Below are 288358 nucleotides of genomic sequence, written 5' to 3' on the forward strand. Positions count from 1 at the left end.
GTTGAAAATTGCCATGCCCAAGAACCAAAACATTTCAGCCAAAAACGGAAATATTTCAGTTCTGAAATACTGTTACAGCTCTGCCTCATAGCTGTTGTAGACTAGGTGCCTCATGCTCTCATTCTCCTCTATGGAACCAGTTCCTCAGCAGCTTTTCAACTCTTATGATGCATTGTGGAGATGCCATTGTCATGATGCATCACCTCCCCTCACTTAGAGGAGAGACTGCAGTGCATCATGGGATATGTAGCCCAACAAAGGAGCACAGATTGTAGAGGGGAATGGGGACATGAGGCACCCAAACTGCAGCTCCCATGAGGTGCTGCGGCAACATTTCATAATAAAAAATGATGGAAAAGGTAGTGCAATCAGTTATCGACATGTACACAACACAACATAAGAACATAAGAACAACCATACTTGATCAGACCAAAGGTCCATCTAGCCCAGTATCCTGTCTTCTGACAGTGGCCAATTCCAGGTGTCCCAGAGGGAATGAACACAATAGGTAATCATCAAATATTCAACATCTTCATTAATGATATGGATGATGGGATGGATTGCTCCCTCAGCAAGCTCGCAGATGACACTAAGCTGGGGGAAGAATACATTGAGATGTTAGGCCTTTAATATAATTTGGTATAGGTTGCAGGGGCCATTATTCATTTTATTTTTCTCAAGTTTTTAAAATTTTGAGAGACACTGTCCAAGGGGAAGGGAGAATCTTGCTTTGCTCTACAGTTGTCAGATCGCCATTGAGAAAACAACATAGCTTGTGCAGAAAAACAATGGCATAATGCCTTTGACATATGGCAGAAATCCTGAAAGATCACCAAAGAAAAATCGTCATGTCTTAGTTAGTGGGATGGCTGCTGCAATCTTCAGAAAGGGAGGATGTGTCCTACATGCAAGTGAGCCATTGACAGATCTTATAAATGGAATTCTATTTCTTGGGCACCATCACAAAGAAAGGAGTGACATGCTGGCTGTGCAAATCACACCAGTAACAAAATAAAATGCATCAAGTTTGATTTTTGAATGATTGATTGGAATAAACAGGCCAAATGAAGCAGATGCCCCTGTATTAGGAGAAAACTCAAGTGGGGGGTAAGATGCTCTGTGTTTTCTTTATTAAAATATTTCTTAAAATTGTTAACATTTCTCCTCCAAAATGCTGCCGGTGCTTCTGAGAGGTAAGCTAGGTTTCAAAATGATGTTAGTAGCTCGAATCAAATTTGCTTGCCTTTTTTTTTTCTTCTTCATCTTTTGCAATTGTTAGGGGAATAGAGAAAGATTTGTCCCAAGAAACTGTCAGAGGTTTCTGATATGAAGACATATGAGTTTTAAATATGTACACACGGCCTGTTGTTGTTCTAACACTGACTTCCCCCTTCCACCTGCTGTGTATCAAGGAGACCAATGAAAGACTAGACACGTTTCTTAATTGGAAGAAGCTCTTTGAGAACAGTGGGAATAAAATAATGCCTTTACTACAGCATCCTCTCTTCTTCAGGGACTTTGCTTTTCAACTCAGTTTTAAGGTTTTGAAGAGTGAGCAAGGTTTGTAACACGGAAAGACATCAGCCTGCTGGAGGGAATTCAGGGAAGAGGAACAAAATGATTAAAGGGCTGGTGGGATTGACTCATTATATTGTACCACTAGGTCAGACAAAGACTAACATTGTGGGAGGACCTGATAAGCATCTGCTAGTATTTAGGGTGGTGAAAGGAGGAAGAGGAATTCCTTGATGACAAGGTAGAATCAGAAAAAATGGGATGAAACTGAGCAAAAAAAAATTTAGGCTTACTGTCAGGAAACTTTCTAACAGTGACTGTTAGCCGGTGGGAGACTTTCTCAAGGGAACTGGTAGATAACCCACCACATGAGTCCTTGAAAAGTGGACAGGACAGAGGACATAGGAACAAGCCTCCATTGGCAGGTGATGGACAAGGTGAGAAAATTTTTGGTCTTTTCCTTCACTGGCTTCTCTGATTCTATTGTCTGATAGACAAGAGAATTAGAATATAGCATAATGCATGCCAGAAAGAAGCTGTTTGTCCATATTTCATGTCTGTGACAGGATACAGGTGGTTTGTGTATCATGTTATTAATTTCTTCTTTGGCAACTGGAAACACAGAAGCACAGAGGAAATAAAGGAAACATGCAGATGATAGCTTGATTGCAGCAGTCAGAAGAGTTCCTACAATCGAATAGCTCAAATAGACCTGTTAAAGGTATTAAAATAACAGATGTTAGTGATGGAAAATGTCTCTTAGATCATCCATCCAGCCCAATCCTTTGCCAGTGCAGGTTCTTCCCAGTTTGTTCCAGTCTAGTTATCCAGGCTGGTGCTGCGGTGGGAACCAGAACTCATCACTGCAGACTTGCGCTGCACACAACTATTGGCTACTAACCCACAGGGAAAGAGAAATCCCTAATCTGTGACTAAGGAACCAAGGTTCGAAGGGCAATTTGAACAGTTTTTTCATGGATTGTGTTAGAATGCTCATGTCATTTCAGACCCTCAGGTTATTGTATTATAGCCTCATTGCATTATTGAGATGGTTAATCAATGATATGCAGGATCCCGTTAGTTCGGACTAATTGTTCTTTGTAATAATTGTGTGGTCCAGTCCCTGCCCACTAGGTGGCCTGATATTATAATTTAAGGATTCAGGTGAAGTGAAAGATGAGGGGTCCAGATTCTGGGCCAATGCTAGGTTTACAAAGGGACTTAAAGCTGCCCTAAACAGGTAACTGAAAACTCTTCCAGCATGGAGGATGGACTACAGCTGACACAGCTGGCTCTGTGCCACCACAGGTCAGATTCCCCAAGTGTAGTGGTCAGGAGGGGATATAGCTGGAGTTCAGCATGACCCAGCAAACCTTGGCTGGAGTAACAGCCCTTAGGGAGCAGCTCTGAGGCTGCTCTAAACTATCCCTAGGGGAGGGCCATTAGAAAACTGCCTCCAGGATTGGGGAATGTGTTTCCCCTGGTCAGCAGTACCCATCTGAGTATTCAGCCCAGTTGTACCCCTCAAATAAACAGAAGAGCTGTTCTCAAAATCAAAGGGGATCTGTCTCTACATGCTGCCTTTGAGGCTCTGCCTGATGTTTTAGAGACCACGATGCTGTTAGTCAGCCACACTTTTGCATCCTGGATTATTTTGCACGTTTATTTTTCACCCAACAGAAGTGATAATTATTCTGCATTAGAAATGAAAATTTACGTTTCTCTCCTCTGTCCCAATGAGTGCATTAGCCTGGCTTGATACAGCACCATCCATTATGAGTGCTGTTGTAAGGGCCCATGGGTCTCTAACCCTGGCCCATAGGTTCTGAGGTAGCCCACTCACCCTGGTTGCCACGAGGCAGCCCACCCAGAGCTATGGGAAGTGAGGAGCTAGCAAAACTCCTGCCCATGAGGATCCTGGCTAGGGACAATGACCAGCCCACTGATTGGTCTGACCATACTATTTGAGCCAGAAGGAGGCACAAGAATTTGTCTGAGCAATTGAGAAACTTCCTGGCTGTTTATAGCACCAGACCTGACTCTTGTTTGATCCCTGGGTTTTGATTCCTGCTCTGACCCCAGGCTTGGTTCCTGGTTCCTGTTTCCAGCTCTGACCCCTGGCCTAGTTCCTGATTCTGCCTCTAATCCCTGGCTTGGACTCTATCTCTGATCACCCACTCTGACCTTGCCTGCTCTAACCACTAGGTCAGCCTGCCATGCCCCCGTTTTGACCGCTTGCTCAAACCCTTAACCTCTCTGCCAGGCATGGATCCAGTGGAGCTCCTGCTGCCCCAAGGGGCATCAACTTCGCATGAGCAGGTAGCCTGCTTTACAGGCAGACAACCAAGTGATGCAGACACAGGCTATGCAATTGGCCACTGCAAACCAAATATTGTGGTAGCAAGTGCTCCAACTTTGCTCTGAGAATGCTGCACTTCAGACCTGACCTTTTTTCACCACTTTCCAAGCCAGCACCCATCATCCCCCCACTGGAGCACTTTAACAGGGATCGACAGATATTTTTGAGGCTTCATGAGTCAGTGCCATCTCCTGTTCCTGCTTCACTTGCAGGCATACTCCTTCAAGGCAGCCAAGATAGGCCTGGTAGTCAGGTTCCTGGCTGGAGAAACATTGGACTGGAGCCTCCCCATTACTCAAGACTGACAGTCCAGTGCTGTCTAACTGGGGGGTCTTCCAGTGAACGATATCAACCATCTTCGATGATCCCAATTGTGCCTGCTCTGCAGAAGCCGCCCTGCATAAGCTCCGACTGGGTCAAGATACAGCTGCCTCTTATGCAGGGCAATTCCACAGGCTCATATCAGATACAACCTGGAATGAGGCAGCCCCGCTATATCAGTTCCAGTGGGATCTGCAACAAGAAATCAAGGATGAGCTAACTCAGACAGAGACCCCGGCAGATCCGGATGCTTTTATTGATGTCACTATCTGGATCGATAATTGATTGCAGGAACACCCAGTGGAGAGAAGTGGAATGAAACAAACACTCCACTAGTTATCAAGCCCAGCCCCGCAGATTGAGCCAACACAGGTAGACCTGCCACTCCCCCACCCTCCGCCAGCAACTCACCCCTGAGGAAAGGGAGAGACTTTGATGTCTCCACCTGTGTTTTTATTTTAGGGAGCCAAGCCATGCCATCTCCAGCTGCTCCATGCAAAGCTCAGCCCAAAGAAAACTGGGAAATGAGCTGGCTCAGGCCCACTAAGGTGGACTAGTCTGGGTGCACCAACAAAGTGTACCCCCTGTCCTGAACCATGGTCCTGATTGGAACACATGCTGGCTCCTGGCAAGCAATACTACACCTACAAGTTCTAGATGAGTTACACATACTGGGCATCCCCAACAAAGTCTCCTGCAGTGGGCACTCATTGACTCAAGCACTGCAGATAACTTTATTGCTGTGGACATAGCCCAAAGCCTGAAGATTCCCCTACAGCTGAAATCTGCCTCAAACCTGGTAGAGACAATTGATGTATCCCTCTTGTCCTCTAGATCGGTGGTCATGGAAACCATGCCCTTGGTGGATACCATCCAAGGACACTGGGAGATGCTGCAATTCAGAGTCATCCCCTCCCTACACTTTCCTTTGATTCTGAGTATCTCCAGGTTGGTCCACCATAACCCACACATACAGTGGCCAGAACTGAAGGTCAGTTTCCCCTTAGAGTTCTGCCAACATCACTGCCAGACCCTGATGGACAGGGAGCATACAACCATTTCCTGGGGACCCACAAGTGAGGGCACTCAGCCTGGGTGGATCACCCACAGATCCTGAAACCTGACCCTTCCCTCCCTCCCAGTACAGCTATTATGCTGATGTATTTGAAAAAAAGAATGCAGTCTTCCTTCCACCACACCAAGAGTATGACTTCCCATAGAAATGCAACCAAGATGAAAATTTTGTTTGAGCACATTTATGTCATGTCTGAGCCCAAGTTAGCCTACCTGGTCTTACATTAAAGAAAACCCGACCAAGGGATTTATTCACAAATCCATCTCACCCGCTGAGGCATCAGTACTTTTCTTGAAGAAAAAGAAGGATGGATGTCTCTGACGGTGTGTGGATTACTGGCCTCTGAACCAAATCACAATCAGGAATCGCTATCTGCTGCCAATTATCCCTGAGACCATGTGGAGGCTGCCAAGTATACTCCAAGGTGGACTGCCAAGGGGCGTGCAACCTACTACTCATTAAAGTGGGGGATGAATGGAAAATTACTGTTTGAATCAGGTATCATCACTTTGAGTATCTTGTAATGCCATTTGGTTTGACAAATGCACCTGCCACATTCCAGCATTTCATCAGTGATGTGTTTTGGGATGTGCTTGATCAATATGTGGTGGTATATCTGATTTTTTTCTCTGATGATGTAGAACAGCACATTGTGCAAGTTCATTCTGTACTTGAAAAGCTAGGCCAGCATGGCCTCGACACCAAACTGGAAAAGTACATCTTTCACCTATGCTCCATAGAGTTTTGGGTGGGTTTCCTGTTTCCAGAAGGTGTTGAGATGGACCCGCATAAGGAGAAGGCAGTCCTTGATTGGATGGCACCTCAAAATACTCACAACTTGAAGCATTTCCTGGAATTTGCTAATTTCTGTCATTGGTTCATCCTGACTTCTTGGAACAAGTCACCCTCGTCACCTCTTTGCCCTGCAAGAACATCAAGTTTCACCAGAACCCCAAGGCTCAGCACCCTTTGAACTGCTAAAACTTGCATTCACTTCTGCCCCCATACTGTTCCACTTGAATCCCACACAAGCCTTCACTATCAAAGCAGACACCTCCTATATAGTGATCATGGCAGTGCTTTCCCACAGGCCTGGCCCCCAACACATGTTGCATCCATGTGCTTTCTACTTCAGGAAACTCACCCCCAAAGAACAAAACTATGAAATCCTGAACAAGGAGCTTCTAGCAATTAAGGCTGCCTTCAGGGAATGGCTCCACTATCTTTAGGGGGCCCAGTACCCACTCCAGGTGTATACTGTGACGCTGGAAAACCAGGTCAATCCAGGGCCACAGGCCAATCTACTTGTGTGTTAGTATAAATCAAAGTGTTAAATGTATAAGTGTGTATTCAGATGTTTAAACTTCACGAAAACTAGTAGAATGGTATTTGTGTTATTTTAACTTATCTGTTCCTGTTATAATGTAACAGCAAATATTTACACTGTGTATCTCCTGTAACTAAATAACCTATCAAAGAAATCTTGTGAAATGCTAATGAAGGACTTAAGGACTTTAACAGAAAATACTAATTTTCAATGCAAGTGATCATTGTGTGTGATAATCAAGGTCAAGGACTCTAAGTGCATTCCTCACTCACCATTACCAAAGGAAAAACCCACGTAGGTAGAGATGCTGTCAGCTTGCTTTCTGTGTGAAGAGACTATAAATATGGATTCAAAGAAAGATCCTTCATCTCTGGACAGTTTGGATTCTAACAGGGCAGAATAACTGAACGAGAAGACAAAGTTCCCTGGAGTTATTCTGGGTAGTCCTGAGAGACTTTTGGGAAACTGGCATATTATGACATCTTTGCTACCATTTGGCTTATAGACCAGTGGTTCTCAACCAGGGGCATGCGTATCCCTGGGGGTACGCAGAGGCCTTCCAGTGGGTACATCATCTCATCTAGATATGTGCCTAGTTTTACAACAGGCTATATAAAAAGCATAGTGAAGTCAGTACAAACTAAAATTTCATACAGACAATGACTTGTTTATACTGCTGTATATACTATACACTGAAATGTAAGTACAATATTTATATTCCAATTGATTTATTTTATACTTATATGGTAAAAATAAGAAATTAAGCAATTTTTTAGTAATAGTGTGCTGGGATACTTTTGTATTTTTATGTCTGATTTTTTAAGCAAGTAGTTTTTGAGTGAAGTGAAACTTGGGGAACACAAGTCAAATCAGACTCCTGCAAGGGGTACAGTAGTCTGGAAAGGTTGAGAGCCACTTTTATAGACTATGATTCACCTGTTCATATATTTTACTTGCTTTAACCTCTCAATAACTCTCATTCTTTTTTCTTAGCTAATAAACCTATAGTTAGTTTACTACAGAATTGGCTGTCAGCGTTGTAACATGCATTCTACAGGCTAAACTCAACGGATGCCCTCTTGTCTACTTAGGTTCTGCTTACCTGAAGGTCCTTTTCACAGAGCTGCCCAGAGGGGGGGGCAAATGGGCAATTTGCCCCAGGCCCCGGGCCCCACAGGGCCCCGCACGAGAATGTTGGAGACTCCCCCCGCCCCGCCTTCGCCTTCCCCCATCCCACGGTGCCTCAGTGCGCCGCGTCTAGGAGCGGCCCTGGACAGCGCTGCAGCGGCGTGGCCTGAGTTTCTCCCGCTCGGAGCTGCGTGGTAAGGGGGCAGGGCTCCGAGCTCCGGGCCGAGTGGCGGGAGCTCAGGTCCCGTGGAGCCACGCCGCTGCAGCGCTATCCAGGGCTGCTCCTGGACGCGGTGCGCTGAGGCTCCGGGAGAGGGGGGAGGCGGAAGTAAGCAGCATGGTAAGCCCCTCTGAGCCAGACACCCCCCTGACCCCACCCCCCCACAGCCCTGACCCCCAGCTCCGAGCCCAGCCCCTATGAGCTGGACACCCCCCTGACCCGCCCCCCCAAAGCCCTGACCCCCAGCTCCGAGCCCAGCCCCTCTGAGCCGGACACCCCCCTGACCCCACTCCCCCCACAGCCTTGACCCCTAGCTCCGAGCACAGCCCCTCTGAGCCAGGCACCCCCCGACCCCATCCCCCACAGCCCTGACCCCCAGCTCTGAGCCCAGCCCCAACAACAACTATAGTAAGAGGCCCAGAGATGGCATGAGGGGAGCTGGTTGGGAATGAATGAGTCCAGGCTGGCTGAGAGATACAGAGCCTCTGTCTAACAAACAATATTGCTGAGGTTCCCCTGAAGCCCTACGAGCAATGCAAGGTAGCAATACCCCTCTGGGAGTCCACGCTGCAGGGTGATTTATCCCTCCAGTGCAGCTGCCCTATGACCAGCAGCATGTAATTGTCACCTACATGGGTGAATCCAGCCTTGACTATACTGGGGATCAGCACTGATTTCAGTAATAGGTGGCTCAGCTGGGTCTGGGTTGGGACCAACTAGAGAACTGAGGAGTCCTAGCTGGCTTGCTGCCAACCCCCCTCTTTGCTGAGCTCAGTGGGTCTTGACAGCAACTGAGAATCTGGCCCTGTCCGTTGAGTCCATGCAAAATACTGAGAATTGCAAGGAATAGGAAGTGTTACCAGAATAAATATTCAGGGATCTATGGCTCTGGGCTATTGAAATAATGAAAGATGAACAGGTAGTAGTATAGAAGCCCATCAGAGATAAAATAATCCCGTACCACGTGATAGTCCTCTTAAATTGAGCGCTGTAGGCTGGCCATGTTTCTTTAAATAAGTAGCTCCGATTTTTTTTTGTTTTTCCATAGCTGTGTATACAATATGGTAATTTAAATTAGGAAGGACAAAAGCAAGCTTTTAAATTTAAAAGTGAATATGAGTCACAATACATTATGTATAGAGGTTGCAAATGATGACTAGAAGTGTGATCACATCTAAGTAACATCTCCAAAACAGATTAGTGAAAATGAAACTTGTTAAAATTCTACAGTTCTTGGCAGTTAAATCACATTAGAGTTATTTATTTCCTGACATCATTCTTTAGTTGAATAGTTATCAAATGGAAATTATGATCCACTATAAATCACATAAATAGTAATATAATGTACAGTTATCAAACATTAATATGGAACAGGTAATCTTGCTACATTTGTATTGTTTTACAGCCTCTTTTTTCCACCTCAAATAAAAGGATCACATTTGAAGATGGTATCTTTTGTTTTCTTCAGAGTTTTATCCCCAGCAGACGTTTTCAAAAGTGCATATAGTCTTGTGTACATTAAATTCAAAAAAGTCAGGGCAATAGAAGAGCTTCCCATAAAAATCTCCAAAGCCACCACATTGCTCTTCTTTAAATCCCCTGTTAAAAATCTCCTCTGTTGTGATGCCTACAAAAAATTTGATAAATGGCAGCTGGTGTGCGGAGACCACTGCTGATCATTGATGATAACCACCTTCCTGTTATCTTGTGTTTCCCACCACCCCATCCATTTGTTGTATCTACTCATTTAAGCTGTCATGGGATAAAAGGGAAGGTCCTTTCATGGATTGAGAACTGGTTAAAAGACAGGGAACAAAGGGTCGGAATAAATGGTAAATTCTCAGAATGGAGAGGGGTAACTAGTGGTGTTCCCCAAGGGTCAATCCTAGGACCAATCCTATTCAACTTATTCACAAATGATCTGGAGAAAGGGGTAAAAAGTGAGGTGGCAAAGTTTGCAGATGATACTAAACTGCTCAAGATAGTTAAGACCAAAGCAGACTGTGACGAACTTCAAAAAGATCTCACAAAACTAAGTGATTGGGCAACAAAATGGCAAAATAAATGTAAAGTAATGCACATTGGAAAAAATAACCCCAACTATACATACAATATGATGGGGGCTAATTTAGCTACAACGAATCAGGAAAAAGATCTTGGAGTCATCGTGGATAGTTCTCTGAAGACATCCACGCAGTGTGCAGAAGCAGTCAAAAAAGCAAACAGGATGTTAGGAATCATTAAAAAGGGGATAGAGAATAAGACGGAGAATATATTATTGCCCTTATATAAATCGATGGTACACCCACATCTTGAATACTGCATACAGATGTGGTCTCCTCATCTCAAAAAAGATATACTGGCACTAGAAAAGGTTCAGAGAAGGACAACTAAAATGATTAGGGGTTTGGAACGGGTCCCATATGAGGAGAGATTAAAGAGGCTAGGACTTTTCAGCTTGGAAAAGAGGAGACTAAGGGGGGATATGATAGGGGTATATAAAATCATGAGTGATGTGGAGAAAGTGGATAAGGAAAAGTTATTTACTTATTCCCATAATACAAGAACTAGGGCAGTAGGTTTAAAACAAATAAAAGGAAGTTCTTCTTCACACAGTGCACAGTCAATTTGTGGAACTCCTTGAATGAGGAGGTTGTGAAGGCTAGGACTATAACAGTGTTTAAAAGAGAACTGGATAAATCCATGGAGGTTAAGTCCATTAATGGCTATTAGCCAGGATGGGTAAGGAACGGTGTCCCTAGCCTCTGTTTTGTCAGAGGGTGGAGTAGGGTGACCAGATGTCCCGATTTTATCGGGACTGTCCCGATATTTCCTTGTTTGTCCCGCGTCCCGACCAATGTGCGGTCGGGACACTGGACAAACAAGGAAATCCTCCGGTGCCCGGAAGTGCTCGCGCCCCGCCCCCCCCCCGCCCTGACTCCGCCCCCTCCTCCCCCCATTCGCTCCCTCCCCGAATCCCCGCCTCTTCCCCAGGCTCACCATTCCTCCTCCCTCCACAAGCGCTGGAGGGAGGCCCCGGAGATGCAGGGGAAGTGCGGGGCCGGGGTGAGTGAGAGTCCGGCCTGGCCCCGAGCAGGCAGGACTCAGTCGGGTGGTAGGCAGAGTAGGGGGGCGGCCCACGGGGCCAGGCGGCGGCTGTTCTCCCCCACTGGGCAGCGGGACTCGGGAGCAGCCGCTGCTGCAGCTCCCACTGCCGCGGGGGGAGGAAGCGGCCGCTGGCCAAGCTCAGCGGCTGCAGCTCTGGTGCCCGGGCCCGAACCCTCTGAGCCCAGGCCTGCTGCAGGGACCTAGCAGCGCGCACGCTGTGCCCAGCCCCTGGCCAGTCGCGCCTGGGCTGCTGCCCAGCTGGTGCTATCCCGCGGAGGCATCGGCAGCCCAGGCCCGTTCGTTCCCCTGTGGGACCCGAGCAGGACGGGGGGGCTGGGGCCTGCTGCCCCCACTCCGGGGCCGCCGCGGGATAGCACCAGCTGGGCAACAGCCCAGACGCAACTGGCCAGGGGCTGGGCGCAGCGTGCGCACTGCTAGGTCCCTGCAGCAGGCCCGGGCTTGGGCCCGGGCACCATAGCCGCAGCCGCCGAGCTTGGCCATCGGCCGCTTCCTCCCCCCGCGGCAGTGGGAGCTGCAGCAGCGGCTGCTCCCGAGTCCCACTGCCCGGGGGGGGGAGAACAGCCGCTGCCTGGCCCCGCGGGCCGCCCCCCTACTCTCCCTACCGCCCGACTGAGTCCTGCCTGCTTGGGGCCAGGCCGGACTCTCACTCACCCTGGCCCCACGCTTCCCCTGCGTCTCCCGGGCCTCCCTCCAGCACTTGTGGAGGAAGGGTGGGGGGTTTTTTGTTTTGCTCCCCCCCCCCCCCGTTTCCCCTCCCCGCCGTCCCGATATTTGACTTGGGTGATCTGGTCACCCTAGGGTGGAGATGGATGGCAGGAGAGAGATCACTTGATCATTACCTGTTAGGTTCACTCCCTCTGGGGCACCTGGCATTGGCCACTGTCGGTAGACAGGATACTGGGCTAGATGGACCTTTGGTCTGACCCAGTACAGCCATTCTTATGTTCTTATGTTCTCTTGTCTCATCTTATCCTTAGACCATAAACTTGTTGGGGCAGGTGCCATCGTTTTGCTATATGTTTGTACAGGGCCTAGCACAATGGATCTGGGACCTGTCAGTGGTACTGTGGTATACATAAATAATAATATATAAGACCTTAAAGAAATCACAGGATAAGATATTCAGTTATCATTTTAGTAGCATATTTTGAGCAGTGTAGATGTAACTCTTCTGCCAGGTGGAGCCGGCAGCAACCATGGCCGAGTTCAATATCTAGGTGTTGTTTTTTCAATAATACAACACAGCACTGACTCAAGTCCCCACCCAGTAACCTGGGAAAATTACACACCACCCCTGGGTGCCTCTGAGAGGCAATACTTCCCCGCTCGCAAGCGCAGAATCTGAGGGTAGAAAAGAAATTTTTAATGAAAGGAGAGAAGTCACCCAACATTAATTAGGGAAAATGCCACAAGCAGGTTTCGTAAACCTAAAACTGTGAGCAGGACACCTACCGCAGAGTGCGTGGGGCAGAGTCTTCTGCCTCATGTTCTTGAGTTCCACAACTAAAAGTTCCTTTACTGTGCTCCTCTGTGCTCCCTCACCATACCCCACTCACAGTGGTTGTCCTTGGTCAATGAGGTCCCAGGGTTCAGAGGTGCATCTGTGTGAGCTCACCTGCCACTCGGGGAAGAAGGCACCTTGCTTGCTCTGGCATCTGAGCACTTGCTCTGGCTGGCCACCCCGCCAGCTGTGGTTCATCTCCGCTGGCCGCCCCGCCAGCTGTGGTTCATCTCCGCTGGCCGCCCCGCCAGCTGTGGTTCATCTCCGCTGGCCGCCCCGCCAGCTGTGGTTCATCTCCGCTGGCCGCCCCGCCAGCTGTGGTTCATCTCCGCTGGCCGCCCCGCCAGCTGCTCGTTCCGCTCCCACCGGCCACTTGTTCGTCACTCCCGCCAGCGGACTGTCAGTTACCTTCTAATGCCACCCGCCGCTCTGCTGTGATATCTGCAGGTCGGTCTCTTAGTGCTTGTCAGCTCTTAGTGATTTTCAGCATTCAGCAGGCTGGGCAGAAATGCTGTCCCACCACAAGTGATTTCAGCTCTCATTTACGCACTTAAAATAACAAAGGCTCCTAATGGAACCTATTTAACTCTATCTTTGAATAGTGGGGAGGAACAGGTTAAACCAGACTGATGACTCTTAGGGAGCATCCACACCTCCTGGCTGGGACACCTGTCCCCACCTCTCTTACTTTCACAGAGGCTTCTTACATTTATCCTGGATGTCAGGCAATGGCCACGCTTAAGCCACAACAGTATAATAAATTATACTGGACTCTTACTGGTAACCTACATGAGAAAGGGACTATAGCAATGCTCGGAGGCATCTAGTTATCCAATAAGTGCTAAGTAAGAAGGGGTCTTATGTTTGTTTATATTACATACAGAAAAGCTATGTTAGAAAATGTTAAAGCTGCAAAGTGAAGCGCTGAAAAGTTGGAAAACATCTGAATTAACGTGCAGCCTCAGTTCTGTCCTCTTATGCAAAGGGAACATGATACAGTCCTTAACTGTATGCTTACATACTATTTTTCCCACATGGATTATCAGCAAGATTTAATCCAGCACCGTCAGATATAGAGAACAGATCTCTTCTACTTGAGTGAAGAGAGTAACTTGTAGGAAAAGCAGACTGTTCTACTCTGTGTGGGTAGAGTGTCATCCCTTACGGGTGACATGACACACATTTTGCTAATGAGTTAAAAAACTACTAGCCACTGAAAGCCCATGTCACTCAGGTGTAATTTGTATCTTAATAACTGGATGGCAACAGACTGTGAATCCCAGTGATGACTGAACCTGGTGATATTCTAAACAAAAAGAACTCCCAGCCATGCTTGCAGCTGTTTCCGTCACGTCACACCGACTCAGTAGACATTCTAAGCTTCTGAGTAACACATGGACAGAGTGACAATCCTGGAAGATTTATGTTGGTCCATGCAGGTGGCCAATGAGGGGCATGTGCTACTGTGAGGAGCTGTGTGTGCTTGGGGTTATTGTGTCTTCTGGCTCTGGTTGTATCGTTGTATGGGTGGTTTTGAAGAACTGCGGCATTTGGGCCAAGTAATCCATCAGCTGTGCAGTTTCCCTCATTGGACCAATTAAATTGTTGCATCCACATTAGCTGTAGAGTAAGGGTGGTGATTGGTTGTTATGTCTGATATCCCAATGGTGTAGGACTCTTGGCATGCTGTAGATACATGCCTTGCTGTTGCACGGGTGTAATTTGTAAAGTCAAAATGGCTCAGAACTTAAAAATGGGGTGGTAACAGACCACATATGCCAGTGATGATTGCACCTGGTGATATTCTGAACAAAAAACACTCTCAACCCTGCTTGTAACTGTTTCCATTAGTTCACATTGACTCAACAGACATTCTAGTCTTCAGACTGGCACACAGAGTAACAATACTTGCTAGAACCTTATTATATAGATAATAATCATAGTCAGCAATAGAGGCAGTGAACTGCACAGAAATATTAACAGCAGTCATTAAAACAGGTGAGACCTGAACCCATGGTCTTATGACTCTTAGGCCAAAGGGTATTTGGAAACAGCCTGTCATATATATGTGTGTTAGAGAGAGAGAAATTTTTACCTGTGATGCAGACAGTTATGAAAGGACAGTCAAATGCATGAATGCCGTATGAAAACCATGACTCATGCAAGATAGTATAGTTTTCTGCAATACCTACTATCCTGGATCAAGCCAACCTCTAACTATTAAAGACCAGGATGAGGCCTCTGTGCGGGGCAGATTGTCCCATATCCCTCGTGCTTCCCTCTGAAGCATCTGGTACTGACTGTCAGAGACAGGATACTGGACAAAATGAACCTTGGGTTTGAAACAATATGGCTATTCCTATGTTCTTAATTGCACTCTGGTAAGACTCATTGTATACATCAGCAGGAAACATCTCTAATACTATGGGCTTGTCTACATTACCTGCTGGATCCATGGGCAGTGATCGATACAGCGGGGGTCGATTTATCGTGTCTAGTCTAGACGTGATAAATCGACTGGCGAGCGCTCTCCCGTTGACTCCGATACTCCACCAGGGCGTGAGGTGCAGGCAGAGTCAACGGGAGAGACACCGCAGAAAGTAGATCTAAGTACGTCGACTTCAGCTACTTCAGTTATTCACATAGCTGAAGTTGCGTAACTTAGATCGATCTTCCCCACCCCCCCAGTGTAGACCAGGCCTATGACAATAAAACCTCTCTGAGATATACCGATGAAAAATGCTATATAAAAGCTAGATATTTATTATTATTAATCAGACCAGAAACAGTTAAAGAAGATACTACCTTCTAAAAGAGAACAGAAAACCCCCATGTGTTCCTTTAGATATTTTTAGTTTCTTTTGAATCCCCTAACAGATTTTAGTCTCTTTTTCTTGTATTGATTTCAAATGCAGCTTCTCCCAACAGGGCATCACTCCTTCCACTCACTCCTTCAGGATCTCAGACCAAATTTAAACTGCAGTCCTTGTGAAGAGGCTGACTGCCTAATGTTGTAGGTTACATTTGTGGCGCACTGAGTGATGAAGTTAAAAGATCAACATCTTTTTTTCGTTCTTTTTTTTTTGGACTTCATCTGCAATTAACTTGGAAGTCAGAGATCTTTTGAGTATAAAGCTTTCTTTTGCAAAGGATTTCTATGCAATATCAAGTCCAGGCCAGCAGTTCTCAAAGGGTGAAATTCACTCATCAGTTCAACAGCCGCAAAAGGCCATCAACATAGTGAAATCATAGTCTTTCTGTCATGGCAGGGCTGTGTGTGTGACAGTGCTATGTAGCCCAATTTAGAAGAGGGATTTACGCTCAGGGTGGGGGCAGGGATGGGGTGTAGCAACTAGAGCTGTGCAGAGGACAGAAATTCCATATTGCAAAGCATTTTGAGATTTCAAAATTTGGCTTTTTTTCCTAATTGGAACAAAACCTGAAAATTTTGAAATTTTGTCCTATGGAAAATTAAATAAATTAATGAATCCTTTCAGATCTGTTGATACCTTTTGCTTTGACAATATCATTTACCGTATATACTCGTTCATAAGCCAAATTTTTTTAGTAAAAGAGGGAAGCACCAGAGAAGGGGGTCGGCTTATGAACGGGGATAGAGAGGGAGAGGTGGGACACAGCCCCTCCCCCCAACAGAGACAGAAGGGAAGAGGCGGGGCCAGAGTCTCTCCGCTTCTGGCCATGCAGCTCTCCCCCCAGCCTCTGAAGCAGCTGCAGCTCCGTGCCGCTCAGTCCCGCCCCCCCCCCCAGAGCAGGCTGTGGCCACGCTGCCCGGCCCGCCGGAGCACACTGCGGCTACACCGCCCGGCCCAGCCCACTGGAACATGCTGCAGCCGCGCGCCCGGTCTGGCCCGCCGGAGCAGGCAGTGGCCATGCTGCCCAGCCTGCCAGAGCAGCTCCAGCCAGGCCAGAGACATCCTCCCCTGGCCCTCCCCAGATAAGGTGGGAAGGGATGGGATGGAGAGAGTGTGGGGGTCCCGGGCTAGGGGTGCAGTCATGTTGGGGGTGGTCACAGGGGTTACTCCCCTGACCCCCAGCTTCTCCCCCCCAAAAAATTTCCCCACCAGTTGCTGTCCCAGCCTGTCAGGGTAAGCAGCTGGCGCGCCGGGACACTTTGTTTACTTAGGTTTACCTCCGTGCTGTGGACGCTCGAGGTAAACAAAATATCTCGGCCCACCAGTGGCTTATCCTAATGGCCCGGGAGCCAAAGTTTGCTGATCCCTGAATTATAGGGTCGGCTTATGAACGGGTTATAAAAATTTTCCATTTTTACTTATCCATCTTGGGCGGGGGGAGGGGGTCGGCTTATAAACGAACCGGCTTATGATCGAGTATATACGGTAGTTTCATTTTGATTTTGACTTTTTAAAAATTGTATATTATAATATAGAAAATAATACAACATTTTAAAACATGAACTGTCATTTTAAAATGTAAAATCAAAATGTTTCGTTCCACAAATGTTCAAAACAGGACATTGGCGTTGTCAGAACTTTTTTGGGGAGCGGTGGGGAGGGATTCTCCTAAATGAAACTTAAATTAATCAACATAATTTCCAGAAGTGTTTTGACTCTGACAGAACTGCATTTCCCAATGGAAAATGGTTCCATAAGAGTTTTTCCAACCAGCTCTAGTGGACACCAGGATCACAGTTATACAGCTTCAGGGGCCAGAAACCCACAAATAGAAGGTGTGCAAGAATCACAGCTGTTATTCCAGATCAGCAGCTGGAACAGCAGCCAAGGAGGGTCTGCAGAGCAGCTGTTCCCTGCCCCACCCACAGGCTAAAGGGTGAATTTCCCCTTCATAGTTCCCCACCCAAAGTCCATATACTCAGTCTTTGTTCTGGTGTTTGTGTGTGTGGAGAGAGTGAGAGAGACAATTTCATCAAGAGATTAAGGAAAGGGCTACTGCATTGGATACATAAACTACAATAGAAAATAAAATGGAAACTTAAAAATTATGTAAAGCAGCTAAAATAGAGGATGGTTCTCCCCTAAAGATTTTTTACCCAACATATGGTCTACATGGTGCATGCAATAATTTGGCTCTATCATTTGCACATTTTAAAAAATCCATTGATATTTTTATTGCACTAAGAAAAATCTGTTAACTCCAGTGGATGCTGATTGTTTCCATCGTCTGTTAAACCATGTGTCCTTGTTCTCTTTATCTGATCTCGCAATCCACACACTCTTTCTTTTCTTTCACCACGGTTCTCATCAATCAGTTAGTGTTTTTACTAACTGGTTTACAGTTTTTAATCTATTTCCTCATGTTTTCATACAGAAAATATACTTTAACACTGACAGACCCAGGTCATCAGCGGGCAGGATTGAACCGGGGACCTCAGGGGGTTAGTGCGTGAGCCTCTACTGCATAGGTTAAAGGTCAACTGGCTGCTAACTAAGTCTCTCTCTCTCCCTCCCAATCTCTCCCCAGGAGGTGTGTGGGTTACAATACCACACTATGCAACTAAGAAAAAGGATACACAGATTGTAATAAGGAAATATCAAGCAATATCAGAAGTTCCAGTTTATTTCCTTTATTGTATTGGAGGAAAAGAAAGAAGAGTGTTGTTGACAAGGTGGGTAATGAGGACACACAAAGTTAGTCTGCTCTGAGGATTTTATGTTATTTATTCATTTTCTCTTTTTTAATAATTATTTCAAATCTCTGTTAAGGTTTAAGTAAGGCAATTTACAGCAGCACATATTCGACAATATCTAAAGGTCACCCTTCCTGAAGAATCCCCAAGTGCTTTTACAAACCATGTTGCCTGTCTTGCAATCCGTACATAAGCAGTTCCATAGAAGTCAATGAGATTACTCACATGAGTAAAGACTTTGTGCAGGAGTAAATGTTGTAACATCAGTCCCTGCATAAATGTAGCTACTTCTGGGGTGCGGTAGAAACCCATTAGAACATAGCATGCTTCACAACAGCAGAGAATGGGAATTTTGGCCAACTTCATTGGGTCAAACCTCTACTATGACCAAAATCATGGGATCTATAATGCTGACAAGGGTATGAGTTTTATTGCTTTCTTTAAACAAACAGGCCACAAGAACAAAAAACACAGGGTTACTACTCAAGGGCCCGATCCAAAACCCAATGAAATCAATGGAAAGACGCCCAATGAATAAATTCAGCTTTGGGTCAGACTCAGAACAATTATGCTCCACAGAGGTGCTTGCAATTTTTATCAGCTTCAAGAAAAAGTGAAGGTGCTCAGCACCTGTGAAGCAGAGGGCCATAAATATTTGCAGGTACAATAAGCTATTAATAATGCCATTAACTATGCTATCTCATACCACTAGAATTGGAAAATACACTGAGACAGTCTAAATGAGAGAGGTTTCACTCCTGACAAATGGATGATCAAGGTTTTGTTCTAAAATATGCTCTCCTTATTCATGTAAATAATGCTGCTGACTTTAATGCATGAGTTGGCTCTTTACCACTGCCCGCAGCTGGAATACCAATTGTTATGCTTATTGCTGAAAACAGATGTGAGGCCTCTGTAGCAGCCTTAGCACAACTAACAGACTGGGAGGGGAGGGGGAAGCAAGTGACTATGGGGAATAAACATGACCTTGTGCCGTCCAGACTTGAGCTTTTTGCCAAAGCCTGTGGTTTTGCAAGATGGAAAGTCTGGCAATTGTTAACTATTGCCATGTGAAATACAGCTGGTTAACTGATGGAAAACTACAGGCTGGAAAACTCCACACTTAACTTAGCTTCTGCTCAGCAGTTATTTTTATGAACAAGCTCTGTAATACTAACAAATTGGATATAAAAAGAGGAAGAAATCTGAGCATGGTGGACACTTCAACATTTGGACACCTCTCAAGTCCCCCTGCAGACAGAAGGCTGGCCACTGGACGTGTACAATCATCCACTCGAGACCGCCTCAAGACCATAGATGACTCTTGCCTCTCCACAGCAGGGTAATATAGCACCCCAAATTACCAGATTCATATTTACCCAGGGTCTTGAGCATAGGTGACAAGTGGGGGGGAATGCAGGATCAAGTGTTCTTCCCCTCCCCCCCCCCCAATTTCTTCTTGGCCTGCCGGGGGGAAAGGGAGAGGGGCTCTGTCCTCTTGCTGCACCTGCCCCCTGGCTTGCTCAGTCTCTGTCCCTGGTAGCCGGGCCCAGGTGGGAGCGGAAGGGGCAGGACCAGCCACTTCTCATGCCGGCCACTCAGGGTTGCTGCTCTGTGCAGCGCGGCAGCTGCCACAGAGAACCTGGCTGGGGTGGTGGTGGTGGGTCACCCTCCACCCATGCCCGGCTGCTGCAGACAGGGGACGAGTGAGCTAGAGTATCCTCTTCCCCAGCACGTTTCGACCCCTGTCCCTGGCAGCTGGGACCGGGTGTGGGGCAGTCCACCGCTGCTGCTGCCTTCCCAGCCAGGGTCTCTTAGGCAGCTGCTGTGCTGCACAGTCAGTGACCCGGAGTGGCCAGCTTCAGCTGCGTGAGAAGCAGTTCTGTCCTGCTCCCCACCCAGGCCTGGCTGTGAGTGAGAGTGGCTGAACGTCCAGGGGGAGGCGCAGCGAAAGAAGGACAGAGCTCCCACCCCGCAGTAACATGGGGCAGGGAGAGCATAGCGGTCCCAGGCTGGGCACAGGGCGGGGGGGGTCACAGGGCAGAGGACACACGTGGGCAGGTCACATGTCCTCCCTTTTAGATTATGCTGGAGAGTAAATACAGTAGAAACTTTCAGTGAACGCACTTTTGTTTGCCTGTTTGCATCAGCTATCTATCAGCGAGACAGCCGTGTCCATCATTGATTTATTTCCTACCACTGCCTCTCAAAGAGTAAAGTTACCAGGACCTTTGGGTTCAGCAAAACCCCAGGTAACAACAGGATCTGACCCACAAAATGCAACCAACATTATAATATATTAAGATTACAATTAGAGAATTAATATATTAATAAAATAACATTAGAGAATTTACAGCTTCTTATATTACCTTCATATTATGCAGTTTTTGAACTGAAAATGACTGGTTAAATCATATTATAATGTTTGTCCCTGTTTCCTTTGTTAAAATGTGATTTTTATACTGAGTTGAGTAGACTAGACCTGAGATCCCTTTTCTACTATGATTTGGGGGATTGTTATTATTAATCATAATAATTATGAGTCCATAGTTAAGATACCGCTTCTTATATTGAATAGCAGTTCATCCTCAAGGAGTCTCAGTGGTTTTATTGGGATGATTCTTGGAGTGAAGTACTGCTCAATATGAGTACAGATATTATTTCTATTATTATTTATTATTATGTATTAATCCTTGATGTCCCATTTGTTACACTCCCACAGCATATCAGTGTATTTGCCTATCCTATCCCCCTAAGAGTGTAATGATCTTCCATTCCAGTTCACCAGGCCCACAGCTCATCCAAGCTCTTTGTGAGGATTTTCGTTGCTCTAAGTCTGTATAGTGCCTAGCAGAATGGGGCTCAGACTTGGTTGGGGGCATGTCTACACTGCATTGTAAACCCAGGTCTGTGGGAGTCAGACTTGTGGACTCAGTGTTTGCTTGTCCACACTGCATTGTTAACCTGGGTTTACAATTGCTGGACCCGGGTCTTCCAGCCATGCTAACATGTCTATACTGCACTATGCAGATCTTCTGACTTGTGTTTGTGGCTTGACCTGCATCCACGCTGCAAAAGGGCAAGTCCTTGATGGATCCTAGGACCCAGGTCCAGGGGGCTGCTGACCTGAGTCAGCAAGATGTGTGTGTGAGGATAAGGGGTATTTGGGCTCAAACTTGAGTCTGAGCAGAGTGTGTGGATACTCTGGATGGCTGTTGTAATACAAATAATAACTAGTCATTGACATCCTTCCTAAAACCTGCAAAAATAACAGGAGTACTTGTGGCACCTTAGAGACTAACAAATTTATTAGAGCATAAGCTTTCGTGGGCTACAACCCACGGATGCATCCGAAGAAGTGGGTTGTAGCCCACGAAAGCTTATGCTCTAATAAATTTGTTAGTCTCTAAGGTGCCACAAGTACTCCTACAGACTAACACGGCTGCTACTCTGATTCCTAAAACCTATTTATTCTATATGATGTCCACCAGAAGTGAGTTTAATAATGAGGAGGGGAAGCAGAAGTCACTAAGTCCTACCCACCTCTGGCTCTCCCGGTGCATGCTGATTTCTGTGTGCCTGTTCTTTACACTGCTGGCTCTTTGGGGGAGGGAGGGGGGAGGATGGGGCTGGTTCTCTTGATCTTTCCCCCCCTCCATTGTCAGCACTTAACAAACACTTCAGTTCAGTTCCTTCAGTGCCAAAGAGAGTCAGTGGCTGGCTTCCAACCGAGCCGAGCCGAGCCAATCCAGGGCAGGTCCTGACTTGCAGCCTCCGCACTGGGGATGGTTCTGCTTTCACTGGACAGAAGGGGAGCGCAATAGACTAGAGCCTGACGTCACTGGGCATCAGCTGACCGTGCAGGGCTCTGCCTGCCTCTTCCAGGAGCAGCTGGAGCAGCAGCGGCAGCCCCGGCCACCGCAGCAGGTCTTTACTCCGCTAATCCTGTCTATCCTGGGCGCTAATGCTCTCTGCGCTGCTGCTGCTAATGCCGGCCAGCGAGAATCACTCCACTCCCTGCTCACCCTGCCGCCTGCCCAGGGGAGCCGCGCTCGCTGCAGGGCTCGTGCTAACCTCTGCCTGCAAGGACGGGATCTGGATTAAGCCCAGGGCCACCGAGAGCTCATGAGTTTTTCAGCCTCGTCCACGCGGCCGCCAACACTTTTCAGAGCGAGAAAACTCCCGCCCTGCTCTCTCCCGGCCGGGTCCCACACCTGGACCGCGGCTGTCCCAGTCACCACTGAGGGCAGCTGGAACTGAAGGCGCCCGGTCACGCCTCTGTCCCCGGCCCCGTGGGAAGTGGCGGGGCCAATGGAGGCTCGGAGGCTCGCCTGGAAGTCCCGAGGAAACAACCCGCGCTCCGAGGTGCTCCTCGCGGGGCTCTGAGAGTTTGGTTTGCTTTGTTCAATGACCCGCGATGGCTCCCGGTCCTAGTCTCTCCACTGGGGAGGGAGCCCCGTAACCCAGAGCGGCCCCCCCAGCCGGACATGTGCTGCTGCAGGTCACCGCTCGCAGGAGAAAAAGAACCAAGTCCCGCTGGGCTGGAGTTGCCTTTCGCAACCGCTCTCTCCGCCCCTGCCAGCCCGCCCGGGAGGATGCTGCTGCCGCTGCCCAGCCAGGGATGCGGCACCGCGCATTGCCCTGCCCGTCCCGTGCCCCGGGGCTGCCTGGCCCCCACTTCTAGGTTTCATGAATGACCTCGGCAAAGACCTTGCTGGGTTGTTTTGTTCTCCTCTCGCTCTTGCCCGGATGGCTTCTGCGGACCGGCGCCTTCGGGATGACAGCGGGTCAATGAGTCCCCCGCTCCCCGAATCCCGGGGAGAGTAACAGCTGCACCCCGGGGGGCTGAGCTGCCCGGTCGGACCGCCGGGGCTGCAGACTCTGGGGGTGCATGTTGCACCGCTCCGTGCTCCAGCAGCTGGTCCCTGGATGGGACCAAGGCTGCTCCGTCCCTGGGACGTTGCCTCGCTGAGCCTGGGGGCGGGAGGGGGGGCACTTTGCCGGTCCATGGGCCTCTCCTCCTCCTCCTCCTCCCTGCGCTGCGCGGTGCCAAGCCAGACATCACAGCGGCGTGGCTGCACCTGCTAAAAACCAACCGGCGGCAGAGCCAACCAGCCCTCTTTCCTCCCCCGCCCAGCCCCTGTGCAATAAACCAGCCCGGACTCGCGGCATGCAGCAGGGGACCAACCCGGCTCTGCCAGAAGCGGCCGGCGCGCCAGGCATGGGGCGACCCGGCCCTGCCACCCTCCGCTAACCGCCCGCCTCTCGATGTGACACTCGCCCACCCCGACACCCCCTCCTGCTCCTCCCCCGCCTCTGCCCCCCAGCCGCCATGGAGCTCTCCGAGGTGCGGTGCCTGAGCGACAGCGAGGAGCTGTACACCATCAACAGGACCCCCCCCTGCAGCGGCCGCGCCAGACCCCAGCGCCTGCTGTGGCAGACCGCGGTGCGCCACATCACCGAGCAGCGCTTCATCCAGGAGCAGAGCAGCAGCAGCGGCGGGAGCAGCAGCGGGGGCAAAGCCCTGGGCTCGCAGGACTCCTGCTGCCCCAACCACCACCCCTACCCCCCGCGGCGCCCGTCCGAGCGCCACAACAACGGGGGCACCAAAGTCTTCCCGGAGCGCACCAGCAGCAGCGGGGACCTGGGCTTCCTGCACCTCGACTGCGCCCCCAGCAACTCCGACTTCTTCCTCAGCTGGGGCTACACCTACCGCGGGGTCATCTTCCCCACGCTGCGCAACTCCTTCAAGTCCCGGGACCTGGAGCGCCTCTACCAGCGCTACTTCCTGGGCCAGCGGCGCAAGTCTCAGGTGGTCATGAACATCCTGGACGTGCTGACCAAGCTGACTTTGCTGCTGCTCCACCTGACCCTGGCCTCGGCCCCCATGGACCCCATCAAGGGCATCCTGCTGGGCTTCTTCACCGGCATCGAGGTGGTGATCTGTGCCTTAGTGGTGGTCAGGAAGGACACGACCTCCTACACCTACCTGCAGTACAGCGGGGTGGTGACTTGGGTGGCCATGGCCACGCAGATCCTGGCCGCTGGCCTGGGCTGTGGCCTTCTGGGCGACGGTATCGGCTACGTGCTCTTCACCCTCTTTGCCACCTACAGCATGCTTCCACTGCCCCTCACCTGGGCCATCCTGGCTGGGCTGGTGACCTCCCTCCTGCAGCTCGTCATGCAGCTGGTCATCCCTAGGCTGGCAGTGATTTCCCTCAACCAGGTACCCTCTTCATAATGTGGCAGCCAGCCTGCACTTCTGCCCCAGGATGTGCTGGGGGAGGAGGGGGAGAATAGCCCTTGCTTTCTTTAGTCATTGAAATGTGTGTCACTGGGAGGAGAAGGACAAAGATAAGAGACATTGGTTGAAGTAGGAAAGCCCCCTAGGAGAGGGAGCGTGGTCTGGGTTAAGCGCCTGAATTGGGGCAAGGGGGATGTAGAGGTGGGTTTGCTGAATTCCGCCCCTCCCCCCACATATCTCACTGCTGCCCCTTGAAACACTTTTTTGGGGAGGGGGGGGGAGTTGGGGCACCCTGTCACTTCTCCCCTCCTCGGTTCAAGCGCTGAGCCAGTAGTTAAAGCACAGGGACTGGGAGGCAGCCATGCTGACGCCTCTTCCCAGCTGTGCTCTGATCTATGGCAAATCACTTCACTTGTTTGTGCCTTTTGGTTTCCTCACTCTCAAAATTATACTCTACCTCCCAGGGGTGTTGGGTGTGTGGAGCACTTTGAGATGCTGGCATGGAAAGTGTTGTAGAAAAGTGTGAAATGTTATTAATTACTTTCTTTTCTATAAGAACATAAGAATGACCATACTGGGTCAGACCAATCGTCCATCTAGCCCAGTATCCTGTCCTCTGACAGTGGTCAGGGTCAGGTGTTTCAGAGGGAATGAACAGAACAGGGCAGTTATTGAGTGATCCATTCCGTGTTGTACAGTCCCAGCTTTTGGCAGTCAGAGGCTAGAGACGCACAGAAACTCTTGGCTAACAGCCGTTGATGGACCTATCCTCCATGAACTTATCTAATTCTTTTTTGTATCCTGTTATAGTTTTGGCCTTCACAACATCCTCTGGCAATGAGTTCCACAGGTTGACTGTGTGTTGCGTGAAGAAGGGCTTCCTTTTCTTTGTTTTAAACCTGCTGCCTACTAATTTCATTGGGTGACCCCTGGTTCTTGTGCTATGTGAAGGAGTAAATAACACTTCCTTATTTACTTTCTCTCCACCATTCATGATTTTATAGAACTCTATCATATCCCCCCTTAGCAGCTGCTTTTCCAAGCTGTAAAGTTAACCTCTCCTCGTGTGCAATGAAACGTCTGAGGGTCAGAGCTGAAGCCCATTGAAATAATGGAAAGACTCCCACTGAATTCAAAGGGCTTTGGATCCAGTTCTTAGGCAGCCATCCAAACAGTCAAACCACCCAACATTGGTTTGCTGGTAGAGGTGGGTCTTCCTGGGTCAAACAGAAGTGTACTGGGCACTTTGAAGGACTCACTTAGGACAGGGAGTTTATTGCCTGGTGGAGGTTGTGTGTGCTGTTTTCTGGCTGACAGACCCCTTGTGGGACAAGCTCGGGCACGAATGGGGGCTTGGTTCTGAAAATGTTAACTGCGTAGGGGCAGGAAGGAAGGATAGAGAGAGTAAATTAAGGACTAATATTACTTAGCACTCCCATAGCCCCTTTTGTCCTACAATTTCAAAATCACTTTACAAACACTAATGTACTAAAAATTGCAACATCCCTGTGAAACTGAGAAATCTGACATTTTGCTAAGCTTTTTTCTCCCACTCACTGGGCAGCAATGCAGAACTCAGTCATTTAGATGCTCCTTTTCCCCTTTCTAGAATGTCATGGTTCTGTGCTCCCAGTATTTCAGATCAGATTATCATGTAAACGTGACTAACTAAAGTGGAAAGGGAAGGCAAGGGGGGAGTTCTCAGCCAGAGGAAAGCACATAAATAGTGTCATTTTTCTTATTTGGAGAAAGTATCTAGCCTCATTTGTGTCTTCTGCTGTTGTTGCCACATGACTGTAAGAGACATGCAAGTAGAAGGTGTGCACATTCTTACACTCGGAGTTTTGACTAGATGGGTCTCCTGGCAATCAGATGCCTCAAACCGGTCTCATGGCAGCCAGTTGATTCTGCTTATGTCCTTTAGTACTACAGCTATTCCATTTCATTTATTTATCCTTGACCTGATGGTCACTGTGTGCACCTTTAGGAGCCTTGCTTTATTTCTGATTGCACTCATTTACTGTAACCGCTGGTCTGATTGGCTGCCTTTGCTTGTTAATGTCAAGGCTCTTTATGATTTAGATACAGGAGTGTCTTACTTGGCGTTAGCTGTTAGAATATGAACTAGTTGTGCTGTACTGTAAAGTCTTTGCTGCATAAAATTAAATATATTACAAAAAGGAGTACTTATAACAATCAAAATAATTGTCTATGGCAGATTTTCAAAAATTCCCGATCCAGTTTCACTTACAGAAATATACTTCCATGATCTTTTTTTGTTATGAGTAATACTGTATAATCTGCTTCATGCATTTCAGTGCAGCTAACTAATCTTTTTTGGGGAAGGGGGGTCATTCATAACATAGACATTTCATAACATAACATTCATAACATAGACTTGGGAGAGATACCAATTATCCCTTCTATTTGATAGCACAATACCTAGTCAGTTATATGAATGAAATGCTATTGAACCATGCAAAATGATAAACTACTTGCTATATGATTGTCTTTATGAACTAAAGATATAGAACCAGGTAATATTCTCCACACACTATTCCATACGTGGGTATTGTTTTACACCTTAACAGACCCAGTTATTTAAACTATCAAATTATAAATTGCTTCAGCACTTTTTTCTCCACTAGAATATTTGATTTGACCTGATCCTCCACCTCCCTGCCGGTGGAAAGGATATTAACATTTATTTGACATTTCACTTTTTTTTCTTTTTTCTTCTCTTTTTCTTTCCGTCCTCTTTGTCCCCCCCACTAAGCATTCTCCTGATTTAAGGGAATATAGAGATTATAAGAATATTATAGCTCTCCCTCCGCCCCCCATCAAAAAAAATGTTTCAGAGAATACATAGTTCAGACTATTTTATTTTCTGATCTTGTATTAAAGTGGAGGAGGAATAGAATAGTAAGTAAAGCCAGCAGCTGGCAGGCGTGTGACCTCTATTGACACTGGGCGCTCTCCTCTGGCTCTTGGTGCTGAACATCCTTTGCCTTTTTATTTTTGGATGTAGAACATTTTCATTTGGCTCCCTCTTGTGGTTTCTTGTTACTTCCAATAGCAGCTTCTCTCATCTCCCAGCTTAATTTGATATTCCATAGGCTTTCACTCTGCCAGTCCAAATGGTGGGCATGATCCTGCCAGGTGCTTAGAAACTCCTGCAAGGCACTGAACGCCCTCAGCTCCTGTGAAGTAAATGAGAGTTGGATGTGCTCAGTACCCCCACAGAATTGGATCTATTGTCTACATGATAAGGCATAGTTTAGAATAAGTTTTCTGGTATTGCACTAAGACGCAATCAGGTACTGCAATAAGACAATGAATTGTAATTCAAATCACATTATCTACCTTGTACACTGTATTGATTTCTTGCATGGTAAAGTGAAGGAACAGGAAACCATTAAACAATATTCATTGCGTAGGGGCAGCACATTATAAAGTCGTAGTGATATGATGGCTGCCCTATCATGTAGTTTAGAATAACTCGTATTGTTATTCTTATCATGTCCACAATGTACGAGGCTCTGTACACTCACATGGGAAGATACAGCCCAAAGGGTTGCTTTGCACTGTTATAGCCATTTCCCTCTGAGGCTTTCAAAGCATTTTAAAATTATTCATGATTTAAGCCCCATAACACTGTCAATATTATTTTACAGATAGGTGCAGATAGTTTAAATGACTTGCCCAAGGTCATACATTAAGACTGTAGGAGAATTCAGCTATCCTGATCTTCCAGATAAAACTGTCTCTTTTATCATATGGTTTATTTTACCCAGGTTGTAAACATCAGATTCTCTGACCCGTGACTATCTAATAATATTACATGCAGTGTTGTTGCCGCTGTGTTGGTCCCAGGATATTAGCGAGACAAGGCGGGTGAGACAATAAAAGATAAAATAAAAATAAAAGCTATTACCTCACCCATGTTGTTTCTCTAATAATGTTATGGAAGCTGTAATAATTTAGCCATCTGGATAGACAGGAAGGTGTGTAGCTACCTACATTAGACCAGCTACATGAATTAAAATATGCCAGGAACGATGGAAAAGACAGAAGGTGAAATTCTGAGTTTTTCTGGAAATAGAAGTTTTTCCATTGACTTCAATGGGGATTTCATGCAGGGAAAATATTGCATACAGTACTGAATACAATAGCATGGTCTAGAGCGTAGCTAGTTCATTAGCTTATCCAGTAGTATCCATGTGGACAATGGGTCTGATTCTTTTCTTACTCATACTGGTGTAAATTAGGAGTAACTCCATCAAAATAATGAAGTTATAGTGGTGTAAGAGGGAAGTCAAGTAGCACGTGTCCTGTTTTCTCTTTATCCTAATTAATTAAATTTGTTATTGAGAAGCATATACTCAGATGCAGCTGAAAGTCTTCAGTAATATTGAACATCAGACGCACAGAGCTTGCCTTTTGGGGTAGCTGTGGTTTTTGTTATTGAAGGCACACATTTTAATGCATATAAATATTGCCCACAGTTCACCATTTTCTCCAGTAGTCATTTTCAAGAGGTTATGTGAATTTTCCTCCACTGCTTTTCCAAAATATTATTTAATCTATGATTTATTTATAGCACTTCCAGGGGGAAAGGAGAGGAGGGGAGGAAAAGAGAGAGAAGTGAAATGAGAAATGATATGAAGAAAACAAAATTAGAACTACTCAGGCCCAGTTCTGCAAGATGCCCAGCACCTCTTGGAAGATTCTGAGAATTCTCATCTTCCATTGACTTCCAGTTGGGAGTGCTGAGAACTGTACAGGCAATGTTGAAAGCCCACAAAGAGGGTCTGATCCCGTAGTCCTGGTGAAGGCAAAGCTTTTGTTGACTTCCCTACGAATTTTCCCTGAGTAAGGATTGCAAGATCAGGCTCAAAGTCCTTACCCCACTAAAAACATAACTCTCATTTGTATATGCTTTTTATTTTATTCGGTCAGCTTCGGTGAAGTTTGCTGCAGACATTCCTATAAATGAATTCCCAGAGAGTGTCTGTTTGTATTGTATTTATGATTGTGTTTTCCTTTATTGGATTATAAAATATAAAGAGTAAATTATCTGCATCAGGAATATAGAGAATAAACAATTCACTGCATTTTATATTAATATACAATACAGGCAGATGATGCCATAGATATGAATTCTGACAGGCTGCAAGATAATCATGTAAGCCATGTATATAAACTGGATTTTTATGCTCCACTCCTGCAACCATTGCTCACCTAAGACAATGAGCCTACCCATGTGAGAAATAGCTACTCAAACTGATGGCTTGGAGGATCAAGTCTAAATTATGTACATTAAACAGGGCTTTTAAAAAAAGTTAAGGAACACTACTAAGATTAGTTAGACCTGAAATTTGATCCTTCTCTTAATAAATCTCTTTGCAGAGGCTATGCAGTTCTTTAGATTTATATGGGTTGGGTTTTTTCCAGACATGTTTCAGAGTTATTATAAAAAAAAGATGACAAATGGCAACCTTACAATACCAAACTAGTATACATGTGTAACGAGGCTAAAAGATTGTGTAAACACATTTTACCTTCATTATTTCCAATAATTTATTGTTGATATCAGTGTGGGAATTTTGCCAAATACCTTGGCAGTATCCTTTAAAATATTTTAGTCTAAAATAGTTTTAAAGACCAATTTGAATTTGAAAGTTGAAAAACGATTAAACTGTTTCACTCTTTAGCCCTAAAGCCTCCTTCATAGCACAATTTACTGTCAAGTTTTACTGCCATTTTTTACCTGGGGTGACTTATAAACTGATTGTATTTTTTTAGATTGGATTATGAACTTGTTTCTTTTTATATCCCAATGAGTATCAGTGGGTCAAAGCATAATTAGATTAGAACTGGATATACTTTTCTCTGGAGCAGCTGCAATAATGTGCTACATAGGACAAATGCATTAGTCAGATTTACAATTTGATGATTAATTGCATTTTGAGAGTTCATCAGAAATGGAGTAATCCAAGCAGGAACATGGATGAAGCCTGTTTTTATCACTGAGCTTTATCACTGAGTTTCAGACAACAGCAGACTAATGCACTTGCCTTCAGTGGAGGTTAGTATGATCATTTTGATAGAATATTGTCAAAATCGCTCTGATGATGATTTTTTTCCCCATGATCAAAACCTGGGGATGTGCTAGTTTGGCCAAAATAGCAACTTCCAACAAAAACCACTTGCCTGCTAGCATAGTGCACCAAGGTAGTTATTGATCATGAATGGATTGGGTTGGCACGGACCTTTTTCAGATATGCAAGAGATTAAAGGACGGTAGCATCCCCATACTCACTCCTGTATTCTTGCCTGCCCAGCCTGTGAATCTGGCCATGGCCTGGAAGGAGGAATAGCTGCAGCTATTCAACTGATACTTCCCCCTGTAAGCAAGTGGGAGGAGAGGAGGCCCTGGGGTGGGAGGAGTTTGGGCTCTTCCCCCATTGCTACAAGAGTAGTTGGCAAGGCACACATTAGGGTAAGCTGCTGTATGGAATGGGGTGAAGTAACTTGTTTCCAGAGCAGGAGAGCATGGTTCTCTGAGTTATTTGGTCTGCTCCTGGTTCAGTATAGCTACCTATTACAATCTAGCCCAGTGCCAGGGGCACATATGCAAAATATGTCATTTATTTGTACAATGTATACTTGAACATTTACAGATCGATTCCAATCTCAGTTACACTGCTGTAAGCCAGGAGTAAATGTGATCAGTCTGGCGTGTAGGGCCTGAACGAGAGAGATGCTAACACTCCCAATACCCATTGATGTGCTGGCGTTCAGCATAGCTTGGAGCCATGCCCAAAGGGGTCTTGCTAGGTGCTGAATGAATGGAAGGCACTCAGCAGTTTGCATAGGGGCCTAATTAAAGCCCATTGAGGTTAATGGAAAGACTCCCATTGACTTCAGTGAGCTTTGGATCAGAGTCTAGGATTGATTTTTATTGAGGAAAACCAGCACGATTACTCAGCATTTCTACAAAATGTTACAAGTACATTCCAGGTTAATGCACTGATTTATGCTTGGAAACCTGCTCATTCTGCCATGTATTGGTTTGCTCTGATTTCAGTCATTTGGAATAAATTATGTCAATCTTATCTTTATAAACACCTGAATCTGTATCTGATGATGCTGATGCGCTGCTGCCTAAACTACAAGAGAGCAAACGAAGAAGCCAATACCATGTTGCACAATGCAAACTACAGAAACATACTGTCACCTGCTTTCACAATAACTTTTCATCATGCAAGTTTTGTTTATAAGCAACTATTTTAAGAAGTCCTTGAATTTCATTGGCATTTCATTTGCCAGCTTCTCCTGCTGCAGGGTTTCACACAGTTAGCCTAGCAGGAAAGACTCAGGCTTTAAGGCCAGAAGGACCATCATAATCTTTGCAGGCGACAGACCCTCATTCACCCAGCCCATAACCACTGTCTGAGTTACTGCAGTTCTTTAGTTCTTGACAAATCTATGCTGGCTATTCCTTATAACACTATTATTCTCTAGGTGCTTACAGACAGATTGTTTTTAATAATTGAGAGGAGGGCTGCTGAGTAGTTTAATTAACCACTACTGCAGTGAGGCATTCTGAGAAACCACTGAAGCATTTAAGTGCAGCAACAGCCATTTTATCAGCTACTGCAAAAAAACTGCATTCCTTGCACATAATCCAGAGGGTTTGGGGCTTTATTTGTTTGTCTTCTCATCCTGGTGCTCTTAGTATTAATTTAATTCATATTTTCTACCTGTTTCTAATTATGAATCTGAATGCAAAGTGAACATGAGCTTCATGATTTTATCATTGTATCTACTGCAATTTTTGATTTTTTACCTGATTTTTTCCCACTGTTTTACAACTTCATATGCCAAAGTATGTTCTTTTCCTTAGACACCCTACATTGTTTCTAAATGCATAGTCCTCTTGGAGTTAGAGGGTACAATCCCAATTTACTAAATCAATGGGAGCCTCTAATGGGGCCAGGATTTCACCAAGAATATTTCTGATTTTTCTAAACAAGGACGGAGAGAGAGAGAGAGAGAGAGAACTGCAGTATTTACACAAAAACAACTAGGAGTCCTTGTGGCACCTTAGAGAGTATTTACAGAGATATCCTAGTTCATATTGTTAGAAAAGATTTGCATCTCCGACACATTATTATTCCTCCTATTCTCCAATCTCTGCTGATTTACTTAGGTGGTCAGTTCTTCAGGGCAGGCACTATCTCTTTGTTCTGTGTTTGTTCTGTGTTGATCCATGACTGGGGCCTGGAGGCACAACCACACACAAATAATTAATAATAATTTGGTAAGTCTTTCCGTGAATAAGAGACATAGTGTGGAAAATTATTTATAAAATACTGTCTACCTTAAATGTGCAACAAAGAGATTAATTAAAGAAACAACTATTTGTTTTCCCATCTCTGTTACTCAGACAAATGAAGAAGATCTATATCGTATGTGATTGTCTTTGTCTTATGTGTAGGGCCCTACCAAATTTATGGCCATCAAAAATGCATCACGGACCATGAAATCTGGTCTCCCTCCATGAAATCTGGTCTTTTGTGTGTTTTTACCCTATACTATACAGATTTCACGGGGGAGACCAGCATTTCTCAAACTGAGGGTCTTGACCCAAAAGGGAGTTGCAGGGGGTGGCAAGGTTATTTTAGGGCAGTCATAGAATTGCCACCTTTACTTCTACGCTGCCTTCAGAGCAGGGGCAGCTCTATGTATTTTGCCGCCCCAAGCACGGCAGTCAGGAGGCTTTCAGCGGCATGCCTGCAGGAGGTCCGCTGGTAACGCGGATTCGGCGGCATGCCTGCGGGAGGTCTGCCGGTCCTGCGCCTTTGGCGTACCCGCCGCCGAATTACCGCCGAAGCCGCGGGACCGGCAGACCTCCCGCAGGCATGCCGCTGAAGGCAGCCTGACTGCCGCCCTCATGGTGACCGGCAGGCCGCCCCCCGCGGCTTGCCGTCCCAGGCACGTGCTTGGTGCGCTGGTGCCTGAAGCTGCCCCTGGGTGCCACCTTCAGAGCTGGGCACCTGGCCAAAAGTTGCCACTCTCCAGCTGCCCAGCTCTGAAGCAAGGCCAGCTCCAGGCACCAGCCAACCAAGCACGTGCTTGGGGCGAAACCTTGTAAGGGGCGGCCAATCTTGAGGTGGCGGGGGGCGCTCGGAGTTTTTTGTTTGTTTGTTTTGTTTCGGCGCCCGGCGCTCGGGGGTATTATTTATTTTTTTTTTGGTTCGCCCGGGCGGCGCTCGAGGGTTTTTTCTGTTTGTTTTTGTTTCAGCGGTGCGGCGCTCGGGGAGGGGGGCGTGTTTCGGCAGGGCGGCGTGGCGCTCGGGGGGGTTGTTTTGGCGGGGCAGGGCGGCGCGGCGCTCGGGGGGTGTTTCAGTGGCGTGGCCTTCGGGGGGTGTTTCGGCAGGGCGGTGCGGCGCTCGGGGGGGTTGTTTTGGAGGGGCAGCGTGGCGCGGCGCTCGGGGGGGGTGTTTCGGTGGCGTGGCGCTCGGGGGGGTGTTTCGGCAGGGCGGTGCGGCGCTCGGGGGGGTTGTTTTGGAGGGGCAGCGCGGCGCGGCACTCAGGGGGGTGTTTCGGTGGTGCGGCGCTCGGGGGGGTGTTTTGGCAGGGCGGCGTGGTGCTTGGGGGTGTTGTTTCGGCAGGTCGGCATGGCGCTCGGGGGGGTTGTTTCGGCAGGGCGGCACAGGGCTCGGGGGGTGTTTTGGCAGGGCGGCATAGGGCTCGGGGGGGTTGTTTCGGCAGGGCGGCGCGGCGCTTGGGGGTGGTGTTTCAGCAGGGCGACGCGGCGCTCGGGGGGGTATTTCGGCAGGGCGGCACGGCGCTTGGGGAGGTTGTTTCGGCGGCGCGGCACTCGGGGGGTGTTTTGGCAGGGTGGCACGGCGCTCGGGGGGTGTTTCGGCAGGGCGGCACTGTGCTCGGGGGTGTGTTTCGGCAGGGTGGCACTGTGCTCGGGGGGTGTTTCGGCAGGGCGGCGTGGCGCTCGGGGGGGTTGTTTCGGCAGGGCGGCACGGCGCTCGGGGGGGGTGTTTCGGCAGGGCGGCATGGCGCTGGGGGGGGGAGGTCATTCCAATATGTATCAAGTCTAATTTATTATGATAGACATTTGTGGTCTTGTATGGGAGGTATTGGTATCTCGTGCACACTCCAAGCAGGGACAGGGAATCAAGATTTCTGGGTTCCACTCCTGAATTTGCCACTGTCATGCTGTGTGTGTGACCTTGACAAGTCTCTTTATCTCTCCGTATCTCCATTTACAAACATACATATAAATGCATCTTCCAGGGTGCTGTAAGGGTAAATAATTAATGTTTTTGCAAAGTGCTTTGAGAACTTCATGCCATAGGTATTATGTAAGTGCCAACTATTATTATTTCCTTGTTGACTACACAAAGTTATTCTCATTCTCTGCAGCTCATTGTTACCTTTCATTCAAACATATCACCCTTCCACAACAAAGAGCAGGAAGAACTACTCTCTGTTTAGTGTCAACAGTCATTAAGATAAGAATGCAGTGAGGGTGATTTCAGAAAAAATGTTTAAATACGACCTTGTTCTTTATAAAGCAGATCTAACTATATAGGCCTTGGCTACACTTGCGAGTTGCAGCGCTGTAAAGCCGCCCCCAGGGCTGTAACTCACTCCCCATCCACACTGGCAAGGCATTTGCAGCGCTGTATCTCCGTGGTTGCAGCGCTGCATGTACTCCACATCCCCGAGAGGAATAGCGAGTATTGCACTGCCGCTGCAGCGCTGCGGCGCCAGAGTGGCCGCCCAATGCGCTGTGAATGGCCTCCAGAAGTATTCGGCAGTATCCCACAATGCCTGTTCTAGCCACTCTGGTCATCAGTTCAGACTCTACTGCCCTGGCCTCAGGTAACCAACCATGTGACCCACCCTTTACATTCCCCGGGAATTTTAAAAATCCCCTTCCTGTTTGCTCAGCCCGGCGTGGTGTGGAGTGCTATCGGTGAATCTTTCCAGGTGACCATGCCTCCACGCGCCAAGCGAGCCCCAGCATGGAGCAATGGTGGGTTGCTGGACCTCATCAGTGTTTTGGGGGAGGAAGCTGTCCAGTCCCAGCTGCGCTCCAGCCGTAGGAATTATGATACCTTCGGGAAGGTATCAAAGGACATGATGGAAAGAGGCCATGACCGGGACGCCCTGCAGTGCAGGATTAAAGTGAAGGAGCTGCGGAGTGCCTACCGCAAAGCCCGCGACGCAAACGGCCGCTCAGGTGCTCCCCCCGCGACCTGCCGATTCTACAAAGAGCTGGATGCGATACTAGGGTTTTCGGTGCGGGCTCTTTGGGAGAGGAGGGTTAGGCATGCATGCCTAGATGCGGAATAGTGCACTGATGTTGTTTATCACATCGCTGATTCCTAAAGATTGGAACTACTGCACTTCACTCCCGTGCAGGGCACCAGATATCACTGCTGGTTTTCAGCCTCGAATTGCTCCCTCAAGGCATCCCTAATCCTTGCAGCCCCGTCTCATGCTAAAGTCTAGGTATACCACATCCACAGCTTCTCCCTTATCCACAAGACTCATTATCCTATCGAAGAAAGCTATCAGATTGGTTTGACATGATTTGTACTTTCCCACTCCAAACTGGTTTGCGACCGACCGGTAGCTGTCTGGAGTTGCCAGCTTCCAGATTGCAATAGCCACCCGCTTCTCTCCAATGGCAGGGCAGCTCTCAATCTCGTGTCCTTGCGCCGCAGGGTGGGGGCGAGCTCCTCACACAGTCCCATGAAAGTGGCTTTTCTCATCCGAAAGTTCTGCAGCCACTGCTCGTCATCCCAGACTTCCATGACGACGTGATCCCACCACTCGGTGCTTGTTTCCCGAGCCCAAAAGCGGCGTTCCACGGTGCTGAGCATGTCCGTGAATGCCACAAGCAATTTCGTGTCGTACGCGTTACGCGGCTCGATAGTATCATCGGACTCCTCACTCTCACTGTCACTTTGGATCTTAAGGAATAGTTCGACAGCCAAACGTGACGTGCTGGCGAGACTTGTCAGCATACGCCTCAGCAGTTCGGGCTCCATTTCCCGCAGACAGATCGCGCTGCACAGAAACCGTTGAAAGATGGCGCTAAAGGTGGACGGAAACAAAGGGATTTCTGGGATGCGAAGCGATGCATCACGGGGCATTGGGACAGGACCCAGAATGCCCCGCACCCACGCCCCCTTCCCACAACCCATGGCGCCAGAATGGGAAGAGGTGCTCTGTGGGATAGCTGCCCATAATGCACCACTCCCAATGGCGCAGCAAATGCTGCAAATGTGGCCACGACAGTGCGCTGGGCAGCTGTCAGTGTGGACAGACTGCAGCGCTTTCCCTACTCAGCTGTACGAAGTCAGGTTTAACTCACAGCGCTGTACATCTGCAAGTGTAGCCAAGGCCATAGTGATGGATTTTCTCTTTTAGGGACCTGGTACTCTTTTACACCACAGCCACTTTACACCCCCATGGCACCGCAGGAGGCCATACAATGGGAGTAAACGACTTGTATGTCCACATTAAAGCCTCTTAGTGTAAATGAGGATTCGGCTTTTGGAGTGCAAAGTTTACATTTCCTAGGATGAATCGTCTGAAATTTGATTCATAATGTTTTTAATCTCTTCTTTATTTCTCTATTTAGTGATTAACTCTATGAAAAAGCCCCTCCCCTTCAGAAAATAAGATCTTAAATCAAATAAAAATCCATCGTTCCTATCAAAGATGGCATGGCACTTTCAAGCACACAATTCAGAGATTTGTGAGAAACTGTTTGTGTCTGTTTAAAGCACCATTGCTTATGTCAGTTACTTGCCTTCCCTTTCCAACTGCACTGTGTAGCTAGAGCAAGGTGGCATAGTTAAAATTAAAAATGCAAATCTTAACGGTTCCCACAGCAGTGGTAACTGGGCTGCATTGCCCATATGTAGTATTTTCTATTTGTCTTTTTCTTGTTAAGGATTCAAGCCTTCTACCATTGAAAGTCAATGGCAAAACTCCCATTGACTTCAAAGGGATCAGGATTGGAACTATAGTTTTATTTTAAATGAAATCTTGAAATTTGAAGAAAAGAGCTAAACGCAACAAAAAATATGGAGTGACGCAACTTTGAAGAAGCTGTGATATTTTTCATGTTATTGCCAATGTAAATACAGCTTTTGCGTTGGTAATGTGGGTAGGGATTTACTGAATTTGTTAAAATGAAATGGTTACAATCTCCTTCCTATAAAGCATCCCCGTAACCAACTGAGAGTGGCAGCCCTGGTGCTTGTCAAGCTAGAAAAGAGCATGTGCAATGTTATCACTCCCTGTGTGATGATACAAAGTGAATGGGGCTTCAGTCATCTTCTAAAAATCTTAACATGCCCATTGAGCATGCTCAGAATTGATTTTCTTCAATAGCTTACAACTTTCTTTTCTGCCAGAAATGTACTTGTCCCTCCATCGTTAAGGAATATTTATATGTACATTTTCAAACTTCAGCCATATTTTTTGGCTAGTGCCCTATAAAAAATACCTCAAGTAGCAGCCTAATATTACTCCCAAATTGTATATTTAAATGATGGCTGTGATGGCAACCTAAGACATTTTAAAGTGGAGTTCTCCTCTGAAAAGTAACTTCATAGACGATTTCCACCTCATGGTCCAGATCAATGGGATTGCTCATGTTTTTAAAATTATGCACATTTATTGGATTGGTGTCTTCCCAAATGGCAAAGTAACTGCCAGCCCTACAAATTCAGTCTGAGATCTGGAAGTGAAGCTGGGTCCTTTCCTTTTCAACCATCTGCATAACCTTGTTGCCTTCAGTGGATTTGTACGTGTGTAAATAAATGGCACTTATTAAATAATTCTGCTGGTGATGCACAAGAAGTAATAGAACCCTTTTACTGTTTACTGAGTTTTTTTACAGAAGTAAAAAGCAGTAAAAATATTTTGTCACTAAGTTCAGAATATTCGACCCTGAAAATACAAAACAAATGGATCTGCTGAATAAGAAAGTGTTAGGTTTACATAGACAAGGTGTGTGAGGTAATATCTTTTATTGGATCAGCTTCTGTTGGTGAGAGAGACAAGCGTTCGCTCTAGGACCTTGCTCTGGGCTCTGGGACTTTGCTTCTTCGTGGGGTCCTAGAACTCAGGCTCCAGCCTGAGCCCAAACATCTACAGCACAATTTTACAGCCCCTCAGCCTGAACCCCTCCCGTCTTCCCCCCCAAAACCCAAGTCAGCTGACACAGGCCAACAATTTAATTGCAATCTAGACATACCCAGAGTTTCTCAATTAAATACAAGGTGGAACAGATTGTTTGGCATAAGTAATTAACACGTATTGTAAGGGATCATTAAAGGTGAAGTGGCCCATTAACAACTACAAGTCATACCACAAAACGGAGGGGATAGTGGGTTACAGATTCTTGTAATAAGCCATAAATCTAGGGTTGCCAGGCATCCGGTTTTTAACTGGAACGCCCGGTCGAAAAGGGATCCTGGCAGCTCCGGTCAGCACTGCCGACCAGCCGTTAAAAGTCCAGTCGGCGGCACAGCGGACGCCCGGGACTAAGGCAGCCTCCCTGCCTGCCCTGGCTCCACATAGGTCCCAGAAGTGGCCGCTAGGTCCCTGCAGCCCCTAGGCTCATGGGCAGCCAGAGAGGCTCCGCGCGCTGCCCCCACTCCCAGCACCGGCTTCGCAGCTCCCATTGGCCGGGAACCGCGACCAATGGGACCTGTGGGGGCAGCACCTGCAGGCATGAGGGCAGGGTGCGGAGCCTCTCTGGCCGCCCATGCGCCTAGGGGCCGCAAGGACATGACGGATGCTTTCTGGGAGCTGCGGTAAGCACTGCCGGGACCCTAACCCCGAACCCCAACCTCCTGCCCCGGCCCAGAGCCCACACCCCCTGCCAGAGCCCTCTCCCGCACCCTGAATCCCTCATTTCTGGCCCCCACCTCCAGCCCAGAGCCCATACCCCCCACACACTCCAATCCCCTGCCCCAGCCCAGTGAAAGTGAGTGAGGGTGGGGAAGAGTGAGCAACGGAGGGAGGGGAGATGGAGCGAGCGGAGGACAGGGCCTTGGTGAAGGGGTGGGATGGGTGCAGGGCCTCGGGAAGGGGCGGGTCAGGGGTGTTTGGTTTTGTGCGATTGGAAAGTTGGCAACCCTACATAAATCAAGTGTCTTTATTAAGACCATGATTTTTAGGGCCAAGCAACATTGTGGATTTAAGCTCCCAGGGTCATCCTTTGAAGGTGGTGTGCATGTTTCCATTGAGGATGAGGACTGAGAGGTCAGATATGGAGTGATCATTTTGTTGAAAATGGTGCTTTTGTCTTTTGTCATTTTTCTACGTGAGAGCATAGTGATTGTCTGGTTTCACCCACATACTTGTTATTGGGGTGCACTGCTTGAGGTACACTACATGTTGTAATAGGCATGTGTAGGACCCATGGATCTTGAAAGGTGTGTTGGGGCATAGGCGTGTATTGATTACCATAGCAATGGTGATATGTCTGCAGGCTTTGCATCTAGGCACTTTTCAGACGTGCTCTTTAAGGCCTTAAAATACAATTACATTTGGAAAAAGGACTCAGCAAAAATGACATTGTGGTGTTTATTCTTTCTCTGTAACTTGCTTTCTGATCAGATTAATTATCTTTACCCATCAAAATAATATTGGCTGTTTTCCTAAAGTTTATGTGTACCTAGAGAGAACTGATAGGTGCAATATAAAGATTGAGAATAAATACATTAATTAATAAACACACTGTTTTTCTAATTACCCTTGCTACAAACTCAAGCTGGAATCTGGAAATGAAGCTGTATTTTTTATGCAACCAGTAATAAAGCTGCTGCAATTATAAACTTCATGGTACTTTGTGCAGTAAATTGAGCTGAATTCTATCAGCAGCTTCCTTTACAGAAGTCAGCAACGTGTCTTCTCTAAGGGAGGCACTGGCTATCTGCATCAGCAGTGGATTCTTTTGCAATGGACCCTGCTAATCATCACCGCATATGTAGGATATGGACCCAGAATTCTATTTGTGGCAAAAAGTGTTCTCAACTCTCATACCTCAAGGAAGGCACAGTGTTTGTGCCCCCAGAATTTGCTTGGCGGAGGTATCCAGTTTAGTTCAAATCTGCTTGGTTTACTCCACAAAGTAACATGAAGTTTGAAAATAGCCTGGACCAACCTTTAATGAGAAATTAGCCCACAGTATTGTTGGTGATGCAAAAAGAGGGTAAGATCCAGATGGTTCTTCCATGCCACTAACGATAGATTGCTAAAAGTAGTGAAACATGTTCTGTTCAGTAAAGTCAGCATGTACTGTAGGATGCAAAGAAACTGCAGGGATCAAGTATGCCAAATAAGGAGAGGCCATTTTTACACAGTCACATTTTTTTTTTATTTTATCACAAACTCACTTCAATTCTTTCTTGTGCTGAGTTAATAAAAATCCACCCAGTTCCAATGCCACACAAAGCTGCAAAATTCTCCCACCTCTAATTTCATAGCCCTATTCTAACTTTCATAATCTCATTAATGTACATTGCTTTGTATATGGCCACAGATCATAGAATCATAGAATATCAGGGTTGGAAGGGACCTCAGGAGGTCATCTAGTCCAACCCCCTGCTCAAAGCAGGACCAATTCCCAATTAAATCATCCCAACCAGGGCTTTGTCAAGCCTGACCTTAAAAAGCTCTAAGGAAGGAGATTCCACCACCTTCCTAGGTAACCCATTCCAGTGCTTCACCACCCTCCTAGTGAAAAAGTTTTTCCTAATATCCAACCTAAACTTCCCCAACTGCAACTTGAGACCATTACTCCTTGTTCTGTCATCAGGTACCACTGAGAACAGTCTAGATCCATCCTCTTTGGAACCCCCTTTCAGGTAGTTGAAAGCAGCTATCAAATCCCACCTCATTCTTCTCTTCTGCAGACTAAACAATCCCAGTTCCCTCAGCCTCTCCTCATAAGTCATGTGCTCCAGCCCCCTAATCATTTTTGTTGCCCTCCGCTGGACTCTTTCCAATTTTTCCACATCCTTCTTGTAGTGTGGGGCCCAAAATTGGACACAGTACTCCAGATGAGGCCTCACCAATGTCGAATAGAGGGGAACGATCACGTCCCTCGATCTGCTGGCAATGCCCCTACTTATACAGCCCAAAATGCCGTTAGCCTTCTTGGCAACAAGAGCACACTGTTGACTCATATCCAGCTTCTCGTCCACTGTGACCCCTAGGTCCTTTTCTGCAGAACTGTTACCTAGCCATTCGGTCCCCAGTCTGTAGCAGTGCATAGGATTCTTCCGTCCTAAGTGCAGGACTCTGCACTTGTCCTTGTTGAACCTCATCAGGTTTCTTTTGGCCCAATCCTCTAATTTGTCTAGGTCCCTCTGTATCATGTCCCTACCCTCTAGCGTATCTACCACTCCTCCCAGTTTAGTGTCATCTGCAAACTTGCTGAGAGTGCAGTCCGCGCCATCCTCCAGATCATTAATGAAGATATTGAACAAAACCGGCCCCAGGACCGACCCCTGGGGCACTCCACTTGAAACCGGCTGCCAACTAGACATGGAGCCGTTGATCACTACCCATTGAGCCCGACGATCTAGCCAGCTTTCTATCCACCTTATAGTCCATTCATCCAGCCCATACTTCTTTAACTTGCTGGCAAGAATACTGTGGGAGACTGTATCAAAAGCTTTGCTAAAGTCAAGGAATAACACATCCACTGCTTTCCCCTCATCCACAGAGCCAGTTATCTCCTCATAGAAGGCAATTAGGTTAGTCAGGCATGACTTGCCCTTGGTGAATCCATGCTGACTGTTCCTGATCACTTTCCTCTCCTCTAAGTGCTTCAGAATTGATTCCTTGAGGACCTGCTCCATGATTTTTCCAGGGACTAAGGTGAGGCTGACTGGCCTGTAGTTTCCTGGATCCTCCTTCTTCCCTTTTTAAAAGATGGGCACTACATTAGCCTTTTTCCAGTCATCCGGGACCTCCTCCGATCGCCATGAGTTTTCAAAGATAATGGCCAATGGCTCTGCAATCACATCTGCCAACTCCTTTAGCACCCTCGGATGCAGCGCATCCAGCCCCGTGGACTTGTGCTCGTCCAGTTTTTCTAAATAGTCCCGAACCACTTCTTTCTCCACAGAGGGCTGGTCACCTTCTCCCGATACTGTGCTGCCCAGTGCAGCAGTCTGGGAGCTGACCTTGTTCGTGAAGACAGAGGCAAAAAAATCATTGAGTACATTAGCTTTTTCCACATCCTCTGTTGCTAGGTTGCCTCCCTCATTCAGTAAGGGGCCCACACTTTCCTTGACTTTCTTCTTGTTGCTAACATACCTGAAGAAACCCTTCTTGTTACTCTTAACATCTCTTGCTAGCTGCAACTCCAAGTGTGATTTGGCCTTCCTGATTTCACTCCTGCATGCCTGAGCAATATTTTTATACTCCTCCCTGGTCATTTGTCCAATCTTCCACTTCTTGTAAGCTTCTTTTTTGCGTTTAAGGTCAGCAAGGATTTCACTGTTAAGCCAAGCTGGTTGCCTGCCATGTTTACTGTTCTTTCTACACATTGGGATGGTTTTTTCCTGCAACCTCAATAAGGATTCTTTATTGCAGATGTCATTCAGTAGACTAGTAGAACGTGTATACACAAGTTTGAGTAAAGAACAATCAGGTAGAATTTTTACTGTTCCTAATTGAACCCTTGATTCAGCAAGATACTTTAAGTACATGCATAACTTTAAGCATATGAGTTGTCTTGTTGAAGCCAGTGGGACTTGAGCAGGGCGAAGTATTTTTGGCAAATAGTAAATTCACTGAAATATTAATTTTTCAGGACATCAAAACCATTTGCAAATTCGGGTTGATTTCAGCAACGAGTTTCAGCTTCAAAACCCTGATTTTTTGGTAAAGCCAAAAACTGTTTGTTTCAGCTATTTTGAAATGTTTCATTTTGACTTTTTGTTTCAAAATGGTGGTTTGTTTTGGTATTTAACCCAAAACAGAATGAAAAAACAAAAACTTTTGTTTTCAATCAAACAAATAATTTTGTTTGACCCAAAACAAATTCTTTTTAATTGTTGGGTGTTCTTTTTATTTTTTTTATTTTTGTTTTGCAAGAAAAGCAAAAAATAAATAAATCTATTTTGGTGTGAACTGAGCCTTTCCCCCTCCCCCAATTTTCCAGTTCGGTCCCCCAACCAAAAAGTCAGTTATTGCTCAGCTCTAGATTGGCCTACTCATGTTCTTAAAATTATGCAGAGGCCTATGGGACTTTTATAAAAATAACAGAAATCTTAAATTGTAGATAAAAATGGCCTTGAATAAGATTCCGAGCTGCTCTACCTCTTGTCTTGCAGCTGAGGATCACCCAGGTGTGGAAATGTCCTGGCCAAGATCTCTTTAGATTCATAGATTCATAGATTCTAGGACTGGAAGGGACCTCGAGAGGTCATCGAGTCCAGTCCCCTGCCCGCATGGCAGGACCAAATACTGTCTAGACCATCCCTGATAGACATTTATCTAACCTACTCTTAAATATCTCCAGAGATGGAGATTCCACAACCTCCCTGGGCAATTTATTCCAGTGTTTAACCACCCTGACAGTTAGGAACTTTTTCCTAATGTCCAACCTAGACCTCCCTTGTTGCAGTTTAAGCCCATTGCTTCTTGTTCTATCCTCAGAGGCTAAGGTGAACAAGTTTTCTCCCTCCTCCTTATGACACCCTTTTAGATACCTGAAAACTGCTATCATGTCCCCTCTCAGTCTTCTCTTTTCCAAACTAAACAAACCCAATTCTTTCAGCCTTCCTTCATAGGTCATGTTCTCAAGACCTTTAATCATTCTTGTTGCTCTTCTCTGGACCCTTTCCAATTTCTCCACATCTTTCTTGAAATGCGGTGCCCAGAACTGGACACAATACTCCAGCTGAGGCCTAACCAGAGCAGAGTAGAGCGGAAGAATGACTTCTCATGTCTTGCTCACAACACACCTGTTAATACATCCCAGAATCATGTTTGCTTTTTTTGCAACAGCATCACACTGTTGACTCATATTTAGCTTGTGGTCCACTATAACCCCTAGATCCCTTTCTGCCGTACTCCTTCCTAGACAGTCTCTTCCCATTCTGTATGTGTGAAACTGATTTTTTCTTCCTAAGTGGAGCACTTTGCATTTGTCTTTGTTAAACTTCATCCTGTTTAACTCAGACCATTTCTCCAATTTGTCCAGATCATTTTGAATTATGACCCTGTCCTCCAAAGCAGTTGCAATCCCTCCCAGTTTGGTATCATCCGCAAACTTAATAAGCGTACTTTCTATGCCAATATCTAAGTCGTTAATGAAGATATTGAACAGAGCCGGTCCCAAAACAGACCCCTGCGGAACCCCACTCGTTATGCCTTTCCAGCAGGATTGGGAGCCATTAATAACAACTCTCTGAGTACGGTTATCCAGCCAGTTATGCACCCACCTTATAGTAGCCCCATCTAAATTGTATTTGCCTAGTTTGTCGATAAGAATATCATGCGAGACCGTATCAAATGCCTTACTAAAGTCTAGGTATACCACATCCACAGCTTTCCCTTATCCACAAGACTCGTTATCCTATCAAAGAAAGCTATTAGATTGGTTTGACATGATTTGTTCTTTACAAATCCATGCTGGCTGTTCCCTATCACCTTACCACCTTCCAAGTGTTTGCAGATGATTTCCTTAATTACTTGCTCCATTATCTTCCCTGGCACAGAAGTTAAACTAACTGGTCTGTAGTTTCCTGGGTTGTTTTTATTTCCCTTTTTATAGATGGGCACTATATTTGCCCTTTTCCAGTCTTCTGGAATCTCTCCCGTCTCCCATGATTTTCCAAAGATAATAGCTAGAGGCTCAGATACCTCCTCTATTAGCTCCTTGAGTATTCTAGGATGCATTTCATCAGGCCCTGGTGACTTGCAGGCATCTAACTTTTCTAAGTGATGTTTAACTTGTTCTTTTTTTATTTTATCTGCTAAACCTACCCCCTTCCCATTAGCATTCACTATATTAGGCATTCCTTCAGACTTCTCGGTGAAGACCGAAACAAAGAAGTCATTAAGCATCTCTGCCATTTCCAAGTTTCCTGTTACTGTTTCTCCCTCTTCACTAAGCAGTGGGCCTACCCTGTCTTTGGTCTTCCTCTTGCTTCTAATGTATTGATAAAAAGTCTTCTTGTTCCCCTTTATTCCCGTAGCTAGTTTGAGCTCATTTTGTGCCTTTGCCTTTCTAATCTTGCCCCTGCATTCCTGTGTTGTTTGCCTATATTCATCCTTTGTAATCTGTCCTAGTTTCCATTTTTTGTATGACTCCTTTTTATTTTTTAGATCATGCAAGATCTCGTGGTTAAGCCAAGGTGGTCTTTTGCCACATTTTCTATCTTTCCTAACCAGCGGAATAGCTTGCTTTTGGGCCCTTAATAGTGTCCCTTTGAAAAACTGCCAACTCTCCTCAGTTGTTTTTCCCCTCAGTCTTGATTCCCATGGGACCTTACCTATCAGCTCTCTGAGCTTACCAAAATCCGCCTTCCTGAAATCCATTGTCTCTATTTTGCTGTTCTCCCTTCTACCCTTCCTTAGAATTGCAAACTCTATGATTTCATGATCACTTTGCAGCTAAACGTGCCCATTTGTCAGGGAATCTAGAGCATGGGTGGGGGTGGGGAGCTTAGGAGCAGTTATGGAGGCCCTACACCACAGGAAGATTCCTCTGTTTCGGAGAAATTCTCTTGGGGCTGGAACCACTGGGTCTAAGGCTGCTTTATGTCACAAGCTGCGGAAACATCCTTATGGGCTGAGCATCTGGCCCACTTTACACAGGTATAAGTGACTACAGGAGATGCCAAGACGTTGAGAACTGGCTTTTCCTTGTAGCTCAATGAATATAAAATGCTCCCCACCTTGTCTAAATAAGCTGAGACTCTTAGCAGCAGCACAGAATTGTAATTCAGGCAACATATTGGCTAATGTTCTCCTCAGGAGCAATAAATTGAGACCTTCCTGGGATATTCTTTTATAATTTTTTCATTGCATGAAGGGCAGTTCACTCATTCAGCAATGTGCCTTCATTTCCAGAGCACAAATACACATCAGCACAGTTCAGAACAACGATCTAAAATTCTTCTGCTTTAATAAAGGATTTTCAAGGCAGCTATCCACCAGCTCCTGCAATCCTGGAATCTGGCCGTAATGATGTATACTTTGGGAGTTCAGGCCTTTTGGAAAAATATTCATACTCATTCTGAAGACATTGTTATAGAACCAGGGAACCTCTGGAACTGAAAGCAAGAATCTCTACAGGCTGAGGTGAAGGGCCAGCTTCTCCCCCACTGAACTGTAATAAAGACATGTCTACACTGCATTGTAAATCCAGGTCTGTGGGATCCAGGCTTGTGGACTCAGTGTTTCCAAGCCTATACTTGAGCAGCCACACTGCATTGTAAACCTGGGTTTACAGTTTCTGGGCCCAGGTCTCACAGCTGTGCTAGTGCATCCACACTGCGCTACACAGACCTTCTGACTCAGGTCTGCAACTTGAACTGCATCAACACTGCAAAATGATGGGGCTTGGCCTTGAGTCACAGCAGGAGTTGGTCTCAGGCCCACCCCCCAAGGTGGTTCTAGGACCCAGGTCCTGCAGGAGTGCTGATCAGAGTCAGACAGTTTTGTGTGTGGATGATAGTGGGGTTTGGGCTCAAACCGGAGTCTGAGCCCCAGTGTAGACAAACCCTAACAGAATCCCATCCTCGGTGGATCAAGCACCAGGAGGCACACATAACACATTGACCAATGGGCTACGATTGCTCTTTATGTTATTCTTTTACTAGAAATATTTCAAAAGTGCCAACCACCCTCCCTCTGATAATCAAGCCAACCTTCAAGGTGTCTCAGATAGAGTGACCAGATGTCCCAATTTTACAGGGACAGTCCCGATTTTGGGGGCTTTTTCTTATCTAGGCACCTATTACCCCCTACCCCCATCCCGCTTTTCTACACTTGCTATCTGGTCACCCTAGTCTCAGGTCAGGGAGCCAAAACTTCCAGTATGCAAAATCACCGGTCACTTTGGAAAATGTTGGCTGTGGTATTCACAGTTGGCTAAGTTAACAATCACACAGAAAAGAGAGATCTTCCATTGTTGTACGCAGTGCTGTCGTAGCCTTGGTGGTCCCAGGATATTGGAGAGAGAAAGTGGGTGAGGTAATATCTTTTATTGGACTGACCTCTGTTGGTGAGAGAGCTTGGTGAGACAAGCTCTCTCACCAACAGAGGTCAGTCTAATAAAAGATATTACCTCACCCACCTACTCACAGAGAAGAGAGGCAACTACAACAGAGCCTGATGCCTCTGGGAGCCTCTCTGTATGCCCTGCTGGGAAAATGGAAGGCTGCGCCTGTTTAGGCCCCCTCCTGCCATCCCCTGCTGGCTTAGAGGGGTTGAGAGAGGGAGTCTGCTCTGCTGCGTCTGGCCTAATCAGCAACAGGAGCTGCCGCTCCATCGCCTGCTCCCACATGACGTTATTGGGAGATGGGATCAGAGGGGCTATGGGGGGAGTGTGGGCAGAGGAGGCTTGTGGAGGGGGGCAAGAGTTACATGGGGAAAATTGGCGAGATGGGAACAGTATGGTCTGGTACTGGGGGGAGAAATACAGGGGGACCTTGGAGAAGGGCAACTGGGGGGAACTAGAGGAAGTGAAACAAAGGGAAAGATGGACAAGGGGAAGACCAATAAGGTGATGAGCTTGGGTGCGGGGCCACCACAGGCAGGGACTTTGGGTTGGGGTTTGGGTACAGGAGTACTGGGGATGGGGTAACAAGTGCAAAGGGGGTTCTTGAGGAAAAATGGACAGGTAAAAAGTGATCTGGGGGGAAGCAAAGGGTGTGGTGGGGAAACTGGGAGGGTGGCAGGGAAGGAGAAGCAGAGTAGTGGAGAGACTTGAGGGGAGGGGAGCTCTGTAGGAGACTTCAGGGGCACCTGGCAAGAGGGAGGCAGAGACTGGAAAGGGAGCTGATGATGGGAAGGCAGAGCCTGGGAACTGGAGAGGGAGGGATCAGGGAGACAGAGTGAAGAGAGGTGAAGACATAGATTAGCTGGAGAAGGGATGGGGTATGCAGAGCAAAGAGGGAGGGTGGGACATCTTGAGAGACAGAGGGGGAGTATCTGAGGGATTGAGAGAGAGAGAGAAGTGGAAGTTTGGTGCATGTCAGAGTAAGGAGATATTATGGGTGTATGTTTTTGAGAGACCTGGGGGCAGAGGGATATTGGGAGAGGCAGAGAGAGATGGGGACTTTGCACGGGCAATGAGGAGGGGAGTGGAATGCTAAGTACTTTTGAGCTTTAGAGCTAGGTCTTAGAGCTAGAAACATTTCTGTGTATCATTATAAATACAGTATCCAGCTCTTCAGCAGGGGAAGGCTAGTGCTGCTGGTCCTCTTTGTTCACAAGCTGACATGGAAGCATCACTGGACCAGAACTAAAATAATCACTGCTGGACCCAGACAAAGGTCATTTGGGGATAAATTCCACATTTGAAGGAAAACTTGCTTTTCTTTTTAGAACTGGTCAAAAAATGCAATTATTTTTCATGGGAAATATCAAAACATTTTTTATTTTTTCTAAGTTTCCTGTGAAAACTTTTCAGGGTTTGTTTTAATTAAAGAAAAGAAAAGAAAAGAATTGGTTTTCAGTAAAAAAAAAAGTTGGTTTTCAAATATATAGATCCAAATTCTAACATTTTCCCTGAAATATTAATATTTTAAATGAAAAATTTTTGGTTTTCAGTTTCTGGTTTTTTCATTAAAAAAAAACACAACCCAAATTTCAACCCAAACAAGTTTTTTCCAGATTTCCCAATTTTTCTTTCAATTTGAAAGCCATTTTTCATTAATAAAATGTTTTGACGAATTAATTTTGACCAGCTCTGTTTATTTTTGTGGTAGGTGCTTTTCCTTTAAAAAATAGGAGCTGTTTGAAGTAACTTAGAGGTTGGTGATTTTTTTTAAGTACTTCGTGTAGAGATAGTATATATACTGAGTGTGAGGATGAGGTCAAATATGCATGATCAATACAGTTTATTACATGACTGTGTGGTTTACTTCATGGTTGCAGAAATACAGGAATTTATTTTATGAGTCTCATGCCCATATATGTGTTTATGTCTAGCTGTTTTCTACAAACTGATTACTTTTAAAATGGCAGCATTTGCAAAAAGTGATATTGCTCTGTTTTTTCCCTATATTTAGAATAGTTTATAAATGTGGTTTCTGTGTCATATCTGTTACCAAATGTTGACATAATAATGGCAACTAATGTATTTGGAAATCTCTCAATCAGTGTTTTTCTATAGCACCAGCACTGTTGTATCTGAACACACAGGGAGAAACTATTTGAATATTGGGGCCTGATTCATTCTCTGTCAGGATACAAGACTTTCCCATTTTCTCCAGCAAGAGACACCCGTATCCCATAGAGCCGTGGTGCCCAACCTTATGACACAGGAGGGCCACATAAAAGCCTGCATACTTTAATAAGATTTAAAGTCACCTATATTGATTTATACTTTAAGTTCAGCTTGCTTCATATGTGTTTAAATAGGTTGTTTCTAAGCACAGTATTGTCTATTTACACACTTGTGTAAACTAAAATGATGTAAACAGGACAACAAAACGCTAATGAATCGGCCATTAGTACATTGTGTTGATGCAGGCCATGGGCATTATAAAATGCTCCGGAGGGCCATAAGTTGGGCTTCCCTGCCATAGAGAGAGAATTAGGCTGCTTGGTTGGTTAGCCTGCAGCCAGTTTGATTGGAGAACCTCTACTTTTTGCTGGAGGATGGAACCCAGGAACCGCTTGATGCCAACTAGCAGAGGACACCGGGGGTAGAGTTTTACAAGGATCCCTTGGGTCAGATATATGTACACCTTAAATTCATCAAAGGGTTGCGTGTCAGGTCTCTATAAAAAGCCACTAGCCCACTGGTCATCATAATAATTTCAAAATGTATGTACACATAATAGTTAAGGATTTATGTATCTATACTGGAAATTAGGTTCTCAAAGCCTTGGAACTAAGGTAGGTGAGCAATAGGTGATATGTCTGAGGCCTGGATTGCACTACAAAGTTGGGTCGACATAAATCTCCTTGCATCGACCTAGTTCTTCATGTGTCTACACTTAAATTTGTCTCCCACCAATGTAAGCACCCTTTTACAGCAACACAGTAACACTGCCTCTCTGTGATGCTTTGAGCCATGGTCAATATACTGAGGTCAGTGCAGTGCGAGTGTAGACATTGCATTACTTATGTCATAGAATCATAGAATCATAGAATATCAGGGTTGGAAGGGACCTCAGGAGGTCATCTAGTCCAACCCCCTGCTCAAAGCAGGACCAATTCCCAACTAAATCATCCCAGCCAGGGCTTTGTCAAGCCGGGCCTTAAAAACCTCCAAGGAAGGAGATTCCACCACCTCCCTAGGTAATGCATTCCAGTGCTTCACCACCCTCCTAGTGAAATAGTGTTTCCTAATATCCAACCTAGACCTCCCCCACTGCAACTTGAGACCATTGCTCCTTGTTCTGTCACCTGCCACCACTGAGAACAGCCAAGCTCCATCCTCTTTGGAAACCCCCGTCAGGTAGTTGAAAGCAGCTATCAAATCCCCCCTCCTTCTTCTCTTCTGGAGACTAAACAATCCCAGTTCCCTCAGCCTCTCCTCATAAGTCATGTGCTCCAGACCCCTAATCATTTTTGTTGCCCTCCGCTGGACTCTTTCCAATTTTTCCACATCCTTCTTGTAGTGTGGGGCCCAAAACTGGACACAATACTCCAGATGAGGCCTCACCAATATCGAATAAAGGGGAACGATCACGTTCCTCGATCTGCTGGCAATGCCCCTATTATACAGCCCAAAATGCCGTTAGCCTTCTTGGCAACAAGAGCACACTGTTGACTCATATCCAGCTTCTCGTCCACTGTGACCCCTAGGTCCTTTTCTGCAGAACTGCTACCTAGCCATTCGGTCCCTAGTCTGTAGCAGTGCATAGGATTCTTCCGTCCTAAGTGCAGGACTCTGCACTTGTCCTTGTTGAACCTCATCAGGTTTTTTTTGGCCCAATCCTCTAATTTGTCTAGGTCCCTCTGTATCCGATCCCTACCCTCCAGTGTATCTACCATGCCTCCCAGTTTAGTGTCATCTGCAAACTTGCTGAGAGTGCAGTCCACACCATCCTCCAGATCATTAATAAAGATATTAAACAAAACCGGCCCCAGGACCGACCCTTGGGGCACTCCGCTTGAAACCGGCTGCCAACTAGACATGGAGCCATTGATCACTACCCATTGAGCCCGATGATCTAGCCAGCTTTCTATCCACCTTACAGTCCATTCATCCAGCCCATACTTCTTTAACTTGGTGGCAAGAATACTGTGGGAGACCGTATCAAAAGCTTTGCTAAAGTCAAGGAATAACACATCCACTGCTTTCCCCTCATCCACAGAGCCAGTTATCTCATCATAGAAGGCAATTAGGTTAGTCAGGCACGACTTCCCCTTGGTGAATCCATGCTGACTGTTCCTGATCACTTTCCTCTCCTCTAAGTGTTTCATAATTGATTCCTTGAGGACCTGCTCCATGATTTTTCCAGGGACTGAGGTGAGGCTGACTGGCCTGTAGTTCCCCGGATCCTCCTTCTTCCCTTTTTTAAAGATGTCAACATAACTGTCCTCCTGCAGCTGCCCCACAATGCCCGACATTAACAACTTTGGTCACAAGTGTGAACTCCACTGCCCCGGGTAACAAAGGCTGGAAGCTCTCCCTCCACTTTAAAGTCTCACAAATTTTTGAAATGCCTTTTGCTGATTGTCCGGCGTGGTGAGCACACCTAGCAGCTCTCCATCGTCATGTGCAACTGCCCAGCTGAGCATGCCAGCAACATGCTCTAGATGCGCTCCCACTTGGAGTAGACAGGAGATATTGGATCCCCTTGACCTGTGGGGAGAAGAGGCTGTGCAAGCACAGCTATGGACCAACCATAGAAATGTTGACATCTATGAGCAGATTGCATGAGGGATATAGGAGAAGGAGTATGGTACAGGAACCAGCAGCAGTGACACATGAAAGCGAAGGAACTGCAGCAGGCATGTCAGAAGGCCAGGGAGATGAACAGTCAGTCAAGTGCCAAGCCGCAGACCTGCCGCTTTTACAAAGAGCTGCATCCCGTACTTGGGGGAACCTCACCACCACCCTGCAGACCACCATGGATACCTTCAGGGAACCCAAGTCACAGGCCCCTGGCATGAACAGTGAGGAGGTGGAGGAGGTAGAGAAGGAAATGGGAGATGTGGGATGAAGTGGGAATTTTCTGTAATATTTTTATGAATCCTATGTATGCCTCAGTTTCCACAATATGCTGCACTTCACCCAATAAAGGGTGGGAAAGGACTGTTTGCTCTCAGAGCAGGCTAAGAAACATAAGTGTGGGTGTTGCCTACCTATCTGAGCCTTTAGTCCCCATATCAGTGGAGCACCTGAGAAGACAATGGAAAAGCCAATCACCAGGATATTGACACCTAGCAACCAACAATCCAGAGGGAGATGGAATTCCCCAAGTCTCAGCAGGGAAGCTGAGCAACATTCCCCAGCTCAGGAACAAAGGACTGGAGAGGTGTGAGGTAGCGGGGATAAGGGTTGGCTGCTGGGAGGAGTCAGGGCTCTCACCTGGGAACTGACCAAGGAGGTCAGACTGAGAAAAACACAAAGCTTGAACAATGAGAGTCACTACAGGTTGGCTGGGCTCTGGGCTGACCAGAATGGACTATGCTTTCTCCTTCATTTCTCTATGTTAATCAAAGGACTCCCAATGCTGTGTTCCAGTTGACTAAAAAACCCTACTGGTTTTGATAATGCTGTTTGAGTGTCACTGCAAATGCTTGTCCAGGTGCATTAATCTCTGAAGAGTGTACAAGTCTCTATCAGGAGTCTATATAGTTGGAATCACTGAACGGAGCTCACGGTGTGAAGCAGGAGTGCTGAAGGTCTAGAGGTCCAGTCTAAGGAGGCATTGAAGCCGCCTGGCTTACCCTGTAGGAAGACTGAAACCCCTAGAGGGTTTGACACACTGAAGGTTCTCCTCCTAGAGAATGTTCCAAAGCAGGGCTGTAACACCAGTTCTGTGGAGCCGAGACAACATCCGGCCAGGGAATCCAGCTATGCCACAAGCCAGGACCTGTTTGAGATTCCACCGCAGTCCAGTCAGTCCCAACAGCTGAGCACGGGCGCACCTGTTGCAGGAGAAGGAAGATCGGGTAAGTGTGTGATTGTATTTCCTATTACAGTGATGTACTGATGGCACCCCCAATGTAACAGGACACAGCTATCAACTTTTCATTAAGGGCTAGCAGAACAACCAAGTGAGGTGGAATTGTTATTTGCTTTTCATTCCCCTGTAGAGTTAGGCAAGGGGGGCCAGGCGGAGCAGTTTGTGTATCTACACAGGACTGTCCCTTGAATCCTCCTGAGAGATCTCGATTAAACTTTCATGGACGTACTCTGCAATCCTCTGCCGATGGTGTCTAGGGATGGCAGCCTTATTTCTTCCTCTGTGTAGGACACCTCCAAGTCACAATAACTTTGGCTGGTACGACTGCAGTACACAGACTAGCAGCACACGGCCAGGCAGCTTTGGGGCGCCAGCAGCAGCTGTTCTCTCTCTTCCTTTGTTACCCTCAGGAGTGAGATATCAGCTAAAAGCACCACTGCCTGTGGAAAATAGGGCCAGTATTCAGCGCCATTGCCCTGTACTCAGTTTCATGCAACCAAGCAACTTCCTCCCCATTCCCCTGAGCGCAAGTGGGCCATACTCACCATGGCTGGTGCTATGAGTGGCGGGGTGCACAAGCACTCCAAAGCTGAAGTGTCAATAAGCACGTCTTATTTAAAACTTTAGGGGAGCAACGGAAAAGAGTTCTGAATCTTAACTTTCACTTTCCATTGTGACTATTTTGACAGTGTTACCTCTGTGTTTTATCTGCAGCTGCTAGCATTGGGGAGGGTTCCCCCTCCACACCCGCGGAAGGCCTGAGCCAGATAAGGAGGAGACAGAAGAGGACTCGGGATGAGATCAATGAGATCCCACAAGCCAGTGCTGCATCAGACTGTGAACAAAGGGCCTGTAGGGTGAACATCACAGCCAGCCTGGAGAAGGAAAGAGCAGACAGGAGAAAGGCCCAGGAGTCCCAGCAGGAAAAGGAGAGGGAGATGCGCCAGGATGTAATCGGGGAAGGGATAACTCAGTGGTTTGAGCATTGGCCTGCTAAACCCAGGGTTGTGAGTTCAATTATTGAGGGGGCCATTTAAGGATCTGGGGCAAAAATCTGTCTGGGGATTGGTCCTGCTTTGAGCAGCAGGTTGGACTAGATGACCTCCTGAGGTCCCTTCCAACCCTGATATTCTATGATAATGGGGCTTCTCTGGCAGCAAACACAGAGGCTGCAGACTCTTATGGACCTACAGGTTCAACAATTGCCAGCTCTCCTCCCTTTGCAATCGATGGAGGACTCCATTAAAGCACCTCCCTACAAACCTCATCAATGTTCCATGTGGCATCCAGGGCCACATCCCAACCCCTATCACTTCATTCCAGAAGACACTAAGGGCAACCACAGCTTCATATACGTTGACATGTGAAAACCACAGTTGCTGTATGTGTAGGTAAAATGGACATGAATGTTTTTTCCCCTTGCTAAGTTCTGTTCTATTAATTTATTACGTTTTAATAGGTTTGCTTTTAAATTGCACAGTTTTTTCTTTGCACTGATTTTGTTACAGAATAAAATTCTGTTATTTGGGAAATAATTCATCTTTATTAGTTCACAACATATGCTGCAGAGGGCCTAGCAGTTCAGAAAGCACCTGCTTACTTGTTACTGTACAGTGTGACACAACTCATAGGATCAGTGACAAACAAGGTGTAATAATCATAAACCACAAAATTAACAGATGCATTAATACTGTTATGTTCACAAATGCACACCAAGCACCACACAATTCCTAGCAGGCCTCGAAACAGCAGGGCCAGGTAGAGCACAATACACCACAATGCATTACTGTGGCTCAGTGTTAAAGTATTCTTTCAAAGAGTCCCTGAGTCATATAGCTCCACGTTTAGCTCTTCTAATAGTTCTTGTGTCTTGCTGTTCAAACTCAGCAGCCAGCCGCTCCATCTTTGCCCTCTGCCCCAATGGCAATTTTCTCCCTTTTACTTCACAAATGTTATGGTGGACACAACAGACATCTATAACCATTGGGATTTTTGTGCACTGAGATCCAATCTTGTGAGTAAACGACGCCAGTGTCCCTTCAATCTACTAAAGTGTATTCAACTGTCATTCTGCACTTGCTGAGCCGGTAGCTGAATCTTTCCTTGGTTCTGTCGAGATGGCTGGTGTGTGGCTTCATGAGCCAGGGGAGCAAACTGTAGGCTGGGTCCCCCAGAATCACTATTAGCATTTTAACATGCCCAGTGGTAATCCACCAGTTGGGAAAGAAGGTCCCTGCTTATAGCTTTCTGAATAGCACTGTGTTGTTAAAGATACAAGCATCATGCACCTTCTCTGACCAGCTAACACTGATGTCGGCAAAGTATCCCCAGTGATCCACCAAACTTGCATAACCATAGAAACGTAGCCCTTTCTGTTGATGTACTCTATAGCAAGGTCATCTGGTGTCAAAATAGGACTATGCGTGACATCTATTTGTCCACTGCCATTCAGGATCCCCATTGATGCAAATCCATCGACTGTGTCCTGCACATTGCTAAGAGTCGAAGTCCTGCATAGCAAGAGGGGATTAATGGCCCTGCACACTTGCATGACAACAGTTGCCAGAGTGGATTTTCCAAATCCAAAGTGATGTCCCACTGACCACAGCGCGATCGCCACTTGCTTCTCCACTGTCGGTGCAGCCACTCTCATCATCCCAAACCTTATTATGATGTGATCTCACCAGCTTGTGCTCATTTCTCGGACCCAGAAGCAGCACTCTGCCATCTGCAGCTGCTCTGTGAATGCAATCATCTACCTTGAATTGGCTCTCACTATGTCCCATAGCAATTTGTTCTCCAAGAAATTGTCATGTTCCTCGCTGATTCGGTTCTTCTTGTGGCTCTGGAAACACTGAAGGATTGTGCCTCCTCTGCTTGCAGTGCTCGTGACAATAGTGCAGAGCTGTGCAGGCTCCATGCTTCTGTCAGAGATGGTGGACAGCAAGGAGGGACGCGCAGATTCATGCAGGTTTTTTTTAAAAGGCATGAAAATGATGGGCTATAGATTACTTTATGGGATGGAGACTGCTGCATGCTGGGAAATTGACCCCATGCTCCGAGTCATCCCTGTGCGACTCATTTCTGTCCCACCATGCATTGCCAAAACTTCCCAAAAAACAGTGTGCTGGATGGTGGCGAGTTGAACAGTGGGATACCTGCCCATGATGCACCACATTGTGCAGTGACACAAGCACTCCTAGTGAGTACATGCAGCACCAACACAAGGAGTCAAGTGTGCCCGCGTCCAAACAATATATGACAGCAGTGACTTTATGACCAAAGTTTGTAGAGGAGACATGGCCTTAGACAAGGTCAAGCAGGACATAACAAATGCTTCTCTCTCTGTCATGTGTGTATTGAGCATTGTGTGTCTCACAATGGAGGCCTTTTTGCATACTGAACCTTACATCAGTGAAAGATTGTGAAATCTACAAGAGAGGAAATTTACAGGAAGAAATAAACAGCAGGAGGGGATCCTGTTTACGAGTAAAGGCAATGGATTGTGGGGGTATATCTAGGAGCATGGGTCCTTCACCTAGGAGACAAGCTGACAGGATGGCTTGTCTCATGAAAAAGGGATCACAGCGTGGCTAGCTGGAAAGTACTGGTGAGCAGTAATTTATTAAACATGAAAGTATCTTGTTAATTATTTCTAAGTTCTAGAATGCCTGCTATGGTTTTATTTTATATGTAATACTTTGTTTCCAGCACTTCTACTTGCTATCACTGGAATCCTCATACTTTGTTAAATAAACTTTGACTTGTTTTGACTACAAACATATCTAAGAGCTGTGTGTTAAGCGGAGTGGTGATCTGAGATGTAACAGGTAAACTGGTGTGCACCGCTTCTTTGGAAGCAGCGAATTTGTGAATGCTGTGAGTGTCCAGTGGAAAAGGGGCTAGACATTCCAGGGAGACACTTGCAGGGCTCACGGGTTGGGCTGGACCCATTGATAATATGTAAAGAGACAGCAAGGCCTGAGTAGACCTAGAGAGGAGTGCTTGTCTTACCTGTAGCCAATGGAGTTGTGGAGCAGACCCCTTGCAGTCACAGACAGGGCTTCCTCACGGTAAAGGTGGGTGGTAGCAAGGTGTCTCACAGCCCTGGGGATCCCTGGGAAGCCTCACATAGGGTTTATGCTTCCAGAGAAACACTCGTTCTGAGTATTAACAAACATGAGAAATTAAAGAGAATTGTCAGAAGGGCGTTAGGAACACTTTATTTCACTTGAGTTCCAATAGACAGTGAACTGAAACTGTCAGAACAGAGCCCAAGGGCTTGATCTAAAGCCTGTAGAAGTCAATGGGCATGTCACCATTGATTTCAACAGGCTTTGGGTTACTGCCCAAGTCCTAAACAATATATCATCCCATTTTAATTAAACGGAGTCCCTTTTCACCTGGCACCTTTCATAGTGTTTATACATAAGCACTGCTTGACTTCCTGTATACATCAGCCAATTGGCAGAAGCAATTTATTGTAATAGTATTGGCTTGATTTATTTGTAAAGGTTAAGGAATAATTTTCCACCCAGTCACTGAAACCCCATTGACAAATCCAATGCACCAGATTATTCTCCATTTTTTTTTAATGACATGAAGCTCTTAAACATTGTCTGTCAGCCCTCAATAATAGCTCCCCAGCATGTCCAAGAGCATATAATGTTCCTTTTCAGATGCTCATCAGCGATGCTTTCCCACGAGAACAGCAGTTATGTATCATTACTGCTTGGGCACAGATCTATATATTCTCTGGAGGACCAAAAGCTGCTTTGGTCATGCAGAGAGACTCTCTGATATCAACAGAGTTTTGTGTGAGGAGGACAAGCAGGATTTTGTGTCTCTAATGTCTGATTGAACTGGTATTGTAAAGCAGCAATGTAGATTGCTCTTATCATGTGTGCATATGGGGCCTGATCCTCAGCTGGTATAAATCAGCATAGCTCCATTTTAAGAGAGTGATGCTGATTTACACCAGCTAAGGATCTTGCAATAGGTTTGAACCTGAGATGTACTGAGTTCCTGCAACTTCCACTGCCAGAAGCTGGGACTGAATGACAGGGGATGGATCACTCGATAATTGCTCTGTTCTGTTCATTCTCTCTGAAGTACTTGGCATTGGTCACTGTCGGAAGACAGGATACTGGGTTAGATGGACCATTGGTTTGACCTAGCATGGCCATTCTTATGTTCACTGATGTCAGTGGGAACTGCAGATGTTCAGCATCTCCCAAGCTTAACCTCCATATTCTTTTAATTTGTTAGGAAGGATCCAATTCCTGTTTACCTTGCTCACATGAGTAATCCCATTGGAAGAAATGAACCTATGCTTTGAGTAAAGCAAGCAGGATTTAGTCCACAGTAGTTATCTGGGTGTGCTTGTGATCCCGTACTTGTTTTATACCAGAGTAACTCCATAAACTTCAGTGGAATTACTTCTGGCTAACCACAGTGTGAGATCAGAATCAGGCCTTGCTCAGTGTTTTTTCTCTTCCAAAAAAAAAAGCAGTAGAAGAAATCTAAGCCTGTGTGATTTGTCTCTGACATATTCTGTCTGGCAAAGAACTGAGTCAACTTTTTCCCACAGCACTCTTTGTACTTTTGTATTGCGCTGACTTTTCATGGCTCATCACATTGAAACATCCACCGTGGCTAATAGCAATATAACTCCCACAAAGGAAAACATTTATCTTTGTCTAACTCTGAGATAAAGTTTTAATCCAGCTGCTGCGCTGTAGTCTCTTGTGGGTCGTGTCTAGTATATTTCCACTCGCCTCTGTGTTCCTTTCCCATTCTCTGTATGGGTGGGTTGTTAATTGTGACGTATAAAAAAAAGAAAAAAAGGGAAAAAAATAAGAATCAAAACCAAATAGGATTTTAAAGAGAACATTTGACCACTGTAAATAAAACTCCTGAGGTGACCCTGGCAAGCAGTGGTCCAGATCTTTTGCTGCATTTGAGCTGTGCTCAGCCCAGCTCTGGATGGGTAGGAGTGCAACAATTCTAGAGTTTTCCGACCAGGCTGGTCCCCAGCCACAGAGCTTCTCTAATTTATGTCAACTACCAATGTCCCCTAAGGGTCATTCCAGCAGCTGGGTGTTGGTGTGGCATAGAGATGCCCCAGCCATGCTTTCTTTTCCATGGTCTCACTGTCTATAAAGTCAAGACTAGGAAGGGGATGTGTACATCAGAGGGTTACATCAATTTTATGCCATTCAATAATTCCCGTAGACAGGGACAATATTTAGGGGCCTGGATCTTCCATGTTTACAGACTGCTATGGTGCAAAGCAGCTGCAGATCAGCTGAGAATCTCAGTCAGTATTTTTATTTAGGGGTTGTCTATATGGCAAGTTACTGCCTGGGATGTCACGGTGTGAATCTACAGCGGATCAGCTTGCCGTGTGTCCACGTCCCATTTGGACACTGCTACAGTGCTGTGAAAGTTCTGGAGTGCAGCTTGACCTACCACTACTTGAAAGCTTAGTATGCCAAGCCACTCTCCGGGACATAGCACACGGGATATTACAGCATGGCCAGCACAGTAACTTGCTATGTAGAGAAGCCCCAAGGGTATTGATCTGCTATGAAAACAGACTCTAAAAATGACATTGTTGGAATACAATTTTTCAGTGATTTCCAAATGGAACTGACTAGTTCACAGAAAAAAGGTGGGGGATTTGTTTTCTTTTTTTTAAATATTTCTTTAGTTATGTTAATTGTGACTTTCAGAGCCATTGCAAAAAGAAAAATGTAATGTCTTAAAATGGCAGGAGCAGTGGGCGCTGGGAAACAGAACAGAGTTGCCATTTTGCTCAGGGCCGGCTCCAGGCACCAGGCAACCAAGCTGGTGCTTGGGGCGGCACCTGGAGGGGGGCGGCGCAGTGCTCGGGCCGCCGGGGAGAGCGGGGCCACAGCCGGGCTCGCCGCCCTCCCCCCGGCGCTCTGGCCGCCCTCCCCCCGCGCCCTCCCCCCGGCTGCCGGGGGGAGAGCGGCGAGCCCCTGCTGGGGCTCGCCGCCCTGCGCTCTGGCCACAGGGGGGAGAGCCGAGCCCCAGCCGGGGCTCGCTGCCCTGCCCCCGGCGCTCTGGCCGCCGGGGGGGTGGGGGGGGAGAGCCGAGCCCCCGCCGGGGCTCGCCGCCCTCCTCCCAGGGCTCCGGCCACCCTCCCCTCCGGCGCCCTCCCCCCGGCCGCCGGGGGGAGAGCGGAGCCCCCGCCGGGGCTCGCCGCCCTCCCCCCCGGCGCCCTGCCCCTGGCCGCCGGGGGAGGGCTCACCGCCCTCGCCCCGGGACTCCGGCCGCCCTCCCCCCGGCGGGAGAGCGGAGCCCCCGCCAGGGCTCGCCGCCCCCCCCCCCGGCTCCGGCCGCCCCCCCCCCATGGGGGGGGGGGGGCGGCGGCGGAGGCTTTTTTGCCTGGGGCGGCAAAAAAGCCAGAGCCGGCCCTGATTTTGCTACCAGGAGGTCTGAGTAAATATATTCCATTTTATGTGCAGGTAAGCTGTATGTACTAAAAGTTTTACAGTGTGATGAAGAGATCACTAGAGTTCTAGGCGGCCAGCCATGCAAATTCAACCTGGAATCTGAAAGTCAAACTTCTGGATTTTTACCAATATTATATATGGATTCTTCAGGCCAAATTATATCCTTATTGACACCTATGCAACCTGATTTTCTTCAGATGCTTCCATCAGTAACCGGTGTAACTGAGTGGGAAAATTATTCCTGCCATTGGAAGTTAGTTAAACATTCTATCAATGATGCACAAGAAGGAGTAGAATTGAGCTCGCTTTTCTCAGCTGCATTGGCTCTGCAGGGTGAACAGGAGTAAAAATGCAATAAAAACTTATTTTTGAGATTAAAACTAGCAAATGTGACTTTGAATACATGCAGGGAGCCAATCTGTTGAATAAGAAGGTGCCACGTTCACAGTTTCATTTCAGAGTAGAAACACACTTTGAAGCACAATTGTACTGCGCAAAATGACTCTAATGATATCATGGAGTTCCTTATTTAGCCGTCTTCTTCAATAATTTCCATATCACAGTGTCTCACTTTTACAAGTCAAAAGATGATTTATCTAACTGCGGACAATGCAAACTCTTCCGGGGATATGAAACCCAAGCTGTGTTCTGTTTGTGCTTTATAGCATCACTGGCAGAGGTCCTTGTTAGGTTCATGGCATATACACACAGAGTTATAACAAAAGATGAATACTCTTCCTGAAAGGTTGCAGTGGAACTCTACTTATTTCTAAGAATCCAGAACTCTAACACACAACAACCAAAGGCAGAGAGAGAGAGAGAGAGAGAGAGAGAGAGAGAGAGAGAGCACGAGAGAGCAGGCTGCTACCTAAGGCAGAGAGGCACAGCTCCAGGCTGGCTCTTATGCAGAGTCAGTCTGCTGAATATCCAGCTTGCACACTTTCTCACAGAGTCTCGTAGCCTGCAATCAGCACCAGGAAACCCCTTCAGACTTAAAATGGTCACTTGTAACTTTAACGCTGTTTCCAAAACACCACAGTTCTATAATCACAATTCAACAGACAAGTTTGAAGCTGATGAGCAAAGAAGAAGAGAATCCTGCACGCTCTTCTGCAGCTATGCTGGCCGTACGGCATTAACAGTGCAAAACACTTGTTTTTGTCTCTCAAGTAAGCGGGTCTGATTCAAGGGCACACAGTGGACTCATATGTGGTGAAGGAGAAAGAGACATTTTAGCAGGTTCCCTTTTCAGATCATACTACACTTTAAAAAGGACTGTGGACAAAAAGTGACCAGCAGAGCCTTAAGTCTCTAAAAGTGTTTGATTCAGCTTGTACACATACTTTTACATTGTATTTTTACACTGACTTCATCTGAGTTACTCCTGAGTTAATATTGGTGTAAAGGAAATCAGAAGCAGGCCATTAGGAGAAAAGATCTTGTGGTTAAGTGTTGAGATTCAGTAAACCTGAGCTGAGTTCTCATTTCTGCCTAGACTTCAAGTGTGACCTGAGTCCAGTCACTTAGTCTGTTCTAGTTCCCTGCCTGTAAAGATGGGATAATAGCACCTCCTTACCACACAGGAGTGTTGTGAAGTGAAATACATTAAAGATTTTAGAGTACTCAAATGCTATGGCAAAGCAGGCAATGTAAGTAACTGCGTTACAGTATCAAAATTTCACAGATGGCACATTCATTATTTCTGGAGACTCTCACCTGGGATGGAATGCCCTTCATAGCAGCCTTTTTATTTCTTGAAAAGTATGACGGACCTAAGGCAAATGCTAGCTCACTATTGCTTTGCTGTTGCTTTCCTTTTCCATTCTATTGCAGATCTGGTTAGACAAGTCCAGCTTCCTGCCTCTAGCAATGGCCACTACTTGATATTTCAGAGGAACAGGTCATGAGATAGGTCATGAGACTTGGCAGTTGCAGTGGGGAGGGAAGTGCAGTGTGTACTGCAGGTAATTGTCAGGACACACATATTTTTGATGAACAAAGAACAGCAACAAATAGTGTAAGAAAAGATTGATTGCTGTCAGTCACACAAACATAATTATCCCTCACCCACTTTTGACATCCTCCTCCCAATTAGAACTGTCATCTGAGCAGTAAAAAACAAAAAATTGTCAGACTGTTGAAATATAGGTCAGCTAATTCTGGTTTTGTTATACTATATATTAGCTAATACTGAAGCTGAAGTGGCATAGCAGTCAGTGTTTGATAGTGGTTGTAAATAACTATCTACATGTATTTGAAGAAACTTAACTGCCAAGAATGTGACTGATAATTGGGAATTGATTAAAAACACTTTTCTAGATCCCAGAAAGCCATAATCCCACCATTGAGAAGAAGGCCATATTGTCCAAAAAACAATCTGGTTTGGAGGGGAACTGAAGGCAGCTATAAAAATAATATATAACAATTGGAAGAAAGGGGAAGTTGATAGTAATGAAAATAAATCAGAAGCTGTACAAAATGGATAAGGGAAGCAAAGGAATCCAAGGAGAAATGTATGCCCAGCATAGTTAAGGACAATAAAAAAGAAATTTTTAAGTTTTTTAGGAACAACAACAAAAAATCCTAACAATGGTATTAGCCCATTACTAGATGGAAGTGGTAGAATTATCAACAATTATGCAGAAAAGTCAGAAGTGTTCAATAAGTATATCTGTTCTGTATTTTGGGAAAAACAGATGATGTAGTCATATCATATTATAACACTCTTTGCGTTCCACTAGTAACTCAGGAGGATGTTAAACAGCATCTACTAAAGTTAGACATTTTTAAATCAGCAGGTCTGAATAACATGCATCCAAGACTTTTAAAAGAGCTGGCTAAGGAGCTTGATGGACAGTTAGTGTTCAGTTTTCAGTGAAACACTTTAGAAGTTCCAGAATATGGATGAAAGCTAATGTTGTGCCAATATTTAAAAGGGGTAAAGAGAATGACCTGGGTAATTATAGGCCTGTCAGTCTGAAATCAATCCCGGGCAAGACAATGGAGCAGCTGATATGGGACTTGACTTGGTACCACATGACATTTTGATTAAAAATTGAACAATATAAAATTAACATGGCACTCACTAAATGGATTAAAAGCTGGTTAACTGATACCTCTCAAAATGTAATTCTAAATGGGAATTGATCATCGAACAGTTGTGTTTCTAACAGGATCCCACAGAGATCCGTTTTTCGCCCTATGCTGTTTAACATTTTTATTAATGAGCTGGAAGAAAACATAAAATCATCACTGATAAAGTCTCCAGATGACACAAAAATTGGGGGACTAGTAAATAATGACAGGTCACTGATACAGAGCAAAATGGGTCACTTGGGAAGCTGGGTGCAAACAAGCAATATGTATTTTAATATGGCTAAATGTAAACATATACATCTGGGAACAATGATTGCAGGCCACACTTACAGGACGGGGGACTCTAGCCTGGGAAGCGGTGACTCTGAAGAAAATTTGGTGGATAATCAACTGAACATGAACTCCCAGTGCAACACTGTCATCAACAAGGCTAATGCAATCCTTGGATGCATAAAGAGGGGAATTTCAGGTAGGAGTAGAGAGGTTATATTACCTCTGTATTTGGCACTGGTGCAACCACTGCTGGAATTTTCTGTCCAGTTCTGACTACAATTCAAGAAGGATGTTGATAAGTTGGAGAGGGTTCAAAGAAGAGCCACAAGAATGACTGAAGGATTAGAAACCATGCCTTATAGTGATAGACTCAAGGAACTCAACCTATTTAGCTTAACAAAGAGAAGGCTAAGGGGTGGCTTGATTACAGTCTATATGTACCTACATGAGGAATAAATATTTGATAGTGGGTTACTCAGTCTAGGAGAGAAAGGTACTACACAATCCTATGGCTGGAAGTTAAAGCTAGACAAATTCACACTGGAAATAAGGCATACATTTTTACAGTGAAAGTAATTAACCATTGGAACAATTTACAAAGTGTTGTGGTGAATTCTCCATTACTAACACTTTTTAAATCAAGATTGGATTATTTTTTTTTAGAAGATCTGCTCTAGGAATTATTTTGGGGAAGCTCTATGACCAGTGTTATACAGGAGGTCAGACTAGATGATCACAATGGTCCCTTCTGGCTCTGGAATCTATGAATCTAGGAGGGAGAAGGATTCTCTAGGTTGGTATAAGTGGGGCATAACTAGGAACAATGGGATGCATTTAAGGAAAAGAAAATTTAGGTTGAACATCAAGAGAAACCGCCTAAAAGTGCGGTATATAGGTGTAGTGTCAAAGATAAAAGTTATTGCTGGTTGGGAAATGGTTTTTTCTTTTTACTTTTCAACAAAAGTTCACAAATGGAAAATTTTTGTCCAAATCCACCAAAATTATTTGGAAATGCTGATGGTGGCTCATGGAAGTTGTACTTGTGGTGCCTCATGCTTCTCTTCTCTTTTATAAACCAGGCTTCCTGGCCAATCTACACCTCCCATGATGGTTTTCATATGGATATATACCTATCTCATAGAGCTGGAAGGGACCTTGAAAGGTCATCGAGTCCAGTCCCCTGCCTTCACTAGCAGGTCCAAGTACCGATTTTGCCCCAGATCCCTAAATGGCCCCCTCAAGGATTAAACTCACAACCCTGGGTTTCCTGCTGAGCCATCTTGGAGTATCATGGTAGTCCCTGGCCATGGTATAGCATAGCAAATGCAGTCTTGCTGGGCACATGGCCCAAAGAGGAGAATTGGGACATGAGGGACCTGAACTCAGGGCCGGCTCTGGCTTTTTTGCCGCCCCAGGCAAAAAAGCCTCCGGCCGCCCCCCCCCCCAGCGCGGCAGGGGAGGGCGCGGGGGGGGGGGAGGGTGGCTGGAGCCCCAGGGGGAGGGCGGCGAGCCCCGGCCGGGGCTCCGCTCTCCCCGGCAGCTGGGGGGAGGGCGCCGGGGGGGAGGGCGGCCGGAGCCCTGGGAGGAGGGCAGAGTGCCCGGCCGGGGCTCCGCTCTCCCCGGCAGCCGGGGGGAGGGCGCCGGGGGGAGGGCAGCCGGAGCCCTGGGAGGAGGGCCGAGTGCCCGGCCGGGGCTCTGCTCTCCCCGGCGGCAAGCCCGGCCGTGGCCCCGCTCTCCCCGGCGGCCGGAGCCGGAGCGCCGCGCTGCCCCCCTCCAGGTGCCGCCTCAAGCACAAGCTTGGTGGGCTGGTGCCTGGAGCCGGCCCTGCCTGAACTACAGCACCCAGGAAGTAGTGTGGTAGCATTTCCAAATAGAAATTTTCCAATTTTCAGGTAAAATGTTTTGGTTTCAGGTTTTGTTTGTTTGTTTGCTTTTTGGGGTTTTATGAATGAAAAGTCAAAAAAATGTTCCCAGGCAGTTTTTGTGAAGAATTTTGTTTAGTCAAAAACCCAATTTTCATTTGATAACCCGTTTTGGTGGAAATTCTTTCCAGGAGTCCTGATAATAGTGGAATAGTATTTTAAAGGAAGTGCTCGAAGCCCCATTGCTTTAGTTATTTAACATTAAAATGGACAAAGCAGTGGAGACTGTTTGGGAAAATTTTCAGAAGTGACCTCTAATTTTGGGTGCTTCAACGGCAGCCTGATTCAGAGGTGCTGGGCATTCAGAGCACCCATTTTCTTAAGTTAGGGTTGCGAGTGCTCAGTAAAATCAACCCTAGGGGGCTAAAGCTGAGCACCCAAATATTGAGTCAACCAAAATTGGCGACCACTTTTGAACATTTGGCCCAGAGTGTGCCTAGTATGTATAAATCAGGGAGAATAATTTCCTGTCGCTAACATCTATGATTATATGAAGGTGCTTCCCTATTTCAGAGACACTTAGCATAGATCTTTGGTTAAATGCTGTAACTTCTATTAAAAATAATTAATTTTCCATGTGCCTTTAAAAGGAAGGTGGCTTCTATTAAATGGAATCACGTTGGCCTTTGTCTTGCACAGTAATTGTGCAGCTACTACATCAGGTCAGCTTATGAATAAAAGATAGATGAAGTATCCCTTCTTGGGACAGACTGAGCCTTGTAAGTCTGAAAGTTGGGAGTGGGATGATTGGGTGCGGAAGAGAAAACTGCACAGCTGTTTCAGGTGCAGTAATGTGGGTATTGAGGGAGAAGAGCCCTATATCTGAGCAGGTGTCAGCCTCCCACCCTATCCTGTTTGCTTTTGGCTGCCTCGGGTACTTATTTACAGTTACTTCAGCCATTGAGCAAGAGATTGTGGTATGTGAAGAACCATCACTTTTTCTGCCACTCAGTGCAGGCTGACACAGGATCAGGTCCCATGTCAGTGGCATGGACAAATTTAACTAGTCATGTTTTAAACTAAGCAGAAAAGCTACTAAATGTGCTAGGGTTTCAAAGCTATCAATAAGGATATATGGGGGGGGGAAATAGGGATGTGAATTTTCCCTTTTTAGCTCTGTCAAAATGCGCTGGCCTAGAAGAAGTTTGAGGAGGGACAGAATGGAAAGGGGATTAATATTCAGATGAAAAATAGACTGCCCACCTTAAATAGGGAGTTTTGCACGCCTGTAACCATGTAAAAATGTGTGAACAGATGGTGATAATGTGTCATCCCGTACAATGAACAAAAGATATAGCCATCAGATTGCACTCGGTAGTGATAAGTGCTGTATATATATATATGCCTGGATGGGTGAATAGACAGAGGTTTAGATAGACTGAGAGGTCACGCAGCCATCGAAAGCAATTTCTGAAAAAAAGGAGCATTACAGGTGGGACCGCACCTGGGCTATAAAGGGTCAGAGGGAGGTCAGTGAGAGCAGAGTAGCTGCCCGGAGAGAAGGTCCCCTGCAGTAGTCCCTGAAGGAAGAGTGGGCAGGGAATGGGGACGAGGACTGGGATCGGGACCCAGCTGAGACAGTTCCTCATGGAGGATGGGCTGTGCCCAGCTTAAGGCTTGGTGGAAGATTTGATTTGTGTTTGCTTTGAAACTTTGTAAATAAAGAAACCAACCCTCCAGTAGGGCTGAGATTGCATGAGAAAGATTGTGTGAGGTTTGCATAAGGACCCCTGAGGAAAAGGAAGATGGGTTGGGGGCACTGGAGAGTCACCCTTGTCTTGAAGGGGAGCTTGGGAGAGGGGCAGTCAACCCTGTTCCAAGGAAGTATTCATACATCTTTCCTCATTTATCTGGGGGTGCAGGGAGTAGCCACGAGCTTTCCAGTGTCCCAGACAGTCCTTGATATCTGGTCACTTTAGCATTTTTATGAAAAGACAGACTTGTCAAAACTCCAGAAATATGTACTTTTGCTAGGGTTATGCCTAAATCCTAGACTAGCTCAAAATGAGTTAGTGGTGATTTGCTGAAAATGGCTTGGCATTTAGGGATGCTCAGTGGCACTATCAGGGTTACATTTTAGCTTGCCTGCCTCAATGCATCACTCAGGTTGTGTCACTTGCTGTCACTTTGTGGCTGATAGGACATGATTTGCCTTCCAGACCTAATGTATGGGCAGTGTATTGAAAATGCCCAGCCGTAAGTGGACAGCTGCTCTGCTAAATTGCATGTTTCGAGTTACCTATGAACAATTTGCTCTAACATTTAATTTTCTGCATTTCTGATGGATTCGATGGAAGAGTGCAAGAGGGAAATAGCCATGTTTTCATAACAGAATATTACGCCTCTTGCTGTGAATGTTCAAAGCACATTTCTGAATTTTGTTTTTGATCTAAAAACATGACAATTGACTTCATATATATGTATCATTGTTCTGGGGGGAAATACGCTTTATTTTCTAAATTGTCAACAAAAATTAAAATGACATGCCCTTGAGTTGCTTTTGTTTGCCTTTGCAATAGCACAAAGAAGGAAAAAATGTCAGAGACCACCTGTTCTCAATGTAGATAATCAGGGTATGGTGCAAATTCTGCATATGGACAGGCAGGCACAATCCCCTTTGGAACCTATGGCTGTAATGGACAGTCAAGGTTAGGCTGTGTTCCTGTGTATGAAAGGAGCTGAAGTACTTATATACACACTAAAACAACGAGGAGTCCGGTGGCACCTTAAAGACTAACAGATTTATTCGGGCATAAGCTTTCATGGGTAAAAAAAAACACTTCTTCAGATGCATGGAGCTAGTCTTCAAGGTGCCACGACCAGACTCCTCATTGTTTTTGTGGATACAGACTAACTCGGCTATCCTGCTGATACTTATATACACACTACGAACACTTGTATTTCTGGAAACCCACAATTTACCTGTTGACTAGCAGCACTGAGGTCAGAATTTCCATAAGAACTCAGGTCCCACATACACATCTAAATAAGGGCTGATTGGGTGCTGATCTCCTTTAGAAAAATCTGGCCATCAGGGGCACAACAGGGGCTGAGCTCCTGAAAATCTGGCCCTGAGCTCTTCTGAAAATTTTTGCACTAAATTGTCATTTCCAGAAATTACATTTCCAAGAGGTAATACCTGCAAAAAATGATGGTGCTTACACTTAACAATCCAACAAAGGATCTCATTGGAACCATGAGGACATGTGTTTGCCTAAACTGAGCTGACTCAGAAGCAACCCTCCCAATCTTCTTCTTATTATTGATTTGTATTTCTTAGTGCCTAAGAGCTCTGGTCATGGAACAGGACCCCATCATGCTTGACTCTGTACAAACACACAACAAAAAGACTGTTCCTGCCCCAAAGAGCTTATAGTCTAAGTCTTATATCTGTAACCAGGGTCCTTTTTTCTCCCACCTGCCCCTCTCAGGTATGTTATATCCTCACTCATCTCTCAAGTCCACCACTTACTTTGCAAACTCGTTGAGGCATCTAGAACAATTACGGGTGTAAAATAACAGTCATCCCTTACATGAGTACCAATAGAACATGTAGTATAACTGTGGCCTGGATGATCCTATTGGGATCCAGGAAGTGGGCGGGCCAAGGATCCTCCCCAAGCCTAAGGGGGGGGGGGGGTCCACAGGACCTGGAGACCAAAAAATTACGAGGGACAACTAATGAAAGAACAGGGACAGGAGTGCGGTCAAAGGGTCAAACGAAGTGAACCAGACGGGGTCACCGAGCAGAGAACCCCGGACAGCGCCCACTGCTCCTCGAAGGCGTCAAGGGAGTCAGTGGACGCCGCCCAGAGGAACTCTGCCCGAATACGTGAACGGATGGAGGATCGGAAATAGGCCCCACAGTCACAGGAGACTCCATCGGCCAACCTCCTCAGCCTGGTTTTATAGACGGTCGTTTTCGCCAGGGCCAGGAGGAGGTTGACCAGGAGGTCCTGTGACTTTGTGGGGCGACGGATAGGGAGTGCATAAATAAAAAGGCCTGGATGATGCAGGGGATTAATAATAGTCTATGGAGCCTTTCCTCCTATGTCAAGTTTGTAAATCAAGCCTGAGTCAATCTGTATTAACTGAAAGTTATGTCAGCGGCTTAGTGGCCTTTGCAAAACAAGTTGGTGGTCTCCATTCAGTTCCTGGTGGAGACAGGTCCATAAGTTAAAAAGTAAATGCCACAGATGTTAGTACTTGGCAGCGTCCGTTGAGAAACCAAAACCGAAAGAGCATGAAGAATAATTTTGGCCTCTTAAGTGCTGATGCGTGCCTTTCAAAATCCATTGATCAGATGGGGATGGGATGCTTGCATAGCCAACAGTTCCTGTTCTATCCAAAGCAGAGGAGTTCAGCCTCCATAGCTATCAGTCCAGCACATCACAACCCCCATCATTAATTAATTAGTCTGAGTTATTATAAGTGATATTAAATGAACATGTTGAATAATATTTCTCCTTACTCTGAAGTAACCAAACCCCAGATGAGCTGCAACGGGAGGGGGTAAATGAGACTTTGGAGACTATTTTATTAAAGAAAACAACCTTGTGGCAAACTGCTATTTTTAATTTAATAACTAATGATGATTCAAAATGCTTCATCAAACCTAATTAACCAATAATAATTACCATAGCAACCACTGCTTTATATGGCACATACTGAAAACATTCTTAAAGAAACACAACAGCTTTCATTTCCACTGCTTACCTATCCTCGGTCAAAAACTTCTGTAATGCGCTGTCGGAACCAACCCAAACTTAAAATATGGAGTAGGAAAAGAATAAAGTTATTACGTGTGGAATTGCTTTTGGGAACATGTTGGACCTTCTGTCTCCTTACATTTTTCTCCTCCTTTAAGAATGTTCTGTTGTAGTTTATTTTGCAGTTGGTTTTATTTGGCTTCCAGAAGCAGTTTGGCTGTTGAATTGCTATTTTCTTCTGTTTGTTAACGTACCTCTTCTTCTACTCACAGCACCAGTCTGCTGTCTCAGTTCTGCTTCTAAGTGACTTTTATCATCAGTTTCATCACGTATGCTAGAGCTTTGGGATCATGTGCTTTTGCAGAGCACTTTAGAGTTTTTGGCTACGATACGGGATAAAATACTTTTGTTAAGGTATACCTGCATTGCAGTAGAAGGTGTGATTTCAGATGGGGTAGGCATATCTGTGCTAGCTTTAATTTAGCTAACGCAGTTAAAAATTACAGTGAAGATGCAGCTGCACAGGCTTCAGCGCAGGCTGTGGAATCCTGGGTATGTACTCATGTTGCTAGCCTGCACTGGGGTCTCTGTCATTGCCTCGTTACTGCTATTTTAAGCTTCCTTAGCTAGATTAAATCAAGCATGGATTTGCCTGCCTGAGGTGCAGTCACACCTCTGATTGCAGTGTAGATGGAGAGCTTCAGTTCTCCTCTAGTTTTCAAAATTCTTCACGGACTTTGTCAACTTTCTCTCTCTAATCTTGGATCTATTCTCTCTCTCCCTTCTCCTTCTCCTCCCTGTGTCCTCCAAGTGACTCTCAACTAGAGTTGGTTGAACTATTCATTATGAAGAATGTTTGTCACCTATCTACTCCCCTCTTGTTGATTAGCTAATCACTAACCAACTGATTCTCATAATCTTCATAATGCATTCATAAATATTCACCAGAAACTTTGGATCAATAATTTTCAGATGATGAGCTCCTTGGAGAGTGTTGTCTTTGATTATGGGCTATTCATTTATTGCTTATCCTCCCTGCTTGGATGACTGAGTCTTTTCAAACAAGAGAATAATGAATAGCAAAAAAGCAAACAATACATGTTCTGGTTGGAAATTTTGGATGCAACATTAGTCATGCTAAAACTTTCAGGATTCACAAACTTTTCTGTTCCAACCTGCCAGTTGTCCAAATAATGGATTACACTACCCTGCAAATGAAGTCAAATTGAACCAAGTGCTTTTATTTGCAGATATATACAAAAGTCAGTGTGGTGACTCTTGGATCAGCTCTGTTTTCAGTAGCTAGGAACTACTTTCCCACCTGTGCCGTTTTGAAGTTTCTTCTTCTTTCTGAACCATTGATTCTCTCTCTCCCTCTCTCCCTCTCTCTCTCTCTCTCTTCAGATCAGCCCCTCCTCTATCTTTTGCCTGTGGTTGTGATTAATTCAGCTCTAACCCACAAAGAGACTGGCATACCCCACTGTCCTATTAATGAATATTCCCTTTTTCCATTCTCTTTATTTACTGTAGTTCCTTCTTTGACTAACATTTCCTCCAACTGTGTTTGAATTGCTCTTGGGCTGAGATCTGCTGCTCCCAAATATATTCCAAATGTTATCGGGTTTCATTTCTTTTAACAAAGCACTTTGAGATACTCTGCATGACAGGCACCAGACAAAAATGAATTGAATTGAATCATTGTCCACTTTCACAGCTAAACTTACCTTGTGTGTTTGACTTGGCTTGCTCACATTGCATTGCCTTTGTTTTTATATTGACTTTGTAAAGTGCCCCCGAGGTGCCTGCGTGAAGGACATTTTATAAATGTAAATTTAATTTGATTTGACAAGAGATTTCTTTGTGAATCAAGCTCTTAATTATCTCCTGAGTGATAGAGGGCTGTTAGATTTATAGGAAGTAGAGATATGGGGAGTAAAAATTATAACAGCAGTTCTAGTTACCTGTGGATACTTTAGCGTAACCTTCTTTATTCATCCACCCTTGTTATGAGACTCCCACACAGTGGAAGTAGCTCTGATTTTGCAGTAATGATATCTCCCCAACCATTGCATTGATGGATACTTTCTTGTTTGCAGTTATATAATATCTAATATGCAGATCTCCCCGTACCATAATTTGACGTCTACCAGCACTGTACATGGCTTTTTATGTCACTTTATAGCCCAGCTGCCTCTGTTTATCCAAAGGCTGTGGGAGACACAAGAAGGGTTAAGAGACTCATAACTGATCTGAAAAGGTTTTCTTTTTTTTAACCCTCTCATTCCTACTGTGTTGGCATCTATTGTCTCCAATACAGTAGAAAGGACATGGTGTGGTCCACGACTTATAAAATCACAATTTGGTTTTGGCATATGGCCAGGCTATTCAGTGGAAAGCTCATAGGCCTTTTGGTACCAGCCATGTTGTGTGGGTGGTAGAGGCGTTAACAGCAAAAGACTCAAGTCTTATTTACAAGACCCAGATTCTTCCATCCTTACATTGAGAAGTACCTTACTCTGCAAGTGGTTCTGTTGGTTTCAGTCAGGCTACTCTGTGTAAGGATGGCAGAAAGTGGCTCCAACTAAATAAGTCATTCTTTCACCTGTAATGTTTTCTTTAGTGCCCTTTGTCCAAAATTAGACCGTGCAGTCATTGTACCTAATTGAAGGCCAGTCTACTGCCCGTATTCTGTGAGCAATTCCGCTGAAGTTGGTGGAACTAGTTATGAACTAAAGTACCAGTGAATAAGGGGCCAGAACTGGCCCTATCAGAACATACAGTTGATCTACCAAAAACTGGACTAACTGTACTCTGCAAATCTGTAAGATGCTTGTCTGTGTAAAGTAAATTGGCCAACCTTTTTTGGAATATGTATGTTGGGGAGGAATGGGGTTGAATGCCAGGTTTCCAAATAAAGTTGATTCTTGATGTACTGAGGGATCAGTATTAGAGCTGGTCAAAAATTTTCCGTTGAAACTGTGTTTTGATGGAAAATTGGGTTTTTGATTAAATGAAATGTTGTGTGGAAAATGTCTGCTCTCTGGATATTTTCAGTTTTTTCACTGAAAAACCAAACACCTGAAAGTCAAATATTTCATTTGAAAACCAAAATATTTTTGATTCTGAAATGCTGAATGTGGTGCCTCATAAGGGTTATAGTTTGTGTGCCTCATGCCCTGTTCTCTGCAGCTCTGAGATGTAGTATCCCAGTGTCACAATGTTAGGGAAGTTAGAACCAGATTTTGGTAGCCTTCCTTCTTGAGTAGTTGCATTGGCTTCAGTGGGTTTAAGAGATCAATGGTTTCAGGAGTTTATGGCTCTTCAGAAATACTGTCATCTCAAAAAAAGGAAAATAATATACCCTTTATTGCAAAGTTTCCAACAATCTACTTTGTTTGAATGTACATTTCCCTGCATACGCTAGAGAGAGAGTCCAGTTACGAGAGATATATCTGCTCTGGAACAAGACAAACTTGGAAAAGAAAACGAACACATTATACAAGTATTTGAGGATTTAAATTCTATTGTAGCATACATAAAGCATTCAGTGTCAGAGTTTAAAGCAAAAGTGAAAGCAGTGGCAGATCCAGGAGGAAGCCCTCTGCAAAATCCAAATCTCTCCTATGATGCTCGTTACTCTCTATTCTATTTAAATCTATCCATTTGTTATCATTAACAATACATTACCTCATTAATATACATAATGTTAAAGTAACATTAAGAGGGCATGTTTCAGTGTGGCATGTAGGAATCTGCTTGGGTAACACTAATGGGAGTGGCAGAGCTCACTGCACTGAGGACAAATTTATTTTTGCTGGTTCCTGCTCCTTTGTGCCACCTGAATGGTGCTAGAGGATCAGAATCTTGCAGCTGAGAATTGCCCTGGCAGAGAGAACTCCTACAACAACTAGTTCCCTGGCCCCCAAGAGAGTGCAGGTCGGGAGAGGGAGGGATTGTAACAGAATTGGAACTGGTCTGTATTAATTTATGATTACCCTCGGTTATTGGGATTTTCACTGTGTAATGATCTTGGGGTTCATTAGATAACAAACCAGTGAATGAGACAGGAATAAAACTTTAATAAAACAAACTGGAGAGCTTCTGTAGTGAGCTGTTGCACCCAGCCATGTGATGTTCCCAACCCCCGCCTCCAGGGCACATCTCCAAATTCCTATGTTGATAATACTGTCCCTTATGAGGTAGTATCTCCAGATTACAATCTTATACAAACAGCTAACAACTCTCTTATAACACATGCATTAAATTCTCAACCCATGTAGTACATTTCCATAAACCTTGAGAGGAGAGGTTACTAGCATATCACTCTAGCATGGTCTTTACCGCTCACTTTCCTCAATTACCCCTTCTCCAGGTGGGTTAGCAAGTCTGTGAGTCTTTTAGGATGTTTAATCTCCCACACTGATTTTCTCAGTATCAGCCTTTCATTAGAGTGTGAGTTGTTCTGTTGTTCATTGACAGTTTCTCTTTTGTGCACTGACAATAAAGGATCAGTCAGATGGGAAATGCCAGAGTCCACATCTACTGTCAAAGTGTTGGAACTTTCTGGGATTACTCGTAAATCCCTTTGATTATGTTGAAATGTGTCTCCCTGGTCCGTCCGGATTATATAAGACCTTGGATGCAGCTGTTCTTTAATGGTACTCTTTGGCCCCATGTATTAGAGGTGTGATTCCTAAAGCACAGTCTATCACCTGGGTTAAGAGATGGGAGACCTCAGGCCCTTTGTCAAAATAATATTTCTGCTTCCACTTCAGATTTTCTTTCATCTTCCATATGATTTCATTGTTTCAGCAAGTTATCAGTAATTGGTAAATTAGATCTGATCCTTCTTCCCATTAACAGCTGAGCTGGAGAAAAGCCATTCTCCAGGGGTGTACTTCAGTAAACCAGTAATGTTTTATACAAATCACCCCCACTTTCAAAAGTCTTTTTCATAAGCTTCTTTGCTGTCCATATAGACCTTTCCACAAAACCTTTTGATTGGGGGTAATTTGGATTTGATGTTTTGTGATGAAAATCCCAGTCTATGGCAAATTGCCTAAAATCTGCACTGGAAAAACTGTGGCACATTGTCACTAAAGACTTCATCTGGAATTCCACATCTAGAGAATATTCCCTTCATGCCAGCTATCACTAGGGTGACCAGATGTCCCCATTTTATAGGGAAAGTCCCGATTTTGGGGTCTTTTTCTTATAAAGGCCCCTATTACCCCCAACCCCTGTCCCGATTTTTCACACTTGCTGTCTGGTCGTCCTAGCTATCACTGACTTACTATTAGTACTGTGCAGTATGCAAATTTATGGATACAGAGAATAATAATCTGTGACTATTAAATAATCCTTTGATTGCCAGGTAAAGAAGTCAGTGCTGACCTTCTCCTGAGACCTTTGTGGAGCGGGATGCACTTGACTTTTCTGCATTTGGTAGCTACAGCATTTTGCAAAATTATTTCCTCCCCCCCCACAGACACACATTTATGACAGAGTTTCCCAAAGGCAACACAGTTTGGGGCCATGCTGTGATCCATCTGTACTCAGTCTTCCCCCTCAGAGTGGTTTTCATAGTGAGTGGTTCCACTCTTTGATTTGACCTATTCTGGCTATATTCATTTGTACTTAGAACATGGGTAGCTCCTTCTGGTGAATTTAGTTCTTTGGCTTGTGCTTTCACATATTTGGAGAGCTTTTTCTAAAGTTAAGTCTCCTTCAGGGAGCAGTTTCTCTCTTAACACATTGTCTTTAATGCCACAAATGTTTCTATTTCTGACCAGAGACTCTGTCAGCTCACTAAAGTCACAGGTTTTACTGAGTTTCCTTAATTCTGTGACATATTGATCAATGGTGTTATCAGTTGTTTGCATGCATGTAAAAAATGTTTCTCTCTCAAAGGTTTCATTCCTTTTTGGCATGCAATGTTCCTCAAATTTAGTCACTCAGTATTTTATTTAACTTCATGCTTCCACCTTCTTCAAACTTAAAATTGTTATAAATATCCAATGCTTTCTCTCCAGCAACATGCAAAAAGATAGATGATTTCACTTTATCATTTTCTCATCTGCCCCTATGGCAGTTACATATAATTCAGATCTCTGCTTGAATTTTTTCCAGTTCTCTGCAACATTGCCTGACAATTGCAGACAAGAAAGAGGTTGCAACACATCCATTTTTGTCTTTTTTCCTCTCTTTGTTAAGCTAGTCAAGCTACTACTGTGCTCACCAAATACATGCAAAAGCCTCCGTGCCTGATGCCCCACATGATTCTCTGGTGCTTCCCTTTGTCTCTGTTTTTAGTTGCAAACATAGGAGTTAACTTCAAAATGACTGCAGTTTCCTTCTCATTCAGCACTTCTGACACCATGTAACCATCTTTGGGTTCATTAAATAACAAACCAGTGAATGAGAAAGAAACAAAACTTGAATAAAACAAACTGGAGAGCTTATGTAGTGAGCTGCTGCACCCAGCCATGCGGTGTTCCCAACTCCCATCTCCAAAATCCTATGATCATAATACTGGCCCTTATGAGGAAGCATCTCTAAACTGAAATCTTCTACAAACATATCTCTACAGTATGGATCCATCGGTTTCGTTCAATAGTGGGGCTATAAGGAAAAACAAAGAGGAAGGTAAAGGAATGGCTCAGGATGAACACTTCTCCACAACCAATTAAGGGATGTTAAGAGATAATGCCAAGACGGGAATATATATGGGAACAAGAGGATTAAAGGACTGTAGCAGTTTAAAGAGGGACACTCTCTCAAGAAAAGGGGGAAGTTATTTGGGTAAACTAGCTGAAAACACAGGCACCTGTTACGGGTGACTGAAAAACGTAGGCCTGCCTAGGTTACCATCAGGGAATTATAAAATCATAGAAATGTAGAGCTGGATGGGACCTCAAGAGGTAACTAGGCCAGCCCCCTATGCTGAGGAAGGACCAAGTAAACCTAGACCATCCCTGACAAGTGTTTGTCTAACTTGTTCTTAAAAACCTCTACAACCTCCCTTGGAAGCGTAGTGCATTGCTTAACTATCTTTATAGTTCGAAAGTTTTTCCTAATATCTAACCTAAATCTCCCTTGCTGCAGATTAAGCTCATTACTTCTTGTCCTGCATCCAGTGGACATGGAGAACAACTGGTCACCATCCTCTTTATAACAGCCCTTAACATATCTGAAGACTATTATCAGGTCCAATCCCCCCCCCCCCGTCTTCTTTTTTTCAAGACTAAACATGCCCAGTTTTTTTAACCATCCCTCATGGATCATGTTTTCTAAACTTTTTATCATTTTTGTTGCTCTCCTCTGGACTCTCTCCAATTTGTCCACATCTTCCTTAAGTGTGGCTTCTAAAACTGGACATAGTATTCCACCTCTGGTCTCACCAGTGCTGAGGAGAATGTTACAATTACCTGCTGTTCTTACCTACAATACTCCCGTTAATATACCCCAAAGAGATAATAGCCGTTCTCAACTACAACACATGGTTGATTCATATTCAATTTGTTATCCACTATGCCCCCCAGATCCTTTTCAGCAGTACCACTGCCTACCCAGTTATTCCACATTTTGTAGTTGTGCATTTGATTTTTCCTTCCTAAGGGCTTGTCTACACTGGCAATTTACAGCGCTGCAACTTTCGCGCTCAGGGGGGTGAAAAAACACACCTCTGAGCGCAGGAAGTTTCAGCACTGTAAAGCGCAGTGTAGACAGTGCACCAGCGCCGGGAGCTGCACTCGTAGCTACGTCCCTCATGGAGGTGTTTTTTTAGAGAGCGGGGCACTTTAGCGTTGCCAGTGTAGACTAGCCTTAAGTGAAGTATTTTTCACTTTTCTGTATTGAATTTCATCTTGTTGATTTCAGACCAAATCTCCATTTTTTCAAGGTCGTTTCAAATTCTAATCCTGTCCTTCAAGGTGCTCTGAATCCCTCCCAGCTTGGTGTCATCCTCAAATTTTATAAGCATACTCTGCTCTCCATTATCCAAGACATTAATGAAACTATTGAATAGAACCAGACCCATGGGTTTGGTTTGTGAAGGTCTGGGGGAAAGTGAGACAACAAGCAGAATCAGAGTGACTTTGTAAATTGTGCTCACAGGGCAAAATCCCCAGCTAGTGTAAATCAGCATAGCTCAGTTAAAGACAAATTCACAGTAGCTGAGGCACTACTCCATAAAGTTTATTTTAGCTTGGGGCATGCCTGGAGGGGAGAAGAGGAAGCAGCCGGGATGCCCCCTTCTTCCACTAGCACAAAGAGTGTAGTTCTTAGTTATAGGAGAGGAGAATGTTTTCTTAGCCTTTTTATTTGGGAGGGATGAAGTGAGACCTCTGTTTATACCACAGCCATGTTGCAAGTATTTGTTTATGCTTTGGGTTTGGGTTTTGGGTTTTTTGTTATTCAGAAATATGCGTGCCAGTTCGTTGTCATCAGCTGATAATGAGGTTGTTTCGAGTGTCAATAATACTAATACAGTAACAACAATAATTCATAATTAAATGGATAATTGTGTGCCCTTTTGTGGTTCTTTTTTATGTAGCTCACTTCTCACACCAAGCCATGAAGTGTATCACAAAGCTGCCTTTACAGGCGGGGCTATGGAAAAATAAATTCTTAATTGTGTTTGTAACCACGCTTGACTAGCGCCTTGTGAGTCAGCTCTTGGAAGCATCAGTCGTGGTTCAACCAGAGTTTAATGCCCCCCAAATAGTGCATATTTCTTCCTGCAGGCAGAGGGTGTTTCATAGGTTTGACACCTTTAATTAAGATCCAAGAGACTTTTTTCTACTAACTTTCTTAACTGTTTCATTTTACAGCCTACATGACTTTTAAGCAGTCTTTTTGCTTTTTAAATGGATATTTTTGTCTCAGTCGTCTAATCAAAGTCCTGTTTTCTTCTCTATTTCAGATAGCGGCTCAGGCAGTGTTATTTATGTGTATGAATACAGCAGGAATCTTCATTAGCTACCTATCAGACAGAGCTCAGCGCCAAGCCTTCTTAGAGACCAGAAGATGTGTAGAAGCAAGACTGAGGCTAGAGACGGAAAACCAGAGACAGGTATCCAGAGAAATGCTGCTACTGTCGTATAAATTGGAGCTGATCCATCGCTAGGACCAGAGCCTCCTCTTACTTACACGCTTGTAACCTCTTGATGTGAATGGATTTATACTGGTTAAGTGAGGATCATGCTCTATCGTTTGCTGTATTTTTCTGACATAACATCTCAAAGGCTTTCATCATGAAATCTCTTCCTTGCCTCATTTGTGCAGAGGAGTCTACTCTATCTGACACCCTTCTCCTGCTCCACCCCTCACTTTGCCTCCTGGGTGTATCAGTTAAACTCGCTTTGCATCCACCAAATGCTAAAACAATGCCATTACTCTGCATTGCCATTTAAACTAGTTTTAGGACCAATATGCATTCAACATATAAATTATGTTGATATTTAATTCACTAATGAAATTAGCCTAATGATTTTATTATGTATGTAAATGGTTTTCTCCTTCATATTTCCTTCCCTTTTTGCCAAACTTACACTAAGAGATCCAGAAGTTGTGCAATCATAGAATATCAGGGTTGGAAGGGACCTCAGGAGGTCATCTAGTCCAACCCCCTGCTCAAAGCAGGACCAATCCCCAGACAGATTTTTACCCCAGTTCCCTAAGTGGCCCCCTCAAGGATTGAACTCACAACGCTGGGTTTAGCAAGCCAATGCTCAAACCACTGAGCTATCCGTCCCCCCCGTTGAATGTTCTTGACATTCATCTCTCCAGTACATTACCGTACATCTGGGTTTTCCCAGACATTGCTTCTTTTTTGAGGCTCCGTCCTCTGTTGGGCAGATGTTTCAAATAACAGGGAATGTCTGGAATTTTTGCAGAGAAGACATTGCAGCTCAGAAAGATGCCCTGATTGGTCTGCTTCCAGATTGGCCCCTCCCCTGCATCCACAGCTGATTGGTCCATGCCCCTGCATCCACTACTGTGGGATCCTGCTCATCCAGGCGCGGCTCCCAGCTCTGTGGATGAGGCAGGGTACCATAGGGAGGGACTGACTGACAGCTGTCGCTGCATCCTGGGCTTGCACCAGTCACCCTACCACTGTGACAGGGAACGATACTGCCTCCCACCTCCAGTGAGTAACCCTGCCACAGGTACCCCCTCCAGCTCCCTCTCCCCATCTCCCCCCTCAGCATAAGAAGACCACCTTTTCAAATGGCAAAAGCGGGATACATGCAGGATCCCCACCCCACTCCGTGGCCCTACCCACTGATCCTTCTCTTCCCCTGAGGCCCCGCTGCCTGGCCAGGCTGGAAGCCGGAGGCAGGCCATGGTAAGAGCTGCCCAGGGAGCCTGGGCTGCCGTGGGGAGACCCGGACCCTCCACCTGCTCTGGGCGGGGGGCCAGGTGCCTGAGAGCAGCCCCTGGCTCCTGTCCCCACCACCCAGTGCACTGCCCAGGGTAGGTGGAGGGGCTGGGGCTCCCGACAGTGGCCCAGGCTCCCTGGGTGGCTCTTACTACTGCCTAGCTCCAGCTTCCGGCCTGGCCAAGGGGTGGGGCATCAGGAAGGAGAGAAAGAGGCAGGGGCGGGGCCTTGTGGTGAGTGGGGGGGCTAAGGCCTAAGCCGGGAAGAGCCTGGCACTACCTCTGAGCCTTGGGCAGGTGTGGAGCAGCGCCGTGGGGCATCCAGGACAAATACTGTCCCAGAGTCATTCAGCCCAAGACCGGGACTTGAACTCTGCATTGCAGGACTGTCCCACCCAATTCAGGATGGGTGGTCACTGTACTCCAGCACTGTACTCTTTTGGGAAACTTAAAATATGATAATCCTGCCTGACATCTGTCTTCCATAGTGCATTGTAACATATCTGGTTGGGAATTTTCCATCAGAATGATTTTTCAATGCACAAGGCAATTTCTGCTAAATCAAAATTTGCCTAAATTTTTTTGATTTTTCAATTGGGAAAATCAAACAATTAATTTGAGGTCAGTTAGACACAGATCGGAATATTTTGTTTAGTTGAACTGACCCAAAATGTTTCAAATCAGTTAATATCAAACTGCATTTCCCATCATGGCATATTGCCTCAAGGGAACTGTAGTTTGGGTCCCTGTTCTCTCCCATGGCTTTGACTCCCTGCAGGACTACATTGCTCATAATGCAACTCAGATTCAAGTCTGACCAAGCTTAGTGCTGCTTCATTGGAGTCACATGACTGCTGGTGCATGATGGGAGATGCAGTTTGTCCAGGGAGCCTGGCCCCTGGAGGTGAGTGATGATCAATAACTCTCAGGAGGCACTGCTCCACAACTGGGAAATGCAATTTAATGTTGAAGTTTCTCAAAACAAAATATGCCGGGTCAGTTTAAAAACCAGACTGAAACATTCTGATTTCAAGAATGTCAAAATATTGTGTTTTGACTGAAATTGTCAAAACAAAATATTTCAATATTTCTGAATAAAATCTTTTGGAATATTTTGTTCCATGAAAAATTTTGATATTTCAGCTTTTTGTCTCAATCTGGGATAAACACAAATGTTGAAATACTGGAATTTCCTGTGTGATGGAAATTCTGCCTTTTGCTCAGCCCTGCCCTCTAGATACATGCTTATTTCTTTGATTTCTGAGAATTTATGGTCATTTTAAGATGGGGATGTGTACAGAGGTGAAGCAAAGGACTGCACTAAATATGTAACAAAAAATAACTGCCATAATTTACCATATCAGTATGTTCTCTACTTTAGCTGTCATCAGAATTATCCAATGAGTCCCTCATTAGCATAGAAAACTCTTGATTTACTAGGGCCGTAAGCCCCGCTTATGCTGCATTTGGTTTTATTTCTCCCCATTCACGTAAACTGGTTAAAGATATGCATATCTTTGTTGTATGTTAGCCATGCTTAACTCTTCTGGTTTCCTATAACCCTAGGGTTCCCTTTCATCGGAGTGAATGGGATGATTAAAAGGGAGATATTTTTAGTTGAAATTCTGCTCCCTTCTGTTCAATTCTTTGCCACCAAATTCCCTCCCTCATTTAAAAAATCTCTGTCCTCCCACTCCCTATACCATGGGGAAAACTGTTCTTTGAGAAACACAAAGACACCCTGATTCAGAATAAAAATGTCATTATTAAACATATATGTCATGCTCAGTAGATACACAGTACACTGTGGATCAGATTCTCTTCTGTGCTGTCAGCTGGACAACACTGTGGATTGGGGCACACAGGGATCCCACGATGGCTCCTTGATTCCATGGGTTGATCTGCACTGGTCCCAAGTAAGTTAGAGCAGCCTAGGGGCTGCTGGATACTACTCCAGATGGCAATGGTCCCCAAGGAACCTTAGAGCAGCTGGAGATTGCCAGAGTACAGTACACTCTGGCTGTGTCTCTCCCCTTCTCCTTCCTACGGGCAAAATGCAGGGGGTGATGCTGGGGTCAGCTGCATAGGAATGCAGTAGAAAAGCTGGTGTTCTGTTGTTCACAAAAAGCAGCATGATCTAGAGGTTTGAACAAGGGACTGACTGCTTGTAAATTTTGAGTTCTAATCTTGATTCTGATATTGACTTGCTGCATGGCCTTGGGCACGTCATCTATCTTTCTCTTTGTTTTCCCCATCTGTAAAATGGGGATTATAGTGCATATTTACCACACAGACATTAAGGGGCTGATCCTACAAACACTTGTGATTATTTGTTGTTTGTATTACTGTAATGCCTTGGAGCCCTGGTCATAGACCAGGACCTCATTGTGCTAGGTGCTGTACAATTACAGAACAAGAAGACAGGTGCATGCCCCAGAGAGCTGACAATCTAAGTTTAAGACAAGAGACCACAGATGGATACAGACAGACAGATGGGAGAGTACAAGGAAACGATGAGACAGCATTGGCCAGCATGGTATAGACTACATAAAGCCGTTAAACGTTTTGGTGGTGTTTGGCGGATTTTGCATTGATCCTCTAATAAGCACCTGCAGATCTATTAGAATACAAATGTTGCACTTGTATTTTAATGGAGGAATGCAGGACTTGATAGTATGTGCGTCTAGATAAATTCCGCACAGAAATCATGCCATTTTTCCCAGCAAAAACAGTTTTGCTTATTTCTTTTGACTTTGCTAGTCATAGCTTGTTTTTATGGAATGCGGTGTGAATTCAAAGTGAAACTATCAAAACGATGCTTTCCCCCCCCCCCACTGTTTTTTTGGAGGTGATTCCATTTTTTCCATGCAGCTCTGTGCTGAAATTGGATAGTTAAATGTGGTAGCATCTGCTGCATATTATGCAATTCTTGTTATTCTACAGCAACTCTTGTTCTCCTTGTCATTGGTATTTTTCATTATAGTGTGGGTCCCTTGCTTTTTTTTAATTGTTATCATTGGTTTTCTCAGCTGGGCACCATATTGTTCTGGAGCACTAAAATTGGCCAAATTCTATTCTCAGGTACATGGGTGTACTTGGAGTAACTCCAATGATCCATTGCTCATAGGTAGATACGTTAGCATAAATTCTAGACTCATTGTGATAAATTCACCTACTCCGAAGAAAGCAAATAACTATGGAAATGCAGAATTTTATGGTGGGTAACAGTTTTATATATAGGATTATGGGTAAATTTTCAAAAGCCCCTAAGTGATTTAAGAACATATTTTCAAAAGGGACTTAAGCATTTAGGAGCCTAAATCCCATTGACTTTCACTGAGACTTCAGGTAAAATTTGCAATAAGAACATAAAAATGGCCATACTTGGTTGACCAATGGTCCATCTAGTCCAGTACCCTGTCTTCCGATAGTGGCTAATGCCAGGTGCTTCATAGGGTATGAACAGAAGAGGGCAATTATTGAGTGATGCATCCCCTATTGTCCAGTCCCAGCATCTGGCAGTCAGTGGCTTAGGGACACCCATGCATTGAGTTGCATCCCTGACCATCTTAACTACTAGCCATTGACAGACCTATCCTCCATAAACTTAACTAGTTCTCTTTTTTTTAACCCGATTATACTTTTGGACTTCACGGCATCTTGTGGCAACAAGTTCCACAGGTTGACCGTGTGTTGTGTGAAAAAATACTTCCTTTTGTTTGTTTTAACCCTGCTGCCTATTAATTCCATCGGGTGATCCCAGGTTCTTGTGTTATGTAAAGGAGTAAATAACACTTCCTTATTCACTTTCTCCACACCATGATTTTGTAGACCTCTATCATATCTCCCCTTAGTCATTTCTTTTCCAAGCTGAATAGTCCCAGTCTTTTTAATCTTTCATCATATGGAAGCTGTTTCATAGCCCTAATCATTTTTGTTGCCCTTCTCTGTACCCTTTCCAATTCTAATATATCTTTTTTGAGATGGGATAACCAGAACTGCATACAGTTATCAAGGTGTGTGTGTACCATAGATTATGTAGTGACATTATGATATTTACAATCTTATTATCTCTCTCTTTCCTAATGGTTCCTAACATTCTGTTATCTTTTTTGACTGTTGCTGCACATTGAGTGGATATTTTCAGAGCACTATCCAAAATGACTCCAAGATCTCTTTCTTGAGTGGTAACAACTAATTTAAACCCAATCAGTTGTATGTATAGTTGGGATTATGTTTTCCAGTGTGCATTATTTGGCAATTATCAACATTGAATTACATCTGCCATTTTGTTGCCCGGTCACCCAGTTTTGTGAGATCCAGTTGTAACTTTTCGCAGTCTTCTTTGGACTTAACTATCTTGAGAAATTTTGTATCATCTGCAGACTTTGTCACCTCACTGTTTACCCCTTTTCTCAGATCATTAATGAATATTTTGAACAGCTCTGGTCCCAGTACAGACCCGTGGAGAACCTGCTATTTACCTCTCTCCCCTGTGAACACTGACCATTTATTCCTATTCTTTGTTTCATGTCTTTTTACCAATTAGTGATCCATGAGAGGACCTTCCCTCTTATATCATAACTGCTTGTTTTGCCTAAGAACTTTTGTTGAGGAACCTTGTCAAAGGCTTTCTGAAAGTCCAAGTACACTATATCCACTGGATCACCCTTGTCCACATGCTTGTTGACCCCCTCAAAGAATTCTGATAGATTGGTGTGTCATGATTTCCCTTTACAAAATCCATGTTGATCCTTCCCAAACAAATCATGTTCATCTATGTGTCTGACAATTCTATTCTTTACTATAGTTTCAACCAACCTGGTACTGAAGTTAGGCTTACCAGCCTGTAATTGCCAGGATCGCCTCTGGAGACTTTTAAAAAATTCGCATTGCATTAGCTATCCTCCTGTCATCTGGTACAGAGGCCGATTTAAGCAATAGTTTACATACCACAGTTAAGAGTGCTGCAATTTCATAGTTGAGTCCCTTCAGAACTCTTGGGTGAGTGCCAACGGTCCTGGTGACTTGTTACTGTTTAATTTATCAGTTTGTTAAAAAAACCTCCTGTACTGACACCTCAATCTGTGAGAGTTCCTCAGATTTGTTACCTAAAAAGAATGTAGGTGTGTAAATCTCACTCACATAATCAGCCATGAAGTCCGATTCAAAGAATTCATCTAGCTTCTCCACAATGGCCTTGTCTTCATTGAGTGCTCCTTTAACACCTTTATTGTCCAGTGGCCCGACAGATTGTTTGGCAGGCTTCCTGCTTCTGATGTACTTTTTTTTTTTTTCTGTTAGTTTTTGTGTCTTTTGTTAGTTGATTTTCAAGTTCTTTTTTGGCCTGCCTAATTATGACTTGCCAGAGTTTATGCTCCTTTCAATAGCATCTAAGTGACTTAGGAACCTAAGTCTCTTTTACAAAAGTTCCTAAGTCACTAAAGGCCAGATTTGTAAATGTACTTAGATGCCTAAAGATGCAGATAGGTGCCTAGTGGAATTTTCAAAAGGGCCTAGGCGTCTTACTCTCATTGGGAATTGGGCATCTAGGTGCTTTTGAAAATCTGATTGGAGACCTGTCTACATCTTTAGGTACCAAAATATCTTTAAAAATCTGGCACTTATCCTATACCAGATATGTGGATGGCAGTAGAGTTAAGTAGGGAGAATTTTTGCCACCATTAGTTGTGAGTGATATGATGATGAGTCAGTAGCACGCTTCTTTGGCATTGTTTCTATCTGTTTGATAAACCACAAGAAACCTGGTCAACATGTGACAGTGAAATCCAAAGAAGAGGCTGTGGCCATACTTTTCCCATTTTCACGTAGAAATCAAATCTGTGTTTGCAACTTGGTTTTGATTAAGATCTAAAACCTTTGACAGCCGGACTGAGAAAGTGAAACATCACTAGTGAAGACTCCCGAATAGGAATATTTGTGGAAAAAAACAAAAGATGAGCTAGTAGAGGTAACATACTGAGACAACTTGTGGTGAAGCAGTGGTGCAAGTGGATTTTAACTCTTACCAGTACGCATAGGTGACTTGTAGGAGGGACACAAAGGGGGACACCAGTTAAAGGGGGGTACGTGACCTCCCCACGTGCCCCCCCATGTGCCTGCCCTGCATGACTCCTCCCCACCCCCAGCCCGGGACCCCTGCGCTCTCCCCATCTCCTCCCCATCCCACATTAGCTGGGTGGGGGCTCTGTCCTCCCGCTGTGCCGGGTACCAATTTCAGTGGATACGGATTTCTGAACTGCAGGGCTCTCCCGGGAACCGCAGCAGAGAAAGGAGCAGATGCCAGCAGCTCTTCTGGCGCGGCTATTCCGCCCCCAGTCCCGCCTCCAGCCCTGTCCTCCGGCAGGGCTGTACAGACCCCAGACAGGAGACGCAGCTGTGTGGAACAGCCGTGCCAGAGGAGCTGCCGGCGTGGGGCCGCCTGGCAGCCCCATCTTCTGCTCCTTTCGCTGCTGCGGTTCCCGGGAGATCCCGACGGTGTTCAGCGGATACAGAATGTGGCTTTCCGGTACGGCATACCGGCAATAAATGTCTTAATGGTACAGCGAACCTGACCGTATTGGCTTACTTGCACCACAGTTGTGAAGGCAATTGTATGTAGCAGGTTGATGATACTGGCCAGTATGTTAATTCATCCATGGAATGGTGAAACACACTCACCCACCTGGGCCTGAAAACTATGGATGTTTCAGACAACAAATGACAGGTTTCAGAGTAGCAGCCGTGTTAGTCTGTATCCGCAAAAAGAACAGGAGTACTTGTGGCACCTTAGAGACTAACAAATTTATTAGAGCATCAGACAACAAAAATGGTAATGTTAAAACTCCACCCCCCCCATGATGACTTTGTATAAACAAAGCATATCTTGTCAGCCAGATTCTCAGTGGGTGTAAACCATCATAGCTCCAGTGACTTCACTGATTTATACAAGATGAGCATCTGGCCCAGTATGTTACTTTGAGCATTACAAAAAGATTTACGACCAGTACTCCACTTATCTTGTCAACAGAATATTTAAAGACCAACATAGAGTGTTTTTTTCTTTCTTACTTGGTGTTACCTCAAAGACAGAATAGGTAATTCTGCTTTCATTATGGCAAGGCAATGAAAATGAAATGTGGGATATATACGGGAATATATACTACACAATTTTCAAAAATAATCATAACACAGATATGAAGTTTGCCTTAGTGCTAAGGTTTTGTATACTTGCTACCAGGACAGAGTAGAAAGCTTCACTGAGATGAAAATGAAATTTGTTCTTTATTTATCCACTGTTCCTAACTTGCAAATGAACCATATAATAAACACACACATACATACTGGGGTAATGGCCATATAATTATTGCATTAATGATACTCTTTTATCTTCCTGACCTGCTCTTTATCCAGTAATTGATCTCCACTGGAAACTTGTCAGATAAATCAATCTTTAAATAGCTCCATTTAAAAATAAACAAATCTCCCAGAGAATTGTACCCTTCCCTTCCAAAAAAATTTGCTTTTCTGAAAGCTGCCATTGTGAAGGGTGGGTAAAATTCAGATGTGTAAACTCTCATGACTCAAGTCTGGAAATAGACACGGTAGAAGGGGAGACTTCCTTCTTCCAAATAAGTCACAGCTCTCAAAATAAAACCTCAACATTACAACGTTATTATATGTAGAAAAGCTATTTTAGTTAACCTTTGCAGGTCACTACAGTGTGTTAGTTAAAGTTTTCTTCTCCAACCAAGATCTACATAGTTAGACTCATTTTATTAAGTAAAGCTGGAGAGATATGGGACCTGATTCAAAATCCAACAGAGTCACTGGAAAGAATCCCATTGACATTAATGGGCTTTGGATCAGGCTCATGAAGAAGTGTGCCAATGAAACGTTTAAAAAGCCTCTCTAATATATTTTTCTCTGAAATGTGTGATGCATGCAGAATGCATGATGGTGTCTCGTGGCGTAAGAACTCTATGGGCACTTGCTTGAGATGACCAGCTTAACCCACAATGTGTCTCTTGGATATGTATGTTTACGCTCATGGTAAGTATTTGTTACTCGCCTCACTGCAGCAGGTTCTGAATGATTTATAAAATGTAAACTCCCTACCCAGTGCCAAGATAGCCCCCCACGGGGCTACACAATTACTGCTGTGCAGGGACTGATGATATTTGGCTTAGACTCAGTCAGAAAAATTCATCAGGTCTAGAAACCTGAAGGAGAAAAGGAAAGAAAAAACGCTTTGGGTCATAATTCACCACCGTGTTCTGCCAGTTCCAATGGAGCTATCCCAGTGGAAAAAGGGAGTAAGGCAGCAGGGAGACAGACCCTGTGTTCTTAGCTTCTTTGTTTTCTAGGTAGACAATCTCCCTCCATCGCATCAGCCAGACTTTTAGAAAACAGCCCTTTTCTATGCTTGCATTATTGTCCCGAGGTGTACCCACAGGGGGCGGGGGTCTTCTGTGTATGGATGTAGTCCGCACAAGCAAAAGGGAGTGCTTCAGTCACCGCCACAGACCTTCTACTCCACTGCTCTGGACCACATGGAGGCAGGTCTCATTGTGCATTTGAGCACGTGATGGGGGAGGGGATGGAGACTGGATGGGTCAAAGGAAGAAGCAGTTTGTCAAGGTGCAACTGGGAAATACACACTGCCCTACTCTGGTCCCATGTGTTGTCAACTGTGGCATGAGTGTGTGTCCTCTCTGCATGCTGTCCCAGCTCTGCGCAGGTAGCTGGTTCAGCAGACCTTGATAGAACTGCTCTGAAAGACCACCGCCTCCGTTCAGCGGAAGGTGCTCCGCCAGGTTTATTGCTGATAAAGTATGGTAATAGCACCCCGTAGCTTCTACAGAGATACTAATATATGTATGCCCGAGACAATGGACCAGCCCAGTCAGTGGTGGGACTTTCCACTGCCCCCTAGGCGAGATAAAGAGTTGAGGCGAGGTACCCCAACATTTGTAGACTGAGACAAACAACTTACGTGTTTCGTGACATGTTTGTTACCTCCCCTTGTACCTTTCTCCTGATGTTTCAGACAAGACGTCCCTATTCATCATTTCTGTCATACCATCCTATCTTGTGCTAGGCTGGGGTGTACTTGTGCTAGCCTGCTGGAATGTGTTTACATATTCAATGTATTTTGGCAATGTTAGCAGTACCTCTGCCAAGTTCATGTACTGGACATTGAACTTAGAGGCATTTGCTTTAATACATTGCCTGACATTGGTTCACAGCCTCTGGTTCAGGCCTCAGGTCTTGCCCAGGCCTAATGCTCTAGAGGCTCTGTTGACTACACCATGCAGATTACTTAGCAGCCTGCTGGTCTTCTATCTGTTCTGGGGAGGCTGTTAGGGTACCAGGGGCAGCTGTGACCAATGAGAGTGCCTGGTCATGTGGCTCCAATGGGAGCTGGGGGGGAAGTGTGCCAGGGGTTACAACCAGTATGGCGATCCCTGGGGATCTGCCAGGTTGTGGAAAGGGACTCCCTTTTCAGGGAAGAGAGGACAAATTCCTATGAATTCTACAATTTCAAGTAAAGTTCAGTTGAAAAGATTCCATTTTACTTCTCCTACTTCACACCTTTGTTTCCTCTGTGTCTCTTTCACTCACCCACCCAAAACACTACTTGCTCAGGGTGAGTGGAATTTTGCTAGGCTGTCCAAATCTACTTCTTATCTACCTGCTGATACTGTGCTGGTAAAGAAACCTTGTCCAGGGCTAGAGGAGGGTTAGAAATATCAAAGGATTAGTGCTAACAATTTGTCCCCCACATGCTCTCACACCATCTGTTGTCTCAATGGAACAACCATCTGTAATCTCCCCCCAAATCTCTCTTCTCCTGTTGGATTGTTAACAGTTTACCAATATAGAAACTAAACAGTGTGCTAGTTACACATAGTAGTGGCGCATTGCCTATCCATATGGAGAGCTGAATGTCTACCTTGTTTTGCTTAGTCTGGGCAGGGAAAGGGATCCAGGATTCGATGGAAAGCTGACGCCATGATTAAGAAGCAAGTTCCTTCTTTCTGCTTTCCCTTTATTTCCCTAACATCTCCAGTTTCAGGAGTATTATTTCTTGCTCCCCCTCAGCAATCTCAGTCTCAATTTTTTCCCATTTGCTTGAATAAAGCTCTCTGTAGGCTGATGAGCTCGGAATTTTTGTTTTTAAAGAAGCTTACATGTCATGCAGGTTTTATCGGGCTCTTACAGCTCTAGTTTTTAATCAACAGTCAGTATTTACAACTTTTAAAATAAGAGCAGATTGGGTTGGGATTGGAAAGGATATTTTAAGAAGGTTATATGGTCTAAAGTCATCTTTTTTTAATATGGATACTAAGAATATAAAAATCCCTCTAAACTGGTATGAGGATAAAGTTCAGATTGGTCATAAAATATTCACAGAGACTTCATATTTCATTGCAGAAATGGTCTAGAAAGTATCATAAATAAAAATTCAAATCACAGTTATTTGGGACTTGTTTTAAAGGGTGGATGTTAACCCCCTTATAACGTTTCTCTGTAGTAAGCCTTTGATCCGGGTTTGTTTATTATTAAATAGAAATAAAAGACCAGTTATTTCTCTATGAAGGAATTTCAGGAAACTTCTTAAGCTTAAGCTGCCAGAGTTTTCTTGCAATTATTAGAATACAAGAACATAAGATTGGCCGGTTCCCCTTCTCTCTCTGGTACCAGCTCCAAGAACCCTCCTCACAGGGAGTAACTGCAGACGATCTCCCTGAAGCCCCCAAACACTCCTCCCTCTTCCCAGGGAGTGACTGTCGCCTGTGTTCCTGCAGTCTTTCCAAGTAGCCCAGTCTGTAGTCCTCCTCCTGGCGTTATAGGTCCTGACTGTTCCTGCACAGGTAAGCTGATTAGCTGTCTCCAGCCTAAAGCTGCCATGTTTGCTCAGCTCTTGCAGGACTAATATGAGGAGCTCACCCCATCGCAGATGGGTAATCAATACTTTCTGAAAATCAGGTCCCTTTAAAATGTATCAACGTTTGGTTAGTGCTCACGCTGTCACTTGGACAGTGTAGAGGCCACCAAACATATTATGCACCTCCATGAGGTTTTATCCTGAACCAAATCTGGTGCTGTACAGGGTAGGATGCCTGTGAGGGGCAGATGTTTGTTGATGCCATCTAGCCATTGTGTTTTAGGTCTTCTGAGTCTTTTCCATCCTGCTTTCATTGGGTTAAACTTGAAGATGATTCTCACAGGGACGTTGGTAGGCATTCAGAGCAGACGACTATACCACGTTAGAGAGTATTGGGTGACTCTTTGAGAGAGCAGGCCGTTACATAGAAAATAGATCTCTTCATTCGACTTTAATTCATACCATTTGATGTTTTCAGTCCTCCAGAGATATTTCGTCTGGATGAAATCCATCTTCTTTTCAGTCTTGATAGTGAGGGGCCATGTTTCAATCCCCTCGGTCAGAATACTGACCACCAAAGCATTATATAGTCTCAGCATCACTTCTCTACTTATCAGTGTGTTTGGTTTGCAAAAGACATTTTTGATGACTCACCATATTACTGATGACATTTTTGCAGGGCAGACTTCAAGTTCTTTCTCAGTGCCGCCCAGGCTATTGACAACAGGGCCAAAGTAGGGGAAATGACTGAAAATCTCGACTGGATGGTCATCCACCAAGAGCCTACAGCCTGAAAGATGTTAAAAAATGCCAGCTGGAAGAACTTTGGTTTTACCCCATTAATTTTCAGGTCAACTTTTGTTGCTGAGCTTTCCAGGTTTTAAGTGCTGCAGCTAGCTTGATTCAACAACTAGCACTATGTCATCAACAAAATAAACATTGACCAGGTTCTTTTCATCAAGGTGTATGTCTAAAATGCATTTACTTAGGTCATATCGATGCTGCGGTGATCGATGCACTGGGGTCAGTTTAGCGGGTCTAGTGAAGACCCACTAAATGAACCTCAGATTCCTCTCCCATCAACTCTGGTATTCCACCAGAAAGAGAAGCATAAGGTAAGTCAACGGGAGAGTGGCTCCCATCGACCCAGCGTGGTGTAGACACCGCAGCAAGTCGACCTCAGCTCCGTTGACTCCAGCTATGTTATTGACATAGCTGGAGTTGTGTAAGTTAGGTCGACTTACCCCCGTAGTGCAGACAAAGCCTTAGTGTCTGAGCAAACATGTAGTCTATAACAGCATTAAAAAAAATTGGACTGGCAAGGCAACCTTGTTGAACACCCAGTGTAATTTGAAAGAGGGCAGTTCTTACAAAAACGCTGTTTAGGGAGTCATTATATAGGAGACGGAACATTCTACAGAGCTTGTCAGGGAGATGTGCAAGTTTCAAGATCAGCCAAAGTGATTCCCTTTCAAGAGAGTCAAACACAGCCTTCATATCCATGAATGCAGTGTGAATGTGGCATTTGAATTCTCATGTCTTCTCAATAAGGTGGCACATTGTGGCATGGCTGGGAGTGAAGCCAGCTTGTTGCGGTCTTCTCTTGCTCCTGAAGATATCAATGTCTTGACCCAACAAGACATAGGCAAAAACTTTCCTCAGGACAGATAGGAGAGTAATGCTGTGATGGTTACAGCAGTCTCATTTGCTACATTTTGTTTCCAAAGCAGTAAAATAATGCCTTTTTTGCCAGTCGGACAGGAATGATTTTCTTCTCTAGGTGATATTGAACAGCATCTGCAGTCACAAAAGAAGGTGTGTAAAGTGTGTACTTAAAATATGGGGCAGCCAAAATCACTTGTCACTTTTGAAAATATTGGCCAAAGGCTGCTTGGGGTGTTGGTTTGACCCAATGGTAGTTACTATAAAACAATGAAAGCTAAATAGTAAAATACTAGTATTGGTGTTGCTTAGAATAACTTGGCACGTAGTGGTGTTAATATCTCATTGTAGACTGTTTTGAAACCTTGCCGCTGCTTCATCAGCTAAGAATGTTGGGGGCAGAGAGAGTTGAGGTAATGTCCACATGCCTTCAGGAGTCAGACCAGCAATCTAGAAATTATATGTCCTGGGCCGAATATCAAGAAGCATTCAGTGTCAGTAGAATTAGTCAAATAGCAGAGATGGCAGAAGGATTGGCAAACATTTGTCATTAACACCATAGGATCTTGCATGCTATCAGTGAAAGTGAAATAATAGGATGAAATTAAGACAGTACATTTAAAATAGGACAGCTGGAGACTGGAGAGGGTGCAGAAAAGAGCCACAAAAATTATTCAAAAGCTGGAGAAAATGCCCAACGGTGAGAAAGTTAAAGAGTGCAATCAATTTAGCATATCAGAAAGAAGTTTGGTTTGAGATGTGACTTGATAACAATGTCTAAGCAGGTTTTTTATGAGACTAGTTCAGGGATTGGCAACCTTTGGCACGCGGCCCATGAGGGAAATCTGCTTGCGGGCCGGGACAGTTCGTTTACCTGCAGCATCCGCAGGTTCGGCTAATCGCAGCTCCCACTTGCCGTTCCTGGCCAATGGGAGGTGCAGGAAGCGGCAGCCAGCGCATCCCTCTGCCCGCGCCACTTCCCACAGTCCCCATTGGCTGGGAACGGTGAACCACAGCCCATGGGAGCTGCGATCGGCTGAACCTGTGGACGCTGCAGGTAAACAAACTGTCCCGGCCTGCCAGCAGATTTCCCTGGGAGGCCACGTGCCAAAGATTGCTGATCCCTGGACTAGTTAATCTAATGGTCCCTTTTGGCCTTAAGCTCTATGGATTTATGAGATAGGACACCGGATATGGGGGATCAGTGCTTGGAAGTGGTACAGGAATCCTAGATGCTTGGCTGGTGAGTTTTGCTCACATGCTCAGCCTCCACATCGGGATAATTGGGTGAAATGTAGTGGTCTGTGATATACAGGAGGTCAGACTAGATGATATAAATGTCACTTCCAGACTTAAACTCTATGAAATCTATGAAAATTTTCTGATAGTGAACTCTGTTAGCCCTTGGAAAAGCCTCTCATGGGAAATGTTGGAAGCCTTGTTGCTTGTGACATTTAAGATTGGACAAAACACATATAAATAAACAATAGGGAGTATTGCTGCTTTGGCAGGGAGATGGTAGGATATAACCTATGGGGTCTTTTCCATTTCTATATTCTATGATTCTATGATATTAGGCTGCAAACGAAATGACATCCAAACGTTATTTCTGCCACTTTTCTTGTTATTTGCTGCAATAACTGATATTATTTAAGGAACATACTTATTATCCAAGATGCTTGGTCATTTTTTAAACAGGAAGAAAATAACAAAATGGGGGGGAAATCTAAAATCTAAATGAATGAAGAATACAAACAATGTAGAATAATTATATGAGCATTCAACAGCAACAGGATCAAAGCAATCCTAGAAAGGTCAAGGAGTGGTATGAGATATAGATTCATAGATGTTAAAGCAAGAAGGGACCATTATGATCTTTTAGTCTGGAATATGGATTGACTTTGTAACAGGGAACTCCACTGACGTCCAAATAAAATGAAAAGCAGGATGAGAAACATTTGTTTATCCTAATTATCTGTACAAGAAGAGGAATTTTAAGTGCTGCAGATTTTTGAAGCCTTAATAGATCTGTTTTTTTGAGTGCGATTCTATTTTTTGTTGTATACTTTAAATTTTATTAAGCCAAGGCTATAGTCCCCAGTGGGTGATATGTCAGAAGAGCCAAGCTCTGGTCAAGTGTAGTACTCTCCGAGCTCTGGTCAAGTGTAGGTCTTGGTCTATCCAAGGCCGTGATCAAGTGTCTTGATGTTTTTGGTCTTTTGGCCTCGAGATGAAAACCTTGTCTTTGTTTCTGGGACCTTGAAGTGAAAAAATTCTCTAAGTTATATTGAGGAATTGCCTGTGTTGTCACATAAGTACTTCTTTTTCCTAGTTGTTTTTTTCCTCTAAAATCATCCAACAAATTATCACACCAGAATGTATTATGAGGGAGGGTAGAAACACATGAACATTACTTAAAAATTATGTAAAAATTCCCTTGCAATACACTGTCTCCAATGGAGTATAACAATTTTGGACAGTATCTAAAATAAACATCAACTTTCACCCCAACAAGGCAGCATAGAGATGTATATTATTGTGTAGCCTATGCTTTACATGGTATGTCTCTGTGTCACCCTCTAGTGGCTGGACCATATGGGTAAAAACAGAACACATCAGTATTTACAGTTACCTCAACAAAAATGTCCTTCCACAACAATGGTCAGTGCACTTTGTTTACCAGCATGCTACATGACAAAGTCAGTGTTTACAGATCAAAGTATCACTTTTCAGATAAAAAGAAAGCTTGTGGATAAGGGAGAAGCGGTGGATGTGGTATACCTAGACTTTAGTAAGGCATTTGATACAGTCTTGCATGATATTCTTATCGATAAACTAGGCAAATACAACTTAGATGGGGCTACTATAAGGTGGGTGCATAACTGGCTGGATAACCGTCCTCAGAAAGTAGTTATTAATGGTTCCCAATCCTGCTGGAAAGGTATAACAAGTGGGGTTCCGCAGGGCTCTGTTTTGGGACCAACTCTGTTCAATATCTTCATCAACGACTTAGATATTGGCATAGAAAGTACGCTTATTAAGTTTGCAGTTGATACCAAACTGGGAGGGATTGCAACTGCTTTGGAGGATAGGGTCATAATTCAAAATGATCTGGACAAATTGGAGAAATGGTCTGAGGTAAACAGGATGAAGTTTAACAAAGACAAATGCAAAGTGCTCCACTTAGGAAGGAACAATCAGTTAAATACATACAGAATGGGAAGAGACGGTCTAGGAAGGAGTACGGCAGAAAGGGATCTAGGGGTTATAGTGGACCACAAGCTAAATATGAGTCAACAGTGTGATGCTGTGGCAAAAAAAGCAAAGATGATTCTGGGATGCATTAACAGGTGTGTTGTGAGCAAGACACGAGAAGTCATTCTTCCGCTCTACTCTGCGCTGGTTAGGCCTCAACTGGAGTATTGTGTCCAGTTCTGGGCACCGCATTTCAAGAAAGATGTGGAGAAATTGGAGCGGGTCCAGAGAAGAGCAACAAGAATGATTAAAGGTCTTGAGAACATGACCTGTGAAGGAAGGCTGAAAGAATTGGGTTTGTTTAGTTTGGAAAAGAGAAGACTGAGAGGGGACATGATAGCAGTTTTCAGGTATCTAAAAGGGTGTCATAAGGAGGAGGGAGAAAACTTGTTCACCTTAGCCTCTAAGGATAGAACAAGAAGCAATGGGCTTAAACTGGAGCAAGGGAGGTCTAGGTTGGACACTAGGAAAAAGTTCCTAACTGTCAGGGTGGTTAAACACTGAAATAAACTGCCTAGGGAGGTTGTGGAATCTCCATCTCTGGAGATATTTAAGAGTAGGTTAGATAAATGTCTATCAGGGATGGTCTAGACAGTATTTGGTCCTGCCATGAGGGCAGGGGACTGGACTTGATGACCTCTTGAGGTCCCTTCCAGTCCTAGAATCTATGAATGTATGAATAAGCTTCAATCCCCAGAGAGAGCCTTCTGCCTTACAGGGAGCTCCAGCTCCAAAGAGGACACCCTGATAAATAAACTTTGCAAGCTATATTGGTGCATAACCAAATGATCAAACTGAAAGGTACCTTCTTTGAATTACAGTAACACTTAGGATATAATGTTAATCACCAAGACCTGTCAGGGTTTCATAATATTATACTAGCTCTTTGCACTTATCAGCCATTCCTTTTTAGCCTCCGTCAAAGAAGGAGGAGCCAATGAGATCAAACAGTGCTCTTAAAGAAAAGGCAGCTGTGCGCCATACTCTCCTCCAGTATGTCCTGTGTTTACTACTTGATGCCATTCTCTACTCCATTACCTAGGAAACTATCAAATAACATATTCCCCCTACAAGGGGAAAAAATGGTGGGAGAAACTGTGTCTTCTCACCTTGAAACAATAAAATTGTCGATGGCACCTTTTAATTAACTATACACAGTATTAAAGCTACTGCGCATAAACTCCTATAAACCCCGGTTGCTTTGGAAAAGGCCACAAATTGCCATATTTCAAAAGATTCTCAAATCAAGTACCCAAACAAACAAAATGTAACTAGAGGCTCCAACACTGCCCTGTGTTTCTCTAGGAGTATACCAAATTTCTAACTGGCATATGCAGCCAAGTACTGAATAACTGGAATGGTAACTAGCTGAATCCAAAACAAAGGCGAGTTGATATGTCATGTAATCTCATATTGCAGCAGCACGTAATAAAAACTAATTGACAACCTTGTAAACTCACAAACCAGATCATATAAGATATCGCTTTTCCTTCTGTATCCCATTAATCACCTACTATTGTCTTCAGAGTGCATTGTAAAGAAGTGCTACAAAGAGCCCATCCATTTTAGATGAAGTAAGAGTGTGAGAATTTCAGTTCAGAGTCCCTAACTGTAATGAGAGTTGATTACTCCCTTTTTCCATAAAGGTTTTTTGAAAATTAAAGCTATTGTGAAAATAATTACTTTTTCTTTCATAAAATGATTAATTTTTCTTGTTTCTAAAATGTAAAAGGGGCAAATGTACTTTGGAAAGGTTAAGGTTACTTATTCTATTGACCTAGAGGCTTAAGATAAGTAAGCCTACAATCCATTGTGATATTCATTAGCTACCTCTTTTAAGCAAATTTGGTCATGGCAAAAAGAGTCTTAAAGACTGCAAGTGTGAAGTGGTTTCCCTACAGACTAGAGTCTCACCTCTAATCTATGGTCTTGAGCTCACAGATTGGGCAGGTGGGGGTGAACGGAAAGGCAGAGAGGGAAATTCTGCTACGAACTGGCAATAAGGAAGGGGAAAATCTTCTAACTGGGACTAAAGGTTCCTTCTAATTTTTCCTTGATCTGTGCTGACCCTGCCATCGAACTGCCCATGAAGAAGAGGGTGAGAAAGGGAAGGAAGTCCTCGAAGCCAGGAGAAGCTCTGGCAGCATGACTGTGTTGGAGCTGTGCTGCCTGGAGGGGGCTGGTCCAGACAGCGTTCTCTCTGGGTTGAATCCCTTACTCATTCCACAGGGGAACCCAGTAGGGCTTAGCTTCCTCTTGGCATCCTCCCGCAGGGCCCATGCCATTAATATATTTGTTGATGTTTGTTCCTTTATTCATCTCTACAAATGAATTTTTACTCCCAAGATTAGGATCTGATCTTTTTGCTAATTAGGGCTTTATGAAACATTTTTAAAGGGTATTAATTACTCAGCAGGGAGATGTTGAACTTGGTTGTGAATACAAATGGCCAAATTCTGTGCTGGAGTGTGCAGGCCTGACTTTCAGTGGGAGAAATACCCATTCACCACAGTTACAATTCAGCCATAGGGACGATGTTGGGATTGGTGTAGTTTATTGCAGATGCATAATACAGCACATGGACATTGGCATAAAAATAATCTTAGCATCATACGGCTCAAAATGGACCTCTAATAACTCATGTAGTTAATTTCCCATTCTCGTGATAGGATTTAATTCATGCTTCCTAAACTGTCCCTAATAGTTCAGTAATAGATGGGTATAAAGTCTGGTCTTTGATTGTGATTTCAGCTGGCCTGGACATATTGTTCCCTTGTCTAATTGTTCTTCCAGGGAAGGGTTTTCTTTTAGTTAACTTAAAATTTTCCTGCTCCAATTTAAGTCCATTGCTTCTTGTTCCTTCCTCACTGACTAAAGGATAAAGGACTGAGGATAAAAGAGACCTGTCTCCTTTATAACATCCCTTTGGGTAGTTGTAGATAGTGATTACTTCTTTTCTCTCGAATGATTAGGCCCTGTATCTTTCCAAACTTCTTATCATTACTATTACTCTCCTATTAGTCAGTTGCTCAGCTAGCAACAGGGGATGCAACAAGGTGATCTGGTGAACCCGTCCCCTTTCCTTCTGCTTCAGCCTTCAGGACACTTCCCCATTAGGTTTCTCTCTCAGGAATGAGCATCCCAAAAAGATATTTGGCATACATTGCTCACTCCCCAAAAGTGCCACTCACTATGAAACTGACTAGAATTGTGAATAGGGGAAGGTAGTGGAGGGGGAGAGAGACAGACAGACAAACAGAGTGAACAGATTTTTACAATAAGAGAGTGGTTCCAGTAGCAAAGCATAGGAGACTGCAGAAAGACTCAGGACTCTGCATTCTATTCCTTGATCTGTCACTGGTATGCTGCATGTGACCTCGGGGGAGTCATAGAATCATTCTGTGCCTCAGTTTCCCCATTTGTAAAATGGGAATAATAATATCTAGTTCATAGCGGTGTTTGCAAAGCATGGAGAGATCCTTAAATAAAGGAGAGTATGCACAGAAAATTATATCCTTAGACCTGCTAAGATCTCTTTGCACTGATGCATTGGTGCAAAGTAATAAAGCTGTATAGACTAGACAGCATATCAGGGTTAGATGGAGGTGAGAGAGCACGTTCCAGGGGAGAGAAGGGAAGTACATGGCATGCTATACACTCCACCAATCCCTGGCCAAGGGAGTGATCCCTAAATAGTATGAATTTGAGCAGCCCTGTGGCTGCTCTGATGTGCAGAATGGGACTGGTTCAGCACCTCCACCAGACCATGGTCATGAGTGGCATAAGAGTGGTTTAGAGCCAACTTTGCCTCTGCTGAGGATGGTGCCCACAAACATTATTAGCTGGTGGATTTTATATGCAGGGGAATCGATCACTGACTGTTTTGCATAATTTATATATGCAATAATTTTGTTACCATTTTAAAATGTTTGGCTGTAGCATGACATACAATACAGCATACTGTGTGAACTGCATATGGGATTCATGCTGGCATCTGGACAATATCCCTGCACGTGCTGGGGTATTTATAGTAAAGGACTACAGTGGTGGCATACAAATTATCATCTCTCTTTTTATGGGTCATTGCCAGATTTTGTGTGCAGCTAAGACCATTGAATGTATCTTAATAAGTAGGATGACGGTCAAAGTATCAAATATGTTAGGCACATTTTTCTTGGTTTGCTGAATGTGTGTCAAGTGAACCGTCCTTTATTTAAAAAAAAATGTTCTGGAGCCACTGTTTGATACCTTCCTCAAACGAATACCAATGGGGTTTATAAATATTTCCTGTCATGAAAGAAAGAATATTCTATTTCTTTGTCTCTGTGTCTATGAAGAAATGGCCTTTTCTTATTTGCTCTTATCACAGCATTAGTAAGTAGTTCAATAATAAACAGTTCTTCTGTTTGATTTCTTTTCTTTTTTCTTTGAATTCAAAGTACTATTTTCTTTCTACAAGGAGAAAGTAGGAAATAAAATACATAATTTTATAATGGAAAGAACTTTGAATATAAGGCAAGTGTCTTCAGAGGACTTGTCAGATTTTTTAATCATCTGGATGCCTGAAAGACTGATATGATTTAGTTAAAAAGGGGTTTTATTATATAGTCATGATGAGCAATGTGTTATAATATTCAGAGAATAAGAGACACTGAGAAAATATTCTGTAGAGTGTATCTTAAGGACATGAAGTACCAAGAGTGTTTTTGTTTCCTTGAAAATTTTGGCTTTTGATCAGCTAATGACCCCAAATCTGCTGTCCAGAGAAGCCCTGAAACATTGTGTTAACAATGGTGGGGTTGCATTAGAATTATCACTACATAGGTGCATTCTGGAACCTGCAATTCAAACTGATTGCATATTTTTGCAGGTTTGGTCACCGAAATAGGAAGTGAGGATGCTGGGATTTCTGAATGGGAAGGGTGGAAAAATAAACAGCACAGAGTTGTGGAAATGTAGACTCCCACCTCTATGAAGGTCACAGTTTGCAGAGTCCATCCACTAAGGCAACAGGTGGGGTGTCCAGTAAGAATGTCTGTCAAGTCACTGACAGATATTATCATCTATAGAGTGGCTTCTTCTCCATCTGAGTTTCTCTGGGCTCTCATAGATTCTGAAGGTCATCCTGGTTTAACAATGAATTCTAGGTGCAGACTCAGTAGGGGACAGATTGGAGAAGAAGAGGCACCGGACAGTGATGATCTGCATTAGAATTTTATGCAGGAAGATAAGAAGAGACCAACTATCTTTAAGTGGAACATTATTCACATTATTTCCAGCAGGAGCAAAATAAAGTATTGATAATATGTGTTCTAGTTTCTGCAGCTAAATGTACAGCTTACCTGTGGAACTGAAGATGTTTGAATTGAAGGTTGTTTGTTCACAATATGCTTTCAGTGCAGCTGGGAATTGTTTGCTACCTAATAAGTCAGTCTTCCTGGAAGGAGAATGCTGGACAGTTGTCATTTTACAAAAAGTAATAATGGGATATATTTTCTTCCAAACACTATTGTTGTTCCAGTTACACATTCTGATATCTAAGGTACTGATATGGCCCCCATTACCTCATAATCTTTAATGTGTTTAGCCTCACAATACATCTATGAATTAGGGAAGTATCTGTTATCCCAGTATTACAAATGGGAAACAGAGGCACTTAACGGTTAGCTGATTTACCCAAGCTCACACAGGAGCTCTGTGTCAGAGCAGGGAATTGAATGCAGCCCTTCTGAATTCCAGGCTAGCACCCTAACCACTGTTCCCATCCTTCCTTCCTGCTAGAGCCTCAGACTCGCACACCAGTGAACAGTCACATCTAAAGGAGAGACAACTACAAAGTCAAAAAGAAACCTATAAATACACAGTCACAAGGCACTGTGGTGGTGGGAGACCTTAAAAGCCCTGGGCCAATACTCCTCTCACATACAGGTCCTAGGCCATCAATTCTAACAGGAGAATGTATCCCCCTGGCTCTCCTGTCGGAGCCGGGCTTGCAATTGCACTATGGTACTCCACCAGAGAGGGTGCTTTCCAGGGGAGCTGGTGGGAGGATGTTCACTCAATGTGGTTATTCACCACCGCTCCCCAGTGTGATCAGTCCCCATGCCTAACCCATTAAAAAATCTTCCCATAATGTCCAAGGTAAGGAGAACCAATCTGTAGAAGTGGCTGCTCCCTCCCTACCATGTGAGAAAGGGGAGATACATTTTTGGAATTCCCTCTGCATACAGATCTTAGAGGCATGATATGGCCCTGGACAATTACTGACTACTTAGTCAGACAGTTATTTATTTATTTATTACTAAGCTGCTTAAAAATCCATACAGATATGCATGATCCCCTATGTCTATTTACTCAGCAGTTGTAGCATGGGTGGGCATATTTCATGCACATCCTTCCTCTCATTATCATCTCTGGGTTTGTCTGATCTCAGGTTCGTATATGGCATTCCCTGGCCTTGTCTCATATCATCCAACATCATCATCAGCTGAAATTTGGTGATAAGCAGCTTAAAGAATCGGCATGTTTCTCTTCATCTTGTCCTAATATGCTGCTGTGATGCTTGTAGACCAGGTGCCAGCTCACGCCAAGGTCCCTAGGCTTCAAGTGAACACTAACAAATGCATAGCTGGAAACTACTCTGACTTGCCTGTATGTTAGTAATACTAAAATAGGTATTAGACTTGTAATAATGTGTTTAGTTTTTGGAGTTTGAAATGCTTGTAAGTTGTGACATGCATTAATCTCACTAATAATATCTGTAACCCATGCTATAAGGCAGTGCTTACGTGTGCGTTCTGTAACTGTAAAACTTTGCTCTGAAACTGTGAATCCAGTCAGGAAGGAAACATCACCAAAAATGTAATACTGGTTTGCACCCACAAGGAGGGGTTATCTCCAGCCCCTCAGGAAGGCCTGTTGAATCCAAATGGGCCATTGTAAAACATCAAAGAACAAGGACTTCATTGATTGCTCCCGGCAAACCCACAAAGAGGAGCAAGTGATTATTCTGAGTCACAAGACCCTGCAAAGTTATGTAAAGTGAGGAGAATATCCCATAAAAAGAAAGCCCCAGATGGGGAGCCAAGAGCTTTCCTCATAAGTTCTGACCAGGCATCTCCTGCTACTCCAGATGCCTTAGAGTCTGCTGAGATGGAACTGGCTCAACTGCTGTACAGGGCAGGCCAGGAAGAATGTGAGCACTAGCGACTAATGGTGGAACTGTGGATCAAGGAGACCAAACAAATCCAAGAGGCTGAGGACAGAACCCACCACAGATACATGGAACATATAGCAGCAGTCACAGCCAAGCCTGAAATTGAGGAGAAAGCCCACCAAAGATGCATGGAACAACTAGAAGCTGAGGAGAGAGCTCACACATTGCAGCTCAGAGTACTGGAGCAGCAAAAGGAGCTTCCTCAGTCAGCAAGTGTACTCCCCGCCCCCACACAACACAAGGGAGTGGGAGAAACCTGCCCAATTTATAATGAGACTGGCTGTATAGAAGAGTTCCTATCCACCTTTGAAAGACTATGTGGGATCCACAAGATCCCAGAGGATAAGTGGATGCCTATCCTCTTGACAAGAGTAACTGGGAAGGCAAGAGAAGTTTTTAATGATATGGAGGAGGGTGATGCTATGGTGTGTAAAAAGAACGAGGAGTACTTGTGTCACCTTAGAGACTAACAAATTTATTTGGGCATAAGCTTTCATGGGCTAAAACCCACTGAAGTGAGATTTAGCCCACGAAAGCTTATGCCCAAATAAATTTGTTAGTCTCTAAGGTGACACAAGTACTCCTCGTTCTTTTTGCGGATACAGACTAACACGGCTACCACTCTGAAACCTATGGTGTATAAGAAATTTAAAGGAAATGTATTCAAAAGGTTTAAGATGGCCCCGAATCCTATCGATTGAACTATAGAAGTCTTAAAATGTTTGACAATATCATACATGTGCATAAAATGTGTAATTTTATGAGAAAATGAATAATGGGGTCAGGCCTGAAGGTAATTATGAAAAACTGACGAGCTGACGGCCCAGGTGCAATTGTTATGGGTGGTTACAGAGGAGCTGAAGGCAGCCATTTATGACCCCAAAAAAACATTCCACAGTTTTGGAGGCTGCCGAATGAATATGAATATTATGAATATTGTTGAATATTGATGAATATTGTTATAATTTTTTGTGTAAAGCAATCATCTATCACAAAGTCCAGCTTCTCTGGGTGGCAAGATAGACTGGAATGCCCAAGGGGACTGTCTGGGACTCCATGGTAAGACTGTTATAATGCTTTAGGAATTCACACTAGTGACTGGGTTGGTGAAATCTACTTATAGAACATAAAACCAGTTTAGGGGTTTTGTCCTGCTTCTTGACAGTCTGCCCTGAGGTTTGCACTCACAGTTGTGAGCCACTCCAGACAGTGTGACATTTGTTTGTGATCAAAAGCTAGTTAAACTGGAGTCTTGACAGTGGGAAGACAATAATCTGGATGATAGGATAGATTGCACCCTCAGCAAGTTCACGGCTGACACTAAGCTGGGGGGAGAGGTAGATACACTGGAGGGTAGGGATAGGGTCCAGAGTGACCTAGACAAATTGGAGGATTGGGCCAAAATAAATCTGATGAGGTTCAACAAGGACAAGTGCAGAGTCCTACACTTAGGAAGGAAGAATCCCATGTACTGCTACAGACTAGGGACCAAGTGGCTAAGCAGCAATTCTGCAGAAAAGGACCTAGGGTTAGAGTGGATGAGAAGCTGGATATGAGTCAACAGTGTGCCCTTGTTGCCAAGATGGCTAACGGCATTTTGGGCTGTATAAGTTGGGGCATTGCCAGCAGATCGAGGGATGTGATCATTCCCCTCTATTCAACATTGGTGAGGCCTCATCTGGAGTACTATGTCCAGTTTTGGGCCCCACACTACAAGAAGGATGTGGACAAATTGGAGAGAGTCCAATGGAGGGCATTGAAAATGATCAGGGGGCTGGGGCACATGACTTACGAGGAGAGGCTGAGGGAACTGGGTTTGTTTAGTCTGCAGAAGAGAAGAGTGAGGGTGGATTTGATAGCAGCCTTCAACTACCTGAAGGGGGGTTCCAAAGAGGATGGAGCTCGGCTGTTCTCAGTGGTGGCAGGTGACAGAACAAGGAGCAATGGTCTCAAGTTGCAGTGGAGGAGGTATAGGTTGGATATTAGGAAACACTATTTCACTAGGAGGGTGGTGAAGCACTGGAATGGGTTACCTAGGGAGGTGGTGGAATCTCCATCCTTAGAGGTTTTTAAGGCCCGTCTTGACAAAGCCCTGGCTGGGATGATTTAGTTGGTTTTGGTCCTGCTTTGAGTAGGGGGTTGGACTAGATGACTTCCTGAGGTCTCTTCCAACCCTCATCTTCTGTGATTCTATGATAAGCCACTAGATTTGTTTCCAATGGATATATCTGGATAGGGACTGTAGCCCAAATAATGGACACATTGAATTGAATTTTATATTTGTGACAGGAGGCTGGGCAGTTAGAAATGCTTTATTTTTTATAAACTAATAGTAAAGATGAATCTACTCCTGTGTGTTCCTAGTCAATTAGATCAGTCTAAAAATTATTAATATTAAATGCTGAGTGTGTTGAGTTGTTTTTTACCGAGAGCAGTTAGTTAGTGGACTAGTTAGCATTGGACATTGTTGATTACACGGTTAGGCTTACTTTCTGAGATTATGGGTAAAATTTTCAAAAGTGCTTAAGTGATTTGGGGCTAGGGTTGCCAACTTTCTAATCACACAAACCAAATACCTCTGCCCCACCCTTGCCCCAAAATTTAAAGGTTTTCAAAAGCGATTAGCTATGTGAGCTCAACTTGAGGCATCTTAATGGAGACTAATTTTAAAAGGCTGGGTGCTCAACATTCTCTGAAAACCCAGCTCTTTTAATGTATCTCAAATTGGGCACCCCAAAATTAACGCATCTAAAATCACTAGTCACTTTTGAAACTCTTGGCCTAGGATGCTCTTGAAACATGGGTCTTGGGGCTCCTAAATCAGTGAGATTCATTTGAAAATTTTACCCTATGTCTTTATTGTTAATAAGTTATTTTCTCTCTCTCTTATATCTACTTTAGACTCCCCCACCCACAAAACATTTACAGCCAGATTGTGCCTATTAGGTACAGAGCAATGTTGGAGGTGGTGGGGGACTACACTGCTCCAGTCAGCATTGTTCCTTCAGCCAACAGCTGTCACTTATGGTCTCATGCTTCCCTGCCACTATTAGCAGGACTAGTGCGATAGAAGTGACACAAAGGCCAGCAGCCAACTTGTGTTTTCCCCTCCCCCTCTCAAACATGAACAAGCACCCACCTTCTGGCCCTTTGGGTAAGAAGAGTATTGTAAATACGTATCAATTCATAGCTGCTATCCAGCTTCTTCAGCATCTCTTATTGAGGTTAATTGAGGTGGTGGAATCTCCTTCCTTGGAGGTTTTTAAGGTCAGGCTTGACAAAGCCCTGGCTGGGATGATTTAGTTGGGAATTGGTCCTGCTTTGAGCAGGGGGTTGGACTAGATGACCTCCTGAGGTCCCTTCCAACCCTGATATTCTATGATTCTATGATTCTAATGAAGATCACTCTGGAGTCAAAGGCTGGCTGATGGCACGTAAGACTTTTGCAGACATCCAAATCAGTAACACAATTTAGGCTGGTGTTGCCAGCTAAATATGCTCTATAGTGAGTGCCAGCTAAACATTCTCAGCTAGTGTAAATTGGCATGGCTCTGCTGAAGTCAATGGAGTTATGCTGATATAGCAATTGAGAATCTGCCCCTTAGATTATGGCACAAGTAGGCATTTTATTATTATATTATACTGTGTCTTTAACTTCTGCTGTCAGGTCAAATTTGGGGCCAAATCCTGCTCTCCTTACTCATGTGAGTTATCCCATTGACTTCTAGATGAGCAGGATTCAGGCCTCACCATGCACTTTTTAATAGATATTGCTCTGTAGTTACATTAATTAATTATGTGCCTATGAGTGTTATACACCCCATTTGGAGTTTCTAAAAAAGAAGTCAATACTGAGGATCTGATCCAGCAAAACTGTTCAAATGTTTAAACAATTTAAGTTTAAACGTGCAGTATAAGCTCCTAATACAGAGCTCTGTCATTTTGCTGTGAAGGCTTAACGCTGACCCAGTCTAAAGGGCCCATCCTGTATTTTTTTGCTTTTGTTCAGGAGCGGCTGGTGCTCTCCGTATTACCTCGATTTGTTGTACTAGAGATGATTAACGACATGACCAATGTGGAAGATGAGCACTTGCAGCACCAATTCCATAAGATCTATATTCACCGCTATGAGAATGTCAGGTGAGTGAAGGTGCCTATCTTTTATTTTAACAACTCAGCTTGTACTGGATATCAGTTTCGGGGGGAGAGGGGGATTGGGTTTTGTTTTGTATTTTTTTTTTCTGCCCCTCGATCAATTCAATAATCAGCTATTTGAAATACCAGGAAGTTTTGTTTTTCCTGAACAGATGCGTATTTCAGAGCCTTCTCTAATTTATCAGACTGGTTGGATGCCTTTGCAACAGCTGTTCAAATTGAACACTGCCTTTTTTTAGCACATGGGAGCAACACAGGGAAATGTTTATTTGTTCATTACTAAACTGTGCCAGAGCTTTATTTGATCCCATTCAGGGACAGCCTCACAAGGTGGGGGTCTGCAAGCTTTGCCAAGAAATGGGTGGGAAGTTCAGCATGAACTTTCCTCCGTATGTTCCCTCTACTCAAGGAGAACATCTTGTTCCCTGCGAGCTAACAAATCAGCGGAGAAACTGTGGGGCCCTGTCAAAAGTGTAGGATTACCAAGTGGTTGCCCTGAACTCATATTAGTGGCCCTTCTCTGCAGTGTTCCTACAATCAAGCTTCTTCATGACCATTTTCTCCTCCTCCTATTTCTCTCTTTTCTAAGTTGCTCCATCCAGTGGACACAAAACTACAGCTCAGGGATGGTGTGGGAATAATCCTTGCATGCACTTGCCAGCACTGGGAGTCAGTAAATAACAACCGCCGTTCACTTGCACCACAATAGTTAGCTTTCACTCCCAAGGTGTACAGAATTTCTTCACCTCTTTGGGCTTGCCTATATGGACAGGGAGTAAATCTATAGCACACTAGTGCCTCGCAGTAACTGTCCATGTGGAGCCTGCTACCATGCACTAAAAGTTCCGCAGTACTCACTGACCCACTGCTGTTTCAAGGTGCAGTAAAAATTGTTGATGCCCGCTACCCAACGGAGATGGGGATGAGGGGTTTGGGGTGTGTGAGGGGGTCAGGGCTCTGGACTGGGGGTGCAGCCTCTGGGGTGGGGCCAGGGATGAGGGGTTTGGGGTGCAGGAGGGGTTCTGGGTTTGGGGAGACTCAGGGCTGGGGCAGGGGGTTGGTGTGTAGGAGGGGGTCAGGGCTCTGGGCTGGGGATGAGGGGTTTGGGTTGCAGGAGGGGCTCCAGGTTTGGGGGGTGGGGTTCTGGGTTGGGGGTGCAGGCTCTGGGGTGAGGCTGGGGATGAGGAGTTTGGGGTTCAGGAATTGATTCCAGGTTTGGGGGGCTCAGGGCTGGGGCAGGACATTGGGGCGCAGGGTTGGGGGGCGGACTTACCTCCGGTGGCTCCCGGTCAGCGGCGCAGCCAGGATGCACCGCGGACCGTGCTGTGCCCCAGAAGTGGCCAGCAGCAGGTCTGTCTCCGCGCACCCCTCCCTCCCCCGAGTTCCCATTGGCCGGAAATCCATTGTGCGGAGCCAGTGCTCGGGGTGGGGGTAACGTGTGGAGCCCCATGGCCCCCCTGCCTAGAAGCCGGACCCGCTGCTGGCCGCTTCCATGGCACAGCGTGGTGTCGGAAAAGATAGGCACTAGCCTGCCTTATCTGGGCAGCACCAGCAACGGGACTTTTAACGTCCCAGTCAGCGGTGCTGACCAGTGCAAAGTGACCCAGTGCCTCACATGCCGCGACCCAGTAGTGGGTCGCGACCCACGGTTTGAAAAACACTGGAGTAGATCAAAGTGCACGATGGAACTTTTAGTGTGCAGTAACAGAGTCAACACAGCCAGTTAGTACACAGCATGCTAATGCGCTGTAGATTTATATTTCAGCTCACCATACACTAGCTCTCTGTCTAGACAAGCCCTTTGATTTAAACATGATTCCCCTGGCTTAGAACATCAAGCTTAGCCCGTAATGTCTATTGTGAGACTGTCCCAAACCAGGAGGAAAGTAATCAAACTCCCATCATATAAACATCTTCTTATTAAGATATATGATTCAATAGGAAAACATTTGTCTAGATTTTAAATGAAGCCCCAATATAACTTTGGAAGGGCCGGTTCAACTTTTACAAAGTGTCAATTGACTTTCTGCCACTCCTGTGGCCTTGGCAGCAAGCCACACATATTATTGTATTGGATGTGGCTGAAGGTACCAGGAACCTTTACAAAAGGTTTACACAGCACTAAATAAAAATTTAGTTTTTTGCTCTTTCTCATCCTCTGTCACAGTAACTGTTTTTGTAGAACAATTCAAATGGGAAGCAGATTGTTGTTACTTAGGTAATGCTACCTCCGCCTTTTAAACACTGATAGTAAAGAGTTGTAGGTTTTGAAATGAAGAATGAAAATATTTCACCTATCTCCCACTTGAAAATGGTTATTGCTTTACAGCAAACCCTGGGTGCTTTAAAACTGTAGACATTAGTCTCTTTCTGCATGAGCTAACAGGGACCTCAACTATTCAATGCTGTCCTTGGTCCTGATTTTTTTTTTAAAGAAAACTTTTTATTAAGGCAAAGTTGCAATAAAACATTATTATAGTACATCATACATCACTAATTCAGTATCTGTAAATATTCAAAGAACCTGGCTAAAGATTCTGGCTTGCCAGCTGGGGAGTAGAGTGACCACTTTTTCAAAAGGCAAAAGCAGGACACATGCATGAACCCCACCCCCTCTGTGGCCCCGCCCCTGCCGCCGCCTCTTCCCCCGAGTCCCCGCCCTCTGCTCCTCCTCTTCCTCCCAAGCCCCTGCCCCTGAAGCTGGAGCCGGGCAGTGATAAGAGCTGCCAAAGGAGCCTGGGCCGCTCCACCTGCCCTGGACAGTGGGCTGGGATGCCTGAGAGCAGCCCCCGGCCCATGTCCCTGCCCCCTGGGGTGTGCCACCCAGGGCAGGTGGAGGATCTGGGGCTCCCCACAGCAGCCTGGGCTCCCTGGGCAGCTCTTACTACTGCCCGTCTCTGGCTTCTGGCCTGGCCAGGGGGTGGGGCATCGGGGGAGAGAGGAGGAGAAGGGGGCGGAGCCTCACACGAGGGGGGGCTAAGGCCCAACTCAGCTCCCCTCACCCCCACTGGGAAGAGACCCTTAGCCTTGGGCAGGCACGGAGCAGTGCCGCAGGGAATCCGGATGCTGTCCCAGAGTCATTCAGCGCAGGATTGGGACTTGACCTCTGCATTTCAGGACCGTCCCACCCAATTCAGGATGGGTAGTCACCCTACTTGGGAGCCCTCCTCCTCTGAATACATTTGAAAGGGTGACCAAATCTCTAAATACTTATTCTCTTTTGGGCACTTCTCTTGCATACATACTTGGTGTGAAAGCTTTTCCATTACAAGGACAGCCCATATTTTACTACCTCACAATTCCACAGGAGAAGGGCTCACGTTTTTCCAATAATGTGCAATACAAAATCTAGCTGCTAACTATAAAAATAAATTAATTTGTTATTCTGTTGAAAATGTGTATCCTTTACTGGAGCATTAAGTAAGCAGGTCAAGGGATCTCTAGGATGCTGGCATTCTGTCATAAGATGAATCTCTTTAATAATTTCCTGCCAAAACCATTTATTTCCTAGACATAGCTACCACGTGTGCAAGTATGTTCCTCTTTTCCTGCAACCCGTCCAACAGAGCGTCTCCCCATGCGGTGCTCCAACAACCATTGAAGTCAGGGAGATGTTCAGGTGCTCAGTATCTCTGAAATTAGATCCCTATGGGTTTTTCCGTGAAATATGTAGTAACAATATCATGATGATCAGGAACAAAAATGTTAGATTTTTAAATATTTCAATATATTTTAGGTTAATTTCTAATATTCATTCCTGTTTGATTACTTATGTTTTCCCCCCTCCCCCCATTTTTTTTATGTGAGCCCTAGTAGAACCTACTAGGAAAAGTCCGGCTTTAGATTTCCAGCCTCTTAGTAACCTTCATCCAATTTCTTTAGTAGCTTTTGCATCTAGGGAAGCAGTGAATTATCCTTAGCCACATTTTACCTTCTTCCTGATCATAATCTGATTTTTGCATCAGTCAGGATGTAGCATTAGTTATTCAACAAACAGTCTGAAACTCTTCCGCTGGGTTACTTTTTGCTAAATCTCAAGCTGCACCACTGATTGTTATTTTACTATAAAGTTTTAATGAAGTCTGCTTCAAATTATTTGCCGTTCTGGGCCAAGTTGAAACACTCCATGTTGAATTTTACTTTCTTCTCCAAACAAATCCTTGCTTTCCTTGTCTTTTGTTTTCGTCTTCCAAATTCTATGCTTTGGCATACTTAGATCAGAAATTGGAGGGAAATTCTTATTCTGCATCTAAGGCCATATCTACACGTACAACGCTGCAGCGGCACAGCTGTACTGATGGAGCTGCGCCGCTGCAGCGCATCTGGTGAAGACGCTCTATGCCGATGGGAGAAAGCTGTTGGCATAATAAAACCACCTCTGTGAGTGGCAGAAGCTATGTCGGCAGGAGAAGCACTGTGCACAGGAGCACTTATGTTGGTGTAACTTATGTTGATCTGGGGATGGTTTTTTCAAACCCCTGAGTGACATAAGTTATGCCGACATAGGTTGTAGTGTAGACATAGCCTTAGATACAACAGACTATTTGGGCAAGTGTGTCTGTATGTGCTTAAGCACTGTTAAAGCCTTTTCCCTCCCCGCACACTTAAATTTAAGGTGGTTGTTGTAGGAATAGAGGACAGGGTTCCATCCCTTTTTGCTCTGTCCATATCTGGTTGCTGAAATGGCCCTTTGGGCTGCTGAGCACATATTAGAGCAGGGCTGACAGCCCCAGCATTGGAGAGTCATAAAGTAACCTATGTTCCCCCATGTGAGTCTAGCACTGAGCAGAATTTGGCTGGACCTTATAAATGGAGATATCCTATCTCCTAGAACGGACCTTGAAAGGTCATCAAGTCCAGCACCCTGCATTCACTAGCAGGACCAAGTACTGATTTTGCCCCAGATCCCTAAGTGGCCCCCCTCAAGGACTGAATTCACAACCCTGGATTTAGCAGGCCAATGCTCAAACCACTGAGCTATCCCTCCCACCTGAAGACCTGCCTCAAAGAATGAAGTGTGTCAAGCTGTCACTGCGTCCCCAGAAAGAAAGGCAGTGTACACAGACAAGTTCCAGTCTATATAGTGAGGAACAGAGTCAACTAGTGGCTGAAGACTGGAAGTCAAGACTTCTGGGTTTCTGTCTATCAACTTATATGGCCCTCATCACCATAGCATCTGAGCACCTCACGATCATTAATGGATTTTATCCTCACAACACCTCTATGGGTCACACAGGAAGTCTGTGGCTGACCCAGGAGTTGGCCCCAGGTCTTCCAAGTCCCAGTGTAGTGCTCTATCCATTAGATCATTCTCTGTACCCTCCGTTCCCAGCTCTGCCACGCTAACTTGCTGCATAACCTTGGACAAGTCACTTAGGCCCCAGTGCTCGAAGGTATTTAGGTGCCTAATTCCCATTGATTTCAATGGGCATTAGACACCTATCTTTGAGGATCTGGGCTTTAACCCCCTTGTGTCTCTGTCTCCTCACTCATAAAATGGGATAATTATGCAAAATATAAAGGTTTAGTTAGTGCTTTATAAGTGATATGAGATCCTCTGATGAAAGGGCCTATAGAAACACAAAGTAGGAAAATTACTATAACATTCTTTTATGAAGTAGTTTTTTAGTACTTTTGTGCTCATATTTTAGTACTTTTAATACTAGTTCTTTGTACTGCAAATAGTCCAGTGAGTAAGGGCCATAGCAAAGACAGAATAACTTTAAAATGTACCCTCCCTGTGTCTGAGCTAATGAATTTCCCACTCTCCTTAAATTACATCCTGGCCAGACATTGGCTATTTGCCTCTTGCTTTTTCACATATGCAGAGTCCATACTAATCACTATACACAGGATTACTGTTTGTATTTATCATGCCAATTACTGGCGGAAATGGACTGAAATATTAATATCCTTTCCCTTTCTTTGTTTAGCATTCTTTTTGCAGATGTTAAAGGTTTCACCAACCTCTCCACAACCTTGTCAGCACAGGAGCTGGTCCGAATGCTGAATGAACTCTTTGCCAGATTTGATCGACTAGCACACGTGAGTTAAATGCAGTTCATTTTCAAAGAGGCGTGATGTTGCATCTACAATTCCTCACCCGCTGAGATTGGACATAGCCACTAGGGATGGGTGAAGCTCCAAAGGTCTGCAGTTAGGTTTCAGTTCAGATAAGCATCCAAAAGTTCACATGCTCATCTGAACCTCATGTGTTTGCAAAACTAGGCTGAGAATCTCATGAGAGCAGGCTTTCTTACAAGATGTCTAGAGAGTCATCTCCTTCTGTTCCAAGACGAAAACTGGAAGGGAAATCGACTGATCTGTACACTTTAAAAAACTCAAAGATTTATTTAGAGTTTGATTCTAAGAGTTGGGCAAAGGTTCAAAGATTTATTATTGTCACTGGCCTTTCTTTGCCCAGCCATCATACTCACCAAGTATTGTTACTTCGGGTCACATTTTGATTCCCTTGTTCATGTTAGATAATACCTAACTCCACATATAATCCCATTGGAGACAATGGCGTGACTTGTGGAATTAGGTGTTTGTGATGGGTTGGATCACAGAAACCCCCTTGGGAACTGCCAACTGATGTGCCAAGACTCCTTCTGCCCCTGCTTTCCCTGCCAGCTTGGGACTCCAGCACCTTGTCTTGTTGAGCCAGACATGCCAGTCTGCTCCAATACAGACCCAGGGTCTGAACCACGTGCCCCAAAGCTGCAGACTTAACTGAAAGCAGCTTACAGAAGTGTTCCTGTCTTTAACACTCAGATGCCCAACTCCCAATGGGGTCCAAACCCCAAATAAATCCATTTTACCCTGTATAAAGCCTATACAGGGTAAACTCATAAATTGTTCACCCTCTATAACACTGATAGAGAGATATGCACAGGTGTTTGCCCTCCCCCCCCCCCCCCAGGTATTAATACATACTCTGGGTCAATTAATAAGTAAAAAGTGATTTTATTAAATACAGAAAGTAAGATTTAAGTGGTTCCAAGTAGTAACAGACAGAAGAAAGTGAATTACCAAGTAAAATAAAATAAAACACACCAATCTAAGCCTAATACAGTAATAAAACTGAATACAGATAAAAATCTCACCCTCAGAGATGTTTCGATACGTTTCTTTCACCAACTCGATGCCTTCCTAGTCTGGGCACAATCCTTTCCCCTGGTACAGCCCTTGTTCCAGCTCAGGTGGTAGCTAGGGGATTCCTCATGATGGCTGCTCACCTTTGTTTTGTTCCACCCACTTATATATTTTTTGCATAAGGCGGGAATCCTTTGTCCCTCTGGGTCCCCTCCTCCCCTTCTCAATGGAAAAACACCAGGTTAAAGATGGATTCCAGTTCAGGTGACATGATCACATGTCACTGTAAGACTTCATTACCCACTTGCCAGCACACACGTGCACAGGAAGACTTACAAGTAAAACAGAGCCAGCTACAGACAATTGTCCTGGTTGATCGGAGCCATCAAGATTCCAAACCACCATTAATGGCCCACACTTTGCATAATTACAATAGGCCCTCAGAGTTATATTTCATATTTCTAGTTTCAGATACATTTATACATTTATACAAATAGGATGACCACACTCAGTAGGTTATAAGCTTTGTAATGGTACCTTACAAGAGACCTTTTGCATGAAGCATATTCCAGTTACATTATATTCATACTCATTAGCATATTTTTATAAAATCCTATAGAGTGCAACATCACAGTGCTACTCAACATGAGCAGACTAGGACCTGCCCCCCTAGCTCACCAATGGGAATTCTTGCAGAGAAAGGTGCTGAGTGGCAGAATCTCGTCCATTATAAGCTCTGTTGGGAGGGTTCCCCCATTTTCTGCTTTTCAACGGGCTTCTGGTACAGCGGCATTACTAACATTATGTTCTGTCTCAAAGACTTTTAATAAGGTCCCTCGTTAGTTTCCTGTGCGTTGTGCTTATTCAGGGGACAGGTGTGCATCTCCTAACACTGATGCAATCCTCAGCATGGACTCTTTGCTTGCACATCAAGGTCAAGAAAAGTAAGACTCTATTACTCAATTACTGAGTGTAATTTCTGAGCCAACCTTTGCCCTCTGGAAAGGAAATGTACTTTCTCAAGTGTATATTAATGCTTTGGCCCATTACCAGGACAATAGCATATTGCCAGTGCATTAAGATCTACTTACAATATTTGTTTTGCAGACAAACAAAAAATGCCCACTCTCTGGCTGTGCGGTGCTGATTTGTACTGCCAAAGCAAACTAAGTGAAAGGAGTTAAATTGGTTTTGTCTTTGATGCAGGTTAAACACTCACAATTGCTTCTTTATCACTTAGTGAAAGTAAATTGTCAGGTGGGGAAAAGTATATTACATCAAATTTAATTAATTTGTGTGTTACAAAGGCATTTTAAAAGATAACATTTTTTCACAAATGTATTAAATGCATTTCTTTTACATTTCATATTTGCCCAATATGCCAGGAACAGTCTCCATCCTCATGTGCATAGATTTCTTCTTTTTAATTTCTTCTTAAACCATATTTAATCCACAATGCCTTTGTATCCAGGTATCTGGCCTCCATCGCTATTGTGTCTGACAAACATTAATGAATTTATCCTCACATGACCACTGTCAAGTAGGGAAATGGTTTAATCCCAATTTTACAGATGGGGAAGCTGAGGCACAGAGCATAACTGCTTCTCATCTCACCTGAGGTCAATCACAAATAGCTCCATTGAAGCCACTGGTGCAAATTGGAGGATAAGTAAGCCCGGAGAGGTTAAACGACTTGCCCGATGTCACACAGGATGCAATAACAGAACAGGGAGTAGAGTCATTGTCTGAGATTTTCAAAATTAGGTGCCTAAAGTTTCAGCTTCTGGGTCCACATCTAGGCACCAAAATGGACAACGTGATTTCCAAAGTGACCTGCACAGCTGCATAGACCTACTCTGATCAGCGCTACGGGAGCAGAGGGGAAGAGCAAGGACTGTGTGCCCAGTCTGTCCTGCCTTCTGTAGCTAAGTGGGCAGAGAGAGGACAGCGAAGGATAGGAAGAGCTGGACAGGCAAGAGGGAGGAGGTGGGCTGCACTCTGAAAACACAGTTTATTTTCCAGATCAGAGAACAGCCAGAATTCCTTCCTAGGGCAGCGTGCTTCCCCTTCACAGAGGGCTGAGCCTAAAAGATTCTTTGGGGCAGGGGTCATCTTTGAGTTGAGGGTTTGTACAGTGCCTAGCACAATGGGGTCATGGTCCATGACTAGGACTCCTAGGTGCTACAGTAATGCAAATAATAAGCTCAATCTAACCTTTAGTGTCAGGAATCGACTCCTAGTTATACCTCCTCAGACGAGCCTTAATAATTGCTCTCTCCATGGTGCTAACGTCCTTCAGATATCCATAGATGATTATGTTCTCCAGGAGCCACCTCTTAGCCAAGCTATAGGTAATTAGTTCCTTCAGTCTAAGTCAACTCAAGAACTCCAGTATTATTTTTGTTGCTTGTTCTCTGAACTCTCTCACACTGTCAATTTTCTTGATAGGGAGTTGCCCAGTACTGAATTCGAGGTTCATTTGCGTCAGCATTGTCAGGAGAAGGGCTATTGTCTCCCCACTCTATAGCATGAAGTTCTGCCCATTCAACTCCAAACCAGTACTGCATTGACTTCATGTCTATTTGATAATTGACTTTACTCAATGTGGGTCCAGACTGAGCCATATATCTGCCAATCATAATCTCATTGTAGATTAAGGGTAAACCAAAGACTCCCATTGACTTCCATGGGCTTTTGGTGTAGGATGGTCCAAAAACAGCTAAGTGATGAAGAGCACAAGTCCCTTTGACTTTCAGTGAGATATGCCCCTAAGTCACTGGGGCACTTTTGAAAATCCTGGCCCTAAATATGGTATAACCACATCTCTGTCATTCATGAATTCCTGTTCCCACATGCCATAGAAAAGTGTTGTAGTGAGGTGGATGCATATTTATTACAAAATTTAAACAAAAAAAACAGATTCTGTAAAATATACCAGGGCAAATTCTGTTGTCAGTTATATCAGTATAATTCTACTGACCTCTTTGGCGTTTGTGAGGATAGTTAACATTGATTAAGTATGTAGCTAGCCTGTTACCTTCATGAGGTTTCTCACTCCTCTTTGGACCTGTGTTTTTTAGCTATGGTATAGACTGAAGAATGAATTTAAATGTAATAACAGGTTTCAGAGTAGCAGCCGTGTTAGTCTGTATCCGCAAAAATAACAGGAGTACTTGTGGCACCTTAGAGACTAACAAATTTATTAGAGCATAAGCTTTCGTGGGCTACAACCCACTTCTTCGGATGCTTTTTAAATGTAATAGATTTTAAGGCTAGAAGGGATTGTTAGATCACCTAGTCTGACCTCCTGTATAACTCAGGCCATAGAATTTCTTCCAGTCACCCCTATATTGAGCCCAATAACTTGTGTTTGACTGAAGCATAACTTACAGCAAGGCATCTAGTCTTGATTTGAAAACTTCAAGATGGAGAATTCACCACTTCCCATGGTAGTTTGTTCCAATAGTTAATCACCCTCACTGTTATGCCTTATTTCTAATTTGAATTTGTCTGGCTTTAACATCTAGCCATTGGTTCTTGTTATTTCTTTCTTCATTAACGAGTCCTTTAGTACCCACTCTTTTCTTCCTGTGAAGATACTTAGGGCTAGTCTACACTTACCCGGTAGTTCGACGGCTGCGGATCGAAGTTCCGAGTTCGATTTATCGCGTCTGGTGTGGACGCGATAAATCGAACCAGGAAGTGATCCCCGTCGACTGCGGTACTCCAGCTCGGCGAGAGGAGTACCGCGAAGTCGACGGGGGAGCCTGCCTGCCGCGTGTGGACCGCGGTAAATTCGAAGTAAGGTATGTCGAATTCAGCTACGTTATTCACGTAGCTGAATTTGCGTACCTTACTTCGACTTGGGGGGTAAGTGTAGACCAGGCCTTATACACTGTAATCAAGTCACTTCTCAGTCTTCATCTTGATAAACTAAACACAATGAGCTGTTTAAGTCTCTCATTGTAAGACTCCGGTCCTTGAATCATTTTGATGGCTCGTCACTGCACTCTGCAATTTTTCATCATCCTTTTTACAATGGGCACACCAGAACTATATGCAGTACTCCAGTACTGGTCCTACCTGTGCCATAAACAGAAATAAAATCATTTCCCTACTCCTATTCACTACTCCTCTGTTTATACATCCAAGGTTGCATTTGTCATTTTTGCCGCAGCATTGCACAGCGGGTTCATGTTCAGTTGTTTGCTCAGTATGATTGCTAGATCCTTTTCAAAATCACTGCATTCTTTATTCCTAGATGTATGACCTTGCATTTGGCTATATCAACATGCATTTTGTTTGAATGGGTCCTGCCTATCAAGAGATCCAGATCTGTCTGACTGCCCTCTCCACATCATTATACACCACTCTGCCAATCTGTGTGTCATCCGTAAATTTTATCAGCAGTGAATTTATATTTACTTCCAGCTCATTGCTTACAGTATTGGATAACATTGGGCCTGGAACTGATCTCCGCAGAACCCCACCAAAAACACCCCCATTTGATGATGATTTACCATTGACAACTATTTTGAGATCTGTTAATTAGCCAGTTCTTAGTCCATTTAAGATGTGCTTTATTGATCACACCTCTATTTAAAATAGACAGCATTGTTCAAACAATTTGCAATACACTCTGTGCTCAGATTGGCTCGACAATGACTCTTCCTCAAATGAAGAGGTCTGTTACAGAAAGCTTTAGATAACTTTACATTTTTATATAATTTCTTTAATTTTAATTGACACCTTATAAATTCATATTTGCTCAATAATAGTATACATTTATAATACTGCGTCAAATAGCAACTTGATCTGCTGAATCACTCTTATGGACTTATAGGTATAAAGCTGATAATATAAAAAAGGAAGTTACTTCACAATTTAGCAAGTTTCTGGTTAGTTTAGCTAACTAGCTGTGTCTGTTAGTCTGATTCCTCTATATGGAACACAGAAGCAGCATCTACTGTTTGACATTTTTGAAAGGCTTAGGCCTGAGTTATGCCAATGATTCTGGTCTATGTGGATGTATATGACTATTACTATTATTAACAAATTCCCTATTGTCTGTGTTGTCACTACAAGCTGTACTGAATTAAGAGCAGGTATCAGCCCACCATTTGTTTAGAAGAAAAATATAATAGCAATTTATATATAGCTACTTCTCTCTCTCCTCCTCTTTCTCCAACATTTGCAAAAGATTTATGGTTATTAAAGATCCAAGTGGCAACTGGAAAGAAAGCAAAACAAATTGGCTTAAAACACAGCTGAAGAAATGAATTCTTCAAATATCAATCCACTGGTACAGAAGCTTCATTAATATTTCTTTTTTCCTCAGGCAGAAATTCTGAGGAGGGAAAAAAATGATTGATTGCATTTTGAGGATGTGTACGGCTAAGAAAGTTCCAGCTTCGATGAAGCAATAGCTATATTTGCTATTTATTTTTCTCTCCCCACCTCAGAAAAGTTATTATCTGACCTAAAAGATTAAATTGCTTGCCATAAGTCTCTGCCCCTGTAGTCTGTGTGTAGATGCAGTTTTAGATATAAAAAACTAAAGAGAAATGACCAGATCCTCAATTGGTGTAAATAGTTGTAGTTTTGAAGGCTTCTATTACACCAGCTGGCTATCGAGTTCACTGTCATTAAAAATGAAAGATGAGCTCAAACCACAAAATTCAGATCTGGATCCAGATTTCTCTCTCACTCACACACACACAGACACACATAGTCACACACAGACACTGTCACACTCGCACAGATTCCCATGTGTTCAGATGCTGGGTTTGAGTTTGGACCCATTCCTAATAAGAACTAAGGATATTTTCATTGATAAGAAACATTAAAGTATTATCATGAAAGATCACCATGCATAGGTTTTATGTAAGAGCAGATCTCCTAAAGGAGAAGTTTTATGGCCTTCGTCTCTTCCATTTGAGATCTCATTAGCTCTCCTGTGCTAATCGGGTGGAATCTGCTCCTTACTTGGATGGGAGTTCTCCATGGAAACCTCAGCCTTAGGGTGTGACCTTAATGAGTTAGTAAGTGGCATTCTTCCCTTTGATCCAGTGTGATGCTACTGGAGGTAATATATTTCATATGCAGTGTAAAATAGAGGTCCTAGGCACTTGTGGTTATTAAAGGTCCCATGACACCTTTTGCAAAAGGTTGCTGGAGTCCTGGTCAAATTCCATTTTGGGTAATGACAATCTTCTTAAAATTCCTTGTGTAGTTTCACCCGGATACAGTATTCTTCTTCACTTCCTCATCTAACCTATCTTGTGTGTAGCATTGCAGTGCCCTACTAATCAGTTGCTGTGTTCCAGCCAGTGGTGGCTGCATTTTGTTCTGTGGTGAATCCTTGTATATGTAGTTGGTGTAGAGTATTCTGGAATCTCTGGTTGAAAGGGACTATTTAAACGTCATATATACATGTAAATAAGGGAGTACAATTCAACATCATACAGTAACATGTTAGATTAATGGTATGTTGTACCAAGAGGGAGAATTAATTGGACTGCTAATGTACATGTCAGTGACATTTAACTAAGCATTTCATTCACCTTTCTGTAGATATATAATGACAATTTTAGAAAACCTTTAGTTTCTATAACTTCTCTTTGATGTCGTGCATTCTTAAAGGTCATTCTGGAGGGGGGGGTTTTCCGACGGTGTCCAATACTTAATTATCCACTACAAAAGCTCTCTAGAACCATTTTCATTTCATATAGTTATAGCATTAGAGACTATAAAAAGCCTATTAGGTCAGCAAGGGAACTATTTTATCCATATAACGCTCCAATCTAGCAAACCTTTAGGCACATGCTTCACTTTATGCACATGATTAGTTCTATAAGCCTTAGCAGAAAAACAGACTCGATGAGGGCCAACATTTTCAAAAGCGCCTACATTTCATTTTCAAGAGTCACTTAGGAACCTAATTGTCATTGACTTTCAATGGGACATAGGCTCATAAAGCAACTTTTGAAAACGAGATTTCAGTTCCTAAGTCACTTACATGCTTCTGAAACTGTTACCCAAGATGATCATAATAGTCCCTTCTGACCTTAAGATCTATTAATCTGCTATAAAAGAGTTTGGAAACCTTTGCTCTAGCAAACATTTTGAGGGACTTTTTGTGTTCTGCACTCCAACCTCACCCAATTCCTCACTTATGGAGTATGGAGTCTAGCTTGAAATAATTGTGAAAACTGAATGTTTGGTTAGTTGATAGTGAACATTTTGGGCTCCTTTGAAAAGTGGGTGGAATGATTAATTCACTGCAGCTGGAACTCTGATAAGCTGGGTTTATTTTACAAAATGTGATCAGTCTTTTTATTTATTTTTTTTCCTTAGAATTTCTGCCTGAGGAGACAAGAAATGTTAATGAAGTTTCTGTTTGTGTGTTTCAGCGGTTTGATATTTGAGCAACGCATTTCTTCAGCTCTATTTTATGCCAATTTGCTTTGCTTTCTTTCCAGTCACTGCTGGTGTTTTTAATAAGCCAAAGCATAAATCATTCACATGCTGCTCTGTCATAATCAGCTCATATGTTCGCGGTAGGACTGCAAATTCCCTTTTGCTCTGGGTTAAGGTGCTTTGGATTGGGGGGGAAAACTCCCTATTAACTGCTAAGGATCTCTGAAAGAACTGATCATCTAGGGCATGATCCTGCTCAATTTACTCAGGCAAAACTGCTTTTGACTTCAGTTGAAGTCTTGCTTGCGTGAGGATGGCAGGATCAGGCCCCTAAACACTGTCATTCAGATCAGATGAGAAACTGTGATTTAGAGGGAAAGGAAGTTTTCCAGTATCTGTGAGACAGTTTGACACTAATTGGAACCAACAGAAGATAATGCTCATCACAGGGGGGTGAGTGATACTAATGCATATTTTTTGAGCAGTGTTGCCTGTCATTCACAAGCAAAAGGAGAATTTCTGGGGTTCTGGGAGGGAAGTGGAATAGGAAGAGAACATAAGGAACAGAAGAGGATGAATGAGACACCATCAAAGAGCAGAATAGCAACTGCTGGTTTGAAATATTGCTCTAACCAGTTCATCTTTCTTTTTTTAAAGCATTTTGATCATTTTGCAGTTGAGTAATTTTTTTCTGCATGATGTTGGATTTCACTTTACATAAGCTTGCAGCTTTTTAATCATCTATTGTAATCAGGCTAGTATACAGCCATAGGCTTGAATACTAAAGGCAGGGCAGGTTATTCCTTGTTGTTGTTTTCTTTGACCGAGAGACGTGCTGGGCAAAAGGCATCAGTAAGTTGGGTCCAAATTTACAGCCACACTCCTGCTGCAAAAAGAACAGGAGTACTTGTGGCTCCTTAGAGACTAACAAATTTATTAGAGCATAAGCTTTCGTGGGCTACAGCCCACTTCTTCGGATGCATATAGAATGGAACATATATTGAGGAGATATATATACACACATACAGAGAGCATGAATCCTGCTGCGTTGCACTGCTCCAGTGGCACAGAACAGCCATAAACCAATAAACCCAACCCATGGTCGCTCCCCAATCTAAATTTTAGATGTGACAATGAGTGGAGGAAATAAACGGCAGGAGGAATTGGTGAGGGCAGCACAGAGACACTGTTACTCAGGTCACGCACGCGTTGACAGTGAGCCCGTCACAATGATTCAGTTCAGGGTTTGTTTTATAAAACAAAAACAAGGCAGGTAAGGTCTTGAATATTCTTGATTCGTGGCCATCACAGAAGAAATACGTTTCTAAGAGAGATTTAAAAAGAGTGGGCTCTTGCTTCGGTAAAACAGAGTAGAGGTGGTATTCTGCAGAGGGTGACATCTATCTAGCCAGCGTCTCGCTGAAAATATGTCCTCGGTCTCACACATATATTCACACTTACATGCAACAAACCCTCATTAGCATGTGACAGGTAAGGACGTGTATTTCTTATCATTTGTCTACATTACTTTTCTTTTTGGCAACAATTTGGTTTGGGGTTTTGTTTTTTTTTAAACAGATGGTCAACATGCAAGGTGAAATTCTAGACCCATTAGAATCTATGGAAGTTTTGCCATTGACATCAAGTAAGCCAGGATTTCACCCACTGTTTTTAATGAGGCACCAAGATCCAAACCACTGAGATCGTTCCAGTTTTGCATGAGATTTTAGTGGAGCTCAGATTAGATATTTGGTTAATGGCAAATAAGTGTTATAGGGAACAGGCTGATATTTCAAGAATAACCAGGCATATTAGGGTCACCTACAAGCTTATCACTGGAAGGATTTTTCCCTAAAGGATAGCAAGCTATACATAATAAGCATTACTCTTTCAGAGATTCTTTCGCTACCCGGAAGTTGACCATTTTTTGTTAGAATGGCGAATCATCAACTGATAAATTTTGTAATTGTCCCCGGTGGGAAAGAATCTGTTCAAGAGTCCATTACCTTATTCCAGTGGCCTCCTATCAGTATAATATTGCACAATGCTTATTATAGTATGTCAACATAAAAGCGAAATATAATTTATCTCTCTGAAATCAACGGGACTATTTGAGAAGCCGTGCAGCTTATTATGGAGATGGGTATCAGGATCTGTCCTTTAGTAATTATAAAGTGCCTAAAACCACCTAGAAGGAAGGTGCTACAGAAACTCTTTAAGCTAAGAGTTCTGGTATCACTAGTCAACTCCCACCGACATAAAATTGTTTGACTTGGAGTCACATCTCTGAGCAGAATTTAACCTTTAGTACCTCTGTGTTAGGAATGATGATGTCCCAATCCAATCAGAAAAGATATCCCTTTAGCCCTATCTGGAATTACTAGTAGTTTAATAGTGTGCATGCGTGTGTGTAAGGGGAGGAAAGGAGCAGATATAATGTTTACAGTTTTAGAAGCTTTACTTCATTTTAACATCCCTTGTTACACTCCGAAAGCAATGCATTGCACTGCAAGGGCCTGATCCTGTATTCATTCTGAAATCCACCCCTGTACAGAGGGCCAGCCCAAGGCCTATGTACCACTCAAGTCCCACTGAGGGCTTCAGTAACACTTATGTGGTGCATAAGCTTATTCTGGCCTCTACACTCAGGGGTGGATTTCACCTTCCCTGCATACTCAAAGGTTCCGGTGACTTCACTGGGAGCTTTGGTCCCAAGTGATACTGTAATTAGGTCACTTTCACCACTTAAGTATTTGAAAAGAATATTCCGAGGCTGTTTTGCAAGACTCCACTCTGATTCTGTAGTAATGTAAATGATAGCATAGAGTCCCCGTCAGTTTGCCAGTAACCAATTCCAGAGGCATGGCAGGCACTGGCAGTTGCTGTTGTATGACACCTGCAGTCCCCGGTGTTATTAGTGCACCTCTGTGCTCTCACTCCATTTCTTTTGATTGAAGTACAGCTTACATGGGGAGGTTGCTTAGGACATCAAGGAGAAAAGGGATAGATATTATTTATATTATAGATAAAGGAGACCAAATTTTATAGTTAATGCAGGAGCTTAAGAAATCTCTACACTGCTTCCCTTGTATGTCCGCTTCTTTACTGCAAGGGTTTCCTGCTACCATACAAACATACGTTCATCTGGTGTTAAAGTGCACTTATTCTTTAAACTACTTTTCATCATGAAAAGTCTCGTCCAGCTCTAGAATATCCACATTTGTACCCCTGAACCCTGTAATTCCAATTACAGTACATTGACTCTCAACCATAGACCACAATCCAGCAAAGCACGTAAACATGTGCTTACAATTGAACACAATTGTAAGTGCTTTGATGGGTTGGGGATTTGGTAAAAATGAATTTTATTTCATCAACTACAGTGGAGAATGGAACCCGTGAATACTTGGTTGTTTCTGAGTGCTGTTTCACTGGAAAAGGATATGCCAAAGTAATGATCTAAAAACAGGATAATATGGTGTTTCCGTTCATTACTATAGAGTCCAGTAATATCTTTATATATGATTAGTTATAAAAAAATATATATTTTTTTATATATGATGAAATACTATATTTTCCCTTGAAATTGAAGAACATTTCTAGTTGGATGGTATGCAAATAAATATGTACTGTATCTGTGACCAATGACATCTGGTTTTTTATTTTATTTTGGAATATAGGCCTCATCCAAAGCCCATTGAAATCAATGGGAGTCTGCTGACTTCAATGGGTATTGGATCAAGCTCTGGGAATGTCTGCAATTGTATTGGAAGCAAAAACTTTTTTTTAAAAGAAGTGGAAAATGCTCCGGGGGATAAGATTCAAAAGGTCTTGCTGTTCTGTATTTTCTTGCCTTGAGGACCTGAACGAAGAGATAACAGAAAAAAAAGAAATCCAAACCAAAATAAATAACTCTTTAAATCTAACTATTTAAGCTTGTTTTTTCACTTTAACAAAAATCTTGAAGGGAGGGTGTAACAGGTCCTCCTTGGTCCTGCTTCTCTCTCGGTCGTCAGACTATGCAGAGACCCTTGTGCTGGTCCAACACCTTATACAGTTTATTTATAAAGGAGTCCCACCGTCTTCACAACATACATAATGCTGTTAACAAGCAGAGGAGAGCAATCTCTCTCTCCCTCTTACTGCCTGCTTCCCCCTTTTTACTTACTTCCTGTGCCTATTTGTGGGCTCTGGCTAATGGCTTAATCAGCCTTTCTGCCCTGCCCCACCCACATATTAGGCATACTTCTGCTTAGTAAACTCCAATCTGCTTTGCCTGATTGGAGCGGCTGTGAACAGAGTGCTGACTCAGGCTTTCATACCTAGCACTCTGTCACAGAGGGGAGGTGGTGCTCCAAAACATTGCCTGTAGCATTCATTCAGTAATTGCTTCATGAGAAACTAAGAAACAGTTTTCTTAATATAATTATATGTAATGAACAACATTTCATTGCTGGATATATTGTCAGATTTGTTTGTAAGGGACAGAGGTAGAGGAGGAAAACCATGGGAATTCCTTCCTACTACATTGTTTATTCCCTGTCCCCAATGTTCAATAACTTCCCAGACAGGGAATGTGTTGTTCCTCTCTGTGGGCCTGATCCATGCCCAGTGAAGTCAGTGGAAGGGCACACTATGGTGTGGATCAATCCCTATATATTTCTGTGGTTTCCTAAATGTGAGACTCTAATTAACCCACTCTGCAGCTTCTGGGACCTTTGCCTAGCTTCTTACCCAACCCTGCTAAGAACTTCACACACCTGCAATAAGAACTTCAGACACCCACAAAAAATAAGTAATTTATATATAATGGAAGTACAAAGGCACTAATTTTCAAAATCAGAACAAATCAAGATAGTATTAGTTACACACATACACACACCGAGTATAGTGAAAACCTTTTACATTTCCTTCCAATTTTTTTTCACCGCCACCTCCATGCTTGTGTTGCAAATACAAACCCATTACTAAAAATCTTTCTGTTTTGATACATTTAATTTAGGAACATCATTGCCTTAGAATTAAGATCCTGGGGGACTGTTACTACTGTGTTTCTGGGCTCCCGGAACCTCGCCAAGACCATGCCCACTGTTGTGTTGAAATGGGACTCAGCATGATCAAAACTATCAGGTAATTCTTTTCTTTGTTGTCCTCTTTTGGTGGTGTTGCTACTGTCCCGTGGTCTGTTATGTAAGCATTTTTATTGCTAGACAGAGTAAATCTTCAAATATTGTCTTGATGGCGCATTGGCTTCAGAGATGGATTATCGACTTACTGGCGCAAGACAGAGAATTTTTTTATCTGTGAAGCAGCACCAGGTCCACATTCATAGAACCTGAATACATTTAAGTAAAGTACTATGATTTAGAACCTATAACATAATATCTACGATGATAGTAAGAAGGTGGAGGAGGAGACAATGGCCATTGTCTTTCCACAGATTGGAATTTACCAGTTATTCATTTTCAATTTTTTTAAGATGAGGTTGCTTAGGATAAAACAAGGCTGGCTCATTTTCTATAATCCCTTTGACAATCAAAGATCAGTAAATAGACAGCAGGGGCAATGGCTTTATCTGAATAATAGGTCAGAGAGAAATTTATAAGTGGTATAAGATTCGTCAGCTAAATAGGCATTGCTTATTATGTTAAGGTTAACATAATACTTAACTCCACAGGTGCTATGAAAGTTTTAGTTAAAGCTTGAACCTCCGGTATGTAGATAGCTTTGTTTCTGATCTCGTACAGTATTCAGAGGTGATCCAAGCCCATTGGGAGCCCTAAGCAGGGAGCACCCCCCCCACACACAACACATACTAATAATTAATAGGGGGCCCCATGAGCTGCTCGGGCCCAACGCAATTGCTTAGTCTGCTTATGCCTAGTGCCAGTTCTGCATATTTTGATCAGATATGTGCACTGAAACTATCAGGCTTCAGCAGCCCATTTATAGTCAAGTATTTTGCCCTGCTAGTGCCCAATTTCCAGTGCTACAAAAGAAGCATTCTCAGCCTTTTTCACCCATCACCTCAAAACCACCCACTTTTTGGTCCAGTGCATCCTTCTCCCATTGCTCCTCCTGTTGTGGCCTTCCTTATCAAACCAGTGAGTCCCACACCAAAACTCCTCCCCTTATTACTGCTGTTTTCCTATCCAACCTCTTGTGTGTTCCATTTCCTGGTTTTTCCCATCTTTCCACCTGCCTACCTTCCTAATCCTTGATGTGTCCCACGGAATTAGAGAGTTACTGTGGACTGCACTATATTACTGTGTCCTGAATTTAAGTGGAGCTTGAAGATAATTAATAAAAATGCAACTAAATAATGGACCTTGCTGTTACTTATCTCTAGGAAGGGAGCCGACAAAACTAACAGACCAAATATTGCAGAGTGTGGTGGGTATTTTGCTTCGGGTCCCACAACCAAAGTAAAGCACAAATCATAGAAATTATAGGTGGAAAAAAGCCATCTATGGGCTTGTCTTCACTACTGGGGAGATCGACACTGCTGCAATCGATATGGCAGGTGTCGATTTAGTGGGTCTAAGACCCGCTAAATCGACAGCAGAGCGCTCTCCAGTTGACTCTGGTACTCCAGCTCCCTGAGAAGAGTAAGGGAAGTCGGTGGGAGAGCGTCTCCCGTCGACGCAGCGCTGTGAAGACACAGGAGTAAGTCGACCTAAGGTACGTCGACTCCAGCTATGTTATTCATGTAGCTGGAGTAGCATAACTTAGGTCGACTTCCAGTAGTGAAGACAAGCGCTATGAATAATATTAAATATTTCAGTTGTATATATAAATATATGCAGTGTAGTAACCCGCTAACCCCCTCTTTTTGTCCTAAGACTGCAGAGATGTTAACAGGCCACTGTACCTTGAAAGCTCCCTTACAATATGTGCTACCTACTTATGCTAAACATTCTGTTCCACCTTGCATTTTGCTGTGACGCTGGGAGTTCCTTTCCCAGCCCTGAAGAAGAGCTCTGTGTGGATCAAAAGCTTGTCCAATAAAAGAGGTTACCTCACCCACCTTGTCTCTCTTATATAGATAAAGTCATTTGTACAAACTTGACAGCACACCCTCTGCCAAGTCCTTCATAGGTCACTTTTCCTCTATGATTGTAAATTCCTTGGGAGCAGAGACCCATGTCTCCTTATATATTTGTGCAGCATTTAGCACATTGGGGCCTCATTACTGATTAGGCTTTTTCACAGAGTCCAAAGCCAAAAGAGACCATTGTGATCATCTTGTCTGACCTCCTTTGTAACAGGCCATAGAACATCCCCAAAACAATTTCTAGAGCATAACTTTTAGAAAAACATCCAATCTTGATGAAAAATCTTCAGTGATGAAGAATCCACCACAACCCTTGGTAAATTGTTCCAATTGTTAATTATTCTCCCTGTTCAAAATTATGCCTTATTTCTAGTCTGAATTTGTCTATCTTCAACTTCCAGCCCCAGGATCATGCTTTCTCTGGTAGATTGAAGAGCCCATATTAAATATTTGTTACCCATATAGATATTTATAGACTGTAATCAAGTTACCCCGTAACCTTCTTTTTGTTAAGCTAAAAAGATTGAGCTCCTTGAGTCTATCCTATAAAGCATGTTTTCTAATCCTTCAATCATTCTTATCGTTCTTGTGTGACCCCTCTGCAATTTATCAACAGCCTTCTTGAATTGTAGGCACCAGAACTAGACACAGTATTCCAGCAACAGTCTCACCAGTGCCAAATACAGAGGTAAAATAACCTTTCTGCTCTTACCCGAGATTCCCCTCTTTAGGCATCCCAAGATCGCATTAGCTCTTTAGGCCACAGCATCACACTGGGAGCTCATGTTCAGCTGATTATTCCCAGAACCCTCAAATCTTTTTCAGAGTCACTGCTTCCCAGGATCGAGTCATGCATCCTGTAAGTGTGGCCTACATTCTTTGTTCCTAGTTGGATGCATTTCCATTTAGCCATATTAAAACACATATTGTTTGCTTGCACCAGTTTACCAAGTGATCCAGATCACTCTGTAACAGTGACTTGTCCTCTTCATTATTTACCACTCCCGCAGCTGGTCTCTAGTCACTATGGTAATATATAGTTTATCATAGTTTTAATAAGTTTAGTAATAGTTAAATTCAGTTGGAGTTGTGAGCTTAAGTTCCTTAGGCACTTTTGACCATCCCAGTCCAAATTAACTGGCCAGACTCTCACAGCCTCCTTTAAAGATCCCAGCTTTAATCTCTGTATCTCAGTTCCCCACCTGTAAGTGGGGGAAATGATCATTCTTCCTTTCTCCCACCCTTTTTTCTGTCTTGTCTATCTAGATTACAAAGACTTTGGGGCAGGGGGATCTTACTATGTGTTTGCAGGGCCGGCTCCAGGCACCAGCCCAGCAAGCAGGTGCTTGGGGCGGCCCAGGGGAAGGGGCGGCACGTCGGGCTGTTCCGCGGCAATTCGGCGGCGGGTCCCTCTCGGAGAGAAGCACCTGCCGCCGAATTCCCGCCGAAGAAGAAAGCGCGCAGTGGAGCTGCCGCTGGAGTGCCGCCGATCGCAATTGCGATCGCGGCTCTTTTTTTTCCCCGCCACTTGGGGCGGCAAAAACCCTGGAGCGGTCCTGTGTGCTTGTACAGTGCACAGTGGGACTTCAATATCCCTGGGGCCTTCTGGGAGCTATCATCATCATCCAAGCAAACTCTGCCTTTTACATGTTTGAGAGACAGTCTGGCATTACCTACAAAAATCTGTCATTCCAAACTGAAATCACTCTCACAGCTAGAATGGAAAAACTTGTGTGTACTGAAGGCTTTTGAACTGACCCCTGCAGAGCTTATTATTGGCATGACGGGTCTGAACGAAATCCTGCCAGTGGTTACATTTTGGTGGTTATGGGATGTCTTTTCTTTTCCTGAAGGCTTCACAAAAGAAATATCTTCTATGCACAAAATATTTGGAGGACTCCACAGGAGATTAGATCAGAGACACAGTTAGGCCAGTTAGCTCAATTCAAGCCTTTCTTGAAGGGTGGAAAATATTTACATGGAAGTTCCAATAACCAGAATCGGACTGCTGGGCAATGCTGCTTGTGCAGTTCTAAGCTTTGACCACTTCCCATGCAGCTCTATGGATATACTTGAATTTAACAGAAGAAGAAGACAGTGCTGCTGAGGACCTAGCAAGAATAGAATCTACTATCTCTGCATCCCTTTATTCTATCTTATGTCAGATCATTTGGATTATTATAACACAAATAAATTATAACAATAACAATAGGGTCTAGAGGCCAAATAAGAAAGGGATCTTCTTGTACCATGCGCTGTGCAAACACATAGTGAAAGACTTTCCCTGCCCCAATGGTCTAAATAGACAAAACAGACAAAGGGTAGGGGAAAGGGATGGCACACATAAGCAGAGTGAACAGTGTGGTGGCTTCCAAATATCATGTTCTGTGCTACAGGGGGCAAGGGTTGGTGGGTTTATTTTGTGATGGGGGGTTAATGATATGGGTGGGGTTAAGTTAGGAGAGGATTGGATAACTGAAAAGATGAAGGGAGGAAGGTGCTGGGGATAGGTCTGGGAGATAAGGGCGGAAGGATGGAGTGGGAGCATGGAAGGCAAAGGGAGTGAGGCTGAGCTGAGGAAACCTTAAGAGTGGCATTTGGAGGGGAAGTAGAGCAAACAGCCAATCAGCACAAGGCACAGAATATCCAGAGTGAAAATTGAAGAAACGGCCTGAGGATGGTGAGACCAACACAGGAATACTGCATCCACTTCTGCAGTCCTCATTTTTCAAAGGATGTTGATTTGAGGGCTGGGAAAAAATGCCTTGCAGTGAGAGAAGAGAAAGACATAACAAGAACCAGTGGCTGGAAGCTGAAGCCAGAAAAATTCAAATTAGAAATAAGGCACAAATATTTAACAGGGAGGTTGATTAACTATTGGAACAAACTCCCCAGGGAAGTGGTGGATTCTTCATCTCTTGACACCCTCAAATAAAGACCGGATGACTTTCTGGGAGATACGCTTTGGCCAAACACACGCTATTGGCCTCAATACAGGGCTAAGTGGGTGAAATGCAATGGCCTGTGATATTCAGGATGGTACACACTAGATGGTCTCTTCTGGCCTTAAACTCTATGAATCTATGATAACATAGGTGGCCAACAGTCCGTGTTGAACCAGCTTCTGTGACTGCTCAGCTGCCTTGAATTTCTCTGGGTCTGGGGCTAACTCCGCCCTGGAATTTCTTTGTTCCTGAAGCTTACTTCACTAGGAGAAGGGAGGTTGGGAGGCTGTGTCAGTTCTGCCATCAGAGGGACAGGGGTCTCCCTGCACAGTAGTGGAAATCCAAACAAACTTTACCAACACACTTATTTTGCAGGTCAAGGAGTCTTGGATGGCTTAGTGTCTGGGATACCTGCCCACTAAAGTGCCAGCTGAAAGAATATTTATTATGACCAAAGTAGTCTCATCACACAACTGAAACTCAACTCTGGAAACAGTATAACAGCTTGTCTTCATTATAAACCAGTCTATCTATGCGTAGTCTCTAATAGTTGTAACATTAATGCAAGAAAAGCAGCTACTATGCATGATCTCAGTAGCAGACCTGCCAAGTTTCCTGCTGTTTCCCAAGAAACAACTGCTTTTTGACCTGTTCTATTGGTCTGTTGAGAAACCTGATCCACCTACACCTTATTCTGTTATATATGAATTCAGAGAGTGATTTACATATGGTAAAGAAAGTGCCTTGGCACTAAAATGTTCAAAAGTTGTTTTTGAACTCCCTGACATAGCACAAATGATCCAAAATTAGATGCCTTTTGTAGTTGGCTTTGCTAATCATATAGGGCTAGATCCTCAACTGGTATAAAAATGAGCATAGTTGCCGTGAAGATAGGGAATGGGAAATGTGGACATCAGAACAAAACAAAAGATACACACAACTATTTGCTTAGAACTCTAGGGCCAGGTCCTCAGGTGGTATAAATTGACATAGCTCCTGTTTTTTGTTTTATAGTTAATACTACCCTAATTTAATTCTTAAATGTCCTCCCTCCCCCGATACCCACCATCTTAAGACATGTTATGAAAAAATAATAGGAACAAAATTGGAAATATGGCATGGCAATGTAATTATTTGATGTAGTGTTATAGTGTAATTAGAAAATGGAAAGGCACAGACTTCTAATGTTTTATGCTTGAATTTGTGGAATTGCATACAAATGTATAATGTTTTTGTTAGAGAATACTGACACATAAACCGCAATGTATTCCATGACTTTATTGTAGTGTGTATTACTACACTATCAGCTCATAGGCATTCAGTGATGAGCATGGTATAAGAACCTCTACAGATAGTGGTGTTACTCATATCAGCTCTAACAGTGTAATTCCAAAGTAAATCCATCCCTGAAGCTGCTCTAAATTATATAGGGCCCAGAGTGTAATTTTGCATTAGACAGCTACTTGACCTTGTGTTAGGGCCATCTACAAAGTATTCTATCCTATGAGTGTTTGGATCTTAGCCACATTTTGCAAGCCATTCAGTAATTTAGTGCATCCTGCTATCTAACTTTTAAAATACAAATAATAGTATTTTCCTTTCCAAACAAAACACAGTTCCCAGAATCACCCTGTATAGACTACATGCCCAATTCATTTGCCCACTTCTATTTCATATCAATATGAAAAAAGCACTTAAGTTCTTTTGAGAAATTTCCACAAATCAACCAGTCGGATCACAAAAGTTGTTTGTTTGGTTCATTGTTTGTTTGTAATTAGACCTAATTTAGCTTTAAATTAAAAGCAGTTACTATCCCATTAGATATATAATTTTCACAATGTTAGGCTTACACAAATCATGGCTTTATTTTTTATCTAGCACCAATAGTACATTATATGCTTTTACACCCAAGGTTTTCTTTGCCTGGGAGAGCTTACAAACTAAACTGCATTGGCCAAAGTTCCAAAGCATCTGGTATTCGGGTAGCAATAGGAAAGTATGACAATATATAAATGCATTCTTAAATCAGCAATTAGGCAAATTTCTGACTTTCAGCTCAAATTCTTCATGCACACAGAAAAGCCTTTTATTAACAGCTACAGAACCTAATTACTAATCAGAGAATGCTCACCAGGAAGAAAACCTCAAGGTCCCATTGAAGTCAGTGGGAGTTTTGCCAAAATCAAACTGTCTCTGCAGAATTTTTTTATTTTGACATCTCGGGAAATTCCAATGAAAAATTGTTTCATTGGAATTTTTCCAAGCAGCTCTATCCATTATGTAATGCCTATCCATTATCTTTTCCAAGGCTTAGGTCTGGCTGGTCAACAAATCTCTAACCACACAAAAACAGTCACTTCTCAAATGCAGGTATTCTCTTTCCTCTCCAGTAACTCCAGGATGTGTTCATAGGCTTCGTTCACACCATATACTCTCCTTTCAGCCAGGGCCCCGTTTCAGTGCCCAATGGGCACTTCTCAAGTTAGAAAGCTTCTTTCTCTTTCCTCTCTCTGATGTTGACTGAAGAGGAGGGCTGAAAAGGAGTCCCATACATTTGATAGATACTGTAGATTGAAAGATCAAGGGCCAGGCCCTAACTCTGGACATGCCATGCTGCAATTTGCTCTTAATTCCCAGTCAATAATTGCTAGAGAAGAATAAGTTTTTCTTTCAGATGCCAGTTTTGGCACTGGATTCAAAAAGGTGAAAATCCTAAAAATAAAATGTAAAAAATGACAAAATTGTGCAGAGCAAAATTCAGAATCCCAAGAGACAATAGTCCAAGAGCCACTGGCAAGTCATTTGCCACAATAGGCGTGTTTGAACAAAACGCTGGTGGAGTAAGAAAGACAGAGGTGCTTCTTGTTTATAGAGAAACATGTTTTCGTTCAATACATTGGAGGAAATGTGCCAAAAAATAGTTTTTCAATGTGTAAATCTCAGTCTACCCCTCTTGCCAAGGTCACTGAGACCTCCTGGTGTCTGGATCTGACGAGTAAGTGCTGGGCTAGCAGGATAACAGCTGCATAGGAACATATTATAGTCATCGTTTTTCTCAGAAAATGTGCAGGAGAGGACAATAAAGGTGAATTGCTTTTTCTGTGAATCCTCTCATTTTTATATAATTTCTCTTCCTTTTTGAAACTCAATTTCACACACTACATTGATGTCCTTGTTGACAGCAATCAAAGGCCAAGGATTGAATGGAAACTAGTGATTTATCCTTTTGTCCCTAGACATGATCTGTCTAGGTCAGATTTGAGCCTATGATGTGCAGCTCAGGAATTGTGAAATAGCTCTGTTTATTCTTTGTCTGTCCTAAGGTATGATCGTGCACCATTGCCATTGACTTCAGTGGTAGCAGGACTGGGACTTGTATAAAGAAATAGCAAATTTCAGCCTGCCTTGCACTTTATTTATTCCGAGACTGCCAGCAAGGATGTTAGTTAGTGCAAACAGTAGTGGGGATTTTTTAAGGCAAATTTAGAGTTCATTAATAGTGTCAAATTGACAGCTCTGAAGACATTACTCTCTTTGTCCTCACAGTAGGTATAGCACAGGTAACTTAGTTGTGAGCTGCTCCACAGTGCTCAGCCAAAGTTCCTCAACTCTCACTTGGAAGGACCACCTCTGGGGTGCAAAGTTAGTTTAGTGTCTCTACGTACACTGCATTGGAATCAGTCTGAAAGGAAGGTACTAATTTAGTGTAAGATCATTGTAAATCCATCTTTTGGCTCAGGTCTTCATCTAGTGGAGCTCCATTTACTTCAGTAGAGCTACATTGATTTAAACCAGCTGATTATCAAGCACATAATTTCCTTTCTGAGACTGTTAACAAAGTTGCCTAGTAATGTCAACTCAGGGCGATTTTTGTAAAGTGGACTTTACCATGATGCAGACACACAACAGGACAGAGCTGAGGGTTGTTTATGCAGCTTATCTCTGGCATTTCCTGTTTTCCAGACAACTGTAACAGTCTCTTGGCTTTGTGTGCACAATATCTCTTGGACTGGGGAAAAAATGGCAATGGTGCATGCAGGTTCCTAAATCTGGAACTATCTGTATTATGGGCAACCTGGACGTGTCATGTCCCATCCCCCTTAGGGATCTACCGAAGTAAGCACCTCTCCATGTGAACCTGGTATGTTGGGAAATTGGGGAAGGCACATTGCTCTTCCCTCAGGCCTGGCACATTTAAAACATATCAGAGGAGTGCTTCTTTCTGCAAACCATACAAAGAGCAAAGTAGTGCTCCCTAGCCCTATCACATTTCACAAGATCTGCCGGGGCGTTGGCATCTTTGCTACATAGCTAAGGTAGTCATGCGTGAATACATAATGCAAGCTCCATTAGCTGCATATTTTATGAGCTTCATGAAAAGCCCTGTGCAAAATGTACTCTGTGAGTGTGCAGGGTACAATTTTCAATTGGGCAAATCCTCACCAATTTTTACAAGCACACCCCAAGGCGTGGTCTATGCTTAAAATTTAAGTTGACGTAGCTATGGCACTCCGCGGTGTGAAAAATCCATGCTGTCCTAATTCCCAATGGAGACACAACTAGGTCAATGGAAGAATGCTTCCATCAACGTAGCTACTGTTGCTCAGGTAGGTGGTGTTCCAACAGCGATGGACAAACAAGCCCACTGTAGGCTGCATCTACACTATATGTTTATGCCGGTAAAGCTAAGACACCATGGCTGTGCTGCTATAGTCCCCATAGTGTAGACATGGCCCAAGATACTTCTTTTAATAAGGCTTATTTCCATGCCAGATTTTAGCTATGCAACCCCAGCCGTTTTGACTGCAGAGCCACTCAAAAAAGATCCCAAGAATTTTTGTTATAATGGGAAAAGTATATATTTTTTCAATCCCTTCATATTCTAAGGAGCACTTTTGTCCAAACCCTCTAACAAATATGTCACCTTTGGGCGAAGACCAACCCTAGAAAATGTCAGCCAGAAAAGGGAGGTTTTGGAAAGTAATGAGTTACTCAGAGTAGGAGGAGGGTAGAATGAGAACATTGTATATCTTAACTGTAATAGTTTCTGTTGGTGTGTTAAATATTCAGTTACGCTTTTATGGGAAAAGACTCAGTGGACCCTACAGTTGCTTCCATTTAAACATCTCTCTCTCTCTCTCTTTATATTTCTGCAAAATAGGAATAATACGTGTGCATCAAACCATGCATGCAATTGAGCACCTCTATGATAATCCAGCTTTCAGAACCATTTTATGACTGCACGTACTCTGCCACCCAGAATGTTATCTCTTAATTGTACATGGCTATCAAGTATCCCTACATGCCAAATTGGTGTTGCATTTTATAGACTATGTTTTTTAAACACGTAAAACCTCTGAATGATGTTAGTTCTGCAGCTGCCCTGTTATCTGGCAAGGCCTGCAGGATAGCCGTTACGGTGCAGTGAAGATGTGACTTTTCCACATGGATCATAGTTACAGCCTTCTATGGAGTTGATTGCATGAGCTGATCTTGTATTTCTTTGTGTATTTAACCCTTTAACAAAAACAGGTATGTTAGGTCAAGAACAAAGCATGACATTGACATGCGGATCGGAATACATTCTGGATCAGTGCTGTGTGGGGTGCTGGGCCTACGGAAGTGGCAGTTTGATGTCTGGTCGTGGGATGTGGATATTGCAAACAAACTCGAGTCAGGCGGCATTCCTGGGTAAGACGGAGCATGATCCCATCAGCTGTATAATTTTTGTTTGCCTTTGACAAATTAACTCTCTTTCCAGTATTTAAATAGGTTTGATGCAATATTTAAAGCATCCTTCCGGTGATATTTGTAAAATGGCACTTAGCAAAGGCTGGTCAGAAGATTGTCACAAATATAATAGAGATATCCTATCTCCTAGAACTGGAAGGGACCTTGAAAGGTTATTGAGTCCAGCCCCCTGCCTTCACTAGCAGGACTAAGTACTGATTTTGCCCCAGATCCCTAAGTGGCCCTTCAAGGATTGAACTCACAACCCTGGGATTAGCAAGCTAGTGCTCAAACCACTGAGCTATCCCTCCCTCCAAAATACCCATATACCAGCTCCTCCTCTTAGATAGTCACTGACTGCCCAATCGACCCCCCAGCATGCAGATCAGATCTTTTGGAAAGGTCAACGGATCTCATTTCCATTGCTGTCTTGCCTGCCCTTCAGACCTGGTTGTTGTGGATCTGGCTGTGGGAAAGGGAATGTTGCCCTCTGCAAATGGTCAGTGATAGTATTCAGCCAATAGCTATTCCTGAATGAAGCAGAGCTTACCCAGTCTGGCTTCAGGCCCTGCTGCTCCCTCAGTTTCCTTCCTTTCCCCGTTAATCACGCTGCAGCTGTTTTCTCAATCATTCTTTCCTTTTAAGAGTCTGGTTTATTAATGTAAGGTACAAAACAACACAGATCTTACATCCAGCCTTCCTAGCTAGATCATAGTCCTTGGGGGCAGGATTCTTGGTCCCGGCCCTCATCGCAAGCTTACTCCCCTCACTCCAGCCTTCCTAGCTGATTCCTGATCTTTGCAGGTTTGCACATCTCAGGCCTCTGCTTGGGTCCCTATGGGGAGTGTCTTTGTGTGGAACACCCCTCCTGCCCCTTTTAGACTCTCCTCTGAATGGTCTATTATATTTTCTAGCAGACCTGGCTCTGAGTTCCCCCCTCACATGCTCATTATACTAATTCCCGTTACCTGAGAAGATGAATTAAACCTGCCACAGGTGAGGGTGAGGCCCAAACCCGTTAAAGGGCCAGCTCACCCTGTGACACCATATCTGACACTGGATTTATGCAGATACCTTTGGTTCAAGATTCTCTCTTCTGACTAGCATGCAGACTTCACTCCTAAGTCCTTTGGTTCCAAATGCTGGTGTGAGGAACATGGGTGCAGTTTCCCATGATTTTGCACAAGATGTAGGAGCATTGTGGCATCTTTCATAAGCTGCCAACCTAATTTCATGGAGTGTTGGAAAACGTACCCTGCAGGGATTGTTCACAACTAACTTGATGCTCTGAGCTGCTAATCTGTGCTTTGTGACCTTTATGGGAGCAATTGTATATGTAGGGATCTACTTATTGCCATCCATCTGCTTAGTGTTTCTTCATCTGAGGTGTCTGCTTCACCCCAGGGCTGAAAAGTTATTTCTGCCTCATATGACCTGCATCTCAACACATTTTGAGATGCACAATTCCTATCTTTGCTGTGGTGAGTCAACCACTCTCAGTACCCTTTGCAGCCAGACCACTTACCATTTTGGAGATCTGTTAGGGTCAAGCAATTGTGCCATGCTGGCCACAGAAATCCCTGTTTAAGCTCCGGTCCTGTTCCCATTGGCATGTCTGGCAAAAGTCCTATTTACTTTAATGATGCAGGGTCAGGACCTTGGAGCAGAGAAGCAACATCTGGGGACGTTCTGGAACAGATGAAGTTTAGTGTGCCTGCCAGTTCTTGCAGTGGGAGTTGTGCTAGGCTGGTCCGGTCTTTGAGTGCCTTAGAACACCCTTCAACCTAGATCTGCCTTAAGCAATACATGGAAAAGCCATGTTTCCAGGCTGTAATAGAGATATTGCAGATACAGTACCCCTACCCCCATACTGACTGCAGAATAATTGTCTTTAAAGTCAGTGGGAAATGAGTCATTTTACCAATCTGTTGGTATTGCCTGTAATTGGTTTCTAAGTATTGTTTTGTAAAGAGCGGTTATGCTCAGAAAAATGACTCCTCCTTTCCCAACATATATGATCTGTATGTGCCTGAGTCACACGTGCACACTGGAGTGACAAAACAGATATTCATTAGCGTTACCCCCACAGAACCAATACAGATATGGAAGAACAAGCTGTGTCATACTCAGCCTTGTCATCATTAGCAAAATGATCAAGCCAAGTTCTGCTTCCCAAATCTGTATTGTAGTGGGTTGAATTTCACCCCTTTGCTGAAAGTGCACAACACAAAGCCTATGCACTATACATAGGGCCTACCGAATTCACGGCCATAAAAAACACATCACAGACCGTGAAATCTGGTTTCCCCCCATGGTATAGGGTAAACAACAGATTTCATGGGGGAGACCAGTGTTTCTCAAACTGGGGTTCCTGACCCAAAAGAGGGTTCCGGGGGGGGTCACAAAGTTATTTTAGGTGGGTCGCGGTATTGCTACCCTTACTTCTGCACTACCTTCACAGCTGGGCAGTCGGAGGGCGGTGACTTTTGGCCAGGCACCCCGCTCTGAAAGCAGCAGCGCAGAAGTAAGGGTGGCAATACCATACCATGCCATCCTTACTTCTGTGCCGCTGCCCTTCAGAGCTGGGATCTCGGCCAGCAGCTGCCACTCTCCAGCCACCCAGATCTGAAGGCATCGCCGCTGCCAGCAACAGTACAGAAGTAAGGGTAGCCGTACCGCAACCCCCCTACAATAACCTTGCGATCCCCCCCCCCCATAACTCCTTTTTGGGTCAGGACCCCTACAATTACAACACTGTGAAATTTCAGATTTAAATAGCTGAAATCATGAAATTTACGGTTTTTAACATCCCATGACCGTGAAATTGACCAAAATCGACGGTGAATTTGGTAGGGCCCTAACCATATAAATCCCACCTAGGCCCTCAATAGAGGGGCTTAGTGGGACTTCAGTGGTGTATACATTGAAACCTGTCCCTTAGCTCGCAAGGGGGTGAATTTCACACCTAGAGACTCGGAGCACAAAGAATACAACTTTACTTTCAGATCTCAGATGCAGTTTGCTGCAATGAAAGCTCAATCATTTCTGTGTTTCTTAGGGGATGTCTACACAAGCACTTGCTGCGCAGCTAGCTAGGGTGTTTAATGTACAGTGCCTCAGCGTCCCGCACACTAAGTGTCCATGTGGGACCATGCTGCTGCTCACTAAAAGTTCCCTAGTGCACTTTGACCTATGGCTGTTTCAAACCACAGTACTGCAATATGCACCAGAGACCTCTTAGTGTGCATAAGCACAGTACACACGGGCAATTAGTGCGTGGCACTCTGGAGCTCTGGAGATTTATTCTGAAGCTCGGCATGCAGAAAGTGTTTGTGTGGATATGCTCTAAAATGAGCAAATTTGATCCAGAACCCACTGATAGAGAATACATATGGAATCCCAGAATATTATTTTTAGAGCCACTTTTCTGTGTATTAAAGGCAAGGCTGTTATTTCTAATACATGATCTGTGTCACTGTGCATCTTGGAATTAACCGGTTTGTTCTTGCATAAAACATAGCTGATAACTGATTTTTCAGGATCCCTTATTTATGAATAGGTTCAAAAGTCTTGGGCCTGATTCTGGTCTTACCTTTTCTAAAATGGGTTAGATCTGTTGACTTCAATGCAAGTGTTGCTGATTTACACATTTCAAGTGAGCCCAGAATCAGGCCTCTTCAACATACATTTTAAATGAATGAAGCAAAGTCAAATGCTTGTAAGGTGGAAGCAGAACCCATTCTTGACTCTACCAGCTGGTTTATTAATATTTTGTCCCAGTACGTATATTAAATCAATAGCCAGGATCACAGCTCCACTTAGCGCTGTTATCGTTTCCATTATAAACCCCATATTTCAGGAGTTTATAATGCAATCTTCCGAAATTATATTAGACTAAAACTTAGCACAAAGATAGTCACCCTAGCAACTAATGTATTGTTTTCTATTCTTTTTTGTATTTAGTCCCTTACTTAAATTAATTTAGCCTTTTTGGATTTATAAGCTTGGAAACAAAGTCTGTTTCTCAGGTAGCAGACTATTTGTTTTTTCAAATCCAGGCCAAATGCTGCTTACCTTCGGGAAACAATTTTTACAGTCATTTTATTGTTAGAGACCATTAATCTCGGTGGACATTTTGGAAAAAATAATGGGTCAGATCCTCTTCTGAGGTAAATTGGCATAGATGCATTGACTTCCATTCAGCTACATTGATTTATATCAGCTGAAGATCTGGCCCTAGGTTTTGAATGGATTGAGATATAAATATTTCAAATTTCTTGATTTTTTTATTGTGAAATTATGTTTCATATTATATATAGCTCCTCATTCTGTGTTTTTCTGGATTCCTTCACTTCCAGGCACTTCAGAGGAGTTAAGTGTAATCAGCAACTTGCAGGAGGTAGTCACTAACACAAAGGGTTAAACCCATACCCTTTTTACTACACAAATTCCTAGGTCTATCACTAGGATTTTACATAGTATAAATCTGCAATGGCATCAAATAGGCCACAAAACTAGGGTTGCAAAGAGATGGGATGGAAAATATTATGGGCCAGAGCTTGCACTTGTGTAAACCAGTACAGAGCCATTTAAATCAATGCCAGTTTACCCCACCGGAAAATCTAGCTCTGTGTATCTCCTACATATGTTACTCCTGGGGGAATTCTGTTCCAAAAAATTAAAAATTCTGCACACAGCATTCTATTTGTCAAAATAACACAATAGAATCACGCCAGTTTCAATTATTTTGGTAATTTATTTCAAAATACCCGTCAGCAAGTATGTCTGTAACAATACAGACCAAAAAAAAGATTCAGGAAATGTTTTTTGACAAATAGATTCCTTACTAAGTGTATTAATACAGAACTTCAAGTCACTCATTTAAACTACCATACAAAAACGTATTTCCTGCCCCTCTCGGAAGCAGTGCAAAGGCTTCGGGGAGTCAGGTGCTTGGGGCGGGGGCAGCACACGGAGCCCCGTGACCTCCTCGCCTAGGAGCCGGACCTGCTGCTGGCCGCTTCACGGGCACAGCGCGGTGTTAGAACAGGTAGGGACTAGCCAGCCTTAGCCGGGCAGCACCACCGAGGGGACTTTTAACAGCCCGATCAGCAGTGCTGACCAGAGCCGCTGCGACCCAGTGCCTTACATTCTGCAACTCAGTACTGGGTCATGCCCTGCAGTTTGAAAACCACTGCCATAGCTCACACTGAATAGTACCTCACTCTGGGGGTAGTCTGATGGGAATCAATGGGACTGCTCCTGGAGTAAGGTACTACTCATCATAATGGCATCAGGCTCTGGTATTAAAGTCCCCATCCTGCAATCTGATCCAGGTTAGCCTGGTGATGCTCTGATACCACTGCATATCATGCTCACCAATAGTGTCTCATTGTTTTCTTGCGCTCCCTCCTCAATCTGTCTGCACCCATTTGTTGTCCCTTGCCCTATACTTAGGTTGTAAGCTCTTTGAGGCTCTTTCTGTTCTGTTCTGTTTGTATAGTACCTAGCACAATGGGGTCCAGGTGCATGGCTGGGGCTCCTAAGTGCTACCTCAATCCAAATAATTAATAATAATAATATGGGCCGATCCCTACACCTGCGTGGAATCCCACTGAAGGGAGTGGGGCTCCATGCTGGTGCCAGAGTTTGACCTTGGGCTTCCACTGCCGTACTGGAGTCTGTGTTTATAAAGAAATTTGGGGATCATGAGTGATTACACAGCACCTCTAAAATGTAACCGTTTATAATGCTGAATTGTTGTAAAATCATATGTAGGACCAAAAAGAGCATTTATCTATAATGTTAAATAATGACATAAAGCTCTCGATAGTCCGTCCTGTCAAAATACTCAATCAGCATTTAGTACCACTTGTGTCATACATGCAGGAGGATCCACATCTCCAAAGCCACTCTGGACTGCCTGAATGGGGATTATAAAGTTGAAGAAGGACACGGTAAAGAACGAAATGAATTCTTAAGGAAACATAACATTGAGACCTATTTAATAAAACAGCCCGAGGAGAGTCTGTTGACTTTGCCTGAAGACATTGTGAAAGAATCTGTCAGCATCTCAGACAGGAGAAACAGTGGGGCAACATTTACAGAAGGATCATGGAGCCCTGAACTCCCATTTGATAACATAGTGGGAAAACAGAACGTAAGTCAAACTTTCCTTAATGTCATCGACTATGAAAGCATGCTTGAATGCGTCTCAATAATGGAAGCCTCAGAGGAAACAAATTCATCTTTAACCTTTTCTCTAACATGTACTGCAACTGCAGATGATTAAACAAATTGCCTCAGGACAGAATTAACCTATGTATCAGAATCAGGGAAATGCCAGGGTTTCATGGCAGGGAGGGGCAAGGGTTGGTTTTTTGGGTCCATCTAAAATTAAATACTATGCAGCTGAGTTTTAATTGAACCAAACCTCAAAGCAGTTAATTAAATGTAAAACCAAAGTCATTAAACGACACGAGATGGGCAAGTCACCATGTGTGACTTCTATTTAGCCAACGCAGTGTAGTTTCAGTGCACTGCTGTATTCATTGTCAAAGTCGAGACAAGAAGGTGTATGTTGTGTGGGATGTGCAAACATAGCACAGGGCGATTCATGAGCCAAAGTCAAGAGCTGTGGACTAATATGCACCTTGTGATAACAGTATCACTATTCTTCACAGTCTTCCTTTATTAGCTTAAAAAAAGAGTCCTGGACATAATTATGGTTCCCCAACAGGGGATTACTGGAGGCTTGACTAGCTAAGCAGAAGTATGGAGCAATAACATGAAAGAAATGTCTCTCTAGATTGCTCTCAATCAGACCCTTTTCAAAAGCATTTCACTTTAGTTGTACGCATTCTGGGATCCAATGATTTGTCACAGTCATAAAATCAGTTATGAAGCCTGTCTGCTTAAAAGGAATTAAAGATGAAAAGGTTTAAATGCCCTAAGACACCACTCTTTCTACTGCATTTGAAAGATTGATGAGTCATAGTGAAACAAGATCAGTTTGAGTTGCCTTCCATTTGTATGTGAGAGATCTATAATGACATGATATTTCCTTTCTTTTGCTGCATGTACTTAGTCCTAGTTGTCTGAAATGTCTGTAGAACTTAAAGCTTTGTGGCGTGAAGATCATGCTTTGTCAACAGTCTCTTGCCTAGAGTGATAAACCCTCACAAGTGATCAATTCTTTGTGAAGAGTCCATGTCCTTTCAGACTAAAATGGTGCATGGTACAGTTTGCTGTTCTATAAAACATCCGTTTTATATGGGTATCTGTGTATTTGCTTATCTGCATGTACGACTCCTTTCAGCTCTCACATCATTTTGTCAGCTTATATCTGTATTTTCATTCCATTGGGAATGAAAGAGTGCATGCATGTTGCTAAGATTAACTTTTCTCTCAACATTCTCCTTTTCTTGTTCTTTCCCTTTCCAATTTCTATAGGCCAAACAAATAATAATTGCAGATTAGGCTATTCTCCCATTGTCCATATTCTCAGCTGTACCTTACCATGTTGCTAACAATGAAGAAAAAGAGCTATTGTTTTATACCATTGTTGACCTCCTTCCATCTAACAAGCCAGTAAAAAGTCTATGAAAATTACTGAAATGTGTATAAATGCACGTATCTTCAAAGGGATTTGCACCTTATGGCAACATAACAAATCTAAATCAACAGAAGATGGCTTCTCCCTATTTTGATTGACTGTTATTTATCCCAGTATTAAAAGCATAAATCATTTTTACTATATAATAATTAATTACCTGGGTAGAAGCTCTATTTAGCCAGTCACTGCATGCATGACTCAATAATGTAATTTTCAATTGTAAAATCAATATAGTGTGCATTATTGTTCATTAATAGTGGTCTGAAGCTAATATAATCTTAGAAATCAAATGGCATCTTTGAATTATGCTAGTAATTTGTATCTTTCTCCAAGGGCTGGTCAGCCTTGGACAGATTAAGCATTTAATAGTGTTAGTTATCAGCCGAAAGATCATTTGTAGCAGAGGAGGTTGGAGATGCAAGAAGCAGCTGTTCGACAGCGAAGCACTGGGTCTGCTTTGGTATTTGCTAGTTCCTTTCAAATGTCCTCACTAAAAAATTATCAGTTACAACAAGATTTGGGTAACTCAACTCATCTGGTACCTGTGGCTTAATTCTAGGTCTTGCCAAGTCTGTGAGAATCTGACAGATTAGATTCTCTTCTGATTTCTCTCCTCCAAGCCCCAATTCATCACATTTCACATTCTTTCCCCTAATTTATTTTGGACTGGTGGCCTATGAGAGTGGAGTGGAGGTATGAGATTTGATTTAGAGGCCAAGTAAGCAGTCTACACATCACACACATGTAGAAAAGCTAAAGTTACCAGGCTTGTGACTTAGGTTTGATTGTGAATTACGCTGAGGTTGTGTGTGGCCATAATGAAATTCAGTCCATGTCCAATATCCTGGACTGTGTAGCTAGTGGAATGGAGGTATTAGCATGGCTGGGCCCTTCTGTAAAGCACAGAGAGAGTCTCCAGCCCCTGTGGTATATGGATAGTTGGTGGGATTGGATTCTCTGTCTGTGCTTTACAGAAGTTGTAACCAAGGGCAGAATATGGCCCCTGATGTTACTCTGAAGAAATTTGACAGAAATGGGATGCAATTACAAAAATGCTAGTCTGACAGATTTGTGGGGTATGCACATATTCTAGTGATTGTTTTGGTGACTGTTACCAATGCAGGCATCTAATAAACAATGTATAAAGAATACCATTGATTTTAGAGAAGTATGAACAACTGTTGTAAAGACCAGGAGTCAAACATAAAAGGACAGGGGTCATAAAGTGCAGGAGACCTAGATTCAATTCCTAGTGCCAACCTCTTATTTTGATGCCAAGAGCCCCTATGAACTAGTCTTACAGGATTGAATAGACAATGGAAACCTGTCTTTTGTTATTTTAAACCATCCTGTAGTGTTTAACAAAAAATCATATCCCTGCCATAGAACTCAACTGTAAAAAAGAAACTTACAGAAAGGATATTGCTCTCTATTCAATTTTATTATTTTTAGAATAATTTCTATAAAATTCTGTTTCATGCTTATGCAGTTCTGTAGGACTTTGACATACAGCGTCTTTAGCTGCTTCAATATCTTTGTAAATCTGGCCCTTGGACTAGGAATATATGATGACATGGGCAAAATGGACCATAGGAAAAAATCATTACTTCCTATTTTTTTCAAAAATGTGTGTATTTTTATTTTGAAAACTGACTTTTTAAAATTTCACCTCTCCGGTTCCTGTACTTTAATATATTTCTGCACCCTCTGCTTTCAATTTATCTTATTTTATGTCTGGTTTTGCCCTCTCATGCTTTTTGGTCTTTTCACTCTAAAGTTCAGATTCTGCCCTCTGACGTCAATGTGAGCTTATCTAATGGTGGAACTTGAACCTGAGAGCTTGTGCCTGTGTCATACACTACAAGACTCAAGCAAATAACCCATGTTCTAAAAGGAAACGTTCAGCTCAGTGAATGGGAATTTGAATGCACCATCTTTTTTAGCTAATGATAATATGAGTAGCCTGCCTACATTTGCATTGCATCATACTGAAAACATAACCCGTAAGCTCTGCCAGTGTGTCATTTCTTCTGGCTAATAAATGAGAAGGCAAAACAAAACTCAGTTGGCACCACATGGGGGTATGCAGTTGTCTAAGGTTCCACTTAGCCAAGTTTTATATTCCGAATAACTAAGTTGACTCTGGATCTTTTTTGTTTACACAACAAAACCAATCCCAATTCCAAAGCTAATTGGATATAGCTAATAGTGTAATTAGATTTAGTACTGCATTATGGTTCTGCTGGAATATGTTGAATCAAAAGGATTTAAACCTACCCCCTGAAACTCACTCAGTGTTTTTTCTTGTATTTTTACAGTTACAAAAAAAATAAGGAATCCTTGGTTAGTGTGAAGTATTCTATTACTTCTTCCAACATTATTTGGGCATAAACCTGCATTCCCTGTCTATGCAAAAATGCCAGAGGCATCACTGGCAAGTAATGGGCCTGTCTCATGCAACTCTTTTATATTAAAGTACAAGCCTCTTGATCTGAGATAACCCAAACATTTGAAGTAATATGATTGCAAGGGGCTAACATGCTAAGGCCCAAAACCTAGTCACAATGAAGTCAATGGAAATTTTGCTGTTGATTTCAACGAGATAACGATTCGCAGCTGAAGCATTAAACAACACTGGGAAATGCACTGTACTGTCAAACTGGAAAAGTTTTGTGTGAAATACAAATTATAATAAGTTCACTTGGGTGGCGATAATAGGCATGAGAAAAATTGGAAAGCCATGTGCTGAACTGCATTATTCATGCCTTTTGGTCTGCCTCACTAGTTCTCTGCTTGCTAATACCCCCCACCACCACCACCACCACACACACACACACACACCCTCCCTGGGGACATACTTAAAATTCCAAATCTCTTGACAACATCAAACAGCCCCTATTTTAAACCAATCAACCTACTGGAGAAATGTTTCCTCCTTTCCCTTAATATTACACTGGTCTGAGGTACAGGATGGGCACCAGGGAGAGATCCTCAGCTGATGTAAATCGTCATGATAATGTACTCCAGCTGATTTGCCCCATGGGATGAAATCCTGGTTCCACTGAAATCAGTGGCAAAACTCCCATGACTTTAACAGTGCTAGGATTTCACCCCGGACTAATGCAGGGGTAAGGTTAGATATACTGTGATCCTGCAAGGCTACACATGGGAGCTTTGTGCCATTAGAAAGGGGATATTGCCCTGTTTTCCCATGGGATATACAGCACTTGCATCTCACCCTGGAAGGGCTAGTGATATCCGCATGGATGATCTCATTTAACTCATTCTTAGAGTTTTCTAAAAATGTATTCATTATTACTTTCCTCTTCAGTACAACTTAGGGTGACCAGATGTCATGATTTTATAGGGACAGTCCCGATTTTTGGGTCTTTTTCTTATATAGGCTCCTATTACCCCCCACCCCCGTCCCGATTTTTCACACTTGCTGTCTGGTCACCCTAGTACAGCTGGACTCGTGATATTAAAGGAGCGTGGTTTTACAGGAAGAGGGAAGTGAAATATCATTCCCATGCAGTATTTCAAATCTCTCTGAAACATTTCTAAAGTTGTTGTTTTTTTTGTAACACATTTTCATCTGTGTTTGAGCAGAGCCTCATACACTGGTTCCCTGATTCTAAATGGAGTCTTAGGGTGCTACTGTAGTATAAATGCTGATCATCATCATCTGATAGAATACGTCATTGCATGATATAAAGGTTTCAGTGCTGTTCATTTGGGAGGTTGGCCTAACTCCTGAGTATGATGGCTATCCCCAAACTCAGGTCAGTAAAACCGTTAGAGCACACCATTGCATGCACGCATATTTGTGCATCTGACAGACAGACAGAACCGTTGCCTTAAAAAAAAAAAACATTTGCCAACTGTTAACCACACTCATATCATGGACACTAGTTTTTCCCTAGACTTAGAACAATAAATAAGTGTGATAACTCTACAGGATGGCATCTGTTGGCAAACGTGGAACTGTTTTGTGTTGACCACTATACATACAATGCTTTCTCTGCCAGTAGGGATGTGACTGAAAGCACTATGTCTTGTCTTTCAATGTCACTCACTAATATTGAAAAACAAATCATTAAGCCCTGATTCTGCCACCCTCACTAATATTCAATAGTACTTTACTCTGCAACTAACCCTGTTGGTTTCAATGGGATTACTTGAGGAATAAGAACTACTATGGATGAATAAGGGTGGCGGTATCTGGCCCTCAGTAGTTATATGGATCACCAGTATTTGTTCCATATAGCTGCTGACCAGACAGCATCATAGGCTTGGTGGGGAAGCAAGTATTCCACATTGGCTCCCCTAGCAAATGCAAAACAAAGCATGGGATGTGCTGGCAGAAGTGGATGAGAGCACATACCTTGGTCAATGACACACAGATAACCTTTTATTACTTGATTCTTATTGCCCACTGGGGAAAAGCTGTTTGCTTCAATGTCTTTGTATGTATGTGAGAGATGGACAGATTACCTCGTGTTCAGCTGGGGTTTGCCCTTCTTTTTCCCGGAGAAATACGGATTGTTTCAATCCTGTTCCCTCCTTGTCCCACTGCAAATTGCATTGTGGTCCCTGTTGTGATTAGGTCGCATATTTAGGCACCAGTAGTTCTAAACCAATTAGTTAATATATGCAGCAACAAAGCAGCATAATTTTTCACTTCAAATTGAGCAAAATTACTTTAGTCACCTGCTGAAGTGAGGTTAGGTGAGGTGAGATAATTTCCCCCAAGTAATCAAGAGTTACCCTGCTAAAACATCAGGCACTTGTCTCCCTCTTCTTCCAGCAGAGCTATAATGATAGGACGTAGTTCTGAAGAGACCAAAATGCTTCAGCCTCTGAAGTGATCCTGTTCTTATATAGAACCATACACTGCTTCAAGCCTCCATCCCTATATCAGAATATCCATAATAGCTTCACCACAGATCCCAAGTTTAAATTATCTCCTGCAAGTCTGGAGAACGACTAATATACCTCTAAGGAAAGGATGTTATTAGGTGTGATCCACAACACATTGCAATCACATTTTCTTATGTTCCTAAAATCTCAAATCTCATGATTCAGGGCTTCTCCCAATCACCTGTAGGGGTCAGGAAGGGCCCTTCTTTATTTTCTCCTTCCTCTGAAGTACCAGAGGGGCCATGCCTGAAGATGGAACAGTGGGCGGAGTGGGCCAGTGATTTGAGGTGGTACTGAGAATTCTCTCTCTCAGGTGCTTGGCTGGCTGGTTCTTACTCACATGCTCTGGATCTAATTGATCGCCATATGTGGGGATGGGAAGTTATTCCTCCACACCAAATTACAGGGACGCTGGTTGTGGTTTTTCCCTTCCTCTGCAGCATGGGGTACGAGTCACTTGCCAAAATTATCTAGGTATATATCACTGAAAAACTCCTTGTCACTGCTGGGGCCTCAGACATTTGTGCACCTCGGTCCTTCCTGTCCTCTGCCTGTAGCATGCAATAGTTTAAGCTCCAGAGGGCTATAATACTTTGATCTAATTCTGGTTGATAGGGGTGGTGTGGGGGTGGCTAGTTGGAGTTTATTGGCATGTGATTTACAAGAGGTCAGATTAGATGTTCTGGTGGTACCTTCTGGCATGAAACTCTGTGACTCTAGAAAGACTCCTAATGAAGTCACTGGAATCTGTCCTTAATGCATACATCTTAACTCCTGCATACCAAGGATAAGATGGGGACTTAGATATGTCTGAAAGTTTTTATGGTAATGTTTAATTGATTTCCCTTTCAAAAATTTGTTGGTACTGCCTTTTTTGTGGCTAAGTAAAAGGGCTTGTCAAAACACTTAAAGGGTGAAATCCAGCCCTATTGAAGTCAACAGCAAAATCCCCATCGACTTCAATATGGGAAGGGATTTCAGCCATCGTGTGTTAAGCTCTTTTGGCTTTCCGTGTTCTAAAGTTTCTCTTCTAATTATGCAGTGTAAGAGAGCAATTTACTATTCAGGATTATTTGATCCTTGGCCTCTCTACCGTGACTTCAAAAATGGTTGCCACTTACAGCTGTATTTTGTAATGGTGGATATTTATCCATTGGTAGTTAGGCTAAAACCACTCTCATGTTCTTATGTGCCACTCAGCATTCATCAGAAGGTAGCAGCTTAAGATAGTTTCTGTCTATGCTCTGAATTTGAACCAGACTCCATATTCCATTATCTACATGGAGTCTCCTAATCAATAAAAATTGCCTTATAGGTTCAAACCACTGGTCCATCTAGACCAGTATCCTGTCTGCTGCAGTGGGCAGTACCAGATACATAAGAGGAGCCCTGCAACAGGCAGCTGTGAATTAACCTGCCCACAAGGAAAATTTCTTCCTAACCCCTAATAATTAGAGGTTGTCTTGTACCCTAACGATTGAGCGTTTATATCCCTTCTACTCATTAGCATTTCTTTAAACATTGGGAATATAGCAGACATTAATGTTTAAGTTTTCCATTCAATCTGCTGTCTTGTGGTTCACATAATGAATTGCTACACTGGGTTGAGTTACTCACTTCATGGAATTAAATTCTACATCTGTTCTCAAAGTTAAACACTAGTCTTAGTATCTCCACCATCTGTCCTTTTCGAAACTTCACAGAGATCACTTGCGTCATCGGTGATGGAAAAGTACAATTAAAATGATCTACAAAAAAAATCTACCGCAGTTACTACCATGAAAAGTGCTGTATATGAATTATGTTAACCAATATGGCATAACTGTGTTCTACATATGCTGGTTGGAACATGCCAATGTAGAGAGAGAGCTCACTGTCTGTTTGAAAGTATATAAACAGGCACATGGTGAGGTAGACAGGGAAGTTTCTCCTTCTTTCTCCTCCCCTCCAAACTATCTGTTCCCTGACTATACACATCCAGTAACTTCACTGTCTTTTCTCCTTTACATATTTTCTGTGAATTCTGTTCTAATTTGCTAAGACAGACCACTGAATTCAGTCCCCTGTTTTGAGACGTTGGTGTGGGTTCCTTCCACCATCCTCTAAGAATTTCACAAATAATTCAGCAACAAAATCTGGAAACATTATAACAATGATATAGTTCAGTGGAACCACAAACATAAAAGCCCCTACAAAACATGACACAAAAGCAGCCACCTACTATACTGTATGTGTTTAGTGGAACAGACGTTATTTTAAACTTCTGTAGGTTTCATTGAATGAATTGCATGGACTGCTGTTACGGTTTGCAATGCAACATGATCTAAAACATTGCATTTTTAACCCAAGGGGACCAGCAGGTTTATTCTGTTTGCATGTGCTTTCCCCTAGACTCTGGCTGCCCTAACAAGAAATTCAATAAATCTGCTTCCAAACCATCTTGCACAAGCTTTGCATGTCCAGTCTGGGCCCGAGGAAATTAACAAGCGAATAGAGCACACCATCGACTTACGGAGTGGCGATAAATTGAGAAGAGAGCATATCAAGCCTTTCTCACTGATGTTTAAAGACTCCAGCCTGGAGCATAAGGTAGCTGGGTCTTGATAGCTGCTTTTTTCCAATTCAAATTGTTTTAAATGTCCACTGAATTAGAGACAACAGCTCTAGGTTCTAGCTTTGTTTAGTTTTGTTTTTAGAAGACATGATTGAACCAAAGGTCATTATACTCCTTGATGAGTCAGTTCCAAAGCTGGCAAGTCCCTGAACTAGTGAGCAAGAGCCTGCTTTTGAAGAAAAGTGAAAGATGTTTGCCAGCTTTTTAATTTGATGATGAGTCTTACTTTTAAGAATCAGGCTGCTTTGGCACAAACTGGGAGCAAGCACGTCAATAAAATGATGCTTCTCCTTAAAAAAAAAAAAAAAAAAGCGAGAGATAATATAGAGATCTATTCCCTCTTTTTGGTGATACAATCCCACCCTAAATCCCAGTCAGTTGCTATTTTTTATTTTGAGTCAAAACCACTCTGTCAAATCTTTGTTTTAGGCCCCAAATTAAAGAAATGTTCTACTTTTGAAGGATAAATATTGTTTTCTCATGTCTCACGTTGCTCCTGAGCTGCAGTATGATCCCACCTGAATCTTGTCTCTTGTCTGCATTCAAAAGCACATATATATTGCAGTTTGAAAGGGGGGGGTGGAAATGGAAAAGCGAGCTCGTCCAGTGTTTCTTGCAAGCTAATTGTGTTGGCTCTTTTCATTGATTTCAACTGACTTCATCAACCCAGAGGATAACAAAGTGCTCAGTGTCAGCAGTGACAGTCTTATAGTCAGGTATATGCCTAATTGGAGAAGGGGGAGGGCGAGAAACAGCATGGAAATTGCACGCTTGAAGAGTCTTGTTGTCCATCAGTGCTTTAACATCTGTTGAGCAACAGCTCAAGGGTCATTTGCTCAACTCATGTAGGCAGATCCTCAACTGGTGTAAATTGTCATAGCTCCATTGACTTCCATAGAATTATAACAATTGACACCAGCTAGGGGTCTGTCCCATAGACATCTACTAGCAATTTGAGTCTGATCCCACATTCCTGACTCAGGCAATACTCTGATTACAGACCTTGCTCTCATTAAGTAGGAACGTCTCCTCCTGAAACCCTTCCTGTCATTGAATTGTACATTACTTTGCAAAATATCCCACTGAAGAAAAGAGGACTATTCCATAAGTAAGTTACTACTCAATATGAGCAAAGCCTCAATCTTGTCCAAAGTAAATGTGGATTTTCCAGAATCAAGTCCTATGTTAGGAGCATTGTTTTGTTAAACCTGCCTGCCAGCTCAGACTCCACAATTAGCAATGACAGGAAAATTCCAGATGGAAAATTTGGGGTCTAATTTAAATTCAGTTTAAGCAGGGCAAGAAAAAACCCACCCATCACATCTCATAGGTCAGATTTCAAATATTAACAAGGTGTTAAATTATATCTAAATGACAGAAAGGTGTCTGTTAAAAAGTCAGCATCTGTTAGTGGCTGCGACACCTGTTGCTCTCAGTATGATACCTCAGAGAGCACAGTGCCATAACTGTAGGTAAATTATGACTTTTTAATGATAACCATTGTATATCAGCATTTTGAGTCCCATGCAGAACCAGCAGGCATAGAATATGAAAAAATGAAGAACTTCTTTTAAAAGTGAACTGGAATAGTTTCAACTTTCTGAATCAGCTTTTTTCAAGTATTGGGTAGAAGTATATTCGGAAGTAGTATTTTATCTGATCTGGTTTGTTCAGAGCTAATAATCTGAGGAAAACCGAGGTCTCATAGCTATTCATCTTGCTAAGATGCAATCTAACCATGCCATCACAAGCTAGACAGTGAGTTCTTGAGGGCCTGGGACTGCTTCGTCGTCCATGTGTGCAAAGTGCCATGCGCACCAATTGTGCTACTCAAAATAATAAATCTAGTAAGTATGCATGGGGCCAGTAGGTTCATGAAAGCCAAATCATCATGTACATTTGATTACTAATATAGTGGAACTATCTTATAGTGACATGCAGGAAATGTTTGTTCCTCCCAATTTTCCCTGTGCAATGATTGCAGAATTAGCACCACTGGTGATGTTAGTGATGTTATACAAGATAATATCTGGAGAGAATAGCTACCATTTCTAGAAAGGCAGCCCCTAATTATTTTCTAGATTGTCTATATACTATAATTTAACACTAATTGTTTTCCTCTTGTTTTATCAGGTTAAAATTTGAGTCCGACAAGACTATTTCAAAATATTTCCTCTCTAAGCTCTCATTCTCCCCAGTCCTTGCCTTTCACTCCAGAATCAGACTTTCCCCCCAGGTCTTAACACTTCTCTGCTGTCTGCCACAACCTTCTACACCAGCTCCTCTAGTTGCTCTCCGCAGTGCTTCTGAGTAAATGAACTGGCACAGGTTTATTGGCTTTCCTCTCTCACTCTGCAGTTCCCCCATGCCTGATTGATTTAGTTTGCTCCCTGCTGCCTTCAGTTCAGTGCGGTGGCTGCCACAAGCCAGCAGCGGCTCAGAAATAAAATATTTCCAAAATGTTTCCAATTTCTTTTTTCTGAAACCTTGTGTGTCCTCACATTCAGCCTCGTGCTTTTACACAGCACTGACTTCTCCCTAATAAACCCTCTCTTTTGTTGTCAATGCATCTCTCCCTAGAGAGTACATATATTAAACGTGTACAATAGATTCACTAGCATTAACCCCATGGTCACTAATAAAACAGCGTACTTGCAAGCCATGTTCATTCTGGACAGAGAGTCAATGGCTTATATTCAGATCAATTGACAAGCAAGTAAATATAAAAATTACTCCGGCTGTATAGGCAATAGGACTGTGCACCACTTATGTCCCATTGAAGGCTTATTTTCGGTAGTTTGAGTGGGTCTTAAATGGAGCATTGAACTTACATTGCATCTCTGCTCATCCATTCTAAAATCACTGCAGTCAGTGGAATCACAGCAGGGATTAATTTGGAGTTCTGATTTGTTAAAAAGGACACAAAAGGCAAAGCATCAATTTCAGGAATCCACCTGCTTTGTGTAAGTGGCACAATTTGTTGTGACATTGTAGCATAATTCCTATCTATTTATAACAGTTTAGGCCTTTATGATTACTTCCAGTGGCAGATTCCCCGTTCCTCTGTTATTCTCCTCTGCTGTTGCATGATCGTAGATTCCACAGAGATGGCAAGCATAGTTATGTCAGAAAATAGGATATCACCATGAAAGGAAAGATAAAATGCACGGTGAACTCCACCAGGATTCATTGCCGTTTTGGATGGATTCGTGCAAGATCCCAAATAGTGTGTTTTTTAAATTATTTCACCAAATGGACCAGTCATTGCTAATGCATATGTCACCTATTAGCGGTTGATATCTCACTGGACTTTCATTATAATTCACTCCCAGGTTCTCTAGAAGCTATTTTCACAAACAGGATAGTGGCAAATGGGCAAAAGCAAAAGAGACATGGCTAAAGAATCCTTGAAGTTTTAGCATCAGACTGTGGAAGATGCTGACAGCCTTCTAATGGCTCACAAAGGTTCTCAGCTATTACTTGGGATGATTCCCCTCTAAATAGATGTTTCTCATGTAGGGGTTTCTCTGCACTTCTTGTTTGTCAGTTGGAAACTTCCCAGTACCATGAATCCCATGCAGATATATCAGGGAAGTGTTGCAGAGAAATTTTCAGCAGGGAGAAGATTGTGCTCAAGAAAGTCTCATTGCTAAAGATGTAGGTATCCCTAAGGGAATTCCTAGCCTCAGAGTTATTCCTCTCAAGGGTTAATCCTACAGAGGACTACATTGCATTGGGAAGGGAATGTAGGAGGAAGCTGTTCCCAGGGTGGAGATATCCTATCTCCTAGAACTAGAAGGGACCTTGCAAGGTCATCAAGTCCAGCCTGCTGCCTTCACTAGCAGGGCCAAGTACTGATTTTGCCCCAGTTCCCTAAGTGGCCCCCTCAAGGATCGAACTCATAACACTGGGTTTAGCAGGCCCATGCTCAAACCACTGAGCTATCCCTCCCCCTGAAGTGTGACACTTCAATTTTAAAGTGTTTCCATGGAAAACGTGTAAGCCGGGCTGTTCTAATTACAAAAACGTCTCAGAAGGCTGTGAGCTCTTAATGGCAGGGACTGTCCTTCCATTACATGCTTGCACAGTGCCTCGCACAGTGGCGCCTGATACTCCATTGTGGCCTCTACAGGCTAATGATAATAAACATCCTCATCACGAATATTAATTAAGGCCAGCTCATGCCCTGGTTCTCTGCAGCCGTGAATGGTGGAGTGCTCACTGCCATTTGTGGCTGCACAGTCCCTGCCCGGACCACCGCTCTAGGCATGCAGAAGGAAAGGGATTGGATGTTGCGAGCAAGTGGGCAGAGAGGGGTGGGGAATGAGCAGAGCTGTTGCGGGGGGGGCTGTGCTACGTACGCACAGTGCCGAATGGGAGCCGGGGAAGAATTGTGCCTCTCTGAGTCACAGTGACTTCCTGGCATTCCTCCTGGAGCACGGATGAGCCTCGAGGCTCAGTCCAGCCCCGAATGACTTCGAAACACTCAGAAAATGGAAATTGCTACTGAAGTGCAATGTTTTTCCATTGGTCTCAGTGCTGCCCTAGAAATGTTAACAAGTCCTTCTCGAGACACAATTATGCCACATACGCCTTTATCCTTTCAACATCAATTTAAACACAGCAGGAAATGCTGTATTTGTGCTGCAGTAAATTAATTCTCTATAATTTCCCTAACCAATCATTTTCATTTCATAATAAATTGTAAAAAGTCAAAATTACCTTTCCTTGGTAATTTTGTGCAGTGCATAGGCCCAGTCCTATACAGCTGAGGCAGGCAAAACCCTTTCTTTCTCCAGTGATAGTTTTACCTGAATCAGGAGTGTGGAACTTGGTATTTCACATGTTACTAGAAAGAAAATGGGGCTTTATATTTGAGAGGGGACACGTTTTGTGTTTACAAAGAGCAGCTGAATTTAACATGCCAGTTTTCTGTAGTATTGCCGTTATGTCATTGCTGCTGATAGCTCAGTGACTCAGGTAGTATGTGGAGACAACTCTAACTAAGCTCCCACCCATGGCTTCAAAAATTGACATCCATATCAAAAAGCGAGTAGGAGGCGTCCCCTGGTGAGTGTGGTGAGGCACTAGCAATCAATTTCTGCAAAGTTTAAGCCTTCTTTAAAAAAAAAACGAAAAAAAACCATGAATGGATGAAGCATTGTCTTCTTGCAAACGCTGGTAAACCGATCTAGTGCCTCTGCACACAGCAGCAGAGTTAAACTAGTAACCCTGTGCGCAATAGTGAAACCATCAAGAATCATGTCAATTTCACACTGCTGCGGCAATGAGTAGACAAGGGAGTTATTCATGGGAGAGGAGGATCAGTAGCAGGCAGAGAGGTAAATGGACATCCTCCTTCCTTATAGCAAACAGGACACTTTGGAAGGGGGAGAAGCTAAGCACCTTCTCCCTTCCAAAGGCTAGATGAGATAGAGCTTCAGATTCCAGCAGATACTCATACAGGAGATGAAGCCCCCAAGCCGAATGCAAGGAGTGGACACGGTTTAAAGCCCAACACCCTCCTCCTTCAAAAGTAGCCTAGGAGACAAAGGGTTGAGCTTTGCAACAGGCTGTTACCCAGGGACCTTAGTGGTGCAGCTCCCTCGCACTTGCCCTGCTCATGCCCACATTTTAGTTCTGCTTATCTGGACCTGTCGGCATCTGGGTGGGGGGGTTGTTTCTCACAAAGTCTGTAAGAGAGATCCATATACATTTTATATTACCTTTGATTTCATTTACAGTGCTGAATATAAAACTCAGCTTCATCATCATCTAGAGAGATTAGATAAAACAGAGAGGCATGATTCCATTACAATAAAAGATGAGAGAGAAAGTTTTACAGAATAGGCATCTATTTATTTTTATTCCTTAAAGGAATTTTTGTCGCACAGATAGAGCATAAATAGAACTGCGCCAGATTTTTTGAACTATAGGTACACGGGCCAGCTCCTCATCTGCTGTAAATTGACATCGCTCCACTGAAGTCAGCGGTGATATGCTGATTTACACCACCTCGGGACCTAGTCCGTGTGCCTCCTGGTTTAACTGATTGACTGAGCCCCAAACTCGTTTCTGAAGGAACGCGCCTGGCAAGGGTGACCTGGTAATCTGTGATGTCTGCTAGGATTTCCAAAATCTGCGGTTTGCAGGACTGGAAGCAAAATGCTTTGCAATATGTAGTTTGAATTTCAAAAAAAAAAAAAGGCCAAAACAGATTAAAGCGTTTGGTGGCATCTTTGCAACTCAAGGCATCTTCAGTATAAAAGTTGGGCTGTTGGCAAAATAATATCCCCACTTTCTGTAGAGGCAGAGTGAATGCTCATGTTCATAAGTTTCTATGTTACCTGTGTGTTATTTGGAATATTGACTCTCACTATTTGAAAGGAGAACAGGATAAATGTAATACAGAGTTCAGGCCATATTCTGTTAGGCTCCTGGGAAAAGGCGTAATGCTACCCCAAGTGACACATACATTACAAAAGTAGCATTAATGGTTGTCCATATTATCACCCAGCACCATTCACAAATCTCATGCACAATTTATTCTTCTGAGAGTAGGATATGTATGCGTTTGGGGAAGTGGGGGAGCTATGTGAAGGGGAAATTACAGATTTAAAGAATAGAGCCCTACCAAATTCACGGCCATGAAAAACGCCTCACAGACCGTGAAATCTGTTCTCCCCCCCATGAAATCTGGTCTTTTGTGTGCTTTTACCCTATACTATACAGATTTCATGGGGGAGACCAGCGTTTCTCAAATTGGGGGTCCTGACCCAAAAGGGAGTTGCAGAGGGGGTTGCAAGGTTATTTTAGGGGGGTCATGGTATTGCCACCTTTACTTCTGCGCTGCTTTCAGAGCTGGGCAACCGGAGAGCAGCAGCTATTGGCCAGGCGCCCAGCTCTGAAGGCAGCACCCCACCAGCAGCAGCACAGAAGTAAGGGTGGCAATGCCATACCATGCTACCCTTACTTCTGCGCTGCTGCCTTCAGAGCTGGGTGGCTGGAGAGCAGCGGCTGTTGACTGAGGGCCCAGCTCTGCAGGCACCAGCGCAGAAGCAAAGATGGTAATACCATACCATGCCCTCCTTACTTCTGTGCTGCTGCTGGCTACGGCTCTGCCTTCGGAGCTGGGATCCCAGCCAGCAGCCACCACTCTCCAGCTGCCCAGCTCTGAAGGCAGCACCACCACCAGCAGCAGCGCAGAAGTAAGGGTAGCATTTCCACAATCACCCCTACAATAACCTTGTGACCCCTCCCCACACACACACACACACACAACTTCTTTTTGGGTCAGGATCCCTACAATTACAACACTGTGAAATTTCAGATTTAAATAGCTGAAATCATGACATTTACGATTTTTAAAATCCCATGACCGTGAAATCGACCAAAATGGACGTGAATTTGGTAGGGCCCTAGATATAAACATATAGACTGACCTTTACATTACACTCTGTGATCCCTTCCCATCACAAAGTGGTCTCTTGCCATGTTTTGGAGAAGTCAGAATAAGTAGGGGCAGTGGAACTCGGGAGCGGAGGGGAGGGGCTCACTGCCGCTGAAAGTTGAGTATTTTAAAAGGAAAACATAATGACCTTGATCCTGCAAACACTTACGCACATGTGTAACTTTATCTATGTGTGCAGCCCCTGTTGACTTTGGTGCACATCTTCCATTTCTTTTTAATAAGAGTCCCCAATTAAAACTTTGTATCCAAACACTGCCGAATTGTGTGGTATTAGAGATCTAGATCTGAATTTACTGCTTGGACTTCCCTGTCAGTACTATGTTTTTTCTAGCTACACCTAGGTATTTTGCATCATATTCATCCCCATGGTACCTGTGTCCTCACCCCATCTTTTGCTTTTAATGCATGGAATTTAGACAAAAAGGCAACCATGTAAAAACACTTTTTATTATAAAGCAAAAGGGTTGGGGTTTGCTCCCCTTGTGAGAGGGGTTTATTGGCTCATTCATGACATGATGATTTTCTTTCTTTTTTAAAAACACCACCACAATATGCTGATTAATGTACCCGATCCTCTTTTTAATTTCCCAGAAACGTCAACGAATGTCACTCTTTACAAAACTGACACGTGAGCCGAACGTTAATTCATTCTTCTTTATTTTTTATTCCAGTATTCTCAAATGAGGGATGAAGTGTTCAAATCAAACTTGGTGTGTGCATTCATTGTCCTTGTATTTATCACCGCAATCCAAAGTTTACTTCCTTCTACAAGGTAAAGACAAAGAGACCTCATTACAATTCTAAAAGGCATTACGGGGAAAGCACAGGATTAGGGCCAGTGTTTTCCGACAATGAAAACAGAATAAGTTTGGATTTTCAAAGCTGTATATTTTCAGAAATTTTGGAAATGCAGGATATTAATACAAAAATACTTGTATCGACAAACATGAGCAATATAATCAGCCTTGCATCTGAAGAAGTGAGGTTCTTACCCACGAAAGCTTATGCTCCCAATACTTCTGTTAGTCTTAAAGGTGCCACAGGACCCTCTGTTGCTTTCTATGAGCAATATATAATCCTTTACAGCACAAAAATGTGGGGCACTGAGGGCTAGTGCCAGCTGTGCAGGGGAGGTGAGCAGGGTGGAAGCAAGGTGGATGCTTTCGAGAGCAGATACGAGTGCCATCCACTCTGCAGCATGGCAAGGGAGCCCAGCACCCCCCTGCCAAGTCCTCTGCCCGCCCAGGGGAAACTCCGCCACAGTTTTGCTGAGCCCAGGCCTCTGTGAGACGAGGAGATGATATCAGCGAGTCTCAATAGCCAGCCTCTGCCCTGTGCCCTCAGGGTGAGTCTGGTGTCACCGGGCAGAAATCAGGGGCGAGGGATGTGACCCTGTGTGCCCCGCCCACCCTCTGAACAGCGATTCTGGAAGTTCAGAGTAATTCTGGAAATGAAGTGTCATTTCAGAAAAAAACATGGTAATAGCAGCAATTTCACGGAAAACACTGGCCTTACCCAGGATGATACTATTTCTAGAATTTCCTTCATTTATGTAACATAAATCAAGCAACTTGATTCTAAAGTTCCTAAGAAAAGTTTGGAAATATTAATGCATGTTTTTTTTTCTTGTAACATATTTCTTGTAACATAATTTTGTATCGTGCTGTCTTCAAGACCTAGCACCACTCCTGTCTTCTCACTATGACAGGGAGAGAATTGAAATCCACAAGGCCTGCTGTGTCTGTATCATTCTATCAGTTTTAAGTGGACCGTACCATTGAAATGAATGGGGAGTTTGACTTTAAAAAATTAGCATAATATGGCCTCATGTTTCTACAGATCATCTAAAAAATGCTCATGGTGAATGGGTACAATTTCTTATTAGTAAATAATTATTGGTAGGTTAGTAACTGGTTAAAAAGTGCTTTTGTTTCTACATTCCATCACAGCACATAAGTATGTCTTAGTAAGTTGCGTAATTATACTTTATAAATGGTATGATGTGATGTATAATTATCCTGTCAGGAACCATCTTATACTGTCAAGAAGGATGGAGTAAATGACCTAGTAGGTCTTTTCCCGCTCTGATTTTTCTGGGCTTCATGGAGTGCTGAGTGCTCTTAACTCCCGCTGAAGTCAATAGGAGTTGCGGATGATCAGTAACTTGAATGACTAGGCCATCTGTATTGCATGAGGGAACTTCATGTAACATAACCAAATGTGTCAGACTCTCATTTTTGTCCAGCATCTCCTGCCATTGAATGCAGCATTTTTCTAAGCATTGTGCACCCATTTGTCTATCTACATGCCACAGCCAGGTTGAGCATCTACTGCTCTACAATACAAAAACTCTAGGATTTTAACTTCCCCAAAAGTCACACAGCTCAGTCTCCTATGAGGTGAATGGTGCTGCTACTACAGAACGGGATGCACAAAGCACGTAATTCTCAGACAGCTGCTAGCCACACAAATGAACTTGACCACCTGTAGGATAACTTTGAAACCATAGCAACCTTACAAGCGCTAAGGACTTAAACTGATTTGTGCTTTTAATAAGTATTAAAAGTACCTGTAGCCTAGGACAAGTGCTTTTTAATTCATTTATCAGTGAAAATTTTTAAAAATACATGATCTTAAGCATGCCTTTATATTATGGTGATGGGCACAGTATAATGTATAGTAATTTGCCTAAACTCCCACAAAATTTAGAATTCTAACGGATCAAAAACACCCCTTATTTTTTTATTTTACAGGAATCACAAACCCAACCACCAATGGTTTGCAAAATGTCCCCCCTTTTGCTCATTTTTACCAGTTTATAATCTCCAGTTTCTTATCTTCAGTTCTTTAGAAATAATCTACTCTGAGTATCGTAAAGCGAGGTGGATATTGGGAACATGAGATGTTCTACACACTGAGTCCCAGGGCACCCGTGAATGTAACGGGGTATTTCCCAGCTCTGATATTTAGCTTGTTGGTGCTTCTGATGTACTGCACTGCTGCCAATGGTATTGCAAAATCTATCTGTGTTTTTTAAAGTCCTTCTTTTTCCAATACATTAATCTACCATGTCTAGACTGCTTGATTTTCTCCTGGTTGCTCGTATGCAATAGGATTGACAGAGCTTGTTTATGGAGCCTACTTTTCATAGGAGATTTTTGCTCCTTAATCACTTCTGCCACAGTAACAAAATATGATGTACTCTCTAGTTGCATGGATTCCTTTCTGCTAATACTCACAACCCCACCCAGTGCTATATATGACATAGTCTTCTTCCCTGCAGCTTTTTTGCTTTCCCTCTGGTTTCTCTTCTTACTCAGTACTGTGCTACAGGGCAAGTTTCTGCTCTCAGGAGTTGAAAGATCCCTCTCAAAGTTAATGAAGATGGATGTTTACTTATACCACTTTTTCTTATTTGTAAAGTCCGTATATTTTGTTTTGAAAACAAAATCTCATTCTTTACAAAGCATACAAAATAATAATACTATTTGCTAAATAATCATGTACAACCCTGCAATAACAAGTAGGTCTGTTAGAACAAGAGAGGAAAATATTTAGGTGAGGAAACAGATCTGGGCGTTGTATTTCTAGCACAGCATTTCAGCCCATGCTGAACTTTAAGCATGTGAGTAATCTCATCGTGTTCAGCAAAACACTTCATGTTTTTGACTTCAGCGGGATTTAGGCACATGCTTAAGTGGTGTGTTGAATATGGAATAGGATTCCAGGCATGCTTAAAGTTGAGTAACTGCGTAAAAGTATTACTGAGCTGGAGCTCTGGTGAATTATTGGAAACAATAACAGGAGTACTTGTGGCACCTTAGAGACTAACAAATTTATTAGAGCATAAGCTTTCGTGGGCTACAACCCACTTCTTCGGATGCATATCTGAGAGCTCATTCTTAATCTTTCCCTGTTTGTTGTATAGGATGCTGATCAGGTGGTTTCGCAGTTTCTTTGAGAGTGTGTGACACAGTCTCTCAGCATAGTCTGTGTGATATGTAGATTGTAATGGATTTTTTACCTTTAGTCCTTTTGGTATGATGTCCATCTGCTTGCATTTGGAAAGGAAGATGATGTCTGTCTGTATCTGTACGAGTTTTTTCATGAAGTTGATGGATTTCCACTCCATACGGCTAAATGCAGTGCCTTGCATAATGACAGGTTTCAGAGTAGCAGCCGTGTTAGTCTGTATCCGCAAAAATAACAGGAGTACTTGTGGCACCTTAGAGACTAACAAATTTATTAGAGCATAAGCTTTCGTGGGCTACAACCCACTTCTTCATCCGATGAAGAAGTGGGTTGTAGCCCACGAAAGCTTATGCTCTAATAAATTTGTTAGTCTCTAAGGTGCCACAAGTACTTCTGTTATTTTTGCGGATACAGACTAACACGGCTGCTACTCTGAAACCTATTGGAAACAAGTGAAGGGAAGCATTATTTAAATGATAATGAGAAATACTTTACTCAGCATCTTTACTAACACTCTCAGATATGCTGTATGCACTCATGATAGAGAAGGAAACTCTTTGTTCCATTCTCATATCTGGTGTGTACGGAAGCATTGGCAATCACCTTCGGCACCCCCTTGTGGCAAAACTGGATGACAGAGCAAGCCTGCCTCAGTTTCCCTCCTCTGCTGGACCCCTTGCTATCTCGCCCGCTTATTGGTCCTTCATCATGACCTCAGCCCTTTGGCTGAGTCATTGGTAGTCCTTTCTCCTTTCAGGGTGCTGAAGAGTCCAATATCTCAGGAGGCCAGTTGCCCTAGATGAGGGAGTATAGTCCCTAGCCTCTTTGAATGTGACCTGTTGGCTCAAGGCCTTAATGAACTCTCCTGTTGGGTTAGTAGGGGAACCCAGACTTCCACCCTCTGGGTTCCAAGCCAGGAACTCTGTATAAGGTGGTTGGTGCCAATTTCTCCCAACCCTTCACAGTTTCCCTGTCCTGCTTCCTACCATGCTCCTCCTACTGACCATTCCTCTGGTTCACAACCTACGGTCCTCTTCTCCAGAGGATTTCCTGTATGGCTTCTCCCTGGTCTGTTACTGAGAGCCCCTGCTCTCAGCGATTCCACTGGGCAAAACTCCAGATCATCCTTATGGTTTCCCTCCTGAAAGCAGGAGTCCCCAACCCCCGTTCTCTTTCTGGAGTTGGGGTTGTGGTTTAGGTGGATAATAACTCCCTCTTTTGGACAGGAGTTCCCTCAGCCCACTTTCTGGAGCTGTGCTCGTGATTTAGGCCAGCTCCACCGCTTTAGCTTGGAGGTCTCAACAAACCTTGGGGGCAGTGAGTTCTTGAGAGTGTGTTTGTTTGTTTGCTGGCTTGTTTTCCATTTGTTTTTCAGTTTGCAAAGTCTGGTAGGGGGCAGTGTGTTGTGAAAGAAGCTGAATCTTTCATTACAGCTGAACCTTGATTAAGGGGCGGGGTTTCCTTAGGCATCAGGCCTATAAAGGCAACTAAGTCAGTGTTTTTCAACCTTTTTTTGGGCAAAGGCACACTTGTTTCATGAAAAAAATCACGAGGCACACCACCATTAGAAAATGTTAAAAAATTTAACTCTGTGCCTATATTGACTATATATAAAGTAATTCTCTTGAATAGGAATCAAATAAACACAAAGAAAGTATTTTATAATTACTTTATTATGAAATAGTAAGTAAACAGAAATATGAAAAATTATAAAATACTTTATTCAGTGCGCAACCTGGGCCTGTTTGGCTGAACACAAAGCTGATATTCTGAGCTATTTATAGTCCTTAACATCAGTGGTGGGATTCAAAAATTTTAGTAACCAGTTCCGACATTCAAGCATGGTTTAATATTTTTTTCCCACGGCACACCAGGCAACATCTCGCGGCACACTAGTGTGCCGCGGAACAGTGGTTGAAAAACACTGAACTAAGTGACCAGCCAGCATCACAGGAGCCAGCAAACTGAGCTGAAAACAGGGAAGTTTGGGGGATTGTGGGTGTGGTGTGGGTGGCTTTTTTCCTTCTTTTTGACAGGAGTTAAGGAGGGAAGGTTATGAGAGATACAAAGACCCAATGAATGGAAGAGGCAGTGAAGATGACCGGATGTGGAAGCTGCGGGATGAATATTCTGGAGAGGATACCTGAAAGGTGTTTCATTTCTATGAAATGCTGCCTGATAGATCTGATGGAAGAGAAGACCCGAGGTTTGGAGATGCATCTAGACATTCTGGTTGAATTTAGAAGGGGATTTGAGTGAATGATGGAGGAAGGAGAAAGGAGGCTGAGGAGAAAACTCAAGACTTGCAGATGCAAACTGGACAAGAGTACTGTGAGGGTAGACTTCTGTCAGCAACTGAGCCATGGGCTGTTTTGCCCAGTGGTTGGAGCAAGACCCTACCAGTTGGAGCTGAATCCAGATGGGGAGGATGCAGTCAAGTATCATAGCTGGGAGTCAGAGACAAAAGCCTAATCTGAAGGGTTAACTGGAATCAGAGTTGGAAGGTGTAGCAGAAGTTTTAGCTGGGGGTCAGAAACCAAATCCGAAGCCAAAGGGTTAACTGGAGTTGCAGTAAGACGGTGGAATTGAGTGTCTGAGCTGGGAGTCAGAGGTCAGGAAGGAGCTGAGGGTTGGAGCAGGAGCAGGGACAGGCTGGATCAGAAGTGGAAGCAAGACTAGAGATAGTGGAGGCAGGTACAGGACCAAGCACAGTTGCAGGCGAGGAATGCACTGAGCAGCCACTGGACTGCTGCTGTTATTGAGCTTAAATATCAGCCTGCTGACGCCTTCAACCAGTCAGGTGGGACAGTCAATGAGACAGCTTCTGTCAGAGCCAGCTCTGCTCATTGGATTGCTAGGAGACTGGCCCTACTGCACATTAAGACCCTGACAACTTCGGGATGAAGAAAGTGAGGAATAGAGGGACCTGAGGAACAGGTTTGCTGAGTTGGAAAATGAAGGGGTGCAGCAGGCAGTAAAGGAAGGTGGGAGGGCAAGAAAGAAGAGAAGAGCAGTTAGTCCTACAAGAAGAAGGAAAGAGATAATACAGATAATGCAGAGTTTGGAGCCCCAGGAGGCTAGAGGATGATGCACAGAAGATTGAAAGCGAGAACAAAAGACAAGAAAACTTGCAGCCAGAAAATAACAGAAGGGGGAAGGCCGGAGAATCACATCAACAACAGGAAGAGGTAGTTTCTACGTGATGGGGGACTCCTTGCTAAGAACAGACAGGTCTGTTACCAGAGCTGATCCGGTGAACAGACAGGGGTGCTGTCTGCCAGGAGCTAAGACACAGGATGTGGACCTAAGGCCGAAGAGGATTCTCATTGGAGTGGGAAGGAATCGACTGACTGTCCTTCATGTGAGAGCAAATGATACTGTTCGATTCTCACTGGAACACATCAAGGAAGACTACGCCAGGCTGGGGAAGACACTAAAAAAAATGGAGACTCCGGTGATCTTCAGAGGGATTCTATGGGTCCCTAGAGGAGAAGAGTGAAGGTGAGCCAAGATTATGATGGTCAACATATGGCTCAAGCAGTGGTGCTATAAGGAGGTTTTCAGGAGGTTTGACCACTGGGAGGCATTCCTGGACAGAGGTCTGGGATGGACTCCACCTGAGTAGGAAGGGTAATAGACTTCTTGGATGGCAAAACTAATTAAAAGAGCTTTAAACTAGGAATTCTGGGGAGATGATTGGGAGATGCTCATGTAACCTCCATGCCTGATTCTAAAATTGAGTGGGAGGAAATTCAAGTAAAAGAGGATACAGTAAGGAAGAAAGGAACAAGAGGGCAGGAGAATGGACAACAAGTGGAAAGATAGTACCAGTACCACTGACAGTAACAGTCAGGTAGGTGATACTAGCAGTAAAATGACTGTACCTAATCTAGTGAGGAATCTAGGCAAGGCCAAACAGAAAAAAAACTAAGATGTCTGTGCACCAATTCAAGGAGCCGGAGTAACAAAATGTAGGAACTAGAACTACTGGTGCAGGAAGTGAAACCGGATATTATAGGGATAACCAAAACGTGGTGGACTAGTAGTCGTGACTGGTATACAGATATTGAAGGGCATATGCTGTTCAGAAAAGACAGAAATAAAGGGAAAGGTGGTGGAGTAGCATTGTATATTAATGACAAGATAGACTATAAAGAAATTAGAAGTGATGGAATGGATAAAACAGAGTGAACTGTCAGTCCAGAGGGAGATTATGAGTGAAGTTCCTCAAGGATTTGTCTTGGGACCAATCTTTTTCAACATTTTCATTAATGACCATGACACAAAAAGTGGGAGCCTGTTAATAAATGCCAATACAGAGGTAGACCGGAATATCATACAAGAAGATATGGATGACCTTGAAAACTGAAGTAATAGAAATGGGATGAAAGTTAATAGTGCGAAGTGCTAGGTCATGCACTTAGGGTCTAACAATAAGAATTCTTGCTATACGCTTGGAATTTATCAGTTGGAATCAACAATGGGGGAGAAAGAATTGGATGTATTGGTTGATCACAGGATGACTATGAGCCACCAATGTGATGCAACCATGAAAAAGGCTAACTTCAGTCTCAGAATGAATCGGGTTTTTTTTAGCCTGGCAGCTCAAGCCCCATGAGTCTGAATCAGTTGACCCGGACTCTGAGACTCAGTGTCATGGGTCTTTTTTGCTGTGTAGGCATAACCTTATGTTCGGTCTGGTATCTTGGTGCCTGATCATACTCCCATTAAAGTTAAAGGAAAGACTCCAATTGACTTCATTAGGAGTTGGAGCATGCTAGGTCCCTGGGGAATCGATAGAGTACACCCCAGAGACACCATGTGTTTCCCTACAGATGACATATTACTCATTTTCAGGCTGATATAGGACTGGAATGGTGTAGCTCCAAAGGGGATCTCAGTCAGTTTCCCTTGGACAGAAAGGAACTCACTGCAGCATAATGCATGTGAGTGTGGGTGTAGCCTGGGGTTAATGTAGTGTCCTCTGGAGTTGGGTCCTGGATACCTGAGAACAATATTTTATTGACAGGATTTTTCCCCCGGGCTCTGAGACTCTGTCACAGGCCGTTTTTTGCACAAAGCTGAACCATTCAAATATTTACCTAGACCACCATCTAAATGCATGTTACTTGCTCAGCTGACCCGTATGTTCTGTTATGTAAACTCCTAGTCAGACACTCTTATCTAGTTTTAAAAGGTCTTTTTTTTTTTCACCTGATATGCACTTTACAATGGACTTAATGAACCCTGGAGACTGAACTACTTTCCATCCTCAGTGGTGGTCCCCCCATGTCAGGGATGAGTACATGTGTGTGGCACTGTAGCAAAAGCTGCACGGCTGGTGCTCTGTGGATAAACAGATGTCTTCAGTCTCGAGCATCTCTCTCCCTCTTCCTGGTGTTTGGGCCATTCGCCTATCCAGGCAGAGTATCTCTGGGCAGCATCTACTGATTCCTTGGACTCCTGCTTGGAGCAGTGGGTATTATCCAGGTTCTCTGCTCAGTGTCCACCTCTGAATTCCTCATATTGACCCTACAGTTTGTACATCGTCTCTGTTTTCTCGGTTTTTGTCTCCCACAATCTGTTGATTTCTGGGTTCTGCGGCTTCTCCCTCACCTGGCTTTTGTTGTTTTGGTGAACTCCACTCACTAGTTCCTAGTTATCAAATAGGCTAGTACCTATCTCCTTCACTAAGTTCACATAAAAAATTCCAGTGCAGGGGAAAATAGGTGTTTAGAATGGAAACACTGGCATGAGAATAAAAATAGTAGTGACCATTATTCACAGATCTAAGTAATAATAATAATAATCACAATTAATAATATGCCATAATAAAAACCACCAGAAAGGCTGTCAGGCAAAGTAACTCTGTTGCTAGTCTTATTTCAGTTCACTAGATCAGAACTTTTTTTCCTGAAATCATCCAATCATCCAAAACAGTTTGTAAAATAACTTTCCCATATCAAAAGCTACCCTCTTGCTTGCTTATGTTGAGGGTCACTGCAAATAATCACTGTTGACCAAAAGTTATTAAATTGTAACAAAGCATAGTTAGCTGTCTAGGCACATTTCATCAGAAGTATCTTTATTTTTATTGTCTGTAACATCTCTATTTTATGAAATCCTATTCTTTCTGAGAATCCCAACTGCTACCTGCACTAAAGTAAATTATTCTGAAATGGTTGCCTGCCAGTTCAAAGTCTTACACCAGGTTTACACTTCAGAGATTATCGCATGAATTTTAATAGAAGGTGTCAGACAAGGATGAATAATGTTGGAAGCTGTGCATTATTTCATCCTATCTAAGTAAAACAATTGTCCCATAAATACCATTTTTCAGAATGATTAAAACTGCATCAGAAATTGTACAAATAACAAATTTAAGACTCAACTGAGTTTAACTAGTGTATAATATCTCCTTATCAGCAAACTATAGCTAAATTATTACATTGAAAATGAAAATATTTCTATAAAAGGTAAATGGATAGTAAATATAAGTTAACGTTAATAATAGACATGATTAAGGTTCTCTGCTTGGCTCTATTTCATTTTGGGTACGTGTAGCGTGCTTATTATTTACATCTATTTCTGCTGTTGATTATTTGCTCACCCTGGTTTATGTCCTTAGGTTTTTTCACAACATACATTTCCTTTTGAATATCAGCAAGCATTTTAGTTTAGTCTGTTTTCCAGGACACTTCTCATTCTCAACATGCCAAGGCCTTGGTTAAGAAGTACGCACTTTTCTTACATAGATATCGCTATTTATTTACGGGCTATTATGTAAAAATATTTTTAACTATTCGAGGCACCTGTAAGCAGGGCCAGTGCTAAGCTATTTCAGGGCCCCATGAAGAGTTTTAGGTTTCAGGCCTCTTCCAGCTCCCTCCTCCTATGATTTTCTTACATCAGCACAATTGGGCTGCCTCCTATCTGCAAATCCTCCACCTCCTAGTCTAGGGTGAATCCCCACTTAGCCACTTTGTAATTGCAAAAGACCCAAACCACAAATCGGAGTTTGCAATTCAGAACTTTCTCTGTATAGGCCACATCTGAACACCAAATCCAAACACCCCCAAATCTGGGAAATTTTGGATTTGGATTTAATGCCCCCAAGTGACGGAGTCTGCAGATGAGAGGTGGAGGGTGGCTTCACTTAAACAGCTGACAAAGAGCAAGTGTAAAGTTAAGCTATTGCCTCCCACACGACCCCCTTCCATGCAACCTTAACACTGCCCTCTTTGAGCAATGCCCAAACCTGACCCTGGTGACATGGTAGCAACCATAGTACCCCTCCATATACTGAGCACAGAGAGGGACAGGGTTCATGAGCACTGCAATGGAAACTGTCACAACCTTCTCTTCAATAAGGCAAAAGTCACATTTAGGACAGGCTTAGCGACCACGTTGTAACTACACCTGACCTACACTCGGCCACTTCACTTACTCCACACAAATTCCCCCAGACTGTGTTACTTCACTCTTGCCCTAAGGTTTCTCTCTGGGATGTTACTTTCACTTAGGGTGGCCAGGTTTCCGGTTTTCAACTGGAAAGTCCAGTCAAAAAGGGGACCTGATGGTGTCCAGTCAGATCTACTGAGCAGACACCCAAAGTCCAGTTACTGCAGGGGGGAAGAGGTGAGGCGCCGAGTCATCACCTGGGCCAGCCCCTACTCAGCCAGGGCCACCTCCTACCTGCATGGGGCAGCAGAGTCCCTCATGACCCACACAGGGAGGGAGGAGAGGGGAGAAGCAGTGAGCAAGGGAGGAAGGGGGAAAGAGGAGCGAATGGGGGTGGGGTATTAGCTGGAATATAATTACACAAATATCTAGTGCCTAGTACACTAGCAACAAATTTGCCAAGTTCACATACTGGACAGTGAACTTGTAAGCATCTGCTTTAATACATGGCCTGACTTTGCTTCAGATCTCAGATTTTGCACCAGGCCCAGCGCTCCAAGCCCTCTCTACTACAGGAGGCTTTCCCCTAATGGAATTACTGGCGTGTCAGAGGTTTATATTTAGCCACACTCCATGTTGTGGAAGGGCATGAGGCAGCAACAGGCAACCTTAGTTCTGTGTTAATGAAGATTTTTGGCCATCAATACCAGTTTAACTCCACTGATTTCAATGCAGTTTCGCCTGATTTACACAGGTTTCATTGAGATAACAATCTAGCCCAAAGAGTGAAAAAGATAAAGGAAGACAGAAATTGGTACTAATATGGCATATAGACTCTAAGAACTTGATCCTGCAAAGTGCTGCGCATTTTGGCCCAGATTCAGCAAAACACTTTAGCACCTGCTTAACTGTAAGCATATGAGCAGTCCCATTAATTTCAAGTCCCATACCTAAGCCAGAGAAACTAAACAATTCAGAAGAAGGTATCAAAAATGGAACTGGAAAGGAGCTATAGGTCTTTATGCATGTGAGTATAACAATATTTATTATATCACAGGCTGTGGGGTGGGATGTGTATGTGGCAGTACTTGATTAAGGACCAGACTAGAGAGCAATACATGGAGAATATGCCAGAGGGCACTTTTTAGTTAACCTTGCTCTACTAAATCCAATGTAAGGATCACTGAGCACAGTTTCATGTACTCTGTATTTTGAAGGGCTTCTATGAAAACAAGTGATTGATTATTATGATTGTTAAAATTCCATATGGTGTTTAACTGCTATGGTCTTGGGCATAATATTAAAATGTAGATACAGACAACAAGGTAAGTCTTACCTTTCTGTCAATGCTGTGGCCTGTGTCATGCAGAAAGTCAGACTAGATGATCACAATGGTCCCTTCTCACCTTAAAATCTACCACGCTATAAGTGCTAGATTTTTAAGACACCTGTGCATAGCTCTATATGCCAAAAAACATTGTTTTAAACTGTCTACAGCTAAACCAGCCTAGTTGTATAACTACTAGCTTATACATGAATAGAGCTGGGATCCTAGAGCATGAGTAGATTGGCTTTGAAAGCATCTTGAAAGAGAAGCACTGAGGCCTGAAAAGAAGGATATTTCTACCACTCGAACACCCAATGCGTAGAGAGATATTGGTAGTAATTTCAGTGGAATGTTGCCTTGACAGCAGTTGCTTAGCAAGCTGGGATAATAAAATAAGTGAAGTAATGGTCAGCCATATGGAATATAAACAATTCTTTGTATTCACTGGGATGTCCACAGCATATATGATGTTTCTTGGGGCTAATTGTACCAGTCATTAGAACAACTGATTTTAAGAGAAAAAAACAATGGAAAAGGAAGGGAAAATGTGTTGTGATCTAACTAGTATTTATTTCCTAATGCTAACTAGCTGTTTACTAGTCTGTTTTTTTAATACTAAGTGGTATTGTTTTAATATTTTGTTGGGTTTTCTTTTTTTTTCCCTGCAGGATGATGCCAATGGTCATTCAGTTTTCCATTCTGATTATGCTGCACTCCACTCTTGTTCTAATCACCACTGCAGAGGATTATAAATGTTTACCCCTAGTGCTACGGAAAACTTGCTGCTGGATTAATGAGACCTATTTGGCCAGGAATGTGATCATTTTTGCATCCATTATGATTAACTTTCTGGGAGCCATCATAAATATTGTAAGCATCAGAGGGACTAAGGGAGGGTGGTACATGTATACCGGAAAAGCTTTTTTATGAATTATTAAATCATATCATTCTTCCTGTTATTCTTCTTGCTAACTAATGTGGTAATGAGCCACCCATTATTTAAATATAAAAGACAAAGCTGAAGCGCTTCAGGAAATTCAATCAGTTGTTTAAAATATGGTTTTCTAAAATGCATAATTATTTCTCCCTTATGAGGATTATCTATTTTAAAATCCCATCTGCTGCTTTCTGCTCAACATGTCCCGTGCTTTGCAAACCATTTATGGTCTACTGCTGTGATGATGTGGTTTCTTAAGAACTAATATTCCAAATAATGATCACAAATAAAAGGAAACAGGATTCTCATCTGTTGCAACTCTGTTGTAAATTAGATTTCTAAGCAATGCTATTGACTGATAACGTAAGAAAACACCATTGCATTACCAGTGGAAGAATGGATCAAATGTGGGGTAGTCCAGTGGTTAGAGTAAGAGACAAGAAGTCAGGAGTCCTAGTTTCAGTTCCTAACTTGGCTATTTATTCAATGTGTGACCTTTGGTGAGTCACTTAGCTTATCTCTCTGTCAGTGTACCAATCTGTAAAGTAAGCAATCAATGTTTGTAAAGCATTTGTGCTTAGATACTAAGTGTTAGTGCTTTGATTGTGTGGTGACGAGCCCTATAGAAAAGGGCCCTGTGTAACTGAAAAATACAAGTGTGCGCAGACTATCTGAAGGTCATCAGAGGCACCAGCAACCTTCAGATAAATGGGTCAGATAATCAGGTCAGTCAGTCCAACCAGCATTGAAGTCTGCGCTCAGGGTGAGCTAGGCTGACCAGATGTCCTGTTTTTAAAGGGACAATCCCATTTTTGGGGACTTTTTCTTATATAGGCGCCTATTACTCCCCCCCCCCGTCCCGTTTTTTCACAGTTGCTATCTGATCACCCTAGGGTGAGCTGAAATCTCACTGTGTGAATATAATATGTTCATCATTCTCTCCACTTCTAAAGTACCTTTTGACCAAGGATCTTGAAGTGCTTTACCTGCTTGATTTTACTATTTGTATCTTTATAACTCCTGCCAGACAAAGACCTGAAAGCTCTTTCCAAAAATATGACTAATTAAGCCACCATATGATAGGCACATGTTATTATTTCCCCCTATTTTGATAGATGGGGAAACGTTGCCACAATGAGGTGAAATGACAAAGGCTTGCGTGCTGAAGTCAAACCTCTGACTATGAATAACCAAGAATTTAATTTAGGGCTTGTGTATATGAACAGTTAGTGCATAGCAACCTGGGATGTAAATCCAGCCTGCAGCACGCTAACAGTCCATGCGGGCCCTGTTGCCATGCACTTAAAGTTCCCTAGTGCACTTTAATCTACTCCTGTTTCATAGCAGGGTAGATCAAAGCACACTATGAAACTTTTAGAGCGCAGCAGCTGATTCCACTTGGCAGTGAATGTGTGGCAGGCTACAGCGAGGTAAATTCACACCCCAGCTTGCCACACGCTCACTTTTCATAGAAACAAACCCTTATGCATGTCACCATTGTGGTTTGACCGTCCTGTGTTCTGCTGTTGTCATTCCACTGTGATTGACAGATGGTTACTGGTGTGCGATGACTTCCTTCCAATTTCTTTGTGATATCATGTAGCCAGTGGTAGGAAGGATAGTGGCAGGAAGAAGAATGTGACCACTGATTCTTACCATTATAGATGAAGTCCCCATTGTCTTCAGTAGGGCCAAGATTTCATGCATGGTATTTAGATTATTACCAGGAGAATGGTGCAATATAATCTTATATGACTTCTGCTTCTAAAATGGGCAAATAGATGATAGTTGTGTTACCATTGTACCAATAGTTAGTACGGTTGTGATAAACATTTCTAGCTAGTGTATTGCTGTTGCTTCATATTTGGCCTGATATATACTCGTTCATTAGCCCATTCGTTTATAAGCCGACCCCCCAAAATGGATAGGTAAAAATAGCAAAAACTGTATGACCCTTTCATAAGCTGACCCTTTATTTCAGGGGTTGGAAAACTTTGGCTCCCAGCCATCAGGGTAAGCCGCTGGCAGGTCAGGACGTTTTGTTTACTTGGAGTGTCTGCAGGCATGGAGCCCCTCAGCTCCCTGTGGCCGCGGTTCACCGTTCCCAGCCAATGGGAGCTGCGGGAAGTGGCATTTATAAGCCGACCCCCACTCTTTGATGCATCACTTTTTTACCAAAAATATTCAGCTAATGAATGAGTATATACGGTATACAAAATTTCACAGGGGTATTGCAGCATGCCCATGAGTTGTGTCTGGTTGATCCTAGTACTTACTATTGAATTGCACCTCATAGATCATTCCATCTTTGCAGCCAAATGCATCTGCTAAGTTCACAGCACCAGTTAAAAAGGGCACGAATCATTGAATTAAAAAAAATAATTAAATTCTTTCTAACAAAAAAGATTTGGGTTTTGCTTCAAGCTTTCATCAGAAGGTCAAGTGGGTTTTATGTTTCTCCAAATTGGTTCACCCATACCTAGGGGAATATTCAGATACCACCTCTAAGCCTGCACATTTTTAACTAGATATCGAAAGTGGTTCTCATGGACTCTATAGTGCAAACAGAGATATTCTCTGACGAATGCCATATGAACTTATATGACATAAACTATTAATTGTCACTGAGGATTGCACAAATATCCTAGAGGATGGTACTGCATTGCTGAGACCACCGTTATTAAAAGAACAAATAGGAGAGTTGCAAGTTGAGACGTCATTAGAATTTAATTATAGGAAATCGGACCTCATTAAACAAACTATCTAACTCTGTTTCCAGGAGTGAGAGGGGATTTAGCCTGTAAGTATTAGCCTGCTAATAAACATCCAGACTGGATTAACAGGTGTGACAAGTGACTCCTTCTGACTTCATTTTTAAGATATGAAATCATTACAGAATTTTTCTGTTTCTATATATTGCATCTCAAACTGCCATTTGGTTTAGATTTTAGCTGATTTATATATGTTAATTAAAATACTCTATTTAAAACATCTATTGAGTTTATATCAGATAAATCTATTTCCAGTACAACATTCTAATTTCCCCTCATCACTCCCGGAATCTTAGGATCAAATTCTGTTTTTTGAATGCACAAGCCAAACTTCCAGTGAAGCTATGGGAATTTGGCCCATATCTGCTAGGACAACACTCTCATTTTTAGTGCAATGTGTATGCCGTCAAAATGGTGCATAACTTTTATGTGTGCAAAAATATCTATCTATGCATGTAAAGTGGGTATGTTTAATTAATCTACTCTTAATCTAATTAATCTAATCTTGTGAAATGAGTTTGGTCTTTATATGCCAATAGACAGTTGCACACAGACTTCCTAGACATCTTCCTACCCATTCAGCCTTGGGATTCTCTGCTGAGGCTGCTAGCAAGGGAGCCAGTTGTGGTCAGGGCCGGCTCCAGGCACCAGCCGACCAAGCACGTGCTTGGGGTGGCACCTTAGAAGGGGGGGCCAATGTTGGGGTGGCGGGGGGCACTCACGGTGTTTGTTTGTTTGGTTTATTGTTCGGCGGGGCGGCGCTCGAGGGTTTTTTGTTTGTTTGTTTGTTTGTTTTGGCCGGGCAGCGCCGGTGACGCGGCGCTGGGGGGGGGAAACGGGGGCTTCGGCGGCGCGGCCCAGCGCTCGGGGGGGTGGGGGTTTGGGCGGCGCAGCACTCGGGGGGCGGGGGGTTGAGCGGCCTGGCGCTCCGGCGGTTTGGTCGGCCCAGCGCGGCGCTCGGGGCGGGGGTTTGGCCGGCGCGGCGCTCTGGGGAGGGGCGGGGGTTTGGCCGGCCCGGCGAGGTGCTCTGGGGGTTTGGTCGGCCCAGCCCGGCGAGACGCTCGGGGGGCGGGGGTTTGAGTGGCCCGACCCGGCCCGGTGCTCGGGCAGGGGTTTGGAAGGCCCGGCCCGGCGCTCGGGGGGGGGGGGGGTTGGCCGGCCCGGCAAAGCGCTCCGGGGGTTTGGGCGGCACGGTGCTCAGGGGGCAGGGGTTTGGCCGGCCCGGCGAGGCGCTCCGGGGGTTTCAGCAGCACGGCAAGGCGCTGGGGGGGTGTTACGGCGGGGCGGCGCTCTTTTTTGCCTGGGGCGGCAAAAAAGTTAGAGCCGGCCCTGGTTGTGGTGGTGGTGTGTTTTGTGATGTGGACACCTGGAAACCAAAGAGTTCCCTGCTCTATGTCCACCTAACTCAATGGGGGGTTTTGGTCATCAGGGAACAGTATAGTGGGTAACTTCAGTTTAAATACATCCCTAACTTGTTGTTTTTTTTAATCCACAGCTATGGTGTGATTTTGACAAACAAATACCCTTTAAGAATCAGACTTTCAATTCCTCTGAATCTTTTACAGATATCTGCTCCTATCCTGAGGTATTTCTGAGTTTATATTTAAACTTGTTGAGATCTTAGTGTTTATCAACATGCTGGTAGAAAACCCAATGGAAAGTTACAACCAACCTGATGCTCTTGTAGGACATTACAACCAGTTTTTGCCCTCTATTATTGATACAGTGGTTCCTGAATGCCCCTCCCTTTGCATTGTTCTCACAGATCACTTCCATAGGCAGGTGAACTTTGGCAGACATATGCAGTGTTAGGAGACTAGGGTGGCTATGACAAAATAACATTTTGAAGTCCTATGCTATGGCGAAGGCCAAAGAAGAGTTGGTTTTGCAATCGGCACACCTGTGAGGCCTGTTTGCTCGCTCATATCCCTATTGAGCCAAGCGCTTATGCACATCCTTATGTTCCATTCAAGGTAATGAGAATAAAGGAGATGCCTGAGTGATTGGCTAAACCTGGATCTTAGACAGTGAGAATGAGACACTTGTTGTTGGCTCAAACTCCTGTTTGAGTTGACTTTTGTCAATGTTTCATTGTTGTTTGCATTATAGACTTTTAAATAATTGTAAATGCACCCAGAGATTATTCCTGGGTTCAATAAAACACAAAAATAAATGTAAGTCAGAGGAGGTCAATGGAGTGTGCTAATAAATTGTACACACCAAAAAAGAACTTCAGTGACTCAACTGCCACAGCTTTCTTTCCAATCTGTGCCTTTGAAGCAGATGGATTCTTCCTTCCATTGGGAGCAAACACATCAGCAGAACTGAACCGGTTGGCTGTAGATAAAACAAGTATGTTGCTCTAAAAGAGGCACATGGCAGTGTCATAATGTTGCCATTGGTATGCAACTAATTTCTAGGTGGCACGATGTTACTGGAGAAGAGAGGGCAAAGAGGTGGCATAAGAGAAATTACATGAAAATAACCAATTCGGCACCATTGCATAATATTCCTAAAGAGATATTTTGGAGGTTTATTGGCACTAAGATGTTCAGATTGTAAGTGTTGACGTTGCCATTTCAAATGTAAGCAGTTTGAGGCCAGGTCCATGTTTTCCTCTATGTACAACGTCAAGTGCAAGGATGGTTTGACAAAAGCGTAGTCATGAAGAAAAACGAGACGTTGAAAGTACTAGAAAATGAGAAGTGAATGAGGCTCTGGGCATCACATTGTAAGAGGGCGGTGAAATTTTGCTGGATTTGCAACACCAAAGCATCCCTTCAGGTTTGATTTTCCACTTGGACAGCATGGAGGGGGCATGTTGCAAGGTGGGGGCTCCATGATCTTGAACCACTCAGACCTGGTGTAAGAAAGGACTGCCAGGGGCAAACCTAATTTATGCCCTGAGAGACCATTTGCAAATGGGCAACTAGGTGTAATGCCCTCTCCTCTCGCCACTGTGCTCGAGAAATGCCCTTCCCAGGGTGCGGTAGCTAGCACAGGAAGTGGCAGAGCCATCTCTGCCAGATTTCTGCAAGCAGAGAGTTCTCCTGCACAGAGGGAATCCTCCTCTGACCATCTCCATACAAACTACCTGTAGTTATTTTGCACCAATTACTAACTATATATACCCCATAAATGTTTAGGCCTAAATTATCGCAGGGATGCTTCAATTTTTGGTGCCCAAATAGGACACGGGGCTGAATTTTCTAAAGTTCTGATCACAATTAGTGGACACTGAAAATTCAGGCCTTCATAAAGTTGAAACTGACCACTCATGCTCTCTGTTTTCAGTATTTTGTCTTTACCGGTGTCCTGGCAATGGTGACCTGTGCAGTGTTTCTTCGTCTCAACTCTGTTCTGAAGTTGGCAGTGCTTCTCATTATGATCGCAATCTATTCTCTGCTGACTGAGACCGTTTATGCCTCCCTCTTCCTGCAATACGACAACTTTCATCACAATGGAGAGTAAGTGATAGCAGTTACATTGTTGTTATACTTTTTATGGGCCGGGTTTTGCCACCTTTCCTCACAATGAGTAGTGCCATGCTCCAAAAGGGACTCCTAGTGTGGTAAGGTGCTACTCACCAGGCATAAGCACAGCCCTGTGTGCACTGTATCCTTGCTTTCATTTCCTGAATAATCATTAATAATTAAGGATTGGATTGTGATCTCCTTACTCATGCTGAATAGTACCTTCCACTTTTAATAGCCCCATCGGAGTCAAAGGAACAACTTCTGGAGTAATATGCTACTCAGTGTGGAAAAGAGGATCACAATCTGGCCCTGAATGAATAATAATAACACTGAGCTCTGATATGGTGCTCTTCAACCGTACATTTCAAAGCGTTTCACAACCGTTAATGAAAGAATCAATATATTCTTGGCTAAGAAACCAACAAGGCATTGAAGTTGGAGTGATAGTCTCAAGTTTATTGGAAATAGTTTCAACTGTCAATAAGTGATCCATATGTTATGGCAACTCAAATAAAAAAGAAAAAGTAAACGCCAGACATTCACCAGGAGTTATAAATAGTAATTAGCAATAAGTGTCAATTAAGAGAAAATGCAAAAATCGTAAGCATAATTTACATATACATATAAAATCTGTCTGTGCATGTAGATTGTACGTAACGTACTTCCCTCAGATAATATGGTGGAGTAGCAACACCATAGTTAAGGTTGTGCCTGACATCTAATTTTAACAGGGCTGAAAATGTTGTATTAGAAATGAGTTTTGAAAGAAGGGATTGATTTGAAATGCTGAATGTAGTTTGAACTTAGCTATAATGATTCCAGACAACACCATATGTTAAACATTTTTTGAAGTGGCTCGTGTTTTCTTCAGAACCCTTTTTAAAATGTACTAAAGCTGCTTTAGGTATGATGTTAATGTGATCCTTTGCTATCAGTACTTTGGATGCTTGTTAGATAAAAGCCGCAGCATTTTTTGTATGACTACTTTTTAAGGTTCAAAGAGTTAACGTTTAGGGCATCCACAAGACTAATTAACAATGTTAGAGGCATAAGAACTGTGATGTCACAATGACTGAGGGTTTCAGATGACACAGTGTGTCAGACTTACTTGTTACTATGGCACTAGAGGTCTTCAGAAAATGCAATGGTAATCCACATTAACACAGTATGCGTGTTTGCTGTACTCTAGTGGCCAGGCCACTTATAGAGGTTTATGCTATTGCCTGTGAGTTAATGGAGCTGGTCCTTTAGGCCCCTGCAGTAGGCATGCGTGCTTTTAGATTCAGAGTTCAATCCCTGAGGGCCAGGGCAGTCATTACGTGAGGTGGCTCATGCAGGGGTTGTGGACTGTGTACAGTATTCTCAACATGAGCTTCCCAGGACAGATGGAATGTGTTAATCACACAAACACAAGTGTGACTTTATAGCCCCCTTGAGTGGTTAGATCATGTGTAATAATACCCATAAGTCAGATCATCTGCAAGGACTGAACTTGGGAACTAGTAGATCGAAAGCCTGAAGCCGCTGCTGCTTGAGCTAAATGGACTATATCCATTAGCTCACATGTAGGAGCAGACTTGTGAGCCTCTACAGAGCCCTTCAGGGTGAGGCTTTCTCTTGCTGTGCAGTTATTTTGTTTGGGGCTTGTAGGAGCTACTATAATATAAATAATACTGATAATAAGCTACAAGCACCAAATGTCATGGTGATATATTTAAGCATGATCTTCTTTCTCTGAGCTACCTGCTGCTGATGGCTAATTTACTCAGTCAGTTACCTTTCATTCATGCCATGTGTTGCTATTTTCTGTCCTGTGCCAGGAATATAATGGCATGTCATTAAACATTAAGGGACAAAAGGGCCTTAGAAACACAAAAAATTTACCCCGAGTCGTCTCATTTCTAGACAAGTCAGTACCTCTTTGCTGCAGGAAACATCTCATTAACTAGCAATATGTGCAATATGTGTAAGAAGATGCACGAATAGAACAAGGCAGGCTTAATATAGGTCTCATAAATGAAAAAAATAAAGCTGTAGCTGTTTTGGTGTGTAGATCCTTCCCATTTCAAATCTCAAATGAGTGGTATTGTGATTCTCTAATATTCTGTGCAACTCTCTGGCCATATGAACCGCCTGTAGTATATGTGTGTGCTCATACGCACCAAGAGCTAAAATATTTCCTTTGAACCATGCCCATGTAGCCCAAGTTTGGCCCTGAGGGGAAGGAAAACTCTCCTCAAAGTACTCCACAACTGCTACTGTAACTTTAAAGCTGCCAAAGCCTCCATTCTTGCTCTGTCCTTGCCCCATGGGGACAAAAACAGGTGGATTTGCAGTCTCCCCACTGGCCCTTCCTCAGCCAGCCCTCCAAGACACCAGGGATGTGCACCTCCTACTCCTGAGAGAATTCTGTGCCAAAAAAATTAAAAATTCTGCACACAATATTTTAAAATTCTGCAAATTTTATTTGTCAATAAATAAATGAGAAGGCTCCAGCATGGCAGTGAGGAGCACAGGTGACTGGCTTCACAGAGGTGGGAGATCCCCCTGCAGTCCCTCCGCCCCAGGACACGGACTTGGCCATGAGGCTGCACTCAATCCTGACACAGTGCAAGGGCTGGGCCTGCCCCAGAGATCCGTGTCCCAGGGAGGGAGAAGGGATCTCCCACCTCTGTGCAGCCAATTTTGCAGAATTTCTAATTTTTTTGGCACAGAATTTTCTCAGGAATAGGACTTCCAAATCCCCACATTTGAACCATCTCTAAAAATTACCTACTGTAGTCTTTGATACCCAACATTAATGTGTAGATGAAACAGCTGAATTCCCATCGATTACCATTGAGCCATCATTTCACCCTTATCGCTGGGTCTTTCAGGGCTAGAAGGAAGTGTTGTATATCTCACTGGAAAGCTTATTCCACTGCTTCTGGGGCCCTGCTTCCCAAAAGAAATGCAGCTTAATTGCAAGGGGTGCTTCTTGGGGTTCCTATGTATTTGAGGGTAGGTGTACACTTAAAACACTACAGCGGCCCAGCTGGGCCACTGTAGCACTTCAGTGAAAATGCTGCTATCCCGACGGGAGAGTTTATCCCATCAGCGGAGTTAATCCACCCCCACGAGAGGCAGTAGATATGTCAACAGGAGAAGCACTCCTGTCAACATAGCGTTGTCTATTCCGGGGGGTAGGTCAGTATAACTGCATCGCTCACGGATGTGGATTTTTCACACCCCTGAGCGACATAGTTATACCGATGTACGTTTATAGTGTAGACCTGGCCTAAGTGCCACTTGAGCACTCATAAAGTGATAGAATTGCCAGCGATGATGCACATTTTTGACTAGTCCTGGGCCAAATCCAGAGAATTCCACATTTTAATTTTTCTTCAGATATCAGAGAAAATAGTGTTCTCTGTGTTTTCAGAGAAAATAGTCATATATCCAAATCAATTTAGCACAGATGTACTTGCACTACAAAGATATTTATCAGCTTACATTACCCTCAGCTACAGTGACATGTACTGTGTGCCCGTTGGTTTATTGTTATGTATTAGAGAATTGTCTTTGTTCATAGCCAGTCTTGGATTGTTAGGGAAAAAATCTAGTAGAAAAATATGTACAAATGCTATTGTTAATATAAATCATCTGATACTTAAAAAAGAGGTCAGGTTGATTGGGACTTAACAGTGAGTGTTACTATTAGAAACCAGTTTTCCTGACAATCTTGAGGCACCATGAATGACAGTGAGAAGATACCAATTGTTACAGGGCAGTGGTTGCTAAAAGGCATATTTAAGGAGATGCTTACTCTTACAAAAAGGCAGTATATTCTAAACATATTAAAAATATACTAGTTTTCCATCAAGAAATATTATCAGATGGATTTTCATGGGATGACTTCAGTTTGTTGATAATATGAGTTTTGGGCCAAACTGATGAATAGTATGTTGAGGTTAAAAAAATAAACCTATTATATTGAACCATGTAACCATTGTTTTATAACACTGTGACACAAGAGAAAGAGTGATCTAGGTACCTGTTGCAATTCTAAAATTACCATAGAATAGACTGACAGGCAGGTAGATAGATATGATTAAGTTATCGGTTATCAACAAAATATCCAACAATTTTAGCTCTCTTTTCTATTTAGAAATCATTTCCAAACACAGCTGATTTTTGCAAATCTAGTTGTAATTGCTCAATTGGAGCAAAATGTGTTTGTATAAGTTATGAGTTGCTCATAAACTGTTCATTTTATCCATCCTGCTATTTGTTATTCATGGTTTCTGATTGTTCATCTTAGTCAAACGATATTGTTTCCAGTCTCGACAGGAGGATTTAAAACATCAGGAGAATAAGAAATTATTAATGGGGTCTGCTTTTATTCATACACAAATACCTTTCTTCACTTTGTAACTGTGACATTTCCCAGATATTTGGGTGAACAAAGCCTATTTATGTGAATATTCATCGATAGTGATTAAAGAGGGCCTCAGCATAATCTAACCAAACAGCCACTTGGAATTCAAATGAGAGGTACGAATAAATTATCTGACTTGCCCCAGATGTCTGGAAATCACTTGCAAAGCCAGGAATAGAACCCAGTAGTCCTGACTTTGTCTTCTACTCAAATCACTCTCTCAGCTGGATCTAGTAAACAATGTTTTTGCAGTATTTCACCAAGTCAGGTCAGGAGAATCATTAGAAGTAGAAGACAAAGTCCAAACTACTGGGTTCTATTCCAGGCTTCGCAAGTGACTTCCAGACACGTAGGGCAAGTCACATAATTTATTTGTGCCTCTCCTTACCCAGCTGTAGAATGGACAGAATACTGATCTACCTCAAAAGGGTGTTGGGAGGCTTTGTCGATGTGTGTAAAATGTTTTGAAGTCCTTGAATGAAAGGTGCTAGGCACATGCAAAATATTGTAACGGCTGAAGTTAGGATTGTAGGTCATAATCCCAGACATAGGGTCAGATTCTCTCCACTCTTCCAGACCCTTTGCACTGCTCCACCAGCAAAAAGATGCTGGTTGTATCTGGCCAGCTGAGAATTCCTTCATTGAAAGGAGGTTTTAGGGCTGGTCTTCACTACCCGCCCGGATCGGCGGTAGAAAATCGATCTCTCGGGGATCGATTTATCGCGTCTCGTCAGGACACGATAATCGATCCCCGAATCGACACGCGTACTCCACCAGCCCAGGTAGGAGTAAGCACTGTCGACGGGGGAGCCGCGGTGGTCGATTTGCTGCCGTCCTCACAGCTGGGTAAGTCGGATCAGATACGTCGAATTCAGCTACGCTATTCCCGTAGCTGAATTTGCGTATCTGAAATCGATCCCCCCCCCCCCCCCGTAGTGTAGACGTAGCCTCAGCTGGCCTAAAGCCAGCATAGCCAGTTCCTACCCTGTGTACTGTCCCCTGGTCCTGGCACAGAGGGCATGCTGGGAGCCAAAGGAGGTTTCTAGGGATGCAGCAGGAGTGTACTGTGCTCGCCCCAGCTTGTGTAATGGACCCTTTGGGGCCACTAAGCTGCTCTAAACTCCAGCAGGACCAGGGCAAAGCAAACTAGAGACTCATGTAGCCATAACACACTCTGTGATAGGCCCCCTTCTTCATTGCCAAGTGGGTTTTGGTGCTGCAGATCATCCTGGCCCATAGCTCTGAAGCCTGGATTGGGAGAGGACTGCAGTGTGCATACCTCATTTAAGGATATATTTAATCATGTCAATTCTGTTCATTGCATACCGCTGCCACTGGGATCACAACCACAAAGAGAGTGACTGATGCATGGCTTCTCTGTCACGGTTGGAAGGGAAGGATTAGCATCTCCTGATTGCTATTGGAGGCCTCGCTTTAATCATTCAACACATTGGTTATTAGACAGTGAACATTTTAATTACGGTCTTGTGCTGATGAATTAATTATTATTGGTTATATTTTTAGATGCCAAGGTTTTTCACAACAAACTGTAGAAACGCACGTAGGTTACCAAATTAAAGCCCTCCCTGATTAAAATAAAACACTGACCGATCAATAATAATGTTTTTCTTTGGGTTTTTTTCTTTCCAGAACCGATTTCCTGGGCACAAAGGAGGCGTCCTTGCTACTGATGGCAATGTTCCTCTTAGCCGTATTTTATCATGGTCAACAGGTAAAGCAAACATTTACTGTAACTGCTCACTTTACAAACTAGAATTGCAGGATGCAGCAATAATTACTTTCAAAATACCAGCTGCCATTTGAAGCAAATATTTTTATCCACTTGAGTATATGACCTTTAATAATGTAATGTCAAATAAGCCATAGAAAAGACTGATTAAAGAAGGCTCACATCCAACCCGGTGCAGTTTTAGTGATTCTTAAGAGCAGCATGCACTAGTACATTCAATGCTATGCATGCACTGCATAATGGAGAGAGGCCAAATGTGCAATCGTCTGTGTATCTTGGGTACTTATATGGCTCCCGTAGCCATAGTATTGAAGTGTCTCATCATCTTTGATGTATTCATCCTCATCACACCCCTGTGAGACAGGGAAGTGCCGTTAGCCTCAATTTACAGATAGGAAAGGGAGCCATAGAGAGGCCAAGTAACTGGGACTTGAGTGCAGAACTCCCACATCCCAGGTGAGTGCCCTAACCACTGGGCCAGACTTCCTACCTAGGATGCCTCTGAAATTGAGAGTTATGGTTAAGGTGGGACCAGGATCTGAACCCATCTGTGCTTCTAGATTTGTAAACATAAAACCTCATTGAAGTTGTTGCAAAACCAATCCAGGGTGGTGTCAGTCTCTAATGAAGCCTAAATGCCTCAGGTTTATACAGTAGGAATGTTAAGATCTAACCCTTGGCAGTCCTAGACCAGTGGGGGGAAACCCCCTTTGGCTTGTTATATACCTATCTCATAGAACTGGAACAGACCCTGAGAGGTCATTGAGTCCAGCCCCCTGCCTTCACTAGCAGGACCAAGTACTGATTTTTGCCCTGATCCTTAAGTGCCCCCCCCAGATTTGAACTCACAACCCTGGGTTTAGTAGGCCAATACTCAAACCACTGAGCTATCCCTCCCCTCATCAGCTGAAGTTTTTTTCTGAGTAATCACTGAAGGATCAAGCCCTTAGAACACCCCAAGTCGTGCAAGGTTAACTTGTGGCCTCGAGCCAGAGTGCTGCATTCGAGCAATGTGAAGGAACAGCACTCCCGGGGAGGGAGGGTGGCATTTGGAGTCATTCTGCTTCAGGAAGATGCAATGCCTCCTGGAGCTCCCTGGTTGGGCTGGTGGGGGGAAGGGTAATTTGCTACAGCCCTTTAGGGGATGCAGCATACTCCCCTCTGCCGTCTGGGAGGAGAGGAGAGCATGGGGAAGGCATGGCTCTGTATGTTCTTAATCTCTTTCCAGGGAGTTGTTCCTAGGGACAAACCACTTGGCAGCAGCACTTGTGCTCTCACAAATGCAGGGCCTGTGATTCAGACCAGCCCTTACACAGACTAGGATTTGGACAATAACGTAGAGTTACTTTCACTGACTACACTAAGGTGTAAATTTGGCCCTGACTTGCACCTTATTGCAACAAGCGAATGGATTGCACATTGTAAATCAGGGCAGAACATGGCCCTAGATGTTTTTAAATCACTTCTTATTTCTGGAGATCTTGACGTTTATTCATAGAAAAAGTAGCATGTGATCATGTAATTAAATACAGTATCATAATGTATGTGCACAAGAGGGCCGAATTAAGGTTGCATGGGAAATGCTCATGTTGGCATTTCCTAACTTTTAAAGTGTTTGAGTTTGCAACCTTAATGTTCTTTCAGTATAGTTTGTTTTCATGTAATTTCCCAGTTTAAAAAAAAAACGGAAATTCCACTACATGGTATCATATTGACACCCATGTGGGGTATCAGTGGGGCTGGAACCTTTAGATCCACCACAGAGATCTCTGCCACTTGAGCTAATGGAGTAACTGATAGCATTAGTAGGTTGTCATCCTCTATGGGGACTTGCTGTAGAAGGGGATGAGAAGCACACTTTGCCAGTAGTTTAATAAATACTTACTGAGAAATGGTGGGATTTAGGAATCTTGGGTTCCATTCCAGGCTCTGTGGGGGGAGTGTTCTCTAATGGGCACAGACTCTTCTGTATATTTCCCCCAAGCTTTGACCCCTTCTGCTCCATCCTGTCCAACCTGTCCCTGTCCTAATTCACACTGCTGACACAAAGGCCACCCCCTGCCAATTTTCAAGACCCTGCTCCAAACATAGGCATGCACTAAAACTTTCAAAAATGGTTGCCCACATATTTTTTAACATTGACAAAATGTATTTTTCCCTAGCCTCATTCTCAGAAATGGATAAATGATTCTGGCTGAAATTTTCCAAAAAAACCCAAAACACCCTGATGCAGACACCTGGCATGAAAAATTTCAGTCAAAACAGCTATAGTTTGGCAAAGTTATAAGCAGCTGAAAACAGGGTCTTATAATGGGCAGCATCAGGCAACATTAATAATATGCTGCTTATAATATGCCACTGTGTCACCTTGTGTTCCTTGCTGCCTCCTAATTTCAGCTTCCACTCACCTCAGCAATATATTGAAAGCATGTAAAAGTCGAAGAAAGAGCCCAGCTCTCCAGAAATAGATATATAAAAATAAGGAAATCACTATGGAAACATGGAAATAATGGGGGTTTGCAAGAAAGGGGGTTGAAATAATTGTAAATGCTTTTGTGTTGGGTTTTTTGTTTGTTTTTCAAATTACATAGTATTGAATGGTGTGGAGTAGAAAGAACGTCTTAGAAGTGGATGAAACAGAACATTAAAAGCGCCTCTAAGAAGAACATAAAACAGATTCTCGTATTTATATATAAAATAAAAACCTTTAAAGTGTAACAAAAAGCAAAAAATCCTCAAATATGCTAAATAAAAATCACGACAGTCTGATTCTTCATGCTGCTACTCCAGTATGATGTTGCAGCAAAGACACTGATTTCAGCATGCATTGGTGTAAAACTGGAGTGATATGATAAAGGAACCAGGCTCAGAATATTTTAGGGACGGGGGGAAATGCTGGGAAGTGATTGATTTAATATGTCCAAAGGGAAGAGATGAATGTAGGAAACAAGTTCAGGAAATGAAAAGGATGTAGGATCAGGATTTTAGTAAGCCATATTGCCAAGCCATGTATTCCAAAATCATGAGATAAGCTTAAAAATTATGAGATTTTAAAAGTAGTAAATTCTGGGTTCTTTTGATTTGCCTCTGCTCTTGGAGCCTTTCAGGTTCATGTTTTCAAGCTTTTATCTGCAACCATGAGGCTAGAAACTTACTATTTTTTAAATGAAAGCTGAGATGCCAGATAATAACATGAATCCACGTGCTGGAGATTTGTGAAATGCACCACAAAGCACAAGGACTGGGAACACTTAGAGTTTAGCCCTATACAAAAGCAGCCACTTGTGCATTTAATAATGTAACTGCCCAGTGCCCAGGCTGGTTCTACTGGAGGGCGAGCAGGGAGGTCACCCTGAACACCAACTTCCAGGGGACAGCATAACCGTGTGCTGCTTGGCCTAGGGTTGTTCCTGCCAAAACCATTGTATCCAATATCCTATATTGTCCTATGTTCCATGAAACCTGTTGCATTGCAGCAGCATCTGAAATAGATGCCAGTTTTTTAAAGATAGGGATAAAGCAAACAGATTAGCAACTTTTAAGGGTAAGCATTCTGCAAATCTCCATATGAGCACTGAGTAGGAAATACAGCAGAATTTCATCCTGTAGGACATATGCTGTTCATAAGTTTAGACTGCAGGAGAAAATAATGCCTTTGGCTAAAGCTACCTACCAACAGTCTCTCATCCCTCTCCTCACTCAGCTATGGTAGAACTGGCTGAGGCATGCTGTTCTAGGAAGATTTATTAAACAGGAGATTTGTGTTAAACAAATGTGAGTGTTTTCCATTTCAGCATTGTTAGCTGTCTGCTGTTCTTTATGCAGCTTCACAAACTTCATTTCAAGTCCATCCCTAATTTTGCACACACAGGCTTTTAAGTTGCTTTTTCTAGATACAATCGAGACAGAGCAAGGCTGTCTAGTCACGGTGAGAGAATTTCCTAAAGAATCCATCTCTGGTGCAGCCAATAAGTCTGGAAAAATCAGTCATGCTAAACCCCTAATTAAAAATAGTTCCCTTAGCAATATATGGTATCAACATAAATCAAATATTTCCATACCAGGAACCTAATTTAACACGAAAACAAGCATTCTTAGCCTGAAAATTATATTCTAAAAGCATTTGACTTACAGCAATATTTTGAAATGACATGTTATACAGGAAAACTGTTCTGACATTTCAGGCAGTCCCAGTCTTGTGGCTATTCTATATTGAAGTATTTATTTCATTCAAAAATCATGTAGCCCAAATTACATAGAACTCGAACACACCTTAAAAACACATCAAAAATAGAACATCACGTACAAGTTCCCTTACAAGAGAAAAATGTTTCTAGACAAAATCCATACGGGGAAATGCTTCTGGGGCCCTAGGTCTCTGGATAGCAGCTAAAGCATCTATTAGACCTAACTTTACCTCTAACACTTAGCAGCTAAAGGGAGGCTTTAATAACTGCAGCCAGGGACCAAACAAGCCACAGCTGAATCAAGTCCCCCTGTTTCTCCACCCCAGATAGGCCTGTCAAGAGTCCTTATCAAACTGGAGCCAATTACTCTCTCTGCTTGTTTTAGTTCAGAGATGGTTGCTTTAGGCCAGATTTATTCCTTACTGTCAGTGGATTAATTTTACCCTATCTTTCCAGGTAGCTTTTCATGAGTACATGGAGCCTTCCATATATAAATATAGAGAGAGAGAGAGAGAGAGAGAGGAAATTCCAAGCCAATAATTGATTCTCACTTAAAGTACACTGCAATATGGCCAGAGTGCAAAATGTGACCAGAGCTCAGCATGCTTATCTTTTAACACAACATATGGCACTTTAAGGTGCTATGAAATACACTGAAAAGAAAGGATTTTCACTAGTCAGGGTGCTGGAAAGCTATACATTTATGACCCACAACACCGGGATAATATTTCAGTTCTGCCGAGCTCTGCATTCTGGCTGGTAGGACTGATTTGCCTAAGTAGCTATTTCTCAACCACAAAATAAACACGATTATCTCAGCTTCTCGCCGTCTCTACCTTGTTACTCCATTGGCACTACTCCTCTCCACTGAATTAAACCCAAGGGAGATTAAGTCCACATACTTGCAGTAACGAGCTTCTTGTAATTTAGTTATATTTATTTTAGAAGCTCTTCCTCTCCACCTGCTTGAGATTCATCAGTGCAGATGGAGGAGAATCCAGCATCCATCCTCAGACCCTTCAGCATCTGAATAACTCTGCATGTGGAGAGGGGCTCCATGGGAGGAGAGGTGAAAGCAGGAGAGAATTTGGGGAATGGAAAAGAATCTTAGGGGAAAGAGAGAAGAAGGAAAATTGAGGGAAGCTTTGAAATTCAATGTAATGTTAAAACTGTCTCTTGTCATTGGAGTACAGGCTAACCCTTCTGGAGACTGATCCATCTCCCATTGAGTCTTTGCACTGAACTGAGTGTGAAGTGGAAGGTCTTGCAAGTGTCGTGAGAGGGGAGAAAGCACATTTGCAAGCACTCTGTCCTTGGAATCTCTTTAATCCAGCATGTGATTATTTGCTCTTAGGGGAAGCACCCTCAAGAGATGTCCTTACTACACTCCCTCGTCCCAAAAATAAACTAAACTAGAAATACTGAGAAAACTGAGAGTTGAACTCGTTAGCACCTTGTCCTTCCACCATGCATGGTGATTATATATGCATAGAGGCTGGATGGTATCTCCACTCCTAGGGTTTGGGGCTTTTTGGCTTCCCATGCAATAGTCTATTTTCTTTACTCACTAATGAAGGTAGCCACATTTCTAGTAATCACATGGCAACACCAAAAAAACTGATTGGCAGTGATGCAGCCCTTGGAACAATCCTTTCCCATTAACACCACAGTGGGGCCATTCCATTTGTTCACAGACAAAAATAACCTTACATTTTAGATATTTAATAACCCTGTATATACAGACCACTCTCTCCCACAAACTCACATACAGTCAACTCTGGGGTAGAACAGAGCAGACATTTTGTGGCAGGGAGGCATAGAAAAATTATTCCAGCTGAAATAAGAGGAAATTTTAAATAGCGAAAATTAAATTATCCAGATTGGATTTTGGCCTGGATATAAAGGCTAATCACTGATGTGCTGGATTGGGCTTGGAGGAGTCCTATGTTAAAATTCTCCCATTGTTAGTGATGTATTTTTCACAGGCGGTGTGAATACATATATCATTTCAAAGCTCTCATTCTAAACTACAAAATAAAATTTTAATGAAATCTTCCATTATGTGCAATGAGAAATATTCTGCAAATAACGAAATTTCTAAATATTATAGAAGACAATTTCCTAACTCAAAAAGTGTTGCATCCAACCCCGGGGAATTCTATATTAGTCCTCATGTTGACAGATAAAGAAGAACTGATCACAAATCTAAAAAATTGTAGTAGCTTAGATACAAGTGATTATGACTAGATCATGTTTATAACATGCAAATAGCATAAAGTCCACAACAGTTTTATATACATATGATGCTTTAAAAGGGTCAATTTCACAAAGCTGAAAACAATTATGTCAGCTGGGAGGAAGAATTTAATTGGTAAAAATGTGAATAATAATTGGGAATTCTTTAAGAAAACTTCGTTAGATGTCCCCAAAAGCACAATCTGACAATCGAGGAAGAAGGCTGTATTGGTTAAAATAACCTGGTTTAGAGCTATAAAAATAGATAAATAAATGAATTAAATAAAACCAATGGAAGAAAATGGAAGTTGATAGTAGTGAGTATAAATCAGAAGGAAGAACTTATAGAAAATTGATAAGAGAAGCAAAAGGGATCCATTTAAGAACAATAAGAAGGGTTTTTAAAAACATATTAGGAAGAAAAAGAGTCCTAACAATGGTATTGGTTCATTACTAGATGGAAATATTATGTAGCTACAAGACAATCGATATGCTTCCACTATCATATATAAAACCAAAAGCAAATGTCTATTTGCCCTAGCAGCAGAAACAGCTCACTTCAGGCGTCTCAGACTTGAAAGTCCTTCTTGAAGCATGTTGGGCTTTTCATACTTCTTTTCACTGAGAGAAGAGTGCTTGTCCTTGAGAGGTAAATTACCTCTCTGCAGAGTATCCTTATTCACCCTGGCTCTGGTTTTTCATGAAGTACATTCCAGTTGAAAACAGTCGTAAAAAGATGAATATATTTTCTGATTTAGGAGCTGGAAGAATATGTTGTTAACCTAGCTATTTATTCTGTTACTTTATCTCATTTCTGACTCCATAATATCATTCTTTAAGTAATGCAGATGTGTTCTAGGGGGAAATAACTTATTGAAATGTTCCAACCACTGAATATAAGATAGCAATATGACTAATGTTATTGGGCCCTTGATTCCTTTGCAATTCTCACTATACATGACCTTTTGCTGGTATTTGTTCATAGGAGAAAGAAAATTACTTAGGAGTCATAGTTCTGGTGTCTATAGCACTGAAGAAATTTAGGTAGTAGCGACAGGCTTCCATGATTACAATCCCATGTCTGCGTTTATCTCATCAGACTTAATGTTTGCCTTTCCTCATAACTATAGCTTGAATACACAGCCCGCCTGGACTTTCTGTGGCGTGTTCAAGCGAAAGAAGAAATCAATGAAATGAAGGAATTAAGGGAACACAATGAAAATATGCTACGAAATATTCTGCCAAGTCATGTTGCCCGTCACTTCCTGGAGAAGGATCGAGATAACGAAGTACGTATCCATTTGTTTCTCATACTTTTTTCCTAACAGGCAAAAGAAAAATAGTGTCCTTTAGGATGCTGTGAGAATTTTAAAGTTGTTGCCTCTGTCTGACATTATTTATTCCATGCAGAAAATAATGTTAAAAGAACATTAATGTTGCAAAGCCCTCAAAAGATAGGAAATGCCAGAATTAACTAATACCTGTGCAACCTTAATACACTCTGCTCATACATATTGTGACAAAGTTCCTCCTCTATCTTGGTGGGTCCTGTGCTTATTGGCGGATTTTCTTGCCTCAGAGATTCACCATGTGGGGTGGGGAACAGCCCAGAGACCTTCCCGTCTGGAAGAACCCACAGTCCAGGTCAATTGGGAGGTAGCCCAGGGCCCTGTGGACTGCAGCTGTCTATAGTGCCTCCTGTAACAGTTGCATGACAGCTACAACTCCCTGGGCTACTTCCCCATGGCCTCCTCCAAACACCTTCCTTATTCTCACCACAGGACCTTCCTCCTGGTGTCTGATAACGCTTGTGCTCCTCAGTCCTCCAGCAGCACACCCTCTCACTCTCAGCTCCTTGCACCTCTTGCTCCCAGCTCCTCACACTCGCACCACAAACTGAAGTGAGCTCCTTTTAAAACCCAGGTGCCCTGATTAGCCTACCTTAATTGATTCTAGCAGCTTCTTCTTAATTGGCTCCAGGTGTCCTAATTAGCCTGCCTGCCTTAACTGGTTCTAGCAGGTTCCTGATTACTCTAGTGCAGCCCCTGCTCTGGTCACTCAGGGAACAGAAAACTACTCATCCAGTGACCAGTATATTTGCCCTCTACCAGACTCCTGTATCCCACTGGTCTGGGTCTGTCACAATATGTATAATTAGTCATGTTCAACATCACACAAGAAGTTTGTGGCAGAGCCAGGAACAGAACCCAGCTTTCCTAGGTGTCAGTCCAGTCCCTTAAATCCAAGAGAACATCCTTTCTCTTCTTACCGCTGTTTGCCTCATTTACTATCCATCCTGTGCACTGAATGAAACAGGTTTTGTTTTTTAGAACAAATAGAGACCATGTAATTAAAGAATGTATCCTAATGGGCCTCGGCAAACTTAATAAGCATATGATAAGAATCAGAATGAATACAGAGCTACACTGGACAGGCCCCTGAGACAGAGGAAACAGACAATAACAGCTGCTGGTAGTGGAGGCTTTGGAGATCCTTGATGGAGATCTCAGAGGGGTTTACTCAAGGGATGAAGGAAATCTGAGAAAAAAAGAAAAGGGAGAAAGCGTGTCTGAAAGGAGAGTGACCAGAAATAAGTCAAATTCTCACAATAACATTAGTAGGGGCCAAGCTGAGCCCTTGTCTAACTAAAGGGAAAAGTCGATCTAAGCTATGCAATTTGAGTTACATGAATAGCGTAACTCAAATCAACATAGCTTAGATATACTTACCACGGGGTCCATAATATGCGATGTCGACGGGAGACACTCTCCCGTCGACTCCCCTTACTCTTCTCAATCAGGCGGAGTACAGGCGTCGACAGGACAGTGATCAGCGGTCGATTTAGCGGGTCTTCATTAGACACGCTAAATCAACAGTCAATGCATCGATCGTCGCAGTGTCAATCCTCCAGTAAGCGTAGACAAGCCTTGAGTGTGTTCTAAAACAGTGGTTCTCAAAGCCAGTCCGCCACTTGTTCAGGGAAAGCCCCTGGTGGGCCGGGCCAGTTTGTTTACCTGCCACGTCCACAGGTTCGGCCTATCGCGGCTCCCACTGGCCGCGGTTCACCGCTCCAGGCCATTGGGGGCTGCCGGAAAGGCGGCCAGCACATCCCTCGGCCCGTGCTGCTTCCCGCAGCCCCCATTGGCCTGGAGCGGCGACTGCGGCCAGTGGGAGCCGCGATCGGCCGAACCTGCGGACGCGGCAGGTAAACAAACTGGCCTGGCCCACCAGGGGCTTTCCCTGAACAAGCAGTGGACCGGCTTTGAGAACCACTGTTCTAAAGTACGATAGAAATCAGGCTTGGGATTGGAGATATACATGACCTTTGAACTGTGCATCACGAACCAATGGTTCACAAATAGTTCTAGAATCAAGATACCAACAATAAGCTATTTGCAGTACAATTAAATGGGTTCAGAATCCCACTTGTCAGACAGTACTTTTTTGAAAATAGATGTAACTAGCCAAAATAGGTCTGACAGGACAAGCCATCGTTTTTTCTAAAAGTTATGCTTTAAAGTATCAACTAGGAAAAGATGACAGCATCTTCAAAGGTTACATGTCCAGGCACTTAAGCGTTTAACCTCTTGGGGAATTTCCTACTCTGCAAGAATTAAATTGCTAAGAAAACACGATGTTATTCTGTACAATTGAAGGTGTGTGTGCATATGTCAGAAAGAGAGCCAAAGCAAAGCACTTTTTTTAGTGTGAAATAAACTCCAGGTCTGGGCCCTGCCATCTTCGTTCATGAATATTTTAAATAGAGATATTCTATCTCCTAGAACTGGAAGGGACTATGGCTGCTGGGAGAGTACATGCTCCATCCTACTGAACCATTGAGATATAACGTACATCCACACACATTCATATTCAGTGCTAAAATAATTTTCAAAAGAAGCCTTGAAACCAGATGCCTGGTAGGTCAATGCTGATGCATTCAATACACTTGCAGTTGTATTTCAGCTGCCACCTCTGCTTTTTTGCAAGGCAATTTCCTGGAGCGATTATACCTGGGGAGGATTTATGAATGAGCTGGCTGGCATTAACATCTGGAAGATTACTGTACAATCAATCTTGTAATTCATGTCTGGCTATTAACTTAATTCTCCTGCTCTCAAAAAATGACTCCCCAGATGTGTACTGTAAGCACTTTCTCATGGACTTATTATTTCTATCTTGATGCTTCCTACCAAAAATAGAACAACTGAGCAAGGGAAGGCTCAGCTGAATGGTTTTATAGACAGCACTTGGGGAGATAGTACATATGTGTATGTATATATATATGTATATACACACTCATTCATTCTCACACTGTCTCTTCTCCCATAATTAGGGCCCCAGGATCCACTCTGAGTACTGCAGCTGTGACAGGGGGAGTTTGACTTCTGTGGTATGCTTCCCCTGTCCCTGCAGAAGCACCTCCATCACAGATGGAGGAGGGGCTGGGTTAAGAAAGTCAGCTGTGTTCCAAAGAACGTGAAGGGCTTTACAAACTTGAACAAATTAAGCCTCACAGCGCCCCTGGGTTGTTGTTGTTGTTATTCCCATTTTTATTGTTGGGTAAATTGCTGCACAGAGAGAAGAGATGTGCTGATGACTAAAGAGTGATTCAGTAGAAGAGTCAAGAACAGAAATCAAGAACCCAGTTAGACAACAGCACTATTGCCAATCCCAAGCTTTCAAAAAACTTTGAGAGTGGCTTAAAAATCATGAAATTTTCACAATAATTAATGTAAGGTTCTTTTTATTTGCTTTCCGGTGTTTGAGCCTTGCAGATACACATTTCCAACGCTTCTTCACAACCATGAGGGCTGAAAATGTGTTTCTTTTAAATGAAAGCTGAAATTCTGACATAACCACATGACTCAAGCTGATGGGGCTTTAAGAAAAGCACCAAATATTGCAAGAGCCTCATGATAAAATTACAAGTGTTGGCAACCCTCTTGGCAACCTCCTCCCAGGGAACTCAATAGTACCTATGAAATGCCATGTGCAGAGCTGTTCATTAAACAAATGTCAAGCTGTTCTTAAAAAGATAGAGACATGGGTTGTGAAGTGCAGACAATGAATTTCCACAGCCCTTTGCCACCTATGGGATACATTTCCACTCCAACTTGTTTTTCTTCCCTATTGTTCCCTTAGGAGTTATACTCTCAGTCCTATGATGCTGTTGGCGTGATGTTTGCTTCCATCCCTGGGTTTGCTGATTTTTATTCTCAAACTGAAATGAATAACCAAGGAGTGGAATGTCTCCGTTTGCTGAATGAAATCATTGCAGACTTTGATGAGGTAATACCAGCTAATAGAGAAGGGGACTTGGTGGACTTTAAATAACGAACACCCAGATCAGCAGGTCTGACATTTGATTAATCATATTTACTAAGTCCCTGCAATATTTGTGCCTGGTCATTACTGTAATTGCTATTCAAGTTGTATCTTTTCTTCTACTGAAAGTGCCAAGCACTGATATTAATTACACCAGTAAGTGAAGTTAAGACTGAAATTAGTTGAGTGACTTGGATTTACACCTGTGTGATTGCAATCAGAATCTGTCCCAATACATCTAAATAATATAGATATAGACTATACCTTGGTATTGATGGTTAAAGAGGATGAAGTTATCTGCACTAGTTTTGGGAAAGGAGTGGTCCAGATATAGAAAGTAATGGCATTCTTTTGAAGCCAAAGAATTTATGAACTCAAAGAATATGAAAGAAAAAATAGTGAACAGTGTTAAATCAAATGTCTAGATTCTTGAAAGAAGATGGTAAACGAGGGATGGGAGAGATGGTTGAGTTTTGATTGAGGGTGCTGGCCTGATCAGATAGGGAGGATACAGGTTTAGATATATTAAGCTGAACTAAGTTTCATAGTTATGCTAATAGTCTGTGAGGAAAGGACTTAAAGTAGAGGGCTATATTTAGGTATCGTTTCCCCAGAAAGGACAACGAAGGTTGATTTCAGAATAGGCGCCAAGGGGGATAAGATAAACAAGACGAGAGAAGCCGGCCTAGGACAAACCCCTAAGGTTTAATGGCAGAGAAGTAACCATTGCCAGTTGCAAGAGAGGAGCAGTTGGATAGCAGAGTGAGAGCAGGAAGCAAGTTGTCCAAGGCTATTGCTAACTCTGCCAATCAATTAATAGGGATGTCAAGATAGATGGTGTCAAATTCTGTACTGCGGTCAGGAAGGATTAGAAGAGAAAAGGAACAAGGGCTAGACCTGAGAAGATCTTTGAGCAGAAGGACAGTTTAAGAACTGTGAAGCAGCTGGAAGCCAGAGTGGAAACTACCAAGGATAGAGACTGTCAACCTGGGGGATACAAACAAGTTTCAGTAGGTTGCGACCGCTCTGCCCTTCACATATTGCTAAATGGCAGCAGTTCTTGATCCCAGCTAGATGGGAGAGAGGTCCTGGTTTCAGTGTGGAAAAGCTTGAGCACCGCGGATCCAGGGCATTGCTTTTGGAAAAGCAAATTAGAGCGCTCAGAAAAAAAAAATTGGATTTCCAGGATTTTGCTAAGAAAGAGAAGATTGGAGAGAAGGTGGGGATGGACACAAATAAGGAGGAATCTTCAGAAAGGGTAGGAATAGTGGCAATCTTGAGACCACCAGGGAAAAGTACCAAAGGACAGTGAATGGCTGTCTGTTGCTGTGACAGTGAACTGGGTGTCAGGAGGAGATAAAGTGAGAGGGAATACAATCAAGGCTCACAGTACTTTTCTACTGAAAGGATGGGATCTCAAAGGGCACCAAAGGAAAAGGATGAGGGTGTGAGTGATAAGAACATGAATGGAGTAGGGGAGATACATTTTTCTAGGTTCTTATATGGCCCCCAGCACCACAGTGTCTAAGCGCCTCAGAATTTTAAATGAATTTATCCTCATATTGCCCCTGTGCCAGAAGCATTGTTATCTAAATTTTAGAGGTGGGGCACAAAGAGGCAAAACCAGGACCATCGCCTTCCTCTCCCAGGGTAGTGTGAGAGGGAGACTGGTGGTGGGTACATCTTGGATTTTGACTCACTGGCATTTGCTGAATATAGACATCATGGATAAAGAGGTGGATGAGAGGAGAAGATTGAGGATGTGTCCACAGAACTGGATGGGGCACAGTATTTGCTGGGGTGAGGTAGTGGTGGTCAGGGAGGAATAAAGAGGCACAATCTGAGGTCCCTATGTAACATAATTACCTTTCAAATATCATTGCTACTTAACAAGCTTTGCTACCTGCTAGGCTCCTGCATAGCTGTCTTTACAGGTATAAATATCTGATTTTATACCTAAGCTCACACCCAGTTGTCACCATATTTCTTTATTAATGGTTTTGTTTTTCTTTGTAGATCTGATTTCAAATTTTATGCCTCAAAGATAATGCAAAGTTTATGCTATGAATTAATTTTAAGAAGTCCTGTCATGCATGGGAGTGCAATCTTGGCAGAATAATCATATTGCTGTAGCTATGATCACTAAAGACATCTCTTTCACCAAGAATATGAATGTTATCTCACGTTCAAGTCCCTAACACCTACTCTCTGATTAATAAAGAGCCTATTGAGGAACTATGTTAAGTCTCAGACATCTTTAGCTGTATAATAGATAGGTTTTGGTGTGGATATTAAATGAAATAATGTGATCCCTTGCTAGCTGCTAACCTACTTCTAGTGTGGAGATGCAGTTTGCTTACTCCAGCTAGACTCTGCTCTGCAGCTCAGCTGTTTGAAAGGAAGCAAATAAGAGAGAATAACTGAAAAGAGTTAATGATCATACACAGGAAAGAAGGAAAGGCTGAGAAGCATGAACAAAATGTACTACAAAGAGACAGAGAAATCATTAAGCTTACCGTTTTCAGCTGTGCAACATCCCCTAGCTGAAAGTCTGCTAGCAGCATTTTCTTGCAAATATTGACTTAAGGACAAGGTGGAGGGGACCCACCCTTGGTGTGCATGATACTTCCTTGCCAATATTTCACCCTACTCCTTATTTGCAGACCTGTGAGCAAATCTGGACGCACAGCTTGGGACCCGCACTGTTAGTGTTGGAAAAATGCTGCTTTTCAGCATTACATATATAAAGATTGTGAAAAACAATTGCTTTACTCAGTAGCTGTTAAGAGCTAGAAGGGTGATTATGAAAAATGGTGACATCTTAGTCAACGTTTCTGCACCCTGCGTGTATTCGGAGTCAGAGCTGCTGACTTCAGTGACCAACATCCATTGTGACTGCTTATTATTCCTGTTTGCCCCAGTCAGCTGAGAGAGAGTGAGATGGATTGTTTCCTATTAAAGATTCTGCAACTGGAATGTAGTTGTCATTGGTGATGGCATGTGAGCCGGAACAAATCCAGTTTGCCTGTCAGAGCCTAGATTCAGTTTGCAGATCTGGCAGGTGGAGGGGAACAAATTAATTATGGAGTCACTGAATGATAACAAACCATTCTTTATTCAGTTTGAGATCAGGGCTCAGATTTGCACCTACCTGGGCAGAGGACCTTTTCTGCTGATATTCCTTCCCCACCCAGTTGGGTTTGAGAGCTGCATAAAGGAACATACTGTGCTGAACCATTTGGTTTATACGTTGATGGGACAATATAATTATCTTCTTTCCTTGACACACAGATACAGTGTCTTCTAAATGTCCTTCTGCATAATTCTCTTTGGTACGCCTTCTGTGGCAGAAGAAGCATAAAGGAAGGGAGGTTAGAGCGCTAGTGGTGAAAATCCTGTTCTGGATTCACCCAATTGCTGCATGTACACTTTTAAGTCATGTGCTGTGGCTGTGATGTAAACCACCTCTTTCACCACCATAGCAGTCTGCAAATAAGGAGGAGTGGTGTGCATCAGGAGAACTTTTCTGGGTGTAGTCAGCCTGAGGAAACCAATCTGTCTATGCTCAAAAACTGAGATGAGTGTTGATTGCTTTCTAGTTTGGTGAACAGGACTGCTACGGTCTGGTCTTCTGTCTTCATGGTAGTAGATCTATGTTGAGGAGGCAAAAACAAACAGAAGACTTCTCTGGCTGAATTTCAGCCATTTTGTGCTTCCTGTGCTTCTGGGAAGCAGTACGCTACTCAGAGAGTCACAATCCCGCCCCTCTTCGCCCTTTGTCCTGGGGAGAAATAACCTACATTGTGGGGAATGAATTCAAGACTGCCCATCCCCTACCCCTCTCCTCCAACTCCCCACACAGGAGGGGGAAGCAGTGGCCTCATGGAGCCCTGCTTTCCTTGTGTGCCTAGAGCAGCAGTCCAAAGAGGACTCACATGGGTGTAGAGGCAGGTGTCTAACTGCCTCTTATATCCTTGTACAGTCACATAAGGCCAGGCCATAGTCTGGCCGCAAATTTATGTATTTGGGGGCATGTGACTCTGGAACTTGCTTTCCCCAAAGCTCCAAAAGTCTGTTGACCTTCAGAACCTGCTGTAAGGCCTGTCTAGTTATCCAGGCTTCTCCCTGATAGGCGAGCCGGGAGGTGTTGACTTCTGGACTGGCATGGGGAGTCTTTCAGTGTGACAACGTGTCATTTGAGAATGCAGTTATACGTGATTTTCTATTTTGTAGACGTGCTCAGAGGCACTGACAGGCACATTTACTATATGGACACTGTGCTGCCTTTTTATAGCACCACTTTTCGGAGTCCAGGATGAATATTATTATAATTATTCAATGTATCCCAGAAGCCACAACCAATGCCAAGCCCTCAGTGTTTTGTATGCTGTACAGAAGCACACATAGACGCTGTCCCTGCCCTGAAAATTGCAGATCTAAGGCCAAATTTTTCTGATATCTCATTTTCTATCTAATCAGTTTAATCTAAGGTGCTTACCACCTTAGTGGTGTCTTGGTGCTGATATTACTTGTTTTGGTATTTTAATAAGGGCTTTCTACTTCACAGACCATTTTTCCTTTCTCTTTATGCTGCAATGATTTAAGCCGTGTTTATGATATCAGTCTTTTGCCATAGCCATTATTATGCTGTCGCAAATATAAATTATGATTTAACTGCAGAATCACATTTTCACACTTCACTGATTAAATTGTACTTGCATAATATGCCCAGGTGCATGCAGAAGAGAAGAATGAGGGGGGATTTGATAGCTGCTTTCAACTACCTGAAAGGGGGTTCCAAAGAGGATGGATCTAGACTGTTCTCAGTGGTGGCAGATGACAGAACAAGGAGCAATGGTCTCAAGTTGCAGATGTGGAGGTCTAGGTTGGATATTAGGAAAAACTTTTTCACTAGGAGGGTGGTGAAGCACTGGAATGGGTTACCTAGGGAGGTGGTGGAATCTCATTCCTTAGAGGTTTTTAAGATCAGGCTCGACAAAGCCCTGGCTGGGATGATTTAGTTTGGGATTGGTGCTGCGGGGGTTGGACTAGATGACCTCCTGAGGTCCCTTCCAACCCTGATATTCTATGATTCTATGATTCTAATATTGCGTGTGTACACTTGAGGACCAATTTTGCATTTTCTGCATGTTCAATGACATCCCCTGACCTTGGATATGTGAAGAATGTGGGGTCAGGCCCTTAATTAGTTTTTGGGCTCAAGGTAGGTTTAGTGTTAGAATATGTGCCCTAAATTGCCTGGGCAAATTAGTGAACACAGGAAGGGGGGCGGAAGAACTGAGTCAATTTGAATATTTTCCCACAATATTAAAATCCATCTTTGTAAGATGCCACAGAGCAGAAAATGAAAAAGAAAGCATTGTTTTAAACATGGATGGAAGCAGCTGATAAAAAGGCTAAAGCTGAAATATAAGGGTATTTAAAATAATAGAAGAAAAAAAGAAGATAGCTTGAGATATTCTCTGTAAATGATCTAAGAGCCAATGGCTTCTTTGCGCCTGAAAAGAGCACGGTTCAGATATTTGTCATGCTTTTTAAATTACTGTGTTGCTCACTGCAGTTTACAAAAATACTTTGGAAGCTGAAAATGAAATCTGTTTCTTTACCAAAATTGTTTTCCCCCAACGCCTGTTCACACTGATCTGTTGCCATCAGATTGCTCATGAAGGCTGCGTTACAAGCAGTGATTCCTTTCTTTAAGAGAGCATTGAAGCTTCTGGCTTTTGGGCAGGGAAAGGCACATAAATGGCTTTGCAAGCAGATAGAAGAAAATAAAAGTAGGTCAGGTGTTGGCCTTTCCATGGTTGGAAGGGCATATGGGTTTACATTCCCTGCATAGGTGGCAGTGCACCATTCCATTAGAGACAGGTGGTGTGATTTCCATAAACAAGATACAATGTTTCCAAGACCGCAGATTCTTGACTTACGTACAATGTGGTTAGTTTGATGGGAGGTCATCTGTGATAAGCTTGTGGTATGCATCTTGCTTTGAATAAAGTAATCCCTTTAGCTTTTAATCAATGGGAACCTCAGACGCATGAATTGGAAGAACTTTGCATAGTGATATATAGTATAAGGGTGTTAATGTTTTGCCTAATAAGAGAGAACTCTCCTCTAGGATTTAAGGAGATTTTGTAACATTTTGGGTGCTGGTTGGTTGTTGTTTTTTCAGTTTGTTTATGCTCAATTTGTGTGTGTACATGTATGTATATCTGTGTGCGTGTGTGTGATGGAACTGCAGCAATTGCCTGAATTTAAATTGGACTTGAGTGTGTGCATTTTGTACTATCCATAATATGATGTGCCAAGCAGCCCTGCAGGGCACAGCAGGGTTTAACTGAATGTATTTTGTGACTATCTAGCATGAAAACATTGAAAGCTTTAAGCTCATTGTACAAAGAAGTTCAAGCGAACTGTGTGCCATTGTCAATTACACAAGATGCTCTACCAAATTAGATCTTCCTTACAATGAACTGTGAGAATAAGTATTAATTTAGGTCTTTTTACTTGTACAATTTAACTGTACAGCATTTGGCATCAGGTACTATAGAAGTAACAGCCTTTTGTCTCATTTGCATTAGTTACTAGGTGAAGAAAGATTTCAAGATATTGAAAAAATTAAAACCATTGGCAGCACATACATGGCTGTATCAGGATTATCACCTGAAAAACAGGTAAGGGGCTAATTCAATCTTTTTAAAACAAGCAGAGATGTCAATGTGATGCTCTTCATCCATTCCTGCAAAGTAAACGATATTGGTGTCATTTTTAGATGCTCACAGGGTGGTATTTACTAGAAGAAAATAGATATTTGGAACTTCTAGCGAATGAAAATCACAATTGTTCTCGAAGAATTCTCTCTCCTCTTTTCTTCTTTCACTCTCAATGCTGTTTCTCCCCTTATTCCCCTGACTCCCATTCTCATTACTTTTCCTCCTAAACCAAGTTGTGTTTCTCTTTCCTCACCCCCTCCCAGCTTTAACTTTATCCCCTGAAGTCCCACCTCCTGCTTATTCCCATTATTACCCATCAAATTCCTGATTTCAAGCAAAGCATCTACAATATTTCACAGAAAGGCATCTCTGTACTGAAATGTGTAAGCAGTGCACCATAAATGGAATGTATTACCTCTCCATTAACAGTGAACCACTTCACTGAGATTTAATAGGGTATGATGAGACTGCTCTTATGAATTATGATTTCACATACTTAGCTCTGGGGAGAGAGTTGTTTTATAGCAAATGCAAAACACACCTAATGTATTCTGTTTTTATTCACTCTTAGCAATGTGAAGACAAATGGGGACATTTGTGTGCTCTGGCTGACTTCTCCATAGCTTTGAATGAAAGTATACAGGAGATCAACAAACATTCGTTCAACAACTTTGAACTTCGCATCGGTAAGTACAGTGCAAGCATTTGAAATAAAGTGAGTTGTTTTTTGCAAGCACACACCCTTTATACATAAGAACCTAGGAATGGCCATACTAGGTCAGACCAGTGGTCCATCTAGCCCAGTATCCTTTCTTCTGACAGTGGCCAGTGCCTGATGCTTAAGAGGGAATGCAGAGAACAAGGCAATTATTCAGTGATCCATCTCCTGTCATCCAGTCCCAGCTTCTGGCAGTCAGAGGTTTAGGGACACCCAGAGCATGGGGTTGCATCCTGACCATCTTGGGTAATAGCCATTGATGGACCTATTTTCATGAACTCATCTATTTCTTTTTTGAACTCAGTTATACTTTTGGCAATGAGTTCCACAGGTTGCTTGTGCACTGGGTGAAGAAGTGCTTCCTTATGTTTGATTTAAACCTGCTGCCTGTTACCTACCTGCTGCCTATTATAACCTGCAAGGACATTGTATATTGATCATGTGGATGTACAGAACTTCAATACCACCAGCTATTTTGTCTTCTGTGGTCACATTGACTTCAATCATGAGCAGGGATACAAATCCAACCCTCCGGCTCCCAAAATACAGGCTCCTACTACTTAGCCTAAAGGAGAATCTTCTGGTTCTCTTTTTATAATGTTTATAATCTCTTGTTCAAGCTACTGTACTAATGGATGATAACATTCTGTACACTCTCGCATGAATCTGACAGAGAGGCTCATTGTGTGATGGTCTGAGCACTAGACTGGGATCCAGGAGCAACTATAGCTCATCCTGGATCTGATGCTGACTCATCTTGTCTTTTTTCATTTAATCTCCTTGCCTCAGCTGCTTCTCCTGTAAAATAGAAATGAGAGTTTATTCTAAGTATGGGAACTTGTTTTTTGGCTTTTCACAAAAATCTAATTCCAGTTCTGACCAGACCTATAGGATCACCAGTGGTTTTGAATTGCTGCCATGGGGAACCTGGCATCCTGCATGAAACCCTTAGGATGGGACACAAAAGTGATAGGCTGTATGTATTGGATACAGCAGTAACATGCCTGTACCTGACAGTCATTATAGGAGACTGCATTACTGGATAAGCCCAAAACATACCCAGCAGAACTGTGGTCCCTTAGAGGTGGCCTTTCCACATCAAGGTTGAGCTATACAGATCAGGCAATGTGGGGAAGATTGCATTGTCATTGTCCGTATATAGAATCATAGAAGATTAGGGTTGGAAGGGACCTCAGGAGGTCATCTAACCCAACCCCCTGCTCAAAGCAGGACCAATCCCCAACTAAATCATCCCAGCCAGGGCTTTATCAAGCCTGAACTTAAAAACCTCTACGGAAGGAGATTCCACCTCCTCCCTAGGTAACCCATTTCAGTGCTTCACCACCCTCCTAGTGAATTTTTTTTTCCTAATATCCAACTTACACCTCCCCCACTGCAACTTGAGACCGTTACTCCTTGTTCTGTCATCTGGTACCACTGAGAACAGTCTAGATCCATCCTCTTTGGAACCCCTTTTCAGGTAGTTGAAAGCAGCTGTCAAATCCCCCCTCATTCTTCTCTTCTGCAGACAAAACAATCCCAGTTCCCTCAGCCTCTCCTCATAAGTCATGTGCTCCAGTCCCCTAATCATTTTTGTTGCCCTCCGCTGGACTCTTTCCAATTTTTCCACATCCTTCTTGTAGTGTGGGACCCAAAACTGGACACAGTACTCCAGATGAGGCCTCACCAATGCAGAATAGAGGGGAATGATCACGTCCCTTGATCTGCTGGCAATGCCCCAACTTATACAGCCCAAAACTCCATTAGTCTTCTTGGCAACAAGGGCACACTGTTGACTCATATCCAGCTTCTCGTCCACTCTAACTCCTAGGTCCTTTTCTGCAGAACTGCTGCCTAGCCATTCTGTCCCTAGTCTGTAACAGTGAATGGGATTCTTCCTTCCTAAGTGCAGGACTCTGCACTTGTCCTTGTTGAACCTCATCAGATTTCTTTTCACCCAATCCTCTAATTTGTCTAGGTCCCTCTGTATCCTATCTCTACCCTCCAGTGTATCTACCATTCCTCCCAGTTTAGTGTCATCTGCAAACTTGCTGAGGATGCAGTCCACGCCATCCTCCAGATCATTAATGAAGTTATTGAACAAAACCGGCCCCAGGACTGGCCCCTGGGGCACTCCGCTTGATACCAGCTGCCAACTAGACATGGAACCATTGATCACTACCCGTTGAGCCTGACGATTTAGCCAGCTTTCTATCCACCTTATAGTCCATTCATCCAGCCCATACTTCTTTAACTTGCTGGCAAGTCCATTATTTTCCCCTCATCCACAGGGCCAGTTATCTCATCATAGAAGGCAATTAGGTTAGTCAGGCGTGACTTGCCCTTGGTGAATCCATGCTGACTGTTCCTGATCACTTTCCGCTCCTCTAAGTGCTTCAGAATTGATTCCTTGAGGACCTGCTCCATGATTTTTCCAGGGACTGAAGTGAGGCTGACTGGCCTGTAGTTCCCCAGATCCTCCTTCTTCCCCTTTTTAAAGATGGGCACTACATTAGCCTTTTTCTAGGACCTCCCCCGATCGCCATGAGTTTTCAAAGATAATGGCCAATGGCTTTGCAATCACATCCGCCAACTCCTTTTGCACCCTCGAATGCAGCGCATCCGGCCCCATGGACTTGTGTTCGTCCAGTTTTTCTAAATAGTCCCGAACCACTTCTTTCTCCACAGAGGACTGGTCACCTCCTCCCCATGCTGTGCTGCCCAGTGCAGCAGTCTGGGAGCTGACCATATTCATGAAGACCGAGGCAAAAAAAGCATTGAGTACATTAGCTTTTTACACATCCTCTGTCACTAGGTTGCCTCCCTCATCCAGTAAGGGGCTACACTTTCCTTGACTTTCTTCTTGTTGCTAACATACCTGAAGAAACCCTTCTTGTTACTCTTAACATCTCTTGCTAGCTGCAACTCCAAGTGTGATTTGGCCTTCCTGATTTCACTCCTGCATGCCTGAGCAATATTTTTATACTCCTCCCTGGTCATTTGTCCAATCTTCCACTTCTTGTAAGCTTCTTTTTTGTGTTTAAGATCAGCAAGGATTTCACTGTTAAGCCAAGCTGGTCGCCTGCCATATTTACTATTCTTGCTACAGCAATTTCTCTCCAGAGCTGTGTATCTATCACCTTTCACCGGTACTGAATTTACTTTTAAAATAGGCATACAGACCCTTTTAATCTTACAGCATTACCCCTTGTCTTAATTTTACTTGGAGTGCTTGCAGGACAATTTTAGCTTTCCCAAATAATGCTAAGCTGTTAAGAAACTATGACATTTTTAAGCAATTGCATCATGATGTTGTGATGTCTTTTCATGGGAAGTAACAATATGATGCTGTCACATCCTGACAGCGTAATACTAACAAGTTTGTCTTGCAGGACAAACTCCCATAAGATGGCAAACCTACTTGGAACAAGAGCTAGTCCTGAGCCCTTGTACGGTACCAAGTTTATTGGTGGCAAGATGATGCATAGTTCACAGATATTCACATCATACAGTGATAGCTACCATATACAATCAATATCCAGATAGAAGTTCCAATGTTTTATGTCCTTATTTCTCTTTATTTCCACCCTTTTCCTAAAACTCAGAGAAGAATGTGTCTGAAGCAAACTTCTAAAGCATAATTGCAGACTTGGTACTTCAAACGTTCTTGCCTGATTGTCTAATTATGTTTCCTCTTGATTTTATCTTGTTTGTAGGTATTAGCCATGGCTCTGTTGTAGCAGGAGTTATCGGTGCTAAGAAACCCCAATATGATATCTGGGGCAAAACGGTTAACTTAGCTAGTCGAATGGACAGCACGGGTGTAAGCGGCAGAATACAAGTGCCTGAAGAAACGTATCTAATCCTGAAGGACAAGGGATTTGCTTTCGACTATCGAGGAGAGATTTACGTCAAAGGTATCAGCGAACAGGAAGGAAAAATCAAAACATATTTTCTTCTAGGAAGAGTACAACCAAATCCTTTAATCTTACAACCAAGAAAACTGACTGGACAGTATTCCTTAGCGGCTGTTGTATTAGGACTTGTACAGTCTCTTAACAGGCAAAAACAGAAGCAAATCCTTAATGAGAACAATAACTCTGGCATCATAAAGGGACATTATAACCGGCGGACTTTGCTAACTTCCAGTGGACCAGACGCAGTGGCCCAAGCAGAGGGCTCTGACAAAACTGAATTGCCATAATAAACATTTTATTTGTGTTCTTTTTTTTAATTTCTTTTATATATAAAATAAATATACAAATAAAAAGGGTTTAATTTTTTTTAGAACAAGTATGATTTTTTTTCCTTTTGGTACAACGTTCGTGCGAAATGTAAGTCACCAGCGGTTTCAGGAATTAGTAATGGACCGAGAGACCTCTAGTCGTTACTTAGTCTTAGTTATCCATTGTACTACCATAGTAAGCTAGAAGCCCAGTCTAAGATCAGGGTCCCATCGTGCTAGTCATCACACAAGCCCCTGATAAAAGAGAATCCCGGCCGGGAAGAGTTTAGAATCTAAAGAGGACTAATAGACCAAATGGGGAGGGAACTAAGGCACAGAGGGGTCATGTGACTTGCCCAAGGTCACATAGGAAGCCTGTGGCATGGCCAGGAATTGCACTCAGATCTCCTGATTTCCAGTCCACTGCCTTAATCACAAGATTGTCCTTCATCTCTGTGAGCATCACTTCAAATTCACACCAGGTCTACAGCATTACCATCTGATGGCTGTTTGGCCTGTGTGAAATGAGTGAGTCTCAGTCTAGTCCACATCACAAAACTCACCACTTCAACTGCTGCTCCTTTTAGACTAGCAGACTTGAAGGCCAGAAGGGACTATGGTGGTCATCTAGTCTGACCTCATGTAGGTCTCAGGCCACAGAACCTCACCCACCCATTCACTCCTGTAATAGGCCCATAACCTCCGGCTGAGTTAGTGAAGTCCTCAACCCTTGATTTAAAGACTTCAAGTTACAGAGAATCCACCATTTACTCTAGTTCAAACCAGCCTGTGACCCATGTCTCACGTTGCAAAGGAAGGCAAAATTTAAACCCCAGGGTCTCTGCCAATCTAACCTGGGGGAAAATTCATTCCCAACCCCAAACAGGGTGATCAGTTAGACCCTGAGCATATTGGAAAGACCCACCAGCTAAACACCTGGGAAAGAATTCACTGTATTAACTCAGAGCCCTCCCCATCTAGTGTCCCATCTGTGATCACTGGGGATATTTGCTATTAGCAGTCACAGATGGGCCATATGCCACTGTAGTCAGTTTCATTATAACATCCTCTCCTTACATTTATCAAGCTCAGTCTTGAAACCAGTTAGATTTTTTTCCCTCTACTGCTGTCCTTGGGAGGCTGTTCCAGAACATAGCTTGTCTGATGGTTAGAAATCTTCATCTAATTTCAAGTCTAATCTCATTTATGTCCAGTTTATTGCTATTTGTTCTTGTGCCAACATTGGCATTTAACTTAAATACTGCTCTCCCTCCCTCGTATTTTTCCATCTGATGTAGTTATAGAGAGCCTTTGTTTTGTTAGGCTAAATAAGACACGCTCCTTAAGTCTCCTCTTGTAAGGTAGGTTCTCTATTCCTCTAATCATCCTAGTAGTCCATCTTTGTACTTGTTCCAGTTAGAATTCATCTTTCTTAGACATGGGAGACCAGAATCGCTCACATTAATCTAGATGAGGTCTAACCAGTCCCTTGTATAATAGTAATAACACTCCATTGTTGATTCCAACTGATAAATCCCCATCTTATAGCAAGAATTCTTGTTGTTAGTCCCTAAGTGCATGACCTTGCACTATTAAATTTCATCCTATTACTCCAGTTTTCAAGATCATCCAGTTTTTCTTGTATGATATTCTGGTCCTCCTCTGTATTGACAATACCTCCCAACTTTGTGTCATCCACAAATTTTATTAACACACTCCCACTCTTTGTGCCAAGGTCATTAATGAACATGTTAAATAAGATAGATCCCAAGACCAATCCCTGAGGAACTCCACAAGTAACCTCCTTCCAGCCTGACAATTCACCTTTCAATCTGACCCACTGTAGTTGCCCCTTTAGCCAGTTCCTTACCCACCTTTCAATTCTCATATTAATTCCCATCTTCTCCAATTCAACTGATAATTTCCCATGTAGAACTGTATCAAATGCTTTACTGAAATCCAGGTAGATTAGATCATCTTCATTTTCTTTGTCTAAAAAATCAGTTATCTTCTCAAAGAAAGAGATCACGTTGGTCTGAAATGATCTACCTTTTGTAAAACCATATTGTATTTTATCCCAATTACCATCTACCTCTATGTCCTTAACTACTTGCTCTTTCAAAATTTGTTCCAAGACCTTGCATACAATTGAGATCAAACCAACAGGCCTGTGGTTTCCTGGATTGCTTTTTTCCCCTTTCTTAAAAATAGGTACTATATCAGCAATTCTCCAGTAACAGGGTCTGAGCCCCAAGTTTACAGATTCATTAAAAATCCTTGCTGTTGAGCTTGCAATTTCATGTGCCAGTTCCTTTAATATTCTTGAATGGAGATTATATAGCGAGATTATCCAGTATCTTCTGTTCTCTGGATCAGCTCTGGTGACAGGCCTGTCTGATCTTCTTAGTAGGGAGTTCCCAGTCACATAGACCTGCCTCTTCCTAGTGTCGGTGTGATTCTCCAGCCTTCCCCAACCTGTTCTTTCAGGCTGCAAGTCCTCTTGTCATTTGTTCTCACTTGCAATCTTTTGTGAGTAATCCTCTATCCTGCTGGGGCTCTGATCTCTGGCTATCTCAATGGTCTCTTCCCCTTTTCTCTTCTTCATTACCCTCCCATCTGCTGTTACTGCCTGCCATGCCCCTTCAGTTTCCAACTCAGAAACCTGTTCCTCAGCTCTATTTCTACTTCACTCGCCAGTCTTTTCTTCTGCCTCTATTCTCTTAGTCACATGCTTCCACTGGCCCCTTTCCTCCTCCAGTAGTCTAGCCTCACAGTTTTCCAGACCAGTCTGCATCTGAAAGACTTGAGTTTTCCCTTCAGCCTCCTCTCACCTTCCCTCCATCATCTGCTGAAACTCAACCATAGTTTCTGGTTGCATCTCCAAACCTCAGGTCTTCTCTTCTATCAGATTTAACAGGCGGCACTTCATACAAATGGAGCATCTTTCAGGTACCTACTCCAGGATAATGTACATCCCACAGCTTCTACATCCAGTCATCTTCATTGTTTCTTTCATTCCTTAGTCACTACCACTGCTGCCGCTGTGGCTCTCATAGTCTTCCCTCCTATGTAACTATTAAGAAACACACACACACAAAACAAAAACAGAACACCAGACACTCTCTCACCCAGATTCCCCATACAAACTCCCACTCGAATTCCCGTTTCTAGTTCTGTTGGCTGGCTCCTGTGCCATTGACTGGCTGCTTGGCTGCCTTTATCGGAGCCTGATCAGTGAATTCCCACCCCCAATCAGGACGTGATCAAAGGCTCTGCTTCTGTCACAACACACTGCCCCCTACCATCCTCTACAAACCAGCAAACACTCTCAAGAACTCACACTGCCCCTATGGAACCAGGGCTTAACGCCCCTGTTTTCAGCTCTCTTTGCTGGCTCCTGTGCCATTTTGACAGTCTGTAAAGAGGCCAAGTACTTCTTAGCTTATGCACAACATGCCTCAGGTGGTACGTGCCCAGGATTCATCAGCGAATTTGGTCCACTGGTTGGATCATTAGCCTCACCGGGGCTGGGTACTGCCGGGGAGCACGACATGAATGCTGATCCAGGCCCCCGCAGACGGAGAATTAAGACTGAACTACCCTTCTTACCTCTGGATGTAGATCTCTGTGCCAGGATTGAGACATCTTAGTGGGGAGAGGGGAAGCTTGCCCTACTGCTATCCATATTTGCCGCAAGATAAGCAGAGGACTCTTTTCTCCAGAGCTGCCAATCTGGCACCTTTCACCAGCACTAAAAATCACTTTTAAAAGCAAGCTGTGGATGTGAATGTAAAAATGTGAAAAATTCACCCTAAGCAAAGAGGCAGGAAACAGCCTTTCTGGAAACACCAAATCGCAGTTCCCGTGTATACAGCAGTAGAATTAGTAAATAGAGTAGCTTGAAATGTAGAGTAATGTCCAGGTGACTGGTTGTGTATGCGTAGGTATGCCTAGCTCTTCTCTCTTGTACCATAGCTTAACTTCCTCACCCTCCTACTATTGGGCTGTCCTATCACATAGATTAGTATATTAGTTAAGTTAAACTCATTAATATATATGTCAGTTAAGTTACTATGCTTACCTGTAGTTAGGCTGTTAGAGGGCTTTCCTTCACTCTCCCACTTCCCTGGCTCTTGTCACACACACAGCAAGCAGCAAAAGACCAGAAGTCCAAAGTGCAAACAATTCGATATTTATTGGGGTTAGTTTCCAAGCAAGCATATTCCGAAGCCCTTCACACCAGTCGGGCTTATCTCTATACGCTGATAGAGTCTGTTCCCCAGTGTACCGTTCCCAGCTCTGACGCCACAGAGCCTTTACCCCATCTCCCCCTTCCCAGCTCTGACGCCGCAGAGCCTTTACCCTGTGTCCCCCTTCCCAGCTCTGACGCCGCAGAATGTTTACCCGTGTCCTCTTCCCAGCTCTGACGCCGCAGAGCGTTTACCCCGTGTCGCCCTTCCCGGCTCTGACGCCGCAGAGCTTTACCCCGTGTCCTCTTCCCGGCTCTGACACCGCAGAGCGTTTACCCCGTGTCCCCCTTCCCGGCTCTGACACCGCCTGTATCCCTGTTCCCCATTCCCTATTCCCTGTTCCCGTTCTCCCCCCACTTAGCAAGCATAATTCCAATTTCCCTTCCCCCCCCACTTCCTGTTTGACCCCAGTTTATATAGTAATATTCTCAGCTATACTTTAACCAATCATTTTACTGAAATTTAACTAACCAATCCAAACATATTCTCTAACTAATTATATCCCACTACCCTAATTAACTTACACCTAGCAAAATTAATTATATAGCAGACAGAAACAATTAGAGAACTAGACAGATTAACAATAGAAAAGTGAGGCCATAAAGATAAAACATACAGAAATGAGAAGTTCACAACCGCAACCATTGATAAGTGATTTCTTGTCTGACAGGATGCTATCAGACTAAGTTTTCTTTAACCATCTTAAGATCTGTTTCTTTATCTGGTGGTGATGGGCACTATCAGGACAGAGTCATCTTCCTAACAGCCCAATACCACCTTATTTCAGTGTGACTGGTTTGCAATGTGAGGATGTGACCGTACGTTTCCCAGCTTATGGCTGCCCCTGCTGCTTAGCCAAAGGCCTTAGCCTAAGAACAAGGCCTCAGACTGTCACAGTGAGAGAAGGCCCAGACACAGGCCGACTGTGATTTTGAGTCTTTGTTTTTATACCCCTGTAACTAGCTAAGTGATAAAAATACACCTAAGTTCTTAAGGTATAGGCCTTTACAGGCAGGCCTGAATATCTATATTCTAACACTGGCATCTGCTGTTGTGTCCCTCCAAAATAGTCTAAAGTGGTACAAACTGCCTTCTTGCAGTTACCTGCCATCATTACGCAACACTTGTGCTTACTGAAAAACAATAAACAAAGTCTTATGCAATCTTGTGACTCAAGGTCACTGTTCAGCTACTTACTTATCCTAACTACTCACGCTATAAGGCCGTATGCTAACTGCATAAACTATTCTTATAGGTATAGGCCTATAGATCTCGCGTTTCTGCTACCAATTCCTTACCCCTTTCTCTGATGATTACTGCTATAATTGCTGTATGAGCTACACTATGTTAATGTGAACTAGGTTCCTTTTAGTTCATGCTAGCAGGGGCAGTTAGGGTATGTCTACACTGCAATTAGCTATCCGCAAATGGGCCATGCCAGCTGACACGGGTTCATGGGCTTGGGCTAAGTGGCTGTTTAATTGCAGTGTAGACATCTGGCCTTGGGCTGGAGTCCAGATTCCAGGATCCTGTAAGGTGGGAGGATCCCAAAGCTCAGGCTGCAGCCCAGGCCTGAACATCTACACCCCCATTAAACAACCCCTTAGGTCAAGCCCCATGAGTCTGAGTCAGCTGGCACGGGCCAGCCGTGGGTTTTTAATTGCAGTGTAGACTTACCCTTGGAGTGCAATATTTTAGTGTGCACTGCTACACACACCCCCATAATCCGCACTGTGCAGACAAGCCCTGAGATAGTTAAACTAATTTCACATTGAATGCGGCGTTTGGGGCACTCGGGAACCAAGTCTTGGCAGGTTTAAACAGCGCTTTAAAAAACAGCTGTCTTTTTCCTTAGGCACTAGTTTTCCTACCAACGTGGATGGATCAGTGTTTCCTGTGGTTCACTTGGCATTTCATCCTTGCTAAACACACATGTCCCTGATGGACGAGTTTTCTCCTGCTCGTTGTCAATGCTGCCAACCCTTGGCGTGACAATTTCCAGCCTGAGGAAGGTGTTAACTAGACAACAGGAATCTATGCTGAAGATGTGAGGATAACAGTGTTTTTAATCTGGTGCTTCTTGGCATAGGCATGGGTGGCTTTTTTTGTTAGTCCTTCCAAAATCCCCCTTAGCGTAGCTATATTCCCGAGCAGAATGCTTTGCTAATGAAGTCTGAGCTTTGTGTCACACAGATAAAGTGCTGGCTAAATTTGTTCAGTCTCATGGAATAATATGCTAGTGACTGTGACTGTCACAGGTAAAAAATCCCAGTCTGGGGTTACTTGTCTATGTTAGATGGATCCTACTTATTCCACCGATTACACTGCTTGTGACTTATGCAAATATGATAGCCTAAAGCAGTGGTCTCCAACTTTTTTACACCCAAGATCACTTTTTGAATTTGAGGGCAACCCAGGATCGACTCTGCCCCTTCCCCGAGCCCCCCTCCCCCGTTCTCCAAAGCCCCGCCCCACTCACTCCATCCCCCCTCCCCCCCGGTCACTCGCTCTCTCCCACCCTCACTCACTTTCACCGGGCTGGGGTAGGAGGTTGGGGTTCGGGAGGGGGTGCGGGCTCTGGGCTGGGGCTGAGGGGTTTGCAGTTGGAGGGGGCTCTGGGCTGAGCCTGAGGCAGGGGGTTGGGGTGCAGGGGGGGTGAGGGGTGCAAGCTCTTGGAGGGAGTTTGGGTGCAGGAGGGGGCTCTGGGTTGGGGCAGAGTGTTGGAGTGCAGGGGGGTGGAGGTGCTGGCTCTTGGAGGGGGGTCAGGGCTGGGGCTTGGGGTACAGGAGGGAGTTCAGGGTGCAGGAGGGGGTATGGGGTGCTGGCTCGAGGATGGAGATCAGGGCTGGTTTGGGGTGCTGGCTCAGGGAGGGGGCTCAGGGCTGGGGGTTGGGGTGCAGGAGGGGGTATGGGGTGCTGGCTCGAGGATGGGGATCAAGGCTGGTTTGGGGTGCTGGCTCGGGGAGGGGGCTCAGGGCTGGGGTTTGGGGTGCAGGAGGGGGTATGGGGTGCTGGCTCCGGGAGGGGGCTCAGGGCTGGTTTGGGTTAGGGTGCGGCCTCCCGCCAGGCAGCACTTACCTCCAGCAGCTCCCAGTCAGCGACGCAGCGTCATTGCCGTTAAGGCAGGCTCCCTGCCTGCCCCGGCCCCACCCCCACAGCTCCCATTGGCCATAGCTCCCCGTTCCTGGCCAATGGGAGCTGTGGGGGTGGTGCTTGCAGACAGGAGCAGCGCACGGAGGGAGACCCCCGCTCCCCTCCGCCCCTAGGGTCGTCGGGCCACACTGGCTGCTTCTGGGAGCAGCGTGGGGCTGGGACAGGCAGGGAGCTGCTAGAGATCGTGATTGACTGGGAGATCCTCTAGGATCAACCAGTCGATCACGATCGACCAGCTGGTGACCACTGGCCTAAAGGCTACAAGTGAAACACTAGCTATTACCTACGCACTGTTTTATAGATATACTCTATGACTTGTCAATAGCATTGTAGCTTGTGATCTTACATCCAACCCATAACAACATTTATATCTATCGTCAGTGTTTCTTGTCTGTTGATGCAGGTACTGCTATTCAGGCTAAAGAAGGAGGGCTCCATCCAGACCACATACTTGATTTCTACATTCCAGTACAAAACTTAAGTCTTTCTCTGTGGACATATAGGCTTAGTAGTAGTACAGGATGTTGCTATGCAGGCAAATTGTCATGAGATCTTTGGCCCAAGAGGTTAGCCAATATTGGGGGCCTTATAGGGTTGTTTCTGGTAGGTTGAGAAATAGATGATGCGAGTCAGGCATTTCTTTGGTGAAATCTTTGTGTACAAAAAATGTCCCAAAAGTTCTGTTTCCCTGAACACAATAGGAACAAACAGCAGCAGGCAGTTTCCTTGCTCAGAAACTCCCAAGTCTACCTTTCCATGACTACCAAGCTCTGCTGGATTCTAACACAAACAGGCTGCAAAACTAATAGCCTCACCCCTGTATTTGCAATCGGGGAAATCCAACAGACCACATGGTTTAGCTCTGACTTGCCGTGTGCCCAGGCCAGTGCTTCTATTGTCTGTAGTTGTCTCTTCTACACAGTGGGGCTTGATTGCTTCTTCCATTGAGACTGAAGGAGGATTAGCCACACCCATTGGCTTTAACTAGGTCTGTGATGGTCTTTGGATCAAAGACTTACCCAATGGCAGCCTACAATAAGTACAACAATAAGTCCAATATGCAAACAGTGTAGGCAGTGACTAGGCATATGCACCCTCGTAAATACCAGAGGTGACCTCAAGCCCCAGTATAGAGCTGGAGTTGAATTTGGGGTACAGGAGGGGGTTCAGGGTGCAGGAGGGGGTATGGGGTGCTGGCTCGAGGATGGGGATCAGGGCTGTTTTGGGGTGCTGGCTCGGGGAGGGGGCTCAGGGCTGGGGGTTGGGGTGCAGGAGGGGGTATGGGGTTTAGACATGTTTGAATCCAGAGTTTTGGTTTGGATGCATCTCCCATAACAATACATTGCTTCATATAGCTTCAGAAATTGTCTTTAAAAAATATTAGCTATTGGTAGGAATAAGACTAGCATCTGCTAAACCAACACACAATGAATTGCAGTATGGTCAGTTATTCCCAGCCTCTGAAGAATCCAGTTTTGATCACTGACTCAAATAGGATATTGAACTAGCTGGACCACTGATCTTACACTCCTCCATGTGTATATATTTACAATGTAAGGTCATTCACCCACTTTAATAAAGGGCAAATTTGGGGCTAAAATTGCAGTGTTTGGCATATTAAAATAATATTTCAGGTCCCTTCTGGTTGATTGACAATACCATATCTAATGTTCAAAGTTCAAGAAGAGGTGAAAATACTGTACAACTCACCACTACAGAGACATTTATCACAAAGTGAGATTTGAGAGTAGTAGGGCTTGTCTACACATGGACACTCAGGAAAATTAATCCAAATTATTTTTTGAAGTAGATTAGTTAGACCGCACTTAATCCCCGTGTGCACACTGTAATTCACTTTGGAAGTTAATTAAATTAAAACAAATTAAGGCCATTTGAATTCTGAATGAGAACATCCACACAAGCATTTAATGTGGTTTAACGAATCCACTTTAAATTCACACATTTAGTTCATTTGGATTAATTTTCCCTGAATGTTCCCATGTAGACAATCCTTCATTTCCCTATACTTAGCATAGCAATGAACTGTGATATCTCAGGACTTCTCTACACAGAGCATTAGTACATGCTAGAGGGATGTAAATTCCAGTTTTGCACTAGTGTGTTGCACACTAAGTGGCCTATGTGGACCCTGCTGGCATGTACTAAAAGCTCTCCAGTGTGCGTTAATGTAGTACTCTTTGAAACAGGACTACATTAATGCACAGTAGGGAACTTTTAGTGTGCATTGGCAGGGTCTAGCATGGGCCCTTAGTGCGCCACACGCTAGTGCATGCAGGAATTTACACTGTTTAGACAAGCTGTCAGATACCACAGCGTGGTACCTGCATAAATGCTGAGTTGATAATGGTGGCTGTTGTGTATGTAACAACGGAAAAAAACCACAGCTTCTCACTCATTCCTGATTACCTCACTGTCACGTGCCCAGCTGAAAACAGCCAGCAAAGATTCCTCTGAGTGACAGTCTCATTTAATCCGTCCCTTTGGTATCCATAGGAATTTACCTCCTTTTTCTATGCAGCATGGGGCGCCAAGGAGTTTCCATGTCAAAAATATGCAGTGCCTCCTTGTTTTCAATGGCAGTTAATAATGGACACTGTCAAGCTGTCACCTTAGAAGCAGCGAGTCCTACCCAAGACTTGATTTTGGCAGAGGTGTAATGAAATGGTTAGAGCCACATTAAGCTTCTCCATTGGTACATGGAGCGCTTTGTAATGGCAAAGCTGGCTGGGAATTCCTGTCAGTTGACATCCAATGGCAGAGTGACGTGGATGGGCATTTGCAGTCTTTCAAGCTCCAACAGTGGGGGGCAAAGATTACAATGCAATAGACAGCACACACAGAGAATGCTTAAAAACTCCATGGCAGTATCCCCTTGTCATTGAAGCTTGCTGCGCTTGGGTTGGAATTTAAGGCACTTTGTGTTAATTAGCCACGCTGGTGGTAATATTTACTTGGGGTATGTCACATTAATGGGTGAAGCCCATTTCTTTATAGAGTCATTTTTCATAATCATTTTTTTTTCCATTTTCCCCTTTTACCGCCTAATAAACATGCTGAAATTGCTGCGCCGAAGGCCTCGCTCCTTCACAATTAATGTACCTCTGAAGCTCTTTTAAGCAGAGCTCCCTTTGGATTTGGGGGAGGAACACAATTCAGCACAGCTTTGCCTTGAGACAGTGGGATATCGGTAAAAAAAATACATGAAGACTCTTACCGGGGTTTGGGTAACAACTTTTGGCAACAAAGCTCTCATCTTTCTACCTGCTCTCACACAGCAGCAATGATACTAAGATTTTCATGGCAGTAAGTTAAGGATCAGTTTCATTAGTTATCTATTTCTTTAAAAAAAAAAAAAAACTATTTTCTATACTTTGACACTCATCCTCACCCATGTTGAGTAGAAATACTAGCTCCCCAAAGTGCTAGCCATAGGCTATTGAGGCTAATCCAGGTTCAGGAGAGAGAATACCTCTCTTGGATGGTACACAGGGAGCTGGACTCAGATAGCACTTCTAGGTGGCTGATTCTAGTCTAGCCCATTGACTGCAAGTTGTTACGGGATGATGGCTGTTCAGTGGCCTGAGTGAAATGACTTGGTTGTATCAGGCTTGGTCACTGTGTGAAAAGGCAGTAGGAAAGCCACCATCACCAACACAACCGGTCCGTTTGTTGGCAGTCACTCTCCATGAAGGCAGAGGGACATCGGGGAGATGATGCGGGTGCTGTTCTCCCATGCTGTTCAGCGCCTGCTGTGTGAATAACAGGAGGAGTTCAGTTTCCATGCAAACCAATCCATCACCCTATTTTTTTTTAAATGGCTCCTGTGTCCTGGCTGCAAAATGCCATTTCATGGCTTCCCTTTTATTTATTCATTCAGATTTCAGTCTGAATTCAAAGAGACAAGGACAGTGGAAATGCAAATAAAACCCAACCAGAGCAAGAGCACTGCTTCCTCCCATCCTGACACACACCAGCTGATCACTAGGCACGTGACCAATACAGCTTACAACCCCAATTGCACTTCCCCACCAGACACACCCACCCTCACCTGCCTTAAGCCCCAGCCATCCTGCCCAAACAGACAGGCCTTGCAGTGTGCCTGGAAGGTCCGCAAATTTGGGTTTCTTTGGCTCTTGGGGTGCTACATGGGGCAACCGTTCTGTCTTGGTAAGGCTTGAGCCTGGCAGCAAGGTCCACATCTGGAAGAATGCAATCTCCGGAACAAGCACAAGCTGGTAAAAAACAATGATGACAACTGCTGCAGTGTGCACATCCAACAGGAGATGGCGATCCAGCACTACCTCCCAGATTGCAAATGCACACAAGAAGTGAGTGGCAGGCAAATAACTGAGGTATCAGCCTCCCATGTCTTCCGTTCTCTTTCCCCAACCCACCGGCATAACCTCAATCTGATCTGAATTAAGCTTCAGACAGCTTGTTCTTATCAGTACCCCAACTTTCCTCAGACACTTGGCTAGGAGTTCAACCAGACTGTCTGGACTTTACCCCTCTAAACATTTTCACTGATCCTGCCTCCCCCTCCTTTCTGTGCATTCAAGTTTGAAAATGCCAGGTGGGTTTCACTAAGTATTACTGGCTAGTCTGCACACTGCCACCCTACAGCTTCTCTCATCTGGCTGTCAGCTACTCCGACAGGGAAAGGGATCGTCTAAGACTGTCACATAACTCCTTACGAGCTCTCATTTCTGTGCTCTACCAGCCTGACAGCTCAGTTTCTGTGTGGCTCTCAAACAGGTTCTGCTGGCGCGTAGTGCCAATGTCAAGCCTGACTGAATCAGATGGAAGGTTTATGGGAAATTAAGGGATTCATTGGATTTCATTTAATTCATTACAGTATATAAATACATAAGAACGGCCATACTGGGTCAGACCAAAGATCCATCTAGTCCAGTATCCTGTCTTCTGACAGTGGCCAATGTCAGGTACCCCAGAGGGAATGAACAGAACAGGCAATCATCAAGTGATCCATCCCCTGTCGCCCATTCCCAGCTTCTGGCAAACAGAGGCTAGGGACACCATCCCTGTCCATCCTGGCTAATAGCCATTGATGGACCTATCCTCCATGAACTTATCAAGTTCTTTTTTTGAACCTGTTATAGTCCTGGCCTTCACAACATCCTCTGGCAAGGAGTTCCACAGGTTGACTATGTGTTGTGTGAAAAAAACCTTCCTTTTGTTTGTTTTAAACCTGCTGCCTATTACTTTCATTTGGTGACCCCTAGTTCTTGTATTATGAGAAGGAGTAAATAACACTTCCTTATTTACTTTCTCCACACCAGTCATGATTTTATAGACCTCTATCACATCCCCCTTTAGTCATCTCTTTTCCAAGCTGAAAAGTCCCAGTCTTATTAATCTCTCCTCATATGGCAGCCTCTCCATACCCCTAATCACTTTTGTTGCCTTTTCTGAACCTTTTCCAATTCCAGTATAGCTTTTTTGAGATGCGGCAGCCACATCTGCATGCAGTATTCAAGATGTGGGTTTATATAGAGGCACTATGATATTTTCTGTCTTATTATTTACCTTCCATATACCTTCCCAGGAAGAAAATGTCATATACAAAAGAGCTCTTTACTTTAGCAGAGAAAGGCATAACAAGAAGGAATGGCTGGAAGCTAAAGCCAGACAAATTCAAATTAGAAATAAGATACAACTTTTTCACAGTGAAGATGATTCACCATTGGAACAAATTACCAAGGGAAGTGATGGATTCTCCATCTTCTGAAGTCTTCAAATCAAGACTGTGGATGCCTCTCTGGAAGAGAGGCTTCAGTCAAAGACAAGTTATTGGATTCAACGCAGGGATAACTGGAGGAAATTCTGTGCTTGTGTGATACAGAGGTCAGACTAAATGAACTAATGGTCCTTTCTGGCCTTAAACTCCATGAATCTAGCCTGATCTCTTCACTACAGTCCATGGCTGGCTCCTGTGGGCTGACCGACCATTGCCTACAGAAGCAAAATATTCAGCCTAAGGAATGTTCAGCATCACTGACTGAGTGCTAAAATGGCGGACATTTTCCATGTAACTAATGTGTGCAGACCCCCTAGCAAACAGTGCTCACTCTGTGCATCTTGCTAGGGAAAGCACCCATGGAACTTGTCACCCCGTTCTGGCTGATTAATTTTGAGAACACATCAAGACCTTAACAACTAAATATCAGAAGAGAAGTTAAAATTGTTTCTTCCAATTGCGTTTCCTCCAGCACCCCCCAGCTTCTCACTCCCTTCACCCACTCCATAGTGTGTTGTAACAATTCTCCATGTAATCTGTTTTAATTCGATTTTAAGATCCTCAGAGCAAGATCCATCTTTTCTTGACACGAGACCAGGAGATCTGAGTTCTACTCTCAGCTCTCTGATAGTGACCCAAGATGTGACCTTGGCCAAACGGGGGTATTAATATATTCCCATATGATTAAAGTGCTTTGAGTTCAGTGGATGAAAAGTGATAGGTAAGTGCCATATCTCATTACTATTAAATGTCTCAATAATTTGCAAATAAGCATGTGTGCATCTGGTGCGATATAAATAACTATGCAGTCTTCCATGGCTTATGCAATCTTCTGTGTCGCAAAGGCCACAAATGTCTGCTGCAGAGTACAGAAAGCAGTAAAAGAAGAGTGGAGAGAAAATCTTCTCCTGGGGTTGGGGGAAGGGGAGGGATTATTTTTAGATGCTCAAAAGGATCCTTCCAAAAGAAAAACATTACATAACCGCAATCCATAATTAAAAATGTGTTTCCTGTACTTGTCACGGAGGCTAATTAGGGGAATTAGAGAATTATTTGTCTTATTGTTTCTCTCCCGGCAAAGTCTGAACTGCACTGTTAGCCGAATCTGTCTCAAGACAAAAATAATATTTATAAAGCATAGTATGTCACTTGGATTAGCCATTCCTGCCGAACAACAGAGGCTAGAGTATTTATTGATGAAAGTGACAGTGCGAAGCATCAAGGCAGAATAAAAGCTTCTGCTGCTTTGAATTATTAATTGTATATCAGCTCAGCACACATCCAAACCACACTGCTCTTCCTTCTCTTGCCTCAGGAAAAAAGTGACATACTTGTAGAGAACTTTAAGCCTATTAAAAATGTTCTGAGTTCACCAGGCTATTCCATAATGAGCCTTGTCTCACTACAGCTCCCAAGCTCCTTTGGCACCTGAAATCAGACTCTTGCACTAAGCTTTTAGGGGGGAATTTTTAAAAGTGGAAGGGAGCAGATCAGTGTTCCTAAATCTGTCAGGCTCTTTGGGAAATCTCCCCTTTGAAACTAATTAATTTGTGTCATTCTCTTATGTCACCTAGCTCCATGAAGTGCCAGGAGAGGATGCAAGCTAGGAATTGCCATCTATCATGATCTTCATCTGTTAACTTCTCTCTTGCAGTGCCCATTGTCTGATCCTTCAGGTTAAGACATTAAAACCTTTATACTGCATCTAATGAGGCCTCCTTTAGTTTCGCTCCAAGCTGACCAAAAGGCTGCCATGGATAGCTCTTTGCCAGACCCCTAATATGGTTGCATGGGTGTCAGTGTCACCCCACTTTTGGCCAACTTAATTGGCAAAATAGGAAGCCAACAGATACACAATAGAGTGTTATTACCCACAGAAAAACTCTTAATGAACTAGGAATGAGGTACCTCCTGGGCTAACTTCAGCAACTGCTCTCAGCCAAGGTGACTTTTCCCATCAGCCAGCTAACGATTCAGGCTGGATCAGGCCAAAGCTAAGGTTCCCCTCCCTTAGTATCAGGCTTCTTCTGGGGCTTTTCTTAGAACTCATGATGAGTCCTTCTTGTCTATGCATTTTTATTTATGACTTGTCCTGCTTCCATCTTTCTTCTTTGCAGAAGAGAAGGAAGGATTTGGGGTGAGGTGGGACTAGTGGGATTCTAAGTCTGACTGACTGGGTTATTTTATCTACAAAACCCAGGGCCAGATTCTGATAGCAGTTCTGAAGAAAACATTCAAAATATGAAACAAGTGTCATCACAATGTCTGCTGGAGTCTGCAGTCTGAAACAATAGCTCGGGGAGATGTGAATGGCTCCATTCATCTTATTGGATTAGTAACCCTGAAACACATTACCCTGTGCCACCCACCAGGGGTCTATATGAGGGGATAAAGGAGGGGGTTCACTGTCACGGGCCAATCTCAATTCTGATGTGATGGTGTCAGAAGGGACCCACACACACGAGGGGTGGAGGGCGTCTGAATCTTCTCACCTATAGACACACCCCAAGCTACCTGTAGACAAGGAACCCTGGTGCCTGCTCAAAGTGAGCACTCCAGCACAATACTTTTGTGTAGGTGGCCTCTGGCATTGCCACCTCAAGAAGATGTAGGGACCCAGTACATGGAGGTGTGGCTATAGTCTGGGGGTGTGACCAAGGACAGGCCCCATATAGAGTGTGTTTAGGGCCCCAGATTGCCTTAAGCTTGTCCTGGCAACACTGAGTCCCATTGCTGAATAGTAGAAATAAACAATCATTCAATACTGTATCATGAAACCAAACTCATTCCTGGCCTCAGCTACTTTTCAATCTACAATCGGAAACAGGAGAGAATAACAGTTCTTGAAACTTCTATCCCGGCTAGTGGAATTGCAGATACTATTTTTAATCACACCAGTGTCTAATGCTGTTAGCATCCCACTTCTCACCATCATTCATGGAAAGCTGTCCCACACTGTCACTGAGGACTGCAGTCCCTCTCCATTCAGCTTTATGCTCAGACTGACTTGTTTCAATTGTCTGAATATAAGAGGTGACCCAGGTCAGACTTCTACTGCCTGTCTTCACCAATTCATAGATTCATAGATTCATAGATTCTAGGACTGGAAGGGACCTCGAGAGGTCATCGAGTCCAGTCCCCTGCCCGCATGGCAGGACCAAATACTGTCTAGACCATCCCTGATAGACATTTATCTAACCTACTCTTAAATATCTCCAGAGATGGAGATTCCACAACCTCCCTAGGCAATTTATTCCAGTGTTTAACCACCCTGACAGTTAGGAACTTTTTCCTAATGTCCAACCTAGACCTCCCTTGCTGCAGTTTAAGCCCATTGCTTCTTGTTCTATCCTTAGAGGCTAAGGTGAACAAGTTTTCTCCCTCCTCCTTATGACACCCTTTTAGATACCTGAAAACTGCTATCATGTCCCCTCTCAGTCTTCTCTTTTCCAAACTAAACAAACCCAATTCTTTCAGTCTTCCTTCATAGGTCATGTTCTCAAGACCTTTAATCATTCTTGTTGCTCTTCTCTGGACCCTTTCCAATTTCTCCACATCTTTCTTGAAATGCGGTGCCCAGAACTGGACACAATACTCCAGCTGAGGCCTAACCAGAGCAGAGTAGAGCGGAAGAATGACATCTCGTGTCTTGCTCACAACACACCTGTTAATACATCCCAGAATCATGTTTGCTTTTTTTGCAACAGCATCACACTGTTGACTCATATTTAGCTTGTGGTCCACTATAACCCCTAGATCCCTTTCTGCCGTACTCCTTCCTAGACAGTCTCTTCCCATTCTGTATGTGTGAAACTGATTTTTTCTTCCTAAGTGGAGCACTTTGCATTTGTCTTTGTTAAACTTCATCCTGTTTAACTCAGACCATTTCTCCAATTTGTCCAGATCATTTTGAATTATGACCCTGTCCTCCAAAGCAGTTGCAATCCCTCCCAGTTTGGTATCATCCGCAAACTTAATAAGCGTACTTTCTATGCCAATATCTAAGTCGTTAATGAAGATATTGAACAGAGCCGGTCCCAAAACAGACCCCTGCGGAACCCCACTCGTTATGCCTTTCCAGCAGGATTGGGAACCATTAATAACAACTCTCTGAGTACGGTTATCCAGCCAGTTATGCACCCACCTTATAGTAGCCCCATCTAAATTGTATTTGCCTAGTTTATCGATAAGAATATCATGCGAGACCGTATCAAATGCCTTACTAAAGTCTAGGTATACCACATCCACAGCTTCTCCCTTATCCACAAGACTCGTTATCCTATCGAAGAAAGCTATCAGATTGGTTTGACATGATTTGTTCTTTACAAATCCATGCTGGCTGTTCCCTATCACCTTACCACCTTCCAAGTGTTTGCAGATGATTTCCTTAATTACTTGCTCCATTATCTTCCCTGGCACAGAAGTTAAACTAACTGGTCTGTAGTTTCCTGGGTTGTTTTTATTTCCCTTTTTATAGATGGGCACTATATTTGCCCTTTTCCAGTCTTCTGGAATCTCTCCCGTCTCCCATGATTTTCCAAAGATAATAGCTAGAGGCTCAGATACCTCCTCTATTAGCTCCTTGAGTATTCTAGGATGCATTTCATCAGGCCCTGGTGACTTGCAGGCATCTAACTTTTCTAAGTGATTTTTAACTTGTTCTTTTTTTATTTTATCTGCTAAACCTACCCCCTTCCCATTAGCATTCACTATGTTAGGCATTCCTTCAGACTTCTCGGTGAAGACCGAAACAAAGAAGTCATTAAGCATCTCTGCCATTTCCAAGTTTCCTGTTACTGTTTCTCCCTCTTCACTAAGCAGTGGGCCTACCCTGTCTTTGGTCTTCCTCTTGCTTCTAATGTATTGATAAAAAGTCTTCTTGTTTCCCTTTATTCCCGTAGCTAGTTTGAGCTCATTTTGTGCCTTTGCCTTTCTAATCTTGCCCCTGCATTCCTGTGTTGTTTGCCTATATTCATCCTTTGTAATCTGTCCTAGTTTCCATTTTTTATATGACTCCTTTTTATTTTTTAGATCATGCAAGATCTCGTGGTTAAGCCAAGGTGGTCTTTTGCCACATTTTCTATCTTTCCTAACCAGCGGAATAGCTTGCTTTTGGGCCCTTAATAGTGTCCCTTTGAAAAACTGCCAACTCTCCTCAGTTGTTTTTCCCCTCAGTCTTGATTCCCCTGGGACCTTACCTATCAGCTCTCTGAGCTTACCAAAATCCGCCTTCCTGAAATCCATTGTCTCTATTTTGCTGTTCTCCCTTCTACCCTTCCTTAGAATTGCAAACTCTATGATTTCATGATCACTTTCACCCAGTGAGGCTTTCTCCCATTCCTCCCAATTCAAGCTTCCAACATGGCTGCTTACATTTCCATGAACCCAGTAACTCTTGCTCACTGTGAATCCTTTGCAAGAAGCTTTCCTTCACATTCCTGATTCTTTCTGACTTTAAAAATGCCACTAAGGTGACTATATCTGGCCACCTTTATGCTGGGCCCTTGTTTGCCAGCTAAATCCAAGCACCCTGGAATGTGAACATTTGAATTATATGATGTCCATAGGCCATCAGGGAGGCTGTTAAAGCTGCTGGTCTCCACAAACTGCAATAGGGTCATCAAAATTACCTTTCATGGGCTTTCCTATTGCACCCATCTGCATAATATCTGAGTGCCTTTGGTACACTAACAGTTTAACGCAGTGGAGCCAGAGTTTAATGAAATTGATTTAGCCTGTGACATCTCTATCACAGGTGCGCAAACGTGTTAAAATCCAGTACCTGTGTATACAAATGTATGCAAAGGGCATAATCAACGGCCACTCAACTAAATGGCTATTGGATTAGACCCCAAAAATGCTCGATACTATGGTGAGAGGCTCTGAAGAAAAGCCATAGGTAGACTATATGCGTACTCATACATCAAGCTTGTGCTTACACAAATGGAGGCCTGGATCTAAACAACTGGTGCAGAGAGTTCCTCCTGTTAGAGATGAATTCAAACACATGTAGGTCTCAGCTGTTCTTCAAGAAATCTAAATGCGAGAAAAGATTTAGAATGCTTGGAGAAGGAAAAATGAGGGTCATTAATTGCATAATAATTAGGGCTGTCAATTAATAGCAGTTAACTCACATGATTAATTCAAAACATCGCGATTAAAAAAAAATTGCGATTAATCGCAGTTTTAATCACACTGTTAAACAATAGAATACCAATTTAAATTTATTAAATATTTTTAGATGTTTTTCTACATTTTCAGATATATTGATTGCAATTACAACACAGAATACAAAATGTACAGTGCTCACTTTATATTATTATTTTTGAACACAAATATTTGCACTGTAAAAATGATAAAAGAAATAGTATTTTTCAATTCATCTCATACAAGAACCGTAGTGCAACCTCTTTATCATGAAAGTGCAACTTACAAATGTAGATTTTTTTTGGTTGCCTCACTGCACTCAAAAACAAAGCAATGTAAAACTTTAGAGCCTACAAGTCCACTCAGTCCCACTTCTTGTTCAGCCAATTGTTAAGACAAACAAGTTTGTTTACATTTACAGGAAATAATGCTGCCCACTTCTTATTTACAATGTCACCTGAAAATGAGAACAGACGTTCGCATAGCAATTTTGTAGTCAGCATTGCAAGGTATTTACGTGCCAGTTATGCTAAACATTCATATGCTCCTTCACGCTTTGGCCACTATGCTTCCATGCTGATGATGCTCATTAAAAAAATAATGCATTAATTAAATTTGTGACTGAACTCCTTGGGGGAGAATTGTATGTCTCCTGCTCTGTTTTACCCACATTCTGCCATATATTTCATGTTATAGCAGTCTCAGATGATGACCCAGCACATGTTGTTCGATATAAGAACATTTTCACTGCAGAGTTGACAAAACGCAAAGAAGGTACCAATGTGAAATTTCTAAAGATAGATACAGTACTCGACCCAAGGTTTAAGAATCTGAAGTGCCGTCCAAAATCTGAGAGGGATGAGGTATGGAGCATGCTTTCAGAAGTCTTAAAAGAGCAACACTCCGATGCGGAAACTACAGAACCTGAACCACCAAAAAAAGAAAATCAGCCGTCTGCTGGTGGATCTGACTCAGATAATGAAAACGAACATGCGTTGGTCCACATTGCTTTGGATCGTTATTGAGCAGAACCTGTCATCAGCATGGACACGTCCTCTGGAATGGTGGTTGAAGCATGAAGGGACATATAAAACTTTAGCACATTTGGCACATAAAAATCTTGCAACGCCGGCTACAAAATGCTATGCGAACACCTGTTCTCACTTTCAGGTGACGTAAACAAGAAGAGGGCAGCATTATCTCTTGCAAATGTAAACAAACTTGTTTGTCTGAGTGACTGGCTGAACAAGAAGTAGGACTGAGTAGGCACCAAAGTTTTACTTTATTTTATTTTTGAATGCAGGTATTTTTGTACATAATTCTACATTTGTAAGTTCAACTTTCATGATAAAGACATTGCACTACAGTACTTGAATTAGGTGAATTGAAAAATACTATTTCTTTCGTTTTTTATAGTGCAAATGTTTGTAATCAAAAATAAAGTGAGAACTGTACACTTTGTATGTGTTGAAATTGAAATCAATATATTTGAAAATGTAGAAAACATCCAAAAATATTTAAATAAATGGGATTCTATTATTGTTTAACTGCACGATTAATCATGATATATTTTATAATCACCTGACAGCCCTGATAATAATACATGCTCATGCTCTTTGAAACAAGTCAAGGAATATGCAGGCATGCACTAAAAAAATGCCATTAAAACATGGTCACATCTGCTGACTGTGACATTCAGATTCATTTAGAAATCCATCCTAATACTTCTCAGAGGAAAACTGCTAGCATTAGTAATGCTCTCAGTGTTTGCTGTAAGATTCATTTGTTCAGTGAACAGCGAGAGTGTCGCTTCCAATGGCTTTCCCTATTTCTCGCCTTTCTGTGACACTTCTAAGTAACACTTGTCTTCCTTTTATCAGTACAGGCTGCTAATGTGCACACAGGTCGGCAGTTTCAGTGCTGTATATGCATCATTTTTAAGTAGCTCTTGAGTAGCACAAACATCTTACAAATAAGCATCAAACACCTTCTTTCAAGCCTAGCACTTTCTCTCTCATGAACAAGGATGGCTGATGATGTCCAAAAATAACCCTGTGGCATTAATGGCTGTGTAAAATGATTACAATGCAACCTAAAACCCCAAAGAACTCATCTGCCTTTAGGATTTGTTGCAAGCCCATAGTTCTGCTTAGGTTTACCAGAAGGTTACATAAATTCTATGAACCTTTCTAGTGAAATTGGGGCCCAGTTTAAAGCTATCTGTCATGGACTCCACTCACCACTAGTGGTGCCTCCTCCTGGAGATTAGCTTTAACCAGGCGTTGCGCCCTCCTCTGGTGGTGTCTTTCCAGTCGTCCTCTTGCACCCTCTGCAACTTAGGGTGTTGCTTCTTTGTGATTTGGCCCTCTGGCCAGGTCACTATGCATGTTTCTTCTCCCAGGAGTATCAAAGTACTGCTATACAAAATGGCCATCTTCCCTTCACTGCTCTGACCATGCCACTCCTCCAGTGGCTGGTAGGGGAGCCAGGGCCCACCTTCTATTCCAGGTTCTAGTCCAGGGATGCTATTTCTAGCAACAGTGACTTGCTTGGTCCCAGTCTGTGTTGGCCTTCCCCTGAAATCCTTCCAACTTCATAGCTCTACCTTCTGACTCCCCGCCCCCCCGCCCCGACCCCTGCTGGGTTTGCCGGGCCAAGCTCCCTCCTCTCAGGGAGTGACTGCAGACTACTTCCCTGCAGCCTCTTTCTGCTCTCAGCTCCTGGGCTTTATACAGGCCCCCTCCTGTCCACCTTAGCCCCAAGTCTAATCAATTCCCTGCTCCCTGGCTCCTCTTCCAGGTGCAGCCTGGGCAGTTAATTGGCCTACCTGAACACCTGAATCCCTTTCAGTCTTGTGTGGGGTGGACTTCCCATCACACTATCCTTGGACAATTTATGGTTTCAAACCTAAACCTTGGGTAATTTGTGGTTTTGATGTGAAATCACAATAAAAATAAAATCACATTGAAATGGGAGGAAAATGAGAGTGAGGGAAGTCAGTGGTGGGAGGGGAGAGGAAGAAAGAATCATCTAAGGTAACTTTTTCATCTGAATCGCCAGTATGTCTTGTCTGCAGTTTGTGGTTGTAGACTCCAAGCTGCCTGAGACAGGGATCATGTTGGTATCTGTGTCCTTGATAGCAGCAAGTCATGGTGCCAACACATAACAAATAATGAAGAACAATAATATATAACAATACAGGGGGAGGGGTTGTCTGAGTATCACTTTGGGTTTTTGGATTCATTAGGAACTAAAACTCATTGGACTGTAATTGTCTGATAGGTGTGTTTTCGTCTTGTACATCAGGCCTGCACTCTCACAATTCTGGACCAATCTTCTCTGCAGTACTCTGAGGCAGTGTGTAAGTTTACACACACATGGTGTTACCTTGTAAATTATTTTACCATGAAAAGCTTCTATAATTTGGAATGCTCGTTCAGTGTGGGAAATAAAACTTAGCTAGACAGTTTCACCTTGTGGATTTCGTTGGTTTCCAGCACTGCCGCAGACAGTTTATATTAAAAACTGTTTTCACTGAAATTACAATATTAGGAAATCATGAAAACATTTTCCTCTACATTACGTGTCATAAAACTCTTCCTTTCACAACCTAAATTCAGGACCTAATCTACTTGACAGTAGTTGCCCTGTAAAGTTCTATTAATCTGCTTTCCTCCCATATATGCAACTCTGTTATACTCCACTGGATTGGAGGTTGCATGTTGTTATAGTTATTTACTACTAATTTTTTTACAGTAGTGCCTAGAGACACCAAATGAATTTGGGGCCCCAGCGTACTAGGCACTGTACATACATATTGGGTGGTAGGCTCCTAAGTCACGTAGGTGCTTCTGAGAAGGTTATACTATGTGTATGTACAGAACCTAGCACAATGGGTGCCCTAGTCACTTAGGCACTTTTGAAAAATATATCTGTAGTAAGACAGTCCGTGAAGAGCTTACAAACTAAATAGACAAGACAGACACAGAGGGAAAGGAAACAGAAGCACACTGAGTTAAAGCGATCTGCTGTGTGATCTTGGGCAAGACTGTGGCAGAGCCAGGGGAAGACGTAAGGATTCCTGATTCCCAGTCTAGTGTCCAACCCACTAGACAATGTCGCCTCCTCTACACTCCTACCTAATAGACCCATGTTGGCATTAGGTACAACACTCACAAGTGACTTTTAGAAGAGACTTGGAAGCCAAGACCTCTTGGACATGTAGTTTTACCGCCCACCTTGTTGAATTGACTATATGTTTTTGCTTAACCTATTTCTTAAAGAAATCCTTAAAGAAAAGACTTCCTGCCTGAGGAGCCTAATCCTTTTAGAATCTCAGGAGAGACTCACGAGGATTTTGATCTATTTTCTGTCACTGTTATCAAGATTTGATTGATTGATTCTTTCATTATTCTACAAGCTTAGAATAATGGAGAGTGGCACTTTGTGGTCGTTTGCTTAAAAAACACTCCTACTCCACCATCCAAACAGTACATATCAAAGCTCTGTAGTACAGAATAGAGCACTGTTACTATTTAAACACCCAGTTTAACAATAAGAGGATTTTTTGCATATTTGAACCTGGCCTTATGCCTTTACTTATTAGGTGTTTTTCTTTTGATCTTACAAAATGTGTTCATCTCTACAAAATGGGATTGATCTTTGTCAGTGTTGTCTTGAGGCTCCTAAATAAATTATTTGCAGCCATTTAGAGTCAGAGTCACTCCTTTTATTCCAGCAGACCACGTTGGTAGGCATTAATGTGGCAGACAACTAGATTTCTGCAAGACTAAATGGGGGGAGGGGTGTGCTGGTATCATGAGGATGTACCAAGAAAGCTTTTATGCAATTACATAGTGGTTAGCCAAGAGCAACCAGGACTCAGGGTTGATGGCCACAATGGGACTTGAGGCATGAGGGTTTGTAATGATTCTTACTGATCACATCTACCTGACAGTGATCTACAGAGGCGTCCGTTCTACTAGTCTCTGGGGGACATATCTATCACTAGGGAAATAATAAAATTCTGCATCTATTTAGAATTTGTTAGGGCTTCCCTTTCCTACATAGGGAAATATCTAACCTTTCTTTCATCAGTTGGCTGACCTATAGCGAGCGAGAGAGAGACATAAATAGAGAAAGGCAAAAAAATCTTCATTTCCTCCTTTACGTCCCCCTTAGCCTTCCAGTGCTCCTCGGCTCCTTTTCCTTTCCTGTGTCAAGCCATCAACTCACCATGACTCCTCACTATGGATCAGAATGCAATACCTTTACTCACATTGGGTATTGCCACATTCCACCAACACTCCCGTTAAATTCAATGGAACTTCACATGAAGTAAAGTCCTACTCAGTGTGAGTAAATATGCCACTATAGGGTCCTTATTTATATTCTGGTAGCACCCAGAAGCTCCGGCAGGGATCATGGTCCCATTGTGCTGGATATAGTAAACCACCAGGGAGGTAGTATTGTCTAGTGGATAGGGCACTGGCCTGGTAATCAGGCTGTTTGGGTTCTAGTACCAGCTCTGTTACTGACAAGATGTATGTCCCTGGGCAAGTTACTTCACCTCTCTGCAGCACCATTTCCTCTCACATCTTCTCCCTATCTTGTTTACTTAGACTGTGAATTCTTCAGGGCAGTGATTGTATGTGCATATACAGTGCCTATCACAAAGGGGCTAAATCTCAGTTGGTGCATTTAAGTGTTACTGCAATACAAATAAAAATAGAGGACTAGAAAGCTATTGTTGTGGTTAAATGTATTGTGGGGGGGACAAAAATTAACACTTGAAATCAGGACCTCAAAGCCCAGGTGTCAGAGCTTAGCTGTTGCACTGTATCACATGAACGGTGGGTATATCTTTAATGTAATACAAAGTAACTTTCATTTAGCTCTTCATAGACTTGGAAGCTTGGAAAGCATATACAATAAATAAATCTCTCTCACCAGGTGGCTTCCCACAAGCATTCATGGTTCTATCACAATGGTATTTTCAGTGTCTTAATCACAGTTGGAAAGCTGCATGTCCTTGTGTGCCTTTGTCCTGTACTTGGGCAACAATTTTCCTTTGCTGCCATCTTGTGGAACAATTGATAAAATGCCTAGTGAAACAAAGCTAAAGGCTTCATTCAACCTGTTCATCTTTACTGAGATGAAAAAAAACGGGTGTAGAGCTACATGAGACTTTCTGTTTTGGTTCACATGGATTGTACCCATTGAGTTTTCCCTTTGAGTGTCAGCTTCCATGTGGCAAAAGCTGAAATGATGAATGAAACCAGCAGAAAAAACTAGGTGTCTTGGAATGAGACAAGACCATCATTTATGTGATTTTTTGAAGCAGTTTACTTTCTATGGACCAGGTCAAAATGAAATTCCCATTGTGACATACTAAGGTGACTCCCATGAAGTATATGGGAACTATTCCTAACCTGAGGCATAACAATAGGGTCCCCTAAGTTACCTGTGTATCAAATAACACATCTTGAGACAGGATATCTCACACCTGTCAGAGAATTAGAGGAGGTCTTGGAAAAATAAATAAGGCAAAGGATTAACAGCTAATTGTTATTGTCCATTAACTAAAACAAATTCTGAAAACTAAGAACCCCTTTCCCATATGTGATACAGACTATATATGCCGGATTATTGGCAAACAAGTTGAACAGAGACTTCATAGAACGTCATTGTCTTCGAGAGAGTCACCCAATTGAAATTACAGTCTCCTTGAGACCTATAAAGCAAGTCAAGTTTGAAGAATATCAATTTTGAGAATGTAAGTGGGATTCAAGTGGTGCACAGGTCTTGTACACTGAGGTGAATTTCACCATCAGTGACTGTGTTTCTACCCATGAATCTCCAAAACAGCTGTGCTCCTCTGGGACAATGCAGCTGATAGGACACATGAGAGCCAAAGACAAAGACTTGACCACTGTCAGCACTCCCTGCAAGATCCTTCCCTTTGGCAAAGTATTTCCAAAATATAATGATGATAATACAAAGTATAATATATTATTCCCCAAGCAGAGTCACCCCTACCCAAGGAGGGAAGGGGAGCAGAAAATACCAGGGAGTATACTATGAACCGCACTATGCAGATTTAACTGACCTGTGATACACTTAAGGTCAGGCCCTTGGATACTAAAATATTGGATGCAATAGAAAACTCTTAATTGATTAATTATGTCAATCCCCTGGGCAGCCTCATTCCTGTCTGCAGTTTAAAGATGCGTTTCCCAGGTGGGACCATAAGCAAACACTATAATTTTGTATTGGTGAATTAGAAAAAGCAATTGCAATGATGTATTACAATATAGACGTAATAGGCTCTTCACTGTAGTCCATTAACAGGTCCGATCTCGGCTGAGGAAAGCTACAGCGTAACCTCAGTTTATAAGTAAACAAATGCTATTACCCGATACAGGGTGGCCCAGAAAGCTAATAATGCAGTCGACACTGGGTGAGCTACAGGGCTGCCTCCTGCTTGCACAGTCAGAGAAAGTACAATAAACTGCAATAAACCTGTGGCGCTTGAAGGACTTTACATCATCTCAGTAAAACAAAGTGCTATAAAAGCTTGTGGGACTTTGGGGCTTTATAAGTGCAGTGTCAGTTCAGTGATGTGGTACTTTGGGGGGCAGGGTTACCTTGCCTTTTTATCATTATGTTTAAAACCTAAATCTTTAGGAAGCGGAGTTAAGAATTTTCCACTACCCCTTCCAGATCTGAAGAACCCAGGTTCTGGCTGTGTAGCCTGTCAGCAAGACTTACAGTGGGTCTGCAGCAAGAAGTGGCAAGTCTGCCACTGTCCAATGATGGAACCTAATCTGTTCATTTAAAAAAAAAGGTTAGGGTTCAGAGAGCTTGTTCAGATACATTAATAATGACCTCTCACAATAATCTACCTCAGACCCACTTTAGAGCTCTCCTTTTTGTGGTGGTCATGGGAGGGGGGGGGGTGTATGAACCTGGAAGGCCCAGATTCAAGTTTTGGTCCCATGTGAAAATTATTTTGGTGATCTTGTACTTCCGTATCGTCCAGTGGCCGTTTCTCTACCCAGAAAAACTATGGGAACAATTGAGCCTGACTTACAGTTTCTGCTGAAGCAAGCCCAAGATTAGAATAGACCAGATGTTGCTGGTTAGAGTAATGCATTGCCCAGAGGACATTTCCACAGCACCAGCAGTGTCCTTTTGTGTTAGTGTTTACACAGCAGAGGGTGCTAGTGCATGTGTTATCTTCCAAGTGAATAGAATCAGAACTGGCTTCCTCTGTGCTGAGTTCCTCATGTGTCTGTTTTTAATATTCATGCACTCTGGGGTTCAACGCTATCCAGTGAGCATTGTGATCCTGAGCTCATGAAAATTCAAAATGGAGTCTCCCAGGGCTCAGCCCAGAGATAGGTAGGCCTGACTGCCCAATGTACAAGCTAAAGTGGATCAGGAAATCCGTGGGAAGGCCTGTGGACAGATGGACAGAAGTGAGTGGGCTTCCAGAGGGTGTGGGAAGTGAGCAGAGATAACAGTAAAGTGGTTCACCCAAGAGGCAGAAGCAGTGTGGAAGAATCAGTGTCCGTCCCTGCTCTGTAAGAAACAACAACAAAAGACACATTTTAAAAAATGGTAAATGCTGTGGATCAGATCCTCTGCCTGTGTAGATTAGCGTGGCTCCTTTGACTTTCCTGGAGCAATACTGCTTCACTAGCTGATGAGCTGCCCCTGTATTTCAAAGGGGGGAAATGCTGGAAATTTTAGCCTGGCCAAGTGAGTGCTTGGTTGGGAGGCAGAGGGACAAAAAAAATCATTAAATTCTCAATCTGCCTGTACTCCAACATACGTAGCAAGTTGTCTGTCCTGGTCTGTGAGTTTTCTGGAGCAGGACTGTCCTTGTTCTACTCATTTGTGAAGCACCTAGCACAATGGGGCATTGAGGCCTGATTAGGGACTCTATGTGCTACTGCAACATAAATAACAAATTTCCAACCCATTTACATCTCTCAGCCTATATGGTCTCTCTGAGCTTTGGTGACCCTCTTTATCCACATCTGAAACGCAGTAAGGTACTAGCCAACAAAACCAAGCACATGCCAGCAGCAAATAGTCTGTTGACAACAGTGATTGCTTCATATAAACCACCGCTTCCAAACATTTTTCTGAATGCAGGTAGGGTCTGATGTTTTCCTTACTAACAAACACACTGTGTATGAGGAGCAAAACTAACTACCGTGTTGAAGTGTACTGTGGGCATTCAAAGAGATGTAGGACCAGACTCTCAGCGGATGTAAATTATCATAGCTCCCCCATTGGCGTAAACTGACACAGCTCCACTGATTTCATTGGCGCTACGCTTGTTTACAAGAACAGAGAATCTAGCCCTTAATTTAATTATTTTTTCCTCATATCGAATTTAAGGCACAACCTGAGCACTTTACTATTATGGGCAAAGTCATTTGAAAAATATCCTAGGGTCCCAATTCTCCACTGCCCTGCACACTGTGTAGTCCTTACCCCTGTGCAAAGTGGATGCAAATGTTGTCGTGTCAGAATTTTTCCTTCACTTGCCCCATCAGAGCATTTAACCCCCTCTCTGCACAGAGCAAATGACAAGACCGTGGAGAAGCAAGCCCTCCCGTTTTTTAGTAATGAGCAAACCCATTCAGCTCTCTAGTCATTCAGATACCAGCGGATGGGTCCAGGTTACCAAAATGTACCAACAACCATTTTTATTCGTGCCTTGTGAATTCGCCACATTATTTCATCTTGGAACACTAAAATAACTTTAATCAGTAGGAAAAAAAGATACGTCTCTCCAAAGGTCTTGGGCGAGGGGGGGGTGTTTTTTGTTTTGATTTTTGTTGGTTGCTTTGGTTTAGGTTTTGACAACAGAAACTATCAAAATGTAATGCATTGTACTATCATTTTTGGCTGGGAGAGCCATTATCCTTCTCACAGTTGCATTCTTGCAATACCTCTCGTTTTTGTTGCTCACAAAGAACAACAAACTCGTTTTGTTTTATCTAGTTATGTTTATTACAGTAGTGACTAAGAGGCAACAGAAAATGAGGCGTCACTGGGCTAGAGTGATGGCCAGACCCTGCTTCAAAGAGTTTACTGTTTATCAAGACACACACAGGATTGGGGAAAGGCATAGAATGTACAATTGAAGAGAATAGTGATAGTTTCCAATTGTCACACTAGAGCGGCGATATTTGTTTGTTAATTTTTTAGGGTGGGGTTTTGTTGGGAGATGATTGCTAAGTGGAGAGACAACAAAAGAAGGGAGCGGGGGACAGAAAGAGGAGGAGGGCTCGGAGGACAAGGGAAGGAAAAGAGTGAAGGAAGGAAGGTGGGGGAATGGAGATCAGCTAGAGTAAGCCTGAGGTGAAGAGATTGCATGAGAAGAGGCAGGTGGAGTTGAGCACACAGCCAATCAGAGCAGGGGAGAGAATGTCCAGAGGGAAAACTATAGGAAACAGCCTGATGATATCATCAGTATCCAAGGGTCCCTACCGAGGCTGCTTCTGTGTCTGCTCTGCTGGTGAAAGTCTCCCTCACTGCCTGGGTTGGCTCCTCCCCAGAATTTTGATTCGCTAAGACCATATGGCTTAGGGGAAAAGATGGAACTGTATGAATCTTAATGCCCCTAGAGAACAGAGGACACCACTGCATGCCTCTGGGTACTAGGGTGCAGGACTGGCCACAGCTGGGCCCCATCTTTCCTACTCACCACATAGTGCTGTTTCTGTGTCTGCTTCTGAGATCTGGAAAGAGAATTTTGGAGATATACCACCAGTGTATTAATAGTCCATGAATGTAGTAGGCTGTTACAATTTTATAATCATAGAATCATAGACTTTAAGGTCAGAAGGGACCATTATGATCATCTAGTCTGACCTCCTGCACAACGCAGGCTACAGAATCTCACCCACCCACTCCTGTATCAAACCAGTGTCTGAGCCATTGAAGTCCTCAAATCATGGTTTAAAGACTTCAAGGTGCAGAGAATCTTCCAGCAAGTGACCCATGCCCCACGCTGCAGAGGAAGGTGAAAACCCCCCCGGGCCTTTGCCAATCTGCCCTGGAGGAAAATTCCTTCCCGAATTGAAGTGTCAATAATACATGCCCCAATAGGAAAGTAGATACTTTTTTGTGGTGGTGATGGTGATGATGATGAATTATTGGTATTACAGCAGCACCAAAAAGCCCAAATTTCAGTTGGGCCCAGACACTGTACAGACACACAGCAAAAGGCAGTATACACTTCCCTGAGGTGCTCACAGTCTAAATAGACCAGAAAGACGAAGAGTAAGAGGGTAGGTTCAAAGGTCTTGCAATTTTCAGCTATTTGTAGCCCTTTTTACGTATCCCTTTAGTCATCACTTAGCCAGTATAGCTCTTTTAAATTTTCCTCATAGATCAATTCCTGCAATCTCCTGCTCGTTTTAGTTTCTTTCCTCCAAACCCCCTCAATTTGAAAATCTATTTCTAGTAACGTGGTGCCCAGAACTGAACCCAACATCCCAATTATGGTAACACCAGAAACCAGAACCTCTGTGCTCAGTGGTCTAATTATTTTGTATATACTGCAAAGTCGTATCTAATTTGCTGTCCAGTTTCATGTAGGTCTCTCTCAGCATTAATGATTCCCAAGTGTCCCCTACTCATTGAGTAGATCAGTATGTGTTTCAGGTTATTTCCCCCCAGATCAGTTAGCTTGCTTTTCTCTAAATTGAATCTCATTTTATTTTCTGCCCACCCAGCCTGCTAACAACTCCTTGTCCTTTTGTGTTAGTTCTTTCTCCTGCCTGGTGTTCACATTTCCTTCCAATTTAATAGTCACTGAGAATTCCATTAACATGCTGCCTACTCATTCTCCCAGACCATTAATGAGGGCGTTAAACAAGATTGACTCTAATGGTACCCCATTAGCCAACCCCCTCAAAATATTACCGTTTTATTACTTCCAGCCAGTTTTCAATCTACATGCCAGTGGTCCCATTAAGACATTTTGAATTAACTTTTTGAGTAAGATTTCCTGAGAGACAGCACAATATGCTTCCCTAAAATCCAAATCCATTACAGTGACTGTGTTCCCTTCATCCACTTACATCCTGAGACATATTTGACTTCAATGGGTGCTGTGGGTGGCAGACCTTTATCATTCTAGCAAAAAGCAATCAAGAAAATGCATTTGGCTGCTGATTGCTCATGGTACCATTACCCTCTTTTCTCTTTCTTGCAGTACTGTTTCATTATTTTATTAGCAATGGAAGTTAAATGGAAGGGATGCTAATTGCCAGGATCGTTCTTCTTTCCTTGTTTGAAAACTTTTTTCTAGCTTTTCAGAGCAATCCTAGTTGTCCATGATTTTTCAGAAGAAGCTATCATGGGTCTAGTAATGTGTTAGCTAATTCTCCTAGGGTTAGATTCTGAATCAGAGGACGTACCTGAACAGGGGAAGTAAGAGATGCATAGATCCATAGATGGGGTACTTGGACCTTGGGTCCAGGCTCATGGGATTGAGTGCTGTTATTCATCTGTTTGCTCCCACTCTGGAGCAGGTGGGTGGAGAGTGGCTCAGCATCACTGGTTCTAAAGTGTGGTGAATCTGCTGAGCAGTAGTAGAAGGCTGATGGGGGCAAATCTGCTGTTCTCCTTCTCCAGATGGGAAGGGTTATAGATGGCCAACTGGAGAAAATTACGTAGCATTTGGGAGGGTGGTTGGGTCACAGAGGCAGGGTATCTCAGTCTCTAGGCAGAGCATATCATTGAAGGCAGTTAAAGGAGTGGGTATGGAGACCCACTGGATGTTAGGGCTTATAGAGCTTTAGCTGGTTTAAAAATTCAACTCAGATATAACAGCTATTTCTCAGGGGTGCTGTTCTATGGACTACCTGATTTCATGCTTTTGGAAACTAAAGCGGGGAGAGATAGTTTGTCAAATGAGAGAAAGATCATTTATACACAATCACTACCCACGTAGAAAGTTGCATGGAATTACTTCCCAGCTCTGTGATGAGAAAACATTCCATACCCTGAAGAGATGCTAAATAATTACACATCTACCACTTTCAGAAGAGGAAATGGTCTGTGTTATAGCCATCTATAAGAGAAGATGCCTAATTCAGCCACCTACTCTAATTAGGCGAGAGTATAATTAACAACACAAACACTGCCCTGGGATACAGGTTTATACAAAGAATGATTCATGGATTCTTTGCTCACTGGTCAAAGGAGAAAGTAAAAAATGTTTAAACTGGTATATAAAAGGCCAGGAAATAGTTTCTGAATTGCTCACAATTCCCTCCTGCACCTCCCAGCCAATTCTAGTTGATTTTGTTGCTAGCTGTAATGAACAGAAAACATTAGGAAAAAATACCATCCTTTAAAATTCCTCAGCCAGACAGTGCCATCTGCTGAGAAATTGCTGTGAGGAAAGATTCACACATAAGTTTTTAGCTGGCTAAAACAGTTACTAACCTGTTCTGTAACTGTTGTTCTTCGAGATGTGTTGCACATGTCCATTCCTCTTCAGATGTGTACATGCCCAGTGCACTAGAAGCAGAAATGTTTCCCTTAGCATTACCTGGCAGGGTGGTGCATGCACCCTCTACTGCCTTATGCTGCTGCACAATTGGCCATGAAATAAAGGGCAGAGCCAGCCCAGGCCCCCCTCAATTCCTTCTTCCCCTCTATATCAGAGTCCGTCCGGTAGGGAGGATAGCTCATGGAATGGACATGTGCAACATATCTCAAAGAACGACAGTTGCAGAACAGGTTAGTAACCATTTTTCTTCAGGTGATTGCACATGCCCATTCTACTTCAGGTGACTCACTAGGTGGGATTAGAGTCTACCTAAATAATGATTGAAGGACTGTACATCCAAATGTGGCATCATCTCTAGACTGTTGAGAGCTGTCATAAATGAGATGCAAAAATATGTACTGAGGACCAAGTCGCAGCTCTACAAATGTCCAGTAAAAGCACTTGAGCTAGAAAGGGTGCAAAGGGGGATTCACTGAGCTCGGTACTGGGAGCAGCTGCCTGCAGCTCTTGCTGCGCATTTTTGAAACATCTACTGGAGAAGGTAGAGAGGGGAGGGTGTGGAGAGAATCTAGAGGCAAGAGGAAACCCCCACAGATTTCAGTACAGCCATTGATATGGCACAGGAGCCCAACTGTGGCTCCCTGTTAGCTGACCAATGCGGAGACGCCACTGAATACCAGGGGTAAAAGCCCCTCAGAGGAAAGTGATGGCTTACATGACGTGGCTGTGACACATAAGATCCCACTTCCGACTTAGAGAACAAACTCGAGTCATCCTGCCAGGGAGATGCAGTGCCTCTCAGTGCTGGGGAGTGGTGATGGGAGTCTGAAGAAGATGGCATTGGGGAAGTCATAGCCACCTTGGCTCTTGATAGCACAGTACAAGAGGGTACTACCGTGTCCAGAGGTGCCCACAGTACTCAGGGCTGAACTCTGGTTGCCAGCAAATCCACACAAGTGTCCATCAGTACAAGGCAAGATATTTCTTGAATGACTGGCGAAGTCATCACCGAGATACTCAGCAGATCACATGCCGCAGCATATGCCTCAGGCACTGATGGCACACTGGGAGAGTCTTTTGTTGCTGTCACTAAGCCAAAGATGACGGCACCGCTGAACAGGATGGTGGTCCCCAATCAAAACTGACCATGTGAACGCACTCGACTGGATCTGAACCAACAGCAGCTCTTTTAAGGATGTGCATTTTGTATTGCTAATCCAACAGATGGGAAGAGCCACATTACTGAGATGCAGCATCAAGAGCCTATCCCTGAAGACATTTCAGTATTGAGGTGGAAAGCACTTCAGGGCAGGGTCATGATTTCCTCCCAGTTTCTACGGCCCTGCACATACTGCCAGCACTCAGTAAATAACAATCTTTCACTTAAGGACTAACTAAGTGCCCAATTCCAGTCCCATTAAAATCAAAAATGACTCTTTCCACAGCTTGATTGGGTCCTAGATGAATAGCTATAAACAGATTGAGGTTAAGGCTTAACATTTGTAGCTATTGTGTCTAAACATCTCATATGAAACCACATGCATACACCGCTAAGAAGATTAACAAATCCCACTTTGAATTCTGTGGACCTGATTCGCTACAGTGTTGTGCTACTCCAGGTTCACACTGGTGAAGTTCCACTGATTTCAGTGGAGTTACACCCAATTCTCACTGGGGTAAGTGAGAACAGAAATTAACCCAATATGTATCTATTTGCTTCTATTTGGGCTAAAAACCTTGCTGACCCTTACTCAGGTGCACAGAGGGGGAAGGAGCCCATAAGGAGCCTTCCACAACCCCATGCATGGCTCGTGAAAGACTCAGACACAATTGCAACTCCTGAGCTCTGGAGAGTGCACCAGCTGCTGCCTCCCTGCTTCCTTTGCAGAGCCATGCAGAGGCATGGATCCACCCCCCTACACACTGGCTAGCAGAACCAGTCTGCACAGACAGGAGAGCAGGTTGCAACCTCCAAGGGGGTGTGGCAGTGAGTGCATGGTGTCTATGCCCATTCTGCTCCTCTTGGGCAAGGGCAGTTCTGCATTGACCTCTGTGCAGGGCAGGGCTTAAATGGCACATTCAAGCCCCATATTATAACTGTCCATAAGATATAGTCGTATTATCTTCCTGCTTTGCCTTTTCCCTCCTGCAGCATTTGTTTAATTTCAGAGTTAGCGTTAATGCATTTCCTTTATTAAAATTGTCATCTCTTTTTGGTTTTATTAACACTCTGTTTCTCAGTCAAACAAGAGCCAGTTATGTGGGTCCGTCAGCAGAACGTCATGCAATAAATTGAATTCTGGCTCCTGCAAAAAGTTCATCTCCCATTATCCTACATTCACATCATAATTTTCCACCCTTGATAAGAAGAGGTGCAAAATCAGGTTTAAAAATATCCCATTCCGCAGACTACAATTGCTGTCCTCTGTAGAGAAGGGGGGATTTGAGTTTTGTTTTATTCAGCAAACCCTCTGTAAAGAACAAAACCTGTACGAATATACTGGAAAAGGAGACTTCACCTTACAGATGGGTTCACTGTTGTGTCTATGACAGTGACATCTGGAGGCCAAAGCTGGGAGTGGGGCCCTATTGTGTTAGGTGCTGTACACACTTATAGTAAGAGATGGTCCCAGAGAGCTTACTTTTGAAATAGATAAGATGCAGGGTGGGAGAAAGAGTATTACATCCCAAGGTTACAGTTGGTGATCTAAGGCATAGAGAGGTTCAGTGACCCTTGCAAGGTCACACATGATGGCTATGGCAGAAGCAGGGAGTGAACCCAGCCTCCTGAGTCCTAGGCCAGTGTTTTAACCACAGAACCATTTTTCTTCTCAGGCCTTATTTAAGGAAAACTCCCATTGATTTCCTACTACAGCAATCTGGACTTGGTCAAGGAGAGCTGGCTGGTGAGCCCCCCAGTCCCTTCTAGATGAGCTGGAGTGGTTGCTTCCCCATTCTGGCTCCTAAAGGCTGAGTGTTCCCCTACTGCTAGTGTTTGCGAACTAAGCCTGGTTCTCCTGCATGGCAACACAGGGCCACTTAACAACACACTTAAATTGCATTACACACGTTGTTATGGGTACAGTATGAAAAAAAATAACATAGGTTGTCATTATAAATTTAACATCTATACCTCACTTAAAGTGCACAAGATCCACGAAGTGTTAAACCCCAGGTCGTTACCTGAACCACCAACATTTGTGTAGTCAGCAATCAGCAGAGATATCTCACTTGAACGGCAATTATACTCCTTCCCATCTAATCAACTGGGATTGACATTGCTGCTGCTTCAGACGGAATAGATTCCATTTCCCTCTCATGTTAATTGCTGAAGAGGTAATGCCTTACTCAACATCACTGCAGGACCCCTCCCCATACATCACAGGTAGGAAAGCATCTGCCATTTGCTTTGTCAAATGTCCTTGAAAAAGAAAGGTTGGTTTTAGGTGAACACCTTAGAAATCCAATGGAACATAATATTTTATGCAGAGAATGGAGAATTGAAAGGACCAATTTTGGAAGCAATTTTACTCACTATGGATAGGCTAATGATAAGGTCTGTAATCTGATAAAAGAGTGAGTACAATTAATGCAGTTACTGAGACAAACAATTTAACATAGGCTGAGCAACAGGGAGGAATGGGAAATACTAATTAAAATGGGAGAAGGGTTTGTATTTCTAGAGAAGTGGCTCTGACCTGTGGTCTATCCAATGGTTGAGGTTCTTCAGACAGATGCTGTCTAATATTATAATATTAAAAAATAACAGACTACAGTATGACGGAGACAAGGTGGGAGAGGTGATATTTTTATTGGACCAACTTCTGTTGGTGGAAGGAAACCTGAAGAAGAGCTCTGTGTAGCTCGAAAACTTGTACCACCCAGACCATGAGCAGTCAGGCCTAGTGGTAAAGGCGAGAGTTCAGCCTACCGGTTAAAGCTGGGTCAAGTGTGCATGGGCACCAGGAAATGAGCTGAGGGTCAGTAACGGACGGGTAGAAGCAAAATGCCAGAAACGGGGGTCGGGGGTGGTGGCCACTCTGAGAGTTCTAAGGCAGTGCAGCTGGCTCATTGGATGCCTAGCAGCACAGTTAGTCAGGGATAAGGCCAGCATCCTTTCCTAGCTGGTCTAGTCCCTGACATTTCCACCAACAAAAGTTGATCCAATAAAAAATATTACTTCACCTACCTTGTCTCTCATATCCTGGGACCAACATGGCTACAGCAAGGCTACAGTAGTGCATTTTTTAATCTAGCTATCTATCCATTTATTTATCTAATCTAACCTATTTTATGTATATTTAGGGTGCCATCTCTATAGATCTGAGTCACAAATATAGAGCTCAGTTGTGACTATCCCAAATACAGCTGCACCAGGAAATGGAAGAGAGTAAGACACCCACCATGTGCTTATGGGAAATAGATCCTCTCAAACTAACTTTATCTTTTTTGATGAGATTACAAGTTGGGTTGCTAAAGGTAATTGTGTTGACGTAATATATTTACGCTGCTGTAAAGCATTTGAGTTGATGCAAGACATTTTGATTAAGAAAATATATATAAAATTGACATGGCACACATTAAATTGATTAAAAGCTGCTGAATGATCAATCTCAAAATGTAATTGCAAACAGGGAATCATCATCAAGCAGGTGAGTTTCTAATAGGGTCAGACAGGGATCTTTTCTTGGCCTTATGCTATTTAACATTTTTATCAATGACCTGGAAGAACACATAAAATCATCACTGATAAAGTATGCAGATGACACAAATATTGGGAGAGTGATAAATAATGAAGAGGATGTCACTGATCCAGAGCAATCTGGATCAGTTAGTAAACTGAGGCAAGCAAACAATATGTGTTGCCATAATCACACAATGAGGGACTCTATCCTGGAATCAGTGACTCTGAAGAAAGGTTTGGGGATCATAGTAGATAATGAGCTGAACATGAGCTCATGGTATGACTTTGTGGCCAAAAGTGCTAATGTGATCCTTGGATACATAAACAGGGGAATCTCAAGTAGGACTAAAGAAGTTATTTTACCTCTGTATTTGGCACTGGTGAAACCACCGTGTTCAGATCTGGTGTCCACAATTCAAGATGGATGTTGATAAATTGGATAGAATTCAGAGAGGCGCCATAATAATGATTAAAGGATTAGAAAACATGCCTTACAGTGATAGACTCACGGAGCTCAATCTATTTAGTTTAACAAAGAGAAGGTTAAGGGGTGACTTGATTACAATCTATACGTCCCTGGGGGAACAAATATTTTATAATGGGCTTGTCAGTGTATCTGAGAAAGGTATAATAATGGCTAGAATTTGTCAGGGTTCAGGACAACTGCACCTGTATTTCCATTTCATGCACAAAGTGCACCCCTCTATGCTCCAAACTCCTCCGCTGTCACTGCTATTGGGCAGACACCATCTGTCTCTCTCCATCCTGGCCAGGAGTTTTTCAGACTGCATAGTTTCCTGGTTACACTGTGATATTCCCATCAATCCAGACTACCTAAACTGGCCAGTGTCTGTGTTTTGCTTTCTATCCAGAGGCTATGTGGGTGGAGCCATGGCTCTGCTCCCCACATCCTTCAGCCATCACAGCGGAGCTGACAGAGGGGGAAAGAAGATGCACACTCTAAAGGGATGGTGTAACTTACTTCCTACTCAGAGCAAGAGGGGCGTGGGGGAGCGGTTTTGGTCCTCTCACATAGAAGAGAAGTGACTTGCTCAAGGTCACCCATCCTGCCAGTGGCAGAACTGGGAACTGTATCCATCAATGTCAATGGGACCTCTTGCATGAGTAAAGCAAACAGGATGTGCATATTCAATACCACCCGCTATAGGTGGTGTGTAGAAGACACGAGCTTCACATCACACACCTCAACACAGCTGTAGTTTTTGAACAGTTTTATTTGGAAGTAAAGTGGCTGATAGCCAACACTGCATATCTACCTGTTTCAGGATCAATCAGAGTCATTTCCTTATATGGTTTATATTAACATAATCCTGATGAGACAACCCTAACCAGGTAATATAAGAGCACAACTCCTGTAGTCTGTTAAATCATAAATCTGTCGTTCAATTAGCTGCAAGATGTCAGAAAATAATCCATAACACATTTGCATTAGGCCACCACAAGCAGTAACTGATCATTCTTCTAATCCATCTTCAAATCTGTTTCCTATAACCAGTCACTATAAATGCAAGAATTAACAGCACAAGGACAATAAACCTGAAACTAGAGATGGCAGGACAATTTCTGAAGGTTAAACGTTTGGGTTGGGTTCAGCTAAGTAAGCAGAAGTTGGGGGGCTTACTTGAAACTCTACCAAACTCTCCAACCATTGAATTTGCAAAACTGGCCAAGAATACATGAAAGATCTGACTCTTGTGGGATTTCCTGAATGTTAAAATAAATAAATAAATTTCAGAACCTTAATAAAGGTTTGGTTTGCTTTGGTTTGCTTGAATTAGTATAAGCCACAGGCAGAAGAAAAGATATTTAGGCCAAAAAGATTCAGGCTATGACAACAGAATCCATTGGTAATATGTTCAATAGCCAAAGAACTGCATCACAGCTAAGAATAAGCATTTCTCTAAGATACAGCTCCTACATAGTAAGATAAAACAAAAATTGTATTATTGGTACCAATATAATTTAGTGACAACCTATAATACTACAAGTTCAAGGTTGATTTTACAAATAGACTATGATTCAGATGGGATTTCTCGCTTTTTCTGAACCTGTCTGCCCATCTCTACTTGAACCCAGGACCAGTAATCAATCCTATTTTAATATATAAATAATAAATTAATTGGTTAGAAATATTCATAGGACCATTTCAGTAAGAACATCTATATTTTATCTGTTTGCTTATTGGCTCCGGTGTCATCAGTAATTTTTCAAAGAGCTGTAGCAAAAATGATTGTTATTAAAGTAACTTTAGCAAGCTGAGTTATATTCTTCCTACTCAGAGGAAAAGTTTTGTTGAGGTATCTAAACACAATATCTCTGCCATGTAAGGTGAAAGTCTGCCTTCAGTTATACCTAGTCATCCCCACTAAAATCAGTTAGGTTGCACTGGTGTAACTGAAAGCAGAATTTGGCTCATAAGCCTCCCTTGAACTGAGTTCTACCCCCTTGAAAATTGCTGAGAGTAATGTTGCAACTTGTCTTGAGTGTCCAAGCACAGGAGTAAAGGGGCATAAAGTGTCTCTCTATTTTTCTAATCTGGCTACCCCATCACAAGTGGCAGAGTGGGATGTAGAATGGCCTATGGATGGCCATTGTTTTCCCTCCCATGCAGGTTAGTGGGTGTGGAGGCTTGTCTCCTCCCACACACAGTGTGCAGGCTAGCACAGCTGACTAGGCATGGACGGAGACTTACAGTGCACCCGGTATAGAATCCCTGAGCAGGATGGGAACTAGATTGTTATCCTGAGTCATGCAATCTAATTCCTGGGACAAGAGAACTATGCACTGCCTTTTACTCACAGTTTGTGGCAAGGTCACAATTGATCCCATAGATTACTCAGGCATAAAGGAGAGCAGATCCTGTCCCCTATCTTAGATAAAACATAAAATACATATAAAACATGCACTGTAGCAAAGATCTGAATACATTGGATCCTCAAAGTATCAGATCAGTTATTTTTCATATTAATTATATTAGATTAGCATATTCTGTTAGTTATGTTGGATTAATTAACTAAAAAACCCTATCTTTTAATTCCTGCAATCGCCTCTCAGTGCCTGCAGCGTGGCACAATTGTCTTTTTTCATATGCACTGCACGACATAAAGTTAATATGCAAATTGCAAAAGGCACAGTCAGTTATCTGGCATGGGATGTTAGAATGCCCGCTAGAGCCTTACTGAGTGCAACTTGTTCAGATCTTTTCAGCCGAGGAAGAAGGCCTTTAGGGGTAAATATGAATAAGGTGTGCTAGGGTTTAGCTCCACCACTCCAATTCACTTTAATGGGAGTCACGCAGCTGAGACTTAGTGGATTGTGTTACAAATTTAGCTCTTGATGTTCAATATTTAAAGAAAAAGTTTAGTGTGTGAACATCAGACGTTCTTCCTTTACTGTTAAACCAGCATCAAAGCAGGAGAGAGCAGATTTCCAAACTCTGACATTGGGTTCGTATACTGATGGTGTTACAAATGAAGCCACTATTCAACCAAAGGGCAGCCCACAGCAAAGGGCTCAGAAATGCCTATTTTAATTACGTTACAGTTCAAGAACGCACATCCAGGAAATATTAAAATTCCTCGGCCAGCTCTGAGCATCACAAGAGGCTAGTGAACAAGACAAAGGCACTTTTAAATTCCTTGTGCTTGCAGCTCAAATCAAAGTAGCAGCTCACGGAGGAAGCCTCTATATTCTTCTGAGGACCAGTGATCACTGGTTGCCAGAAATCTGAGACACCCTGGAAAATGCCATCTACACAATTGGAATATTGATCTTTTCTGTATGTGGATCCTTCTTATCACTTACTGTCAAACAAATAAACAGGTGACATTTACTTGCAGTGCTTTAGATCGCCACTATTATGTTTTAATATGCTTAAATATGTGTAGTGCAGTGAAACGGATGGGCTTTTGTTGTCTGTTGCATCATCTGGGTCAAATCATGCAGTCAATGGGAGCTTTGCCTGAGTAAGTGTTACAGGATCTGTCCCTCCATGTGACAACATATGTACTCTGTCCCATGGGTCTAACCCTAGTCCATCACTTCCACAGCCACGGAGGGTGCAGTGCAGAACTACAGCATAGAGAGGCTATGATACCAGCAGGCCCAGGAAAGCATGCTAGGGGGAGCTTGCAGGAGGAGGTGGAGCACAAGGCTGCCATGACAACTGTGGAGTGTCTGGTTCCATTACCACAGCATGATAGGAGTACTCTGCCCCCCTGCCGTGGCTCAAGCCCAGCTTGGCATCAAGGGGAAGACTGCCACCAGATAAGATTTTCTTTACTGTTGATCTTCATGAAGAATCCTGGGCTGGGCGATGGGGGCTGCTTACCAGCCTGGGGCTGCCACACAAATTCCCAAGGTGTCGAGAGGGGCTGCTGTCTTTCACAAGCAGTGCTGCTCAGTAAGTCCCCTGCCAACCATGTCCCTCCCCAGCTGCTGCCTCCCAGCCCCCACTTCCTAGGTGGCCACTTGTACCAGCACCTTGTCTGCCACAGCCACTGATCTCAGGGGAACAGGAGTGGGTTCCACTCCTTCCTGCATAGCTGGAATGTACAAAAACAGAGCCCAGCACAGGTCAGCAGCCATGGGCCTAGACTGGAGCCTGGTCTCTCTTCCGACTGTGCAGCTGCTATGGGTCAGTCAGACACAGCCAGAGGTTGCTAACAGAGATGGAGAACTGAGGGGCAGTGGGGTATCCTGAGTAAAGAGCAATGCATAGTTGTGCGCAGCCCAGAAACCAGATTGTGACTCACAATCCGGTTCCCACTCTGCTTGGGGGGAGGTGGGAGAAAGATAACGAGTGGAGTAGAAAGACAGAAAAGGAAAGGAAAGGAAAGGAAAGGAAAGGAAAGGAAAGGAAAGGAAAGAGATGGGGAGGCAAGATGGAGAGGGGGAAAAAGTGATGGTAAAACAGAGGGAGAGGAGAGAACCTGAGGGAAGGGAGAAATCCAACAAAGAAGGAAAAGGGGAGAAAAATATTATGAGCAAGGATAAGATTATGTCACGGAAGTCACGGATTCTGTGACTTTCAGAGACCTCCGTGACATTTTCCGCTTCAGCCCTGGGTCAGCCGGGCCAGAGCTGTTAGCCGGCGGGGGCCCTGGATCTCCCAGTCCTGAGGCGCAGCGGGTGACGCGGGGACTCTGGAGCTCTGAGGCGCTGCAGGCGGTGGGGGGGGGGGACCCCAGCGTTTCAAGGCACTACAGATGGTGGGGGAACCCCGGAGCTCTGAGGTGATACAGGTAGCGGGGCAGGGACCCTGGAGCCCCAAGCCACAGTGGACAGCATGGGGGCCCCAGAGCTCCCAGCAGCATGGGGGGACCACGGAGCTCTCATCCACTGTAGGCAGTGGGGGAGACCATGGAGTTGTCATCAACCACAAGCAGCAGGGACCCAGGAGCCATCAGCCACCACGGGCGCAGGCAACGGGGACCCTGGAGGTCTGAGCCACTGTGGCTGCGATGGGGGCCCCGAGCTGTCAGTCGCTCAGATGTGGGTGCTGGACGCTTCTCTCCCCCCACCACAACAGGACTCTGGTTCTCTGTCCCCGTCCCGGCTCCGGCTGCAGTCATCCCCCTGGCAAAACCCCCCACCCACAACATTATTTTTAGTAAATGTAACAGACAGGTCATGGCTTCCGTGAATTTTTGTTTGTTGCCCGCGACCTGTCTGTTACATTTACTAAAAATAACCGTGACAAAATCTTAACCTTAATTATGAGAATAAGGAAGAGGATGATAGAGAGAGAGAGAGGAAAAAGCAAGCAAAATGCCCAGCTCAGAGAGTAATGAGCTGTGCTTTATCTATTGCTATATGTCTCTTTTATGCAAATTGCATCGTGGGGAGAATACAAATTGACACTAAAATGAATGTAAATTTATGAAAACATATGTGCAATTTAGCTGCACCCTTGGGGCTCCTGGAAAGTTATCAACACAGCGCTTTGCACTGCCAAAAGTGTCTGATCTAGTCAGTACAGTTCAAGCACATAGAGCTCATACTGGTCTCTGATGGAAGGTAATCAAGAAAGTTGACAGTGGACCCAGGGCCAGCTCTGGCTTTTTGGCCGCCCCAAGCAAAACAAACAAAACAAAAAAACCTGCGGCGCGGCCGGAGCGCGGGTGCAGGGGGACCGGCTGGGGGGGGGAGGGAGCGGGCGGGAGAGAGAGAGAAGGGGGTGGCCAGGGCTACAGCGGGGGCGCTGCCACGTGGCCCCTCCCGCTGCGCTGCCGCCTGCCGCGAGGGCTCTGCTCCGGTCGGCGGGGAGGGAAGGAAGAGGACTGCCCTGCAGGGCGCTCTGGTTCTCCGCGCCGCCGCCCCCTACAGGGCAGCCGGAGCGGAACAAAAAAAAAAAAAAAGCCGCCGTGCCGCCCTAGGATTGGGCCGAATGCCGCCTCGAACAATCTCCCGCCCCAAGCACCAGCTTGCTCAGCTGGTGCCTGGAGCCGGCCCTGAGTGGACCTGTTTTCCTTTGTAACTTGATCAGACTTTGACTACTTCACATTGCCTTGTGGTCCCATATGTAGTCAGTAGTCTCTTTTCTCTTGTCTACTGGATAAAAATCAGCCACAGACAAGGGCTGTATTCTTTTTTTCACTTCTGATGCAATGGTTTGAAAGCTGAAGTTCATCAGGTTCCTGGATAGCAAGTGAGCTTGCATATTTCCTGCATGGACAGAAGTGTGATCGATTAATTAGAGTGCAGAACTGGGAGACAGGAGATCAGGGTTTCATTCTGAGCTCTGCCACTGATACATTGCGTGACCTTTCCCAAGTCAGTTTAGTCCTCTGTGCCTTATGTTTCCCTGTCTGCAAAATGGGAATAATAATATCTACCTCACAGGGGTGTGGGGCCTCAAACGGTGCTCTGACAACTCCCCTGACTTTTTAGCTATGTAGAGCCATGGGGTGCAGTATGCTATTTTTAGTCTTTTTGTTTATTTTCACAGTGATATGGCCTATTTTGGCCCCCACTGCCAAGGGCCCCTTCCCATCATTTAGCGAGACAAGCTAGCCACTATTGGAAGTGGGTGAGTCTGGCCCTGATTCTGTAATTAACCCGTGCAGAGATCCACTGACTTCAGCAGTGAATGTTCAAGCTCTCGCTGACATCAGTTGGACAGCCTCAGCCCCTTCCAGAAATCATACAGATTCCCTATAGAGGGAGCCTTTGCTCTAGTGTCTTGGGTGGGAGGCATAGCTCAGTGGTTTGAGCATTGCCCTCCTAAACCCAGGGTTGTGAGCCCAATCCTTGAGGGAGCAATTTGGGGCAAAAATCTGTCTGGGGATTGGTCCTGCTCTGAGGAGAGGGTTGGACTAGATGACCTCCTGAGGTCCCTTCCAAACCTGACATTATATAATAGTGTCAGGTCAGTCTTCCATGGAAGCAGTTCTTATCACTGTATAGCCATTGCTTCTGGTGCTGAGCTCTCATCCAGCCCAATGGACAGGGAATTTGTGCTGCAGGTCCTCTTGAACACCTCTGACAGTGGTCAAACTTTTCTTGCCATGTTCCTTGGCCTCCTAAGGATATGTCTACACAGCAATGTAAGCCCAGTGTTAATAAAACTCAAGTTAGCAGAGCCTGGGATTTTTAACCTAGGGCTTGAGAGGCTACACTTATTTGAAACCCCAGGTTAGGAATTGTTGAACCCTGGGTCCCAACCTGGGGCTCCATTGTCTATGCTGCATTATGGGGGCCTAAGTCCAACCACCCATATCCCAGACTTCCTAGCGACCTCCCAAAATGTGGCTGCTCTATCCCTTTGTTCATGGTGCAGTGTGGGAAAAGTTGATTGTCCACCAAACTTGACTGTCCAGAAGACAAAGAAAGTTGGCCCATGGGATTGTGGGATACTTTTAATGGACTCCCAGAGCAGAAGTCCAGTGGGGCTATGTTTATACTGAAAAGCAATAGGCCTTGAACCCTGGATCCAAGCTTGACTCAGGCTCAGACCCTCCACCCTATAGGGTCATAGGAACCCGAGTATGAGCCCTGGCTTAGAGTGTAGACAGGAGGTGGGTTACTAAAAACCAACAGCCACATTTTGAAGATGTCTATTGCCTGGCCTAAATTCTGCCTCTCTTCAAGTGAGTCCTGTGGCATAAGGCGTGGAAGAGGACTCTGAAGTTCAATGATTCTGCCACTGCTTCCCAAATGAGCTGTGTACCAACTAACATAATTTATTACTAATTGATATGAATAGTTTCCTTTTAGGTTAGTTAAGGTTCTCTTTGTTCATAGATGTCACCTTATTTACCAATGAAACCTCATCAAAATGAAAGATTAAGTTTGACCTGAGTGATCATAGAAAAGTAGGGCTGGAAGGCTCATTAAGAGGTCATCTAGTTCAGCCCTTTGTGCTGAGGCAGGATCTAGACCTTCTCTTACAGGTGTTTGACTTACCTGTTCTTAAACCCTTTCCAATTGTGGGAATTCCACATCTGTGCATTAAGGTTTTTGCATTTGCAATCTTAACTAGTCACACATATTGCACTATTGAATCTACTGAGTACCACCAAATCTGCTAGAGAGCACTTGTAGGTTGGGGTTGTAAAACCCACAAACTGAAAAGCACAAAAGATGTTGTTGTACCCAGAGTAACACCAAAATGACCACAGGGCATTTATAATAATTAGCAATTTACACAGCAAGCAGGCCACTTGATTATTGTTAAATGCTGGGAATTTCAAATACACTTCTTATTATTAGTCTGATGTTCAGTGCAAACTTTTCTACCTTTCCTCTGAACTCCAGTACCCTGAACAAATCCAGCAAATAGTGTCCAGACTCCAGCAACAATTGGAAGCAGTGCCAGCTCTATAGGCAGCAACAATGTGTCCCTCTAATATCCTATAACACAGGCCCACTCCTTCACCATTGCTTCGGTTGGCACTTTTTACATGAGCACAGATGTTTAACACCAGGGTCCTGGCTGAATTCTAGAGTAGTTAAATGCCTATCTGAATTCTGCCTGCAGTTCAAGTGACTGAGGTATTTTGCTTCATTGCCTGCCCTAAACTGTTGTAAATTCACATTTCATCCTGGATTGTGGATTGGACAGTGGAATTTTACCCAGAAAAGATTTGCTTTCCAGAGGAAATGGCCATTTTTCAGCTGGATCGCAATCTTAAATGTGCAGAAAACGTCAGTTTGCACATGCTCTTAAAACAAAACTCGGTAGCTTTGCACCCCACCTTCCTCCAAGATTGCAGCAACAGAGGTGTCTCTGAGCCGAGATACATCATCCTTCCTACCCATTTAAACTCCTGCTTTCTAAAGTAGACACACTCAGATTTCTTACATCTCCACAAACTCAGGGCCATATTTTTCTTTCATGTCACCCGTGGATGTCATTGGGAGTTCTGCACAAAAATTCATGAGAATGGGGCTGTTGCGGGAGAGGGGGGAAGTCTGGTTACTTGCTAAAGAAACATGTTGCTTTTTTAGTATTCTGAGTTATATGTAGAGCGGAGTATTTCTATATTTTGCCACTCACCTGTCAATATAGCCAAAGATTCTTAGTTTGACATCTGAGGAGGGCTGAATATGGCAAATGGGTGTGCTATTGGTGAAGTGTGATGGGAAAATCCAAACTTTTCATCTATGAAAAAGTGCAAAAGAAAATAATTGTAAAAAATGTAAGTAAGTAGCTTCCTTATTATTTATATTATGGGAATGCATAAAGGCCCCAACTGAGAATGGGGCCCCATTAGACTAAGTGCTGTATGTACACATGATGAGAGATAGCCCCTGCCTCAACGAGTTTACAGTCTAAATACACAAGACAGGCAAAGGGTAGGATTAGAAACAGAGGCACAGAGAAGGAAGTGATTTGCCCAAGGTCACACAGTAGGTTAGTGGCAGCCCTGGGATTTAAAAATGGCTAACTGGTAGATCTCAAAAAGGAATTGTAAACAGGAAATCATCATCCAATGGGAGTTTTTCTGGTAGGGTTCCAAGGGATCTGTTCTTATATCTTTATCAATGATCTGGAAGAAAATATACCATTGTTATTGATAAAGATTTTAGATGACACAAAAATTGGTGAAATGGTGTTGCATGGGAAACTCAGCTCACTTGAACAACATGCATTTTAATACAGCTAAATGCAAGGTCATAGGAACCAAAAATGTACTTTTAGGATGGGGGACTATGTTTTGGAAAGCTGTGACTCAGAAAAGGGTTTAGGATTTAGGAGTCACTGTGGGTAACCAACTACTCATGAATTCACACTGAGATGCTGTGGCTAACAGAGCAAATGCAAAAGTAGAAGCAGGGAATTGACATTACCACCATGTGTGGCATTAGTGAGACTATTCCTAGAATACCACGTCCAGTTGTGGTGTTGACACTTAAAAAATAATGGGTTCCACAAGCTGGAAAGTGTTCAGAAAAGAGCTACAGGAATGATGTTAGGTCTGGAAAATGTGCTACATTGAGACTCTGAAGAAGCTCAACATATTTGGCTTAACAAATAAAAGGTTAAGAGGAGACTTGCTCATAGTCTATAACTACCCACATGAGGAAAAGATCTCTGAGAGGAGAGGGTTCTTTAATCTAGCAGTCAAAGGCTTAATATGACCCAGTCTGAAGTTAGAAACATTCAGATTAGAAATAAGGTGTGCATTTTTAGTGGGGGTAGTTAGTCATTGGAATATTTTGCCTTCAGTCATGGTGGATTCTCCATCACTCGAAGTCTATAAATATGGGTTAGCTGTCTCTCTAAAATGTATGTTCTAGCTCAACCAGAAGGCTTGATGCAGAAACTACTTGGAAATCCTATGGCCTGTGTTACATAGGTGGTCAAACTAAATTATCATAATGGTCCTTTCTGGCCATAAAAATCCATGAGAACCCAATTTTCCTGAGTCCCAGTCCAGGGCCACTACCCACTAGTCCACAATGCCTCTCTGTTTTAGGCCCTGATTCTGCAATCTGATCTATGTGGGCAGATGCCTGCACCCAGGTGGAGCACCATTGACTTCTGTGGGACTACATGTGAGCAAAATGGTCTGCTTGTGCAGATCAAATTGTAGTTTCAGGACCTTAGTTTGCATTGTTGCTGGTACTGTGCTGAGCAAATTAGACCTTAGTCCTGCAATGAGCCTTGCACAGACAGTCCCCAGAGTCTGTGCTGAGCCCCAGTGGCTATGAATGGACTCCATGTGGTGTAGAGATCAACCTGTGCAGAACTCATGTAGGGGGGAGGGATAGCTCAGTGGTTTGAGCATTGGCCTGCTAAACCCAGGATTGGGAGTTGAATCCTTGAGGGGGCCATCTAGGGCAAAAATCTGTCTGGGGATTGGTCTTGCTTTAAGCAGGTGGTTGGACTACATGACCTCCTGAGGTCCCTTCCAACCCTGATATTCTATGATCCTTAGGCTGCACTGAGCTGTGCTATGGTTAGCATCTGCCACTCAAAGATGCTGAAATCAGGGGGGGGAAATGAATGAAGTTGTTTCCCCAATATTTTCAGTGTGTATTTTCTGTTTTGATCTCTCTGACAAGTTAATATTTAGAATTTCACCAGTTATCTTCCCGGTTGCTAAGTGACAGCAGAACTGAGGGTGAGGAAATTTACTGTATAGAAAACAATAGGATGCTGCTCTCAGAGGTTAGCACTTTAATTGTTACATTGCAACGCATGTCAGAGAAAACAATATGCTAAGCATATCCAAGGAAGGAGATCCTGCAGCATAGCTGATAGTCTGCTAATTTGAAACAATGTTCAGCAGAAGCTGTCAATGCCCACAAAAGGGTGTTCATCACTGTTCAGAGTCTAGCCCGATTCTTTTGCATTATCATATTAAAGAGATGCTGTCAGTTCATGCAGCAGTCGGCATTAAGGCTCTGATTGAGCAAGGTATTTAAGCATGTTGTCACAGCTTGACCCAGTACTGCACTATATGGACACCAGTCTGTTGCAAGTGGACCCAAGCACTGGGTTCCACATGCTTCTAAGCCCAGTGGGTCTGGGAAGAGCCTAGTCGCTGTTTCTAGCTCTGGGTTTTTAGGCTGTACTCCCAGGTCTGAGCACTTTCTTGGGACTCCACAGACCAGCCCATTAGACCCTGAAACTGGTGTCTCGGCCCTTCTGAGCTACCCCACCCAGCAATTGCTTGCTCATGCTTCCTCAGAGTGTGATCACTCTGGGCTTCTTGCTCAATCCCTTCAGGGACCATGTGACAGGAAAGCAAGGAAACACAAGCTTAGCACAGGAATTTCTTAATCACAGTCACGTTATGTTTAACAGCACTAGACAGTTACAGATCTTTGACAAATAAAAAAAGTGCCCTCAGGCCAGGATGCACCTCACCCCTACTCTGATCTCACCCCTTCAGTAGGTCCGGGGCTTGTCAAAGTTTCAGGCTAAGCAGAGGACCTCATGCCTGCTCCCTCTCCAGCTGGCCCTGCTTATATGTGGTGATGGTATTCCCTCACTACCCAAAGAAACACCCTTCTCACCCAAATACAGTCTCTTTCTTCTTTTGCCATGGGCTCAGGCTGTGCACATCTACCAGCCATGCTGGTGCCCCTGTATAGAAAATACAAAGTGACCTACTGTTTCATATCTTAAAACAAAAATTAAGACTGTTATATCAAATAACAATTAACCAGGTGAGACTGTTATCACCCCAACTCATGTGTCAGACTCTAATTTATTTCACTGAGAGAATGAATCCATTTTAAACTACCTACTGGTTTTCTTCACCTGGGCATTTACCGGTCTTTGCTTTCCCCCTGCTGATGGCCATTTTATTGTTATTTCACAGTGCGACAAGAGGCTACTGGGTTCTGTGCAGCACAACAGAAACAGCACATGCATTTGCAGTTCTCACCTTCTAATCTGCCACATACTAGGCAGCAGCTGGGAGAGTAAAGTGGTGCTAAGTCTCAGGCTGTTTTCTGTGTGTGAGTGCGTATGTGTACTTATATAGGTCAGTATATGTATGTCTGAGTGCACACACAGAAAACCATTTTTTTTTGCATTATGGTATAATTCAAGTGCTTGCTACAGCAGAGTTTGAATGTTCTACTGAGCGAGCCAGAAGGCTCCTTATAAGCTTAGCTACAAACCCCTATACACCTTCTTTGCTTGAGCGTTCTCATCTGTAAAATACTTATGTATGAGGATTAATGGGTGGATGTTAGGAAAGTGCATTAAAGCACGATGTAAGTGCCAAATATTATTTGTATTATTATTTACACTTCAGAGGCTTTGGCTGGGTTCTAAATGTGGTCGAGCATCAGACGAGCTGTTTCCATCCTCCTCTGTTTAGCATTTCATGAAGTGTTTTAACCAGAGCAAGATGGAAATAGCTCTCCTGATACCAAACTCCACATCCTAGACCCCTCCTTTCCTTACCTCATGTTTCCTGCCTCGTTAACCTTAAACCTGCAGTGAACCTCATTGGACAGATGTATCCTTACTACAATAACAAACATTGTAAAGCTCCCTAACAAGTCACATTTTCCAAAGTAGCCACTTGCTTTGGGTGCTGTCTGTGTTTTGGGGGACCCAAAATTAGTGGCCGCTTTTGAAAATGTTCACCCTCAGGCTTTGCGACGGAGTATCCATACCCCACACAGGGGTTAAGGAACTGCTGTGGGCTCAGCCAGCCCGGCCCTACCACACCTGTAGGAAATGTTCCAACTGGAGGAGGAGTTAAAAGGCAGGGGAGTGGCTCATTTTGTGGCAGACCAGGGAAGAGAGCAGACCTGCTACCTGCAGCTCCATCAGAGGAGAGCTGAGTGAAGGGAAAGGCAGAATCTCTCCCCATAACAACTACCCAAAGATCCCTCCCTGAGGGAAGGGAGGACCTGCTCCCTCTCATATGGACTCTGAATTTTGTTAATTCCCCTTTACTTTGTTTGGACTACGCCAGCATGGGAAAGCCCTAGGACTGAGCTGGCCCAGGAGGGTGGGCCACACTTCAGGAAGAGGCAGTTGCTGCCCAAGAGAGAGAAAGCTGCCATGCTACATGTAACTGCCAGATGGTGCCTTGTGGTGAGCAGATACCCTTCCTGCCACCTAACCCAGATGGTGACTTCGGGACAATCGCAAGGGGGCGGTGATAGACAGTGGCCCAGGGAGGGCAGCCTTAACCAGCCCCCTTGCTGTCAGACCACTGTTAGCCCTCAAAGGGTCCTGGGTCAGAGCCTGGTGGAGTGGGAGGGCCCAGGCTCCCCTATCAATAACTTCCCTTCAAGTCACGAGCCTAAGCCCTGACCACGACTTGACACAACCCTACCAACCAACCCCCGCGCAAGGACCATCACAGGCCTGATTCTCCATTGCCTTGCACTTTGTGTAGACATGGCACTGGACTACAGAGTCATTCTCACTCTGTCCCTGGCCCAATTAACAATTCATTATTTAATACAAAATGGAACAGCTTCAATAAGAGAGACCCACATCAGAACATCCCATTGTCCAGTGCTTAGGGCCCACACAAGAGAGATGGAAACCCCCAGTTCAAATTCCTCCTTCTCAGCAGGCAGAGTGGGAAATTGAACTGGGATTTCCCACATCTGGGGTGAGTACCCTAACCATGGGGCTATGGGTATTAAGGGAGGCCCCTACCTCCCCTGTTTTGTGTGGAGCTAGGTGTGCTCAGTCAGGGTTTGTCTACACTACCTGCCAGATCGGTGGACAACGATCGATCCAACAGGGGTCGATTTATCGTATCTAGTATAGATGTGATAAACTGACCGCTGAGCGCTCTCCTGTCGACTCCGGTACTCCACCAGAACGAGAAGTGCAAGAGGAGTCTACGTGGGAGTGTCAGCTGTATCAGCTGAAAACACTGCGGTAAGTAGATCTAAGTACATTGACTTCAGCTACGCTATTCACGTAGGTGAAGTTGCCTATCTTAGATCGACCCCACGTGGTAGTGTAGACAAGCTCTCAGAGCACACCTACTGGCTTGGGCCCCCAGGTGAGATAGGAGGGGGAACGCCTATCTCCCAACAGTTTGAGGAACACAATGGGACTTAGATGTCCAGATGCTGCCTGCAGCAGCAGTGTGCTAGACACTTGATTTTAAGGCAGCAATCTAGGCACCTAATGAACTTTTACAGCACGCATTTAGGCAGTGATTGAGTTTAGGCACCTACAGTGCTAGGTAGCAACTGAGCAGAGGCTTGTGGATCTCAATAGTGTGTAAATCTGGGATTTAGGTACCTAAATCTGGGGTTTAGGTACCAAGGTCCCTGTGTGGCTCTGGGCCATAGCGCTTGGAGAAAGGGATTGGGTTCTCTTCCCAACATTGCCGCTGACTAGGTGATTGACTTTGAGGATTTGCATAACTACACTGTGTCTCAGTTTCTCCCATCTGTAACATCACACCTCCCAAAAAAGGGGGCTGGGAGTGTTAATTATTGCTTGTAAAATGCTTTGAGATCCTTGGATAGAAGGTGCACATTGAGTCTAGTGTTGCATTGTCACAGTCCTGTACAATGGAAATAAAGGGAGGCCAATACAGTGCATGATAAAGTTGGCATTTGTGTCTATTTCTTCCTTTCTTCCTCATTTTGGGTGAGCTTTTCAAAGCGTTCAGTGTCGATCTAATTTTACTACACTGAAATCAAATAGAAACCTCACTTTGACTTCCGTAGGGCAGAATTACACCAATGCCAAGTGATTTTATAAAATCCCACCTTGTAGCTCACGAACTGTTTAAACTTTAGTCCTGAAGACAAGTCCAATATTCTTCACATGAAGTCCTGAGTAGCTGGTTATAAGATCATAGTAGGTAGAAGTATGGGAACCTTGGATCCAGTCCATTCCCCCAGGAGGGCAGGACATTATCAATTGACAGAGAACACCGCTAATACTAAACTGATAAATGATCATGAACTATAACTTAGTCAAAGGGCAGAGACAAAGATAATGCATATGCAAATGTCTGCGTAATATAACATAGAATCATAGAAGATGAGGGTTGGAAGAGACTTCAGTGGTCATCTAGTCCAATCCCCTGCTCAAAGCAGGACCAACATCAACATCAACAGCACCACCAACATACCTCTGTCTATTTTAACTCTCAGGGACTGCAGGCCAACAGTAGAAGTTCTACGTTTCTATCCTTAGAATCATAGAATATCAGGGTTGGAAGGGACCTCAGGAGGTCATCTAGTCCAACCCCCTGCTCAAAGCAGGACCAATCCCCAACTAAATCATCCCAGCCAGGGCTTTGTCAAGCCTGACCTTAAAAACCTCTAAGGAAGAAGATTCCACCACCTCCCTAGGTAATCCATTCCAGTGCTTCACCACCCTCCTAGTGAAAAAGTTTTTCCTAATATCCAACCTAAACCTCCCCCACTGCAACTTGAGACCGTTACTCCTTGTTCTGTCATCTGGTACCACTGAGAACAGTCTAGATCCATCCTCTTTGGAACCCCCTTTCAGGTAGTTGAAAGCAGCTATCAAATCCCCCCTCATTCTTCTCTTCTGCAGATTAAATAATCCCAGTTCCTTCAGCCTCTCCTCATAAATCATGTGCTCCAGCCCCCTAATCATTTTTGTTGCCCTCCACTGGACTCTTTCCAATTTTTCCACATCCTTCTTGTAGTGTGGGGCCCAAAACTGGACATAGTACTCCAGATGAGGCCTCACCAATGTTGAATAGAGGGGAATGATCACGTCCCTCGATCTGCTGACAATGCCCCAATTTATACAGCCCAAAATGCCGTTAGCCTTCTTGGCAACAAGGGCACACTGTTGACTCATATCCAGCTTCTCATCCACTCTAACCCCTAGGTCCTTTTCTGCAGAATTGCTGCTTAGCCACTTGGTCCCTAGTCTGTAGCAGTACATGGGATTCTTCCTTCCTAAGTGCAGGACTCTGCACTTGTCCTTGTTGAACCTCATCAGATTTCTTTTGGCCCAATCCTCTAATTTGTCTAGATCCCTCTGTATCCTATCCCTACCCTCCAGCATATCTACCTCTCCTCCCAGTTTAGTGTCATCGGCAAACTTGCTGAGGGTGCAAACCACGCCGTCCTCCAGATCATTAATGAAGATATTGAACAAAACCAGCCCCAGGACCGACCCTTGGGGCACTCCGCTTGATACTGGCTGCCAACTAGACATGGAGCCCGATGATCTAGCCAGCTTTCTATCCACCTTATAGTCCATTCATCCCGTCCATACTTCTTTAACTTGCTGGCAAGAATACTGTGGGAGACCATATCAAAAGCTTTGCTAAAGTCAAGGAATAACACGTCCACTGTTTTCCCCTCATCCACAGAGCCAGTTATCTCGTCATAGAAGGCAATTAGGTTAGTCTTTGTTTTCAAGCAGACTGCAGTTATTGCTGCTTCCTTACAATGACCTACCTATTCTCTAAGAGAGAGTGTCATTTCTTATTACAATTAATACATCACAGAACAAGTCTGCAGGTGTCTTGCTAAGGCACTCTGAATTTTCTCTGGACAAACACACTTTATGTTTTCATTGCTGCTAAACACTTTTGGGGCTAAAATCATGAACCGGTGTGTGTGTGTGTGTGTGTGTGTGTGTGTACCACTGCCCTCTCTGAGATGGAATCAGAATTGTCTCCTTTGGTTCAAATGGTAGAAGCTTGTGCTTTTGGAGCAGGATAATCTGAGGTCTATCCCTGATTTTGCTTTGGCATTCTAGGTGGCCAATGCTAGCAGCATAGTGACGACCAAGAATTTTCTAGATGGCCATAAATTTGTTACAATACTTTGTGCTACTCCAACACCTTTCAGTGGCAGATCTTAAAGCATTTTATATTAATTAGGCCTCACAATGTCAACATCAATGTGAGGTAAGTATTATGCCCATGCTACAGATAGGGAAACTGAGGCACAAGGCAGTTAAGTGGCTTCTTCTAGGTCAGTGACAGAGCCAACACTAAAATTCAGGAATCCTACCTTGCTCTACCCACTACACACATTGCCTTAGCCATGCAGTGCCTTGGGTTTAAAAAACCTTTTACAGTAAACCTATCGCAACAAACCCTCTTATAAACTGTACACCACCTTTCCCCTGACTACTTTCTGTGGTTGTTTTAAATAAGTTTATACTTAGTATCAGCACTATCCCCTCTTGCAGAGATTACAGATAAGAAATGTAAGGCAAACTGTGTATTTTCCTGCATCATATTTGGCCCAATACCAATACTGGACCCAGTCCTGCTAAATGGGAAATTTGCCCTTGATTTCAAGGAGAGCACAATTTGCTCCTTCTTATTTCCGTAGTACATCTTTAGCCAAATTCTGCTCTCAGTTACACCTGTGTAAATCTGGAGTCATCCCATTGAAATAACATGGTATATGTGAAATCAGAATCTGGCCCATTGCTTGCAAATTTACATTTAAAAACACATCACTCTTGTCATCAACGTAAGAGAGAGAGATTCAGAATAACTGAAGTGAATAAATACCAGCACTTGCACATAAATTCAGAAACCTGGGGCTGGTTTCTGCTGTTACACTGGAGTAACTATCTAAGCCAAGGAAGTTACACCAGCATATGTAAGATCCGAATCAGACACATTTAGTCTGCCTTCATGAGATGTCATAGAAGACAAATGCTACCACAATAGCAGTGTCCTGCCAGCTCTCATCACTTCATTTGAGGAGACAGTGGTGCTGGATTTGAAGCAGTGGTATACAATAGCTTTTGAGATGATTTGTTTAGAACACAGGTGCATTCAAAAGAGAACAAGCAGAAGGGTTTTTCTTGGGGACTTTAGTTCAAAAACATGGCTCTGTGACCCTACCGTTTGCTAGTTCTGACTTTGAGGTTTAAGAAAGAATTCTGCGGTATTCATGCAGCGCTAAATTAGATGTTTCCTGAGTCCGGGGACACATTTATAAATCCCCCTCTGCTTAACTGTTCACCTGATGAATGTAAACTAGGCACTGGACATTTGGTTCTCAATTTGAGCAGATTTGCCAGTGAAGGGAAACTGCTGGGTTAAGAGCTCCAGCTGGGAAAGAAACTTGTATGCATGCTGAAACTCACTGGCCCAATTTCTGAAGTGCTGTAGTGAATACACAATAGAAAGGTGACAAAGGCTTCCTGCACAATAACTGCATGAATGTGGGTCTTCTTGTGTTCTGAGGTACATTTGAGGAAGTTGGAGGTATGGCTGAGGGTCTCAGTCCCAGCTCAGAAAAACATCTAAACATGTGCTTAAGTGCATCCTTATTCAGCAGAGCATTTACCAATGAGACTTAAGTGCATGCTTAGTGCTTCACTGCATTAGGGCTGATGTGCTCTATCTCGAGGCTCTTTGACACACTCTAACACGAACTCAAATTTCATGTGATCTTGGATGAAAGAAGAAAAAAAGAAATATATTGAAAACATTTTTTTTTTTTTAGTTTAAAGTAGCTTCATTTGAAGGATTCTTTCTGAATCTCTCTCTTTTTTTCTTGCTCTCTTGGGGCCCAATCCAGCTGACATTCAGTCAATGGGAATTTTTTCCATTGACCTGTACAGAAGTTGGATCAGATCTTGGGTGTTGTGGTCAAAAGTAGGTCTGTGGATTAATCACAGTTAACTCATGTGATTAACTCAAAAAAATAAATCATGATTAAAAAAATTAATCGCGATTAATTGCAGTTTAATCACACTGTTAAACAATAGAATACCAATTGAAATGTATTAAATATTTTGGATGTTTTTCTACATTTTTAAATATATTGATTTCAATTACAACACAGTATATGAAGTTGACGGTGCTCAGTTTATATTATTTTTATTATAAATATTTGCACTGTAAAAATGTCAAACAAAAGAAATAGTATTTTTCAATTCACCTCATACAAGTACTATAGTACAATCTCTTTATCATGTAAGTGCAACTTACAAATGTAGATTTTTTTTTGTTCCATAACTGCACTCAAAAACAAAACAATGTAAAACTTTAGAGCCTACAAGTCCACTCAGTCCTACTTCTTATTCAGCCAATCACTAAGACAAACAAGTTTGTTTCCATTTACGGGAGATAATGCTGCCAGCTTCTTATTTACAATGTCACCTGAAAGTGAGAACAGGTGGTCGCATGGCACTTATGTAGCCGGTATTGCAAGGTATTTACCTGCCAGATATGCTAAACATTCATATGCCCCTTCATGCTTTGGCCATCATTCCAGAGGACAGGCTTCCATGCTGATGATGCTCATTAAAAAAATAATGCAGTAATTAAATTTGTGACTGAACTCCTTGGGGGAGAATTGTATGTCTCCTGCTCTGTTTTACCCACATTCTGCCATATATTTCATGTTATAGCAGTCTTGTATGATGACCCGGCACATGTTGTTCATTTTAAGAACGCTTTCCCTGCAGATTTGACAAAACACAAAGAAGGTACCAATGTGAGATTTCTAAAGATAGCTACAGCGCTCGACCCAAGGTATTAGAATCTGAAGTGCCTTCCAAAATCTGAGAGGAAATGAGGTGTGGAGCATGCATTCAGAAGTCTTAAAAGAGCAACACTCCGATGTGGAAACTACAGAACCTGAACCACCAAAAAAGAAAATCAACCTTCTGCTGGTGGCATCTGACTCAGATGATGAAGATGAACATGTGTTGGTCCGCACTGCTTTAGATCGTTATTGAGCAGAACCCATCATCAGCAGGGACACATGTCCTCTGGAACGATGGTTGAAGCATGAGGGGACATTTGAATCTTTAGTGCATCTGGCACATAAATATCTTTCAATGACGGCTACAACAGTGCCACGTGAATGCCTGTTCTCACTTTCGGGTGATATTGTAAACAAGAAGTGGGAAGCATTATCTCCTGCAAATGTAAACAAACTTGTTTGTCTGAGCAATTGGCTGAACAAGAAGTAGGACTGAGTGGACTTGTAGGCTCTGAAGTTTTACATTGTTTTATTTTTGAATGCAGGTATTTTTGTACATAATTCTACACTTGTAAGTTCAGCTTTCATGATAAAGATATTGCACGACAATATTTGTATAGGTGAATTGAAAAATACTATTCCTTTTGTTTTTTACAGTGCAAATATTTGTAATAAAAATAAATATAAAATGAGCATTGTACACTTTGTATTCTGTGTTGTAATTGAAATCAGTATATTTGAAAATGTAGAGAATATCAAAAAGTATTTCAATACATGGTAGTCTATTATTGTTTAACAGTGTGATTAATCGTGATTACTTTTTTTAATTGCTTGACAGCCCTAATCAAAAGTTACTCGGTAGTAAAAGAGGCTCTTTTTTTGATTTAATTAGGATAGGGTTATGGAAAACATGTTAGTATAAGACATTTCTCTTTCTTTCCTGTTGAATGCCATCTATTAAAAATAGCCAACGACTGCATCTGTAACTTCAATCGTGTGTCCAGTTCTGTGCTACTGGGGATGTTTGAAGATGTAGTCCCACTCAACTTCACTAGGGGGAGCCAGAGAGCTGTTCAAGTCTGGTTCAGCACATTGCTGAACTGTGCACTCCTTTGCTGACCTAGGCTCCTGGCCTTTACCTAGCTGTAATGCAGCTAATTGTGGCATCCTGCTAAAAAAAAATCTCAGGAGGCAGCTTCCTACACAACAGCGATGCCTATAGCTCTCACTAAGCGAGATCAATGGACACATGGTGGCTGAGCAGGAGAAGGAGCCAGACTCAGGAAGTGCGGGCAGGCTCTTGCAAGGCCCTCTGTTAAAGTGGGATTTGATCCTGCATTCATCCCAGCTGCCTGCCTACTGCTTGTATTGTGATGTTAGACCTGAACTCATACTGCCTACCAGGCAAACAGCTTTTTAGCTTTATCCCAATTTCGTGCAAACGACGGAGGCGTGAGAAAAACTATATCTTGACAGCTGTTGTGCTGTAACACCAGAACAAACCTCTTTCAACAGTAAAACTACCTGTGAGCATTTCATATTGAATTGTGCGTCTTCTCCTTGCTTAGCTGGTTGCACCGATTCCTGTGAATTAAGTGTGAACAAAGCATCGGCTCTGGGTCCAGAGTTTTACCCTGTCTTCTTACCCCCAGATTCCTATTCTTGTTTCCCTGGGGAGGGCAATGCTACTGCCAGCAGTTCAAAAACATGTTCATAGCTGTTTGTGCCTGTGATGTTTCTGCGGGGGATGGATGACTTGATGAAATTATTGTGACACACCAGTCTCTTCCTAAAATCTATGCTTGCATCAGTCACTGCAGACCTTTCACTGAGATATAGCTGACCTGATTTTCAGAGATCCCTGCAGTTCTCCATTGTCTTCATCTGTGGGTAAAGTAGGTTGAATCAGGAGGGGGAGTTATCACAGCACCAACCAGAGAGGACGGAGAGATCTCAGTGTACCGTGATAAGAGGACGGGGAGGTGCTCTGACCTTTACCTTCTCCCTCCCTTAATTTAATCTCTGCATTTCATCTGGAGTGCTCGGCATCTTTGAAATTCAGTCCCAGTATGTGTGGCTTTTTATCAGACTGGTTGATGGGCCCTGGGAACAGTGTTTGAGTCCGGACCTCTCTAAAACATATGATAATGTGACAAAGAATAACATACTGTAGGCCTGATCCAAACCCATTGAAGTCCATGGAAAGATTCTCATTGGCTCATTTAGTCTTTCGATCAGGCTTTCTCTGGGCAAGAATCATCTCGGACTGCATTGCAGTATTTTAAAGGATGCTATCAATGCTGCAATCTAGGGGCTAAAACAGATGACTAGGAGTCAGGACACTTTGGCTCTGTTTCTGACTCTGCCACTGGCTCCATGCATGCCTTCGGGTAACTCAGGTCATCCCTCTTGGCCAAATGCTCCCTTTTGTTTCCATGAGCAGAGTTTGTGGATCTTGGTTCGAGGATTCCACACCAGGGGGGATGCCAGCCCTGCTTCCCACTCCACCTAGCCGTGCAGGTTGAGAAGGGGTGGGACATGGGGGAAGGGACATGGACTGGTTGAGGAGCTGTCTGAGCGGTGTCAGATTCTCCCCTCAAAACCTGCAGGGTAAAGCAGACTGAGTGTGAAGGGGGGTTTCCAGGGGTGGGCAGCAGTCAGGGAAGCCCCAGGTGGCATGGCTCCATCATAAGGAGCTGTGCAGCGCTGTGGAGGAAAGCACCATGAAGGTATTCCCTATTCCAAGGGATTTGCCCCCACCCCAAGTTCCCAGCAGATTAAGTGATCTGTGGAGTCAATTAACTGACACAAGGAGGCATAGACCCTGTTGCCTTTCCCATCTGTCAAGTGAGTGTGATAATACTTTCCTGTTTCATAGAGATGTGGGAGACGTAATTAATATTGGTAAAGTGCTTGGAAATCCTTGGATTAAAGGCACAGTTTATAGGTACAGTGTCGCTTTTATTTCATTGCTCTGCACTGTTTGTCATCCCCTCCTAGAAGCTTAGCAATAGCACCTCATGTATGCCAACATTGCTTTCTGATGGTTTGCTTTTCCCCTGTTTTTAATGGAGGTGAAATTAACATGCCACCTTTTTGTTTACATTGCTGTCTGTGCTGTAGCAGCAGCATTCATTGCTGTCAGCACAAATCTGGGAACTGCAGTGCTTAGATAACCACCGGTGCAAAAATCTCCTGTTCCGTTAATGGAATACGTTAGTCACTTTTGGTTAGGACCATATATCAGGCTGCCCTCTTACTAAATATACATGCACTGCTGTTCCCTTCAACAAAATCTCCTGTTTTCTACGCTACTGCACAATGACAAGGTACTCATTAGTACACAGAAATGAAAATAACCTATCTGAAGCAAAGCTAGTCATAAGCCCAAATGCGGAATGCACTGCTTCTTCAAGGCCATTTCTGATCTTTGAATTCTGCCTACAGAAATAATTGAGCACAGGTGTGATTGCTAGCTGGGGGACATAACATTTGATCAGTGTAACACACAGGTAAAGTGTGTGTTACATCCCCACCTTGTAGCTGGTCCAGGAGAGGAAAACAGCCTACTGCTGCAAACCCCATGTTACCAGATGTGCCCGTTACTTTATGCTCATTTATTAGGGTTACTCTTCGGGGGCGGGGGGAGGTCTGTAATTCTATCATTGTACTGCTTCTGTCACTTGTGTGTTCATATGGAGCTCTACTCCTCCCTTCTGCAAGTCCCCTCCCAATGGAGCTATCCTGCAGGACCTAGGTTCCCCAGGGCTAGGTTCCTCCAGCCCCAGAATCAGATGAACACACACACACACACTAACAGAGCAAGTTTGAATGGACCGGGTCAGTCAGCAGTCTCAAGCTGACCCCTTATATGCCCCTGGACTCAGCAGACTGGGTCAAGCAGCACTTTCAAGCTGCCACCCTCGTATGTCATAGGTTCAGCATGCCCCTATCCCCACTTTCACGTTACAATTGTTCTGGTAGTAACCCACTTGATGAGTAAACTCCACAGTAGTTTGGGCGCTACAGGGATCTTTAGCTTAGGTAAGAGGAGTGTTGCTGCAGAGTAAATGGGGAAGCCAAAACACAAAAGAGTAAAGTTCAGAGAGAGAGGGAGGGAAGCAACCAGCTTAACCATAAAAGTAATGTATTGAATAATAGTGATAACTACACAAGGAGAGCCTAAACAGACATGACATAGTTACATTATTAAAGATTACAAAACTGATCAAACAAGTCAGGGTTAAAAAGTTATACCTGAGGTAGAAGAGAGAGAGAGAGCTGGGGTCTCACCACTCCATGAAGCTTGAACTGGTCGGGGTTCCCAGGTGATGGTGGTAGCTCAGGGTCCTGAATACTGGAGACAGGCAGAGCCCCCAGCACGATCAGTCAGGAGAAGATTAAGTCCCGGTGGAACTGATGCAGAGTTTGGATCAGGCATCAGAACACTTACTTGAGAGTGAGTGGGGATTTTGTAGGGAAACACAATGATTCAAGGGAGAACACTAGATTTGTTTATGGGTAAACTCAATGGTTTTCTTTAGGCTAGACCAGGGGTAGGCAACCTATGGCACGGGTGCCGAAGGCGGCACGCGAGCTGATTTTCAGTGGCACTCACACTGCCTGGGTCCTGGCCACCGGTCCGGGGGGCTCTGCATTTTAATTTAATTTTAAATGAAGCTTCTTAAACATTTTAAAAACCTTATTTACTTTACGTACAACAATAGTTTAGTTATATATTATAGACTTATAGAAAGAGACCTTCTAAAAACATTAAAATGTATGACTGGCACGCGAAAGCTTAAATCAGAGTGAATAAATGAAGACTCGGCACACCACTTCTGAAAGGTTGCCGACCCCTGGGCTAGACAATAGGAACTGATTATTCCTGGCTATGGGCGGTGTTCCTTCAAGGGAGCTCACCATGCAATGAGGCAGCTTCAGTATTTTGGATATCAATCAAGGATTCATTACTAGAATTGGTCTGATAACTGCTGAGCTGGGTGTGTGCAGGTGTAGGTTCATTAACATCTGGAGCAGAGATCCCCATGATGCAGTGCTTCCCTGCTTTTTCTGGTCCCAGAGTTCAGTGCGGTTCTTGCCTTGGAATCTCTGTTCTTCATTCAGTATGCTAATGGAGATGCCTTCCTGTCCCATCTTTGATGCAGATGAGGCTAGGGGAGTTGCCTTAATCTTGTCACCCTTGTCAGGAGGGGTTTAGGTGTGTCTCCCACCACCTTTTCATTGCTTTCTGTAAGTCTTTCTTCTGATCGGTTTTGGTTCAAGCAGAGGTTATGGGCAGGGCCAGCTCCAGGCACCAGCCCAGCAAGCAGCTACTTGGGGCGGCCAACAGTGAGGGGCGGCACGTCCGGCTCTTTGGCGGCAATTCGGCGGCGGGTCCCTCACTCCCTCTCGGAGCGAAGGACCAGCCGCCGAATTGCCGCCGAAGACTGCAGCAGCGGCGGTAGAGCTGATCGCGACTGCGGCTTTTTTTTTTTTTTTTTTTTTTTGGCGCTGCTTGGGGCGGCAAAAACCCTGGAGCCGGCCCTGGTTTTGGGGGTGGGGGGGGAGGTGTCCTTCATGAGACAGACAGGCTGGATACTGCTCCCTGGTTCCCCAAGAACACAGAGCTGACTGGTATCACCCAAAGAGAGTTAGTCCTTTAGCTCAAGGGGTAGCAGTCTATGTAGCAGTGCTGAAGGTGCCAGCTTCAAACCCTACTGGCTACCAATGCAGGAGGTTGTTATCAAAGCAGCCACACTGGATGGAGCAAAGGCCCAGCACTTGGATTAATTGTACAATCATTCTGGTCAGTGTGAGTCTACGGAGGCTTCTAGTTCACACTGGGCATGCTCTGAGGTTTAACCTGGGTATTAAAATAGACGCACCCATACGTATAACTTGATACCTTTCATTCAGGGCACTGGAGTAAACGGTTAAAGGTTATTAGAGGGACCTCTCAATTTAAAAATAATTGATCTTTAATGATTTTAAAGAAATTTCCATTCCCCTTCCAATTTCTCTGGTTTTACAATCATTTCCCTCATGTATTGAAAATGCTCTTTTCTCCCATCCTGTTGTTCAAAAAAACTCACATAAAGAAGGGCAGCTGTGTGGTGATTGGAGGGGAACCAGTGACATCAACGATATGCAAAGCAACATGAAAGGTTCCAAAGAAATAAACTATATTAAAACGAGAGAAAAAATGTGTGTTTTAATAAACTGCTTTCATTGATAGATGTTAATTGGTACAACAATGGGCCAAATCCTCAGCCAGTGTAAGTCAATACAAAACCAATGGGCCCAAAACCTGGAAACATAAGCTGACAGTGTGTCCCTTTTAGCACCAGTTCATTTTTTATATCTACAGTGTGCATTAAAAAGCAGGCTTCTCGCCAAAGCCAAGAAAAGGGAAAGAAAAACAGGTCACTTGGGCAGTTTTTGAAAGAGATGGGAGATCAAAGTTTGCATAAATGAAAGAGGAAACAGGGACTGTGAATCTTGTTTGTTCCTTTCATCTACACCCACCTACCAGAAGGAAAACGTATGGCTTCATGTTTTTGATTTGTTTCCATGTCTAAATTGCTAGCATTCAGCAAGCTATACAGAGAGGTAACGCTCTGTAGCTTTGAGCTGGGCTCTCCTATGATCTGATTTTATTCTCTTGGGTCCTGCAGAGAAGCTTGCTGTCTTTCAAAAGACATTAGCCTGAAGAGCTGATCTGATATTTTTAGAGCCTCTCTGGTGACAATCGGCCTGCATTCCCAAGAACTGCACAGAGACAAACATACACTCATTGTTGTTATTAAATAGAGAATTGGCTCGGGCCACCCAAGTCTATGCTATACAAGATTGTTTTTTCTCTTCCACTTAGAAAAGACAAGGACATTCTGAACCACTGGTTCACCTTTTTCTTTCCCCTGTTTCTTGAAAGGATTTTTCTAAATAAATCACTTCTGCTTTCTCAGGGCTGCTGCAGACATGCAGCCCATGGAAAGTATCATTAATTTCAGCACAGAGCCAGTGCAGTTGAGCAAAAAGACAAGGCCAGCACAAATATGTACATGGAGGGCAAATATGTCTCCGTGAACTCTCCCATTAGCGGATACAATTATTAACCAGCAGCTGTATTTTGATGTATCCTCTCTGTCCTTTTGGAAATAAAACATGTCCATATACCAAACTCACTGCTTTGGTAGAAGATGATGAAAATGATCAAGAGAATGAACAAACTCTCATACGAATAGAGAGATTGAAAAGACAGGGATTGTTTACTTTAGAAAGGAGATGAAATAGAGGAGACACGATAAAAAGTATATAAAATAATGAATGGTCTAGAAAAGCTGGACCGGGAACTTCTGTTCTCCTTGTCTCATAACACAAGAACATGGGGACATTCAATGAAGGTAAAGGTGTCAAATTCAAAACTGATAAAAGGAAATACTTGTTCACACGATGCATAATTAGACTGTGGAACTCCTTGCCAGAGGAAGTTGTGGCTAGGAATTTAGCAAGATTCATAAAGGGATCGGACATTTATATGATTATCAAGAATATGTAGTGGGGTCATAGATAATGCTAGCAAAAAATGTGGAAGGGCTAGAAAACCTCATACTTCAGGCAGAAAGCCAATCTCTGACTAGTAGCGATCAGGAGATGTAATGTGGGAGATAGATTATCCCAAAGCGGTCTACTGTAGGGGTCTTAGACCTTCCTTTGGAGCATCTGGTGGTGGCCAATATTGGAAACAGGATCGTGAACTAGTTGGCCCTCAGGTCTGATCCAGTCTGGCAATTCTTATTTTCTATAATAACAAATATGTTTTAAAAGAGAAATTAAACCCTATGTGGCCAAGAGGAGTGAGTAGAGTGCTGGGTCAGTGGGCACCTGGGCTTCTAATCTCAGCTGAGCTACTGACTGGATGAGCCAGATTCTGCCCTCTGTCCAGTGTAGACCCCTGGGACCCTGCACCGTAAGCCTGCCTCCTGGAGGCAGAATTCAAATCATCCACGATTTGTTCCCCAGATCTAACTGGCTTGCAAAGGGGTAGAAATGATATTAATTTATTCAGGGCTTGATTTTCAGAAGCTTTGAGCACACTTGGCTCAGCTGCCAATGATCAATGGGACATTAGGGCATCTGGGAATAGCTAAGGCTCAAAAACACCCCAGCCACGCCTCCTTCTCCCAATCCCAGCAACATCCCTGACTTGCCTCCTCTTCTGGAAGCTCTCACAGAGGTCAGTGTTCAGCCAATTGTACTGACTCAGTGCCTGCTGGGGAATCCCTGTGGACCCAGGTGGCACACTTCAATAGGAACTTCACACCAGCAGGGCCATGAATCTGGCCTTTAGAGAAGAGATTCCCTTGAAGGCAGGCCCTATTCCACCAACAATTCCAAGCTCTGTCAGTCTTTTGGGGGAGCCATTTCCAGAGCAGAGGGACCCTCGTTGATGACAGCCTGCCCACAGCTCCCCTCCCTTCAAACAGAAGCCTGTGAGCTCAAGTGCGCTTGATGATCACAAAGTGCCATATCTTTACACAGGGAGAGAGCTGATCTGGAAGCCAGGCCACAACCCATTCAGGATTTTATAGCTCAAAACTAACTTCTTAACCCACCCCTGCCCACTGGAAGCTCACTGGAGCTCAGTACATCACTGAGTTCACTTGTAACATGGGAGATACTGCTTGATAAACATGTGCACACACACCTTACTGCAGAAGACATTCCCCAACATTGGCATTACATGCCTGAAAAAGAAACATAGGCAGGGAATACAGTAATGTTCTCAACTTATTGAAGCAACCAAGGGTCTCCTGACCTTCCACCTTGCCTTAGGCCATCCATACCCATCTTACTTCCTACGTGAGCAACTCTAGATCATTTACCTGCTCTGTTGTGGAAAAACATTTAATACTTTTGTTAGTCAAGGAGGCGTAAACCTTAAAAACCACAAAACGACTGGACACAACCAGGAGAGCAGAATCATGCTTAACTGGCCTTCACAATGCTGCACAAAGGCAATGCTGCTATGTACTGAATGACCAGATCCTCAGCTACTGTAAATCAGGACAGCTTCACTGAAAACACAGCCTGGTTGCCCTTCTAGCCTGGTTTCACTTTGGATCCCTCTAATTGTAAGCCTTAGCACACACTGAAGTCGGATTGATAAGACCTGGGTTCTATTCCTGGTTCTGCCACTAACCTACTGCATGACCCTAAGCAAGTCACTTCTCTGTTTTGTGCCTCAGTTTCCCCATCTTTAAAATGGATTTAATAACACACACCCTCCTTTGCAAAGTGCTTTCAGACCCAGAGATGAAAAGTGCTTTACAAGAACTAAGTATTATTATGACCCTGAACTACCTTCTAGACAGGGCACATTGTACAAAGCCCAGGATCAGTTCTGGAGAAGCCATCGTTGCTGAAATAGGTCAAAATATTCATATTGTGTAAAATGTTTAACTCGGTGTTTAACTCATCATCTCATCATCTCTAATTTCAATGGGCAGAGGAAAGAAAAATAAGAGACACAAGAGAGAAAAACTATACATGGTGAAAAGGGGAATGCATTTTATCTGGACCAATGACAATGATTCTTTCTGAAGCATTTGGCATTGCCTACCAGACAAGTTCAATTCACAGCTGGCCAATTCATTAGAGCCTCTGAAACATTTCAACCAAATAACAGAATGAAAGTAAAACTGTATTTAATAAACAGCACGTTGTCAAGCTGTGGCCCATTTTTCTCTATATAAAGAAAAGCTGATTTGTTCCATTATTATTTCTAATGGTTTCCTTCCTTGCTCTCTCTCTCTTTCCTCGTTGTTACTTTACCAAGATAGAATAATCACTGTGCCAGATTAAAGCTGACATTTCAAACCCTTTTTGTAGACTATATCTTCTGGATGTAAAGTATCAGCTGAATGTATCTTCTAAGTACTCCATGCTCTGGAAGGATGAGGTTCTTAGGTATAATATGGGGAGAGCAATGGGATAATATATATGACCAAGCAAAAAATTTCCTTAAGGGTCTAAGTAGAGCTGGTCAGAAAATTTTCATCAAAACAGTTTTATGTCGGAAAGAGCTGCATTGATTTTAATGCATTTTTCCAAGAAAGGGAAATTCTGAATTTCAACCAGCAATATGCTATTGCACCTAACATGTGGCCCTGTAGTCTCTAAACTGTGACCCTCAAGGGCAACTGTGTTCATAACAACCCTGTAATTGGAAGATGAAACACAACTGTCCTCTCTGAACCACGCACAGTGATTTTTAAACAGAAGTGTCTGACTCACCCCATTACAGGGTGGGGCTTTGTCTCCCACTGCTGCTCCCTAGGCAGGTGTGATTTGACACTGAGCAGTGCAAAGGAAGGAAAACAGAAAGAAACTCTTCCCCCCCCCCAAAGTTTGATTGTGGCCCCTTGACCTTTATGAAATAATCTGTCATCCCTGACGCTGAAAAGATTGGGCACGACTGCTCTGAAGAGATTTGTGTATCTGATATATTGCCTCTCAATATTTATTAATAAACCTTCATTATTGAAGTGGGTCAGACCTCACACCGAACCTCTGGGGTTAGACAAACATCTAAGAATTCAGGCATTTATCAAAGCGTATCCTAATCATTTTGCCTGGTAACAGACAGTTATAACAGTGTAATAATTAGCAGTCACAGCACACCAGCTGGCCAGTCAGTGATTTCAATGGGCATTGCTTCTGAACATTGAGCTCTACTGAAATGCATCTAGGAAAATGTTTTGGTCTATTATTTCATAATATTAATAATAGTCCATATTTATCACCACCTTCTCCCCAAGGATCTCAGAGCCCTTCACATACATCAATGAACTGAGCTTTGCAATACTACACGAGAGGTACAGAAGTATTATTATCCTGATTCCCCCTCTTACAAATTGGCAAACTGATGTGTGGAGATTTTAAGTGACTTGCCAAAGATCAACTGGGAAGCTAGGACAGAACTAAGATCACCTTGCTCCCAGTTTGGCTCTGGGATTTTGAGATAGCGCAATAGGGGCTAAATGGTCACAGCCATTACTTGGTTTTGCAAGAGACTAAGGGCGGGGGGAGGGGAGAGAGAAGGTGTTCCTTTCTCCCTGTTTAGCCCAGTTTAGATTGTTACTACAGCCAGGGGGGAGCAGGTTCTACCTGCCTGATACTTGCCATTGTGAGTAAGTAGGCAGGGAAGCGGTGGGGGGAGGGAGACTTGGAGGAACCCAAGCTCCGCCACTCCAGCTCGCTGGCCAGATGCAATGTAGGAAGGAAGCTCTTCAATAAAAAGGTGTGAAGTGACTCCTCCATCACTACCCTTGGAACAAGTGGCGAGCTCAGGAGGAAGGGTTGTCTCTGAGTCACAATTTGTTCCCAGGTCTGTTCCTGAGGCAGTGCAGCTACTCAGAGTAGAGCTGGCCGTAGAGTTGCAGTCTAGCCCTAGGTAAATAGTGCCCAGCCGTGTCATCCAGTTCCAGATCTGGGCTTAGATTCTAAAATACCTCTCTACCTTCTCCAGAGTTCAGGGGTGTTCAGATCCAGGGGTTGGGTCCAACTAAATCTAAATGGATCTCGCCAACAGTTTACTAAGCAGGGTTTGGATCTGTCCCTGTAAATAATAATTAGCACTTAGCAATTACCAGTTTCAATAGCAATAGGCAAGTGGTAAAAGGTGCTGCAAGAAGAGGTTTTGGGCCAAAGGACTGGGCCAGGTTTTATTTTATCTGGAAAAAAAAATGACTTATTTTCATCCTCAGTCTTAACTTCCATGGGCAACTGACCACGGGGGAGAAGTAGCACAAAAAACAATGAGAGGATCAAACCACTGTTCCATTCGGCAGCATCCTGGGTGCTGTGTAAAACACAGTGGGCCTTCTCCTGGGCCCATCCACAGGCAAACTCATCAGCACAGGGCCACTCTGTCTAATCTTTATTCTCTAATCCCAAAGAATAACCTTCCCTTCCTTCAGGGCCTGATCCAGTGGGCTTTGTATCTGCTTTCTCGTTCAGTCTCACCCCTTCCAACCCACATATTTTATTCCCTGCTTTGCAGCTTTGTTAGTTTTTAAATAAACGGGATTTCTACAGAGAAGTGATACAGTTGCACCACGCATATCCCACCTATTATGCCTATTATGAAGACTCAAGATGCAGGACTCTCCAGCTATTTATTATCTCTATAGGCCAGAGAGCAGTCACTTCCTTCCCAAATATAACAACCACATAACATCCACACCCTATTCTTTCCTGCATCATGACATCCTGCCTTAATCTGTAAAGTCATGCACTGGCCTGGGATGAGCAAACTCATTGTGCCTAATTTCGAACAGGGTGGTTTTAAAAATTTCACTCAAACTTGATATTCTTGCATCCATGCTGTACTCAGGAGAGACATTTAAAAAGGAGCAGGGAGGGGAAGGAGGGAGATTTCCAATGAAAAAATGGAGCAGAAAGTGGACAGAGCAAGGGAAGGAGCCATGAAGCTGGGAGGGAGAAAGTCTAATAAAACAACTAGAAATGCAGTATTAGTACACAGGACACCCTTGTTCCGGGGAGATTCTCCTGAGACTAGTTTTAAAGGCTTCTGTTCAGCTAGAAAAACAGCTGATTGTTTTGAAATTGTTTCAACCTTTAGTGGAGGAAAGATCTGTGACCTTGAACTGTTTTTGTCGACCTAAAAATTCATTCCAGCAGTCTGCAAAAAGAACAAAGCCCACGAGGTTCGCCCATCTCCAGGACGGCTCCATCATCCCATACTGAAGCAGGGGTCTCTTTCAAAACATGTCTGAGGCTGGCAGTGACCCTCTCAAACCTGCTAAATTTGTTTAGTAGATTTGTTTCTGAGATGCGTTTCACAGAGCCAGCAGCGCCAGCTGTGCAATGGTTTGTTTCTTAAAGTCCCACGGCCATAACATGTGTCCTGTGAAATCCTGGCTACATTCCCATTCCCTTCAGCGGGGCCAGATTTCATCCCATTTGTCTTGCAGGGGAGAGAGAAAATGAGACTCTTCTGCACCTGTTATAGTCTATAGAGTCAGAGTTTAAGGGACCATCAGATCAGTCAGTCCAACTGTCCGAATATCAGAGGCTACCAACACCAACCAGCACCTGCACACTAAACCCAATGAACAAAATTAGTTACAGACCTCAGTAGACTAAACTATGATGTGCTAGAGGCAGAGAATAGGAGGGACCAAGGCACTCTAATCCCCAAGGCTACCACAATAGCAGGGAAAAGTTTTAGTGAGATACACTCAGATGAGCCTAGCAAGTGACCTGCACTCCATGCTTCAGGGAAAGGTGAAAATACCCCAAGGACATTGCAAATCTGACCTGAGGGAAAATTCTTTCCTGACCCCACATTTGGCAATCAGTTAGACCTGAGCATGTGAGCAAGAACCAGCCAGCCAAGCTGAGAGAGAATATTCAGTGCCACCTCAGAGCCCTGGCCCACACTGCCGAAAGTCCCATCTCCAGCCGTGGCCATCTTGGATGCTTCAGAGGAAGGAGACAAGAAAATGGAGTGGGGGGCGGGGGAATCCCTTCTTCAGTCTGTTGAGGGAGGGGACAGTCCCATAGGGTGTATGCAGCATACCGGGACCAGAGCAGGGGTAACAATCTCACCAGGGTGGTTTTTTCACCCTCAGAAGCTCAGTCTTAATTAATTGGCATTTGCCTTGCAGGGTAGATGGAATGTCAAGGCTCCTGGTCTATGATGATCTATTGTTTCTTGAGTGCCATCAAGGGTACTTGGCACTGTGCAATGTAGAGGTGAACAGATCACTTGATATTACCTGCAAACTAGTTGTCCCTGCAAAATGCAACTGTGGAGTATAGTCTCCAGCCACATGCATGTTTTCCTCCTCCTTAGCGTTAATGAGAGATTCTCTATGCTCACTGATAGACTAGACCCCCATGGCACTTTGTGGAACCCAGCAGACACTTCATATGCAATATTTGCAACCTCTTTTCCAATGGCTTTAGACTCTTTGATCAGACTTGATAGTTGGTGTCTGTAACATATTGTTGAATTTTAACTCAGTAGAAGCAATCCTGTAGCTCATACTTTGCTTATTGCAAGAGTATGGGCTGAGGAAAATGTGAGTCTTTATGGCAGTGGTGGGCAAATTACGGCCCATCAGGGTAATCCGCCGGCGGGCCACGGGACAGTTTGTTTACATTGACCGTCTGCAGGCATGGCCCCACGCAGCTCCCAGTGTAATACAGTGTATGTATTTGCTTTGTGTCTCTCTGTGAATGCTACCCTGATTTAGGGCTACAGCATGCTGGATCACAGGCACAATTAAGGCTGTTATTAATTATTATAATTAACAATGTGTTTAGGGTGACCAGATGTCCCGATTTTATAGGGACAGTCCCAATATTCAGGGCTTTGACTTATATAGGTGCCTATTACCCCCCACTCCCGTCCCGATTTTTCACACTTGCTATCTGGTCAGCCTAAATGTGTTAGATGCTTTACATATGGAGGAGGCAAGGCCCCTGCTCTGAGAAACTTACAGTTTAAATATCAGCAGAGATGAGATGGGGTGGGGACTGGTTAATAGGGCTTGTGGCCTATAAAGCCTTTATTACACAAGCTGATAACATTTCGGTCCCTAAAAATGCCCTAAGGGGAGTGTGACAGGGTGTACCAATCCCGCACTGGGCCAACGGGGACAGACCAATCACTGAGGGCCCAGGAGGTCACGCCGCCTTTCCCCTGCTGTGGGTGCTCCATTTGGAAGAGCCAGATCAAAGGAGGCAGCCCAGCTCAGTCGGGGCTGGCTGTGGAGGAGGAAGGATGTGGACAGCAGGTTCCTGTAAAGGCACCGGTGACACTCCAGGCGGTAGAGCTCGAGGACCCGGACTACGCTGCGGACAGCTCGCTGACTGTGGAGACTGGCAGGGAAACCAAGCCGCCGCCAGCTGAGGAGATGCCCAGAACACAACTTGTGGTAGGAAGTGACCCAGGGAAGGTACTAGAAGCTGATGCCTGAACCCATAATGGCTAGTTCCCTGGCTTCATAGGGCCCTGGGTAGGAACACATTGGAGGGGGAGGGCCAGGTTCCCCTACGATCAGGCATGGTTGCTGTCTGCTCTACGTCCCAGCCCAGAGGCTTAGCAGCTATAGGCCAGGGGTGACCAAACTGTGGCTTGCAAGCTACATGCGGCTTTTTTACCGTTAAAGTGCAGCTCACAGCCCCAAGCCCCCCATTCTCCACCTACAGGGCTAGGAGGAGGGAGCTCAGGACTTCTGCCTTGCAGCGGGGTGGTGGGGTAGGGGCTTCTGCCCGGCAGGGATGGGCAGTCTCAGGGCTTTTGCCCTGTGGGAGGGGTCACGGGGCACACCTGCCAGGGCTCAGGGCTTCAGCAGGAGTGGGGCTGAAGCCCTAAGCCCCAGGTGCACCCCAGCTCTCGAACTTCCGAAGATTGTCCTCTGCGGCTCAGAGGATCAGTACATTTGGCCACCCCTACCACAGACTTCTTGTTTGTTTTGCCCTGCCCAGGGGCCACAGACTGATTGCTGTTTTGCTCTGCCCAGGGGGCCGATTCCCCAATTCTACTGCCTGCCCCAGTCATGAGGCTTAGGAGCCATAGATTGCTTGTTTGTTTTGCCCTGCCCGGGGGCTACAGACTGTTTGTTGTTCTGCCCTGTCCCAGGGGCCAGAACTCCAGTTGTGGTTGTTGGTCCCAGCCCGGAGGTTCACGGGCTACGGACTGTTTGTTTACGTGGCCCCACCAGAGAACCGGAGCCCACCTTGCTGCAACTCCCTGAATTAGCAGGAAATCCCGACAACTGGGCAACGGTGTATATCAACCCCACACTGGGCCAATGGGGGCATCCCGGCTCAGCACACAGAGCCCCGGTCACAGGGAGATCATAGTAATGATGTCACATGGCTATAATCTACCCTCTAACATCAGGTAGATACATATGGTCTATATGTTTTTTATGACCATGGTGATGTTATCACATAAGGCAAATTCCAAGCTTGAAATAAGGCAGTTTCTCACACACACACACACACAGAGTATAATTAACCATTGGAACAACTTACCTAGGGCTGCGGTAGATTCTCCATCACTTGAAGTCTTTAAAGCAAGTCTTTCTAAAAGATATGCTCTAGCGCCCCCCAAAGTTGTGGGTTTGATGCAGGAATCACTGGGTGAAATTCTCTGGCCTGTGTTATGCAGGAGGTTAGACTACATGATTATAATGATCTAGGCTGGTCTTAAAAAAATCTATAAACCTATGAATTTACTAATGTCAGCCCTGATTCAGGAAGGTCTCTCTATTCAGGGCTGCACTTAAGCACATGCTTAGCTTTAGGCACATGCATAAGTCCCATTAATGTCCGTGGGGCACAGGGCTGGCTCCAGCTTTTTTGCCACCCCAAGCGATCAGGGGCACTTCGGCGGCAGCTCTACCGCGCCGCTTCATTCTTCGGCGTCAATTCGGCGGCAGAGCCTTCGCTCCGAGAGGCACTGAGGGACCTGCCGCCGAATTGCCGCCGAAGACCCGGACGTGCCGCCCCTTTCCATTCGCCACCCTAAGCACCTGCTTTCTTCGCTGGTGCCTGGAGCCGGCCCCACATGCTGAAGTGCTTTGCTGAATGGAGATGGAGTTAAGTAAATGCTTACAGTCTTTGAGAACTAGGGCCTTTATCTGTATTTCCTTATGCTCCACCATTAAGTGCAGTATTATCATTTAGCGTAATTGCTGGTCTGTGTCAGATACACTTGGCAATTCACATTTCTGATTTCAGCTCAGGGCATTTGATCCAGATTCTGTGGCTTCTACACAGCTGGACTAGACTTGGATCCTTACATAACCTCAGCCGCTTTGATGTGGTTTTGGTTTATTTATAACAGCTCGGTCTTGTGAATAATAATTCCCGCTTCAAAGAGTTCATAGCTGACGTTTCTGTTCCTCCTCTGCTTGCCCTTCAGGAAAAATAATTTATTGTTTATCTGTGCACTTTTCTGGAGCCCTGGGGCAGAATAGGCATGATGACAGCTTTTAGTCTTATGTTGTTCATTCTATGTGACTCATCCTCTATTGGTCAGTGCTCAAAAAAGTACAGTCCATAGGAGATACCTTCGTTGGATTAAAGGCATTTCCAGACGTGGATTTCATGACACCCAGGCTGACCACTTTCTCCTCCATTGTGTATTTTTAATGGCTCTTGCCCTGGGCACTGAAGAAATGTTTACAGATGAATTATTTGACTTTTATTGCTGGGCAAACGCTTCTGGTGCCAATTAAGCCTCATCATGATACAGTGAGGAATTTCAGGAGTCCTTTTGGGTCTGTGGAAAAAGGGTCCACACCTGGGACCATATTTTTACTTCATTCCTTGCACTGAGTTTCCATTGACACCCATGGGAAGTGGGCCCAAAGGTTATGACCATGGAAGAAAAAAAATAGCCATTTGTGCCAGTGTCATGCAACGACTTTTAAAGCATCTTTTTTCGTGGGTTCTTTTTTCATCACAAGTGAAAGTCTGTAAGTGCATGGGCCAGAGAAGGTGGTAAGGGGGAATCAAAGTTTTTTCCATCCCTAGTGTTTGTGGCCGTGTAACCAGTTCTTCTGTATTGTTGGGTTGGTAGGAGAGGCCATCAGAGGCTAATGAAGTTCTTTGTTTCTCTTCTTAATCGGATGCTTATGTTACCAGCTTGGACAGGGAGCCCTGGTACTGCCCAAAGGCTCCTGGATCTCCGCCACTGGGAGGCCAGCTGCCTCTCCGTCTCTCGGCTCCCCACTCACCAGCACCGAAAGCCTGGCTGCATCCTCCCCCAGGCTCTGGTCTCCCTGATCCCCCCACAGCTGGACTCCTGGCAGGAAGACAGGAGCCTCGGGGCAGCCGCCGTGCTCCCCATGAGGAGTGGGGAGTCCAGGGTGCAGCCTGGCTGGGAGAGGGGAGCTGAGAGCCCAGGGGGCAGCCAGGCTCCCAGTGGTGAGGAGCAGGGAGCCAAGAGCCCAGGGAGCAGCCGAGGTCCCAGCAGGGAGCTGCATGTGGAGCTGAGAATCCAGGCTCTCAGCCCTCCACCTTTTCCCTCTTAAGTCAGTGAAAATGTCCTGATGAGGACATGCACTACCAATAAAAGAAGGGCAATGTGGACATGAACCAATGCAGTAATTACTGCCGTGGTTGTAAGTTGACCTAACAGGTCAACTTGCGTTTCTAGTGTAGACATGCCCTAAACTTGCTGTCCACCATCACCATAATGTTTGTGTTCAGGATTATTTTCCACCCAATGCATTATGATGGCTTGCGGTTTTCCAAGGTGAATCCCATTTTCTCACTTTTGTCTCATATTTCTAACCTGTCTAGGTTCCTTTGTATTATTCTTCTGTCGTCACTGGTGTTCACAAATCTTCCATTCTATTTAAGAATTGCACTATATCCATAGTGAAAATCAACATCTTACAAGAAATAAAAGCAAAAGACAGAGTAGCAGAATAAATTGAATCTTTTGGGAAGAAAGATGGGTCCTGTGGGAATGACATTGGACAGGGAATGAGGAAACCTGAATACAGCTCCCAGCTGGGCCATAAGCTATGTGTGACTTTAGCCAAGTTATTTAATCTCTCTGTGCCTCAAAATGAGGATACTAACATTTCCTTTCTTTTGACTATCTCGTGTATTTAAATTCTAAGCTCTTTTCAGCAGGGATTGTCTCTTACTATGTGTATGTACAGCATCTAGCACAGTAGGGCCCTGATTTCAGTTAGGACTTCTAGGTACCATTTGAAAACAAATAATAATATAATCAATTAGTTTGAGGATAATTCAAATGAGCAGGAACATTGTTCATAGTCATAAATTGTCCATATGACCTGCTGTGAATCTGTCAATCACATAAATCTTTCCTGCAATGAATCCTGAAGAATTAAGTCTGCAATCATTACTGAAGGCCAACTTCAGACTCTGGGGAGCACTGCTTGAATTGTATGATGAAAAGATAAATACCAAGTGCACAGAATGAGGTTGTCTAGCCAGTGATGCATGCTAATGGGCTATACAGCAAACACTACAAAAGCTGCATACAGCCACTAGCTTATACAAATGCATTTTAATTAAAGAAGGGCCCTGTAACACTCATCTCTTTGTGCCTTGATCTTCCCATCTGTAAAATAGTGAGAATAGCAGAACTTTACCCTGTTGTGCAAAGCACTTTGAG

At 43.7% G+C, this 288358-nt stretch overlaps 1 protein-coding gene across 1 annotated transcript; it reads left to right on the top strand.

Annotated features, from left to right (window-relative positions):
• The first annotated feature begins 23533 nt into the window (after positions 1 to 23533).
• Positions 23534 to 211204, top strand: ADCY8 (adenylate cyclase 8). Its single transcript, XM_065398532.1, has 18 exons — positions 23534 to 24427; positions 80252 to 80401; positions 108742 to 108872; positions 114821 to 114932; positions 128404 to 128531; positions 138933 to 139091; positions 145020 to 145290; positions 154057 to 154254; positions 162422 to 162522; positions 175119 to 175320; positions 179654 to 179743; positions 181453 to 181625; positions 187702 to 187783; positions 195354 to 195512; positions 199366 to 199512; positions 206151 to 206243; positions 206854 to 206968; positions 210717 to 211204. Exons 1-18 carry the CDS (start codon positions 23534 to 23536, stop codon positions 211202 to 211204), a joined length of 3693 nt encoding a protein of 1230 aa, XP_065254604.1.
• The last annotated feature ends 77154 nt before the right edge of the window (positions 211205 to 288358 follow it).

This window comes from Emys orbicularis, chromosome 2 (assembly GCF_028017835.1).
Source record: "Emys orbicularis isolate rEmyOrb1 chromosome 2, rEmyOrb1.hap1, whole genome shotgun sequence".
Lineage (NCBI taxonomy): Eukaryota > Metazoa > Chordata > Testudines > Emydidae > Emys > Emys orbicularis.

What these genes read in the sequence shown, in the direction of transcription:
- ADCY8 (XM_065398532.1), top strand. Translation starts at nt 23,534, where the DNA reads ATGGAGCTCTCCGAGGTGCGGTGCCTGAGCGACAGCGAGGAGCTGTAC. An exon ending in ACATAGTGGGAAAACAGAAC is followed by an intron (nt 145,291 to 154,056) that starts GTAAGTCAAACT and finishes GCTTTCCCCTAG; the next exon opens with ACTCTGGCTGCCCTAACAAG. An exon ending in ATATCTGCTCCTATCCTGAG is followed by an intron (nt 179,744 to 181,452) that starts GTATTTCTGAGT and finishes CTCTGTTTTCAG; the next exon opens with TATTTTGTCTTTACCGGTGT.